Below are 288,358 nucleotides of genomic sequence, written 5' to 3' on the forward strand. Positions count from 1 at the left end.
AAAAGGGTGTGGCGCTACCTCAAAAAAACAAAAGATACATATAATACTCTACTAAAATCAAATTGGGAATCTAATACCTCTGATTTATATATAGAATATAACTAAAACACGATTAACAATCAGCTTCAAAAGAATATACAATCAAGAGAAAAGCCATTAAAAAATATAAATCAAAACACTGTGATAAAACCTGAAAGAGTTCAAAAATATTGTGAGGGATGCAGTTCTAAAGGTGATAAGTGTTAAATCACCCTAAAATATAAGTGGGGTCAGTGCAGGGACAAGGCCATTTGGTGCCCAGGGCGAAGATGGCAAACTGTACCCCCCCCCCCCCCACCCGTTTTTAAGAAAGAATCAATGTCGTTTCAAAACAAAAATATATATAATATTAATAGTATGGGCTTACTTGAGATCTTGCACGTTGCAAAGCTTAGTCTCGCCTCGGCTCCTCTAGGTTGCGGCTCAAGCTGCGCTCTCTACTCCTCCCATCACGCTGCGCTCTCTACTCTACCCATCACGCTGTGCTTTCTGCTCCTCCTATCCCAGTGGGAGCTCGTTTACATCAGGTGTCTCCATCACAGTGCCCCTTTACATCAGGGGTCCCCATCACAGCGCCCATTTACATCAGGTGTCTCCATCACAGTGCCCCTTTACATCAGGTGTCTCCATCACAGTGCCCCTTTACATCAGGGGTCCCCATCACAGCGCCCATTTACATCAGGTGTCTCCATCACAGTGCCCCTTTACATCAGGTGTCTCCATCACAGTGCCCCTTTACATCAGGGGTCCCCATCACAGTGCCCATTTACATCAGGTGTCCCCATCACAGTGCCCCTTTACATCCGGTGTCCCCATCACAGTGCCCCTTTACATCAGGTGTCCCCATCACGGTGCTCCTTTACATCAGGTGTTCCCGTCAGAGTGCCTCCTTACATCAGATGTCCCCATCAGAGTCCCCCTTAACATAAAATGTGCCCCTAACATAAAATAAGGGTCACGCTGATGGGCACATTTTATGTTAAGGGACACTCTAATGGGCAAACTTTATGTTAAGGGGCACCCGGATGGGCACATTTTATATTAAGGGGCACTCTGATGGGCACAACAAAATGTGCCCCTTAACATAAAATTTGTCCATCAGAGTGCCCCTTAACATAAAATATGTCCAACAGCATGCCCCTTATTTTATGTTAGGGGGCACGCTGATAGGCACATTTTATATTAACATAAAATGTGCCCATCAGAGTGCCCCTTAACATAAAATATGCCCATCAGAGTGTCCCTTACCATAAAATTTGCCCATCAGAGTGCCCCTTAACATAAAATTTGCCCATCAGAGTGCCCCTTAACATAAAATTTGCCCATGGGCACATTTTATATCAAGGGACACTCTGATGGGCAAATTGTATGTTAAGGGGCACCCTGATGGGCACATTTTATATTAAGGGGCACTCAGATGGGCACAACAAAACGTGCCCCTTAACGTAAAATCTGCCCAAGGGTCACGCTGATGGGCAACTTTTATTTTAAAGGGCACTCTGATGGGTACAACAAAATGTGTCCATCAGTGTGCCCCTTAAAAAAATATGCCCATCAGTGTGCACATTAAAAATATACCCATCACCGTGCCCCTTAAAATAAAATTTGTCCATCAGAGTGCCCCTTAACATAAAAAAAGGTGCCCATCAGCGTGACCTTTAACAAAATATGCCCAGCAGTGTACACAATAAAAAAATACGCCCATTAGTGATCACTAGTTGGCCCACATGCAGGAGGGCACAACTGAAATACCGAAGGGGCGGAAGCTGCAAGCTATGGAGAGCCAGGACCCGGAAACCGCGAGTAGCAGTAGCAGGGCGCGCACATGATGTCACACCCCTACTCGCGGCCCGTGAGTGTGAGCTGGTCTTCTCTCAACTCCGAGACCTGCCGGGGGGAGCAGGGGGCGGGCGCACGCACGCAGTGTCACTGGTTGCTGGGGAAACCTGCGGTCCCAGCAAACTAGTGACGGCTGTTTTAGAAGGACAGGACACTTCACTGCGCCCCCACCCCCAATAAATTGTACCGCCCGGGGCATCCGCCCCCCCCCCCCCCCCCCCCCCCCTTGTACCGGCTCTGCGTGGGGTGTTCACACTCACCAGCACTTTTTGTAAAAAAAACTCAAGGTTGGTGGATATCTCTTACACCAGCGCCACAGGTAATGATAATTCCTTATTCTTTGTTGAACTTCAAGCAATCATTCTCAAAGAAAAGCATAGGAGACACAACAAAGGGACAATCATAGCGTAGCATAGCTTAATAGCAGGAGCTAATGCAGGTTAAAAAACAATGCCCACTCCCATTTAAAATTGCTATGTGCTAGCACCAACATCAACAGATTTAGGGTACCTCTATACGCCGTCCAGATGGCCACGGTGTGTGTTCCAAAGCACGAGGAAATAGAAACCAGCAGTCATGGAAGTGATGTCAGTGAGGGATGGGCAAACAGCCTCTATGCATTTCTGCGATACACGTCATCAGGAAGCACGTCAGCAGGATCGCAATATGATGTATTGCTTTTTAAGATCTTTTAGCGTGCTTCACTTCATCAGACACCTTCTATTTAAGTGATTTCTTGATTCAACAGGTCTGACAGTAATCAGGCCTGGGTGCAGCATGTTAAATTTAACTCAGCTTTCTAAAAAGATTGCTTTAATCAAAGTTCATTCATGATTTATCAAGGGCGCCAGGCAGGTTTGGACAGCTTTTTCCCTTAATAAATGAAATCATCATTTTAAAAACTGCATTTTGTATTTACTCGGGTTATCTTTGTGTAATATTAAAATCTGTTTTATGATCTGAATTATTTAAGTGTGAGAAATATACCAAAAAAAATAATAAAAAATCAGGAAGGAGGCAAATACTTTTTTCTAGGCGCTGTAGTTAGCAGAAATCTGGGGTCTATGGAGGCTTCATTTGGAGGCCTCCAGTTTGTCCACCTTTTGACACGAAACAATTTGTAGAACTAATACTGAGCCCAATACCAGTTTTACAATCTTTCCTGTATTTGTAGGTTGGTTTCTCCACACTACTTCATTACTTTGGATTCAGCAATCCTACATTCCTGTCGTCTGGCCCAAGGTGTACAGATCCAGAGTTCTGTTTGCTTTGCTTGTTTATACTGGGTACGCGGCCAACGCCGACCCGGCAGAACATAAAATATTCAGACTGAAAACTAAACTAACTCTAGAGCCAACTGAGGGAGGTTTTTATAGTTTGTGTGACCACAGATGTAAATATCATAAGTCCTATAAATGTGAATTTACCTTGCACTTGTTTTAAAGGTAAACTCACCTAGTCATTGTACAAGCAGCATTACCCATACACCATTTAAATGAATGCTCTCCTCCTTGGCTATACGTCGCTGCAGGGCACCTGCTTCAACTTCCCGATGACACAACGAATTCCACTTTACACGTTTCAAAATACCCCAACTTCCCCAGAGGTCCCTCTCCTGGGTTATAGGAATTGGTTGTTTTACATGTGGTACATCTCTGGTTTATGCAATATTTATTCCATGGAATCATTGACCATAACCAGGGATTAGGAACAAAGTCTGAGCATTGCTCTAGGAGATTTTTTCTTTTGCCTATACTGTACCTTCCCTTTAGTGAGTGTGTTTTTGGTTTGAGGTTGTAAGAGGGGCTTTGCAATTAGCTGGATAATGGCACCAAAACCACAAGTCCCTGCCCTACCCCTACCTTGCTAGAACAGGGACCCTCCTGCTGAGGGTGTACCACTGTCGGGGCTGGGCTCAGCCCTTCCTTCTCAGAGCTCTGTCCTCAGCTGACACTTAATTGCCAAAGTCTCTTGCTTCCACAGTGACTCACCTGGTCTTCATCTAGAGCTAGAGCTGCTGGTTATATAAACTCCTTGGATCAGATCTTCTGTGCCTTTGCCTTGGTCGAAATATCTCCACTCTCTCTGCTGTGTTTTCCTGTGAAAGACTTTTGCTTGGCTGACTTCCCTTCTGGTTCCTGATCCTGTTTGCTGCACCCGACTTCGCTGATCTTTGGACTCCTGTTTCTCTGGCTTGTTCTGACTACCTGCCCTGGTTACCAAACTCTGGCTATGTTTTGACTACGTTTGCTCTGTTTATACCATTTTATTAAATTATGTGATTTTTACTGCACTTCTGTCTCAGTCTGATTTATGGTTCCTGACAACCCTCAGCCATATTGTGGCCCACTCCATGCCAGAGGCCTCCACATAACATTCACAGCCATTGACTCTTCCAAAGGTAGAAACATCCACACATAAATTGGGTTTTTGCACTTTACTGGTGGTATCTGGAAGATGGCACAGCAGTCACATCCCACTGACTGACATACTATCTGGGGTCATTTGACAGTCACATTTAGTGGATGGTCTGCAGTAGTATGTGAAAGCAATGTGCAGCACTTTAGAGCAGCCATCTCCCCTCTGACAGTCCCCTCCTCCACCCAGGGTCATTAGTACTCACTGGAATGAGAACATTCTGGTCACCTTCATGGGCACACCTCTCCTGGGATCTTCCAGGGAAATAGCCTCACTCAGGGAACTCTTGGCCTGGCCTAAAAGGCCTTTCACAAACCAACCTAGCCCCCACCTCTATAAGAGTCAGTAAGTCCACAGCTGGCTCTGCTGGGTGCATGTCTACCTCTATCTGGCCTTCAGCCCTGTCCAGGGTCTCCACTTGCTGGCTATGTTCACATAGTTGTGGGGTGTATGGCTCCCATGCTCCAACTGCACAAGGGATCCTCCCAACATGGTTTATATATGGGTCCTAAACGAGGATTTTAAAACATATTTAAATTACACTGGTCTTTTAGCTACATGTTTACCATCTTCTCATTTGTATCCCCTCAATTTAATTTATGCCACAAATATAATTTGCATCTTTGGTTTTTAGCTGTACAGGGCACCAGGTTTGGGTCCAGAATGGGAGATATGTGTCCTCATTGTTTGGGTTGTGGTCCCTCTAAGAGTGTGGAATACTCAAGGATTCTGACCCATGCAGGGTGAGAGTTCTTGGGTGATCTGTTAAGAAAGTGGAAAGCTAATTTGCAGTCTTCCGAGGATTGTTAGGTCCTAAAATGGGTCCTGGAATTCGGAGGCTCAGAGAGATCTTGGGTGTGAAAGAGCCTCTAACCTTGACCACAGGTACTTTGGCCCTGACGGGGTTAACACTCCTGTGAGAGAGGCTGAAAGGGGCAGGAAGCAACAAGCAGGTGTCCATGAGGTGTTGAATGGAACAAGACACAGATGTGAGAGGGCTGTGAGCTGTCTGTATACTGAGATGCTGGTGGGCTCTTGTGACTTTGCTGGACCCTTGGAGGAGGCGGGGACATTAAACCCTGTTGAGGGACAAGTGTATGCTGGTGGCGAGCCAAAGTTTTGTTTTTATGTAGCAGAGTTATGGACTATTTTGTTTCATGCTGAAAGCAGTTGTTTTCATTTGCCTTATGGGACAGGAAGTGAAGGGAACCCCCCCTCCCAATGGGACACAGATGGCAAAAAAATAAATAAATGACAAGTTATATCCCTCCCTTACACCCTCCGAAGAAAAAAACAAGTTGCCTTTGGTTCTACTTTAAAAGCGATAAAATCTTTTGCTGCCTAAGGGCTTGTCAACATTGATTAAGCTACATCTTCCTGCACACCAATGCACATGTATGATGTGAACAATTGTGTTCTATGTGTCCTGTTCACATCAGTCATGTGTGGTGGTGGGCGGAAAAAAGCAGCTCAGTGGCCATGGTGGGACCAAGCCCTTAATTTGCACCCTTTGTACCACACTTTACTGCAATTTTCTGAATCTGAAGAACCATCTACCGGATGAAGAAAGTTCTGTTACAATAGTTTTATTTTTACATATAATTTGGGCTTTCAGTTGAGTAAGGGAAGGGTCAGCCTGCGATGATGCCAAATAAACCAAATAACAGAAGATGGTCAAAACACCAGTGATGTATTCATCACAACTTCCTGGAGATCCATGTCAGACAGACAAAAAAGTGAGAGTTTCAGGGACACAGAGGTCTTCTTTGTCAAGGTGGAATTGGTAAATGTGTGCACAGAACCAAACACACCCTCTGTGTATCCCGGGTCCTCGGCCCATCAACCATGATGCAGATTCCCATACACCAACCAAACACACCCTCTGTATATCCCGGGTCCTCGGCCCATCAGCCATGATACAGATTCCCATACACCAACCAAACACACCCTCTGTGGATCCGGGGTCCTCGGCCCATCAGCCATGATGCACATTCCCATACACCAACCAAACACACCCTCTGTGTATCCTGGGTCCTCGGTCCATCAGCCATGATACACATGCCCATACACCAACCAAACATACCCTCTGTATATCCCGGATCCTCGGCCCATCAGCCATGATACAGATGCCCATACACCAACCAAACACACCCTCTGTGTATCCGGGGTCCTCGGCCCATCAGCCATGATGCAGATTCCCATACAACAACCAAACACACCCTCTGTGTATCCCGGGTCCTCTGCCCATCAGCCATGATACAGATTCCCATACACCAACCAAACACACCCTCTGTGTATCCGGGGGCCTCTGCCCATCAGCCATGATGCAGATTCCCATACAACAACCAAACACACCCTCTGTATATCCCGGGTCCTCGGCCCATCAGCCATGATACAGATTCCCATACACCAACCAAACACACCCTCTGTATATCCCGGATCCTCGGCCCATCAGACATGATACAGATGCCCATACACCAACCAAACACACCATCTGTGTATCCCGGGTCCTCGAGCCCATCAGCCATGATACAGATGCCCATACACCAACCAAACACACCCTCTGTATATCCCGGATCCTCGGCCCATCAGCCATGATACAGATGCCCATACACCAACCAAACACACCCTCTGTGTATCCGGGGTCCTCGGCCCATCAGCCATGATGCAGATTCCCATACAACAACCAAACACACCCTCTGTGTATCCCGGGTCCTCTGCCCATCAGCCATGATACAGATTCCCATACACCAACCAAACACACCCTCTGTGTATCCGGGGTCCTCGGCCCATCAGCCATGATGCAGATTCCCATACACCAACCAAACACACCCTCTGTGTATCCGGGGTCCTCGGCCCATCAGCCATGATGCAGATTCCCATACAACAACCAAACACACCCTCTGTGTATCCCGGGTCCTCTGCCCATCAGCCATGATACAGATTCCCATACACCAACCAAACACACCCTCTGTCTATCCCAGGTCTTTGGCCCATCAGCCATGATACAGATGCCCATACACCAACCAAACACATCCTCTGTGTATCCCGGGTCCTCGGCCCATCAGCCATGATGCAGATGCCCATACACCAACCAAACACACCCTCTGTATATCCCAGAACCTCGGCCCATCAGCCATGATACAGATGCCCATACACCAACCAAACACATCCTCTGTGTATCCCGGGTCCTCGGCCCATCAGCCATGATGCAGATGCCCATACACCAACCAAACACACCCTCTGTATATCCCAGAACCTCGGCCCATCAGCCATGATACAGATGCCCATACACCAACCAAACACACCCTCTGTGTATCCCGGGTCCTCTGCCCATGAGCTATAATGCAGATTCCCATACACCCACCAAGCACGCCCTCTGTGTATCCTGGGTCCTCGGCTCATCAACCATGATACAAATGTCCATACATCAACCAAACCCTCCCTCTGTGTATCCCAGGTGCTTGGCCCATCAGCCATGATGCAGACTCCTATGCACCAACCAAACACACTTTGCAATACTATTGTACAGAGCAGGTAAGTAAAAACCTCTTCATTTTAGGCAACAAAAAATCCTTACAACCACTTTAATGATTGTACATAAATACATTGAGAATAACATTGAGCAGCCAAAAATATTCCCCTCCTGTTGTATAGCACTGTCACAGCATCATGGGCACCGCCATGTTGGATCTCTGAGTGTTCTCTTTGCTGTATCATATGATCCCTGTAAAGTCACAGGCCTGGAGATGATCAGTCTGCTTCTCCAACAGCCTCTGGGTACATTATACGAGATGTCGGGGAATTGTACCATCACAGATTGGCGGTTGAGCGCATTGAGCAGGGCAGCCTGACAGCAACTTCACTCCAAGTCCCTGTAAATGTTTACTTAGAATTACCCCCACAGTGTCCGCACCGTAGGAATTGGAGAAAACGACACACACTGTTTTCTACCTTAGTGAATTCGAGAACTAAGGTAAAAAAATGCCCCAGTAACTTTCCACATCCCCCATCCCCAAACACTTACCTGTGGTCCCTTGTCACTGGTTCCAGGACGATCCTCGCTGTCCTCCAAATTTCCAAGTTACAGAGGAGAGTCACGGGGGTCCATGCTTCATGTTGTACTCTAAACATGGCTGTATCATAGAACATGGCCAAAAAATGGACTTCCCTTTTAAGATTCATACTTACCTAGTTGGATGCAGCATCGATCCAATGCTGCATCTGTCCTCCGGCGCCTCTACACTGAGAACCGAGCGATCGAACACCGCGGATTTCTTGGTTCTCACACCTCCGTGAGCAGAGAGCTGCTGACTGTCAGTCACAACTGTCTGCTCTGCGCCCTCGATGCTCACTGCGGCGTGGAGGGGGTGGAAGCGGCCAGCTCCGGCTCTCAGCAGTACACCAAGAGGCTGAGTCAGTTGTTGGTCCAGGGAACTTGCGTATCCCGACTCCGTGGTCGTGATGAAATGGAGCCTGGACTGACTTCGGTGATGTCAGCAGAGAGCGGACTTCAGCCCGCTCTCTGCTGCAAACTGGTCAAAGGAGTGCAGAATGAACTGCTATGGGTTTGGTGAGATATCAGGTTTCTAAATAGACCTCTGATGTTTCACCTTTAAGACTGAGAAAGGAGATTGAGGACACTCCTTTGAGTTTACTATGTTTCAGTTATGAATGGACAGAGTCAGTGATTAGTACGGACCACTGACTCTTCATTCAGAAAAGGAAGGGGCTAGGAAATGACACATTAACCGGCCCCTTTCCTACTCTCCATCCTCACAGATCCCCCGGAGGAGACGGGGGGCAGAAGAGAGCACAGGGGGGCTGGAGAACACACGGGGCAGCAGAAAGAAGCTAGATAGGAGGAGCGGCGGGGCAGCTGCATTAAGAGGAACTGATCTCTCCATTTTCCTCCTGCAGCTGCTGAAAGACAGCTTCTCCTCCTATTCAGCAGCTGCAGAAGGAAAATGGCGAGATCGGTTATATGCAGCTGCTCCACCTATCCAGGCGTACAGGGGTGCCGCACGGGCCCCCTGCAACATGGGGTCAGGTCATAATTGTGACCCCCTGCTACCCCTGTAGGTACCCTCCTCATTCAAGTGCTTGAGGTGCCGAGCGTTAACACATATTTAAACACATCAATTGTTTCCTCTGCCAAAACACTGGCAGTGGGATTTTGTTTCTACCTTTAAACACCTATGTGTGCATGAACACACAGGCTAACATGGAGGGGAGTTTATAGGCAATGCCGAATGGCCCCAAAAGCAGCAATTTTAACTCAAGGTGTGCATGAGGCTTAAAAGATCAAAGGAAAAAACATAGAAAAAGAACAGGGATGGGCAGTGCAGAAAAAGGTTAGATACTATGAAAAAACAAACCAAGCCATTTAAATACTGGACCCCGGTCTCGGGACCTGGATCACCTGCTGGTGACACCATGGTTCCCAGCATGGAGGGTTGTAGTTCTGGTGTCGACCACAGGGTGTCACCCAGCAGATCTCAGCAATCAGATGCTGCCTGCTGGGAGGGTATTTAGTCCCTGCTCTACTATTACACTTTTTTTGTAGTGTTTTGCCTGATTTTGCATGCTGACTTATCCTGAACCTAGATCCTGATCTTGCTTCTGCCCTGCATCCCGAACCCTGCTGCCTCCTACCTGCTTCCCCCTTGTTTCTGATCCCAGTCTTGGTTCTCCCTTCCCAAATGTTCTTTGCGCCCCCAGTTTTTTCCTGCTTTTTTGTGTTACCCATTTTGTATATACTGTATATAGTTTATTTGTTAGTTAGGCATTTGATCATTTGGTTTGGGGTCACTTATATCTTCGCGTTTGCTGGCGTTGGATGGATGTCAATAAATCTTAATAAAACTTAAAGCGGTTGTATACCCGCACATGTAAAAAAATAAAAATAAACCCTGCACTGCATACTAGCTCATTATGAAGTACTTACCTTAGAACGAGATCCCCGTAACGCAGCTCGGTCCACGCCGAAGGGAGCTGACATTTTGCCCTCTGCGTTTCTTCCGGGGTCGCGGCTCCGGTGCTGTAAGTGGCCAGAGCCGCGATGACGTCACTCTTCCCGGCAAGGTGTGGCAGCGTCTGCCGAACCTTCGGCCGGCCATTCACAGTGCAATGCGCCGCTGACGTCAGCGGCCGTATGCAAAGTGAATATCTCCTGAACTGTACACGTTTAGGAGATATTCATTTTGCCTACAGGTAAGCCTTATTATATTACCTGCAGGTAAAAATTCAAAATAAGGGTATGCAACCGCTTTAAAGCATATATAGTCTGGTCCCAGTTTCCTGAGTGTAGCTACACAGATCTGTCCATCCCTGCTGCTGATTCCTGACACCCAGTCTACATGAAAGTTGTGCTTCGCTGACCCGAGGAAGCACCCAGGTAAGGTCGCCTCCTGTCTGCTATACAATAAGTGCCACAGGAGCACAGGCTGAGAAGAGAGAGAACACACCGCTCCAAGCTGTTGTAAGGTCTCAAACACTGCTGTGAGAAATCAGGTGCCTGCCTAGGTCCGCGACCAAAGAATCCATACGATAAGAAGAAGAATGGCGACACATCCGAATGAAGAATTGAATGCTTGACTGCTGAGGCGCAATGGGCCTAGGTCCCAATTAACGTAACACAAGGGATCAAATCCCCCACCACCCTTGCCCTTTACCCCATTAAATAAGACACTTACAACCATTAGGTTGGAAAGGGCAAGGCCACAGCTTTATTAAATTCCAACACATAACATGTGAACATATTTAACCAGTGCCAGTCACAGTCTTACTGTGAGCACTTAACCAAATGAAGGAAGTAGGGGCCTGTCCTTACCCTAAGTGCTGGACAGACAGCCTACTTCCAACTTTCCATCAAAGGCATAGCCCATTACAGCAACTTTAACTGCTGGCAAGGTCAAGAAAACCACAGCAAGCTGTGACATACCATAACATAGGAAAAAGGGGGCGGGAGGGTGGGCAGCTCTTCTAACCGACTCTTCCGAAAGACCCAGAATTCCCTGGGGCACACGTCTCCTGAGCTCAGCCCCATCCCACATGTCCCAACCAGTCGTTTCCCCTTGTCATGCACCTAGCCATGCCCCCATCAGTCAAGGCTCTCTTTCCCTAGGGAGGGGCTCAGGAGGCCTTCATTATAGGAGGTCCATAAGTTTAAAAAGCATGACACACAACTGGTACAGGTGCTCAGCTGCTAAGCACTTGTATCAGTTGTGTGTCATGCTTTTTAAATTATGGACCTCCAATAAAGCATTCAATTCTTCATTCAGATGTGCCGCCATTTTTCTTCTGTGCGCAGGCTGAGCACCGCCTTGTAAATCCAGTTATAACTGAACAATATGAGACAGATGACATCATGAAACCTTTTCTCACTTTAACTTAATTATATTTGGAAATATCACTTTCAGAACAGATTTCCCAATCGAATGTCCAATCCTGTGTGTGTGGGTGGTTTTCTCCTCCTTTAGAAGAGCTGCCATGTAAACAAAGTCAGTTTATATTCCATGTGTTGGCTGAAGACCTGAGATTGACGCTTTTCCAGTTGTGACTTGTTTGAACCCTTAATCTGAACCTGGGCTGGATTCCGGAGCAGTATCTGGCATGAATAAGTCCATTAGATGTCCCAGGAGCACCGGAGGGCTACACCAGGTTGTTGGAAAGTCTTTGCTGATTCTCAAACTCTTCCTCCAGATCTGTGCTGTATGCGTCACCTGGGGAGAGACAGAGACCGGCTTAGATGGAGAGACCTTCACTTGGGTCATAATGTCACATTGTAACATTACTATTATATATATATTATATTATATAATATGTACTATTATATGAGACACATATCACTAATTAAAGCAAAGCTAAACTGCATCTGAGCACCACACACTGAAAACACTATTTCATTCCTTGACACTATTTAATACCTTGATAAAGGAGGCCACACCTCAGAAACGCGTCGTCATAGCAACTTTTACCTGCTGTCACTTTCACTTATTCTCGCCCGTATTGTGGGCTTTCCACATCGGAGCGCGGCGCCGGCTGGTCCGTGCGCATGTGCAGTAGATTGTGCACACCGCAGTCTGAGAGCCGTCAGTTGCCCGGATGGTGTCCAGCTGTCTCCAAGTGAGATCTTGCAGGAACGATCCAGTTTAGGTGGATGAGGCTATGTACATACTCTTTTTCTAATCACCTAATGTAAGTGTATTGATTTAGAGTCTTTATTCGTGAAGCGTAATAAACAGTATCACATTAGGGCGGACATGCTCTCTCTTTTTCCCTTTCTTCTGTTTGGCACCATGAGGCTCTGCCCAATGAAGCATAGCTGGTTGGTAAGAGGCTGTCAGCTGCGAAGCCAACAGCATCCTTACAGTGGAGGTAAACTCCACTTTTGAACTTGTACCTACAGGTAAGCCTATAACAAGGCAGGGCTTTTTTTTCCAGCAGGAACGCTGGGGAATGCAGTCCGGCACCTCCAGAACTGAATGTATGTAATGGCAAGAGGTGCTGGGGTGTGCTGGATGGTCTACTGACTGGGGAATCTATTGTTGCTGGAGGGGATCTATTTTTGCGATGGAAGGGGATCTATTGTTGCTGGGGAGTTCTTCTGTTGCTCATGGGGATCTATTGTTGCTGTTATGGGTCTTATGTTGCTGGGGGGGGCAGTTGTTGCTGGAAAGGATGTACTCTTGAGGGAGGGGTCATTGTTGCTGGCTGCTGGAGGATCTATTGATGCCGGCTACTGGGGAATCTATTGTTGCTGGAGGGGATCCATTTTTCAGGGGGGTCTATTGTTGCTGGAGGGGTCTATTGTTGCTGGGGGGTGAGTCTTATGTTGCAGGGGGTCAGTTGTTCCTGGGAGGGATCTACTGTTGAGGGAGGGGGTATAATGTTGCTGAAGGGTTTATTGATGCTGGCTGTTAGGAGTCCATTGTTGCTCGGGTGGATCTATTGTCGCTGGGTTTGTCCACTGTTCCTAGATCTATTTTGTTGAATTTTTTGTTATCATTAACAAATTTTACACAAAATAGCACCACAAAATGATACTTGGTCCTGTATTCTCTAAAAGGGGTGGTACTGGGAGGTGGGTAAGGGATGGAACCAAGGAACGGTGCTCGGTGGTGGGTAGGTGGGTAAGTGGTGGAGTCAAGGAGTGACTCGGAAGGGAGGTGTTCCTGCATCTACTCTCTAAGAAAAAAAAGCCCTGCCTGTAGGAACACTGAATGTCTCCTAAACTTGCACCGTTTAAGAGATATTCACAAGCTATGCTGCCAGAGGCGTCACCGGCCAATGCGTTCTAAAGGGACGGCATACACGTGCTGTACCTTCAGAGCTGAGGGCTCCCGCGTGCATGTGAGGGAGAGACGTCACCAAGGCCCCAGCCATTTATATAGCTCGCAATTCTGGAAGGAATGAAGCGGATGAAGATGGCAGCGTCGGGGATCCGCTTTACAGGTAAGTCTGTCATAATGTGCTAAAATGCAGTGCATACTAGTACATTATGACTTAACCCTGCAGGGGGGGTCCACTTTTATTTATTTTAATGGCACTTCACTACAACTTTAACTGACAGGGAGTGGTAGCAACTATGCTGTTCTGCTACTCTGCGTACAGGGACAGGCACTCTGCCTATCTCTGTACTTCACCTTACACTTGGTCTTAATTACCTCCAGTTTTGTTATCTATGAACTGGAGTTAATTTTTTTTTTTTTTATTTTGCGCATTGATAGCAGCATTTTAAAAAATGGCACTATTAGGAACGATCTGAATCTGCCACATGTGTCGGTAACATTACCAAATCTGGCACAGGCCATTTTAAAGGACCATAGCCCCATAAAACTGTTGGTAGTGCTTTATTGAATTCCTCTGATTGTTGGCGCCCCTTGTTCTGAGAGCAGACGCGATCAGCTAAGATACGGCTTGTATCACTTCTTATAACAGCAATCTATCAGCAAGGGGGATGGCAGTGCATTACCATCCAAGAAACAAAAGACGAAATGCGGCATTGATGATCCGGCACTAAGAGTGTCGCTGTGATGTTAATGTGCCAACGAGTGATTACAGGGAACCCGCCATGGAAGAAATACTTTAGCTGTCACTGTAAAGCTTCTGGGGTTGGAAAACTTTCCCAGTCTATGTACAGCCTATAATTTTCACAAGGGTCGGTACATAAGTGAATGTGACATTTAAAGTTGGCTTCAGTTATATACTGAATAATCCAAAATTAAAGCTGAATACATATTTGTAAGCTGTTTTACCAGCCAAAGGATTTTTGTCTGAGATTTATACGGGTCAGGAGAGGAGACCGGATTTCTCTCTGCTGCAGTTCAGTAACACTTACAGGTTTGTCCCTCCCCCAGCCTGTGATTGGACAGTGAAAAGAGAAGCAGCAGACTGATGAGCTCATCTCTCTGTTACTCGGCTTTCTACTCCTATCAGCATTCTTAGCACACGAGTACTGCAACACAACTGATTGGCTTCTTGTGCTGCTTTGCTTCTCCCATTCTGAGCTCTGCTGTTTAGAGGATTGCATGAGGCCGATACCAGGTCACATTCAGGTACTTACACTTCTTGCATTTAAAACAACATACATTTAAACCACCAAGTATTAGAACGAGGCCTGCACGCTGTTGATATTAACCACCGCAAGGGAAATCCACAGACTGGCTTTAGCTCAATCTCTTTACTATGAGACACACCCCTCTAATGCATTTCACGCAAAAGGGCTTAGTCATAGAGCTCTACCACTAAGCCCTTTCAGGTGAATCTCCTTAAAGGGTTGTGTCTCCTGGGGGGAAGATTGAAGCCAGTCTGTGGATTTCCCTTATGGTGGTTCCAGTGCCACACCACAGTCCCTGTCGGTAAGAAGCTCCATTCCAGGCTGGTTGGCCAACAGTTGGAGGATCCTCCCTACCCCCTCCAGCCCCCCCCCCCCCGTGATTGCTGATCTTGTCGTCAGGTCTCTGACACAAAGACAGACGCTGCATCACCCTCAGGGGCCCCTACAACTGGACTTTCCGGCAACAACATTCATATGGAGATATCTCTGTTAATATATATATATATATATATATATATATATATATATATATATATATATATATATATATATATATATATACCCTGGTATATGTGCACCATTCCAACAGGACTCCTATCCATTTATTTGCTGATAATATCTGTGTATCTGTAAGTTATCTGTAGTTATTAATCTCTTTTTATATAAAGCTTGCATTATTTCTATATGGGTGTGTATCTATATGCTCATGATTAATGTTATATGCTGGCTGCAGTATTTCTCTGCTCCCAATAACTTTGATTAGATTTCTGAGGAAGGGAATCCCTTCTGTTCACAGAGGCCCTGTACTGGATGGGAGGCCCTGTCCTGGGTGAAAGGTTCTGTTCTGGGTTAGAGGTTTCTTGTCTTGGGTGGAGGTCCTGTCCTGGATGGTGGACCTGTCCTGGGTGGGAGGCCCTGTATTGGGTGGGAGGCCCTGTCCTGGGTGGAGGGCCCTGTCCTGGATGGGAGGGCCTGTCCTAGGTGGGAAGCCCTGTCCTGGGTGGGAGGCCCTGTGGAGGGTGGAAGGCCCGGCTCTAGGTGAAGGCACTGTCCTGGGTGGAGGCACTCTCCTAGGTGGGAAGCCCTGTCCTGGGTGGGAGGCCTTGTCCTAGATGAAGCCACTGTCCTGGGTGCGAGTCCATGTCCTAGGTGGAGGCACTGTCCTGGATGGGAGGCCCTGTCCTATGTGATTTATTATCAATCCCACTCTTCCACTCAGCTAAGGCTCTGGTTCTCCTATTTACTTACAGGTTTATCACAATATCCTGTTTGAGGAGGGCCATTTCTCATACCCCCAAGAAGAGGGCTACAGATGAAGACAGGTTTACTTTAAATGGAAATGTATTCAATTTGCAGTGTACAGATTGGAGTGTATAAAACAATCCATTGTGAATGGGTATCTAAGTATCAAAGAATTTATGCAGAGTATACAACATTTTGGAAAAATCAGCTTACACATGTAGCACCCTCCTTGATAGGTTGCTGATATGCTATCCTGCTAGGATGTCAGGCAAATTTAGTTATTTTTGGCTCCTCTGTTTTAAAGCTGGAGCAGCTATTGATTTATTTGGGCTGTTCTAGATCTCACAGGTTGCAGGCTTGATTCCTTCCCCTTGTCTTCTGGAAGTTTCTAGAACATAGGGCTGGGAGAGTCAAATGAGCAAATTGAATATTTATTGAGTGGTGGCCAAACCTGAGGAGGTGTGCCCAGTAGGTTTCCGGGGAGAACATAAACATTTTGGGGTCTAGGGCAGCCAGATTGTATCCTGGGGGGATGAAGTTCCACCGCCATAGGGGCTGCTGCCCCTTTGAGGCAGTTCTGCTGGAGCTTGCTAAATGATCATCGAGGTCCCAGCTATGGTAGAGCTGGGGGGCCTATTCTTCAGCATCTTGGAGCTAGCTAAGGGATTTCACCTAAGGATCTAGTCTGGAGAGCTCACTGAAGAGTGCTTGTTAGAAGATGAAAGCTGTCTGGCTGTCCTGTGGCATTGTATTCACCCCTCCCTCACTGAAGAGTGTTCAGTGGAAGCTAGAAGTGAACATCTTTCCTGCAGCCAGAGAGAGAGCCTGGAGATCAATGAGGCTGTCCTGTGACATTGTAAGTACTGACCTGAGCTTCAAGATCCTGGTGACTGCATGCTGTTTTGTCTTTGGGGCAATAATTACCAGTGGTATATTTCAATGAGAGGGCTCTTACAAGGTCTCAGTTCTGGCCACCCCCCTCTGTCCTTGGCAAAAAGACTGTCCAGTGAAGCCTAGAGTAATGACCTGTGTCCTTCTGTTACTACTCAGTGTTCCTGGAGAATCCCATACAACCCCAACCCCTCTCCTGTTACCAGTTCTACAAGCAATACATCTTAAAAAGATATCCCCAGGCCAGGGGTCTCCAAACTTTCTAAACAAGGGGCCAATTTACTGTCCTTCAAACTTTAGAGGGGCCAGACTGTGGCCAGTCGGAGAAAAAATTGTCCTGCTGTCAGGGGGAGTAATGGTGCCCCATCACTGGTATCAATGGGAGGAATAGTATCTCATTGTTGGTGTTAGTGGGAGGAATAATGCCCCATTATTGGTGTCGGTGGGAGGAATAATGCTCCCAACATTGATGTCAGTGGGAGGAATAGTGCTCCATCATTGGTATCAGTGGGAGGAATAGTGCCCCATCGTTGGTGTCAGTGAGAGGAATAGTGCTCCATCACTGGTATCAATGGGAGGAGTAGTGCCCCATCATTGGTGTCAGTGGGGGAATAGTATCACATCATTGATATCAGTGGGAGGAACAGTTCCCCATCATTGGTATCAGTGGGAGGAATAGTGCCCTATTATTGGTGTCAGTGGCAGGAATAGTACCCCATCATTGGTATCAGAGGGAGGAATAGTGCCCCATCATTGGTGTCAGTGGAAGGAGTAGTGCCCATCATTGGTATCAATGGGAGGAATAGTACCCCATCATTGGTATCAGAGGGAGGAATAGTGTCCCATTGTTGGTGTCAGTGGGAGGAATAGTGCCCTATCATTGGTATCAGTGGGAAGAATGGTGCCCCATCATTGGTATCAGTGGAAGGAATAGTGCCCCATCATTGGTATCAGTGGGAGGAATAGTGGCCCATCATTGGTATCAATGGGAAGAATAGTGTGCCATAGTTGGTGTCAGTGAGAGGTCTAGTGCCCCATTGTTGGTGTCAGTGGCAAGAACTAGGCTCCACTATTGTTTTCAGAGGGGGGGGGATAATGCCCCAAGGACCAGATAAAAACAAGCAAAGGACCGGAGTTTGGAGACCACTGCCCTAGACTGTTTATTGGAGCTAGAGGGAATGGACTGTTGCTTGGGTGACTGGCGGCCTCTGTACTGTTTGGGAAAGAACCAGCTAAATTCAGCCGGCTCTTGTGGGGGTAGCACTGCACACATTAAATAACTTTCATGTAGGATTTCTCTTACAATCACACTCTTAGCTATGAGACGTCCTCACCTGTGTGACAGCCGTGCATCCAGATCTTCTTCCCGTCATACTTACACCGACACCTCATCACATTGTTCCTGAAATCCGATTCTGCCACTTCAAATTTTGGGTTGAGAATGACCTATAGATATATATATATATATATATATATATATTAAGGAATAGATAGGAGAAATACATTATTCATTTTACAACTTCTGAAAGCTGCCAGAACATAAAATTCCAAAAGTCTGATAGACTCTATAAGAGCTTTCATTCACACAATCTGCTGGATGCACCGAATGAGCTAATAAGACTGTAAACCTTCGACCCAAGGTCAGCGTGTACAGCATTCTGCTAATGTGCCAGTTATATATCAAACAGCCGCACCATGAATTGTATCTTTACCCCGGTGACATTGTAGGTAATGACTATAGATTTATGAAGAGTTATGTGCTGCTGGGGACACAGCCGGTAAAATAAGGTTTTGGTCATATTTATTTGATCTAACTTGCAAACTAACAGAAAAAAAAAACGCTACATCGTCATAAAATTGGATGATTTATTGGTGTATTGGGAAATAGGTAAAATTTTGGATCTGGACTCCGAGTCCAGCTGTGCAGAATGGATTTTATAAAATGCATCCTATATATTAATACTTTACTGTATTCTCTCTTTTTTTTTATATAATTTATTGCAAAGGTCTCCCGATCGTCCTCCATCAGAATTGTCCTTTTTTTTTTTTTTCTTTTAAAGTCAAGTTTGTAAAGCTGACCGCGTTTCTGCTAAAAAAGTTTGGACTGTTGTCTGATATTTGTGCATACGCTATTGCGTCAAAAGTATTGGGACACCTGCCTTTACACGCACATGAACTTTACTGGCACCCCAGTCTTCGTCCGTAGGGTTCACTATTGAGTTGGCCCCACCCTTTGCAGCTATAACAGCTTCAACTCTTCTGGGAAGGCTGTCCACAAGGTTTAGGAGTGTTTCTGTGGGAATGTTTGACCATTCATCCAGAAGAGCATTTGTGAGGTCAGGCACTGATGTGGAAGAGAAGGCCTGGTTCACAGTCTCCACTCTAATTCATCCCAAAGGTGTTCTACTGGGTTGAGGTCAGGACTCCTATGGGAAGGCTGCCCACAAGGTTTTGGAGTGTGTCTATGGGAATGTTTGACCATTCTTCCAGAAGAGCAGGTGGTCTATCGGGTTGAGGTCAGGACAGTCAGGTTCCTCCACCCCAAACTCGCTCATCCATGTCTTTATGGACCTTGCTTGGTGCACTGGTTCAAATCATTTGGTGGAGGGGGATTATGGCGTGGGGTTGTTTTTCAGGGGTCGAGCTCGGCCCCTCAGTTCCAGTGAAGAAAACTCTTAAGGCATCGGAATACCAAGACATTTTGGACAATTTTATGCTCCCAACTTTGTGAGAACAGTTTGGGGAAGGCCCCTTCCTGTTCCAACATGACTGCTCACCAGTGCACAAAACAAGGTCCATAAAGACATAGATGAGCGAGTTTGGGGTGGAGGAACTTGACTGGCCTGACCTCAACCCGATAGAACACCTGCTCTTCTGGAAGAATGGTCAAACATTCCCATAGACACACTCCTAAACCTTGTGGACGGCCTTCCCAGAAGAGTTGAAGCTGTTATAGCTGCAAAGGGTGGGGCAACGCAATATTGAACCCTATGGACTAATGCCCTGTACACACGATCGGACATTCCGACAACAAAACCGTGGACTTTTTTCAGACGGATGTTGGCTCAAAATTTGTCTTGCATACACACGGTCGCACAAATGTTGTCGGAAATTCCGAACGTCAAGAACACGGTGACGTACAACACGTACGATGACCCAAGAATAAATGAAGTTCAATAGCCAGCGCGGCTCTGCTGCTTAATTCCGAGCATGCGTGGACTTTTGTGCGTCGGAATTGTGTACACACGCTCGTAATTTCCGACTAGTTTTGTTGTCGGAAAATTTGAGAACCTGCTCTCAAACATTTGTTGTCGGAAACTCCGACAGCAAATGTCCGATGGAGCCTACATACGGTGGGAATTTCCGACAACAAGCTCACATCGAACATTTGTTGTCGGAAATTTCGACCACGTGTACGCAGCATAAGACTGGGATGCCATTAAAGTTCACGTGTGTGTAAAGGCAGGCGTCCCAATACTTTTGGCAATATAGTGTATTGTCGGAGGTGCCATCTTTTGATGGCACCCTGGTTCAGAAAAACTGGTCTAGAAAAGCATATGAAAAAGAGTGATATTTGGATACAATAACGCAATAAAGTAACGATGGCAATGCCCACAGTACCCCCCACACATTCCATGTATCTATTTTCTGCTACAATAATGAAACAAAAGAAAACATTTCTGGGCTCCTAAAACACTTCTAGCCCCGTACATTCACCCATAAACTCATGCAGCATTCTCTTACTAAGTCCTTATTGGCTTTTTTTCTCACCTGGAAAATATAGTCCCCGGGACCGACGTCCGTGATATCGATCCACTGGCAGTCAATGTCATGGCGGTAGGTATCCCAGCAGCCCACTGTTATTCCTTGTTCACCGAAGTTGGCGCACTCATAGCGCTTCTGGATTCCTGCACATTGAACATCATTACTTGGAAACATAATTTAAAAAGGGTACAATCACTTTTTTTGTAATACTACATTGTATTATGTCATACTGTATACATATTATGACATTTGTTACATCTTTACACTGTATTATGACATATTGAGGGAATTTACTAAAACTGGAGCACACAGAATCTAACCAATCATCTTCCAGGTTTTATTGTTTGGGGTGGAGGAACTTGACTGGCCTGCACAGAGTCCTGACCTCAACCCGATAGAACGTTTGGGATGAATTAGAGCAAAGACTGCGAGCCAGGCCTTCTCGTCCAACATCAGTGCCTGACCTCACAAATGCGCTTCTGGAAGAATGGTCGAACATTCCCATAGACACACTCCTAAACCTTGTGGACGGCCTTCCCAGAAGAGTTGAAGCTGTTATAGCTGCAAAGGGTGGGCCAACTCAATATTGAACCCTACGGACTAAGACTGGGATGCCATTAAAGTTCATGTGTGTGTAAAGGCAGACGTCCCAATACTTTTGGTAATATAGGGTATAACATTTTTAAAAGAGTAATAGCTTAGGTTGGTACATCAGTCTTCCTGTTTCTCCTCCCGGACACTCAGGAAGCGGGTCCTGAGACCCGATTGGCCGGGAGTCCTAAGACCCCGTTGACTGGGAGTCTGAGACCCGATTGGCCGGGAGGAGAAGCAGCAACCGCCAGGAGAAGGAGGGGGGGAAGCCCACCTGGGGTGGGGGGCGGTGTAGGGTGACGGGCTGAATCGACTGGGGGGGTAGGTGTCTCGGGTTTGTTTGCTGCCCCCCCAACCACTGGGGCACCAGCCGCCAACTGTCTGTGCTGCTGCACACTGCTGTCAGTGTCACTGTGAGAGTCAGTTTTGTGTGTGCCACCCATTCTAATTTCTTGCCCTCCTGAGTCCTTTCCCTGAGCTACTTACTATATCGAAAATAAAGTAAGAAATATGTTTTTTGCCTAAATATCTAATGCCCCATACACACAATCCGATTTTCCGACAACAAATGTTGGATGTGAGCTTGTTGGCGGGAAAGTCCGACCGTGTGTATGCTCCATTGAACATTTGTTGTCAGACTTTCCGCCAACAAATGTTGGCTAGCAGGTTCTCAAATTTACTGCCAATAAAACTTTGTTCTCGGACTTTCCGATCGTGTGTACACAAGTCAGACGCACAAAAGTTCACGCACGCTCGGAATCAAGTATGAGCCGGAAGCGCTCGGTCTTGTAAAAACTAGTGTCCGTAATGGAGATATCATGTACGTCTTGTAGGCCACTACGTACGTAATTGTTGGCCAACATTTGTGTGACCGTGTGTATGCAAGACAAGTTGGAGCCAACAACCTTCAAACAAAAATCCACGGTTCTGTTGTCGGAAAGTCCGATCGTGTGTACGGGGCATAACGCACCTTAAAAATCATATTTCTAATTGTATATTGTACTTGTTTGTAGCCTAAATACTGAAATTTGCACTTAAAACTGTAATTTTGTAACTTCTGGAAATGCCAGTAAAAACTTGGCTGTGCCAGTAAATTGTGGGTGTTGTGTCAGTAAATTTCAATCCGGTAGGTTGGCAAACACTGCTTCCTTTACCTCAATTTTTCCTTGTAATCTGCATGATGTGGATTGTGAACCTTTTACAGGTTCGATGACTTTAACTTACCTTTTCCGCAACGTGTGTCTTCCAGGCAGAAACTAGCTTTGTGTCCTTCAGCTACTTTGGTGCCGTTCATATTGAGGAGGTCATAGTGGGTGAAGACTTCAATACTGTGGTAATGTCTGAACAGGGAAAGAATAGAACAAAATGATAACCTTCAAGGACCATGATGATGGTGATGATGGTGGCTTCACATAGTCATGTATGGAAAGAGACACTGCGGTGAGGCTGTAAGATGGATAAAAAAAAAACATAATTGAAGCTCTTCTTCGGCAATGTATGTACTAATTACTGGGCAAATCCAAGATATCACTTTACAAGGATCTGTGCTGGGGGGGGGGGATTAAAGGAACAACTGAGGAAATGTAAAGACACCACCCATAGCTCTGAAATATTTCACCATGTCTATTCCCACTCTCTATATATTCATTCAGTTTATGGGAAATTCCACAAGAAACCAACAACAGTAGAAACTATAACAAACCTTAAACTGATACTAAACAGACACTGTTTGACTTACATTGTCCCTTCCGGGGCTTTTGTTCTCAGAGAATAGGTGCAGGAACTCCTCTCTTCCGAGTCACCGCTTGACTCCGCCCCCTACCCACCTCCGAGCACCGTTCCTTGGTTCCACCCCTTACCCGCCTCCCAGTACCACCCCTCTTTAGAGAATACAGAAACCATACCTCCCAACATTTTGAGATGGGAATGAGGGACACCTACAAGCAAATGTATGTAGGTATAGGACACGCCCCCCTGCCACACCCCCTTAAAGGAGAATTAACCAAAAATAAAAGGTTAACTAAATCCACAAATGCTTTTTTTTTTACCACTACTATTATATTATATTGGCTTTTAAAATTTACAAATGCAGCCATTTAGAATTTGGATGAAAGGTTTAGCGCTGGGAAACACATTTTGAAAGATAAAAAGTGCATTTCATGTACAACTATATGGATCAGACCAAAATGAGGGACAGATGAGGGGGAAAGAGGGATATTGCTCCAAATCAGGGACAGTCCCTCGAAATCAGGGAGCTCTGCAGAAAGAAGTATCATTTTGTGGTGCTTTTTGTATTTGCTTTTTGAAGTATTTTGTATGGAATTTGTTAATGAGCAAAGGAAAGACAGTAATATAGATCTAGGAATGATGGACACCCCAGCGGCAATAGATCCACCCCAGTAACAATGGATTTCCAACAGCCAGCATCAATAGACCCTCCAGCAGCCAGCAACATTAGACCCCCTCTCGCAACATAAGACCCACCCCCCAGGAACAATAGATCCCCCAGCAGCAACAATAGACCCCCCCCCTGCAAAAATAGATCTCCAGCAACAATATATTCCCCACCAGCCAGCATCAATAGACCCTCCAGCAGCCAGCAACAAAAACCCCTCCCCTCAACAGTGGATCCTCCCCCCCCCCAGCAACGATTGAGCCTCCAGCAACAATAGATCACCTACAAGTGGCAGAAGATCTCCTCAGTAACAATAGACCCTCTTCCTCAGCAAATATAGATCCCCTGCAGCAACAATAGATCCCCCAGCAGCCAGCATCAATAGACCCTCCAGTACTCCTTGACATTACATACATTCAGTTCTGGAAGTGCCAAAACTATGTCCGTCCGTCCCGTCCCCCCCGTCCCCCCCCCGCGCGCGCGTTCCTGCTGAAAAATCCCCTGGTCCCTTCTATTTTTGTATGTGGATGATGGCTCTGTAATTATTTTTATTTTTAAAAAACATCTAAGTAGCTTTTTCCTAATCGATATCCAGCTGTCACATGACTGTCTGCAGGGAAACATAAGCAGGAGGAGCTTCTAGTCCTCTGCTGATGGTCACATATTCAAAATTATGGGAATTTTTTTTTAAATCATACTTACCTAGGTGGATGCAGCATCTGTCCCCTATCAGCTGTAAGGCTGAGTACTGAGCGATCAAACGCCGCTAATTGCTCAGTTCTTAGCGCTTGGAAAATGGGGGTTGCTTGGCTGTCCTGCTCATCTAAAGCATCAATACTTCGAATCGCTCTCCCAGAAAAAGTTGCAGATTCCTTTGGCTTCCCTTGCTGCACAAAAGTTGTGGGGTCTTTTCTGGGGTCACTCCATGAATACCACCCACTCCATGAATACCCCCCCCCCCCATGAATACCATTCTATTCCATGAATACCACCCCACCTCCCCATCAATACCACCCCACCCCGTGAATAACACAACACCCCATGAATACCACCCCACCCTATGAATACCACCACACTCAGTGAATACCACCCCACTCCATGAATACCACCCCCACCCCCATGAATACCACCCCATAAATACTACCCCACTCCATGGATACCACATATCCCCCCCATGAATACCATTCCACTCCATGAATACCACCCCCCCCCATCAATACCACCCTAACCCGTGAATAACACCACACCCCATGAATACCACTCCATGAATACCACACCCCCATCAATACCACAACACCCAATGAATACCACCCCATGAATACCCCTCCACTCCATAAATACCACATCCCCCCCATTAATACCATTCTACTCCATGAATACTACAATTACCCCCCATGATTACCATTCCACCCCATGAATACCACCCCCTCCCCATTAATACCACCCTACCCCCTGAATAACACCACACCCCATGAATACCACTCCACTTCATGAATATCACCCCCCCATCAATACCACCGCACCCCATGAATACCACCACACCCCATGAATACCACCCCACTCCATGAATACCACCCTATGAATACCACTCCATTGCATGAATGCCACCTCACCCCATGAATACCACTCCACTCCATGAATACCACCAAACCCCAAGAATACCACCCCACTCCATGAATACCACATCCCCCCATAAATACCACCCCACTCCATGAATACCACATCCCCCCATAAATACCACCCCACTCCATGAATACCACATCCCCCCCATAAATACCACCCCACTCCATGAATACCACCCCCCCATCAATCCCACTCCACACCATGAATATCACATCCCCCCATCAATACCACCCCACCACATGACTACCACTCCACTCCATAAATACCACCACACCCCAGGAATACCACCCCACGCCATGAATACCACCACCAATGAATACAACCCCACTCCATGAATACCACATCCCCCCATAAAAACCCCCCACTCCATCAACACCACATCCCCCCATGAATACCACCCACTCCATGAATACCACCACCCCCCATGAAGACCACATCCCTCCCCCCATGAATACCACCCACTCCATGAATACCACCACCCCCCATGAAGACCACATCCCTCCCCCATGAATACCACCCAGTGGCGGTGCATCCATGAGGGCGCATGGGCGTCGCCCCCTCTCTTCAGCCACCCCCTCTACTACCAATAGATAGATTCATGAATTGCATAAATCTATCCATGGCCACCACTGCCACCCCCATATTTAGAAACCCGGCCCCTTTTCGGGTGCCTGAATTACAGCAGCGGGAGGGGTTTTTGAAGCACCTGATTAGAGCCATAGGCTCTAATAGGCATCAAAAAAGGTGACCTGCAAGCGCCATGCTTGGCCCTCGCTGTTCACCCAGGTGTCTTAGAAAAGCGAATGAATATTCGCTTCCCTAACAATATTCGCTTCCCTAACTGTACCGCCTCTCCACGAATCAGGTGCTCAGGTCTGTTACCCGTCACCTGATTGGCTGAATCGACAGGCACTGTGATTGGAGTCTTGATTCAAGACCTATATACTCACACACCGGATCCTCTGAACTACCTCAGACCTGGTCCCCCTTTTTTCTTCCGAGTACCAAAGACCCCACGTAGTCGGTTCACTCACCATTCCCCACCTGTATCATGGGAGCCTGTAGACTCCCAGCCACCTGGGATGCCGTGTGTTGTTGGGCGCTTTGGTTGGACATATCCCCACCACAGCTTCCGACAATGATGTCTCTGGGCGACCTGTGATTCCTAGCATTATACCACCAGTACACGATTTTTTTACTCATCACGTGCCTGCTCCTGACGAGTGGCTACAGGCCATGAAACGCGTAGAGCTACAAGATGCCGTGTTTTGTAGCACCTATGTGGTCATCAGAATCTTTGTATATTATGTTTACAATTTTATCAATCTTCACTGGGAATAGTGAGGCCATAAACCATGCAGGCAATACCTTGTCATCAACGTTTGTATATATATTAATTTCGGTGGATTCTGGTAAATTATTGTGCAGTACAGTTGATATTCATATTATTATTATGTTGTAGCATGTGGGAACTATACCCCAACCATTATGTATATTATGTATGTATATCCATGTTATATACTAATAAATATCCTTTCTACATGTCCACCTCTATTCAGTTGCTGCTGCGTGCTTCATGTAAAGTCCCACCCTCATGCCCTCTAGCCTTACCAGGCCATGGCTTCATTTAAAGTCCCATATTCCTCTTCCCCTTTCCCCCATATTGTCTTTTTTCATTTATATAATAAAAAATAAAAAATGCAGTGGTGATCAAATACCACCAAAAAAAAAAAAAAAAAAGCCATATGCATGTTAAAAAAAATGTACAAAATAAAATATAAATTAAATTTGGGTACAGTGTTGCATGACCGCGCAATTACCAGTTAAAGTAGCACAGTGCTGAATAGCAAAAAAAAATCCTGGTCATGAAGGGGGGTAAAAACTATCTGGGGCTCAAGTGGTTAAACATGTGTGCAAGAATGGCATTGGCAGCGAAACCGCTAAAGCCAAGGAGGTTGCCCTCTGATCTCCAGTTGCCACAGAGCTGCACGTCATCCAATATTACACCAGCCATTTGATGGCTTGACAGTATGGTTAGGAGCACAAGCAACTGTGGCAATCCTGTCAGGGCTGGGGTCAGCCCTTCCTTCTCTGAGCTGGCCGTTCAGCTGTCGGCTAATTGCCAGCTCCTATTTCTCCACAGTTACTCAGCTGTTGATGATATCCTGCTCATCAGTCCTGCCTACTTAAGCTGTTCAGCCCAGTGGATCTCTGCCTTCGCCTTGGTCAACATCACAGAGACTATGCCCTGCGTTCCTGTTTAAAGACTTGCTTTGCTGACATCTCTTCTGGCTCCAGATCCTGCTTGCTGTTCCACTACATTGATCCCTGATTTCTGGCTTGGCTGACTATCCGGTTACTGAACTTTGGCTATGTTTTGACTATGTTTGTTCTTTTTACTTTTATTATTAAACAAATGTGATTTAACTGTACTTCTCTCTCAGTCTGATTTCATGGTTTCTGACAAATCCTCATTCACAGCTTGTCTTGTACAGTATGTGACTGTTTTGGGGTTTGATCTGATCACATTTACTTCTACATGATAAAATATGTTTAGAAGATTTATTGGTTTCCTTTAAAAGCTTTTATATCCACTGCACTTCGCCCCACTACTCCATCACAATGTTTCCAGCTTTGGAGAACCAGCGTAACGGAGGCTCTGCAGGGTTTTTTTTTTGGGAGGGGGAGGGGAGCCTATATTAGCGCGGTATGTTTTTTTCTGCTTCTAGAAATCACTTTAGCGGCGCAGAGACGTTGCCTGCTGCTCCTGACAAGGTAGCGCTGCGAGAGCCGGCTCGTTAGAATCAAGCTCATCTGGTGTTATCACAACGTCCCATTATTCTCTTCTGCCTCGGCTCCTTCTGTCGATTGGAAATTCAATGGAATCAAAGAAAATCTAATTTGGCCCCAACAACGCTTCTGTAATCCGTTCCTCGTGACTGAAATCTTCCACGGAGGAAGTGGTTTCCCTTTTCATACAAAATGTGGGAGAGTGCGGGAAGAGTTAATGAGTTGCCAAATACAGATTTCATTGCAGAATAAACAAAATACTTCATAGAAGTCCATGGAAGCCCAACTGAATGATAATTAGTTGGCTAAAGAACTAAAAATAGAATAGAATTCTTATTTTCACTTTTTTTGACCCTTTGCTACATCTCAGTGATGCTGATCTCCTGCTGTGACTTTGCCGCCACCTCCTGTCTCTAGTGAGGGCTAGGTGACAGTTATTAGGGTTTCCTGATGGTGACAACAGCGGACCATACCTGTGTAATGTGTGTTCTGATGTGTGTCATGGCTTATTTGGTAAATGTTAGAAATCATGTTTTGCTTATTTTTTTTCTTTTTTTGGGGGCTAATAGGAAAGTCTGACAATTCTGTTCATGGAGTGCAACTTTGATGCAACTTTCCACTCTCTGGCACTCACGTTGCATCAAAGTAACATCAATGTAGTGCAGGAACCTTTATATGTCCAAAGTCGAATGTTAGGGTTAGGGCTAAGGGCAAGGATTAGGGTAAAATGCTAGGGTTAATGTTCTAAAACTCTAACCCTAACTCTAACCCTATCCCTAACTCTAACCCTATCCTTAACCCTACCTATAACCCTAACCCCAACTCTAACCCTATCCTTAACTCCAACTCTAACTCTAACCCTATCCTTAACCTTACCTATAACCCCAACTCTAACCCTATCCTTAACTCCAACCCTAATGCTAACCCTATCCTTAACCCTACCTATAACCCCAACTCTAACCCTATCCTTAACTCTAACCCTAACGCTAACCCTATCCTTAACCCTACCTATAACCCCAACTCTAACCCTATCCTTAACTCCAACTCTAACTCTAACCCTATCCTTAACCCTACCTATAACCCCAACTCTAACCCTATCCTTAACTCCAACCCTAACTCTAACCCTATCCCTAACTCTAACCCTATCCTTAACCCTACCTATAACCCTAACCCCAACTCTAACCCTATCCTTAACTCCAACTCTAACTCTAACCCTATCCTTAACCCTACCTATAACCCCAACTCTAACCCTATCCTTAACTCCAACCCTAATGCTAACCCTATCCTTAACCCTACCTATAACCCTAACTCTAACTCTAACCCTAACTCTAACCCCAACTCTAACCCTAACTCTAACCCCAACTCTAACCCTATCCCTAACGCTAACCCTATCCCTAACCTTACCTTTAACCCTAATTCTAACCCCTCATCCTTGGATGGTTTTTCCGAAGGAATTCCGCTCAAGCTTGCCTTGCATACACATGGTCACACAAAAGTTCTCTGAACTTTTGTCCGTCAAGAACGCGGTGACGTACATGTACGACGAGCCGAGAAAATGAAGTTCAATGCTTCCGAGCATGCGTTGAATTGTTTCCGAGCATGCGTAGGAATTTTGCACGTCGAAATTGCTGCGGACGATTTAAATTTTCGATAGGAACGTTTTCCGTTGGAAAAATAGAGAACCTGCTCTTAATCTTTTGCTGGTGGAAATTCCGCCAGCAAAAGTCTGATGGAGCATACACACGGTCAGAATTTCCGACAACAAGCTCACATCGAACATTTGTTGTCGGAAATTCCGTCCGTGTGTACGAGGCATTACTCTAACCCTAACTCTAAACCTAACTCTAACCCTAACGCTAAACCTAACTTTAACCCTAACCTTATCCCTAATAGACATGTGCACTGACAAAAAATGTTTTCGTTTCATTCATTTTTTTTTTTGCTTTTTTCAGAAATTTGAAAATTCGGAAATTTCCAAAATTCCGAATTTTAAAATCCTGAATTTCCAAATTTTCGAATTCCGAACTTCCGAATTTTCTAAATTCAAAAATGTGCAAATTTAAGAATTCAAAAATCCAAAAATTCGAAAATCTGAAAAAAAGAAAGAAAATTAGTAAAATTTGAAATAATAACTAATTAATAATAGCTAATTATTAAATTATAGGTATTGGAATTTCCTTTCAAATTTGGTTTGTGAACGTTTGTAAACGTAAGGAATACAAATTTATCTGAAGTTACGAATTATCCGAAATAACGAATGCCGCATCTAAAGAAATGGAATGGAACAAATTAATAATAAATAATAATAAAAAAAGGTTGTATTATTATTATTATTATTGTTATTTATTATTATTAGATCGTTATGTTTCATTCTTTTAGATACGGCATTCGTTATTTCAGATAATTTGTAACTTTGGATAAATTTGTACTTGTTACGTTCACTAACAGACAAATTTGAAAAGAAATTCCAATACCTATAATTTAATATTTATTATTAGTTAGTTATTATTTCAGATTTTCGGGTCTTCTAATTTTCGGATTTTCATTCTTTTGAATTTTCAGATTTTCATTCTTATTTTCGGAATTTCAAATTGCCGAAATTTCGAATTTTCGGATTTCCTAATTTCGAATTTTTGAATTTCCAAATTTTCGAATTTCTGAAATTTCGAATTTCCGAAATTCATATTTTCTGAAATTTCGAATTTTCAGAAATTTGAAAATTAGGAAATTCGAAATTCAGAAATTCGAAATTTTCGGAAATTGAAAAATTCAGAAATTCGAAATTTCGGAATTAACGAATTTGTCAAAATTCTTAAAAAACGAATTTGAAACTAAACGAATTGCACATGTCCAATCCCTAACTCCAACCCTATCTCTAACTCTAACCCTAACTCTAACCCTACCTATAACCCTAACTCTAATCCCAACTATAACCCTAATTCTAACCCTAACTCCAACCCTAACTCTAAACCCTAACAATTACAACCTTAACTGTAACTCTAATGCCAACCCTTAACCCTAACATGCGACTTTGGAAACATAAAGGTTCCTGCACTACTTTGATGCAACTTGAACTAACTTTAACTCTAACACTAACTCTAAACTTAACTTCAACCCTAACTCTAACTCTAACCCTAACTCTAACCCTCAACTCTAACCCTAACCCTCAACTGTAACTCCAACCGTAACTCTAACCTTGACCCGTTCCCGACCGGCTCACGCATATATACCGTGGCAGAATGGCTCTCCTGGGCGAAAACCCGTACGGGTACGTCCTTCCCCTTTTCAGCCACCAGAGGGCGCGCACATGCCATTGGAGGGGCATGAGCACGAGCGCCAGCACGGGGATTTGTGTGTGTAAACACACAAATCCCTGTGCTGTCAGAGGAGAGGAGACATGTCATTTGTTCCTAGCAAGTAGGAACAACGATATGTCTCCTCTCTTACTCAGTCCTGTCCCTGTGCAGTTATAACACACACTGAATCCCTTGATCGCCCCCTAGTGTTAACCCCTTCCCTGCCAGTGACATTTCCACAGTAATCAGTGCATTTTTATAGCACTGATCGCTGTATAATTAACAATGGACCCAAAAATGTGTCAAAAGTATCTGATCTGTCCGTCGCAATGTCGCAATACCGATAAAAATCACAGATCACCGCCATTACTAGTAAAAAAATAATAAAAATGCCATAAAAATGTCATAAATCTTTCCCATAGTTTGTAGATGCTATACCTTTTATGCAAACCAATCAATATATGCTTATTGTGATTTTTTAACCAAAAATATGTAGAAGAATACATATTGGCCTAAACTGATGAAGAAATTCGTTTTTTTTTTTTTTTTAATTTGGGGGATATTTATTATAGCAAAAAGTAAAAAATGTTTTTTTTTCAAAATCGTCGCTGTTTTTTTGTTTATAGCGCAAAAAATAAAAACCACAGAGGTGATCAAATACCACCAAAAAAAAGCTCTATTTGTGGGAAAAAAAGAAAAAAAGAATTTTGTTTGGGTTCAGCATTGCATGACCGCGCAATTGTCAGTTAAAGTGGAGGGTCACCCAAAAAAATAAAATGGATCAAAAATCTTAAAAAAATTAAAAAAAACGTGAAAAAAAAAAATAATTTACCTGAAACCCTTGTTGCTAGGCAGTCTTCCTAATCTGCCTCTTCCTATTCCACGGCGCTTCCTCCTCTCTGGCGAGCGCCCCGTTGCCTTCTGGGTACTGTGTGTGTCCCAGAAAACCACGGGGCCATTCACAAAGCGCCACGTGACTCGCGCATGCACAGTAGGAAACGGGCTGTGAAGCCATAAGGATTTTTACTGCATTTTCTGTCTCTGTCTGTTTCACGGTTCCTGACAACTGCCCTGGCGTTTTAAGACCTCAATACATCAGGATTGATCAATTTTTTAAATATATTTGAAATATACTGTATATACCATAGTTTGCAGACTCTTTAACTTTCCTACAGACCAAATATATATATATACACTAATTTGGGTTATTTTATCTTTCTTTTTACCAAAAACATGTAGCAGAATACATTTCGGCCTACATTTTTGAAGAAATCTGATTTTATTGAATATGTTTTATAACAGAAAGTAGAAAATATTGTTTCTTTTTTTTTTTTCAAAAGTTTTGGTCATTTTTCATTTATATAATAAAAAAGTTAAAAAAAAAAAAACCCAGTGGTGATCAAATATCACCAAAAGAAAGCTCTATTTTTGTATACAGTGTTGCATGACCGCGCAATTACCAGTTAAAGTAGCGCAGTGCTGAATAGCAAAAAATGTCCTGGTCATGAAGGGGGTCAAACCTTCTGGAGGTCAAGGGGTTAGTAACATTTAAATACTTCAATGACTTGTGTAGCAATTGTATATGATATATTTATTTTTTTATCTGCTTTTTTTCGCCATGAATGTGGCGTTACCCTTTAAACTGAGTATTGCCTCTTTAGGCTGGGCTCACACAGCAGCACGCTCCGGCTCACAGCAGGAGTCCGGTGTGTCTCCATTCAGTTTCGGGTCCAATTTCAGCCCGAATTTTTGGCCGATTTTGGACCTGAAATGGACCAAAAGATGCCCAGCTGCAGAGATCTGTGAACTGGCTCCATAGAGAGCAGGTCACAATCCCCTGCTATGCGAATTGGATGTAGGGGGGGAAACCCGCATCCAATTCGCACAGGTGTGAACCCAGCCCTTAAACCCACCAACTGTACCTCAACATTTCCCAGCATACCACCCCATGCTCAGGACATGTTGATCAACATTGCCCCTGTAAGAACCTCCAGCCAAGACCATTGCGCGGCCAGTGGCTCTCAATCCTGACTGTCACAGACACCGGAGGCCCCCACTGGCCATCGGGAACCAATAGCAATGGCTCTCAGGCATGTGATACCTATGAGAATAGAAAAGCCTTTGGCTCTGCTAATGAACGCTGCCACCTTCAGGCTGCAATGGTATCTACAACACGACATGTTTAAAGCGGGGGTCCACCTATCTATCTTCTTTTTTTTTGAGTTCATTCACAAACTTTTCTTCTCAGCATTACATACTCACATATTGTGTGTAATATGTCCGCCTGTGTCAGATTTCGTCGGAAAGAATAACTTATATTATTCACTGCAGGCGGTTTCCATCTTCATTGTGGGCATTTGAAGCCCACAAGCATTTATTTCCTGGATGTGGTGAATGCTGTTCTCCCAGCATTCACCGCTCGTTCCCGCACATGCTCAGTGGCATCCTGGGAAGCCTGAGACTAGCTCCCAGGAGTCTGGGAGAGGCTAGAAACACGCCTACTCCCACGGGAGGAGAACCAGGAAGTGCAAAGAAGAATAGAAAAATAAAAGGTAATTACGGCGATTTAAACTGTTTTAAACGGCATGTCAGCATCTAGGCAAGGAAGAGAATACATACAGATATTGTTCAAAATTTGGGTGGAACCCCGCTTTAATAATTGTAATTGTCAGCTGCAATTACTGTAGTAAAGTAAAAAAAAAAAAAAAAGCAAAGTTTAAAATTAGTTTTTAAATTTTTCTGCTTTTGTCAGTCTGTTTTTTCTTTTTTTCTTTAACAGTGCATGAAATAAAAAGCGTATATGTCCTCATGAGGAGGGGCTTACAGGAACAAGTCAGCGGAATCACACTAGGGAAGACTGTTCATTATTCTTGGGGAAAAAAAAAAGACGAGAACTTCGTTTTATTTCTAAAGCTCAAATTGAAGACGTACAATTATCTGCCGAGGGGCTCAGTCTAATCAGCTTCCTATTCATGATCTATTTGAAAAGAAAATCGCAGGTATTGTAATAGAGTCACAAATATCCCATCGAATGGGTTGTGAATATCTCCGGCGTACAGCCGATGAGACCAGAACCCGACTCTCTGTACAGCAAGGACAGACGGGTTACAATTCTGCAGAGATCCGGAGTTCCCAATCTCCAGCTGTATATGGAGGATGTTCATGAAGAACAATGGCGGATCTGTCCATGTCTAATACTCTGCACTTCTATGTGGTGCTGGGAGAAGATCCTACAATGCCCAGGGCCTTAGGAACCTTTCGTACCCCCCCTTATGCACCCCACAACCCCCCCCCTATTGGACACTCCAAACCCCCCACTTCCCCCATTGGATGGAGGAGGGGATGGGGCTAAAATGTTGGTGATGTTTGTGGCACCTTGCAGCAAGCGGAAAAAGTTTAAGATCAGTGGACAAATATTTGGCGAAGGAAAAAATGTCCTTGGGTCGGTGGTGTCACCCTAAGAAAAAGTGTCCCTGCATGGATGGTGTCACTGAAAAGAAAAAAATGCCAGAGTCAGTGGTGTTACCAGAAGAACAAATGCCCAAGTCAGTGGTGTTACCAGAAGAACAAATGCCCAAGTCAGTGGTGTTACCAGAAGAACAAATGCACAAGTCAGTGGTGTCACCAGAAGAACAAATGCCCAAGTCAGTGGTGTCACCAGAAGAACAAATGCCCAAGTCAGTGGTGTCACCAGAAGAACAAATGCCCAAGTCAGTGGTGTCACCAGAAGAACAAATGCCCAAGTCAGTGGTGTTACCAGAAGAACAAATGCCCAAGTCAGTGGTGTTACCAGAAGAACAAATGCCCAAGTCAGTGGTGTTACCAGAAGAACAAATGCCCAAGTCAGTGGTGTCACCAGAAGAACAAATGCCCAAGTCAGTGGTGTCACCAGAAGAACAAATGCCCAAGTCAGTGGTGTCACCAGAAGAACAAATGCCCAAGTCAGTGGTGTCACCAGAAGAACAAATGCCCAAGTCAGTGGTGTTACCAGAAGAACAAATGCCCAAGTCAGTGGTGTCACCAGAAGAACAAATGCCCAAGTCAGTGGTGTCACCAGAAGAACAAATGCCCAAGTCAGTGGTGTCACCAGAAGAACAAATTCCCAAGTCAGTGGTGTCACCAGAAGAACAAATGCCCAAGTCAGTGGTGTCACCAGAAGAACAAATGCCCAAGTCAGTGGTGTTACCAGAAGAACAAATGCCCAAGTCAGTGGTGTCACCAGAAGAACAAATGCCCAAGTCAGTGGTGTCACCAGAAGAACAAATGCCCAAGTCAGTGGTGTCACCAGAAGAACAAATGCCCAATTCAGTGGTGTCACCAGAAGAACAAATGCCCAAGTCAGTGGTGTCACCAGAAAAACAAATGCCCAAGTCAGTGGTGTCACCAGAAGAACAAATGCCCAATTCAGTGGTGTCACCAGAAGAACAAATGCCCAAGTCAGTGGTGTCACCAGAAGAAAAGATGTCCATGGGTCTGTGGTGTCACTGAAAGGAAAAATGTCCCTGCATCAGTAATGTTACTAAAAGGAAAAAATACCTGAGTCAGTGGTGTCACAGTAAGAAAAAATGTTCTTATATAGGTGGTGTCACTGAAAGCAAAATATCCCCAAGTCAACGGTGTCACTGCAAGAAAAAATGCCCCTGTGTTTGCGGTGTCACTGTAGGAAAAAAAATGTCCCTGCATCAGTGGTGTCACTGAAAGGGAAAAAAATGCCTTAGTCAGTGGTGTCACCACAAGAAAAAAAACGTCCCTGGCTTTGTCACTGTAAGGAAAAATGTCCCTGCATTGGCCCTTCAGCCTTTGGCAATTTGTGAATAAAGTATTGGCACTCTTATTCTAATAAAGTGGTAATTGGGTAATGCATTAGGCCTTTGCACCCTTTTTGCATTTTGTTCCACTGTACGCTGTAGTGCGCCCCCCTGTGGACAGGGCCTTAAAGTTTACATCCACTTTACAACTACAGTTGTGCATTTAGAAGGCGCAGAGGTTGGCTTCTGTACAATACAAATAAAATAAATAAACAGATATAATGTAAATAAATGCAATAAAAATGAAATAAATAAATAAGTAATATAAATAAATAAAAATACAAATTATTTTTCCTTCGCTGTTCTAACTCTGCTGAGCCAATCGGGATCCAGCGCTATCTCAATATTTTCCCCCTAATACGTATTCTTCCTCACCTGCAGTTGTGTTTGTTCAGTAATTAGCGCATATTTTATGGCGTACCTTTGGGAACAGCTGAGCCTCCGATTCTGTTATTTATGAGATCACTGCTTTATTCTATTTTATTTTTTTTTTTGTAAGGAAATATTTCTTGGATTAACACTTTATATGCATATTTGGGTTCAATAAAACAAAGAATGAAGATTTATGAATCACTTTTATCTGATACCAGCAGGTGAGACCCCAGATCTCTCCATAAAGAGTACCTGTCACTGCCTGTTCCTGTCACTTATGATGTTTACATTCCTTGTGACAGCAATAAAAGTAATTAAAAAAAAAAAAATTTAAAGCATCAAATAAATAAATTTAAAAAAAAATGTAAGTGCCACCATCTACCCATGCCTGCGCACAAAGGCGAACACGTGCTTTGATCCCGCAGGCACACAAGCAGTGATCGTCCCACAGACGATTGTACATCATTTGTACATCTAAAGTGGTAGCCTGTAAGGCTTTTAAAGTGCCTCCTATGGATAGTATTTGGGTTATGTATTGGGTTTTTTTTTACGTTTAAATTAAAAAAAAATGTATCTTCTCCAACAAAATGTGTTTGAAAAATGATTGTGGAAATCCTGTGTGACATTAAAAAATTGCAAAACCCAACAATTTTTTCTCTAGGGCCTCTGCTTTAAAAAATATATATATAATGTTTGGGGGCGCTAAGTAATTTTCTAGCAAAAAATACTGATTGTTACATATTTATATGTAAATATATATATAATATATATATATATAAATATATATAAATTATATATAAAAGGTGTCAGAAAAGGCTCAGACTGGAAGTGGGGGTTTTGTCAAGTAATTTGTATGGATTTTGTTAAGGATAATATAAAAGCAGTCAAATAGATCCCCTGCAGCCATCAACAATAGCCCCCCCTCCCCCCCAAGCAACAATACATCCTTCCGGCAACAATAGACCCTTCCGGCAACAATAGACCCCCTAACAACAACAAATCCACCCCAGGAACAATAGACACCCACCAGCAATAATAGATCTCCAGCCGGCATTAATACACCCTCCAGCAGCCAGCAACAATAGACCCCTCCCTCAACAGTAGATCCCCCTACAGCAACAATAGACCCCTCCCTCAACAGTAGATTCCCCCCCCCCAGCAACAATAGACCCCTCCCTCAACAGTAGATCCCCCCCAGCAACAATAGACCCCTCCCTCAACAGTAGATCCCCCCCAGCAACAATAGACACCTCCCTCAACAATAGATCCTCCAGCAGTCAGCATCAATGGACCCTCCAGAACATCCCAGCACCCTTGCTATTACATACATTCACTGCTGGAGGTGCGGGAACTCCTTCCCCTGCAGCTGAAAAAAAGCCCTGTACACAATATAACTTTTTCTGACATAATGCGGTTATGATACGATTTTATAGGAAAAAAATGTTTATCATCTTTGTAACTAAGTGAGAAACTTATGGCTTTTTGCATGCATTTATGAATAAGCAATATGTTTAAAACCAAAAAAGTTATTGTTGTGTCTCAAAAATCCCACTTTTTGATATATTGATGTTGCTAATTTATGGGGACAGATTGATTTGCTGGGGTACAGTCTTGTATGGTTTCGGGGGGGGGGGGGGGTAACCCCACATCATTTAAAAATTTTTTTTTTTGCACAGCATCATTTGAACCATGGAAGAGTGATGGCAGAAAAAAAGACTTGGCCATCGAGTCTGCCTAATTTTTTGTTTTTTTTTGTTTTTTTATGTTTTTGTCTAGATCTAGACTAAAAGTTGAAGGAAAAAAAAACAAAAAATAAATAAACTTAGATATAAGTATAATTAAAGTAATATTAAAGTTTTTTTTTATGACATACATGTCATACCTGCTCTGTGCAGTGGTTTTGCGCAGAGCAGCCCCGATCATCTTTTCCCCCCCGCTAGCGCTCTTGGCCACTCCTCCTGCCCCCAGAGCAAGCAGCATGCAACAGGGGGACACCCAAGTAGGCTCGTCCCGGAGCCGCGGCTCTGTGTGTCCATTCACACACAGAGCCACGACTCGGCGCCGCCCCCTCTCATTATGAGGTGCACCATAACAACTAATGACTGTGGGGCCTCCAACACCCTAGCAACCAGTGATGTAATTGGTTGCTTGCCCACACAGTGTCCTTGGTTGCTAGGTCGCAGGTGGCTGGCAACATCCTAGCAACCTACAAGGAGGGGGGTTGAGGCACGTCCCCGAGCAGGAAGCTGTCACATTTACCAGTAGTAGTAATACTGCCACTGAATGTATGACTACTTCCTGCACCAACTGGGGGTTCACTTCTGCAAGTTAAGCCGCGTACACACGCCCGTCTTTCCGTCGGACCGAAGTCTGACGGTCTTTCCGAGTTCCGACGGACTTCCGCTGAAACGGACTTGCCTACACGCGATCACACCAAAGTCCGTTCGTTTAGAACGTGATGACGTACAACGGGACTAGAAGAGGGAAGTTCAATAGCCAGTAGCCAATACCTGCCCTTGCGTCATTCTTGGTCCATCGGACTAGCATACAAACTAGCCGTTTTCCCATTAGGAACTGATTCCGTCGGAAAGATTTGAAACTTGTTCTATTTCTAGGTCAGTCGGAATTTTCAAAAAAAAAAGGTCCGATGAAGCCCACACATGATTGGAATGGTCCTGTCGGACCTTTTCTGCCGGAGAGTCCGGTCGTGTGTACGGGCATTAGAAAGCAGGTTGTTTCAGCCTACGGTGACCAGCCAGAGTTCATGGTGAACTCTGTGTTATCACCATCTACAACCCATCCCTATCTGTTAAGGGGAAGCAGTAGTTCCATCCAACATGATGTTCATGGTAGTCTTCCATTGTACATCTGTAGCCAGGTCCTACCTGTGACATTCATGCCAGACCCAGGTGTGCCTCCCATTTCTTGGGGTGAAGTCAGACCTCCCAATATTGTGTATCTCTGATGAGAATCGGAGCAGTCTTCGATGTCCGTATGGCCAGGACATGTCATCCGCTGATTTGGACAGACACTCCTCTTCATGGGCACATTCCAGCATGTGAAGGGGACGGTCCTCCAGGTAGGCTGACTCCTGAGCCAGCTGTGCATTCAGTATGAGGTCTGGAGCATCTAAAACAGGACATCAAACCCAGTTACGTCAACCAGTCTGCTGGGATGTGATTAGCTTAGAAACATTGGTATGAAAAACATGGGCACATGTTCACCAAACACTTCCTATTTTTGCACAGATACACTCTAAATCAAGAGCAACTTATACAAACATGACTACAGCTTCATAGTAAAGTATGAGCAATCCCCCGGCCCATGATGGGTTAAGGGTTGGTGTTCAGGACTTACGGTCTGTACAGCTAACACCTGCCGATCGATGACCCCCTCCTCGGGGACAATGAACAACACTATGGTGACGACACTGCTGAATCGACAACTCTGTGCCAGAGCAACGCACGCCACTCATGACGATGTCCTCTGCCCCCTGAGTACCCCGCCAATACCACGTCTCCTGCAGAACAGAAATAATGCGATGCAGTTTGAATTATTTATTGGTAGTCATACAGATTCAGAATATATTATTTCATTAAATAATCAGCTACATGTAAGTAGGGGCTAGTAATGGATAGTAATGGGGCCCAGAGCACAAGTCACTGCACCGTTACTTATTGCTACCAGAAAAACAACCCTCCTGCTCGAGGTTTTGACCCTCCGCCATCTTGTGCCCATCTCCATGCCAGAGGCCTCCTCACGACATTCGCGGCCATTGACATTATATCCAGTCAAAGGGATGTCCACACAGAAAGTTACGATTGCTGCACTTTACTGATATTACTTTAGGATGGAATTCCAGTCGCATCACATAAACATATTAACCGGGGTCACTTGACAGGACTTTGTCAATCTTATATAGCGAACGAACATCTGCGGTCACATGTGAAAGCAGCACACAGTATATTTTAATAAACCATCTTCCCTACTGTTTCTCTTTTTTTCTAGGGTCATCAGGTTAAAATAAAGGAAAGGAAGCTTGACTATAGAAAACGAATGCAGCCACCACACCAAGGACCAGGGGCGTACCTACAGGGGTCACAGGGGGTCGCAATTTTGATCCTGGACAGGAGGAGCGGTGGGGGCAGCTGCAAATTGAGGAAGCGATCTCTCCATTTTCCTCCTGCACCCGCTTAATACCCGCTTCTCCACCTTTGCTCCCGTAGGCATTCAGCCTGGAGGAAAATAGAGAGGTTGTTTCCTCTATATGCAGCCGCCCCCGCCGCTCCTTTTATCCAGCTTCTTTCTGCTGCCCCCCTGTGTGCCCTCAAACTCTACCGGTGCCCTCTTCCCCTCTGCCGCTGCTGCTGCTACTGCGGGGGGTTCTGTCAGGGTGGAGAGTTTGTGATCCGTATCGATCACTGACTCTGTCCATTCATAACTGAGGCATAGCAAACTGTGTTTCCTATGCTTCAGTTTGTGAATGAACAGGAAGCCTCTTTACAGAACCATCCCTGGACATTCAATCTGTGCAGCTCAGGCGGCAGAGATGGAGATTAAGGGCTGTGTCCTCAGTCTCCCTTCTCTGTCTCAAAGGTGAGATGTCAGGGGTTTGTTTAGACCCCTGATATTTCACCAAAGCCTACCAACAGAGCTCCTAAAAAAATTGTAAAAAATAATTTAAAAAATAATATTGTAAGAAAAAAAAAAAAACTTAAAAAAGAATAAAAAAAACAACATAACAAAAATAAAAAACGACTGACACCAGTGACGAAACTACAAAGGTCACACTTGCGACTGGGCCCTGGTGTTCCACCACCGGACTCAGAGGGAAGGGCCCTTCCCTTCATAGTTTCTTGCACCGGGGGCCCTGTTGGCTCTAGTTATGCCACTGCCAAGGACTAGCATTCTACATTACAGGCCATTTTTGGTTTTGGGTTTAGATAAACTTTAATACCTGTATTGCATGATTGGCAAAGCCGAGCCCCAGCTGTCGACAAGCGACCATGGCTTCATTCATGCCCCAGAGCTCTCCGCACATCGCTCCCCACTTCTTCACACCTTTAATGACCATCTGTACTTCCACCTTCCCCTCTTCACTTGACCTTCCTCCGACCAGCCGAATCTGAAACAGAAGAAGGACAAAGCCAGTCTTACAGAGGAGTTCTCGTTTTAGCCAAAAGCTAATTATTCTCTTGTGTGAGCTCTTCTCCTGATCACCGCCAATCATTACCGCATTATTCACGCAATCAGAGAAGGTTGAGGCCGACCGGCTATCACTTTCTGATTAAGTACATTTTCATATACTGTATGCTGTATCGTGTTTCATCATTACAGGCTAAATCTCATCATCATCTGTAGAACTCTGCGCCATTACTTTAATTATCACTGATATATATACATATATATATATATATATATATATTCAAAAGCATTGGGACACCTGCCTTTACACGCACATGAACTTTAATGGCATCCCAGTCTTAATCCATAGGGTTCAATATTGGGTTGGCCCACCCTTTGCAGCTATAACAGCTTCAACTCTTCTGGGAAGGCTGTCCACAAGGTTTAGGAGGGTGTCTATGGGAATGTTTGACCATTCTTCAAGAAGTGCATTTGCGAGGTCTGGCACTGATGTTAGATGAGAAGGCCTGGCTCGCAGTCTGCGCTCTAATTTATTCCAAAGCTGTTCTATCGGGTTGAAGTCAGGACTCTGTGCAGGCCAGTCAAGTTCCTCCACCCCAAACTCGCTCATCCATGTCTTTATGGACCTTGCTTTGTACACTGGTGGGCAGTCATGTTGGAACAGGAAGGGGCCATCCCCCAAACTGTTCCCACAAAGTTAGGAGCATGAAATTGTCCGAAATCTTTTGGTATGCTAAGACCGTAAGAGTTCCCCTCACTGGAACAAAGGTCCATAAAGACATTGATGAGTGAGTTTGGGGTGGAGGAACTTGACTGGCCTGCACAGAGTCCTGACCTCAACACAACAGAACATCTTGAGGATGAATTAGAGCGGAGACTGTAAGCCAGGCCTTCTCATCCAACATCAGTGCCTGACCTCACAAATGCACTTGGGAGAATGGTAAAACATTCCCATAGACACACTCCTAAACCTTGTGGACGGCCTTCCCAGAAGAGTTGAAGCTGTTATAGGTGCAAAGGGTGGGCCAAATGAATTTTGAATCCTACCGACTAAGACTGGGATGCCATTACAGTTCATGTGCGTTTAAAGGCAGGCATCCCAATACTTAGGTCAATATATTGTACATTGCTTGTGACACTAAGCATGGCTATGGACTTAGGGCTGGTTCACACCACAGAGATGCAGACAGCATGTGTGGGGCTGCCTGCTGGCTAAGTGGGTAGCAATTCTGTCTAGCAGCACTGGGGTTGCTGGTTCAATTCCTCAACATGCTAAAGTTGGTGTTGAAGTTTATATGTTCTCCCTGGGTGGGTTTCTCACCACAATCCAAAGACATGCTGGGATTTTATTTGTCTCCTGTCGAAATAGTCTCTAATGTAAGAAAGTTAGTTTTGGACTTTAGATTGGAAGCTCATTGCTGCCAGGGACTGATGTTAATGTTTGTTAGCACTAATCATGCCCAGGGACTTAGACATTTAAAATTGTAGGGTTTACACTGCATGGGTACATATGCTTTGAAAACTGTTGCTTTGTTTATGTGGATGGAAATGGACTTCGATCTTTGGCCTGTAGTTGGAGATTTGATGCACATAGCCAAGGGCTAACACAGTTGCATATACTATTATGTGTTCCTGCTCATCAGGTGCAATCACTTTAGACATACATGAAGAGACCCATTGAAAGATACTGGTGGGCGTGTACTTCTATTGGGCGTGTGTCAGTGTGCTAATAATACAACCTATCTTATATAAAGGGTTGCAGTAGGGGGGTTCGGTTGGCCTGAGAAGGCCAGGTTTTTTGCTGTGATTTGTTGGGGAGAAGGAATGATATTGTGCCTATTGACAAACGCCCAACTAGGGCTGTTTGCTGAAATTCTTGTGCATTTTTTCAATCAAAAGTGGGTTTATGTGGCCATGCTGTCAATGTTGTGTGTATTGTTCTTGTCTGACCATGGAAACATGGTTTGGGAGCATGTGCTGATCTTCTACTCTTTGATCTCATTGCTTACTCATGCACACAAAAATGCAGCTTCCAGCAGAACATAGTCACCTATGTATGTGTGTGTGTGGAATGTGGGGTGGTGGTGGGTGTTATATTTTGAATATGTGCCTTTTTAAATATTATGTTGGAATGCTGTGTAAGAATTATGCCCCGTACACACGGTCGGACTTTGGTCGGACATTCCGACAACAAAATCCTAGGATTTTTTCCGATGGATGTTGGCTCAAACTTGTCTTGCATACACACGGTCACACAAAGTTGTCGGAAAATCCGATCGTTCTAAACGCGGTGACGTAAAACACGTACGTCGGGACTATAAACGGGGCAGTGGCCAATAGCTTTCATCTCTTTATTTATTCTGAGCATGCGTGGCACTTTGTCCGTCGGATTTGTGTACACACGATCGGAGTTTCCGACAACGGATTTTGTTGTCGGAAAATTTTATCTCCTGCTCTCCAACTTTGTGTGTCGGAAAATCCGATGGAAAATGTCCGATGGAGCCCACACACGGTCGGAATTTCCGACAACACGCTCCGATCGGACATTTTCCATCGGAAAATCCGACCGTGTGTACGGGGCATTACTGTTAAGTATGTTTCTATAATCTTGCAGATAAAAATGTGATGTGTTGCCCGTTATACACTGAAAGTAAAGCTGTATCCACTCTAAGGTTTACACAAATTTTAGATTGTACGCTCCTATGAGCAGGGCCCTTAAAACCCAATTTCTAACTGTTTTGCTAAATGTAGCACCATATATCCTGTATACATTTTTTTGAAGCTAGTAAATGAATGTACATAATTTTGTTTCTGCTGCCAAAATAAAAGTACATTATTGAGCTTATTTGTTGTGTTTTTTTCTGTTCTTTCTTCTTTTTAATTAGTTTTGGGGGTGGTGGTTTTGTGGAAGTGCAATATATTTCTTTTATATCGTATAATTGCTATATGTATTTGTGCACCAAAAAAACGAATCTTTTCAGCACACCTGCAAGTAAATGATAAAGGTGGAATCTTTATATATAACAGCTGTGGAGAATTGCAGGTAATTAATTCAGCTGGTGGATAGGCAGTGTTGTATGTGTCAGCCCTTGATCACATTGGTGCGATTAGAAATGTCAAATCGGTGGTAATTGCACCGTTCTAATTGGTGCGTCTTACACAGCCATGGGGTGTGACCATCCGTTGATGCCACACAGAAATGCCTTTTTTCCAAAAATAAAGGGGCGAGTTCTCTGTGTGACGTCAACGTATGGTCACGCCCCATGGCTGTGTAAGAGACGCCAGACAGCGGGGAACAACACAACGGAGGAAGCTGACGGCGAGAAAGAACACAGCAGCTGGAGAATTAGGCAGTGGCAACAGAAGATGGCAGGAGAGACAGCACCAAGAGAAGATGACGGTGAGAGACACGGCTCTGGGGAGAAGACCACAAAGAGCTATTTTACAATAAAAGAGTTGTCAAAAACCGGCTTTTGTTTTTTGTCACATTTCACAGCTTTTTTTTGGTGAATGGGTACCCGGATCTGGGGGCCTGGTACGGTTCAGGAGGAAGGGGTGCTCTCTCGTACCCCCCTCTTTTCCTGCGGCCTGCCAGGTTGCGTGCTCAGATAAGGGTCTCGTATGGATTTTGGGGGGACCCCCACGCCATTTTTTTTCAAATTATGGTGCAGGGTTCCGCTTAATATCCATACCAGACCTGAAGGGCCTGGTAATGGACTGGAGGGGAACTGTCGCTGTTTTTTTTCAATGATTTTTTTCTATATTGCCAGGATCCGACAAAACATTACAGCTGCAATCAGTTTTAAAAGAATTTTTTTTCCTGCGCTACTTTACAGGCATACTAAGGACACCCCCCAGTCACGATATTTAAAGGGTTCAGTATGGGAGGGTAGCACATACTGGGATCACCATAGAAGGAGAACACAAACTGGGATCACCATGGGAGGAGAGCACATACTGGGAGCATTATGGGAGGGGAGCATATACTGGGGTCACTATGGGAGGGGAGCACATACTGGGGTCACCATGGTAGAAGAGCACATACTGGAATCACCATGGCAGAAGAGCACATACTGGTATCACCATGGTAGAAGAGCATATACTGGTATCACTAAGGTAGAAGAGCACATACTGGGATCACTATGGTAGAAGAGCACATACTGGTATCACCATGGTAGAAGAGCACATACTGGTATCACTATGGTAGAAGAGCACATACTGGTATCACAATGGTAGAAGAGCACATACTGGTATCCCTATGGTAGAAGAGCACATACTGATATCACTATGGTAGAAGAGCACATACTGGTATCCCTATGGTAGAAGAACACATACTGATATCACTATGGTAGAAGAGCACATACTGGAATCACCATGGTAGAAGTGCACATACTGGTATCACCATGGTAGAAGAGCACATACTGGTATCACCATAGTAGAAGAGCACATACTGTTATCACCATGGTAGAAGAGCACATACTGGTATCACCATGGTAGAAGAGCACATATTGGAATCACCATGGTAGAAGAGCACATACTGGTATCACCATGGTAGAAGAGCACATACTGGAATCACCCTTGTAGAAGAGCACATACTGGTATCACTATGGTAGAAGAGCACATACTGGTATCACCATGGTAGAAGAGCACATACTGGTATCACCATGGTAGAAGAGCACATACTGGTATCACCATGGTAGAAGAGCACATACTGGAATCACCCTTGTAGAAGAGCACATACTGGTATCACCATGGTAGAAGAGCACATACTGGTATCACTATGGTAGAAGAGCACATACTGGTATCACCATGGTAGAAGAGCACATACTGGTATCACCATGGTAGAAGAGCACATACTGGTATCACCATGGTAGAAGAGCACATACTGGTATCACTATGGTAGAAGAGCACATACTGGTATCACTATGGTAGAAGAGCACATACTGGTATCACTATGGTAGAAGAGCACATACTGGTATCACTATGGTAGAAGAGCACATACTGGTATCACTATGGTAGAAGAGCACATACTGGTATCACTATGGTAGAAGAGCACATACTGGTATCACTATGGTAGAAGAGCACATACTGGTATCACTATGGTAGAAGAACACATACTGGTATCACCCTTGTAGAAGAGCTCATATGGGGATCTATGGGTTAGATCCATTCCTAGACACACATTAATATTAACAATGCTGTGCAGATCTCTAACTAGGAAATGTATTCTTGTTTTTGGCATTCTGCAGAAAAAGTCATTGCTCAGCGTATTTTATGGTCTGTTAAGTTTACAGAAAGATGCGTTCAGCGAACAGCCAATTTATTTAATGTTTTCAATGTATTCGGTTGCTAAATGTCTTTCACTGTCATTCATATCACAAGTTTCTGTGTTTTATATGAAATCTATTTCACAGGACCATTCTGTTTCTGCATAAAATCAAAGTGAAAAATAACAAAGTCGTCTGCAGGAAGAACTGAGACGGTATCCCATATATCATTCTAATGTACATCGTACTGACATTACAGTTCATCAACTGCCACTGAGGATGAAATGAATGGCCCTCGGAGGTGCCTGAACGTCCCTTCATAGGGCAAGTCTGAAATTCCCAAGAGGAAGAGCTGAGGGGGGGGGGGGATCCTGTAGCCAGAGAATATAGAGTCCTCTGCTTCTAAAAATGCCAGTTGTTTGGCTGCCATGCTTATCCAATGGCTTCCATACTTTTCTGAAGCACTGATCTGGTATACGTATGATCAGGTATTTCTGAACTCACTCTGACTTTCTAATCTGAATGCAGTGGCTGAGAAATTTGTAGGCAGGGGTTGGTATCCTTTAAGGGACACTCTGCTCCTGGGTGTGTAATGTGTGCCACCCCTGATCGTAAAATGTGTGCCTCCTTCTATTATAAATGCTTGGGCTGGGTGAGATAGTATCAAAAGGTTGATGGGAAGTGGTAAGCTGCTATGAGCTACCACGTAGGTTGTAGGTTACTGCCCCCTTGCACCAGCTGTCCATAGTTGGCATGGAGTGTGAACTGCACATTCGTAGACTTTTTAAAAATTTTTACAGCAGTAGCTGTCAAGCCAGACATGCAGCTACAGCCTGGTCCTGTTTATGAACCACCGTTCTAGAGCTTGGGTGCAGTAAGGCCCCCCTTTATTCCGGCCCTGCATGGGACATTCCTTAACAAAGATTACAATTAGCTTTGTTCCCTCTAGTGCCCAGCATGGTGATTATGTCATAATGACCTGATTGCAGAGAGAGACCACTACTACTAAATGCAGAGGATTGTGGGATATGTAGTCCGGAGGGCTGGGACTTCTATGGATCTGCTGCTGCAAACTACAAGTTTTAGCTGGCTGGAGAGAGGAGGGATTCTGGGTGAGGAGATAAACAGAACAGTCAGGAGAGGGGCTTGTTCTCTTGGCACCCTGGCCTACAGCTTCAGAGCAGGGACCAGACCGCTCCAATGGCCTGGACAGCGCTGAGTGCTTTCTGTGAGTGAGCCTTATCCCTGGAGGCAGACCCTCAGCTACCCATCTTCCATGGACAGTTTGCTATCTGGTGCCACTTTAATCTACACCAACGCAGACACCGCTGAATCCTCGGGTTGTCGGGTGACCATTCGGGCACCTCTCATCTGACTACAGGTCTTACAAGTGCCTGTTCTGGAGGTCCTCTACCCAAGAGCTTTGATATCTTCAGGAGTGGTGAGCGTAGGGTTGCCACCTCATCCCTTTAAAACCGAACACATATTAATTACACAGGTTCTGTGGCTGATTAAGGTGGCAATTAAATTCACTTGGTGCCTTATCTGCATTAAGTTAGCCTCAGAACCTGTGTAATTAATATGTTTTTGGTTTAAAGGGATGCGGTGGCAACCCTAGGTGAGCGGGCAGAAGCCCACTATTAAAATTATTTTCAGAGACACTGCACGCAGACATCTTTACCCTTTCCTTCCTACACCCAAGGCTTTGCCTGAGAGACACCTTGCTTGTTACATCCACCGTTGTTGGTCGCCATTGCACAGCAATATTTTGGACCCCTTGATAGCTAGCTGAAGACCGGCAGGGGTTCAGACATGTGAGCGGGCGGGTGAATGGCAGAGGTTCAGACATGTGAGAGGGCTGCCACCAGCAGGGGTTCATACATGTGAGCGGGTGTGCGGGAGGGGTTCAGACATGTGAGCAGGCGGGTGAGCGGCAGGGGTTCAGACATGTGAGCAGGCGGGTGAGCGGCAGGGGTTCAGACATGTGAGCAGGTGGGTGAGCGGCAGGGGTTCAGACATGTGAGCAGGCGGGTGAGCGGCAGGGTACAGACATGTGAGCAGGCGGGTGAGCAGCAGGGTTCAGACATGTGAACGGGCAGGTGAGCGGGAGGGGTTCAGACACTTGAGCAGGTGGGTGAGTGGCAGGGGTTCCGACATGTGAGCAGGCGGGTGAGCGGCAGGGTTCAGACATGTGAGCGGGCGGGTGAGCGGGAGGGGTTCAGACACTTGAGCAGGTGGGTGAGTGGCAGGGGTTCCGACATGTGAGCGGGCGGGTGAGCGGGAAGGGTTCAGACATGTGAGCAGGTAGGTGAGTGGCAGGGGTTCAGACATGTGAGTAGGCGGGTGAGCAGCAGGGGTTCAGATATGTGAGCAGGCGGGTGAGCGGCAGGAGTTCAGACTTGTGAGTGGGCGGGTGAATGACAGGGGTTCAGACATGTGAGCGAGAGGCCGCCCACCGGTTATATGTCTAAACCCCTGCCGGCTGCCGCCCGGTCCCGGGTCTGAACCCCCGCCGGCTGCGGCCCGCCTGCCTGTCTGCCCGGCCCCCCGCCAGCACTCGGAGGGAGATGTTAGGCGACCAGGAGCAAGTGTGTGCTCCTGGTCGCCTAATTTATTCTTCACTGTGGAATACCTGAGTGGTGAAGACCTGAATTCATTCATATTAGCAAGGGCACCAGTAGATATTGCGACAACAATCTCTTTGAGTATATCAAGGCTTGTGATATACATACTGCTGGTGAGTTTGAACCCCCAGGGGAGTGTGACACACGTGGTGCGGATTTTGGTGTATGGTGCACGCTTATTCATTAACCACTAGGACCACCATCTGCTTCCTGGACTTTTCACTCACCAACTGTCACCCATTTGTTCCTCATGTTATATGAATGCCGGTCATGATAAGGACTGACAGGAGCGCTGCTATAGTATTGGATGGTGCACTAATTTGTGCTTCTGGACTGGATACTATTAGTATAGGAATGGCTTTAAAATGACAGAGCTCAATTCTTTTAGGACCCGTGGGTGTATGCCATCTGGTCCAGTTACTTTAGAGCAGGCAATTCCCTACAAAATAAACGTGATCCATGCAGCTCTACAGCCACCTGATCACTTTTACAGGCAGCAGAAGGGAGTTACCCCACCCCCACTGCAGCTTGCCACCTTTACCATCCCACCTGCTCACATAGGATACCCCAGACACAATGAGAGAAATGCATGTTGTTGCTCCCCCTCTGTGATGTCAGAGATCAGAAACGCAAGGGTTTTGTCACGTCCGATTTGTTTGTTTACCAGCCGTTACTGACAGCTCTTTGGAAGGCAGAGGAGAGATCTGTATGTAGCAGTTTATGTAGCGGTTTCCCTAGAGTTAAGCTTTAAATAAGTAAAATAAAATCTAAACAATGTTGAGTGATGTCTATATATATATTCCTGGCATTACATGTACATATTGTATAGATACAACATACAGTATCTCACAAAAGTGAGTACACCCCTCACTTTTTTGTAAATATTTTATTCTATGTTTTCATGTGACAACACTGAAGAAATGACACTTGTCTACAATGTAAAGTAGTGAGTGTACAGCTTGTATAACAGTGTAAATTTGCTGTCCCCTCAAAATAACTCAACACACAGCCATTAATGTCTAAACCGCTGGCAACAAAAGTGAGTACACCCCTAAGTGAAAATGTCCAAATTGGGCCCAAAGTGTCAATATTTTGTGTGGCCACCATTATTTTTCAGCACTGCCTTAACCCTCTTGGGCATGGAGGTCACCAGAGCTTCACAGGTTACCACTGGAGTCCTCTTCCACTCCTCCATGATGGCATCACGGAGCTGGTGGATGTTAGAGACCTTGCACTCCTCCACCTTCCATTTGAGGATGCCCCACAGATGATCAATGGGGTTTAGGTCTGGAGACATGTTTGGCCAGTCCATCACCTTTACCCTCAGCTTCTTTAGCAAGGCAGTGGTCGTCTTGGAGGAGTGTTTGGGGTCGTTATCATGTTGGAATACTGCCCTGCGGCCCAGTCTCTGAAGGGAGGGATCATGCTCTGCTTCAGTATGTCACAGTACATGTTGGCATTCATGGTTCCCTCAATGAACTGTAGCTCCCCAGTGCCGGCAGCACTCATGCAGTCCCAGACCATGACACTCCCACCACCATGCTTGACTGTAGACAAGACACACTTGTCTTTGTACTCCTCACCTGGTTGCCGCCACACACGCTTGTCACCATCTGAACCAAATACGTTTATCTTGGTCTCATCAGACCACAGGACATGGTTCCAATAATCCATGTCCTTAGTCTGCTTGTCTTCAGCAAACTGTTTGTGGGCTTTCTGGTGCATCATCTTTAGAAGAGGCTTCCTTCTGGGATGACAGCCATGCAGACCAATTTGATGCAGTGTGAGGCGTATGGTCTGAGCACTGACAGGCTGACCCCCCACCCCTACAACCTCTGCAGCAATGCTGGCAGCACTCATACGTCTATTTCCCAAAGACAACCTCTGAAAATAACGCCGAGCATGTGCACTCAACTTCTTTGGTGGACCATGGCGAGGCCTGTTCTGAGTGGAACCTGTCCTGTTATACCGCTGTATGGTCTTGGCCACCGTGCTGCAGCTCAGTTTAAGGGTCTTGGCAATCTTCTTATAGCCTAGGCCATCTTTATGTAGAGCAAAAATTCTTTTTTTCAGATCCCGAGAGAGTTCTTTGCCATGAGGTGCCATGTTGAACTTCCAGTGACCAGTATGAGAGAGTGAGAGCGATAAAACCAAATTTAACACACCTGCTCCCCATTCACACCTGAGACCTTGTAACACTAACGAGTCACATGACACAGGGGAAGGAAAATGGCTAATTGGGCCCAATTTGGACATTTTCCCTTAGGGGTGTACTCACTTTTGTTACCAGCGGTTTAGACATTATTGGCTGTATGTTGAGTTATTTTGAGGGGACAGCAAATTTACACTGTTATACAAGCTGTACACTCACTACTTTATATTGTAGCAAAGTGTCATTTCTTCAGTGTTGTCACATGAAAAGATATAATTAAATATTTACAAAATGTGAGGGGTGTACTCACTTTTGTGAGATACTATATATATATTGTAGATGATAAGTCGGCACATCTCCTCACCTCGCTGTTGTACCCCATGTCTGGCACATTACATCTGACGCCGACGTCTTCTTCGTGTTGGCACCCCGCTATTCTGGCCTCTTTGAACTTACATTCGGTGATGGACTTCTCACGTCCCGTGCACACAACTTCATTCATGTGGATTGGACCCATCCCTGGAATGGGAAGAAATCAAACCGTGGGTAAAACAAGTGGACATTTGTTAGTCTCCCCACCTAAGTCAGAAGATGGACGTTCCACATGTGTCCTGAGGTTCAGATTCATTGTTTAACCATTGTAACACCCTCCTAGCGTAGGATGCCAGGCAAATTTAATTTTTGGCTTCATTTATAGTCAAGGGAGCAGTGATTGATTGTTTTGGCCTGATCAGGGTTTCCTGTGCTGAGAGTTTGATTGCTACCCCTTGCGTCTGGAAGAAGCTTCCAGAGCATAGGGAGGGAGATTCAAATGATCAGCTGAGACTTTATCAGGCCCCAGCAAATCCCTGGGAAGGTGAATCCAGAAGGTGGCCGAGGAGGTGATAAATTTGCAGATGGCCTGAGCAGATTGTTCTTTCCATAGCAAGGAGGGTTCCAAAGCCTCTGGGGCTTCTGCCCACTGAAGCAGCCTGTGGACTGTGTAGCTGTTCTTTGAGGTCTCAGCTGTGGCAGAGCTGGGAGCCTGAAGCAGCAATCTTTTCAAAGGGGGTTGGCTGCAGGACTTTACCTTATGGGATCTGCTTTGGAGAAGGATTGTCTCCCTCACTGGGCCTTGTCTGGAATGAAGCTAGATGGTGGCAGCTGCCCTGGAGAATTGTGAGTACTGACCCTGAATTGTGATTCCTGGTGACTGTGTTAATTTGGGATAAACGTATTAGAGGTAACTGTGGACTGAGAACAGCTCTCATGGGGTCTCAGGGTACTCACCATACCTCTGTGCCCCCCGAAAAATATATGTATGTGAGCCTAGAGAAGAGTGTACTCTTGTTACTGTGCAGAGCTTGGAGTATCCCATGGCCTAACTCCTCTCCTGTTTAAAGTTCCTTCAAGCAGTAAATAATAAAAAGACATCCCTTAGACAGAGTCATTGGAGCCGGAGTGTCTGGATTGGTGCCTATGGTGGTGGGAAGCCTCTGCACTATAAGGGCTCATTTATACTTGTTTCAACTTTAACAAACAGTGCCATGGTAGTTCATTGAGAACCACAAGCCCACAGTCGCAAAGGATGTCAGAATTCTGTGTATGAATGACGTGGTTGTGTGTGGGGCGGATCCCTGCATGGCTGCCTTGATTTGAAAAACTGACAGTTAATATGGGGAACTTCTCCCCATACTGCTGTCACGGGGGGGAGGGGAGGGGATTGGTCAGTGGCTGCAGCATGGGGAACATGTTAGCTATTCCACCCTAAAAACGGCAGCACCAGATTTTACACTCTCCGGTTTTAGGAAATCAACCTCCAAAGAGTCCAAATAACTAAAACAGACTTGTGTAGACAGATCTTGTAAGGCAGGAAATAAAACAAGTCCCTAAAGCGTTTGTTACCCCAACACTTCATATTCCTGATATGTGGCTGCTGTGCCATGTGCTTGTATGAGAAAGTATCCTGTTCTCTTTGTATTGCTTCCTTTGTGTGATATCCCTGGTGCTCCTGTTAGTCCCCTTGCTTTCCTATTAAAAACTGACCACACTAAGCAGGAGAAGACACCGTGGTCAGTTCTCTAGTTGTGCTGGGAACTCAGCGTGCTCTCCTCCAATGATCAGACTTGTCCTGACACACCTCCCCACTGCACAGTCATCCACTGGCAAGCTCAGTGTGCTGCTGCTTCTCCTCCCCCCAGCTCTTATGCAACTGAGTACAGAGGGAATGTGAGTGATCATTTAAAACAGGGGTCTCCAAACTTTTTAAAGAAAGGGCCAGTTTACTGTCCTTCAGACGTTAGTGGGGCCAGACTGTAAACAATGCCCATGCTGGTGTCTGTTGGGAGGAATTATGCCCCATCGTTGGTGTCAGTGGAAGGAATTATGCACCATCATTGGTGTCAGTGGCAGGAATTATGTCCCATCGTTGGTGTCAGTGGAAGGAATTATGCCTCATCGTTGGTGTCAGGAATTATGCCCCATCGTTGGTGTAAGGAATTATGCCCCATCGTTGGTGTCAGGAATTATGCCCCATCGTTGGTGTCAGGAATTATGCCCCATCGTTGGTGTCAGGAATTATGCCCCATCGTTGGTGTCTGGAATTATGCCCCATCGTTGGTGCCAGTGGCAGGAATTATGCCCCCTCGTTGGTGTCAGGAATTATGCCCCATCGTTGGTGTCAGGAATTATGCCCCATCGTTGGTGTCAGGAATTATTTCCCATCGTTGGTGTCAGGAATTATGCCCCATCGTTGGTGTCAGGAATTATGCCCCATCGTTGGTGTCAGGAATTATGCCCCATCGTTGGTGTCTGGAATTACGCCCCATCGTTGGTGCCAGTGGCAGGAATTATGCCCCCTCGTTAGTGTCAGGAATTATGCCCCATCGTTGGTGTCAGGAATTATGCCCCATCGTTGGTGTCAGGAATTATGCCCCATCGTTGGTGTCAGGAATTATGTCCCATCGTTGGTGTCTGGAATTACGCCCCATCGTTGGTGCCAGTGGCAGGAATTATGCCCCATCGTTGGTGTCAGGAATTATGCCCCATCGTTGGTGTCAGTGGCAGGAATTATGCACCATCGTTGGTGTCAGTGGCAGGAATTATGCCCCATCGTTGGTGTCAGGAATTATGCCCCATCGTTGGTGTCAGGAATTATGCCCCATCGTTGGTGTCAGTGGCAGGAATTATGCCCCATCGTTGGTGTCAGTGGCAGGAATTATGCCCCATCGTTGGTGTCAGTGGCAGGAATTATGCACCATCGTTGGTGTCAGTGGGAGGAATATTGCCTCAGGCTGGGTTCACACCCTCACTGTATCCGTCTCACAGCAGGGGTCCGATGCGTCCTGGTTCACCGGTTCAGGTCCAATTTCAGCCTGAATTTTGGGCTGAATTCGGACCTGAAACAGACCAAAAGACGCACAGATTTTTTGGGCCAAACGCACCGGACCTGCTGCGGAGATATGTGAACCAGCTCCATAGAGAGATGGTCAAAATCTCCTGCTATTGCGAGTTGGATGCGGCAATGGTGTGAACCCAGCCTCAAGGGCCAGATAAAGGCAAGCAAAGGGCCGCAGTTTGGAGACCACTGATTTATAAAAAAGGGGAAAAAAGGTATTTATAATGGTTTTTTTTATTTTTTATATCTATACAAAAATGTTTTGCTTTTTATTTCTATTTTAAACTGAATGGGTTTGTCCTACAAGGTGATCATATACAATCACTTTAATCATGAGATGTTCTCAGTGTGAGGATAAGTATCAACCGGTGCACAATTTTCCGGGACTGACAGCCTAACCAATTGTTTTGGGACTTTGTTGCAAAATAAGCTTTATTCCAGTCACTTTCATGGGATCGGATGACACAAATTAAAGGCGATCCATTCCGTTGAATAATTTGCTGCTATTTCGAATTCACTCCCGTCTCCCGGCTGAAATAAATAGCGGGCCTTTCTTGTAACATGGGGATAATGAGGAAAAATGGCAACCACCAAACAGATAATAAACTCTGTGTTAAGATAAAAGCATCGTGCATGAGAAAGCATTTCCAAGTTGAAAGAAAAAATTAATGGCTGAAATGTGATTTGAGAAAAAAAAAATGTGTATCCGCGGGGATCTCAGAGCCCAGAGAAACAAATATTCATGGTGTTACTCCTCCCTAACATTTACATAGCACAATCTAACAAACGGAGATATTTCTGCATCTCAGCTGCTGCCAAGACTAATAGTTTACCGCTGGCCTAATTACAGGCTCACTAACAAGTATGATGTCGGCGTTGTAATTATATTCTCGTAAAATGTTTATGCTAATTCATAACGTTTTATCGGCCAGATTAATAAACTGTGTTTGGGAGTCTGTTAATACGAGGAATAATTATTATTAAGAAGATATTTTCTTACCTTGTCCCAACTGGGCACCTAAAATGGCTTCTTTGGCAGATCCGTAACCAAGCTCCCGGCAGACCACGCTGGCCGAAACGAGGTTCCACTTGTCGTCACATATCGTTCCCCACTTCCCATTCCTTAACACCTCTACTCTTCCTTCTCCGGCATGGGGGCCAGACCTCAGTCGCACCAGGGGCTCCTGAAAAACACAAAGTTTTTCCAAATACTTTTCTTTCCTTACAGGTATTTATATACACAGGTCAATTATAGAGAATGGCGGGTCTGGCGACCTCTGGGCTCAAAGATCTGCTCTTTCAGAACTGAAGAAAGAATATTTTATAAGGTTCCAGATCCAGAGTTGGTTAAGCTTTCCATTGTGAAGCCTATATGGTAGAATGGAGGAGGTAAAAAGGCCTGTGGGTGGTCCAAAAAAAGCTCACATACTCACTCAGGAAAAACATGCAACCGGGAAAGTTCTGAACATTAGTGTATCGCCCTGAACTGAGGAAATGGCAATTTAAAGACACAAAACACGTTTTTTGGTGAAATAAAGCAATTCATTGTTCATTAAACCTGATGACTCCAACCCACCCTAAAGCATACAACGGGCAACTCTGCCTTTTTGGACCACCAATGGTCCTTTTTGCCTCCTCCTACTTACTGAGTACAGCACCCACCAGAGAACTCACCAGAGGATCCAGGATTGGGACCCCATGGCATTCAGAGAGATCTACTTAATCCTGCACGGAGACAGGGTTTTCTCCACCTGTGTCCACAGAAGGCTGTGTGTCTTTACTCTTATGCCCCGTACACACGAGCGGAATCCATCCAAGATTTTTCCGACGGAATTCCGTTCAAGTTTGGCTTGCATACACAAAAGTTCTCTGAACTTTCGACCGTCAAGAACGCGGTGATGTACAACACTACGTCGAGCCAAGAAAATGAAGTTCAATGCTTCCGAGCATTCGTCGAATTGTTTCCAAGCATGCGTGGTTCTTTGCGCGTCGGAATTGCATACAGACGAACGGAATTTCCGTCCAGAACTTTTTCTGTCGGAAAAATAGAGAGCCAGCTCTCAATCTTTTGCTGGCGGAAATTCAGTCAGAAAAAGTGGGATGGAGCATACACATGGTCGGAATATCCAACCTAAAGCTCCCATCACACTTTTTTGGACGGAAATTCCGACCATGTTTATGCAGCATTAGAGGGAACAGCAACCTCTACAGACCTTGATAGTTTTTTATTTTTCTATCTCAATCTTTTACAGAAAAACTTTATTTGAGTCACTGATTACAAGGGCTCTCCTCCTCTCTTTTATTTTCCAGAGGACATCCTGAGCCTTCCCATGGGTCTCTAAGCCGCCATTGTGGCTGAAATCCTTGGATCCCTGTAGACCATCTGTCAGGGTTCAGATTTGAACCTGTAATCTCTGCTGTATCTGGCTGTAGCGCTTCTCATTGAGCCACCTGAGATGCTGGACAGTACCTTGTCTGATTCCTTTGACAATCATGCCTTTTCTCTTGTTTCTGGTGAACCTTGAACTCTTTGCACCTCCCATGAACTTCCTGATTTAAGCCATGTCTGTTTACTAGATTATTGTGTTCTCTCCAGGCTATATCTTGCATACCTGCAGCTGTCCTTATCTTCGCTACCACTTGTTACCAACCTTTGGCTTGATCCTTGACTACCATTCCACTTGATCCCAACCTGCAACTATTTGTTATTGACCTTTGGTTTGTTCCTAGACTACGCTTCCACTTGATCCCAACCAACAACCACTTGCTACCGGCCTTTGACTTGTTTACTGGCTATGCTTCTGCTCGATCACTACCTGCTATATCTGCTACTGGACATCGGCTTGCTCACCTCCTGGTGGGGTGATCCTGAGGACTGCGACCTGGTACTAACACCTAACATGCAGCAAAATCTATCTCCACCATCAGAAGCTCTTGTCAATACCGGTTATTGCTTTGACCCCGCACCTCGGGTTAGCCCGCATCATCCGCCAGGGTGACCTACTTGTGTACTTATCCTACTGGTCCGTAGGAGCCTCTCTACCGCTATAGCTTTTGGTCTCTGAGCCTGACCCCTGACCATGACACCACCATATCTTTATTCCGTGTATTGTAGAATGACTCCGCTAAAGCAGCTATCTGGCAAGAAAGGTCCTCAAGAGCACCTTGAATGGTTATAGTTACTATAGATATACAGAAAACAAGAGTGCCACATCAAGAGAATGTATTTCATTATAAAGTCCAAAAGCAGCAAGTCAACTCCTTTTGGGGCTACAATATTCCCCCTTCATCAGGGTTTTGAATGCTGGTATGAAAAAAGTTGTGGGCTGCTACGGGTTAAATGGAGGGTAAATCAACTTAGGCTTTGACTGCTTTAATCCTTTGTGTTCTAAAGATTGCATGAGGTGTCTGGTAGTCATATGTGGAAAAATATGGTAATAGAGGCCTGGGGTGTTCCCCTTTTCTGAATAAATTAGATATAGTGTACATGTATATATATATAGATAGATAGATATATAGATATAGTGGTCATATCCTCCAATACTACCAGAGAAAGGTCACTTTTGGCTAAATAAACAAAGATTAAGGGTGTCAATAAGAGAACATTCCATCAGGCATCTGTACAGTGGCCAGTTCTTTAGGCCAAATAGTTTATTCAGGTTGCATAGAATAGACTAAATGAAAAAAAAAAAAAAACATTCAATAGAATAGAATTAATAAATACACTTATTAATAATATAAAAAAAATAAAGAAATAGTATTACCATAAAAAAAGAGATCATAGAATAAAAGAATACAAGGACTAAAAATAAAATAGACAAATTAATCATAAGAAATAACAGATAATAACAAAAACAAATAGAAATAAAAAATAGAATAATTTTGTAAAATAAATAATATCATTGAATTAAAAATGTGAAAATGAAGTAGAAAATTAAAGAAGCAGGAAGAAAGTAGCCAGGAGATTGGAGTGGAGAGTTGAGGACTGGGGGATGTTGTTGCAAACTTTCCTGAGGGGGGAGGGGGGAGGGGGGGTTGGTGCCACCAGAACAGGAAGGGTCATATCAGAGATGCAGTAGAGTGTGATCAAACCCATCAAGTTGAAGATATTGTACCCAAGGAGACCATTTTTGGGATTTTTTTTTATGGGTATCATTAAGGACAACTACGAGCTTCTCATTAATTCTGACCCCTGTAATTTATTGTTTAACTTCCCCAGAATTTCGAGTGGGTTGCTGCCAGGATTTATCAAGTGTCCCTCTCATGACCAGAATCCTTTCATCCTAAGATGTGTGTCACCAGTTTGCTGTGTGTGCATAGGCAGGTGCAGTTAGCTTTCCCGCCTGTAGGTTGCTTAGTGCCAATGTTGAGGAGGAAGGGGGGCCTCATAAAATTATTGGTCCCTTTAGATATTCCGTTCTTTGCCTTGAGAGAGGAAAGTAGTCTAACTGGACACAGAACTCTTTAGAGGTTTTGATGGCCATCTTGGGTGAGGGAACCTTTTAAACAAGGGGACCCACTTCATTTTGGCACACTTCTGGTGGGTGAATGGTCAGGGACAGGAACTTGCTTTTGAGGGAGAGGTTCCAGGTGAGAAGGGATAGCTCAGGGCAGGCTCCTTCTTCACCACATATATTCCAGCAAGGCACACCACTTCACTAACTGATGCCATTCTTCGGTAGCGCATTGGATATATACTGAGACTGTATTTCCTCTGTTATGCTGTGTATCAGTGCAAAGAACAGTTTGTTACTTCCACCAAGTTTATTCCAGATTCATATAAAGGATATTTGTATGCAATGCACAAGAGTGATTCCTCCCAAACAAGGTACCTCATATTATAGGCCCCGCCAACATGTGTGTTGTGTATATTTCAAGGAAAGGATCTAAGCAGCCAACTACTGAGCTGATTAACTAGTGCAACTCCATTAACCAGTCCAACTCCATTAACCAATACAAACCCATCACATTTTAACGCCAGCACTTGAACCCCTAATAAATGGAGAATGTTGACTTCTCTGATGCGGGTGTACATCGGCCATAGTTGTACTGTGTAAAGACATGACAGTTATAGGTTTTCATTCCGTTCTTACTTACCATAGTCCTAAATGCTTTTTTGAAGTTATTTCCATTTCCATTGGCAGAGGTAGGTGGAGCAACGCATTTCGCTATGGCGTGCATCCCATTACTGCACGGATGTTTGGGGGTCTTGGGGGAAATCTGCACGTTGCAGTTAGCCAGATGGGGTTCAGTTCCCGAGCAGCTGACTTTGTGGATCCAGAACATTTTTTTCTGACTCAGCATTTTTAACCTACACGACAGATCACACATCCATCACCGTTATATTCCAACCAATAAATGATAACTAACAATGAGCTGGAATCTTGTTCATGAAAAACATAGAAACTAAAAGACAGGAAATTTGCAGAGGAAAGTCAAGTTGGGGTTTATACTTTCTCCTTCTAACCGGCATTCAAATATAAAACATAGAGTGCAGGATGGACAAAAACTTCTCTACATTCCACTAACCACCAGACCATGGATGTACAATGCAGCGTGATCCCTCTTCATGTATAATTAATTTTGGTTACATTTAACTTTTGAAAATACCATAAAAATACATTTTCCACTTACCTGGATTTTGGAACTTTCATTTTCATATTCCAAAGTTTCCTATAATAATAAAAATGAAAAAACGTGTTAATGGGCAGACGTATAATATAAGAACCAAGTGGGAATATTTAATGAGAACCAATAACCCAGAGCAGAGGCGGACATGCTTCCTGGACTGCACAGTACCACTTTAAATGGTGTGGATCTGTCCTCTAATCCTTCTGGAAGGGAGTGGTTAACACTAGGGATGCACCAATACCACTTTTTAACCAACAAGTACGAGTACAGATACTTTTTATTAAGTACCGTATATACTCGAGTATAAGCAGAGTTTTTTAGCCCATTTTTTAGGCTGGAACCCCCCCCCGGCTTATACTCGAGTGAGCCGTACAGCAGCCGTACCTTTGATTACTAAAACAGCGGGTGCCTCCCGCTGTGTTATGCAGTCTGTTCGGCCGTCCATTGTAACAAAGCCCCGCCTTCTTCTCGTCCGTGATAGAGGAACACTGATACATGCTGGGAAACTGTACCAGTGTTCCGTTTACCACGGACGAGGAGGAGGCGGGGCTTTGTTACAATGGACGGCTGAACAGACTGCATAACACAGCGGGAGACACCCGCTGTTTTAGTAACCAAAGGTACGGCTGCAAATGGGCACAATGAGGCTGCAAATGGGCACAGTGAGGCTGCAGATGGGCATTGTTTACCCAGTAGCTGCTGCATTTTCCCACCCTAGGCTTATACTTGAGTCAATAAGTTTTCCCAGTTTTTTGTGCTAAAATTAGGTGCCTTGGCTTATATTCGGGTCGGCCTATACTCAAGTAAATATGGTATTCGCCGATACCAATTACCAATACCTATTTTCGCCATTTAGGGAGATCGAGATAAGGAGGAGGAGGAGGAGGAACAGGGAGGGGGGTCTCCATGAAATCCAAAGCAGATAGACAGAATTTATTGTTAAAAAAACATCATCATGGTCAGATAATTGTGCATGGTATCAATAAGTGCTTGGAGCAAATTAAGGTGGAGATGTGCTGGAGCGTTCAATAACTCACATAGATGGTAAGGTGCACTTCACTTCTAGATCGAATTGATGGATGGCTCAGGCCTTAGATCTCCTGAGGGGTCTTGACAAGGGACGGAGCCGGTGACAGCCGGAGAGACCTAAAGGAGACACACTCGCGGGCCGGAGGAGACCCGCACAGACTCAAAGGGGACGTCAGATGCCAGCGGAAGTGCTCAACAAAAGATACACACAGTGAGGGCAACGGAAAATTGGAGACCATGCAGCCAGAAAAAAGCAGTCAGACATGGGATAACTAAAATCCAAACTGGGAGGATGCCGACTCTGTCGGGGAATACATGAACATGTGACCTGAAGAAGAGGTTAAAACCCCAAAACATGTAGTCCTGGCATCCTCCCAGTTTGTATTTTAGTTATCATGTGTCTAAAAGGTTTTCTCTGGCTGCATGGTCTCCAGCTTTCCAGTGCCCTCACTGGGTCTATCTTTTGCGGAGCACTTTGTCCCCTTTGAGTCTGTGCGGGTCTCCTCCAGCCCGTGAGTGTGTCTCCTTCGGGGTCTCCCTGGCTGTGACCGGTGTTCTGCCGAGAAAGTTCCCCTCGGTGGATAAGGACCCCCCTCTACTGCGCAGGTGCAGCGCTTGCGCAGTAGGAACCGGCGGAAATAGCCGAAGCCAAATAGAATAGAAATCAGCTGTACACGGCGCCTGTAAGAGGGCCCCTCGCGGGCTCGCTTCGCTCGACACGCTTCGGGCACGGTTATTCTCCCTCTAGGTCCACTTGGATGGTGGGGCTTGAACCTGGACTCAGGGCGCAGGCGCCGTGTACAGCTGATTGAAGTTTTTCAGCTTCGGCTATTTTCGGCGGCTCCTAGTCATTCGTACTGCGCAAGCGCTGCGCCTGCGCAGTACAGGGGGGTCCTTATCCGCCGGGGGAACTTTCTCGGCAAGACACCGGCTCTGTCCCTTGTCAAGACCCCTCAGGAGATCCAGGGGCTGAGCCATCCATCCATTCGCCCTGGCAGTGAAGTGCACCTTACCATCTATGTGAGTTATGGAACGCTCCAGCACATCTCCACCTTTATTTGCTCTAAACACATATTGTTACCATGCACACAGTTATCTGACTGTGATGATGATTTTTTTCCCCTCCAAACACACCGATGGCTAGCGGCAGCTGCCCCTAGTTTTTTTTTTACATTCAGATGAATAAGTCATCAGTTGTTAAGGACGCTGCGACCCAGCTCCTTAACAACCGATAACTGCTGCATTCTTTTGTGTATATTTCAGTTGTCAGCGGTCATTATAGCATTCTATTCACAGATTTCTAACATCCACGTCCGACCGCAACAGCATAATGAAGGCTCTGATCATTTTACACTTCCTAAAACTACAAGACAACTTTCATGACACATTCTTGTTTTTTCCATAGAGCGTTTAAATAAAAACAAAAATGTATTTATGCCGTCATCTTTCTGACCTCCCTTCCGATACTGTGAATATTGTAGACGTGGAACCTTTCTGGCCTCCCTTCAGACATAGTATATATATTGTAGACTTGTACTCTTCTGGCCTCCCTTCAAACACGGAGTATATTGCTAATTTGTACTCTTCTGGCCTCCCTTCAGACATGGTATATTATTATTATTATACACAATTTATATAGTGCCAACAGTTTACACAGCTCTTTACAATGTAGACGGGGGGACAGCACAATTACAGTACAGTTCAATACAGAAGGGACAGGAGGGCCCGGCTCGTAGAGCTTACATTCTAAAGGGAGGGGGTGGTGGTACAAAAGGTAATAGATGCGGGGAATGATTTGATAGGGGTGACTCGGGGACAGTTGTTAGGTGGGTGTGGGATAGGTTTCCCTGAATAAGTGAGTTTTCAGGGATCTCCTAAAGGTGGACAGGTTAGAGACTGATTGAATATACAGGGGCAGGGAGTTCCAGAGGATGGGAGAGGCTCTGGAGAAGTCCTGAAGGTGAGCATGAGAGGAGGTAACAAAGGAGGTAGAGAGCAGGAGGTCCTGGGAGGGGCGGAGGGGACAATTTGGGCGATATCTGCAGATGAGGTTGGTGATGTAGACGGGGGCGATGTTGTGGATGGCCTTGTATGTGGTTAGCATTTTGAATTTTATACGGTGGGGTAGGGGAAGCCAGTGAAGGGATTGGCAGAGAGGAGCAGCAGTCACGGATCGATTAGTGAGGTGTATTAGTCTAGCAGCAGCATTCATAATAGACTCAAGGGGAATAGCCTGCTTAAGGGTAGGCCATTAAGGAGAGAGTTTCAGTAGTCAAGGCGGGAAATAATCAAGGAATGAATAAGTTGTTTTGTGGTGTCATTAGTCAGGAAGGGTGGAATTCTGGAGATGTTGCGGAGGTTAAGGCGGCAGGATTTAGCAAGTGATTGGATGTGGGGGCTGAAGGAGAGGTCAGAGTCAAGGATAACACCCAGGACCCTGGCATGTATGGAGGGACCAATGGTTGTGCTGCTGATCTTAATGGTATAGTTATGGGGGGGGGGGGCAGGAAGGAGGAAATCTAAAAAGCTCAGTTTTAGAAAGATTGAGTTTGAGAAAGTGACAGACCGGCAAACAGCGGGGGGAGGAGGTGCCGCCGGCCGCTCTGGTTGTTTGTGCCCCCCCCCCCAATAAAAAACCACCAGCCGCCACTGCTTCAGACATGGTTGTATTGTAGTCTTGGCCTCCCATCAGACACAGTATTTATTGTAGACTTGTACCCTTCTGGCCTTCCTCCTGATGCTGTGCCTATCGTAGACGTATATCCTTCCGGCCTCTCTTCTGACCCGGTACATATTGTAGACATATGTACTCTTCTGCATGCACACTCCATGTTTATTGATTCACTATGTCAACACTTTGTAAGTCTTTGGAGTGAAAATGACAAAAACCTGGAAATCCATCACTCATGCAGCCTAACCGGATTACATACAGCCAGAGAACATTCACACCGAGCGGGGAACTACCTGTTAATAAAAGGCGTCGATAAACATTTTGCTGTCCCTAAATTTTAATTAAATGTGTATTAATATTTAAGACTTTTAATTTACTTTCCATGATGAGCGTGTAAAATGTTAATTGTTCCAATCCGTTCTTGACAGACATTGGAAGTATGGAAGGACAGACTACAGAAACCTACATGTAATAAAAGAAGAAATCACCGACATGTGATCACCAGACAAGATCTGGTATTTATAAATGATGAAAAGTCAGACACAGAGAGTGTTCTTCAGGAAAGTAGTCAATTCTGCTGAGTAGTGAAAGAAATCTGCTAAATACAGAGATAAAATACGGATATAGACAATTTCAGTTGCAATTTTCATACATATACACTCACCGACCGGTACCGGGTTGGACCCTCTTTTGCCTTCAGAACTGCCTTCGTTCTACGTGGAATAGATTCAACAAGGTGTTGGAAACGTTCCTCAGAGATTTTGCTCTATAGTGACATGATAGCATAACGCAGTTGCTGCAGATTTGTCGGCTGCACATCCATGATGCCAATCTCCCGTTCGTTATCTATTGGATGAGATGTGGTAAGTGTGGAGGCCATTGGAGTACAGGGACCTCATTGTCCGGTGGTGAGATGATTGGAGCTTTGTGACATGGTGCATTATCCTGTTGGAAGGAGCCATCAGAAGATGGGGACACTGTAGTCATAAAGGGATGGACACGGTCAGCAACAATACTCAGGTAGGTCGTGGTGTTTATACCATGATCAATTGGTACTAAGGGGCCCAAAGTGTGCCAAGAAAATATCCCCCCCACACCATTACACCCCCACCACCAGCCTGAACCGTTGGTACAAGACAGGATGGATCCATGCTTTCATGTTGTTTACGCCAAATTCTGACCCCACCATCTGAATGTCGCAGCTGAAATCCAGACTCATCAGACCAGGCAACGTTTTTCCAACCTTCTATTGTCCAATTTTGGTGATCCTGTACGAATTGTAGCCTCAGTTTCCTGTTCTTAGCTGACAGGAGTGGCACCTGGTGTGGTCTTCTGCTGCTGTATCCCATCTGCTTCAGGGTTCGATGTGTTGTGCATTCAGAGATGGTATTCTGCGTACCTTGGTTGTAATGAGGGGTTATTTGGTTTACTCTTGTCTTTCTATCATCTGGAACCAGTCTGCCCATTCTCCTCTGACATCAACAAGGCATTTTCCTCCACACAACTGCCGCTCACTGGATATTTTCTCTTTTTCTCACCATTCTCTGTAAACCCGAGAGATGGCTGTGTGTGAAAATCCCAGCAGATCAGCAGTTTTTGAATTACTCAGACCGGCCCGTCTGGCACCAACAACCATGGCACGTTCAAAGTCACTTAAATCCCCTTTCTTCCCCATTCTGATGCTCAGTTTGAACTTCAACAAGTCGTCTTCACCACATCTAGATGCCTAAATGCATTGAGTTGCTGCCATGTGATTGGCTGATTAGCAATTTGTGTTCCCAAACAATTGAACAGGTGTACCTAATAAAGTGGCCGGTGAATGTATTTACATTTCAAATTAATTTCCGAATTAAAATTGAATTATAATTTCGTTATTTCGGACAAATTTCGTTTTGTTATTTTGGAGGATTCCTTTACATTCCCTACTATTGTTATTTGAAATTCGTATACATCAGAATTTCAGAATAACAAAAAAAGTTGTCCGAATTTCGATTCAAAATTAAACGAATTGCACTTGTCTAGTGCCAATCAGATAGCTGCCTCCCTGTAACTAAGGAAACCATAGAAGAACTAGGTTCCTCTCGACTTTCTTGTCCACTTGCATTGCCGGACAAGTGCCACCTGCAGTGGAGAAAATAGGCTGCCTGTCTAAATTTGCTAGGAAGGTTAGATAGCATGTGCATGTGTTGTATATATATTTGTAATACTCTGTATGTATATAGAGAAGCCCGTAGCAAAAGACGCAGGAATAGGCGCAGGGCTGGCATGACAGGGTAGCAGAGCCAGCTTGCCAAATTAAGGGTTAACTGGGTATTTTGAGTTGGTTAGAGTAGAGGGGGTGGCCAGAATAGTATGCAGCATAGTTAGGGAGGGGCCAGTGTCTAGTGGTCAGTTGGAGGTCACAGGACGAAGAAGAAACAGCTCCCACACTCCCGCCCTGTTGTCTGTATTATATTTGGAAAGTTTGGCATTTATTGTTGTAAGTTATAGAGGTTGAGATCTTTGGAGGCCTTCTAAAATTAAGACCAGTATGGCATAGTGGGGAGAAATCTTGGTATGTGATCCTCGGCAAGATGCCAGTATGGCATAGAGGGGAAACTTCTTGGTATGGGATCCTTGGGAAGATGCCAGTATGGCATAGTGGGGAAACATCTTGGTATGGGATCCTTGGGAAGATGCCAGTATGGCATAGTGGGGAAACATCTTGGTATGGGATCCTTGGGAAGATGCCAGTGTGGCATAGTGGGGAAACATCTTGGTATGGGATCCTCGGGAAGATGCTAGTATGGCATAGTGGGGAAACATCTTGGTATGGGATCCTTGGGAAGATGCCAGTATGGCATAGTGGGGAAACATCTTGGTATGGGATCCTTGGGAAGATGCCAGTGTGGCATTGTAGGGAAACATCTTGGTATGGGATCCTTGGGAAGATGCCAGTGTGGCATTGTAGGGAAACATCTTGGTATGGGATCCTTGGGAAGATGCCAGTATGGCATAGTGGGGAAACATCTTGGTATGGGATCCTCGGGAAGATGCCAGTGTGGCATTGTAGGGAAACATCTTGGTATGGGATCCTCGGGAAGATGCCAGTGTGGCATTGTAGGGAAACATCTTGGTATGGGATCCTCGGGAAGATGCCAGTGTGGCATTGTAGGGAAACATCTTGGTATGGGATCCTTGGGAAAATGCCAGTGTGGCATAGTGGGGAAACATCTTGGTATGGGATCCTCGGGAAGATGCCAGTATGGCATAGTAGGGAAACATCTTGGTATGGGATCCTTGGGAAGATGCCAGTATGGCATAGTGGGGAAACATCTTGGTATGGGATGCTCGGGAAGATGCCAGTATGGCATAGTGGGGAAACATCTTGGTATGGGATCCTTGGGAAGATGCCAGTGTGGCATAGTGGGGAAACATCTTGGTATGGGATGCTCGGGAAGATGCCAGTATGGCATAGTGGCGAACTATCTTGGTATGGGATCCTCGGGAAGATGCCAGTATGGCATAGTGGCGAACTATCTTGGTATGGGATCCTCGGGAAGATGCCAGTATGGCATAGTGGCGAACTATCTTGGTATGGGATCCTCGGGAAGATGCCAGTATGGCATAGTGGCGAACTATCTTTGTATGGGATCCTCGGAAAGATGCCAGTATGGAATAGTAGGGAAAAGTCTTGGTATAGGATCCTCGGGAAGATGCCAATTAACCGAGGTTTAACTGGGCATTTGGATATGGGTATCAGCGTTGGAAGTTGAAGAGTTGGTATTGTCCCTGAGTTGGCGTGCTGCGACTGGGGACCTGGTGTGTCACACTGATACAATATAAACTTGGGGTCTTTTCAGTGCCTTCAAAGATCTACAGCAGGGTTACGATTGATCTGAACAAGTATGGTTTGTAAATATTATGTTTATGGTTTATTGTTATTAAAATGGCCGGTACGGCCAAGTTTACTCCAAAAGGGTGTTTCCTACATCTGCAAGTACTTTGTATGTACGACATTCTTGTTCCGTGAAAGCACATTAATATACTACGGGGTTTCTGTTTCCTTGCTTTACTGCAAAGTACCGTATTTATCCCCGCTAATTGTGATCTATCGGAGCGATCGCCGCCGACATTCACATAGCGTGTAGTTTTAAATATGGCACCGCGGAGTTCGGAGGGACTCGGCGGAGGGACTCGGAGCTGAACGAGCGCCGCCGAGATCACAGTGACTGGGCGGAGCCGAGATACACATAGCCGAGTGTTCTCGGCTCTTTCCGGCACCGCTCACAGTCCCGCCCAGTCCCGCCATTGGACCTATGTTATGTCTATCATAGGGCGGGACTGGGCGTGACTGTAAGCGGCAACGAGAAGAGCCGAGTACACTCAGCTATGTGTATCTCGGCTCCGCCCAGTCACAGAGTCCCTCCGAACTCCGCGGCGCCATATTTAAAACTACACGCTTTGTGTATGTCGGCGGCGATCTGTCCAAGGCAAGCATGTAATGGACACTGGGGGCAAGGCTGCACTGACCACTGGGGCAAGGCTGCACTGGGGCAAAGCTGCACTGACAATTCTGCACTGGGGCAAAGCTGCACTGACCACTGGGGCAAGGCTGCACTGGGGCAAGGCTGCACTGACAAGGCTGCACTGGGGCAAGGCTGCACTGACAAGGCTGCACTGACAAGGCTGCACTGGGGCAAAGCTGTACTGACAATTCTGCACTGGGGCAAGGCTGCTCTGACACTGAAAAGGCTGCAATGACACTGACAAGGCTGCAGATGGACACTGATGAGGCTGCATTGATGGGCATTTAAATGTAAGTTTTTTTTCCTTAAACTTCCTCCTAAAAGTTTTTTTTTCCTTAAAATTCCCTCCTAAACTTGGGGTGCGTGTTATACGCTGGTGCGTGTTTACGCCGATAAATACGGTAACTAAAAAGTCAAAAAGCTTAACAATTTCTAAGGATGGGGAGGGGGGCGCTGCTAAAACGCATATTAGGCTATCTCAGAATCAGACACTTAGGATAATTTGTTTCTATGTATCCTTTTAAAGTAAACCAGTTCTTATTAAAAAGGCAGATTCATGGAAGCCAATTAGTGACTGTTTGTGGACGACTTCACACCCATGTTCTTTGCACTATTAAATAACTGATTTAAGCGCCGTTTGCACCTTAAAGGGCATAAAATAGAAATATCAACCTATTTTCCATCAATTAGAAGAAGAATAATGAAAGCCTCTTTATGCAATGACTTTGGTCGGGGATTGCGATGGAGGCGTTGGGTGTCTTGCTCTTTGCAGCCGGTGATATCAGCTTGATATAGGGAATGGGGGAAAACTGCAAATTAGCTGTTCTCCCATTGCATGTAAAGTGAGGAGAAGTGTTAATTGGTTGTATTTAGTGATTTCAACAGCTCCTAGCTTCTTTTTTTAATTAGTGTGGAGTGTTACATGGTTACATACATCGTTACAAAGTGTTTATTTAAAAGATTCCAATTAAGTTCAAATTCTGCTAAGTGCAGTCAGTGCCCTCAGAACCTTCAGATCATTTTTTTTTTTTGGTAAATGGCGCATGCTGAATTGTCCATCAGAATTTTAATTTTTTTTTATTTTTGGAGACTCCAGTGGAGAGATCAGCTTCCCCCGTCCCCATCGGTGTCTCAGTTTTTTTTTTTTTATCTATTTTATATATGGGAAATGCAACATTTTATATATGGGAAAAAAAGTCTTCCTCTGCTGGACCATGATGAGGAAATTCTGCTTACAGAAGACGATGAGGGTTATTAACACCTTCCCTGGTGGCTTTACCATTTTGAGTAGAGACATCGTATGACATCCTCTCACAAAGCGCCGCTCACACAGCCGCAGGGCTGCGGGGCCGCGCAAGCAGCGCGATCTGTCGCCGGCTGTGTCCTTCAGACACAGCCAATGACTGCTCAGTGTACCGGTCCACTGCCGGTACCATGTGACCGCTGTGAGCAATCACAGCAGGTCACATGACAGTTGTAAAAAAATGGATGGCTTCCTGTCATGCCATCCATTGTTTACAATTGTGTTGCTAGCTGTGATTGGTCAATTTAATCACATGGTACCGACAAGGCCAATCACAGCCCATCTCTACCATGTGATTATTTACATAGCTACATAGTAGGTGAGGTTGAAAAAAGACAACCATCAAGTCCAACCTATGTGTGTGATTATGTGTCAGTATTACATTGGATATCCCTGTATGTTGCGGTTGTTCAGGTGCTTATCTAATCGTTTGACCAGTCACAGCTAATCACAACAAAACAAACTGAATCAATCAGTTTCGTTCAGTGAAATGCTTGCTTATAGCAATGAAATTCACTGCTATAAGCAATCATAATGTGTAAAAAAAAAAAAAGTTGTGATCACTTCCCCAAAGTAATATAATGTTACTATAACAAGATTACATTGTTCTGGTTACAGTGTGTTAAAAAAGAAAAATGTAAAAAAAAAGAAAAAAATTACAACATTGAAAACAAATTATTATTTTTTTTTTTTTTTTTGTACTGTCACCAGTCAGTGTCCCTGATCATCCCCACACCGCTTAAATGATGATGCTGTACTGCACTGGTGACAGTATGTAAAGTAAAAAAAATAGTGACTTTTTTTTTTAATTTCCTAATTTTCCAAAATATTGTGACAAAGTTACAACTTCAAAAAACCTGCCTCTTGCTAAATATCTTGGATTGGCCCCTCAATGCAAAGTCGGCCTGTACTTTTAGCAGACCCCAAAGCATCCTGTTTCCACCTCCGTGCTTGACTATAGAGATGGTGTTCTTATGGTCATGGTCAGACTTTTTCTTCCTCCAAACACGGTGAGTCCCCCCTCCTCAAGAAGGCACATGTACAGTCATACGAATGAACATCTAAATGATTCAGAGAAGGATTGGGAGAAAGTGCTGTGGTCAGATGAGACCAAAATTGAACTCTTTGGCATTAACTCGACTCCCTGTGTCTGTAGGAAGAAAAATGCTGACTATGACCCTAAGAACACCATCCCTACAGTCAAGCACGGAGGTGGAAACATTTATGCTTTGGGGCTTAGTCTCTGCTAAAAGGTACAGGCCGACTTTGCCAATGGAAGAGGCCAATGGACGGTGGGCCATTTATTGTAAAATCCTGGATGAGAACCTTCTTCCCTCAGCCAGAACACTGAAGATGGGACGTGGATGGGTCTTCCAGCATGACAATGACCCAAAACATACCGTCAAGGCAACAAAGTGGCTTAAGAAGAAGCACGTTAAGGCCATGGAGTGGCCTAGCCAGCCTCCAGACTATAGAAAATGTATGGAGGGAGCTGAAACTTCGAGTTACCAAGTGACAGCCAAGAAACGTTAATGAGTTAGGGAAGATCTGTAAAGAAGAGTGGACCAAAATCCCTCCTGAGATGTGTGCAAACCTGGTCACCAACTACAAGTCTTACAACGTCTTACCTCTGTGCTTGCCAACAAGGGTTTCTCCACCAAGTACTAAGTCCAATTTTGCTTTGGAATCAAATACTTATTTTACTCACTGAACTGCAACTTAATTTATAGCATTTTTACGCTTTTTGTCTGTATTTTTGGTTAATATACTGTCTCTATCATTTAAAATACACCTATGATAAAAAATGATAGACCCTTTATTTCTTTGTAAGTGGGCAAACTTACAAGATCTGCAGGGGATCAAATAATTATTTTACCCACTGTAGGCAGATCCCTGTTCTGTGTGGTTTACACATGATCGACAGGTGCCAGAGGACATCGAGTCCCCGGGACCCACAGATCAGCTTCTGCCGTGAATTTTCATAGGGAGGTTGCTAAGTGGTTAAATGGTCAAGTAATGAGATTATGCAATATTAAGTACGGTATATAGACTTTGTGTTTGAATCTAGCATCAGAATATACCGTGTGCCATGTTTTGTCGGATCACGCGAGGACGAGGCACTAAATGCAGGGCTTTGATTTCAGAAAGGATGGATTCTCTTTAATTTACACTTCCTGAGTCAGGCTAAAAAAGATTTGCTGCCGGCAGATAGAATTCTGACCAAGTTTTTATTGCAAATTGAAGGAGAAACATATTCAGATTACCATAAAATGAGACTTTTTATCATTGAGATATATTAGAACTCGGATCTGCCTATCACATGGAGCCTTATTAGTGTAATTGTGGTCACAATAAATACTGCAGAAAAAAGTGGGAAATTCTGGCTAATACATGGAGAAGAAACTTGCTCGGTACAACTAATGCCCCAACCACATGTGTTCAGAAGAAGAATATAAAATATGATTGTATATCTAACAATTAATCAGAGCCAATTATTAGCCAATTATTAATTCTAACTAAAGATCTAAAAAAGGAAAACGTTTATTCCATTGATACAGTGCCTTGAAAAAGTATTCACACCCCCAGATATTTTCCACATTTTGTCATGTTACAACCAAAAACGTAAATGTATTTTATTGGGATTTTATGTGATAGACCAACACAAAGTGGCACATAATTGTGAAGTGGAAGGAAAATGATAAATGGTTTTCAACATTTTTTTACAAATAAATATGTGAAAAGTGTGGCGTGTATTTGTATGGTGCCCCCTTGAGTCAATAAACCAATGAACCACCTTTCGCTGCAATTACAGCTGCAAGTCTTTTTGGGGATGTCTCTACCAGCTTTGCACATCTAGAGAGGGACATTTTTGTCCATTCTTCTTTGCAAAATAGCTCAAGCTCTGTCAGATTGGATGGAGAGCATTCCATTGTAGCTCTGGCTGTATGTTTTGGGTCGTTGTCCTGCTGGAAGGTGAACCTCCGCCCCAGTCTCAAGTCTTTTGCAGACTCCAACAGGTTTTCTTCCAAGATTACCCTGTATTTGGCTCTGTATTTGACTGATTTGTTGGTGCTGTAATAACTAGCAATTGCTAAAGCGGGGCGGCCGTGGAGTGAGCCGATGCAGCTGACTTAGTTCCAGCTGCAGGAGGAAGGCGGAGGGATATCATCTTCACTCTGTCTCTCACTGCAGACTGGATGCTGGCTTGGGTGCCACGCCAGTCGCAGCTCAGCTGTGTGCAAGCGATATGCTTAGGTATTGCAGGACTGCGCAGTGTTCATTGTGGACTGGAGACAAGTTGTTATACATCACAATGGTAAATTAATTGAGAATGTTGCTGGATGTGGGGTTTGTGCTGTGACTGTCTCTTTGTTTTATTGGGATGTCCCTTTGCTGGATGGTGATGTCTCTTTGCTGAATATATGGGGATGTATCTTTTCTCTTTGGGGATGTCTCTTTGCTGGATCGGACCATCTCTTGGATATATGGGGATGTCTCTTTGCTGGATTGGATTCATTTTTAAATATTAAGTTGTGTGCTAAAATAAAAGTGGGTGCATTGAAGGACTCGGTGAGAGGGCCAGTAGGCGGATTTGGTGGGATGGCGGAGAATGTTGGTGGTCAGGCGCAGGGGGGCCTAAGCCTAAAGCTGTGTAAACATTTCTGATAGCTGCCCTCTTTGAGCATAGGAGGGGTCTGGCTAAGTTTACAATTTTACTAGAAGGACCTTGAAATCCCACCACATGTTATGATAAAGGGGAGTGGAGTCCCTCTTAACATTTAAGAGATCATTTTTGGATTGGTTGTTATAATAATATTATACAATTATCCAACATTTATCAGTTACCATAGCAAACAAATATTCTAAGGTTAGAAATCAATATATGTCATAATTACACCTAATTTAAGGCAAAATGTTTAAATTACTTAGCGATAGGAATTGATAACAGATTTTTGCAACAATCATTAACTCTCATTATCATGTCTTCTGTCATGGATAAACATATTAGTTCAATTAATTTAAAACACATTTAAGCTGAAGGGAAAAAAAGTGTTTTTCACTTTCAACCAGATATTTTCTGGTAGTGAAAGAGGACAGCATGCCGCACCGGTGTTACATTGGATCGGTTCCTTTGGTGTTATGTTGGGTCTATTCCTCCTGTGTTACATTAGATCTGTTTCTTCTATGTTACACTGGCTCTGTTCCTCTAATGTTATGTCAGATCTGTTTCTCTGATTTTACATCTGCTCTGTTCCTCGGGTGTTACATTGGCTCTGTTCCTCTGGTGTTAGGTCGACTCTGTTCCACAGTGGTTATGTCGGCTCTGTTCCTCAGGTGTTAGGTCGACTCTGTTCCACAGTGGTTATGTCGGCTCTGTTCCTCAGGTGTTAGGTCGACTCTGTTCCACAGTGGTTATGTCGGCTCTGTTCCTCAGGTGTTAGGTCGACTCTGTTCCACAGTGGTTATGTCGGCTCTGTTCCTCAGGTGTTAGGTCGACTCTGTTCCACAGTGGTTATGTCGGCTCTGTTCCTCAGGTGTTAGGTCGACTCTGTTCCACAGTGGTTATGTCGGCTCTGTGCCTCAGGTCTTACATTGGCTCTGTTCCTCCTTAATATGTAGTGAAGGATGAAGATGACAAACCCAAAATCTGCATATATTTCTGTCCTGACAGGTTCCTATTATCCAAGTTGTCATGTACTTCTTGGACTGTACACCATTAAAGCAATCTTGTCAGGAAACTAAAGTAAGCCAAAAAGCTCTCCCTGTAAAAGTAGAGAGTAAATATCTCTCCCACTGCCCATGTTGCTGGACTCCAGTGAAGAGAAAGCTTCCCTTTGGTTAGAAACAGATATTTCAGACAATGTTGATCCCTTGATCTTCTTCATCCCCCCAGCTGTTTTCTATGGTTCCTTTCCCTGACACATTAGTAACATGGTGACTGGTGGAGAAAACCAGTGAGTGCAGGGGAGACCAGGAGATTGACACCCCAGGAAGTATTAGCTTCTCTGTGCTCTTCATAGTCAAATCTATCTTCAGCGGGGTAGAGTTCAGCACCCCTCAAGGCACCTTTGTAAAGCGCAGTCCCTAACACTAAACTATCTGTTCCCAATAATATAACATATATAGCAATGCATATATTGAGGGCAGACTTACCAGGAGGTAGCCCCATTCTCCTTTTGTTTTGTTAAATGTGTTTCCCCATCTGATTTGGTGCAGACACACTTTGGGGGGTCTTAAGCTACCAAAAAAGTCAGGGTTTCTGTTGTGTTTAAGAAGAATGAGGCTACTTCCAGGTAAATGCTCTCTCACTGTATGGACTGATATATCAAGCAGGAGTGTGTCTAATTGATGCCTGAGGTGGCTATTTCCACCATCACCCAGGTAACACCAAACCCCCCTATCCCCCCCGAATCTCACCCCATTTTTGACACACACTTGGGTTTCTAAGATACTGCCACCTTAACTGGCAATGTTGTGGCCCATCCACCAGTGTCCTACCAACCAATTACATTCTATAGCTGTGTGTCTTTGGTTGCTAGGATGCAGGCAGCTGAGTTTTAGAGTGTCAATGGTTGTCATTATGTAGGTGGGTGCCTGCACCGTAACAACAAATGACGCCGCGTGTCCCAACCACCAATGTCCTCGGAACCAACTTGCGCATACAGGGCAACATTACTGAGCTGCAGTGAGTGTCCCATTGACAGTCACCTCGCTTTGCCACATTGGCAGGACGTTCCTGGTCCCAAGTAGGGACCACACTTTTCAGAGGTGCCACCATGGAGTGGTGTGACTTCACATGTATTTACAATTGTATGTAACCAAAAACCTGTTTTTAGTCTAAAACATTGGAAACGGTTTAATCTGGGTTTTTGTGGGGGTTTTTTCATGCTGACTAGGTATTCATCACCAAATACTACTACCAAGCAAATGTCACCAGTCCTTCTCATTGTCTTATACAAACCACCTGTACAATCTCAGCACCAAAATCAAAGCGCTAGAGTGTTTTATTTTGGAACTGACAGTTTGGGCACCTGATAAGGTAATTATGGTATTTTGGGAGTTAGTGTTAGAGAATAGGTTATAGGTTATGGTCAGTAGGATTGGGGTTAGGTTTAAGGCAATATGTTAAGGTTAGGGTCATTTGTAGGGTGGGGTTTTGTTTTAGTGCATAGGGGCAGGTTAGGGTTTTGTGCAAGGGTCAGGTTAAAGGTAAAAATATATATTTTTTTTTTTTAAATATAATATTCACTGCAACACTAAAAGTAAGCACTTTTTTGGTATATTATGCTTTGAGATTTTAAATTAATACAAACTAAAGCAGTGTTTTCTTAACCAGGGTGCTAAAAGCTCAGGACCCAGTTTGCCCAGGATCAGTGGGGGCTCCCATGTATAAAGGGCCACTGATGTTTGGGGTGGGGGGGGCTCTGGTGTAATTGGGACCCCTGATGTCCAGGGGAGACCCTGCTGGGAAGGCAAACTCTGATGTGATTAGGGCAAGTCTGACATGATATGAGGAGGGGCATCTGATGTAAAGGAGGAACTCTGATGTGATCAGAGACCTCTGATATGATGGGTGGCCTCTGATATGATGGGGGGGAAACTCTGCAATTATGGGGGGCCTCTAATGTAAAGAGGGGACTGTGATGTGATGAGGGGGTCTCTGACATGACAGGGGACCTCTGGTATGATGGGGGCCTCTGTTGAATGGGGGGGCTTTGGTGTGATGGAGGACCACTGATATGATGGGGGGGGGGACTCTGCAATGATAGGGGGCCACTAATGTGAAGAAGGGACTGTGATGTGATAAGGGGATGTCTGACATGACAGGAGACCTCTGGTATGATGGGGGCCTCTGATGAATGGGGGGGGCTTTGGTGTGATGGAGGACCACTGATATGATAGGTGGCCTCTCATATGTAGGGATGTAGGGGGGGGACTCTGCAATGATGGGGAGCCTCTAATGTGAAGAGGGGACTGTGATGTGATGAGGGGATCTCTGACCTGACAGGGGACCTCTGGTAGAAGCTGTCAACACCAATGCATTAGCGCCTTGAGGCGATTCAGTTCGCATTTGTAGCGCTCTATAAATTTTTCATTCATTCATTCATTCATTCATTCATTCATTCATGATGGGGACCTCTGATGAATGGGGGGCTTTGGTGTGATGGAGGACCTCTGATATGATAGGTGGCCTCTGATATGTGGGGGGGGGGACTCTGCAATGATGGGGGGCCTCTAATGTGAAGAGGGGACTGTGATGTGATGAGGGGATCTCTGACCTGACAGGGGACCTCTGGTATGATGGGGGCCTCTGATGAATGGGGGGCTTTGGTGTGATGGAGGACCTCTGATATGATAGGTGGCCTCTGATATGATGGGGGGGAGACTCTGCAATGGGAGAGGGGAATGTGATATGATGAGGGGATCTCTGGCATGACAGGGGACCTCTGGTATGACGGGGGCCTCTGATGAATAGGGGGGGGGGCTTTGGTGTGATGGAGGACCTCTAATATGATGGGGGTCCTCTGATGTGATGGGGACCTCTAATATGATGGGGGTCCTCTGATGTGATGGGGACCTCTAATATGATGGGGGTCCTCTGATGTGATGGGACCTCTGATATGGTTGAGGGCCTCTGATGTGACAGGAGAACATCTGATGTGATGTATGTGCCTTTGATGTGAAGGGGGAACTCCATTGTAAATGGGGACCTCTAATGTGAAGTTTATTTCATCAAGACGATTGTGTGCATCATCCCAAGCTCTGGTTTCCCATTACTAAGTTACATTTATGTTTTTTACATTTTAGACTGGGCGGCCTCAGGATTTTGTATAGTTTTAAAGGCTGACGCTACTGAAGAAGGCTTAAGAAACTCTTCTGAAAAAGACAAACCAAAAATAATCTATCCAAAAGTGAATCTGCATACCGAGATGACTTGGAGGCAATTTTAGGGTGGACAGAAGCCATGAATGGGGGCCTGTGAAAGGAAGTCTTTCAGGTCATTTCAAATGTGGTACAACACTTTGTGACATATCAGATACCTGTTACAAAAAAAAGTTACCCATAAAAACTCCTTTTCAAACCCATTTAGCAGCATTGTTCTTCTGTCTGTTTGCGGAACATGAAGATTGTGGTGTTCACCATACATACTATTATAAGAAACCATATACTGCACATTGCTTTTGCCAAGTGCTCTCGAAAATTACATGCTAGTCGTATTTTTCCCTTGCTAATAACACACTTCAGAGTTTGGTCAGAAGGCCCATTAACTTGCTTATGCCATTGAATGTAAAAGGTCATGGAACGTCCACTATGTTCTACACATTCCATTCCATCAAAGTGAGAAACAAGGCTAATTGAATGCGATTCCATGGTACGGGAGCTGCATTACTCTCTCATATGTTATTATGCCTTGATATTTTGTTGCACTTTTATATGTGTTATTAAGCCATCTGAAAATGCCAGAGCTGTTCCTGGCGCTACTGTAAAGGGTATAACACGTCCCATGCCGCTGTAAGAGAGTTCTCTGTATCCAAACAATTATTAGCCTTAAAGGGCAATCTAATTTCACATCAATAAGATCAGCACACTTTTTGACTTAAAAGGAATAATAACAGGGCAGAGGGCTGGAAACATTTTGAAAAAAATGGTCTCAGTAAAATCTTTTGGTAAAAAAGTCTATGGACCTCTAAAAGGGTAATTGTGTTGAGGTTACATTTGCCTTAGGAGAAATATTCAGTTACAAAGTTTTGGTTTTTGTGAAGGGCACATTGGATTGTTCCGGTACCCATCTGCAGAGCCATATTTGAAACATTCGGAAACAATTCTCACCCATCTATGTGATATTTGAATATAGGCTCAATTCATAGAGCTAAAGAAAAATCCCCCATGGTGGACATTAAAGCCACACTCAAGTAGAATAGAAAAAGGTATTGAGAGTATTATAGTATAAAACATTATTTATTCATAATTAAACATAATAGCTAAAATGATGCATATAAATATGGAATGTCTAAACAGTTTATGATACTGTCACCATATTTACGAAAAAAACCCACATATGAAGTCCTCTTGCCTCCAACGCGTTTCGGAGTACAATTTCTCTTCTTCTTCAGGGATATATGAAGAGGAAAATGTATCTATAATATACTTGAAAAACAATAAGTGTCTGGTAGTGTAGGATTACAATACACTACCAGACACTTATTTTTTTTTCAACTGTGTTATAGATATATTTTCCTCTTCATATACCCCTGAAGAAGGAGAAAAATTGTACTCCGAAACGCGTTGGGTGAAAGAGGACTTCATATGTGGTTTTTTTTTTCCGGAAATATGGTGACAATATCATGAGCTGTTTAGACATTCCATATTTATATGCATAATTTTAGCTATTTTGTTTAATTACAAATAAATAACTTTTTGTACTATAATACTCTCAATACCCTTTTCTATTCTACTTGAGTGTGCCTTTAAAGTCCACCATGGGGGATTTTTCTTTTGCTTCTAATACTGGATGTGGCATCATACTGGCACAATGTTACCATTCTGTTTTTCTTCTCAATTCATAGAGCTAAATATAACATGGTAAGAAAACTTATTTAAAAAAAAAAAAAAGTGTCCATTGTTTTTGGTGGAGTCCAATGACATTTTAGTATCACCCAAACTGTCCTCCCCGCTCCTTCCAAGACCTCCTGCTTTCTAGCTCTCTTGTCTCCTCCTCCATTGCTTGTCTCCACGACTTCTCCCGAGCCTCTCCCATCCTCTGGAACTCTCTACCTCAATCTGTCCGTGTATCTCTTATTCTGGCCGCCTTTAGGCGATCCGTGAAAACTCATCTCTTCAGGGAAGACTATCACGCGTTCAACTGAACTTTTAGCTCTTTGATCCACGTATCCCCACAGTTATTACTTTATGTACCACTTTCCCCACCCTATTTGATTGTAAGCTCTTTTGAGCAGGGGTCTCTTAACCCTCTTGTATTATATTGTGTTGTAACTGTACTGTCTGCCCTCATGTTGTAAATTGCTGCGCAAACTGTTGGCGCTATATACACTCACCGGCCACTTTATTACCTTGCTAGTCCCGGGTTGGACCCCCTTTTGCCTTCATTCTTCATGGCAGAGATTCAACAAGGTTTTGGAAACGTTCCTCAGAGATTTTGCTCCATAGTGAAATTATAGCATCACGCAGTTGCTGCAGATTTGTTGGCTGCACATCCATGATGCAAATCTCTTGTTCCACCACATCTCAAAGGTGCTGGATGAGATGTGGTGAGTGTGGAGACCATTGGAGTACAGTGACCTCATTGTCCAGTGGTGAGGTGATTGGAGCTTTGTGACATGGAGCATTATCCTGCTGGAAGGAGCCATCAGAAGATGGGGACACTGTAGTCATAAAGGGATGGACATGGTCAGCAACAATACTCAGGTAGGCCGTGGTGTTTAAACCAATGCTCAATTGGTACTAAGGGGCCCAAAGTGTGCCAAGAAAATATCCCCCCCACCACCAGCCTGGACCAGTGATACAAGACAGGATGGATCCATGCTTTCATGTTGTTTACGCCAAATTCTGACCCTACCATCTGAATGTCTCAGCTGAAATCCAGACTCATCAGACCAGGCAAATGTTTTTCCAATCTTCTATTGTCCAATTTTGGTGATCCTGTGCCAATTGTAGCCTCAGTTTCCTGTTTCTGGAGTGGCACCCGGTGTGGTCTTCTGCTGCTGTAGCCCATCTGCTTCAAGGCTCGATGTGTTGTGCATTCAGAGAGGGCATTCTGCATACCTTGGGTGTAACGAGTGGTTATTTGAGTTACTGTTGCCTTTCTATCATCTTGAACCAGTCTGTTCATTCTCCTCTGACCTCCAACAAGACATTTTCCTCCACACAACTGCCGCTCACTGGATATTTTCTCTTTTTCCCACCATTCTCTGTAAACTCGAGAGATGGCTGTGTGTGAAAATCCCAGAAATACTCAGACCAGCCCGTCTGGCACCAACAACCATGCCACGTTCAAAGTCTTTATGGAGCAAGAATGTGCCCCTATGGTCAGCACCCGGAGCATTGGCACCAAGGAGGAAGATTGGAGACTGAAGCGGTGCGCTCACTTCTGGATTCTATTGATTTTAAATAATGGTTGCATGGCTAAAATGAATGTAGGACCCTCCTTGTATAGGATAATAGGTACATTTAATGTTTGGCACCTTTGGAGCAGCTATTTATTTGGGATGTTCTAGATTTCACAGGCTGCAGGTATAATTCCCTCCTTGCATTCTGGAGGCTTCCAGCACATAGAGGGCTGGGAAAGTTAAATGGGCAGCTTGAATATTTATAGTACTGCAGCCAATCCCTTGGGGAAATGTGCAGAGTAGGTGGCTGGAGAGGGACATTCATAGTCTAAGGCCTGGAGTAGCCCTCTTCTTGTTCTGGTTGAGAAGTTCCCAGCCTCAGGGGCCCCTTTGAGGCAGTCCTGCTGGAGTATGTTGAAGTTCATTGAGCTCCCAGTTATATCAGAGCTGGGGAGGGGGGGGGGCTATTTCTAGTTACTCTTGGAGCTAAGGATTTGGTCCCACTGAAGATTGCCTCGTGGGAACTGGGAGGTGCGCAGCTGCCATGGGAAATTGTGAGTACTGATCCAAGCTCAAGAATCCAGTGACCGTGTGCTGTTCTACTTTGGGGGAGAAGTGGCAGCTCCTCCCAGTACAAATGCCCCCCCCCTGCTGAAATCCCCCCTCCCAGTACAAATCTTTGCCCCCAAATCCCCCCAGCACAAATGCCCCCCCCCCCTCTTCTTGTTCTGGTTGAGAAGTTCCCAGCCTCAGGGGCCCCTTTGAGGCAGTCCTGCTGGAGTATGTTGAAGTTCATTGAGCTCCCAGTTATATCAGAGCTGGGGGGGGGGGCTATTTCTAGTTACTCTTGGAGCTAAGGATTTGGTCCCACTGAAGATTGCCTCGTGGGAACTGGGAGGTGCGCAGCTGCCATGGGAAATTGTGAGTACTGATCCAAGCTCAAGAATCCAGTGACCGTGTGCTGTTCTACTTTGGGGGCCAGTGGCAGCTCCTCCCAGTACAAATGCCCCCCCCCCCCTGCTGAAATCCCCCCTCCCAGTACAAATCTTTGCCCCCAAATCCCCCCAGCACAAATGCCCCCCCCCCCCCAAAAAAAAAAATCACCCAGCCAGCACAATTCCTCCACCCCTCAAATTTCCCCTCCAAGTTCACATTCTCTCCCCTCGCACTCAAAATCCCCCTCCTAGCACAAACACCCCCAATCATCCCAACTAGCACATACCACCGTTAAACCTGCTGGTTAAATTAAAAAAATAAATGATGATGAATGTGCCTTAGTTGACTGCTAACCAAATTGTTGAGGAGAGCAAGATATAGCTTGTCCATTACTGTTCATGACCCTGATTGGTGGATTTCATTCATTCTCTTTCCCATTATGACCACCACAGCTCTGCTGGATAAGAGCATCTTCCACCAAATACCAAGGGATGATCCATTAGGAGGCCAATGACATGCAAACCAACCAGCTCCCTATAGAATTTCCACTTTGTTATGAATCAAGTTCAAAACTTTTTTTTTTTTACAGTTCCTTTACAGCTGCTATCAGGCTGGGCCTGGTACAGACTTCATCTTTTTAAGTAATAATAACAGCATAGTTTCCTTTTTTTATTTTTACCATTCAATGATGGGATCATGTCAAGCTGGTTATACACAAAAGTCAATGCGGGAGTTCCAAAACCTGGAGAGAATGAAAGTAGAACTGTGACAGACCACCTGTCACCCAGTCTGGGTGCCCCCGCCAAGATACAAAATAAGGCGATATGGAGGATGAGGATATTTATGACCCTACCAAGGTACCGTCCCGACAGAAACATGTACTGTATTATGACAAAGTTGGTGGGACTTTACATGTACCTTGTGGGGTCTAATAAATGCCAAAACTAGTGAATTATAAAAGTAAACAAATATTTTACACATACATATAGTTTCATTTAAAAAAAAGTAAAAGACGAAACTTTAAAAAATACAGTCACAGTTTGGTTGTCCAGGTTATGGTTTACCTGGCAGGAGAATCCAAAGAAATGGCCTACATGTTTCGCCGGCTGACCGGCTTCATCAGTGTCAAAATCCGAGGCCCTGATGAAGCGGGTAAGCCCGCGAAACATGTAGGCCATTTCTTTGGATTCTCCTGGCAGGTTAACCATACCCTGGACAACCAAACTGTAACTATATATTTTTTTAAAGTTTTGTCTTTTCCTTTTTTTTTTTTTTTATGAAACTATATGTACGTGTAAAATAAAGATTTCTTTAGTTTTATAATTCACTTGTTTTGGCATTCATTAGACCCCACAAGGTACGTGTAAAGTCCCACCAACTTTGTCGTACTCCGTCAAGATACAGCTTCCTCCACTCTGGAACCAGGAACCAGGTATTATAGCTGAGAGTTGCACTCAAGAACTAGACGACACTAGCTTAGGTGCAAACTGGAACTGACCCTTTATTGTAAATTCACACAGAATATATACCACACAAAATCAGATAAGAGCTTGATCACATTATCCTAAACAATGCAAAACTTTAAACAGTAACATCATCAGTACATCAAACAGTACATCTAATGAACAGCCAGCAGCTAACAGTAATCTAATTAACAGTAAGCCAATCAACAGCCAAACTTTGATTAGTCCAGGAGTGTCCACCCCAAACAATCCAGGACCAAGCCCACAGATACACAAAGTACATTACACAGGCTTTCTGTCAGGTGTTTGGCTTTCACTTGTACACTACAAAAGTCATCATAAGACAAAACTCATACAATGTTGCAGCTGTCTGAAAAAGTGGAATTCATTTATCTTCATAGGGAGATTGTTGATAAATAATTTCTGTCCCAAGTGGAGGAGCTTCTCCAACCCCAGTCTTCAGAAGGGCCACCATATGTCCTCTGCCTATTAACCTGTACAAGATTAATATTACACCTTTTCAATCCACTCTGGAAGGGAAGCTTTATTGTCTTTATTCAGAGAATTGATCCAAGCCTTGCTCTCAGCGTTCATCATATTTATCATTAGAAAATGATCTACTCTCTCCATGGGATCAGAGGCTAAACTGAGCTCTTTTCCATGCTCTGACCGGGAGATGCAGACAAAAATCCCTGGTCTCCTCCATGGGCCATAATCAGTGAGTAGAAGGCTAGCCCCTAGTCCCCTGCAAAAGCCCCAGTCCCGGTTGGGTTTGTCACAAGAACTAAAGGCAAATCCCATTACAGAGAGTTTCCTTCACTTCCTGTCCTAAAGCCAAACAGGAAGTGAGAGGAAATGCCTGCAAATTAAAGCGGAGTTCCACCCAAAAATGGAACTTCCACTTTTCGGAATCCTCCCCCCCTCCGGTGTCACATTTGGCACCTTTCAGGGGGGAGGGGGGAGCAGATACCTGTCTAATACAGGTATTATGCTCCCACTTCTGGGCATAGATACCAAAGCCACCTGCGGGTATCTATGACACTTCCGACTCCTTCTCTGTCCCCCCTGCTGTCTTCTGGGAGACACACAGGTCCCAGAAGACAGCCGGGACCAGTGGTATCGTGCATGCCCAGTAGGGAACCAGGAAGTGAGCAAGGCTTCACTTCTTGATTCCCCTACCGAAAATGGTGGCGGCAGCACCCGAGAGCTGAGGGAGAGATCGGCTTCGGGTACCGACATCGTGGGCGCCCTGGACAAGTGGGTGTCCTTATTTTAAAAGTCAGCAGCTGCAGTAATTGTAGCTGCTGACTTAAAAAAAAAAATTTGGGCGGAACTCCGCTTTAAGGGATATCCCTGGGGACCCCCAGGTCACCAGAACTAGTGTCCCTCTTTAGAAGATTTCCCTTCTATTACTTCTCTGGGGACAACCCAAACTTTAGGGTTTTCTTTTACTTTCGCTTTCAATGATAATGATAAACAGGACAAATAGAGAGCATGAATCTCCAAAACTGGGGGCACAGACAGTAATGAAAACCTGACAGGGAGTCTAATCCATCTCCACTCCATCCAAAACAAAAAAAACCTTTTGCCTTTAGTTATACTTCAAAAGCCAATTTTCTCTGCTCAGAACCATTATCCTGGAGCCCATCAACCTGCATCCATGAGAACCCAGTGTGATCTTGAATTCTACTAACAGAGTGGCAGGGTCTAACCTTGTCACACCATGTTATTATTTTAAGGGGTCGTAGAAGGGCCAAGGTTGACAAATCCTTCAGTCAACTCATATTCTTCCCCATTCCCAAAATGGTTGAAGTTCACTGCTAATCCACCCTTGACCACAAAACAAGCAAGCCCTGGAAAGTCTTGAGCATTTCTATAAGGAAAACCTCATTTCCGAGACGCTAGCGTTGTCGATGTCCCCCCTCTGAACTCCCGCTCATCCAGCCAAGCGCTAAATTACATTATAAGAGAGCAACATAATCAAATAAATCCATTTTTTTTTCCATTGGCAAATATGCCGAGGCCAGCACATATTTTCTTTCAAAATACATCCCCTTGCAACTGATATATTAATGTGGCACCAAATATCATGTCGCCTTCTCAGTTTTAATTTCCATGTGCCTCAAAGCTAAAATGATTTGAGTTTTGCGAATGCTGGTAATGTGACTATTTGATAAGCAAGACTAGCTGTGTGCATGTAAAGGGAAACAATTTTTTTACAATATATTCTAGTTTCGTAAAAGAAAAGTTTGTGGTGACAGCGCGGTGCTAAGTTGCAATTATCAGATGTTTTTTTTTCTCTTTTTCTTCTTTCGCAAACAAGAAGTCACGCTAACCTATTTCTGAAAGTATACCATCACCAGAGTCCGCTGTAATTGTGCCAGAACTCTGTCTACTGAGAACTCATTCAATATAGAGCTAGTAAAAGGCCAATAAACCTTAAATAAAATCAAAAATACATTTTTGGTCCAGGTATATGCTCACTACTTGCAAGCTTGTGGGAACTGCATGCTTACATACATAGCTACATAGTAGGTGAGGTCGAAAAAAGACACAAGTCCATCAAGTCCAACCTACGTGTGATTATATGTCAGTTTTACATTGTATATCCCTGTATGTTGTGGTCGTTCAGGTGCTTATCTAATAGTTTCTTGAAACTATCGATGCCCCCCACCGCTGAGACCACCACCTGTGGAAGGGAAATCCGCATCCTTGCCACTCTTATGCCGCATACACGCGATCGCACATTCCGACAACAAAATCCATGTTGGCTCAAACTTGTCTTGCATACACACGGTCACACAAATCTTTTCGGAAATTCCGAACGTCAAGAACGCGGTGACGTACAACACGTACGAGGAGCCGAGAAAAATGAAGTCCAATAGCCAGTGCGGCTCTTCTGCTTGATCTCGAGCGTGCGTGGAGTTTTGTGCGGCGGAATTGTGTACACACGATCGGAATTTCTGACAATGAATTCTGTTGTCGGATAATTTGAGATCCAGATCTCAAATTTTGTTTGTCGGAAATTCCGAAGGAAAATGTCTGATGGAGCCTACACACGGTCGGAATTTCCGACAACGAGCTACCATAGAACATTTGCTGTTGGAAAATCCGACCGTGTGTACGGGGCATTACAGTAAAGAACCCTCTACGTAGTTCTCTACGTAGTTTGAGGTTAAACCTCTTTTCTTCTAATTGTAATGAGTGGCCACGTGTCTTGTTAAACTCCCTTCCACAAAAAAATTTTCTCCCTATTGTGGGGTCACCAGTACGGTATTAGTACATTGAAATCATATCCCCTCTCAAGCGTCTCTTCTCCAGAGAGAATAGGTTCAGTGCTCGCAACCTTTCCTCATAACTAAGATCCTCCAGACCCTTTATTAGCTTTGTTGCCTTTCTTTGTACTCGCTCCATTCCCAGTACATCCTTCCTGAGGACTGGTGACCAGAGTCTTGTAGAGCGGGAGAATTATCGTTTTATCTCTGGAGTTGATCCCCTTTTTAATGCCAATATTCTGTTTGCTTTGTTAGCAGCAGCTTGGCATTGCATGCCATTGCTGAGCCCATAATTTACGCTGATAGTTTACAATTTACAGTATATGTATCTAGGTCCCCGGCTACAGCAATACAGAAATTGAGACATTGCCCTTTATTCTTCTCTCCTTCTACTGACATACTGATGTTATGCTGCACCATCCTTCTCTGGCCAGCAGTGGAAGAGCAAAAAGCCAAGCAAGTCCCTAGACTTCCCTACAGAGCACTGGGAATCCTGGGAGTTGTAGTTTGACATGGCAGCCATATAATGGCTACACTATTATGGGTACACTACAGATCCCAATACGCACTGTGCAGTAGGAGGAGCGGAGAGATGATTTTTATTAAAATGCGGGGGGAAGTTCCTCCTCTGGGCACCAAAGAAGTTAGAGAGAGAGCATCCCTGTCTGGACATTCACGTGACTTGATCACATCCATGACGTCAGCTCACAGGCCAACCGCTCCAGACATGCGCATTCCCTCTGGGAGGTAGCCGGGCGGTATCGTCCACGTAACGAAGTGGCAATGAATGGTGCACTGGACACTATCCTTAGTGGAAGCCAGTCCCATCTGGGATCCCAAGGATTAGGAGCATGCTGCTGGGGAATAGTGAGAACCTTCTGATTGACTTTGGTATATCTACAGCCACCACGCATTTGCTCACCCACACGCAGCACAGCTCCCACTTCCATGACTGCACATACACTCCACCTGCCTGCATCCGCCCCCAGACCAGCCCCGCTTAGCATGGGAAGCTTTTGGGTTTAAACCTTACCACCATCTTGCAAGGAGATAAGAGCCAGAGTCTGAGGTGAGTCAGTGATTTCCTTTGATATTGTATGTTTCTACACTCAACCTAGTGTGTCGGAGGGGGCTGAAGTTTTTTTTTTGGAAAAGACTGAAGCAAAAAACAGAGGACCCATTCTAATCAGTGGCCTCTATGGCGGTAGCACTACATACATGATTACTTTTGCTAAGTGTTAGCATGGCGGTATTGCTTTCTTGTGTGAGTTAGCGCCCCCTCAGAGCGGGAGGCCAAATTATTTCACTGGGCCCCACACCAGAAGGATAATGTCTTTTCACTTGCCAGTGACACCAGTCCCAGCACTGACTACAGAGACATTTTGAGAGATACCACATTGAGTGTGTGTGTCCACAAGCTCTTTTACACACGTTACTAAATACACTTTACTTATTCAGCCCAAAGGCATGGAGGGAAGTTGCTGTATACTTCACAAGCTCTTACACACTGCGGGCCAGGTCTAGTCCCTAGGGGGGTTCCATTATGCAGCGGGCCCTAATATAGGGACCCTGCCGCTTAGAAGGGCCAACCATACAAACACCAGTTCACCCCTCAGACAGAACCTCCCTCTCCGGCCACCACCGCCTCTTCTCCCCAGCTAGCTGCTTCGCCTTTCCTTTAATTCTCACTGTTTGTTATCCAGAAGGTTAACATGAAAGGTTTACACTTTATTCCTTGTTCCCATTCACTGTGTGAGCCCAATCTCACCCTCTTCTCAAGTAAGTCAGACCAGATGTTGCTAAATCTGAATTTCTTTTACTTGGCATTAAACCAACAGTTCCATTGTATCTCCACATCACATATTTCCCAATGGTCACATAAGCTCTGGCAGTGTGTCTGTAAACATGGTGATGCTCCACTTTGCTGCCACTGGGCTGGAATTGGGCTATGCTGCGGTTCTCATACTTTTAGTTTGTGGTAGTTCCCAACTGGCAGCTATATGGTTCCAACTTTTCAGTCTTGTCCAGCCTCCCAACATTGGTGTATGGCCTTTCCAACTCCTACATCCAACAAGCCCAAGACCCAACCCCCTATTGCTATATATATATATATATATATATATATATATATATATATATATATATAGTATCCCCCACCACAGCGAACACCACAGACCAAAAAGAGCCGACATATCACAGCACATTAACCCATGTATTACCAGGCATAAACTCCACAAATACAGTACATATGAGAAGATAACATTGTAGGCACCTGTCTACATACTCACACATACATACCTCTACATACAAGGATTATTACCAGCTGGTTGAAATTTTTTGTCTGATGCTAAGATAAATTACATTTTAGGAAGCCTGAAAGGAATATGTGACAACACTCCTGTGAATATCAGTGTTTTCTGAGGATGACCCCGGAGTCACATATTAGAGGTCCCTTACATTCTGACAGCTGATACACTGTCCAGGAGCCAACATCAGGCTTGGAACACACTCAATGTGCCTTCCCTCCCCACCTCCATAAATGAGCCTCGGCTGCTCACCTTCATCAATGAGCCTTCCCTCCCCACCTCCATCAATGAGCCACCCCTCCCCACCTCCATCATTGAGTCTTCCCTCCCCACCTCCATCAATGAGCCATCCCTCCCCACCTCCATCAATGAGCCATCCCTCCCCACCTCCATCAATGAGCCTCGGCTGCCCACCTTCATCAATGAGCCTTCCCTCCCCACCTCCATCAATGAGCCATCCCTCCCCACCTCCATCAATGAGCCTTGGCTGCCCACCTTCATCAATGAGCCTTCCCTCCCCAGCTCCATCAATGAGCCTTCCCTCCCCACCTCCATCAATGAGCCTCGGCTGCTCACCTTCATCAATGAGCCTTCCCCCCCAACCTCCATCAATGAGCCACCCCTCCCCACCTCCATCATTGAGCCATCCCTCCCCACCTCCATCAATGAGCCATCCCTCCCCACCTCCACCAATGAGCCCTCCCTCCCCACGTTCATCAATGAGCCTTCCCTCCCCACCTCCATCAATGAGCCTTCCCTCCCCACCTCCATCAATGAGCCTTCCCTCCCCACCTCCACCAATGAGCCTTCCCTCCCCACCTCCATCAATGAGCCTTCCCTCCCCACCTCCATCAATGAGCCATCCCTGCCTACCTCCATCAATGAGCCTTCCCTCCCCACCTCCATCAATGAGCCATCCCTGCCTACCTCCATCAATGAGCCATCTCTCCCCACCTCCATCAATGAGCCTCGGCTGCCCACCTTCATCAATGAGCCTTGATGGAGGTGGGGAGGGATGGCTCATTGACGAAGGTGGGGAGGGATGGCTCATTGATGGAGGTGGGGAGGGATGCCTCCCCACCTCCATCAATGAGCCATCCCTCCCCACCTCCATCAATGAGCCTCGGCTGCCCACCTTCATCAACGAGCCTTCCCTCCCCACCTCCATCAATGAGCCACCCCTCCCCACCTCCATTGAGCATCCCCCCCCCTGCCCCCCGCCACCTCCATCAATGAGCATCCCCACCCCCCCCACCTCCATCAACGAGCCTTGGCCGCTTATGACCCTGTAGGCCGTTTCCTTCCTTAGACCACTTTTGGTCGGTCCTGACCACTGCAAACTGGAAACGTCCCACGAAAGCTGCAGTTTTGGAGTTGCTGTGACCCAGCCCTCTAGACATTACAATTTGGTCCTTGTCAAAGTCCCTCAAATCATTAAACTTGTCCATTTTTTTCTGCTTTCAACACATCAATTTCAGGGACAACATGTTCACTTGCTGCCCTAATATATCCCACCCACTTTCAGATGTCATTGTCACTAGATAATGTTATTGACTGTACCTATCAGTGGTCAGAATGTTATGGCTGATCGGTGTACAGTATGTGACATTGTTTGGTTTCAAAACACTTTAACTGCATATTCAAGTCAAATTGTGTGTGACCAGGAATCTTGTTGTTCTACTGTATGTATAACAAGTTACTGAGAAGAAACATGCTTGGAGCCAGTGAAGTCCAAACTCTTTGCCTTCCTTTTCTCTCCTGATTCCTGATAGCTTTTAAGTTGATCATCAATTTTGAACAAAGAATTTTCATAAGGGGTCATAAATGACTTATCGACCTTGGCAATGCCGTCATCCAATGAGCAGCCCCCTCCACAGAGATCAATGTAAAACCATTTCTGCGATTAGGAGAAAAAAAGTCAGAGACAAACCGAAAATAAAATGTAAAGGAGGACGCTGTAATGAAGGATATTGGTGTTTCATTTATACCTACACAACACTATTTTAGTGCTTTTAGTCTTTGGCTGGGCGCTTTATTGTGAATTCTCTATGCAGATGGCAATGAATCGAAGATGAGAGACCTCTGATGTAGCCAAATCTATTTGTCGAGAGAACAATCCTGAGGTTTCCTCAGATAATTAATGTTCTAGTCTTGCTTAGAGTTATCTCCTGCTAGACAGAAATTGACCTGTCTCCTGCTACAGTATTGAGAATGTACATCCTCCTAGTTCTGCTTACTCAGTCTTTGGCAACCATTTCAGCTCCAACTGCAGAAAAATCAGTTTCACTTTTTTCTATAATCACATAATGACTGTTTTGCTGTACATGCAAGCAACATGTAATTCAGCGCCGGACATGTATTGAAAGCCTGGTTTATTTAAGGTGAAATTCTGTGTTTGTTGGGAATAAACTGCAAGCTCTTCCCGGCAAACTCAACACTAAGCAAACCTTTGTAGGAACTTTTTCTTTGCAGATCACAACTTTCTCGGCTCTGTAGGTATTTTCTAATTTATGAATAGGAGGTCTGGGTTCATTATCACCACCTGGTGCAGTCTTCATTTGGTTTGTTTTTTAATAAATGATTTGGTTCCATATGAAATTCTAAAGAGAGTAGAAATATTATCAGGACCAGAACCTGAACCCATAACCTCCTCTGCATCTGACAGTGGTTGGCCGCATCTCAGTATCTCAAGTGGTTCAGCCAGAAGAACCACTATTGGATGCATGAATGTGAACACCGCTCTAGGTCAGTCTCCCATCTTTGCCTCCACTAACACACTAACCAGGGGCTGGCGCCGTCCATCAAGGATTCCAATAGGCAAAAGAAGTCTGGTTGGCCGCACATCCAGTAAAATCTATTTATATCAGCAAATCCATAAAAACAACATCAAAACAAAAATAGAGGGGAACAGCATCACCAGCTAAGTGTGTTTCGGAATTGTTTTTATGGATTTTCTGAAATAAAGGTGATTTTATTGGACGTGCGACCAACCAGACCTCTTTTGCCTATCGGAATCCTAGATGGACAGGGCCAGCATCCGGTTAGTGTGTTAGTGGAGGCAGAGATGGGAGATTGACCTAGAGCGGTGGATGTGCGGCCAACCAGACTTCTGTTGCCTATCGGAATCCTAGATGGACAAGTCCAGCATCTGGTTAGTGTGTTAGTGGAGGCAGAGATGGGAGTCTGACCTAGAGTGGTGGTCACATTCATGCATCTGATAGTGGTTCCTCTGGCTGAGCAACCTGAGATGCCGGACAGCTCTTTTGGACTTTCTTGCCTTGTCTGTTGTTTCTAGTGAACCTTGAACACTTTACTCCTCCCATTAACTTCCTGATTTAAGCCATGTCTCTGCACTTCATGTTTGCTAGATTATTGTGCTCTCCCCAGCCAATATTTTGCTCCTTTGCGTACCTGCAGCTGTCCTTTTCTCCACTACCACTCTCTTTGGATTGTTCCTCAACCATGCTTCTGCTTCATCCCAACCTGCAGCCACTTATTACAAACCTTTGGCTTGTTTACTGACTATGCTTCTGTTTGATCCCCAACTGCTATATCTGCTACTGGACCCTGGCTTGCTCAACTCCTGGTGGGATGATCCTGAGGACCTTAACCTGGTACTAACATGCAGCAACACCCATCTGCACCATCAGGAGCTCTGTTGGTATATAGACCCTGCACCTTGGTTGAGCCCACGTCATCCACCAGGGTGACCTGCTTGTATACCTATCCTGCTGGTTGGTGGGAGCCTCTCTACTGCTATAGTTACTGGTCTCTGAACCTGACCCCTGAGTGTGACAAATATTATGCTACAATTGTTTCCAATACATAAGGTAACATTGTATTTGGTCACAAAGGTGACTGGGAACTCTTATTCTCATCAGAGGGAACAGTACAACCTGTAAGGTTGCGGTGGGGGTGGTACAAAAGGAATAAAAAAATCACACTTCTAAAGAGCTGTGATATCCAGTATTATTGCCTTCCTATAACAGAAAGTATTTATGTGTCCTCACTTTCAGCACAAAAGCCAAAAACAAAGATCTCAATCTCTGCTTACGGGTAAGTAGGGAATCTTTTTTCATTTTATCCCTTTGGCCATCTGTGCATCTAGAACTGCTGGTGTACACGAGAGACATAGCCATAATTTTACAGTATTACTAACTTCCATACAGCTGTTTCAGGCTTCTCATCAGTGAAAGGTATCGTCTAAATGGTTCCACGGCAAAGGGTTTGTGAGTCCAGGGGAGCAAGTTATGACCAGTAAAGCCATATTATTATTATACAGGATTTACTGTATATAGTGCCAACAGTTTGCACAGCCAGTGGAGGGATTGGCGGAGATGGGTGGGGAACACTGAACGAAGCCAGTGGAGATATTGGCAGAGAAGGGTGGAGGACACTCAATGAAGCCAGTGGATGAACTGGCTGAGAGGGGTGGAGGGCACTCAATGAAGCCAGTGGTTGGACTGGTAGAGAAGGAAGGAGGATACTAAGCAGAAGCCAGTGGAAGGTTTGGCAGAGAAGGGTGGAGGACACTCAATGAAGCCAATGGAGGGATTGGCTGAGAGGGGTGGAGGATACTGAATACCTGAATGGAGGCCAATATAGGGTTCAGCAGAGAGGAGTGAAGGACATTGAGTGGAAGCCAGTAGAGGGTTTGACAGAGAAGGGTAGAGGATACTGAGTGAAGCTAGTGGAGGGATTGGCTGAGAGGGGTGGAGGACACTGAATGAAGACAGTGGAGAGATTGGCAGAAAAGGGTGGGGGACACTGAATGAAGCCAGTGGAGGAATTGGCAGAGAGGGGTGGAGGACACTGAGCAGAAGCCAGTTGAGGGATTGGCAGAAAGGGGATGTGGATACTGAATGAAGCCAATGGAGGGATGGGCTGAGAGAGGTGGAGAACACTGAATGAAGCTAGTGGAGGGATTGGTGGAGAGGGGTGGAGAACACTGAATGAAGCTAGTGGAGAGATTGGCAGAAAAGGGTGGAGGACACTCAATGAAGCCAGTGGAGGGATAGGCTGAGAGGGGTGGAGGGCACTGAATGAAGCCAGTGGATGGATTGGCAGAGAAGGATGGAGGATACTGAGCAGAAGCCAGTGGAGGGATAGGCTTAGAGGGGTGGAGGATACTGAATACCTGAATGGAGGCCAGTAAAAGGTTCAGCAGAGAGGAGTGAAGGACATTGAGCATTAGCCAGTGGTGGGCTTGACAGAGAAGCGTAGAGGACACTGAGTGAAGTTAGTGGGATGGATTGGCTGAGAGGGGTGAGGACACTGAATAAAGCCAGTGGAGTAATTGGCGGAGAGGGGTGGAGGACACTGAGCAGAAGCCAGTGGAGGGATTGGCAGAGAGGGGATGAGGACACTGAATGAAGCCAGTGAAAGGATTATCTGAGGGAGGCAGCAGACAAATGATGGATGGGTCTGGCATTAGCATTTATGCTGGACTGAAAGAGAAGGAGTTGCAGTAGTCAAGGTGAGAGATAACCAGGGAGTGAATTAGTAGCTTTGTGGTGTCATTGTTTTTGGAAATGTTATGGCGGTAAAGGCAGCAAGATTTGGACACTGATTGGATGTTGGGCTGAATGGACAGGTCTGAGTCTAGAATTACGCCTAGCACCCTGGCATGTGGGTGAGACTGAATGGTGTGCCATTGGTCTAAATGGAGAAGTCAGGGGAGGTGGCATGCGATGAAGGAAATATTATGCACCCAATTTTGGGAAGAGTTTGCAGAGTTTAAGGAAGTGGTGTGACATCCATACTGATATGCCAGTTAGTAAATTAGTGAATGGAACGACGGGGTGAGCAGAGGAGTAGAGAGAGAGATTTTGGTGTCATTAGCCTAGAAATAGTATTGGAAGCCATGGAGGTTATGTGCTGACCCAGGAAGGAGAAGTCTTGCGCTGGTGAGGGCTAAGAAGGCTGAAATAGCTAAAAACGACTCTGGCAGTTAAGCGGTTAAGGAAAGTCTCCTTTATGCATCTAATAGAAGCTGCACGTGAATAAAACTCAAAGAAGCAGAAAATAGCAGCGCGGAGTGAAAAGTAGGGTGAAGAAGATGAAAACGGCTCAGGAGGACTCCAAAGGGTTTCTAGAATTCTGTATTCTGTAACAATGTAGGGTCAGCTCAGGCAATTTTTTTTTCTTAGTTATGTTTTTGTCATGAGGTTCTCCTTCCACAGGCTGGAGAAATGAACGTGCTGTGAGCTCTGTCTGGCCGTATTCATATCACAAGATGCAAACTGCAGAAAGAAGTTTAATTAACATTACGAGATTAAAGCTTTTAAATCAACCTCCAGCAGATCTCCGAGCTTCACTATTTCCTGTATTGCCTGTTCTAAAGTACCTCATTATAAATTGATTTCTTTGGATTTGTTTTTTTATTTGAAACACATATTTGGCAGCTTTTTATAATGTGTAGCAACATTAATATCAGCCCTGAGGAGTTCACTTAGATAGGTTCCTACCATAATGGTACAAATCATACCTATTTCAGAGCCAGTCAACCTGGTTTGGGTTGTGGAAGGAAATCCCTGGTACCAGAGAAGAACATGCAAACACAAAGAGAATGTATCAACACCATGCAGAGAGTGTCCCTGTTTACAATGGAACCGCAGAACTGAATCTGGAAGCTGAAGCTCATAGGTCTCATTAGCAGGGAAGCATGAATGGCACAGATACAATAAATTAAATTCTCCCATTATATCTTCTTTCATAGTTACATAGTAGGTAAGGCTGAAAAAAGACAATAGTCCATCCAATTCAACCTGTGTTGGTGTACGTGTATCGGTGTCCAGTGGCGTCGCTAGGGGGTGGCTTTTGGGGCTATAGCCCCGAATCCGGGGCCCATAGCCCCGAGTTTCTGCAGGGGTCCCCAAGGGGAGGGGCGGCTCTTTGGGGACCCTGATGTAAGTGGGGGGGCTCTCTAGGGACCCTAATGTAAGGGGGGCTCTCTGGGGACCCTGATTTAAGGGGGAGGCTCTTTGGGGACCCTGATGCAAGGGGGAGGCTCTCTGGGGATACACATACACACACATACACATATATTACTGTATATACATGTGTATGCCCACACAAGCGTATGACTTTCTTTACTACGCTGCTATGGGCTCTAGCCCCAGATCTTTTATAGACTAGCCCTGTCAGTGTCTATAATTATTTCCCATATCCCTGTATGTTGTGTTCTTTAAGATATACATCCAAGAGTATTTTAAAAATATTCATACTCCCTGCAGCCACCACCAATTGTGGAAGAGAGTTCCACAAGCTTATTGCCCTGACAGTGAAAACCCCCCTGCGCAGTTTAAGGTTAAACCACTTCTCCTCCAGTCTCATTGTGTGGCCTCGTGTCCTCTTACACTCCCTGAGACTGAATAGTTTCTTTCCTATGTTGTGATCCCCATTGAGGTAGCGTCGCTTCTCCAGCGCTAATAAATTTAGTGTTTGCAGTCGTTCCTCTTAACTGAGGTCCTCCAGTACCCTTATTAGTTTAGTTGCCCTTCTTTTTTAGCTGAAAGCGGAGCTCCATCCTCCCACAGCACTCTCCTCTTCTCCATCCTCCGCAGCGCAGATATCGTTTTTTTCTTTTTGTTTTGTTTGTTTACTTAAATGGGTTTTTTTTTGCATAAAAGGCTTGGCCCACCTCCCAGTTTCCCTGGGAATTCAACTAGGCGAATGAGGCTTTGCCTCCTGGGATGCATGACGTGCAGTGCCATTTAGCAAAGGGGAGGGGGGCGGGCCTAGCGGATCCTGCACCCGGAAGAGCTGGCAGCTGTCACAGACAACATGGCGGCGACCCATGCAGCGACTGCAAGGAGGAGGATCCCTGCAGCTCAATGCTGGACCCACTGGCTAGGTGAGTATGCTTATTGTGCAGAAGACAGTGTAAGGTAAGCAGGGAAAAAATGGTGTGTGTGTGTGTGTGTGTGTGGGGGGGGGGGCTGCAGTTCCTCTGGAAGTTTGAACAGCCACATATTATTTAGCAAGATACATGTTGCTTTCTTAAAGTGGAACTATACCATTCTCATTCTCATTCCATTGAACCCTAGGGATCCTCCAGATGTTGCTAGGGGTTCCTTGAGCTGTGGCTGATTGACCTCCTATCTGATGGTGCCTGCATAGTTCCTGATCCAACACAAGAAGAGACGGCTGTAGATGTCCTGACCCTTATGGAGATGGGAGCTAGGGCGGGTTGCAAAAGGCCTTTTAGGATGGCCAAGATTAAAAACACGAACATAAGCAGGCAGCGCACCAGCTTAGTGCATTACTGTAAAACTCTTTAATAAATGTAAAAGAAATATCTATTATACTCAAAGGAGATAAAACACAGGCATTACAATGCTGTACGACACCACCAAATGCAGATCCTTCAGATAGGCGACTCTAAAGCATTTCGAGGGCCATGCCCTTCTCCTCAGAGCTCTGTGTTTTATCTTAGGGGTCTGCTCCTGCAGGACTGGATCCAAGAAAACTGCTCTTTGTTCCTCAGGCCTCAGACTATATTTATAGGCTCTCTCACCACCTACTGGGCACATCTCCCCAGGGATTGGCTGGAATTCCCTAAATATTTAGGCTGCAGCCTAAGAAACATCGAGCAGCCCTAATTAATGAATCCCTTGCTCCTCTGATTACAGTGGAGCTAACTAAATTTACCTAGCAGCCTACTCTACACTAGGCGGGTGCTACACACATTTTAGTCAGCAGAGGTGTTAGGAGGGGGGAAAGAACATTTTTAAGACCACTTAGGTTTAGGCAGGAGTTGCTGCTTCTTAACTATCACAGGTTGGGTTGTCTTTGACCAAGCTTTAATTTCAGTCAGTCTTCATACCTTTCAGTACTTTAAATGAAAAACCAAAGAACTATCAGTGCTATCCTCAGCCAAAAACCAGATCCTCCTTCTTTGGGATCAGTTCTGTCAGTCACGGATTTGCTATAAATGAATGATGAGCCATCATCGGTGGTGAGCAGCTGGTTGGCTAGCTGTAGGTGGTTTCTGTTTCATGAGCGAGTTGTAATGTCTGCATTCTATTATACAATGGGGCCCTATTTAAAATGATGAAAGTGCGCTCAAAGGAGCATTTAACCTTTAAGTGACCTCAAAGTCTATGACAGTTCTGTGAGCCTATGTTCGTATGGGGCACACAAGAAGGAAGCAGAAAAGTCCTCACATACCAGGCAAGGGATTACCTATACACACCATTACCATTCTATCCTTATGATTGTGCTGTGCTCCACATACTCCTATTACACCTGGAATTTTATTTTACCCACCAGATTGCATGACTCAAATACAATAAATGAAATAGAAAAAAAACTCTCTAATGAGCTGCCAAACTTTCTGTGCTTCCCAGTGGCTAAATAAACCATAAAATGCTGCTGAAAAACCACCAACTAATGTGTTCCTACATCAAATGACAATATAAATAGTAAATATATAGTGCCGTGCTGCTCATGAATTCACAAGTTTATCATTAAAATAAATAGAACAAATATAATAAATAAAATATATATCAAAATCAATTATCATACTCAAATTGTGCAAATAATATTGTTCAAAGTTAGTCCAAAATATTAAATTCCAACTTAATCATGCAATAGTGATCCACACTGCAAGTTGATGTGCCAATATTTTCTTCCTTGCCCGTGACCCACCTATGTATAACACCAGTGCCTCCACCACCACATAGAATCCTCGCTCACCTCCAAATTGGACCTAAATGAATACACAGGTCTAAATACACTTGTTCCAACGAATCAGGTGTTCCCTCCATGGCTCCCAAAACTGTGGGTCCCATTAGCTCTCAATAATCCAGCTGTCCCTGATCAAAGATGGCCTCACTGGACCCCACCAATTGAAACAACCTAAGGCTGACCATGCACGGAACAAATTTCTTTCCTGGAACTGTGGGTTGCAGGAAAGAAATTTCGCTTGATTCCCCCATCAACTTAGACAGGGCTGATGCGGGAATCCCTCCTGCCGATCAATCAACTTGGTACATTCAGCCTGCCCATTAATGGTTCGAATCTCGGCCGGTTGCTGTTGAACCGACCGAGATTTGAAATGTGCATGGCTGGCCTAAGACCCATCTTCTTATCCCCTTTTGCCTCCAAACTCCTTGACTGTCTAGTCTACAACCAGCTGAGCTACCCCACCTCATTAGGAATAACCTTCTTGATCCCCTTCAGTGTGGATTTCGCCCTCAACACTCCACAGAAACCACTCTCCTAAAACTCACAAACGACTTGCTAGCAGCTAAAACAAACGGTCACTATTCCGTACTCTAATGCCGCGTACACACGGTCTGAATTTCCGACAACAAATGTTCGATAGGAGCTTGTTGTAGGAAATTCCGACCATGTGTAGGCTCCAAAATAGAGTCAAAGCTGCGCTCAGATCTAAAACCACAAACAGACAATTGTGGAAGAAAAAAGCTGCCAGCACCTACAAAAGTCCAGTATCCGACTCCTAAAATATGGTAAACAGCAAAGTGCAGCGCTATATATGTAAATGTGACATATAGAGAAATATACATAAGAACCCACCAAGTGACATCATATCAGTCAGTAGATACATAAGCAAAATCAATCAATCAAAAGCAAACTTTGTTCACAAATGCGTGTGAAAAAGTATATATAAAAAACAATATGTGTAATAGTCCAAAACATAATAGTAGAGTCCACAAAAAGAAAAAAACCCTCGTCCAGGAGAGGTGTGATAAGAAGTAGATAATCCACCAAGGAGTGTGTGAGTAAGGTCTGCTTACCGGACGGCGATGACTGCTATTACAGCAGTCTCGCCCAGCATAGGGATTATGGTCTCCCAAAACCACAGATACAGAGCGGGACCAGTAGCTTTAACACTCGATCATGACCGGAAATAGAAAGCAAAACACATCCATAGCGCAATAACGTATGATAAAAGGTTTTTAATAGAATAAAAGAATTGCACTTACAATTTGGCAGAGAATAATGTGGCATGAGAGGTATCATACACAGCAGCGGTGTCTCTGTGTGCCGCGATTCACTTCCTGTACTGCAAAGCCCGTCTGAGAACGTGATGACGTCACCGTCGTAGGCTCCTCCATACGCATTTCGTCACGAGTGGACGTCGTCTGGGGATTGGCCGGGTGACAGGTCATCACGCTTGGGCTTATAAATACGTAGGAGACGCCATTTTAACTATTGGCAAATGTAATGTGTATAATGGAGATGAATCCAAAGGGGCCATATTAGCTTCTGGCCATTAATGGTAAACCCATGTATAGACAGGAAGTGACAGGAGGCAACATCGCCATCTTGTGGGAATAAAGGAGATTTGCGGGTAAGGCTTTGCATAGGAAGAGAATAGGGGCACAACAGATACACTCGCCATAAATACATAAATATAGACAAACTCATGTCTGATCCCCATAAAAAACTCAACATGGGTCAAAACAAATCAGATGGGGAGATAGGAAAAAATTAAAATATATATTGATAACATATTCTTAATACTGAATAAAAGCTTAAAGACCCAAAATTAAAATAAAAAGAAATAATAGGGTAAATGTAGAAGGTAACAAACCGCCTATCATGCATTGTTAATGAAGCAGTTTATATCCCACTCCACATTTAACCCTTGTGGTCTGGAAGATAGCATGTTGAAGATCCTTCTGGTTTCAAGTCTGGAGATGGATCTAACCATGTTAGTTCCTCTCCAGTGGGGACGTACTCTGTCAATGGCCAAAAACAAGGTACCTTTTAATTTTTTGTTGTGGTATTTAGCATAGTGCCTAGAGAGGTTATGTTTTGTAAATCCTCGCTTGATATTAGCAATGTGTTCTGAAAGACGCACGTGTAACTCGCGTTTAGTGCGTCCAATATACTGCTTTCAGCAAGGACATTGGATTAAGTAGACAACATACTGGGTAGAGCATGTTATAAAAGACTCTATGTTATATACCTTGTTTGTAACTGTTGAACTGAAGGTTTCACATTTTCTACCCCTGAAGGAATTAATCTGGCAGATTTTGCATCTGCGGGAGGGAAAAAAACCTTTCATATTTTGAAAAAAAGAAATTGTTCGCGGGGGATCTACAACATTTGAGGCCACACTATGTCTCAGGGAGGGAGCCCCTCTATAAATCAAAACAGGTTTATCTGGAATAACTGTACGGAGTATTGGATCATTCTGAAGGATGCTCCAATGCCTCCGGAAATTTTTTTTAATAGAGTAATGCTGATTGGAATAGCCTGTAATCATGGACCATTCAAATTTGTTAGTAAGCCCAGGATTACGCTCTCTATTTCCATTCAGCATCAGAGACCGGTCCATAGTGGCAACTTTATTAATAGTGATGTCAATACCTTTCTCCAGATACCCTTTGTCCAAAAACCGTTGTTTTAGTACCAAAGCTTGTGAATGGTAATCTGAGAGATTGGTGCAATTACGTCTTATACGTTGAAATTGGCTTTGAGGGACAGAGTTCAGCCATGATGGGTGATGGCAGCTGGAGAGTGGTATATATGCATTTCTGTCCGTCTCTTTGAAATGTGTACTGGTAATTAGACAACCATCAGCAACCATGATGTTTAGGTCGAGGAAATGTATTCTCGATTGACTGGCCTCAAACTGCAGAGAGATGCCCCTGTTGTTAGAATTAAGTTGGGAGAAGAAGTTGTGTAGAGATGGTATATCTCCGTCCCACACAAGGAGGACATCATCGATATATCTTCTCCATAGGCGCAGTTCCTTGGGGGGATTAGTATCAATGACTTCTTTCTCCCACCTGGCTATAAATAAATTGGCCAGGCTGGGCGCAAATTTAGCGCCCATAGCCACTCCACATATTTGCAAGAAGAAGTCGCCCCCAAACCAGAAATAGTTATGGCTTGTAGCGAAATTAAGAAGTGCCATAATAAATTGTTTCTGTATTCCTGATAGAGTAGAGTCCAGGTCAAGATAGTAGTTGACTGCCTCAAACCCTTGTTGATGGGAAATGATAGTATAGAGAGAGGCTACATCCGCCGTAGCTAAGATGTAGCCATCTCTCCATTCAAACCCTTCAAGTAAATTGATAACTTGGGTAGTGTCTTTCAGATATGAGGGGGTCAGAACTACTAAGGGTTGAAGAAAATTGTCCACATACTTCCCGATTCTTGCCGTGACAGACTCAATGCCACTAATAATCGGGCGGCCTGGTGGATGGGTCAGATTTTTGTGTATTTTTGGTAAATAGTACATAACTGGTACCCTCGGAGCTGAGGGGACCAGGTATGTCTTTTCTTTTTTATTTAGGATTCCCTGCTGATATCCTTTATCAATGAGGTTCTGCAATTCTCTCTTAAATTTGGTTGTAGGATTGGATGCTAATGGAGAATATGTGGTACGATCCGACAAAAGTCTATGCATTTCCTCCAGGTACCTAGATTTGTCTAGAATGACTACCCCCCCACCTTTATCCGCAGGGCGTATTACTATCTCATTACGCTCACAGATTTGTTTGAGATGGTGTTGGAGGTCATTGTTGGTATTATTTCTTGGGATGTTAAGTGCTGTGAGGTCTCTGATGACCATTTCCTTAAAGACCTGTATGGAAGGGGCGGTAAAGCCTGGGGGATTGAATAATGAGGCATTAGAAAAATTGGTGTGTCTAATGGAGCTGTCAATAGTGTTTGTCAAAGGATTAGAATTAGAATTGGTAGGGTTAGCTACAGAAGAAAGTGTATTAGTAGAAAGAATCTGACTTCGATTACCAATAGGGTTAAGGATAAAGTGTCTTTTGATGTTAATCTTCCTTATAAATTTGTGTATATCGATAAAAGTTTCGAATTTATTCAACCTGTGTGGGGGTGCAAACTTAAGACCTAGACTGAGAACCTTCTGTTCTCCTTCGGAAAGTTGAGCTTGACTTAAGTTAAAGACACTGCTAATATCTACTGTTTTCTTTTTTTTGGACCTGAGCCTCCTCCCTCCTCTGATGCCTCTCTTTCGTCGTAGCCCCTTTTGGTTTTGTGATTGCCCTGGAGAAAAAAACGACGAGTCTGATGGGCCTCTGTATAGTTGTGAGGGGAGTCCTGAGGAGTGTCCTGATAATCATCTCTAGGAGGACCTCTAAATTGATTAGGATGCCGAGAGATAACTGGGTTATCCTCAAAATGGGGATCTGAGTAGTGTGAAAAAGGTGCGAACCTGTTTTGCAGAGGGATTTGTCTCTCTTGGGAGTAATAACCTTGTGAGGTAGATGGAGAGTTGACATAAGTTACCCTATCATCATAAGGGCTTTGGTAATAGTCCCTAGGGTCACCTCGGAAATCCCGTGATCCCTGTCGGGGGTAGTCAACACTGGGATTTCTCTTATGAGGGAAATTCCCTTGATTGTTACCCCTGAAAGGTGGTTTCTTATATTGGGATCTTTGGGGAGTGCCCTGAGGGGGATTCCTTTAAACCATAGATCTCTCATTGTTTTTAAAAGTTGTGTAGGCTCCATCGGACATTTTCCGTAGGAATTTCCGACAAACAAAATTTGAGATCTGGATCTCAAATTTTCCGACAACAAAATCCGTTGTCGGAAATTCCGAACGTGTGTACACAATTCCGACGCACAAAATCCCACGCATACTCGGAATCAAGCAGAAGAGCCGCACTGGCTATTGAACTTCATTTTTCTCGGCTTCTCGTACGTGTTGTACGTCACCACGTTCTTGATGTTCGGAATTTCCGACAAGATTTGTGTGACCGTGTGTATGCAAGACAGGTTTGAGCCAACATCCCTCGGAAAAAAAATCCAGTGTTTTGTTGTCAGAAAATCCTATCGTGTGTACAGGGCATTACTCTTGGACCTATTCACTGCCTTTGATACAGCTGACCACCCCCTCTTCCTCAAGAAACTCTGTTTCCATGACTGTACTCTCTGTTGGTTCACGTCTTACCTATCTCACCGCACCTTCAGTGTCTACTTCCTCCTAGGTTCTGTTCTTGGACCTCTCCTGTTCTCGATCTACACCTCTTCCCTGAGTCAACTGATAGCTTCCCGTGGTTTCCAATACCATTTTTTTGCTGACGACACCCAAATCTATCTCTCTATCCCTCAGCTCACCCCGGCCCATCAGTTTCCTCAAGCATCACCAATTTACTATCAGACATATCAGCCTGGATGTCACACCACTTCCTCAAACTCAATCTATCCAAAACCAATCTCATAATATTTCCTCCCCCACGTGTCCCTTCCCCTTCTCAGTCAAAATCAGTAGCACAACCATCAACCCATCCCCACATGCCAGGGTGCCAGGGGTAACCCTGGGCTCTCAACTGTCCTTTCAGGCCCACATGTGATCCTTGTCCAAATCACGCCGCATCAACCATTGTAGCTTCTCCAGAATATGCACCTTTTTAACCAATGACACCACTAAGCTTCTTCTAATTTATTCCCTGGTTATCTCTCACCTCGACTACTGCAACTGCCCCACCTTTGGATTACCTTTACATAGGATATCCCTCCTTCAGTCCATCATGAATGCTGCTGCCAGACTCATCCACCTTACCAACTGTTCAGCCTTTAGTACCCCTCTCTGCCAATCCTTCCACTGGCTTCCTCTCACCCAACAAATAAAATTTAACAGACTAACAACAGCCATCCACAATTCTTGCCCTGGCTACATCACTAACCTGGCCTCTAAATATCAACCAAATCGCTCTCTTCGGCCCTCCCAAGACCTCCTGCTGTCTAGCTCCCTTGTCACCTCCCATGCTCGCCTCCACCACTTCTCCTGAGCTCCACCCATCCTACCCCAATCTGTCCAACTATCTCCTAATTTATCAATTTTTAGACGATCCCTGAAAACCCCTTCTCTTTAAAGAAGCCTATCCTGCTTCTAACTAATACACTGAGTTTTTACTTTCTCCATCAGCTCATCCCCCTTAGGCTCGGTTCACACTGGGGCGACTTGTCAGGCGACCTAGTCGCCTGACAAGTCGCCTCCCGTTCTGTGCTATGGAACCGTTCTAATCGGAGCGACGCAAGTCGCTCCGACTTAGAAAAAGGTTCCTGTATTACTTTGGGGGCGACTTGGGGCGACTTGCATAGACTTCTATGCAGAAGTCGTCTCGCAAGTCGCCCCGGCAGTCGTTTGCAGGTCGCCTCGCTGAGGCGACCTGCAAGTCGTGCCGCCCATGTGTGAACCGAGCCTTAGTTATTACCTTTTGTATCACTTGGCCCTCCCTCTTAGATTGTAAGCTCTAATGAGCAGGGCCCTCTGATTCCCCTTGTACCAAATTGTATTGTAACTGTAATGTCTTACTTCATTTTGTAAAGCGCTGAGCAAACTGTCGGTACTATATAAATCCTTTATGATGATAATAATAATAATAATAAAAAATGGTACTAAAAAGAAGAAGAGTAAAATCGCAAAAAGAGATATTCAGTAAACTATTAAAATATATAATTACTGAAGAAATCACATGAGCAAGTGACGCAACATGTTGGGCGGAGTTGAAACTGGAAGTATGGTTCTAGCGGTATATTCAACACTGTAATATAGTGACTCTTTTTTCTTGTTCAATATTTTATTGATTTTAGGTAGATAGATAATAACAAACATGGCATGAGAGACAATGACAACGTAGAACAATGAGCCGGTGTCTTCGTACATGTTAACCAGATGATAACATTACAACATTAATAAAGGCAGCGTAGGGGAGAATAAACTCCCATCTGACGCACATGGCACAAACAGTTATAGTACAAATATTTACAAAGGAGAGTAATGACTGTGGAAGGGGCCTCAGAAGAGTACCCCGGGAGGTCCTGACCATATATCCTCAGGTAACATCAAAGGAGAGAGATGAGAGACATCTAGGAGGAAAAGATAAAAAGAGAGAAAATAGAGAAAGAGAAAGAAGAGTGTAAGGGAAACAGCAAAGAGGGAAGGGGGGGGGAGGCCGTCTGTTCTAACAACTAACTAAAGTGGAAGATTAGTTTCGCCACTTTAAGGTTCCAGGAGATTGGGGTCGAAGTGTGGAGGGAGGAAATGGTCCACCCACGGTTGCCATATTTTCAGGTGTTGTGGGATCTTATCTAGGATGGTCGCTTCTAACTTACTATGGATCATAGCTTGGGTGACCCTATTTTTAGTCTCTAGCGAGAAGAGAGATGGGGATTTCCAGGCCCTCGCGATTGTCTGTTTAGAAGCTGTAATGATGTATATTGCTAGTTTCGATTGGGCCTTGATAGGATCGGGTGGACAGTGGTTCAGCAAGGCAAAAGCTGGGTCGGGGGGTGGCTGGCCTCTTTAGTAGAGTGGACAATATTCTAAAGATTTCGGCCCAAAATCGCTGCGCGATCGGGCACGTCCACCAGATATGTGCATATGTACCCCGCTCTCCGCAACCTCGAAAGCACGTGACAGGGAAGGTCGAAAGGTATTTAGCAATTCTTGTGGGACCAGATACCAGCGTGTCACGGAACGTCCCTCACACTCTGCTGAGTGCTTCCGTCAGTATACTACTTCCTCCGAGTCTGGATATAGATATCAGATATTCCAACCGCTCACAAGCACAAAACAAGTCGAGACTTGTTTAGCTGCTAACATGGACTCATTTTATTAGAACCAAAATTACAAGTCTTTATATACCGTTAAAGAGGAGGTTCCCCCCTCCTGCTCATATTACTCTAATAATACAACTGTAACCTAATTAACATGAGCTTGTTTACTAAATCATTTACCCAGACTAGGTGACTCAGAGACATGACCTTTCGGCAGACTTGTGGTCACCGAGCTTCACACAGTAGTATAAACACAATAGCAGGAGCTAATTACAATTAACAATACAAACAGGGATCTCCCCCCTCCTCAGCCTAGTAGGAAACAAACTATAGTATGAGTAGACTGTCCGACTCCTTCCCAGTTCTAGAGGCCAATGTGATCAGCTCTCTAAACCAACATGTGGAGTTCAGAATCAAACAAAGCAAGAATAGTCTTTACATATATCCTGGGAGATATTGTGGATAAATTTTACTGTCCCATTTTAAGCAATCCAAGACATACCCTCCCAGTCACCATTTCCAATATGGCATACACAGGGTTCCCAGGGTCTGTGTGTCCTGGGGGACAAGGACCCGAATCCAAAGTAACACCACCTCAAGGGTCCCTAGGCATGCAGCTCACAAAGCGCACCGTTCCCCCAAATGCCAGGGCCCATAATCGGTAAGCAAGAGGCTGGCAATCAGTCCCCTCCAAAAGCCTCTGTCCCGGGTGAGTCTGTCACACAGCGCAAAAGCACTTTGTAGTTGGTCTCAACAGCGAGTATGTTTTTGGGACGAGGAATTAGTCGTAGCCCAAATGTCATCCCAATCTTCCTGTTCTAGAGAGACGTTCAGATCATTGGTCCAATGGGCAGTATAGGAGGGGAGGTGGGAGGATGTAGTCGTGAAGTGGGTGTACAATTTAGAAATGATACCTGGAGCATGGGGATCAGAGTTGCAGATACCTTCGCACAGTGTCATATTAGCCGGTGATGTGGAGGCACGCAGGTAAGAAGCAAAAAAGTGGGATATTTGTAGGCAATGGAAAATTTCCCTGTTTGGGATTTGGAATTGCTCCTGCAGGCTCGATATAGTGACTTTTTTCTAATACGTGAGTGAATTTTTTAAATTATATTTTAATGGTTTACTAAATAAATATATAGAGCTATATGCACTATAGAGCAACTATCCTCCTCTTCTTTTGAATACCATCTTTGATCAGGGACAGCTGTATTATTAGGAGTTTAAGGGCACCCGCAGACTTTTTTCTTATATCTGGCACAAGAGTTCTGGTTGCTGTGGAGAGAACACCTGATCTGTTGGAACAAGCATATTTAGACCTGTATATTCATATAGGTTTAATTTGGAGATGGTGAACCTACAGAGATCATCAATTATAATTGTTCTATAAAGTACAATAGCAGAGCTAAAGAGTGGGAAGACAATGAAATTAACTCCTAAATAAGGATAAGAGAAGACAAAGTTGTCCAGAAGTGACTTTTAAATTGGCTGAGGACGATTTCTCCTTCACGACCAACAGCAGTAAAACCATTTTATGAAAACGCGCTCTGTGCTAAATCCCTAATCGGTTAAATAAATCTTACCACTCGCTCTGCAATATTGATTGCTCCGGTGTTACCTATGCACACACAAATGCATCTCCAAATGTCGAGGTTCTCGTATTTCTTTTGACATAGAGCTGTGGTTACCTTAGTACTCGTCTCATGTCATATATTGCTTGGAATTATTTACTCTGCATACGGTGATGTTTGCTCATTTGTACAAAAAATTACAAGTTTTCACAGTTTAAAATCATGATTGAATTACAGTTACCATGACAACAGTCAGTCATTTCAATGAAAACGCTTTAAAATAATTCCCAAATTTACCATCACATAAGAAGAGTTTATTTCAGTGGAAAACAAAGGATATATGGCGTCTTCATGCCTCCAACTGACATCCACACTTGAAGGACACCAAAACTTTATATGTACAATCTCCCTTAGGTCAACCAACAACCATGTAATACAAGAGCCTGCTTCATTGGATAGTTTAGGTAAATCCCCATAGGACTTAGTTTGGGTAAATTTGTGCAGTTAGATTGCATCGTGCTTGGTGAGCTATCAACCATCATGACATATTGGAAGAGGTCACTAAGCCCTGTACACACATGGGCCAAATGCTGGCTCCGACCAAAGCTGCCAATTTTTAAGAATTCAAGGTTGTCCAGATGTCGGAGCACAAAAGGCTAAATTCAAAACCATTGGTTGTCAATCATCAGACAGTGGCTCGGTACCGGCTCGCATCCTTCCTTCTCTTGGGCTTTGGGTTCCTGTTTGCTCTGACAGGTAGACTTTAGCCTACAGAGCAGACAGGGGTTCCAGTTCGACAGTAGTGTGTGTTTTGTCCTTGCAGGCTCATAGTTAAAAAAAACTCTTATCGGTAATGTAACTCTACATGTAAAGCACACATCTTAGAATTCAAGGAAGGCTCTTCACTCAGATCATTGACTTCAGGTGTCTCCAGTGAAGGGTCCTGGTAATACTCCATCATACAATAACATTGTGGACAATTGTGCTCTTCCAACCTCGTGGTAATAGTTTGGGGAAGACCCTTTCCTGTTCCAGCATGACTGCACCCCTGTGTACCAAGCCAGCTCCATAAAGACATGGAGTGACCAGTTTGGTGTGGAGGAACTTCAGTGTCCTACTGAACACCTTTAGGATGAATTGGAACACAATTTACACGTTTTTTTGGCACCCAATGTGAGGCCTGATATGCAAGCCAGGTCTTCTCACCCAAGAACAAGTGGAGCCAGCTCCATAAAAACATGGTTTGACCAAGTTGGTGTGGAGGAACTCAAGTTTCCTGCACAGAGCCCCCGACCTTAACCCTATTGAGCACCTTCAGGCTACTTTCACAATGAGGCGCATTGCAGGTGCTATAGCGCTAAAAATAGCACCTGCAAAGCGACCAGAAAGAGCCACTCAACTCACTCCAATGTGAAAGCCTGGGGGCTTTCACACTGGAGCGGTGCGCTTGCAGGACGGTCAAAAAAAGTCCTGCAAGCCGCATCTTTGCAGCGCTATAGGTGCGGTGTATTCACCACTCCTAAAGCGCCCCTTGCCATTGAAAACAATGGGTCAGCGTCGCAAACCCGCCGGCAAAGCACCGCAAACCCCCCCGGCAAAGTGCCGCTGCAGCGGTTTTAACCCTTTTTCGGACGCTAAAACGACGGTAAAGCGGCGCTAAATATAGCGCCGCTTTACCGCCGACGCCCACCCGCTCCAGTCTCTGAAAGTAGCCTTAAGATATATTGGAACAGTGATTACAGTGATAGTGAGGCAGTCTTTTTTTTTTTTTTTTTTTTGGGCGCTCAACCTGGGGTGTGATGTGCCAGCCAGGTCTTCTCATCCAACATCAGCACCTGACCTCACAAATGGGCACACATTCCCACAGACATCTTCTAAAATTTTGTGGAAACTCCTCCCTTAAGAGTGGAGCACGGTATAGCCATAAAGGGGGCAACTCCATATTAATGCTGGGGGGGGGGAATATTTTAACGGCAATGGGTGGGGGGCAAATCCATATTAATGGCCATGGGAGGGGGGGGGGGGGCGTCAACTTCAACCCCTGTCCTGTTTTTAATGCACACTTTTCTGTAAATGTATTGGAGTGTACAGCAGTGTGGAGAAGATTACATTGTTACTGCAAAGGATTTGGCCCTTTTTATAGTTCTTCCTCCTGATTTACAGTAATCACAGTATGTGGTGGGATTTCAGGGTAAAGTAGGACGGATTTTTTTAGTTTTGAAAATGTATATGTGCTTACTCTATAAACATCCTGGGTATTCATCACACACATCTGTTGCATTGTTTGTGAACGTCCTCCTCATTCACTTGTAATCAGTGAGGCGGGGAAGAGAGTAGCGATAATTAAGTTTTCTCTAATAATCAAATCTCATTAGATTACAGATACAGGTCTGAGATGACCCTTTCCTGTTCCAACATGACTGCTCACCAGTGCACAAAGCAAGGTCCATAAAGACATGGATGAGTGAGTTTGGGGTGGAAGAACTTAAATGGCCTGCACAGAGTCCTGATCTCAACCCGGTAGAACACCTTTGGGATGAATTAGAGTGGAGACTGCGAGCCAGGCCTTCTCGTCCAACATCAGTGCCTGACCTCACAAATGCACTTTTGGAAGAATGGTCAAACATTCCCATAGACACCCTCCTAAGCCTTGTAGATGGCCTTCCCAGAAGAGTTGAAGCTGTTATAGCTGCAAAGGGTGGGCCAACTCAATATTGAACCCTACAGACTAAGACTGGGATGCCATTAAAGTTCATGTGCGTGTAAAGGCAGGCGTCCCAATACTTCTGGTAATATAGTATACATTAAAGAAAACCTGTCATCACACTGAACTCAGTTAGGCCTCTTGTACACTGAAGCTTAAAAAAGCTCAGTACAGCTTTTTTTTTTTTTACTGAGCTAAAATACAGCCCATTAATTATAATGTGCCGCCATATGCACACAGGCGCGTAAACAAGAGCCGTAAAAAAAATAAAAATTTGAAAAATCTGCATTTTTGGTCAGTATTTTACACCTCACCTCATGCGCGCAAATAAGCGCGATTGCCACACATGCGTGCAAATGTCCATTTAGATATCATGCAGAACAAAAATGCAAGAATACATTTTCACGAGCGTGCGCGAATTTACGTGAAAATTGCGCAAACGCATATGCGCGAAAGTGCGCGAAAATACTCACACAGGAGTATCATGTGTAAGAGCTCCTAGGAGGCAACATAAATGGAAAGATGCTACCTAGAGGTGCTTACAGGTAGTTTTCAAGCCCTGGCCCGCCCTTTTTCTGCTTCCTGCACCATCATAGTCGTGCAATGACAGCGAGGGCCTGAAAATGGGGTAAGAAGTCAGCATTTGACTAATGGAGCACCTTGGGTTTCCGAGCTCAAGAGGTGCTTTTAAAGCAATGTTAAACGACCTGCTTTCACTTGCATGCTGCAGTTACTCATTTTAAACTGACGACAGGTTTATCTTACCCTTACATTGAAAGGGTTAAATGCTTGTTATTCTAGGGGGGTAAAAGGAAGAGGCTGTATTACTTACCATACAGTGAAACCTTGGATTACGAGCATAATCCGTTCCAGGAGAATGCTTGTAATCCAAAGCACTTGCATATCAAAGCGAGTTTCCCCATAGAAGTCAATGGAAACGAAGATAATTTGTTCCGCATTGAATTCTATTGCATGCAATACCGCATGTGGCCAGAGGTGGGAGAGGGCGCCGGAGAGCTTCAGAAATAGTCGGGGACAGCTCGGCTGAACTCGGAAAGGCTCGGAAACACTCGGGAACGGAATATTTCTGAGCATTTCCGAGTATTTCCGAAGGGCTCCGAACCATTACGGGTGTCACGGGCGCTCCCGCACCTCCGGTCAAATGCGGTACTGCACACCCCATTAGCTTGAATTCAGCTCGTTTTGTGAGACAACACTCGCAAACTGAGTCAGAATTAAAAAAAAAAAAAATGTTGCCCGTCTTTCAAAACGCTCGTTAACCACGTTACTCGTTAACCAAGGTTCCACTGTATTTCCTATCCCAGCAGACTCCAGTACTGCCCTCTGCTCCGGCGTCATAATGTACAATGCAGGGCTAGTTACCCTGCATTGTATGTGAAAGTTGTGAGCGAGTGACTGCAGCTGTAAGCACCTTAGAGAGGAGGCTGCAGTGAACTGGTCGTACAGATAGAGGGAGCCTGCTGGAGCACAGACTAAGGTAAGTATTTCTTCCCTAGATGTAATTATTTAAATCTTGCAGTTGAAGCCCCCTTGTCCTACACGGGGGGGGGGGGGGTCTACTATGTCAATTTCGTTTTTGGCTGGGCTGTAGTCAGCTCAGACTGATTGTATAGTTTTTCACCTGGTTTTTCACTAAGCTGAAGTTGGCTTGGATTTCTCACTGTCGCCAGTAGATGTCTCTGGTATAACTGGTCATAGTATGAGATTTCACAAACAAAACTAAGTTATGAATATTTATTTATATATATATATATATATATATATATATATATACACAGTATCCCACAAAAGTAAGTACACCCCTCACATTTTTGTAAATATTTTATTCTATCTTTTCATGTGACAACACTGAAGAAATGACACTTGTCTACAATGTAAAGTAGTGAGTGTACAGCTTGTATAACAGTGTAAATTTACTGTCCCCTCAAAATAACTCAACACACAGCCATTAATGTCTAAACCGCTGGCAACAAAAGTGAGTACACCCCTAAGTGAAAATGTCCAAATTGGGCCCAAAGTGTCAATATTTTGTGTGGCCACCATTATTTTCCAGCACTGCCTTAACCCTCTTGGGCATGGAGTTCACCAGAGCTTCACAGGTTGTCACTGGAGTCCTCTTCCCCTCCTCCATGACGACATCACGGAGCTGGTGGATGTTAGAGACCTTGCGCTCCTCCACCTTCCATTTGAGGATGTCCCACAGATGCTCAGCAAGGTTTAGGTCTGGAGACATGCTTGGCCAGTCCATCACCTTTAGTGGAGGTGTGTTTGGGGTGGTTATCATGTTGGAATACTGCCCTGCGGCCCAATCTCTGAAGGGAGGGGATCATGCTCTGCTTCAGTATGTCACAGTCCATGTTGGCATTCATGGTTCCCTCAATGATCTGTAGCTCCCCAGTGCCGGCAGCACTCATACAGCCCCAGACCATGACACTCCCACCACCATGCTTGACTGTAGACAAGACACACTTGTCTTTGTCCTCCTCACCTGGTTGCCGCCACACACGCTTGTCACCATCTGAACCAAATAAGTTTATCTTGGTCTCATCAGACCACTGGACACGGTTCTAGTAATCCATGTCCTTAGTCTGCTTGTCTTCAGAAAACTGTTTGGGGGCTTTCTGGTGCATCATCTTTAGAAGAGGCTTCCTTCTGGGACGACAGCCATGCAGACCAATTTGATGCAGTGTGTGGCGTATGGTCTGAGCACTGACAGGCTGACCCCCCACCCCTTCAACCTCTGCAGCAATGCTGGCAGCACTCATACGTCTATTTCCCAAAGACAACCTCTGGATATGACACTGAGCACATGACCTCAACTCCTTTGATGGACCATGGCGAGGCCTGTTCTGAGTGGAACCTGTCCTGTTAAACCGCTGTATGGTCTTGGCCACCGTGCTGCAGCTCAGTTTCAGGGTCTTGGCAATCTTCTTATAGCCTAGGCCATCTTTATGTAGAGCAACAATTTTTTTCAGATCCTCAGAGAGTTCTTTGCCATGAGGCGCCATGTTGAACTTCCAGTGACCAGTATGAGAGAGTGAGAGCGATAACACCAAATTTAACACACCTGCTCCCCATTCACACCTGAGACCTTGTAACTATAATGAGTCACATGACACCGGGGAGGGAAAATGGCTATTTGGGCCCAATTTGGATATTTTCACTTAGGGGTGTACTCACTTTTGTTGGCAGCGGTTTAGACATTAATGGCTGTGTGTTGAGTTATTTTGAGGGGACAGCAAATTTACACTGTTATACAAGCTGTACACTCACTACTTTACATTGTAGCAAAGTGTCATTTCTTCAGTGTTGTCACATGAAAAGATAGAAGAAAATATTTACAAAAATGTGAGGGGTGTACTCAGTTTTGTGAGATACTGTATATGTGTGTATATATATATATTTATTTATTTATTTTCTTCAGCCAATCCGGTAGGAGGTCTAGGCCACTGGTGCATGCTAGGGGATGATATAAATATTTGGGACTGGCCATGTATTTGATCTCTTCCCCTGGGCTGAGGCCTATGGAGGTGATACTGGATGGAGCTCTGCTGTTAGGCCTACATTGGGGCCTAACGTGTGCTGAAATGGTCATGGGGCTTTCTGGCCTGGTCTGGAGGAAGCTCTGCCAAGGAGGAGACCCAGGGAAGGCCCCATCCTGGAGTGAGCCAGGAAGAAGGCTGGTCTCTCAGAAGGGTCTCTTGGCTCACTTGGAGGACATGCTGAAAATTTGGGAACCTGCTTACAGTGTTTCCGGGTCGGCTTAAAGGTTCTGACACTGTGAAGCTGGACATTGACCTGGATCTGGAGAGTTTGTATGTGATCTGCTATGGTATCTGGCACCCCTAACCCTCACCTACTTAACCAATCTGCAATACAACTTTAAAAAGACAAAAGTGACTGGCGCCCAATATCCTTTCTTGGTCCCCCCCCCCCATTTTAGCCATGGACTCAGTCCTGGAGAGAAATGCTAGCCCATCCCTAGCCTCTGGAGGCGCAATCCTGCCTTTGAGGTGTCAAAGGGGTGCTACACAGTTCATGAGGGCCCCCCTGCAATGATATTTTTTCGAACCAAGGGTTCAGCAATAAAGTGGTTGTAAACCTCTGAAATGAAAAAATGAACAAAGCATATCCCACTATAGTGTGTACTTGCCTCAATCCCAAGCATCCAGTGTGATTCCTGACTGATTTTACTTCCCTCTGCTATATGTATTAATTCACTTCTATGCCGACACAAGACAATCCGGGACACACCCCGGCCTCCCCTTCAGTCTCAACTCTGCAGGTTTCCCTATGAGACCATGTGGGGGGGGTCCATTCTCTCTACTCAGAACTCAGATTCCCACGCCCTGTCTTATGAAGCTCAGAAATTCTGTGTAAATTCTGGACTTTGAATGGCTGAAGAGGAGAGATGGCTGCAGATAAACAGGTACAACTTATGTAGGAGGATTTGTTTCATCTCTGTGTATCACCAGAGGCCAGTCACTTCACTGGGTACTGGAAGGATATACAACCACTTCAAGAAAGCCTGGTCATGTACAGTGGGGAAAATAATGATTTGATCCCCTGCAGATTTTGTAAGTTTGCCCACTTACAAAGAAATGAAGGGTCTATAATTTTTGTCAAAGGTGTATTTTTTATGATAGAGACAGAATATCAACCAAAAATACATAACAAACACGATACAAATGTTATAAAATGACTTGCAGTTCAGGTAGTAAAATATTTTACTAGTTGATCCCCTACCAACCAACAACAATTCTGGCTCCCACAGACTGGCTACAGTAGGTGCTCATGTGGTACACAGATTAGTCCTGTCAATGTAAGAAGGTGCTCCTAACGACAACTCGTTATGTGTATAAAAGACGCCTGTCCACAGAATCTCTTTCCTCCATTTAAAATCACCATCATGGGCAAGACCAAAGAGCTGTCTAAGGACGTCAGAAACAAGATTGTAGACCTGCACAAGGCTGGAATGGGTTACAAGACCATCAGCAAGAAGCTTGGTGAGAAGGAGACAACTGTTGGAGTGATTATTCGCAAATGGAAGAAATACAAAATAACCATCAATTGCCCTCAATCTGGAGCTCCGTGTGAGATTTAACCTCATGGGGTGGGGATGATCATGAGAAAAGTGAGGGATCAGCCCAAAACTACACGGGAGGAGCTTGTGAATGATCTCAAGGCAGTTGGGGCCACAGTCACCCAACAAACCATTGGTAACACAATACACCGCCATGGAGTGAAATCCTGCAGCGCCCTCAAGGTCTACCTCCTCAAAAAGGCACATGTACAGGCCAGTCTGAAGTTTGCCAATGGACATCTAATTGATTTGGAGAAGAATTGGGAGAAAGTGCTGTGATCAGATGAGACCGAAATTGAGCTCTTTGGCATTACCTTGACTTGCCGTGTTTGGAGGAAGAAAAAGGCTGACTATGACCCCAAGAACACCATCCCTACAGTGAAGCGGGGAGGCGGAAACATGAGGGCTTTGGGGCTGCTTCTCTGCTGAAGGTACAGGCCGACTTTGCCACATTGAGGGGCCAATAGACGGGGCCATGTATTGTAAAATCTTAGAACCTCCTTCCCTCAGCCGGAACACTGAAGATGGGTCGTGGATGGGTCATTCAGCATGACAGTGACCCAAAACATACCGCCAAGGCATTAAAGGAGTGGCTCAAGAAGAAGTACATTAACTGCTTCAGCCCCGGAAGATTTTACCCCCTTCCTGACCAGAGCACTTTTTACAATTTGGCACTGCGTCATTTTAACTGACAATTGCGCAGTCGTTCGATGCTGTGCCCAAACAAAATTTGCGTTCTTTTTTTCTCACAAATAGAGCTTTCTTTTGGTGGTATTTGATCACCTCTGCTGTTTTTATTTTTTGTGATATAAACAAAAAAAGAGCGACGATTTTGAAAAAAAAAAAACAATATTTTTTCCGTTTTGCTATAATAAATATCCCCAAAAGTTTTTTTAAAAAACAAATGTCTTCATCAGTTTAGGCCAATATATATATTCTTCTACATATTTTTGGTAAAAAAAAAAAAAAAAAATCGCAATAAGCGTATATTTATTGGTTTGCACAAAATTTATAGTGTTTGCAACCTATGGGAATGAATAATGGCATTTTTATTATTTTTTTTTTTCTTTACTAGTAATGGTGGTGATCTGTGATTTTTTTATTGCGACATTGCGACAGACAGATAGGAGACTTTTGACACTTTTTTGGGACCATTGGCATTTATACGGTGATCAGAGCTATAAAAACGCACTAATTACTGTGTAAATATCACTGGCGGGGAAGGGGTTAACACTAGGGGGCGATCAAGGGGTTAAATGTGTGTTCCCTCAGCATGTTCTAACTGTATGGGAACTAAGTGAGGAGTAAGGATGGACTCGGGCGTGTTCGCACACTCCACGTGCAGAGCCCGCCATGAAGTTGGCTTGGCGCTGCGCTAATCACAGGCAGTGAGACATTTTCCAATCTCTCCAGCCGCATATCGGGAAAATGTCTCACTGCCTGTGATTAGCGCAGCGCTGTGCCGACTTCCTGGCGGGCTCTGAATGTGGAGTGTGCGAACACGCCCGAGCCCACCCTGAGTGAGGAGACATATCTTTTTTTACTTCTTAGTAGGAAGAAACGATATGGCTCCTCTCCTCTGACAGCACGGGGATTTGTGTGTTTACACACACAAATCCCCGTGCTGTCGCTCGTGCACGCGATCGCGTGTGGCCGGCGGCGATCGTGCCCGCTGACCACGTGAATTGGGTTCCCCGCCGTGCAGGGGGCGTGCACCCTCTGCTGTCCAAAAACGGGTAGGACGTACCCGTTTGGGATTTTGACCAGGAGAGCCATTGTGCCGCAGTATATCTGCGTGACACGGTCGGCAAGTGGTTAAGGATGTATTCTCCAAACTTTAATGCTGTAGAAAATGTATGGAGGGAGTTGAAACTTTGAATTGCCAAGCGACAGCCAAGAAACCTTAAGGATCTGTAAAGAATAGTGGACCAAAATCCCTCCTGAGATGTGTTCAAACCTGTTCACCAACTACAAGAAACGTCTTACCTCTGTGATTGCCAACAAGGGTTTCTCCACCAAGTACTAAGTCATGTTTTGCTTGGGGATCAATTACTTTTTTTTTTTAAATCAAATAATTTTGTTATTTTTAGTATTCAAATACTTTTTTTACTCACTAAATTGCAACTCAATTTATAACATTTTTACCATGTGTTTTCTGGATTTTTGGTTGATATTCTGTCTCTATCATTTAAAATACACCTATGATAAAAATTATGGACCCTTCATTTCTTTGTAAGTGGGCAAACTTCCAAAATCTGCAGGGAATCAATTAATTATTTCCCCCCCCACTGTATATAACATGATATCTGCTATGAGTAGCTCTCAATGTCAGCCGGTCTGTCTCCACACATTTGGTTCCCAGTGTTTAGCAGGTGAAAGGACCAGAAAGGCGAGAACGGTGTTCCAACAAAACACGGAGCTTTCCAGAAAAAGTTTTTTGTTGTTGTAGAAGTGTTACCAGGAGATGAGTAAATTACATAGGAGCGCCCATAAGGATAGCACATTTATCTCATCTGAGCATTAAACATATTCTTTTCACCCATCCAACTTCCCAACCACAGGCTTTTCCTGGGAGGTAGACTGTGTAATTAGGCTTTGCTGTTGATGGCGGTTTTCTAAATTGTGGACAATGAACGTGGCATTCAATAAGGCTGTGCAATCTTAGGGTAGTAATAAACTGTCCTCATAAAACATCTGACCTGCAGAAGAAATCTACAGAGCCGAGCCGTCTACCGTAAATTTCCTCTTGTCATCCTCCAAAGTCAGCGAAGGCCTAATAGGTTGTGCAGGGGACCTTGGGGAGGAAGTCTAAACTTCCCAAATCCTTCTATGCCACCCTGAACTGTCTCTATGAGTAATGAACGAGAGCGGGAGGTCTAGGTGACTGAGCTGATAATATGGAGAAGTAAATAAACATTCATTCAACTTATGGATCTGAAAACTAAACAGGAACAACTCATAATTGTACCGGACAAGCATAAAAAAAATGGTATTTAAACCAACTCCAGAGGAATGGTCTACATGCTAAATGGCTGTAACTTTCCTGAATTTTATCTTCTACTACCCATTATTCAACCCATATAGTACATATGTCAAATACGAGGCCCGCCAGGCCTTATGTGGGCCTCGCACCCAATTTTGCAGCTGGAACTCAATTCCGCCACTTCCGGCTCTCACCTTCCCATTCCCCACTGTCACTTGTAAAAACTGAAGCCTTTTGTGTTCCCAAATACATGGGAAGTGGAGCTGCCTACACAGGGAGTTACTAAAGCCAAATACATGGGTAGTAGACCCATCTACACAGGAAGGAACTAGAGCCAAATTCATGGGTAGTAGAGGCGCCTGCACAGGCAGGAACTTGTCCCAAAGCCAAATACGTGGGTAGTAGAGTCGCCCACAGAGGGAAGTATTAAGACCTGGGCAAGCTATGAGAGATTTGCGGAAGCTTTGGGAAAGGGTGGAGGGGGGTGGTGTTAATGAATGCAACACATCCCCATTATCACGAAAAACTCCTCTTCCTCTCTAAAGCGGCCTTCCTCCTCTAAAACACCTCACCTTCTCCACTCTTTTCCACCCCTAGAACTGCTCTCCTCCTCCAGAACCACTCTCCTCCTCTACAATTAATCTCCTTCCCTAGAACTGCTTTCCTCCTCTAAAATTCCACAACTTCACTAGAACTGCTCTCCTCCTCTAGAACTCCTCTCCTCCCCTAGAATTTCTCTCCTCCTCCAGAACTGGATGGATTGGTGTCTTTATTCAACCTTACTAACTATGTACTATGTAACTATGTAACTCTTCTCCTCCCCTAGAACTTCTCTCCTCCTCCAGAACTGGATGGCCTGGTGTCTTTATTCAACCTTACTATGTACTATGTAACTATGTAACTCTTCTCCTCCCCTAGAACTTCTCTCCTCCTCCAGAACTGGATGGACTGGTGTCTTTATTCAACCTTACTATGTACTATGTAACTATGTAACTCTTCTCCTCCCCTAGAACTTCTCTCCTCCTCCAGAACGCTTCTCCTCCCCTAGAACATCTCTCCTCCTCTAGAATTGCTCTCCTCCCCTAACTTCTCTCCTCCTCCAGAAATCTTCTCCTCCCCTAGAACTTCTCTCCTCCTCCAGAACTCTTCTCCTCCCCTAGAACATCTCTCCTCTATAATTGATCTCCTCCCCTAGAACATCTCTCCTCCTCTAAAACACCTCACCTTCACTAGAACTGCTCTCCTCCCCTAGAACCTCTCTCCTCTTCTAGAACCCTTCTCCACCTCTAGAACTGCTGTCCTCTTCTAGTACTCCCCTCACCCACCTCAAGCTTGATAAACATGAAAACTCTTGCACAAAGTTTGTAAAACAATTTAAAACTGTTTTTTTTTTGTTTTTTTTTAGGTTTAGTCCTTCATATCTAGTTGTCAGGGCTGGGCTCAGCTGTCGGCTAATTGCCAGCTCCCATCTCTCCACAGCTGTTGATGATATCCTGCTCGTCAGTCCTGCCTACTTAAGCCGTCCAGTCCAGAGGAGCTCTGCCTTCACCTTGGTCAACATCAGAGACTATCTCCTGCGTTCCTGTTTTAAGACTTGCTTTGCTGACATCCCTTTTGACTCCAGATCTTGCTTGCTGTTCCACTACATTGATCCCTGACTTCTGGCTTGGCTGACTATCCATTCCGGTTACTGAACTTTGGCTATGTTTTTGACTACATTTGTTCTTTTTTCTTTTATTATTAAACAAGTGTGATTTAACTGTACTTCTGTCTCGGTCTGATTTCAATGGTTTCTGACACTAGTATGCTTAGTTCAGGTTTAGTCCTTCATATCAACTGCAGCTTTCTTTATAACACTGAACCTGACCAGGTGGTTACACCAAGAGGCAGAACAGAGCACTTCGTAGTCCCTTCAAAGTACACAATGGCTGGACCTACATCAGTATCAATAGAACAGAACCAGATATAACTGTGTATGCATAGAAGTGACCTCTAGTGTCAGTTCAATGATTACAGAGCTCTACCAGGGATCAGTGATCATATCACAGGCATGCTGAATTACCTGTAAAACTTTTCATTGGCTTGAATCTCTCCAGGGAAGCCCAACATTCCACAGATGACTCTGCTGTTCTCCAGAGTCCAGCCTTGGTCACAAATCTGCCTCCACCGGCCGTGATGCTTCACCTCCACTATGCCCTCTGTAACAGGGAGGCTGGCCTTGGCACGGGCCGAAATCGGCCTAATTCGAACTTCCTCGATCTTTCTTGTATGCTAAAAAAAAAAAAATGAAATGTTATTTCTACATTCATGACTCCTGTGTTCAACTCCCAGCAGAGGCACAACCCAGACTTCATAGGTATCCTTTAATTGCTTTTAGAAAAAACAGCTGACTAACTATGTAGCTATGTACAGTAAGTGCATGAATCATTATAATAAGTATACCAATAACTAAATATAATAATAATACAATAAGTATAACCATGTGTAAGACATCAGAGCACCATATTACATCCCCTCTCCTTAAAGACCAATTTCAAGATATTAGACATCCCTACTGGATTCAGTTCTGTATTTACTAAATATCAGTGAGCCCCCTTGTCCTAAACAGGGGCTACTATGTCAATTTCGTTTTTTGGCTGGGCTGTAGACATGTGCAATTCGTTTCGTTCCGAATTAGTTTTTTTAACGAATTTCAACAAACTCGTAAATTCGGAAATATCCGAATTAACGAAAACCCGTTTAACAAATTTTTCCGGAATGTTCGAAAATGACAAATTTACTAAATTTTCGAATTTCCAGATTTTGAATTTTTGAAATTCAAAAATGCGAAAACGCGGAAATTCGAATAAACCAAAAATGAAAAAATCTGAAAATTCGGAAATTCGAAGATCCAAAAATTAGGAATATTCGTAAATTCGAATTTCGAAAATCTGAAAGTTCAAAAATCCAAAAATTCGGAAATTCGAAAAACAGAAAATATGCGAAAATTCAAAAGAACGAAAATCTGAAATGATAACGAACTAATAATAACTTAACTATTACTAACTATTAAATTATAGGTATTGGAATTTCCTTTCAAATTTGGCTGTTATTGAACGTAACGAATACGAATTTATCCGAAGTTATGAATTTTCCAAAATAACGAATGCTGTACCCAAATGAATGGAACGTAATATATTATTATTATTAATAGTAAATAACAATAGTAATAAAAACGTTTTATTATTATTATTGTTAATTATTAATTCGTTATTTCGGATAATTCATAAATTCGGATACATTTGTATTTGTTACGTTCACTAACAGCCAAATTTGAAAGGAAATTCCAATACCTATAATTTAATAGTTAGTTATTATTAGTTAGTTAGTTAGTTATTATTTAGAATTTCTGGATTTCGGAAATCCAATGATGGGGCACTATTCCTTCCACTGACACCAATGATGGGACACTATTCCTTCCACTTATACCGATGATGGGACACTATTCCTTCCACTGACACCAATGATGGGACACTATTCCTTCCACTGACACCAATGATGGGGCACTATTCCTCCCACTTTGCAAAATGCACAATCTATTTGCCTTTAGTAAATCAACCTCATAGGTTAACATAGGGGCAGAAAAAAATGTCATACGCCTGTAAAATGGGCATTTGACAGCTGCAGTGTGCATGAGGCCTTAGCTATTTGATTTTGCATCCAAAAATAAAATGTCACCCATACCAGAATTAAAAATGCATGTGACAGCTATATATATATATATCTATATATATATATATATATATATATAGATATATATATATATATATATAGATATATATATATAAAAAAGGACTGGGGTAGCTGAGAGGCAGAAGTAAGCTGATCGCCACCACTTCCTTCCTGTACGGCGGGGATGGCAGCGGGTGCCTCCATCTCTGTTTGTGGTTTTGCTCTGGGGAATCCATTTACTAATGGAGAGACTCCCCACCCTGGCACACTAGTACTGACCCTCATTAGCGGCACGCTGGATCTGGCAGATTGCCCTCCCCCATGTGGGATCAAACATGACTACGTGTGGCCTGCTAACAAGAGACCGAACTGTTCTCTGTCCGCACTCACACTGGCGGCTGTGTGCTCATTGCTCGCCCTCCAACAAGTCAGTTTTCCTTTGCAGGATGAAATGTTTTTTCCTTCCAGATACCATTTAAGCCAATAAATCCCTAAAATGTACAGAACAATATTCATCCGCACATGTGGAGGTCTTGCAGCATAAAGATGTAATGTGCAGTCTGTGAAATGGTCACAAATGGTCTGCGAACCAGGACCCTGCACTCACTATATCTGCTCTCCCCAGCAGCCTCCATTCATTATATCTGGTCACCCCAGGACCCTGCAGTCACTATATCTCATCTCCCCAGGACCCTGCATTCACTATATCTGGTCTCCCCAGGACCCTGCATTCACTATATCTAGTCTCCCCAGGAGCCTGCATTCACTATATCTGGACTCCCCAGGAGCCCGCATTCACTATATCTAGTCTCCCCAGGAGCCTGCATTCACTATATCTGGTCTCCCCAGGAGCCTGCATTCACTATATCTGCTCTCCCCAGGACCCTGCATTCACTATATCTGGTCTCCCCAGGACCCTGCATTCACTATATCTGGTCTCCCCAGGAGCCTGCATTCACTATATCTGCTCTCCCCAGGACCCTGCATTCACTATATCTGGTCTCCCCAGGACCCTGCATTCACTATATCTGGTCTCCCCAGGAGCCTGCATTCACTATATCTGCTCTCCCCAGGAGCCTGCATTTTACTATATCTGCTCTCCCCAGGACCCTGCATTCACTATATCTGGTCTTCCCATGACCCTGCATTCACTATATCTCATCTCCCCAGGACCCTGCATTCACTATATCTGGTCTCCCCTGGACCCTGCATTCACTATATCTGGTCTCCCCAGGAGCCTGCATTCACTATATCTGGACTCCCCAGGAGCCTGCATTCACTATATCTGCTCTCCCCTGGACCCTGCATTCACTATATCTGGTCTCCCCAGGAGCCTGCATTCACTATATCTGGTCTCCCCAGGAGCCTGCATTCACTATATCTGGACTCCCCAGGAGCCTGCATTCACTATATCTGGTCTCCCCAGGAGCCTGCATTCACTATATCTGGTCTCCCCAGGACTCTGCATTCGCTATATCTGGTCTCCCCAGGACCCTGCATTCACTATATCTGGTCTCACCAGGACCCTGCATTCACTATATCTGGTATGCCCAGGAGCCTGCATTCACTATATCTGGTCTGCCCAGGAGCCTGCATTCACTATATCTGCTCTCTTCAGGAGCCTGCATTCACTATATCTGGTCTCCCCAGGACCCTGCATTCTCTATATCTGGTCTCCCCAGGAGCCTGCATTCACTATATCTGCTCTCCCCAGAAGTCTGCATTTTACTATATCTGCTCTCCCCAGGACCCTACATTCAATATATCTGCTCTCCCCATGACTCTGCATTCACTATATCTGGTCTCCCCAGGACCCTGCATTCACTATATCTGGTCTCCCCAGGAGCCTGCATTCGCTATATCTGGACTCCCCAGGAGCCTGCATTCACTATATCTGGTCTCCTAAGGACCCTGCATTCACTATATCTGCTCTCCCCAGGACCCTGCATTCACTATATCTGCTCTCCCCAGGACTCTGCATTCACCATATCTGCTCTCCCCAGGACCCTGCATTCACTATATCTGGTCTCATAGGTGTGCGCAGCCTAATGCATTAGGGTGTGCACCCTTAAGCTCAAACACACATGCATGTGTATGTATCTACATATATATGACTCCGGCACATTGATCTCCCTGCTGGCACGGTGAAAGAGAAAAGGATAAACACTTCTCTTATGGCAGAGCCGGTAAGAGGGAGATCTTTCCCATGTTCCTGTTGCTACACAGAAATATTACATTAATGCGCATGGGGGGATTAGGGTGTGCCTGGGCACACCCGGCACACCCTGTGCGCACGCCTATGTCTGGTCTCCCCAGGAGCATGCATTCATTATATCTGGACTGCCCAGGAGCCTGCATTCACTATATCTGGTCTCCCCAGGACTCTGCATTCACTATATCTGGTCTCCCCAGGACCCTGAATTTACTATATCTGGTCTCCCCAGGACCCTGCATTCACTATATCTGGTCTGCCCAGGAGCCTGCATTCACTATATCTGCTCTCTTCAGGAGCCTGCATTCACTATATCTGGTCTCCCCAGGACCCTGCATTCACTATATCTGCTCTCCCCAGGAGCCTGCATTTTACTATATCTGCTCTCACCAGGACCCTGCATTCACTACATCTGGTCTCCCCAGGACCCTGCATTCACTAGATCTCATCTCCCCAGGAGCCTGCATTCACTATATCTGGTCTCCCCAGGACCCTGCATTCACTATATCTGGTCTCCCCAGGACCCTGCATTCACTATATCTGGTCTCCCCAGGACCCTGCATTCACTATATCTGCTTTCTTCAGGAGCCTGCATTCACTATATCTGGTCTCCCTAGGACCCTGCATTCACTATATCTAGTCTCCCCAGGAGCCTGCATTCACTATATCTGGTCTCCCCAGGACCCTGCATTCACTATATCTGGTCTCCCCAGGACCCTGCATTCACTATATCTGGCCTCTCCAGGAGCCTGCATTCACTATATCTGCTTTCTTCAGGAGCCTGCATTCACTATATCTGGTCTCCCTAGGACCCTGCATTCACTATATCTGGACTCCCCGTGAGCCTGCATTCACTATATCTGGTCTCCTCAGGACCCTGCATTCACTATATCTGCTCTCCCCAGGAGCCTGCATTCACTAAATCTGGTCTCCCCAGGAGCCTGCATTCACTATATCTGCTCTCTTCAGGAGCCTGCATTCACTATATCTGGTCTCCCCAGGACTCTGCATTCACTATATCTGCTCTCCCCAGGACCCTGCATTCACTATATCTGGTCTCCCCAGGACCCTGCATTTACTATATCTGCTCTCCCTAAGACCCTGCATTCACTATATCTTCTCTCCCCAGGACCCTGCATTCACTATATCTGCTCTCCCCAGGACCCTGCATTCACTATATCTGATCTCCCCAGGAGCCTGCATTCACTATATCTGCTCTTCCTAGGACCCTGCATTCACTATATCTGCTCTCCCCAGGAGCCTGCATTCACTATATCTGATCTCCCTAGGACCCTGCATTCACTATATCTGCTCTCCCTAGGACCCTGCATTCACTATATCTGGTCTCCCCAGGACCCTGCATTCACTATATCTGCTCTCCCCAGGAGCCTGCATTTTACTATATCTTCTCTCCCCAGGACCCTGCATTCACTATATCTGGTCTTCCCATGACCCTGCATTCACTATATCTCATCTCCCCAGGACCCTGCATTCACTATATCTGGTCTCCCCTGGACCCTGCATTCACTATATCTGGTCTCCCCAGGAGCCTGCATTCACTATATCTGGTCTCCCCAGGACTCTGCATTCACTATATCTGGTCTGCCCAGGAGCCTGCATTCACTATATCTGGTCTGCCCAGGACCCTGCATTCACTATATCTGCTCTCTTCAGGAGCCTGCATTCACTATATCTGCTCTCCCCAGGAGCCTGCATTTTACTATATCTTCTCTCCCCAGGACCCTGCATTCACTATATCTGGTCTTCCCATGACCCTGCATTCACTATATCTCATCTCCCCAGGACCCTGCATTCACTATATCTGGTCTCCCCTGGACCCTGCATTCACTATATCTGGTCTCCCCAGGAGCCTGCATTCACTATATCTGGTCTCCCCAGGACTCTGCATTCACTATATCTGGTCTGCCCAGGACCCTGCATTCACTATATCTGGTCTGCCCAGGACCCTGCATTCACTATATCTGCTCTCTTCAGGAGCCTGCATTCACTATATCTGGTCTCCCCAGGACCCTGCATTCACTATATCTGGTATCCCCAGGACCCTGCATTCACTATATCTGGTCTGCCCAGGAGCCTGCATTCACTATATCTGGTCTGCCCAGGACCCTGCATTCACTATATCTGCTCTCTTCAGGAGCCTGCATTCACTATATCTGGTCTCCCCAGGACCCTGCATTCACTATATCTGGTCTCCCCAGGAGCCTGCATTCACTATATCTGGTCTCCCCATGAGCCTGCATTCACTATATCTGGTCCCCCCAGGAGCCTGCATTCACTATATCTGCTCTCCCCAGGAGCCTGCATTCACTATATCTGCTCTCCCCATGACTCTGCATTCACTATATCTGGTCTCCCCAGGACCCTGCATTTACTATATCTGGTCTCCCCAGGAGCCTGCATTCACTATATCTGCTCTCCCCATGACTCTGCATTCACTATATCTGGTCTCCCCAGGACCCTGCATTTACTATATCTGGTCTCCCCAGGAGCCTGCATTCACTATATCTGGTCTCCCCAGGAGCCTGCATTCACTATATCTGCTCTCCCCAGGAGCCTGCATTTTACTATATCTGCTCTCCCCAGGACCCTGCATTCACTATATCTGGTCTCCCCAGGACCCTGCATTCACTATATCTGCTCTCCCCAGGACTCTGCATTCACCATATCTGGTCTCCCCAGGACTCTGCATTCACTATATCTGGTCTCCCCAGGAGCCTGCATTCATTATATCTGGACTGCCCAGGAGCCTGCATTCACTATATCTGGTTTCCCCAGGACCCTGCATTCACTATATCTGCTCTCCCCAGGACTCTGCATTCACTATATATGGTCTCCCCAGGACCCTGCATTTACTATATCTGGTCTCCCCAGGACCCTGCATTCACTATATCTGGTCTGCCCAGGAGCCTGCATTCACTATATCTGGTCTGCCCAGGAGCCTGCATTCACTATATCTGCTCTCTTCAGGAGCCTGCATTCACTATATCTGTTCTCCCCAGGACCCTGCATTCACTATATCTGGTCTCCCCAGGACCCTGCATTCACTATATCTGATCTCCCCAGGACCCTGCATTCACTATATCTGCTTTCTTCAGGACCCTGCATTCACTATATCTGGACTCCCCAGGACCCTGCATTCACTATATCTGCTCTTCCTAGGACCCTGCATTCACTATATCTGATCTCCCCAGGACCCTGCATTCACTATATCTGATCTCCCCAGGAGCCTGCATTCACTATATCTGATCTCCCCAGGACTCTGCATTCACTATATCTGATCTCCCCAAGACTCTGCATTCACTATATCTGATCTCCCCAGGACTCTGCATTCCCTATATCTGCTCTCCCCAGGACTCTGCATTCACTATATCTGATCTCCCCAAGACTCTGCATTCACTATATCTGGTCTCGCCAGGACTCAGCATTCACTATATCTGTGAATGGCTGTCATTGCAATACCTTCTGTCACATTGTATTTGCGCAGCGGTCTTACAAGCGCCCTTTTTTTGGAAAAAATACACTTTTTTTAATTAAAAAATAAGACATCAGTAAAGTTAGACAATTTTTTTTTATATTGTGAAAGATAATGTTACGCTGAGTAAATTGATACCCAACATGTCACGCTTCAAAATTGCGACCGCTCTTGGAATGGCGACAAACTTTTACCCTTAAAAATCTCCATAGGCGACGTTTAAAAAATTCTACAGGTTGCATGTTTTGAGTTACAGAGAAGATCTAGGACAAGAATTATTGCTCTCGCGGCGATACCTCACATGTGTGGTTTGAACACCATTTTCATATGCGGGCGATACTCACATATGCGTTCGCTTCTGCACGCGAGCTCGTCGGGATGCGGCGCGTTTAAAAATTTTTTTTTTCTCTTATTTATTTTACCTTTTATTTTTTATTTTTACGCTGTTCTTTAAAAAAAAATTGTGTCACTTTTATTCCTATTACAATGAATGTAAACATCCCTTGTAATAGAAAAAAAGCATGACAGGACCTCTTAAATATGAGATCTGGGGGATCAAAAAGGCCTCACATCTCATATTTACACTAAAATGCAATAAAAAAATTAAAAAAAAATTGTCATTTAAAAAAATACAAAAAAAAAATGTCTCTTTAAGAGCTATGGGCGGAAGTGACGTTTTGACGTCACTTCCGCCCTGCAATGATATGGAGACGGGTGGGGGCCATCTTCCCCTCACTTTTTTTCATGTCACACAAGGGACAGCATCTGATCGCCTCCGCCGTTGCCGATGGCTCCGGTAAGTGGCGGAGGGCACTGGAGAGCGACGGGAGTGGAGAGGGGGCCCTCTCCCGCCGCTGATAAAAGTGATCTTGCGGCGAATCCGCCACAGAGACCACTTTCATCTTGAAGCGGACCGCCCGCTGAAGAAGAGGCTAGCTGCTGCCATAACAACGATAGCCCTCTTCAAAATACCGATGAAAAAACTGCGGCGGGCGGTCCGGAAGTGGTTAAGCTGCATTCTACATACATATAGTCAGGGGCGGCTGGTGATTTTTTTTTTTTTTTTGGGTGGGTGGGGTGGCAAACAATTCTCTCTCTGTGAATGGAGAGGAAAGATACATTGTAAAAATATTTTTTTTAGTCTGAGTATAGATCTCCATTTGTCTCCTGTAAGCCAATTTTTAACCCCCCCCCCCCTTTTTTTTTAAGTTGCTGTGAAATAGATAAGAATTGCTGTCTTCTCTCCTCGTAGACATACACGGAGGTTCTGATTCCACGTTTGTCGCCCCTACATGAAATACTAATTAGGTATAAGCGGTGGAATATGTTGGCGCGCTCTCCGGTGAGGAAGCTCCTCTGGAATCTTCGCATGTCGGGCCGAGGTGGGGCGAGGTGATGCAGGCGGGCACACTAAGGCACATTCATACAATAAGCCTCAGAATTTAGAAGTCAGTAAAACGCTGCATGCGGTTATTCTCGTCTGGGAACAGGGCCAAGCTGGTGGTTTCTAAACATGAAATACCAACAACGGGCTGAACTCAGACTTCCAGCAGTGCGGGGCGCGGGGACTCCACATATTTTTGCAGCATTGAAACTTTTAATTGCTACTAAGATTGTTTAAGCTTGAAAACAAGTAATGGGGGGGGGGGGGCTGTACACATCGCTGTACCCCATAGAATGGGCCATCTATACAGAAATAATCAGAGTATGTATCCCTCTCCATCCTGATAAATCACTGAGTGCGCACAAATTCACATAACACAATGAAATAAAAAGGATAAATGCATAAACAAATCCAACCCTATTAATACGACTTAGTGAATATACATCATGTGCCATGCTGCTGTTGCAATAAAAAAACCCAGGCAGGACCTCTGTTGTTCTGGGAGGACGTCATGTGACATCCTTCCACTCTCACCGCGCAGTGATCGTTGGTGCGCTCTGTCCCTGGGACGCGGCGCATCACCAATTCCGGTAAATGACGAGGCTATTTACCCATGGGATCAGCTGTGTCCAATCACAGCTGATCGCATGTAAACAAGGAAATGACGGTTTCCAGCATTCCTCTCCATACGCTGACAGCGTGTGAGGAGAGCAGATAAGCAACATTTCCTCACAGGGGAGATCTGCACAAATATTCAGCTCCATCAGTGCCCAGCAGTAATGCCAAACACTGCTAATCAGTGCCCATCAGTGATGCCTGAGAGTGCTGCCTTTCAGTGCCCATCAGTGCTTGCTCATCAGTGCTGCCCATCAGTGCCTATAATCCATGCCCATCAGTGCTGCCAGACCATGCCACCTATCAGTGCCCATAAGTGCCGTCTATCCATGCCACCTATCAGTGCCCATAAGTGCCACCTGTCAGTGCCCATAAGTGCTACCTATCCCTGCCACCTATCAGTGCCCATAAGTGTGACATAACAGACCCATCATGCCCCGGGCAGTGAAGTCACAATCGGGCGGGGGCCTCCGGATGACGTCACCTGATGGCCACACCCCCATCGTTATCTAAGACCTGCTTGACATTGGCGAGGACAGATCAGTGGGACGCATCATCGGAGGAGGGTCGGCGGTGGCAGAGGATGAAGAACACCAGACAAAGAAGAGGGGAAAGAAGCAGCGGGAGAAGAAGCAGCCCAGAGGAGGAAGATGCGGGAAGATGGAGAAAGACCGAGGGAAGAAGAATATATTTTTAATAAAAGACTTGTTAAAAACTGTCTACTCTATTTTTTCACACTACACTACTTTTTTTTGGTGAATGGGTAGGGGTACAATGTACCCCATACTCATTCACATAGGGGGGGAGGCCGGGATCTGGGGACCGCCTTGTTAAGGGGGGCTTCTAGATTCCGATAAGCCCCCCACCCGCAGACCCTGGCAACCAACGGGCAAGGGTTGTTGGAAAGAGGCCCTTGTCCCCATCAACATGGGGGCAAGGTGCTTTGGGGTGGGGGGCGCAGAGCCCCTCTGCCCCAAAGCACCCACCCCCCCATGTTGAGGGCATGCGGCCTGGTATGGTTCAGGAGGGGGGGGCTTGCTCGTCCCCTCCCTTTCCTGACCTGCCAGGAGGCATCCTTAGATAAGGGTCTGGTAAGGATTTTGGGGGGGACCCCACGCCATTTAAAAAAAAAAAATGTTGGCATGGAGGGTCCCCTCCAAATCCATACTAGATCCAAGGGCCTGGTATGGACCTGGGGGGGTACCCACGCTGTTTTTTTTCTCAAATTTTTTTTTTTACATTCAGTGGGGAAGCTCGCTGACAGCTAATGAATCATTGGTTGTTAAGGAAGCGGCAGTCGGCTTCCCGGCCCCCTCCTTAGCAACCAGCTATATACAGTGTAATATAAAAAATGCAAAACGCAAATCGCGGCAAAATCATGGAGTCCGAAAAACGCGGCAGAGACGCTCAAAAGCAACATGCATAGATGTGACTCGAGCCTTGAAGGAAATAGTTTTTTTGTCGATAACTACCAATCCCATCCAGCAGCATTGGAATTTAGAAAATTACTCTCAGTAGTTGCTACGGACATATTTTTTTTAATTAAAAAACTCTTTGAACATGAGGTCTGATAGGCCGCCCTCAAAATATTATGTAGCACCCTCACTGTTGTTAGTGTAGGTAAATTTAGTTTGGCTCCCCTGTAGGCAGAGGAGCTGGGGTTCATTTTGTTTAGGAGGCTGGGCAGTGCTTCAAAGGCTGTGGCTCTGTTACAGTACCTCCCCCTCTGGAACTTTCTGGATATTTTGAGAACATAGTGGGTAGAGGGACAGAGGCTGCAGCCTGAATATTTATGGAGTTTCCACCAATCCCTGGGGAGGCAAGCCCAGAAGGTGGGGAAACAACCCATAAAATACCCAGAAGAACTGACAGTCTGAGAGAGTCCAGGGTTCAGCCATCTGGAGGTGAGGTGACCCCTGTGCTGGGGGCTCTGCCCTAGGGTTGCCACCTAATCCCTTTAAAACCAAACACATAATAATTACACAGGTTCTATGGCTGATTAAGTTGGTCATTAAACTCATGTGGTGCCTAATCTGCATTAAATTAGCCTCAGAACCTGTGCAATTCACATGTGTTTGGGTTTAAAGGGATGAGGTGGCCTTCTCTGCCCACCTGGGGCAATAGGAGAGAGAGCAAGAAGAGAGAGAGAGAAGGAGAGGAAGCCTCAGGAGTTGACCCAGTGTCAGTCATAGCTAGATTTAGCTGTAGACCCCAAGCAAAGCCAATAAAACCTGTTCAGCAGAAAGGCCAGGACAGCAGCCGCTCTGGATCTTGGGAAGCCTTCAAAAAAGTGTGTACAAGCCAGCCATACACCCAACGAAAAGAAAGGAGAGGGAAGTGCAATTCTGCACATGTCTGGGACCAAGGGGAAGCTTAAGTGCAGAAGAGCAAGTCAGCCAGGAGCACCCCATCATATCTCTACGTTGGGCCTAGACCAGCCAGGTGCCATGTAATACAGCCAGGTGATCTTTAACGTAGTTTTGTTTTGAACTTTGCTGCTTTGCTATTGCTGCACTATCACTCCCATGGTTGCAGCTCAGTTCAGTTCAGTTTGGATTAGAGTAGCCAAAGACATTAGCAGGTCCTCATTTGCTGTTCAGAGTTTACAGTTCTTCAGTTCTGGGTATCCCATGTACCCCGATCCCTATCCAAGTTCATTGTTGTCAAAAGAAATAACCTAGACTGTCTTCTTGAGCCATTTGAAGTTTCTGGAAAAATCCTTTTGCCTGGCTGTGGGTGCTTTGTGGGGGGAGGCCTGAAATCCATTGGCTCCTACGGGGGTAGCACTACATGTACTACAACTAATTATGACCTGAATGACCCTGGGGACTTTCCTTTATTTTATGTCACTAGTATCTGTGGATTAAATGCTGTATCTGTGTTTGCAGTGTCATGAGTTCATCAATAAAGCTGAATATAGTGAAGTAGAATGCAGTGACTACCTGGGCGGTGATAGTTTGAGGTGGTGGCGCTCCCTGTAGCCGGCTTGTTGAACACAGTATGCCGACATCCTCTGAATGCTTGCAGTCGGTGACTCCCCAGCCATTGGACTCACATTCTATCAAAGAGGTCTCAACACCCGAGCAGCGGACGTTATCCAACCAGATGGGACCTACAAAACCCAATAAACACATTGCTTTAGAATTTGCAGCTTGTGTAGCATCATCAGACGTGTCATTATTGAACGCATCTATGGATTTAGAAACAAAGAGATCTCTGAATACTTTCTTATTATACAGATATTGTCCAACTTGATTTTCAGGTCTCGTGAACACCCGAGTCTGCACCCAGGTCTGTCTGGTGATTCCTGTGTGCAACTAATTAAGGGGTCCATCATAGAGAGAGTCATCTGTGGAGTAAAGATATGACCAATCACTATTTGCTCAGCGCTGTACCCTTTGTACTTTAGACACATTCTGGTCTAAGCGATACATATTGGCACCCATTTGTGACACCATTAAGGATATGAGTCTCTTTAGTGCACTGCATCCAAAACCTACTAAAGGCAGAAGCCCTCACATTTTGGAACATAAGCCCCGAGGATCATGTAGAAAAAATCTAAGTAAAATTTAGTTTTCTGCTCCTGCTGTAGTCAGAGGAGCAGTGATTGTTTGGTCTGGTCTGTTCAGGGCTTCAAAGGCTGAGAGTTTGATTGCTCCCCCTGTCTCTAGAAGACGTTTCTGGAACTTAGGGAGGAAGAATTAAAATGACCAGCCTGATTATTGAGCAAAGCCTAGCCAATCCCTAGGGATGTGTTCCCAGATGGGGGCTGGATGGCACTAAATAGTCTGGAGCCCCGAGGAGATTGTCTTTTTCCCCCCTGTGGGAATGGATCTTTGAGCTGAGAGGAGGGGGGCTGCTTGCCCTTGGAGCCCATTCGAATGGATGCTGGACTACTCTACAAGGGGCTGCCCCTTTGGACTGATATTGTGCCAGGATCCTGTGAGTACAGCCTCCTTTTTGTGCTAAAGTTACTTCACGGTCCCCAGCAGTGAACCTGTGGACTGTTCCACTCTATCTATACTTGGTCTCAAAGCTACTTCATAGTCCTCAGCTATGAACCTATTGACTCTTCCACTCTATCTATACCTGTGCTAAAACTACTTCATGGTCCCCATCTGTGAACCTATAGATCGTTCCACTCTAAATATACTGTACATGTTCTCAAAGCTTCTTCATGGTCCCCAGCTGTGAACCTAGAGAAATGTTCCACTCTAAATCTACCTGTTCTCAAAGCTACTTCATGGTCCCCAGCTGTAAACCTATAAACTGTTCCACTCTATCCATGCCTGTGATAAAGCTACTTCATGATCCCCAGCTGTGAACCTATAGACTGTTCCACTCTATCCATGCCTGTGATAAAGCTACTTCATGATCCCCAGCTGTGAACCTATAGACTGTTCCACTCTATCTATACCTGTGATAAAGCTACTTCAGGGTCCCCAGCTGTGAACCTATAGACTGTTCCACTCTATCTATACTTGGTCTCAAAACTACTTCATGGTCCCCATCTGTGAACCTATAGACCGTTCCACTCTAAATATACTGTACCTGTTCTCAAAGCTACTTCATGGTCCCCAGCTGTGAACCTATAGATAGATCCACTCTATCTATACCTGGTCTCAAAGCTACTTCATGGTCCCCATCTGTGAACCTATATACCGTTCCACTCTAAATATACTGTACCTGTTCTCAAAGCTACTTCATGGTCCCCAGCTGTGAACCTAGAGACTGTTCCACTCTAAATCTACCTGTTCTCAAAGCTATTTCATGGCCCTCAGCTGTGAACCTATAGACTTCCACTATCTATACCTGTGCTAAAGCTACTTGATTGTCCCCAGCTGTCTAATACAGCACAACATTCTAATCATACTAAATAAATATTATCGTCACTGCAAAAAATCCTGCAGCTTTAGTTATATTATTTATTGCAGCCAAACCTATTTAATGGGCAATCAAACCAATCAGCAATTGAAAATTTGCCACAAAGTATCCTGCTGCCAACGGCTGGAACCCGTCTACCGTATCTGTCACACCGAGTTCCACTCACAGCTCACATAACAGAAAACATTGGATGAGCGTCAAGTCTTTATAATTAGAGCCGGTCTTTGTTTGCAGCAATGATGAGGATAACCTTTTACCTTTAATTATTCTCCAATAAACACAAATCATGATCAGTTCCAGAAACATTACATACAATGTTGGTTCTTCTACAATTTACAAAGACATAGAGATCTGATTTATATGCAATCTTCATCAACTAATGGAGCTTGTGTGTAGAATACTGGATGATTATGACACGAGTTAGAAGTCAACATCCGCTACATGTGATAGTGGAGAAAATTGTACCTGTGAGCATACAAAGGAGATAGCGCTTCTATATACATTCCGTACCAGGAACCTGCGACTGCCTGTACATTCCTTTTTAAAGTGGAACTAAACTCTCATATGCACCATGAACTCCATAGCTCCCAACTGTCCCTGATTTCAAAGGACTGTCCCTGATTTGGAGCAATGTCCCTCTGTCCCTCATTCCTCCTCTTTTGTCCCTCATTTTGGTCTAATCTATATAGTTGTATGTAAATTGCATATTTTATCTATCAAAAAGTGTTTTCCAGCACTAAACCTTTCATCTGATTTCTAAATTGCGGCATTTGTAAATTCCAGAAGCCAACATAAAGGAATAGTAGTGGTAAAAAAAGCACTTGTGGGTTTAACCAATCTTGTTTTTTTGTACAATTCTCCTTTAAGGGGGCGTGGCAGGGTGTGTGTCCTATGCCTACATAAGTTTGCTGATAGGTGTCCCTCATTCCCATATGAAAAAGTTGGGAGGTATGTGAACTCTGTTTAACCACTTGTCGCCCCACCACAGTATTTTTACCGCCGGAGGGTGGCAGCTTCAGGCCAAGCAACGTACTGATATTCAAAGAAACGTACAGACAATAGAGAGAAAGTGAGGGCTGAATAACTTATGTAGCAGCTAGCACATACAAAGGTGAATATACAACCTCAAAATAATCATATAATAGCAAATATAGTGCAGCTCTTCACAATGATAAATGAATGTCCATGTGGTAAATGAATAAACTTTTCTCGACTCAAAAACCTACTGTGATAGTGCAGTCTGCCAAACCACTCACCAGAGAGCAGACAAAATCCAGCATTCAGTTATAAACACTTAAACCAAAAGTGCTACACAGTGCTCTTTCTCTGTGATGTCCCGCCACTAATCTATACACTCACCAGATGGCAAGTAATGACAAACCTTGAACTGCTGCTATGAAGCTTGATGATATCATATCCAGATCTGTAGAAGACTTACTAGACTTCACTGGGGACTGGCACTGTGCAAAAAAAGCTCACCAGCGGTAACCCAACTGATGCTCACATAGTGCAGTATAGTGCAGTACTTACCAACACGTCCATAGTGGAGAGGGATGCATTTTGAACAATAATGTTACAATGAAACTTTAGACTCAGGGCTGGTGCAAGGATTTTTGACACCCTAGGCGAAACCTCATTTTGCTGCCCCCTGGCTCCACTCCTTTTTCCCTGCCCATGTAAACCCCACCTTTTTAATGAAGCGCCCATCAAATGCAGCCCACCAACACCCATCAAATGCAGCCTCACCAGCGCCCATCAAATGCAGCCTCGCCAGCGCCCATCACATGCAGCCTCACCAGCCCCCATCAAATGCAGCCTCACCAGCACCCATCAAATGCAACTTCACCAGCGCCCATCAATGCAGCCTCACCAGCCCCCATCAAATGCAGCCTCACCAGCGCCCATCAAATGCAGCCTCGCCAGCGCCCATCACATGCAGCCTCACCAGCCCCCATCAAATGCAGTCTCACCAGCGCCCATCAAATGCAACTTCACCAGCGCCCATCAATGCAGCCTCACCAGCCCCCATCAAATGCAGCCTCACCAGCGCCCATCAAATGCAGCCTCACCAGCACCCATCAAATGCAACCTCACCAGCGCCCATCAAATGCAACCTCACCAGCGCCCATCAATGCAGCCTCACCAGCGCCCATCAAATGTAGCCTCACCAGCGCCCATCAAATGCAGCCCAACCAGTGGCAATCAATGAATGTTTGCCTGCTTCCATTCATTCGGGAGTCGGGACACAGACACAGTCCTCCGCCACCAATGCGCCTCTGACACTATGTGTGAACAGAGCGGCGGCTGCCTGATGATGCTGAGACTTAGTTGCTTGCTGCAGAGAGAAGAGAAACTAGCTGCCTAGTTTGCCTAGTGGTAGCACCGGCCCTGCTTAGACTGCTTACTTGCGCAGAAGACAAGAGAGCTCAGTTTGTTTGTCGAGGGTGCTTTTGCTTTCTAGAGTACTCGTAACAGTCCCGGTGATCTGCTTTGCTCATATTTTATCACAAGAATAAATCTATAACAATAGTACAAATCTCTGCATTACCTTCCCCTTGTCCATACTTTGCACTGTGCGCCCAGTTCATGGCCATCTCAAAGCCCAGTTGCCTGCAGACTACATTTGCCACTTCCAGGTTGAAGTCATCATCGCACACAGTGCCCCATTTACCATTATACAGAACCTCCAGGCGACCTTCGTTGGGGACTCGTGATGTTCCAACCAAGCGAAGCTGGATCTGAGGTGCTCCTGCTTGGAGTTGTTGGCAGCAAAAGTCTATTAAACATGATAGCGATCCAATAAATAAACACACAGCATTCTGGAAGATCTTCATGACTTTGTCTCACAGGGATTATTTGGCGGCTTATTTCTGTAATCCTTATTCCTAATAACGAAAAACAAAGAAAATAAATTACGAAGTGGGCAGGAGAAGTGCAATACATAGAGCTACAAAGTGACTATGCATGTTTTCATGGCCACCAACAAACCATGATGATTACAGTGAGCAGGGAAGTAATATACAGAGTTAGGGGCGCAATGCACAATGGCGAATGATAAACTATCAGCAATATTGGGATCCCCACAGTGAATTCCTGAGAACCTGACAACTCTGGTGACCTACAACAAAAATGACAAGGTGCTTCTGAAGGCTCCACCAGGTTATCTCCCAAGGACAGAGCTTGTCCCAGCTCAAAACATCAAGTAGGATGTTTCATCTAAAGATCGCACATCACTGCAAACCCTGTAAGGAGGTGTATGACAGCCTCAGCCCAGGCCTGAAATGGAATGTTGTAAGTGTCCCAGTTGGGTGAACCTCCAAGCCTGGCCTGGTTGTAGTGTTTTACTAGTTCTGCAATACATCGTTTTTGTGCAAACTGGGATTCTGCGTGCTTTCTACCACCACACCACGCTGCACTTATCCAACAAGCAGGTAACCTTAGCAGTGCGGGTGGAGCGACCCACTGGAAGGGACCCAGGGCTCACCATGGGTTAGGGGGTTAGGTTAAATGTTGTGATTAGGCTGAGGGTCGGGTCAAATTGGAAGGTGTTCATGAATAGGTTTAGGTATTATGTTAGGGGATTAATAAATTATGAGCGTAGGGAGGTTTGTTTTAGTGTAGGGGATCATTTTCTTTTCTCCAAAAGTCATAGGGGAGATTCTGACTCTCAACTTCTCTCAGTACCATTCAGTCTACCACCGAAAACCACCAATGCTGATCTCTGGCAGCCAAGAACAATTGTATCAGTATTCAGCTGGTTACTTGCTCCAGCCATTGTTCTTCCCTTTTAAGGGTTCAAGAAATGTTCCCAATTTGAAGTCATGAGATTGGTTGGAAGGTCACTTCCAACAGTTTCTATTCCCGCCACCCCAGTATGCCAATCTTCTTCTGGACTGTAGACAAGGGACGGAGCAGAGGCAGGGCTGGAGTTCAAAGCTTCAGTGTCCCATGTCAATCAAAGGACATGGGAGGCAGAGCTGCAATATCCTCCGTAGCTGGGGTCCCCATGTGTGCAGGTGCAGCTAGCAAGCTTCCACAGGGATGTAGTTCCACAGATGTGAGCAGGCACGCACGATGCCCCATGAGATTGGTGCTGCAAAGGGGGCACCCATCAAGGAGGACAACAGGAAATGGGAAAAACAGACCAACAAAAAGAAACAACATATAGAAGCAAAAATGGAAAAAAAGGTTAGACCCTTTATGCATAACTATTGCTCAGGAACAGAAATAGGGGGGAAAAAGGTGAGGGTTTAATATCACTTTAATTGGGGGATCAGCCCAACCTACTGTGGCCCTCAGAGTTTTGATGTACTATTGTGATCTTCTAACCTAAAGTGGAGCTTTACGTAAAAAGGGATGTTCTGCTTTTTCTCCTCTCTCCCTCCTCTAACACTTTTGGATTTTTTTTCCAGGGAGCGGGTACCTAGTTTTGACAAGTAGTGTTCTGCAATATTCAGAAATAGATATTCACATATAGATGGGCTGAACCTCCATCTTTGTACAACTCTGGAAGTCACTAGCAAAGTCACCAGCTGCAAGCCCCTCAGCCTTTACAAGACCAAGCAAGGAAGACCCCCCCCACCACCACCATTACTAAATTGCACTATTATGTCATATAATAATAAAAAGAGACCCTGGTAGCAATGGTGAAATAGTTCTGATAGATAAGTGTGTAGGCAGGTGCAGTCTACTTTCTCCACTGTAGGTGGCGCTGTCCACAGCGGGACTGCAGTTGGGGGGGGGGGAGTCTATGGTTTCCTGGGTCACTGGGGAAGCGATCTGGTTGGATGTTACTGCCCCATTTGACTCTGGCGACCATCTTGGGTCAGGGAGAGACTTTTTTTAAGGCCCTGGCTCCTGGGTTTGAAACGCTTTTGGCGAGTTAGCAGAGTATGGAGGGACAGGTACCCTGCCTGGTATGGACAGTACTAGGGCTAAGGAAAGGTTCCTGACGAGAAGGGACAGCGGCGGGTCGCATCTCTTCTGGCTACCTTTCCGATTGGGCACAACATTGGTCTCTACCAGTGGCGGCTGGTGCTCCAGCCGGGGGGGGGGGAGCGGCAAACAAGTTTAAAGCCAAAGCTTGTTATTTCATGTTGGAATGAGGGGAGTTTAAAGTATATTTAAATGTGGCACCCTCCTAGTATAGGTAATAGAGGTAAACAGTTAGATTAGTGTAGTTTGTCCCTCAGCCTAATGGTGGGGCTAGAGGCAAATCTATCTTCAGCATGTCTGCTTAACAGAATACTGCAATTCATTAGTTAGGACTTCTCCTGGTGTTCTGGTGCTACTGAGTTTACCTGGGCTCCTCCTGCCTTCTAGAAACTAGTAGAGCTTTCTGGAACATGAGTGGGACCTAGGCAAATAGGCAGCATGAATATATGTATGCAGCCAATTACAGGGGAGGTGCACCTGTGAATGCGGGGATTGATATATATATTTAGGGAACACCTGAGCTCTGGGTCCTTCCCAGATTGGCCCTCAGGTTACCCCCCTGAGGCCACGTGGATTGCACCAGCCAGGGGTGAGGCAGGCTTGCCCCCCCCCCCGGCACCTGCTTCCATGCAGCCTCAGGGGAGTAACCTGAGGGCCTGAAGCTAAAATGGAAGAGTGGCCCTGGTACTTCTGAAGAGCTGACTGAAGGGGAGCTGTGCCTGAAAGGATCAGTTTGCGACTGCTGTGAGTACAGACCAAAGATCTAAGGGCCTGGTTCTTTTGGCTACCCCTTTGTTCTAAGGCGGTCAACCAAGGATTCAATTAAAGAGATCACTAACTGGTGATCTGAAGAGCTTTGTCTACCTGTCACTCATTACAAGAGACTTTGCCCATACTCTTTATTTCTACATTGCTATACAGGAGAAGTCTGCCATCTGCTCCCAGCAAGGGACTTTACCTATTGCTCAATTCTGCATCAGCCAGAGTCCTCAAGTTGTGCCTAGTTTTTGTTCTGAAGTATCCCCTACCCTGTCCAAGTTCCTCTAAAATAAAACTGCAAAACAACACACCTAGACTGGTCTTTGACTTCTTTGCCAGTGAAGAAGTAAGGACAATCTGGGTAGTACTCAAGCGGCTCGTATGGGGGGGGGGGGGGGGTAGAGCTACAGGAAGTCAAAACTTTTTTTTTTGTTTTGGATGGAGTGGAGAGGGATTAGACCCCCTGGCAGATTTTATTGCTGTCTGTGCCCCTGTTAGTGAGATTCACCCTCTCTATTTGTCGTGTATACCATTCTCATTGAAGGTGAAAGTGAAAGAAAATGACAAAAAAATTCTTGGCTGTCCCCAGAAAAATACAAGAGAGGGGGGGGGGGGAATTCATCCAGTGGGGATACTAATGACCTGGGGATTCCCTTAATTTGCAGGGATTTCCGTTTACCTCCTATGGGATGGGAAGTAAAAAAAGGGAAATCTCCGCAATGGGACACAGTTGGCGAACAAAAAATCTGACAGGGGTTATAAACCCTCCCCCTTATTCCCCTATTCCAAAAAGCAAAACTTGATTTGATTGTAGCCGTATTAGTGCAATTGTGACAGAGAAAATTGAGTACTGTCCGTGATACTTTTTTTATTTGCACTAACATACAATTTTTCAGGACAAGCTTTCGGGGTATGTCCCCTTCTTCAAGGTCCAAGCAGTACTCCTTGGACCTTGAAGAAGGGGACATACCCCGAAAGCTTGTCCTGAAAAATTGTATGTTAGAGCAAATAAAAAAAGTATCACGGACAGTACTCAATTTTCTCTGCCAAAAAGAAAAAGAAAGTTTTGCCTATAGTACCAAAAAAAAAAAAAAAAATGACGATCGCCTCCACAGAGTAGTACAATGTTACTATGGTAACACTGTATTGCTCTGGTCACAATATGTTAAAAAAAAAAAATCATACAAAAAAAAAGGTAATAGAAAAGAAAAAAATATTTTAAAAAAAATTGAATTTTTTTGTATTTTTTATTTTTGTTTTTTTGGTTATTTTACATACTGTCACCAGTCCGTGTTCCTGATCACTGGCAAACCAGTTTTAAGTTGACGCTGCAAGTCAGATGCATGCTTTCGCCAATCATCATACAGCAATGCACTGCGATCTCGCAGTGCACTATAGGTCGTTCCGCAGCGTTCAAATTTGCCGCGAACGCCCCATAGTGTTCGCTCTTCGTCGAACGGGCGAACACCCGATGTTCTAGTTGAACTCATGTTTGACCCGAACATCAAGCTCATCCATATTGCAGACTTCTGGGAAAATTGGTGAGCCAAACACACAAGCAGGAAATAAAGTTTCTGGGGAGTGGTCACTACACTCTGTGTACAGAACAACTCCAGGCGGCCATATTGCATTTACAGAAAATTACAGCGCCTGTAGATGGAAAAGGTATTTTTAAGAACATTCAATTACAAGATGACTCGTGTCGCAATTGTATACGCTATATAATTTTTTCTTTATTTTCTATTTTTTTTTCCCCACAAAAGTTGAGTTACCCTTTAATAGAATAGAAAATAAAAGAACAGAATGAAATAGAATAGAAAATAAAGGAATAGAATAAAATAGAAGAGAAAATAAATGAATAGAATAGAATATAGAAAAAAATACAATAGAATAAAATAGAAAGAATATAACCATCGTCTGAATTTAGAATTTCAGATAGAATAAATTTGAATTTGAATACAATAGAAAATAATAGAATAGAACAAAAAAAAAGAATAGACTAGAAAAGAATAGAACAGAAAAAAAGGAACGAATAGAATAAAATAGAAAGAATATAATCTTCTTTCCTGAAATTTGAATTTTGAATAGAATAAATTCAAATTTGAATAGAACAGAAAATAATATAATAGAAAAGAATAGAACTGAAAATAAAAGAATAGAATAGAATAGAATAGAAAAAAAACAATAGAATAGAATATAACCATCTTCTAAAAATCAAATTTTGAATAGAGTAAATTCAAATTCTAATAGAACAGAAAAGAATATAATAGAACAGAAAATAAAACAATAGGATAGAATGGAATAGGAAGAATATAACCATTTTCCAAAAAAAAAATTTTGAATAGAGTAAATTCAAATTCATATAGAATAGAAAATAAAAGAATATAACAGAAAATAAAAGAATAGAATAGAATAGAAAAAACAATAGAATAGAATGGAATAAGAAGAGTATAAGCATCTTCCAAGAATCAAATTTTGAATAGAATAAACTGAAATTTGAATAGAACAGAAAAGAATATAATAGAAAAGAAAAGAATAGAACAGAAAATAAAAGAATAGAATAGAATAGAAAAAAAACAATAGAATAGGAAGAATATAACCATCTTCCAAAAATGTAATTTTGAATAGAGTAAATTCAAATTCGAATAGAAGAGAAAAGAATATAATAGCAAAAGAAAATAATAGAACAGAAAATAAAAGAATAGAATAGAAAAAACAATAGAATAGGAAGAATAGAACCATCTTCCAAAAAAACAAATTTTGAATAGAGTAAATTCAAATTTGAATAGAACAGAAAATAAAAGAATAGAACAGAAAATTAAAGAATAGAATAGAATAGAAAAAACAATAGAATAGAATGGAATAAGAAGAGTATAACCATCTTCCAAGAATCAAATTTTGAATAGAACAGAAAAGAATATAATAGAAAAGAAAAGAATAGGACAGAAAATAAAATAATAGAATAGAATAGAAAAAAACAATAGAATAGGAAGAATATAACCATCTTCCAATAATTGAATTTTGAATAGAGTATATTCAAAGTCGAATAGAACAGAAAAGAATATAACCATCTTCCAAAAATGTCATTTTGAATAGAGTAAATTCAAATTTGAATAGAACAGAAAATAAAGGAATAGAACAGAAAATCAAAGAATAGAATAGAATAGAATAGAATAGAATAGAAAAAACAATAGAATAGAATGGAATAAGAAGAATATAACCATCTTCCAAGAATCAAATTTTGAATAGAATAAACTGAAATTTGAATAGAACAGAAATGAATATAATAGAAAAGAAAAGAATAGAATAGAAAATAAAAGAATAGAATAGAATAGAAAAAAACAATAGAATAGGAAGAATACAACCATCTTCCAAAAATTGAATTTTGAATAGAGTATATTCAAAGTCGAATAGAACAGAAAAGAATATAATAGAAAAGAAAAGAATATAACCATCTTTCAAAAATGTCATTTTGAATAGAGTATATTCAAATTTGAATAGAACAGAAAAGAATATAATAAAAAAGAAAAGAATAGAACAGAAAATAAAAGAATAGAATAGAATGGAATAGGAAGAATATGACCATCTTCTAAAAAACGAATTTTGAATACAGTAAATTCAAATTTGAAGAGAACAGAAAAGAATAGATTAGAAAAGAATAAAAAAAAAAATAGAATAGGAAGAATATAACCATCTTCCAAAAATCGAATTTTGAATAGAATAAATTTGATTTGGAATGCAATTCGAATCAATTTTAATATTCTGTATTCAATTCGACCGAATTCTGAAAATTTGAATCGATTTGAATAAACAAAATTAATTCTGAAAACTAATTAAATGAATAAAACTACTTTAACTAAATAAATATATGTAAATAACGAATAAAAAACTAAATGCATTTTTTCGTTCTGCACATGTCTAGTTCTTAAAACAAAAATTTTCTAACAAAAAAAAATCGATTCATGTACAGTATGGCCAGCCTTACTCTTTGCTACACCATGACGCGATCTTTCTGTAGGAGCAAAGCTCGCGCTTTGTATCGCCGCCATAATACCACTTATACTTTCTTCCTTTTTTTGGTCTCAGGAAATGTATTTCCTCTCGTCGGCTTCATTATAAAAACTCCTGCCCCAAGCACTCTGCCATTGGCATCAGAAATCCTTCACATGGGATACGGCCCATCTGTGGGAATCATGGCGGTCATCACTCCAGGTCTCTGACCTCCCCATAGAAGAGGGGATTTGTCAGGACCGGGGAACAGAAAACTCGATTTGTTCAAATCTTCATTGTCTTAGAAGTGGAAAGATCACTAAATGAAGCGTGGAAAGGATTCGCTCTCCTTCCATCTACAACCCCGAGCAATACAACCCGGGATGAATGTACAAAAATAAATGGCTCCTGGAGATCTGCCCGGGGGGTGTAATTAAGGGGTTAAGGAAGATGGTAATGAGGGCGTTTTCTTCTCAGAAGTATGGCGGTGATGAAGATAAAGTAGTCGTGGTTTTGAATCCACGTAATTAATAAGTGGCCGGCCTGACAGCTTATCACAAGACCACTTCATTGTCATTTATCTGTAAAATAATTCAAAGTAAAACTCCGAGCAACTCAAAAATGACACATACAATACAATCTGTCAATAGCAATAACACCGAACTTGTTTTTTTAACCACTTCAATACCGGGCACTTATACACCTTCCTGCCCGGACCAATTTTGCAGATTTTCAGCGCTGTCACATTTTGAATGACAATTGTGCGGTCGTGCGACGCTGTAGCCAAATGAAATTGCTATCATTTCTCCACAAATAGAGCTTTCTTTTGGTGGTATTTGATCACCTCTGCATTTTTTTTTTGTTTTGTTTTTTTGCACTACAAATAAAGACTGAAAATTTTGAAAACAAAAAAAAGTTTTTCTTTGTTTCTGTTACAAAACTTTGTAAATAAGTAAGTTTGCTCCTTCACTGATGGGCACTGATGAGGTGGCACTTATATGCATCACTGATAGGCACTGATAGGGGGCACTGATGGGCACGTATAGGTGGCACTGATGGGCACTGATGGGCATGTAAAGGCGGCACTGATAGGTGGCACTGATAGGCACTCAAAGGTGGCACTGATGGGCATGTATAGGTGGCATTGGAGGGTACGTATAGGCAGCACTGATGGGTGGCACTGATGGACACTCTTATGCGGCACTGATGGGCATGTATAGGTGGCACTGATGGGCATGTAAAGGTGGCACTGATAGGTGGCACTGATAGGCACTCAAAGGTGGCACTGATGGGCACGTATAGGTGGCATTGGAGGGTACATATAGGCAGCACTAATGGGTGGCACTGATAGGTGGCTCTGATAGATGGCACTGATAGGCACCACTGATCAGAAGCGCTGGAGGGCATCACTGATGGGCATAGAGTGCCATCCCTAATAGGCAATGATTGCCATCCCTGATGGGCTCTAGTGAGCTTACCTGGTGGTCCTGGATGGCATCCTTGCTGGCCATGGGTGGGCATCCTCGGGGGGGACTGCACTGATAATCAATCAGCACAGACCCCCCCTGACAGAAGAGCAGCCAATCGGCTCTCATCTAATCGTGTCTGTCAGCGCAAGTAGATTAAAGGCCGATAGAAGGCTTTTCTTGTTTGTGATTGGACACAGCTGATCACGTGGTAAGGAGCCTCCGTCAGATGCTCTTTACCTAGATCAGAGATGCGGTGTGTCAGACTGACACACCACGCCACCGATCACCACCTCCCCCGCGGGCGCACGATCGCGGCTTATCCTGCTGGACATCATATGACTCCCAGTCAGGATAACTGAACCACTTCCTGGCCATCAATCTGCAATGGGCCGGGCGGGAAGTGGTGTAACATAATTGTTTTTATTGTTCATCCAGCCAGTAGATACGTTATTCTTCCATTTCCTTTACCAGACCAGAACTGGCAATTAGACATGTGCAGAACGGAAAAATAAGTTTAGTTTAGTTTCGGATAGATTCATTATGTTACTAATTTTGTTTCATAGATTTGTTTCGGAATGCGTTTAGTTTATTCATTTAAGAATTCAAAATTTTTAGAATGCTTTGGATTGATCGAAAAATGATCAAGCGATCTGAATATGTATGTACACATATATATATATATATATATATATATATATATATATATATATATATACACAGTATATATGCGTTTTCATAGTATTGTGTTGTCACTGATGGCACATACACAGCGTTGATGACAGTAGTGTGTTGGCTTTACATTTGGGAACTATGTTTGTCATCAGCATCAAATAACAATGTTCATTGTATGACATGAAGTGGAAAGTTTTGACGCCCCCAAATTGTCATCACCATGAAAGCGAAAAAAAAAAATCGTTGTTCTTCTTTTGTTCATCTATGTGTGTGGTCACAGCAAGGGAAAGGTAAGAAAGAAAACAGAGCAAACTGCTGAAGATTTGTATTAGAAAATGAATCTCCGTGTATAAAGACAACCAACAATATCAACAATCTAGACTTCTCTAAGAACGTTGGAAACATCTAAAATACAATGTGACAGATTCACACATAAGAGGATCTAAGAGAAGAGCAGGGAGGCAGCCAATTAGAAGTCTAAAGAACCAGGAGCTCCAGAAAGCTTTTGTGAAGGAAAAGGTCAAAGACGGGGCAGCAGATTGATGAGAAGATGGATGAATGGATGGGTTCTTTCAGCTTTAAGTCAACAATACATTGTTATGAGAAGATCGGCATCCTGAGAGACCATAGGAAACAGTAAAGGAGAGTATACATTTCCAGATTGTCTCAACAAAGTATTAGTCCTAAGGGGACCATCACACAGGCTTTTATTGCAGAGTTTGACCTTGGGCAAAGTGACCTCAACCTTACAATGGACAATAAGCAGAAGAACAGTTACACGGAAAAGAGTGTTTTGGATCCTGCTTCAAAAAAATGTTCATTGTATTAATTGTGTATCTATGGCCAAAACTTTTTTGGGGGTTTTGGATAAAATGTGGAACCAATAAAAACCCTGATCAGACTTTTATGTGCAAATCTTCCCAAATTAGTGGAAACCTCTTATTAGATTGTGGCCACTAGGACAGATATCTCCACTGGAGGGTTTGCCATCATCTTCTGTCCTGGTGAAAATTTTCAAATGTAGAATGACAATGGCAGTGACAATGGTCAGTTATGATTAAGCGCAGGTCTGGGTGAAACACAAAGCCCATGAAAATGCAGCTGCATCTAGATCAAACATATCGTCCCTATACAGCGGAGAGAAGGTATTTTGCCTATGTCACCCCATAAATCCCAAGTAGAGAAGGTATTATTCCTATGTCACCCCATAAATCCTAAGTAGAGAAAGTATTTTGCCTATGAATTAACAAATATAATTTGTAAAATTTGTGTTATATATTTCTGATGTTGCTGTGACTGTTGATTGTCCTATTCTTCTAAAAAATTCTGATTATTTCTAGTGCTCCCTGTGCCCGATATCAATTAAATCTCCTGAAGAAGCCAATTACAAAGGTGAAAAATGTAGAGATGAAATCAGTCAGTACATGTATTAGTACTGTAATATCAATATCTGCCTTTTGTATGTTTATTGCTTGAATACATTTCTACTTTTTATAAATGATATTGTTCTAATTTAGAACCTTTAAAATCCCAGATACATTTTTTCAAATTTCTAAATACCCCTACACAGTGGTGTATTTTGGTTTGGTGCTGCTCTAGGCAAGACTAAAATCAGGCACCCCCTCTATCTAAATTTGTCTCACCCCTTCCTGTTTAAGATTCACCCCTTCATCTGTAAAGCCCCCCACTCTTCACAGCTCCCACCTCTTCACAACTCCCCCGCCTTCATGGTGTCCATGCCTCACTCACCTCTCCTCCTAGGACTTGATGGTCAGCAGACCGTGATATTCTGCCTCTTGCCAGTTCTGCTCCAACACAGCCTGGGCACCCTGAGATCGGCCAACACCACACACACACACCCCAATCTCCTGTCCCAATTGCTGACAGCAGATGGCACAGCCTCTGAGAAGAGTGGAGGGAGGTCAGAGCTCACACTGTTCTCTCATCGCCCTGGAGTGGCTCTGGAAGAGTTGGAAAACTTTTCCCCGACTCGGTGCTGGCAGCGGTCAGGCTCGTCCTTCCATCCCCTGAGTCCGCTGTCCTGTCACATCGCTGAGATCGCCCCCCCCCCCCCCCCCCCCCAGAGCGGCGCTCATAGACTGGCTTTTGGGGCTGGGAGCCATGTGTTTCAGGAGAGCCCCAACAGCCCACACACAGCAGCTCTTCTGCCTGAGAGGCGGTGCCGCCCCCCCTACAAAAAATGCCACCAGCAAACACCTTGCTTTCCTTGCATTAGCTACGCCCCTGTCCCTATATATAGGATGAAAAGGGATATTGTAAGTAACTTTGATTCATTGCCTAATATAATAGGGTCTCCCAAAGAAGCCATTTATTTGCGAAACACGTAGAGGTGGATACCGGCGCTCCATCTCTTTCTGTAGTCTGGCCCAGTACATTTGTGATAGTCCGAATTTTGTGCACACATATACAGTATCTCACAAAAGTGAGTACACCCCTCACATTTTTGTAAATCTTTTCTTCTATCTTTTCATGTGACAACACTGAAGAAATGACACTTGTCTACAATGTAAAGTAGTGAGTGTACAGCTTGTATAACAGTGTAAATTTTCTGTCCCCTCAAAATAACTCAACACACAGCCATTAATGTCTAAACCGCTGGTAACAAAAGTGAGTTGTCACATGAAAAGATAGAAAAAAATATTTACAAAAATGTGAGGGGTGTACTCACTTTTGTGAGATACTGTATCTGGTTATGTATGGGCTATGATCTGGCAGGATTAGCGACCCCTTTTTCTTAGGGAATCTAGTATATGTAATCAGAAATTGTATTGAAATATTTTAGCAGCATTATGTTGTTAATTATTTCTTGAAATTTTATTTTGCTCACTTCATTTCTGGGGTTACGTGTGGCAACAAATAAAGTCCTTTGTTTTTCATTCTTTTTTTTTCCTAAACGTATATATGGGTGTGGTGCCACGTCAGCAATTTGTGCTTCATTTGTCTTATAGGTTGGTGTGAAACGCGTCAACCCCGTTCCCTGCTTGTAGAGCTGTGATGTTCGTCCCTTAAAAGATTATCAATAAACTGTTTGTAAATTTCCACTTTTCCGAGTGCTATCATCACTTTTCTCTTACATGAGAATGGTCACCAGCAATAAAAACCAATAGGTGCTAATACTTCCCTACCTTATCCAAATCATAAAACAGTCTTGGATTGAAATATATTTTAGGTACGGTCACATTATGGATACAAAACTCTACAAACAATTGGATACATTTTCACAAATACCCACCTGCTCAGTGTTTTTCAGTTATTCCTGTATTAAAACAGCTTAAAGTGTTTCTTGGTGTCAAAAACAGTTACATTCACAGGAACGAGTAAGAATGACCGCCGGAGAATCCCCAACTGCTCCGGTTTTATGAGGAAAAGGCAGAATTAGAGGTCTTCAATGCATTGCATAGACACATGCCCTGCAATCAAGATAATAAGACATTTACTCACATAGAAAAGGCATCTACACAAGGAAAAACACAGACACACAGCACATATCAAGGCTAAACAACTGTACTTATGCTTTATATACCAGCAACAGAAACTCCTTACAGAATATAAATCACTTCCTAACAGTGGCGGGTGGTGCTAAATATTTTTTGGGGGGGGGGGATGGCAAACCAAACGCTCAGGGAGACGGGCGGGAAGGCGGCCAGACCCCATGGGAGATGGACGGACAGATGCTTCCTTACCTTAGGAAGCAGATGACAAGGTTACAGGGTAGGGTTGCTGCTCCTTGCCCTGGGGCCGAACTGGAAGTAGGTCCTGAGACCCCATTGGCCGATTGGAGTCCTAAGACTACCTGGACAATCTGTTAGACAAAAGATCGACCAAATCCAATTCTGTGTGAAGAAATAGCTGGCTGTTAAGCAGCGGGCCGGGTAAGCCGGCCACCCGCGTCCTTAACAACCGGGCTTCCCTACTGACAAATGAATAATGATAAAGAATGCCAACAATAGAAACATGTTTAAAAAAATTGGTGAGGAAAAAATGTAGCGCTTAACAAAACAAGTGTACAAATGATATGTGCATCACTACAAAAATAATATCTACAAAGTCCAACATGTATAATATAGAAGTGAGTCTCTAACCCCAGATCCTAGCCAGGAAATGGGAAAAACCAAACATATAAAAAGTCCTCCAACAATAAAGGGAGAATCTTCTTGGACGTGCAGGAAATAATGTGAAACACCAACACTGATGAATCCAGGATAACAAAACAAATGGGTACTCTTACCAGAGCAGATGGACCCGGATGTCAGCGACACTGAATCGTAAAAGCTTGGGAATGGAATCTGTGGCACTCTCAGATGGAAGTGGAGGTCCAGGGTCTTCTGAAGTTGGCTCCAAAGGATCTCAGTGAACCCGACCGGACCAGGGAACGAACATCTTGTAGGAACCTCAGCAACAACTCTCATCAAAAACAACGATGTGTAAAAAGAAGAGAGGGAGGGGCTGATATGGTGGATCCCTATTACAGAGATCATGTTTAAAAAAAATGGCGTAAGGCCCCCCCAGTCCATACCAGGCCCTTAGGGTCTGGTATGGATTTTAAGTGGAACCCCACACCAAAATTTAAAAAAAAAACGGCGTGGGGTCCCCACCAAAATCCATACCAGGCCCTTATCAGAGCATGCAGCCTGGCAGGTCAGGAAAGGGGGAGGGGGACTGAGCACCCCCTCAACCATACCAGGCCACATGCCCTCAACATGGGTTCCCAAAGCACCTTGTCCCCATGAGCACCATGATGGAGACAAGGGCCTCTTCCCGATAACCCTGGACTGTGGTTGTCGGGGTCTGTGGGTCGGGGGCTAATCGGAATCTGGAAGCCCCCTTTAAGAAGGTGGCCCCCAGATGCCGACCCCCCCCCCCATGTTAATGGGTACCCATACCCATTCACCAAAAAAAGTGTCAAAATGTAAGAAACACAGGAAACTGTTTTTGACAAATCCTTTATTAAAAGTGGTCTAGTGTCACTGGAGGAACGTGTCCCTTGGAAGTTGGGAGGAGTTAACCAGCTTTCCCTGGACATTTACTGAGTACAGACTGCTGGGAGATCTTGGGGACCTTTGGGCTGCTGCCACCCCTCTTGTGCTAGAGGGTCGGCTGTGTGTTGGCTGAAAGGAACACTAGCTCGTGTTCTGAAGAGTTTTCCCAACTGTTGCTGCCTATACTGCTAGTGCTTAGAACTACTACTTTTGGACTGCCAAGCAGTCTACCATAACTGGCTTGTACCTGAAGAGCCTTTCCCTGCTACCACTACTACTGAGGGACTTTGCTCACTCCCGAAACTACTTTGTGCTACTCTCAAGGAGAAGTCTGCTATCAGCAAGGACTTCACCAGAGCTTAACCGAGAGATCAGTTAGATGTCCTCAATTGTAAATAGCTCTTTCTTGGATTATCCCACTAAATCCCCTTCCCTATCCAAGTTCCCCAAACAAATAAAACAACAAAAACAAAACCCCTAGACTGGTCATTGAAGACAGCGAGTGGAAGTGTGTGGGCACATGGCTGTGTGAATCTATCTTGAGCCTGGCTTATGGGTAGAAAGGGTGAAGACCTGGGTAAAATACCAGCAGCTCCTACGGGGGTATCACTACAGTAACGACATATCAATTTATCCAAATTAATTCGGATCCATTCCGTTTTTTATTTTGCATTAACATTTTTCATTTTTATATAAAATGCGCTACATATGAAATGGAAATATATTGCAATAAATGCAGTAAGGTATAAAAGTAAAATAAGATGAGGATTCCTACTTATTGTGTTTGGGTTGGATGGAGGCGGATCCATAAGAATCTCTGAATCATAACATCCAAAATAAATTTTGTTCCATTCGTTATGTTATGATTCGGAGATTCTGATGGATCCACCTCCATCCGACCCAAACAGAGTACACAAGTAATCTCCAGAAATAACGAATGAACACGTTAAAATGAATACAGCCAATCTTCCAAAATAATTTCTGAACAGTGGCGGCTGGTGGGTTCTTCTTTTGGGGGAGCGGCAAACAAGTCCGGCACGGCACTGACAGCACCCCCCTGCAGGCGGCCCGGCACTTACCCGCTTGTGTGGCGGGGCTGTGGTGTCCTCTCCTGGAGTGTGGGCAGCGGCGGCCGTGTGTCTCCTCTTCCGCCAAAGCGATAGGCTTCCAATAGGATCGCCTGACGCTTTGGCCAATCAGGAAACAGGTTTCACGACCTGCCTCCTGATTGGTGGGGAGGAACTTTCGTGCGAAAATAGCGAAAATTCATTCGCCATCGTGGGACCGGAACGCAATGCTCTGCGCTCCGAGGTCACCCTTTTTTGAAGCCTATTAGAGCCTCTGGCTCTATTTAGGTGCTTAAACCCCCACCCCCCCCTGCATTGGAATCCATGGTCCGGCACTCTGATATGCAGATCAGGGGGCCGGACACATGGATAGGGGAGGCGGTGCCCGTGCGCCCTCTATGGACGGGCCGCCACTGTTTCTGAAATAGGAACCGATTAGGAACAACGAATATACAAAAGAGTTCAGAAAACGAATCATTCTAACATAACAAATATGACGAAACTACCGTATTTATCGGCGTATAACACGCACTTTTTTCCCCTTAAAATCAGGGGAAAGTCACAGGTGCGTGTTATACGCCGATCCCCTGCGATCCCGAGCTGTCAAAACTTAAAAATCGCCGACCGCGACTTGAAAATGGCGCCGCCGGCGCCGAAATACACAGAGCCGGTCCTCGGCTCTTTCCGGCGGCTCTCGTTTACTTTCGGCTCCACTCGTAGTCCCAAGCGGAGCTATCCGCTGTGTACTGTACTGTACTGTGTATTTCGGCGCCGGCGGCGCCATTTTCAAATCGCGGTCGGCGATTTTGAAGCCCAGGAAGCAGGGACAGGGGATTGAAGGCTGCACTGGGGCAAGGCTGCACTGGGGAAGGCTGCACTGACAAGGCTGCACTGGGGAAGGCTGCACTGACAAGGCTGCACTGACAAGGCTGCACTGGGGAAGTCTGCACTGACAAGGCTGCACTGGGGAAGGCTGCACTGACAAGGCTGCACTGGGGAAGTCTGCACTGACAAGGCTGCACTGGGGAAGGCTGCACTGACAAGGCTGCACTGGGGAAGGCTGCACTGACAAGGCTGCACTGGGGAAGGCTGCACTGACATGGCTGCACTGGGGCAAGGCTGCACTGAGAAGGCTGCAATGATGGGCATTTAAATGTAAGTTTTTTTCCCTTCAACTTCCCTCCTAAAAGTTTTTTTTTCCTTAAAATTCCCTCCTAAATTGGGGTGCGTGTTATACGCCGATAAATACAGTAAATGATTAATCTAACAAATGAATCCGAAACTAAATGAAACAATTTTTTTCCGCTGTGCAACATCTCTACTCCTTCTGGTTTCACTTTGTACTCAGGGTTCAGATCTGCTCCACTTGCTATTGAAAGAAGCACTATGAAAGGTTGTCCATTGTCCCCTCGTTTATTTACCTTAGCCATTAAACCCTCAGCACACTTGATCAGGAACAATCGGAGGTATCCCAAGGCATAGATATAACTGAGCCTTCTAGACCTATAATGTAGTCGTTCTCCATCACTACTATACCTATCTTCTTAAAACTCTTCAAGACTTTCAGAAACAGAAAAAAAAAAACAGCAGCAAACCCAAAACTCTGAACATCTCCCTACCGGAACCTACTGTATCTCACTCCAAACAATCGTTTGGCTTTCACTGGGAATCTTTCAAAATTTCACCTCCTAGAGGTCATTTCTCATGGCCTCCAACAAATCTCTCTTTACCAGTAGAATGAAATGTAAATTCTGGTGAGCAACTGATATAAGTACACTAGCTTGGCAAGCAGCACCCTACACACTCCCACATCAACGTGCAAATTACATTTAAACCGTTTTTTTTGTGCCGCGCTATAAAATTAATAATGATAACCACACTTAAATATTAAATCATAATGTTATTGGGGACTTAGTGGGAAATTAACTCAGGATGACTATAAATACACTCACCAGCCACTCACTTTATTAGGTACACTGGGTTGCTAGTAGTGGGTTGGACCCCCTTTTCCCTTCATTCTTGGTGGCATAGATACAACAAGGTGTTGGAAACGTTTCTCAGAGATTTTCCTCCATAGTGACATGATAACATCACACAGTTGCTGCAGATTTGTTGGCTGCACATCCATGATGCCGAATCTCCCGTTTCCACCACATCCCAAAGGTCCTCTATTGGATGAGATGTGATGAGTGTGGAGGCCATTGGAGTACAGGGACCTCATTGTCCAGTGGTGAGGTGATTGGAGCTTTGTGACATGGTGTGATAATGTTGGAAGGAGCCATCAGAAGATGGGGACACCATCATGCCAATCTTCCACCACATCCCAAAGGTCTCTATTGGATGAGATCTGGTGAGTGTGGAGGCCATTGGAGTACAAAGACCTCATTGTCCAGTGGTGAGATGATTGGAGCTTTGTGACATGGTGCATTATACTGCTGGAAGGAGCCATCAGAAGATGGGGACACTGTAGTCCTAAAGGGATGGACATGGTCAGCAACAATACTCAGGTAGGTCGTGGTGTTTATACGATGCTCAAATGGTACTAAGGGGTCCAAAATGTGCCAAGAAAATATCCCCCCCCCCACCATTACACCCCCACCACCAGCCTGAACCGGTGATACAAGGCAGGATGGACCCATGCACCAAATTCTGACCCCACCATCTGAATGTCGCAGCTGAAATCCAGACTCATCAGACCAGGCAACGTTTTTCCAATCTTCTATTGTCCAATTTTGGTGATCGTGTGCCAATTGTAGCCTCAGTTTCCTGTTCTTAGCTCACAGGAGTGGCACCCGGTGTGGTCTCCTGCTGCTGTATCCCATCTGCTTTAAGGTAGGATGTGTTGAGCGCTCAGAGATGGTGTTCTGCATACCTTGGGTGTAACGAGAGGTTATTTGAGTTACTGTTGCCTTTCTATCATCTGGAACCAGTCTGCCCATTCTCCTCTTACCTCTGACCTCCAATAAGGCATTTTCCTCCGCACACCTGCCGCTCACTGGATATTTTCTCTTTTTCCCACCATTCTCTGTAAACCCGAGAGATGGATGTGCGTGAAAATCCCAGTAGATCAGCAGTTTTTGAAATACTCAGACTGGCCCGCCTGGCACCAACAACCATGCCACGTTCAAAGTCACTTAAATCCCCTTTCTTCCCCAATTCTGATGCTCGGTTTGAACTTCATCAAATCGTCTTCACCACGTCTAGATGCCTAAATGCCTTGAGCTGCTGCCATGTGACTGGCTGATTAGCAATTTGTGTTGCCGACAATGCCGAGCAATTGAACAGGTGTAGCTGATAAAGTGGCCGGTGAGTGTACATAGAACTGACTACTTCTGGCGGTGACCCATGACGGCCAATCAGCTGTCTTCTTTGACCTCATGTGACCACTGTGAAATGATCATTTCTACAGGGAAGCCCTTGTTAAATAAATCTGTATTCATATACGCCCAAAGTCATCAAATGTCAGATTTAATAAACAACCTTTCTTATTTTTCCTATGACCTTCGGAAAACTGGACGACTCGCCAACATTCACCGGTGGAAAACATCCCCAGAAAAAGCTGCAATTAGGAAAATGGAAACTCCTCCGCTATTTACTCTACGTCTCAACAAGCTTTAGGAATCCTCAATGGAATGTTTACTCATCATTACCCATGATGAGCTTTCTAGGAAAAGAATGAGTGAAATGAGAGGACGCGCCATTGTTGGGGGGGGGGGGTGCAACGATTTAATTCTCACCATTTCTGAGACTAGGCGATCACGACTCCGGGGGAAGATCCGGTGATTGGCTGGTTGGGGTAAATTAAATCTAGCTTAATATTGGGAGGGAAAATTAATGTCCTACACTAAGCAGTCTTTGGCCAAAAATGGACAAAATGTTGCCAATGGTTATCATTTTTTAATTCTTTTTTCAATTTAAAGGATTTGCAGCAGATAACAAAGGAATGCTTGACTTTAGTGGCAGCCTGTGCATTGTGGGCACACGGGCCCCACCCCCCTATCTCTGCTACCGCCCCTCTATCCATGCGCCCGGCCCCTTTCAGGACGCCGGACGCATGGACTCCTATGGCGGGGGGGGAGGGGGTGTATTTTTTTTTAAGCACCTGATTAGAGCCAGAGGCTCTAATAGACTTCAAAAAAGGGTGGGCTCGGGGCGGAGAGAGTGCACCCTGATCCCACCCAATTGTGTGACCATAGCGAATGAATATTTGCTATTTTCACACCGCACTGCCTCCCCACCAATCTGGAGGCAGGTCAGTCCTCAGGAGACCTGTTTCCTGATTGGGCAAAGCGTCAGGCGTCCCTATTGGATGCTCAGCGCTTTGGCGGAAGCAGGACAGAGCGGAGGAAGCTCACTTGAAAAGAGACGCCAGAGAAGAGGACACCTTACCAAGGTAAGCGCCGGTCCTCCTGCACGGGGTGTCCCATGATCCTTCCGCGAGGGGGGGGTGTGTGAGTGGGCCAGGGGGTCCCACCATCCATCTGAGATGGTGTGTGAGCGGGGTGTCCCAGGAGGGACACTGGCAGCATTTGATGGGCACACTGGCAGCATATGATGGGCACACTAGCAGCATATGATGGCACAGTGGCAGCGTTTGATGGCACAGTGGCAGCGTTTGATGGCACAGTGGCAGCGTTTGATGGCACAGTGGCAGCGTTTGGGCACAGTGGCAACGTTTAATGGGCACAGTGGCTGCAATTGATGGCACATTGGCTACATGTGAAGGGGACAGTGCCAGTATTCGATGGCACAGTGGCAGCGGCTGCGTTTGATGGGCAAAGTGGCAGCATTTGATGGGCCCAGTGGCTGCAATTGATGGCACGTTGGCTACATTTGAAGGGGACAGTGCCAGCATTTGATGGCACAGTGGCTGCGTTTGATGGGCACAGTGGCTGCGTTTGATGGGCACAGTGGCTGCGTTTGATGGCACAGTGGTTGCGTTTGATAGGCACAGTGGCTGCGTTTGATGGCACAGTGGCTGCGTTTGATGGGCACAGAGGCAGCGTTTGATGGGCACAGTGGCAGCGTTTGATGGCACAGTGGCTGCGTTTGATGGGCACAGTGGCTGCGTTTGATGGGCACAGTGGCTGCGTTTGATGGGCACAGTGGCTGTGTTTGATGGGCACAGTGGCTGCGTTTGATGGGCACAGTGGCTGTGTTTGATGGGCACAGTGGCTGCGTTTGATGGGCACAGTGGAAGCATTTGATGGGCATAGTGGCTGCGTTTGATGGGCACAGTGGCAGCATTTGATGGTACAGTGGCTGCGTTTGATGGGCACAGTGGCTGTGTTTGATGGGCACAGTGGCAGTATTTGATGGCACAGTGGCAGCGTTTGATGGCACAGTGGCAGCGTTTGATGGGCACAGTGGCTGCGTTTGATGGACACAGTGGTTGCGTTTGATGGGCACAGTGGTTGCGTTTGATGGGCACAGTGGCAGCGTTTGATGGGCACAGTGGTTGCGTTTGATGGGCACAGTGGCAGCGTTTGATGGGCACAGTGGTTGCGTTTGATGGGCACAGTGGTTGCGTTTGATGGGCACAGTGGTTGCGTTTGATGGGCACAGTGGTTGCGTTTGATGGGCACAGTGGCTGTGTTTGATGGCACAGTGGCAGCGTTTGATGGGCACAGTGGTTGCGTTTGATGGGCACAGTGGTTGCGTTTGATGGGCACAGTGGCAGCGTTTGATGGGCACAGTGGCAGCGTTTGATGGGCACAGTGGTTGCGTTTGATGGGCACAGTGGCAGCGTTTGATGGGCACAGTGGTTGCGTTTGATGGGCACAGTGGTTGCGTTTGATGGGCACAGTGGTTGCGTTTGATGGGCACAGTGGCTGCGTTTGATGGGCACAGCAGCAGCATTTGATAGCACAGATGGCTGCAATTGATGATTTTTTTTCAAAAATTTTTGCACTCTGACAAAAATTTTGAGCACCAGCCGCCACTGCGTGACTCTATACATGCATCCAACAATTGTTCCAAAACAGTTGCAAATGTAATTTCCCAAAAAAATCCACAGAGGGGTACAGCATTAAATTATAGCCAAACGTGGTGAAGGGATTTGGTAAAAGTGAACAGTAAGGCCTCGGTGAATGTGAGATCGGCCACTAAGTTGGAACCTATGCTTAGAAAACCTCAGAGCACAGCATATGAGAATGTATAAAAGTCAGATAGGACTATGTGTGCCCGGTTCTGGGCACATCCAGCCTGGCATTGGTTACTTCCACTCTAATCAAAGCCTTCCAGTGCAGAAATTTAAGACTGGCTGTTACGGTCATCCAGCGGCTTCAATACTTTCTGAGTCATGGATCTAGAACGCAGGTGTCAGACACAAGGCCCGCGGCCCGAATCCGGCCCTCCAGGTCATTTCATGTGGCCCTCGCACCTCTCCTGCAGCTGCAGGAGAGCTCCAGCCCTCCTCTGGTCCTCCTCCAGACCCCTACTTTCTGCTTTCAAGCAATGCATCCAGCTTCTTCCCAGCAGCAGCATAAGGAAGGAGGGTGCACTGTGATGTTAGGGAGAGTGGGGGACTCAACTTCTGATGGTGGGGTGGCTCTTGACTTCTAATGTAAGGGAAGGGGATGCGCTGGACATCTAATCTTACAGATACAACAGGACCTTTTGAGGACAATCATAATGCTGATGCGGCCCACAATGAAATTGAATTTGACACCCCTGATCTAGTACATGTACAGTAAAACCTCGGATTGCGAGTAACGTGGTTTACAAGCGTTTTGAAATACGAGCTGTTTTTTTTTTTTTTTAATCCTGACTCCATTTGCGAGCGTTGTCTCGCAAGACGAGCAGCATTCAAGCCTCTGGGGTGTGCAGTACCAAATGTGGCCAGAGGTGGGGGGGGGGCGGAGACACTTGGAGACCACTCGGAGATGCTTGGAGACCACTCGGCGACACTCAGAGACACTCGAAGATGCTCAGAGACACTTGGTTTCCGAGTGTCTCCGAGCATCTGCGAGTGTCTCTGAGTGTTTACGAGTGGTCTCCGAGCATCTCTAAGTGTCCCCCCCCACACACACACACATCTGGCCACATGCGTTTTGCATACACTAGCAGTGACACTGGAACAAATTATCTGAGTTTCCATTGATTCCTATGGGGAAACTCGTTTGATATACGAGTGCTTCGGATTACAAGCATTCTCCTGGAACGAATTATGCTCGTAATCCAAGGTACTACTGTATAGAGATCAGGAAAGTCAGGATCCCTTATCTATATAATTGTTGTAGGTCAGTGACCCAAAGTATCGAAGCCAGAGGCTCTGTATGACAGCATTTACAAAGGAGGGGGGTCAGCAAAGTGAGCCCCCCTGTGCTCCTCTAGTAATGGTCACACAAGCAATTAGTGAAGCCTTGTCCCAATGTTTGGAGTATCATATCCATGCCTGCAGCATTTCCCAGGGATTAGCATTGTAGGACTCAGTGGCTCAGGTTCACCGGCTCGTGGCACTCAGGGCACCATCCCCGGCATAAGACGTTTCCAGTACATGAGCACCGGCAGCCGTGTATATCTGGCACTTGTATACACTGCGGGTGATTTCCTAAATGCTAAGAGAGAGAAACAAATCAATCGTCCTCTATGGAGTCGGCTCACATCTCCACTCCAAAACACCCGAAGCTCAAGAAAGTTTTGGAGCGACTTTTTTGTATCTCGATTTGGGCAGATCGGTGCGTTTAAAGCAACTGAAAACAGAAATGCCTAGCAACAAATGATGTCACGATGATAGTTTTTTCTATTGGCTGATACAAAAATGGCAAAGCTCCAAGATGCTTGGGAAACGTTGTACAAAAAAAAAAAAAAAAAAAAGCATACAAACGCACAACAAAACACCCAAAAAATGTGCAAAAACATGAGGATCGGGTGTAAATGAAGCCATAAGCCGAACTCCAGACAAAATAAGCAGTGACAGCAGCAGTGTTTTCCTTTTAGGATAAAGGTTTCACATACAGTCCATAGCTCCAAACTGTCCCTGATTTTGAGGGGCTGTCCCTGATTTCTAGGGACTGTCCCGGATTTCGAGGGACTGTCCCTGATTTCGAGGGACTGTCCCTGATTTCTAGGGACTGTCCCTGATTTCGAGGGACTGTCCCGGATTTTGAGGGACTGTCCCTGATTTCTAGGGACTGTCCCGGATTTCGAGGGACTGTCCCTGATTTCGAGGGACTGTCCCTGATTTCTAGGGACTGTCCCTGATTTCGAGGGACTGTCCCGGATTTTGAGGGACTGTCCCGGATTTCGAGGGACTGTCCCGGATTTTGAGGGACTGTCCCAGATTTCTAGGGACTGTCCCGGATTTCGAGGGACTGTCCCTGATTTCTAGGGACTGTCCCTGATTTCTAGGGGCTGTCCCGGATTTCGAGGGACTGTCCCGGATTTCGAGGGACTGTCTCTGATTTGGAACAATGTCCCTCTGTCCCTCTTTCATTTGTCCATCATTTTGGTCTGATCTATATAGTTGTATATAAAATGAACTTTTTATCTTTCAAAAAGTGTTTCCCAGTGCTATTGCAATTTCTAAATTGCTGCATTTGTAAATTTCTAAAGGTATAAAGGAATAGTAGTGCTAAAAAAATCACTTGTGGGTTTAGGTAATCTTTTTTTTTTTTGATAATTCTTTAACCACTTGCCTACCGAGCACTTTTATCCCCTTTCTGCCCAGGCCAATTTCTCAACTTTCAGCGCTGTTGCACTTTGAATGACAATTGTGCGGTCATGCAACACTGTACCCAAATCACATTTTTAAATTTAAAAAATAAAAATTCCAGTATATATCCCATAGTTTGTAGACGCTTTAACTTTTGTGCAAACCAATCAATATACGCTTATTGCGATTTTTTTGCTTACCAAAAATATGTCATAATTTTGGGCTAAATTTATGAAGAAATTTGATTTTTTTAAATTTTTATTGGATGTTTTATAGAAGAAAGCAAAAATGTTTTAATTTTTTTTTGCTAAATTGTCGCTCTTTTTTTGTTTATAGCACAAAAAATAAAAGCCGCAGAGGTGATCAAATACCACCAAAAGAAAGCTCTATTTGTGGGGAAAAAAGAACATCAATTTTATTTGGGTACAGCGTCGCACGACCGCGCAATTGTCAGTTAAAGTAACGCAGTGCTGTATCGCAAAAAATGGCCCGGTCATGAAGGGTGGGGGTAAATCTTCCGGAGAGCAAGTGGTTAAAAGAAGTTGAAAAATAACTTAATGGCCAGATCACCAGGTGAAAATAAAGAAAAAAAGAACCCTTAAAAAATAAAACGAATGCAGCCACCACATCTAATGATTGGTAAGCTGCGATATATATTACATTTTTGTTTTTGGGTTCAACCTCTTCCCGGCTATAGCGCGGACCTACTTTGCCGGGAGGGCGTCCATAGACGTCCTCCTGTGCACGGCGCGCTCTGTGATCAGCGGGTCTATGAGACTCGGCTGATCACAGATCGGAATAAGGGGTCGACGACAGCTGATCATGTGATGTAAACAGAGCCAGTTATCGGCTATTTTTTCTCCTCACGCTGATAGCGACACCGGCGCCTGTGAGAGGGACATCAGTCCCGATCGTGGAGAGCCTCTGCAGAGGCTTCTGTGCCCACCTACCAGTGCCCACAGTACCACCCATCAGTGCCCACAGTGCCACCTATCAGTGCCCACAGTGCCACCTACCAGTGCACAACCAGTGCACGACAGTGCCGCCTACCAGTGCCCACCAGTGCCACCTACCAGTGCCCACAGTACCACCCATCAGTGCCCACAGTGCCACCTATCAGTGCCCACAGTGCCACCTACCAGTGCACAACCAGTGCACGACAGTGCTGCCTACCAGTGCCCACCAGTGCCACCTACCAGTGCCCACAGTACCACCCATCAGTGCCCACAGTGCCACCTATCAGTGCCCACAGTGCCACCTACCAGTGCACAACCAGTGCACGACAGTGCCGCCTACCAGTGCCCACCAGTGCCACCTACCAGTGCCCACAGTACCACCCATCAGTGCCCACAGTGCCACCTATCAGTGCCCATAGTGCCACCTACCAGTGCACAACCAGTGCACGACAGTGCCGCCTACCAGTGCCCACCAGTGCCACCTACCAGTGCCCACAGTACCACCCATCAGTGCCCACAGTGCCACCTATCAGTGCCCACAGTGCCACCTACCAGTGCACAACCAGTGCACGACAGTGCCGCCTACCAGTGCCCACCAGTGCCACCTACCAGTGCCCACAGTACCACCCATCAGTGCCCACAGTGCCACCTATCAGTGCCCATAGTGCCACCTACCAGTGCACAACCAGTGCACGACAGTGCCGCCTACCAGTGCCCACCAGTGCCACCTACCAGTGCCCACAGTACCACCCATCAGTGCCCACAGTGCCACCTATCAGTGCCCACAGTGCCACCTACCAGTGCACAACCAGTGCACGACAGTGCCGCCTACCAGTGCCCACCAGTGCCACCTACCAGTGCCCACAGTACCACCCATCAGTGCCCACAGTGCCACCTATCAGTGCCCACAGTGCCACCTACCAGTGCACAACCAGTGCACGACAGTGCCGCCTACCAGTGCCCACCAGCGCCACCTACCAGTGCCCACAGTACCTCCCATCAGTGCCCACAGTGCCACCTATAAATGTCACCAATCAGTGCCTCATCACCAGTTCTGCCTATCAATACCACCTACCAGTGCCCAGTGCCACCTACCAGCGCCACCTACCAGTGCCCACTCTACCACCCATCAGTGCCCACAGTGTCGCCTATCAGTGCCCACAGTGCCACCTATAAATTACACCAATCAGTGCCTCATCACCAGTACCGCCTATCAATACCACCTACCAGTGCCCATCAGTGACATCTATCAGTGCCACCCATCAGTGTCGTCTTATCAGTGCCCATCAGTGCAGCCTCATCAGCGAATATCAATGAAGGAGAAAAATTACCCGTTTGCAAAATTTTATAAAACTATGAAACTTTTTTTTTTTTTTATTTCTGTCTTTTTTGTTTGTTTAGCAAAAAATAAAAACCCCAGTGTTGATTAAATACCACCTAAAGAAAGCTCTATTTATGTGAAAAAAATGATAAAAATTTCATTTGGGTACAGTGTAGCATGACCGCGCAATTGTCATTCAAAGTGCGAGAGCGCTGAAAGCTGAAAATTGGTCTGGGGTGGGGGGGGATTAAATGCCCGGTAAGCAAGTGGTTAATACCGCTTTAAATTTTACTGCAATTTGTATCCATTTTTATTTCCTAAAACTGCCACATAATTCCAGCGCTATGTTCCTGTAACTATGGCGACGCTGTGTTCAGAACGCCCCCAAGGATGTGATTGGCCGAACCCTTTTCCCAAAAGTCTTCACACATCATTGGGGTGGATGGTGTCAGAATATCGGGGGGGGGGGGGGGGTGTTATTTATCACAATAGGAAGTGATCCGAATCAAAGTGTCAGCTCAGCAGCCCAGCAACAGCAAAATTCTTTATTAAATGCTTACAATGTATCATCTGATATGAAGAGATTGTTTTTTTTAAAAGTGTCATTTCACTTTAAATGACTCTTCTGTGTGAACTTTACATTTCCTTATTCCCGTCTTCTATCTCCTAACAATCTGACGCCAATTGGGGGAGATTTACTAAAACCGGAGCACACAGAATCTGGTGCAGCTGTGCATGAGGGCCAATCAGCTTCTAACTTCAGATTGTTCTAATATCCACTTGACCTCCGGAAGATTTACCCCCCCCCCCCTTCAAGACCAGGCCATTTTTTTCAATCCAGCACTGCATTCCTTTAACTGGACAATTATGCGGTCGTGAGAAGTTGTACTCTAATAAAATTTATGTTATTTTTTTCCCCCACAAATAGAGCTTTCTTTTGGTGGTATTTGATCACCTCTGTGTTCTTTTTGGGGATTTTTGTGCTAAAAGCAAAAAAAAATAACAATTTTGAAAAAAAAAAAAAAAAAAAAAACAATATTTTTTACTTTCTGCTACAAAACACATTCAATAAAAAATATTTAAAAATATCAATTTAGGGCAATATTTATTCTGCTACATATTTTTGGTAAAAAAAATCCCAATAAGGGTATTTTTTTATTTTTATAATAGTAATCGCGGTGATAAGCGACTTATATCCAGACTGCGATATTGCAGCGGACAATCGGCACTAATTGACACTATGTGGGAACCAGTGACACTAATACAGTGATCAGTGCTAAAAATATGCACTGTCACTGTATTAATGACACTGGCTGAAAAGGGGTTAACTGCTTGCCGCCCACCCACCGACAAATGACAGAGGGACGGTGCAGCTCTCGTTCTGGGTGGACGTCATATGATCAGTGCCCTGATTACAATAAAGCGCCACCAGTGCCAGCAATCAATGCCCACCTGTGCCCACCAGTGGCCACCAGTGCCAGCAATCAATGCCCACCAGTGCCCACCAGTGCCAGCAATCAATGCCCACCAGTGCCCACCAGTGCCAGCAATCAATGCCCACCAGTGCCAGCAATCAGTTCCCATTAGTGATGCCAGTGATGGCTATCAGTGCCACCTATCAGTGCTGATCATCAATGCCCATCATTGCTGCCTATTAATGCCCATCAGTGCCACCTATTAATGCCCATCAGTGCCCATCAGTGCCACCTATCAGTGCCTACTAGTGCCGCCTATCAGAGCCAATCAGTGCCACCTAACAGTGCCCACCAGTGCCACCCATCAGTGCCGCTTATCAGTGCCACCTATCAGTGCTGCCTATCATTGCTGCCTATTAATGCCCATCAATGCCCATCAGTGGCACCTATCCGTGCCACCTATCAGTGCCGCCTATCAATGCTCATCAGTGCAACATATCAGTGCCCATAAGTGCGACATATTAGTGCCTCCTCATAAGTGCCCAAAGGTGCCACCTCATCAGTGCCCATCAGTGCAGCCTATCAGTGCCCATCAGTGAAGAAGAAAAATTACCTATTCACAAAATTTACTGACAGAAACTAGGAAAAACTTTTTTTTTTTTTTTCAAAATTTTCGGTCTTTTAATTTTTTTGTTAGTAAAAAATAAAACACCAGAGGTGATTGAATACCACCAAAAGAAAGCTCTATTTGTGTGAAGAGGATGATAAAAAAATTCAAACGGTTACAGTGTTGCATGACCGCGCAATTGTCATTCAAAGTACGACAGCGCTGAAAGCGGAAGAATGGCCTGGGCAGGAAGGGGGTGCAAGTGCCCTGTAATCAAGTGGTTAATCATCTAAGGCGATCAAAGGGTTAAATGTGTGCCTAGCCAGTGTTTATGTGTGTACTGCATTTGGTGTTTTTACTAAGGGATATGTTTGCAGGGAAGGAAAATCACTCACTCCCCGTCAGAACGGAGCTCTGCCTTGTCCAGCCTCTCTTCCCGACGATCGGCGGGTGCCAGCTGACATCCACTTGCCGGCAACCACTAATCAGCTTCTGCTGTGACTAATCGCAGCAGACGCAGTGCGTCCCCTATGTGGGACTAGTGCAGAGTCATGTTATATACGTGACTCTGCACAGAACGGCTGCCCTGTAGCAGTAAATCTGTTGTAGGGCAGTCGTTAAGTGGTTAAGCTTTGACTATAAAACCCTGGAAGCTGATTGGTTAGAGCTGCACCAGATTCCGCACTCTCCGGTTTCAGTAACTCTCCCCCCCTATGTGATTCATTTCCTGCAGGATAATACGACTCCCCCATTTGCTGCCCCCCGAGCTTCATACCGATGTGCAGAATATGTCCGAGTCTTGGTGAGCGGGCGGTGGAGCCCCGTCCAGGAAGCTGCAGAGATTCCTCCTTGATTATAATGCGTTCTCTCTCACAAACCAGCAATGAATCAGTACGACTCCCCCAATGTGTTACTTTTCTAGGTTCTGCAAGGACTCAGATCGAGGGGACAGATGTGGGCGATCCCAGAATTGGAGAGAATAACAATCCAGGTCTATAATTCATTCATTTTCCCCATTGGAAGATACTGATATTCCTGTGATAGCTCAAAATATTCCGTCACTTTGTCTGCCGGAGACGACGGTCCCCGAGACCAAAAGTGAGAGTGAATTTCTTCAAAGGGGACACAGACAGCAAAAAAAAAACATGGAGGGGGTTCTAACCCTTCCCTACACTACCCAGGAATAATTTAAAAAAAAGTTTTCCATATATGAAAACTTTCCTATACATATGTTACATGTTACCACCAGCAGCCCGAATGCAGAACATATTTACACAGGGGGGAGATTTACTAAGAGTGGAGAGTGCAGAATCTGGTGCAGCTCTGCATAGTAACCAATCAGCTTCCAACTTCAGATTGTTCAATTAAGCTTTGACAATAAAACCTGGAAGCTGATTGGCTCCCATGCACAGCTGCACCAGATTCTGTGTGCTCCAGTTTTGGTAAATCTCCCCCCCCCCCCCCCATTGTGTTTAATTTGGAACAATCATTCTAAAACCTAAAAAAGCGCATTTAGCAGGTATAAACTTTAGAAATTCACGTCCGTTCAATACTTCTTTCTCCTACAAATAATTTCCATAATACATATAATAAAAGGAATATGAAGTCTTCTTTAATAAGATGCGGTGTAGGAAGAGCACAGTGGTCACTTTGTATCTTCTTCTCAGTATTAAATAGAATCCAAAATCTAAGACGTTGTTTCTAATTTGGAGGCAGCAAAGTGACCGTCAAACATCCAACACACATAGGTTATGACTTGATGGACTCCCATAGGTTAGGACTTGATGGACACACATAGGTTGAACTTGATGGATTCACATAGGTTGGATTTGATGGACACACATAGGTTGGATTTGATGGACATACATAGGTTGGACTTGATGGACACACATAGGTTAGGACTTGATGGACACACATAGGTTGGACTTGATGGACACACATAGGTTAGGACTTGATGGACATACATAGGTTGGACTTGATGGACACACATAGGTTAGGACTTGATGGACACACATAGGTTGGACTTGATGGACACACATAGGTTAGGACTTGATGGACACACATAGGTTGGACTTGATGGACACACATAGGTTAGGACTTGATAGACACACATAGGTTGGACTTGATGGACACATATAGGTTAGGACTTGATGGACTCACATAGGTTAGGATTTGATGGACACACATAGGTTAGGACTTGATGGACACACATAGGTTGGAGTTGATGGACACACATAGGTTGGACTTGATGGACATACATAGGTTGGACTTGATGGACTCACATAGGTTAGGATTTGATGGACACACATAGGTTAGAACTTGATGGACACACACAGGTTAGGACTTGATGGACACACATAGGTTAGGACTTGATGGACACACATAGGTTAGGACTTGATAGACACACATAGGTTGGACTTGATGGACACACATAGGTTAGGACTTGATGGACTCACATAGGTTAGGATTTGATGGACACACATAGGTTAGAACTTGATGGACACACATAGGTTAGGACTTGATAGACACACATAGGTTGGACTTGATGGACACACATAGGTTAGGACTTGATGGACTCACATAGGTTAGGATTTGATGGACACACATAGGTTAGGACTTGATGGACACACATAGGTTAGGACTTGATGGACACACATAGGTTAGGACTTGATAGACACACATAGGTTGGACTTGATGGACTCACATAGGTTAGGATTTGATGGACACACATAGGTTAGGACTTGATGGACACACATAGGTTGGACTTGATGGACTCACATAGGTTAGGACTTGATAAACACACAGGCGGTGGTCTCAGCGGGGAGCATCGATAGTTTCAAGAAACTATTAGATAAGCACCTGAACGACCGCAAAATACAGGGATATACAATGTAATACTGACATATAATCACACATAGGTTGGACTTGATGGACTTGTGTCTTCTTTCAACCTCACCTACTATGTAACTATGTAACTATGCAACTATGTAACATAGGTTGGACTTGATGGACACACATAGGTTGGACTTGATGGACACACATAGGTTGGACTTGATGGACACACATAGGTTGGACTTGATGGACACACATAGGTTGGACTTGATAGACTCGTGTCTTTTTTTAACCTCACCTACTATGTAACACAACCACCTCCTCCAACAATTCAATATAATAAAATGAAAGTTCTCTATCCAATCAGATCCAATCTCCAAGGACCTCACCTAGATATCTGATAAGTAGCGGATTTGGATCCATTGTTCCAATAAACCATCAATGATCAATAAGAGAAGGAATAGAAGTGGGAACTCACCGGGAGTGGTTTAGCAGCAGCAGCTGGTTGCTGAGTGAAATTCTTCATGTAAGCCAAAATTCCAGCTCCGTCCCTCTTCCCAAATCCACACTCTTCAGGCGGAGAGGACTGGCTGCTTCTCACTGGGATGTTTGTTCGTACAGGCAGAGCGCATTTCTCTACCCCTCCCACTTAATTCAAGGTGGACCGTCAGCCCTTCCATAGAAAGGTATTCCGCAGTCTCCATACCCCCCCCCCCCCCCCAGGCCCAACACCAGGGACACCCCCCCCTGCAAAGAGACCTTCATTATCTTAACTCACTGATTTCCATGTCCCCAGGGTCACAAGTCCTTATTAACTGTCTGCAGTATATATATATATATACACACACACATATACACTCACCGGCCACTTTATTAGGTACACCTTGCTAGTACCGGGTTGGACCCCCTTTTGCCTTCATTCTTGGTGGCATAGATACAACAAGGTGTTGGAAACGTTCTTCAGAGATTTTGCTCCATAGTGACCTGATAACATCACACAGTTGCTGCAGATTTGTCGGCTGCACATCCATGATGCCAATCTCCCGTTCCACCACATCCCAAAGGTGCTCTATTAGATAAGATGTGGTGAGTGTGGAGGCCATTGGAGTACAGGGACCTCATTGTCCAGTGGTGAGATGATTGGAGCTTTGTGACATGGTGCATTATCCTGTTGGAAGGAGCCATCAGAAGATGGGGACACTGTAGTCATAAAGGGATGGACATGGTCACCAACAATACTCAGGTAGGTTGTGGTAATTAAACGATGCTCAAATGGTACTAAGGGGCCCAAAGTGTGCCAAGAAAATATCCCCCCCACCACCATTACACCCCCACTACCAGCCTGAACCGGTGATACAAGGCAGGATGGATCCATGCGCCAAATTCTGACCCCACCATCTGAATGTCGCAGCTGAAATCCAGACTCATCAGACCAGGCAACGTTTTTCCAATCTTCTATTGTCCAATTTTGGTGATCCTGTGCCAATTGTAGCCTCAATTTCCGGTTCTTAGCTGACAGAAGAGGCACCCTGTGGTCTTTTGCTGCTGTAGCCCATCTGCTTCAAGGTTGGATGTGCTGTGTGTTCAGAGATGGTATTCTGCATACCTTGGGTGTAACGAGAGGTTATTTGAGTTACTGTTGTCTTTCTATCATCTGGAACCAATCTGCCCATTCTCCTCTGACCTCTGACCTCAACAAGGCATTTCGTAAAGGCATCTCTGAAAGCGGCTCTAGGTTATCCAACATGCATGTGCACCGTATGTCATATACAGCATATTTTAACCAATTGCGGACTGCGCTATAGCAAAATGACAGCTACAGTGCGGTCAGCCAGTTCTGGGAGGGCGTCATGTGACGTCCTTTCCACGATTGCACCAGCTGCGGTGCGCGGGCGATGCGCTCTGTGATTGCCGTGTCCTTTGGATACAGCTGATCACAGATCGGGGTAAAGAGCCAATCACAGCAGCTCTTTACCACATGATCATCAGCTGTGTCCAATCACAGACTATAAATAAATATTAAAGAGACCTGCTGGTTATCAACATTCCTTTCCTCACACTGTGACAGTGTGGGGAGAGAAGTGAGACGGTAACCAGCTAGTATGAAGGGGACATCTGCACTGATAATCAGAACATTGATCATAAGAGTCCTGATTATCAGTGCAGCCCCAACAGTGCCCATCAGTGCTGCCAATCAGTGCCCATCAGTGCTGCCAATCAGTGCCCATCAGTGCTGCCAATCAGTGCCCATCAGTTCTGCCAATCAGTGCAGCTCTTTAATGCCGCCTCATCAGTGCCCATCAGTGCTGCCTATTAGTACCCATCAGTGCAGTCTCATCTTCACACATCATTGAAGGAGAAAAATTACCTGTTTGCAAGATTTTATAACAGAAACTAAGAAAAAAGTGCTTTTTTTTTTCTTTTCAAAAAAAAATTTTTTTTTTTTCATTTGTTTAGCAAAAAATAAAAAACCCCAGAGGTGATTAAATACCACCAAAAGAAAGATCTATTTGTGTGAAAAAAATGGTAAAAATATGATATGAGTACAGTGTTGCGTGACATTGTCAGTCAAAGTGTGACAGCGCTGAAAGCTGAAAATTGGCCTGGGCAGGAAAGTGGGTAAAAGTGGCCGGTAGGCAAAAGGTTAAAGCAGCATAAAAAAAAATGTCCCAAACCTGCATATAGAGAGGATTTTTTTTTTTTTTGCGTAATTTACATCCATAAGCGCATGAATGCATGTATATGTGCCTGAATTCTTTCCAGTGGTTAGATGAAATAGACATTCTAGCCAATAGAATGTGCTTACACTCATAGGATTCTAAACGCCATAGGCATGTAAATGCAAATGTACATACAGGACTTTAGAGGCCTTTTTCTGCTATCATCTGCTATCAGAGTGACCCCCTGCCAGACAGAGTGATCTCCTTCCAGACCTAGTGATCTCCTGCCAGACAGAGTGATCTCCCACCAGAATGATCTCCTGCAAGACAGAGTGATCTTCTGTCAGACAGAATGATCTCCTACCAGACAGTGTGATCTCCTACCAGACAGAATGATCTCCTACCAGAGTGATCTCCCACCAGACGAAGTGATCTCCCACCAGAGAGAATGATCTCCTGCTAGACAGAGTGATCTCCTACCAAACAGAGTGATCCCCTGTTGGACAGAGTGATCTCCTGGTGGACAGAGTGATCTCCCACCAGACAGAGTGATCTTCTGCCAGACAAAGTGATCTCCTACCAGACAGAGTGATCTCCTACCAGAGAGTGTGATCTCCTACCAGACAGAGTGATCTTCTGCTGGAAAGAGTGATCTCCTGCCAGACAGAGTGATCTCCTACCAGACAGAGTGATCTCCTGCCAGACAGAGTGATCTCCTACCGGACAGTGTGATCTCCTACCAGACAGAATGATCTCCTACCAGACAAAGTGATCTCCCACCAGAGAGAATAATCTCCTGCTAGACAGAGTGATCTCCTGCCAGACAGAGTGATCCCCTGTTGGACAGAGTGATCTCTTGTTGGACAGAGTGATCTACCACCAGACAGATTGATCTTCTGTCAGACAAAGTGATCTCCTACCAGACATAATGATCTCCTACGAGACAGTGTGATCTCCTACCAGACAGTGTGATCTTCTACCAGACAGTGTGATCTCCTACCAGACAATGTGATCTCCTACCAGACAGAATGATCTCCTGCCAGACAAAGTGATCTCCTACCAGACAGTGTGATCTTCTACCAGACAGAATGATCTGCTACCAGAGTGATCTCCTACCAGACAGAATGATTTGCTACCAGACAGTGTGATCTCCTACCAGACAGAATGATCTCCTGCCAGACAGAATGATTTGCTACCAGACAGTGTGATCTCCTACCAGACAGAATGATCTCCTGCCAGACAGTGATCTCCTGCCAGACAGAATGATCTCCTACCAGACAGAGTGATCTCCTACCAGACAAAGTGATCTCCCACCAGACAGAGTGATCTCCCACCAGACAAAGTGATCTCCCACCAGAGAGAATGATCTCCTGTTAGACAGAGTGATCTCCTACCAGAGTGATCCCCTGTTGGACAGAGTGATCTCCTGGTGGACAGAGTGATCTCTTGGAGGACAGAGTGATCTCCCACCAGACAGAGTGATCTCCCACCAGGCAGAGTGATCTTCTACCAGACAAAGTGATCTCCTACCAGACAGAGTGATCTCCTACCAGAGAGTGTGATCTCCTACCAGACAGAGTGATCTTCTGCTGGAAAGAGTGATCTCCTGCCAGACAGAGTGATCTCCTACCAGACAGAGTAATCTCCTGCCAGACAGAGTGATCTCCTACCAGACAGAATGATCTCCTACCAGACAAAGTGATCTCCCACCAGAGAGAATGATCTCCTGCTAGACAGAGTGATCTCCTACCAAACAGAGTGATCCCCTGTTGGACAGAGTGATCTCTTGTTGGACAGAGTGATCTCCTACCAGACAGAATGATCTCCTACCAGACAGTGTGATCTCCTACCAGACAATGTGATCTCCTACCAGACAGAATGATCTCCTGCCAGACAAAGTGATCTCCTACCAGACTGTGTGATCTTCTACCAGACAGAATGATCTGCTACCAGAGTGATCTCCTACCAGACAGAATGATCTGCTACCAGACAGTGTGATCTCCTACCAGAGTGATCTCCTACCAGACAAAGTGATCTCCTACCAGACAGAATGATCTCCTACCAGACAGAGTGATCTCCTATCAGACAAAGTGATCTCCTACCAGACAGAATGATCTCCTGCCAGACAGAATGATCTCCTACCAGACAGAATGATCTCCTACCAGACAGAATGATCTGCTACCAGACAGTGTGATCTGCTACCAGACAGAACGATCTCCTGCCAGACAAAGTGATCTCCTACCAGACAGAATGATCTCCTACCAGACAGAGTGATCTCCTACCAGACAGAATGATCTCCTACCAGACAGAGTGATCTCCTACCAGACAATGTGATCTCCTACCAGACAGAATGATCTGCTACCAGAGTGATCTCCTACCAGACAGAATGATCTCCTGCCAGACAAAGTGATCTCCTACCAGACAGTGTGATCTCCTACCAGACAGAATGATCTGCTACCAGACAGAGTGATCTCCTACCAGACAGAGTGATCTTCTGCTGGAAAGAGTGATCTCCTGCCAGACAGAGTGATCTCCTACCAGACAGAGTAATCTCCTGCCAGACAGAGTGATCTCCTACCAGACAGAATGATCTCCTACCAGACAAAGTGATCTCCCACCAGAGAGAATGATCTCCTGCTAGACAGAGTGATCTCCTACCAAACAGAGTGATCCCCTGTTGGACAGAGTGATCTCTTGTTGGACAGAGTGATCTCCTACCAGACAGAATGATCTCCTACCAGACAGTGTGATCTCCTACCAGACAATGTGATCTCCTACCAGACAGAATGATCTCCTGCCAGACAAAGTGATCTCCTACCAGACTGTGTGATCTTCTACCAGACAGAATGATCTGCTACCAGAGTGATCTCCTACCAGACAGAATGATCTGCTACCAGACAGTGTGATCTCCTACCAGAGTGATCTCCTACCAGACAAAGTGATCTCCTACCAGACAGAATGATCTCCTACCAGACAAAGTGATTTCCTACCAGACAAAGTGATCTCCTACCAGACAGAATGATCTCCTGCCAGACAGAATGATCTCCTACCAGACAGAATGATCTCCTACCAGACAGAATGATCTGCTACCAGACAGTGTGATCTGCTACCAGACAGAACGATCTCCTGCCAGACAAAGTGATCTCCTACCAGACAGAATGATCTCCTACCAGACAGAGTGATCTCCTACCAGACAGAATGATCTCCTACCAGACAGAGTGATCTCCTACCAGACAATGTGATCTCCTACCAGACAGAATGATCTGCTACCAGAGTGATCTCCTACCAGACAGAATGATCTCCTGCCAGACAAAGTGATCTCCTACCAGACAGTGTGATCTCCTACCAGACAGAATGATCTCCTACCAGACAGAGTGATCTCCTACCAGACAATGTGATCTCCTACCAGACAGAATGATCTGCTACCAGAGTGATCTCCTACCAGACAGAATGATCTCCTACCAGACAGTGTGATCTCCTACCAGACAGAATGATCTGCTACCAGACAGAGTGATCTCCTACCAGAGTGATCTCCTGCCAGATAGAGTGATACATCTGTGCAAAAAATACCACAATTGTGAAAATAGACAAAAATCTGTGCATATATACATATACTGTACATATGTTTGCAAATGAGATTTATTATAGCATGGACCAATTGATGTTTGTAGTGAATATATTTGTATTTTCAGATACATTCAATAATTTCAGATGGAGTTTTATTTGCAGAAATCTCCAGAACATGACGCAGAACATCCAATATGTGCCAGACATCATCCCAGACTAAATCTGTCCATTGTCAGACTGACCGCTGGGAGTCCGTGTGCTGGATGCAGCCCTCCGCCCGCTATGTGCCGTACACGTCTGTCCTCCATGGATGGGGGGGGAGCCAGACTCCACTCTGAGCTCGGCTGTAATTACTGTGCAGGACACAAGTGTTCCCGAATCTACTGCAGAAAATAGTCAACTATCCACCTCCCACATACAAGGACACAGAGAAGAGGTTTTCTACATTTTGATGACATTTTTTTTCCCGTATCCAACATGAACACAATAAGACTACCTTCCAATATCCAGGGGAAAAGACAATAGGAATCAATCTATCTATGAAAGCCCACTTCAAGTAGATCTAAAGGCAATTTTTAAAAATTTTTAGATAGTGGAGAGGGATTAGACCCCATGTCAAGTGTTTACTCATGTCTGCATTCCAGTTAGGATGGAAACGTATTTGTCCTGGTGACCATAGCTCCCAACTTTCCCTGATTTCGAGGGGCTGTCCCTGATTTGGAGCAATGTCCCTCTGTCCCTCTTTTGTCCCTCATTTTGGTCTGATCTATATAGTTGTATATAAAATGCACTTTTTATCTATCAAAAAGTGTTTTCCAGCGCTAAACCTTTCATCTGATTTCTAAATTGCTGCATTTGTAAATTCCAAAAGCCAATATAAAGGAATAGTAGTGGTAAAAAAAAAAGCACTTGTGGATTTAACCAATCTTGTTTTTTTATACAATTCTCCCTTAAGGGGGCGTGGCATGGGGGTGTGTCCTATGCCTGCATGCTTTTGCTGATAGGTGTCCCTCATTCCCATCTCAAAAAGTTGGGAGGTATGCTGGTGACCATTATTGCCAAGAGTTAAAGTGAAACTAAACTGCATCTTTTTTCATTTTTAATATTCACAGCAACCTCGCCCATCCATCCTTGTCTCCATGCTGTATTTTGTTAAACGATCTCTTTGAAAAACACCTCCCCTAGTAATTCTAGCAGAAGCCATCTTGAATAAGGGCAGATGATTCATGTGGCATTTACTTCCTGGATATCCATCTACCCAGGGGGGTGTGCTTAGCTGAGAAAGCCCCTCCTCCCACGAAGACTCCTGGGATGTATGACATCATTTTGGCCTAGGCCAGAAACCAGGAAGTAACTGAAGAAATGTAAAAAGAAAAATTAAAACCGGTAAACCTAATCTACCATCCTATCTACACTATATTACCAAAAGTATTGGGACGCCTGCCTTTACACGCACATGTACTTTAATGGTATCTCAGTCTTAGTCCGTAGGGTTCAATATTGAGTTGGCCCACCCTTTGCAGCTATAACAGCTTCAACTCTTCTGGGAAGGCCGTCCACAAGGTTTAGGAGTGTGTCTATGGGAATGATTGACCATTCTTCCAGAAGCGCATTTGTAAGGTCAGGCACTGATGTTGGCTGAGAAGGTCTGGCTCGCAGTCTCCGGTCTAATTCATGCCAAAGGTTCTATCGAGTTGAGGTCAGGACTCTGTGCAGGCCAGTCAAGTTCCTCCACCCCAAACTCACTCATCCATGTCTTTATGGACCTTGCTTTGTGCACTGGTGGGCAGTCATGTTGGAACAGGAAGGGGCCGTCCCCAAACTGTTCCCACAAAGTTGGGAACATGAAATTGTCCAAAATGTCTTAGTATGATGACGTCTTAAGAGTTCCCTTCACTGGAACTAAGGAGCCAAACCCAACCCCTGAAAAACAACCCCCACACCATAATCCCCCCTCCACCAAATGTATTGGACCAGTGCACAAAGCAAGGTCCATAAAGACATGGATGAGCGAGTTTGGGGTGGAGGAACTTGACTGGCTGCACAGAGCCTTGACCATAGATGTGTGCAGCCTCTTGCATTAGGGTTTGCACCCCAAATATCAATCACACATGTGGGCGGCCGTGCGGGTGCGTGTGTGTATATACAGTATATATATATATATATATATATATATATATATATACAAACACTCTCTTGGCAGAGCTAGTCAGTGGGAGATCTTTCCCATCTCCTTGCTGGTACGGTGAAAGAGAAGTACAGAAGCATTTCTCTTGTGGCAGAGCCAGTCAGAGGAATATCTTTTCCATCTCCCTGCTGGCAAACAGAGCGATAATGCTAATGCGCACGGAGTGATTAGCGTGTGCCCAGGCACACCGGGCATACCCTCTGCGCACACCTATGGTCCTGACCTCAACCCGATAGAACACCTTTGGGATGAATTAGAGTGGAGACTACGAGTCAGGCCTTCTCATCCTACATCAGTGCCTGACCTCACAAATGCACTTCTGGAAGAATGGTCAAACATTCCCATAGACACACTCCTAAACCTTGTGGACGGCCTTCCCAGAAGAGTTGAAGCTGTTATAGCTGCAAAGGGCGGAGCCAACTCAATATTGAACCCTACGGACTAAGACTGGGATGCCATTAAAGTTCATGTGAGTGAAAAAGGCAGGTGTCCCAATACTTTTGACAATATAGTGTATTTACTAATACTAGATGCATATGGATTAAACAGAGTTCATGTTCATTGGGAGAGTTTAGTTACTGCATTAATGAGAAGGTATAGTAATATACCTGTTTGTAGACCAGGTGACGTCATTGTTGAGTCTCAGCTTATCTGGTTTGCTTTACACCGAGTTCCCGCTTGATGGGAGCTGCTTCTCCATGAAGTGATGATCTCAGATCTTCATTGCCCAGATTGGCTCCTCCACACACCCGGTGCACATTTCTTCCGGGACATCAAATGTGACGCTTCTACATGACTTGTTCTCAGTCAGTGACTCCAAGTATTTAAGCAAATCAGGACGTCATAACAGCCAGTTATCTGGTATTTTCGGTAGGTCGCCTTATTACATGGCAGCCCTGTATTTCTCTCAGGACAGATGACATCTACACTGGGCCGACCTAATAACATCATGGGCCCCTGGGCAAAGTAATCCAGTGGGGCCCCTACCAGTCTTCCCCAATTCAGAATATAATCAAACATATATTCATTAGTACTTTCAATAAAATATATTTTAAACGATAAAAAAAGATGCCATTAATCAAAGATTAATCAACACAAAGGGCGTAGTACAGGGGGGAGAAATAGGGACATAGTACGGGGGGGGGCACAGCAAAACAAACACTCTTGCGCATAAATGTGTAAGCCCGACAGTTCAAAGTTCAGGATGGACGGTAGCTTTCAGGGGGGTCTTACGGGGGGGCACAGTACAGGGGGAGGCAAAAGAACATAGTACGGGAGGGGCACAGTACAGGGGGAGGCAAAGGGACATAGTACGGGGGGGGAAGGGCACAATACAGGGGGAGGCATAGGGACATAGTACGGGGGGGCGAAGGGCACAGTACAGGGGGAGGCATAGGGACATAGTACGGACTTAGGGCACAGTACAGGGGGAGGCATAGGGACATAGTACGGACTTAGGGCACAGTACAGGGGGAGGCAAAGGAACATAGTACGGGGGGGGAAGGGCACAGTACAGGGGGAGGCAAAGGGACATAGTACGGGGGGGCACAGTACAAGGGGAGGCAAAGGGACATAGTACGGGGGGAGGGCACAGTACAGGTGGAGGCATGGGGACATAGTACGGTGGGGAAAGGGCACAGTACAGGGGGGAGGCAAAGGGACATAATACGGGGGGGGGGCACAGTACAGGGGGGAGGCAAAGAGACATAGTGCAGGGGGGTTGGCACAGTACAGGGGGAGGCAAAACGACACAGTATGGGGAGGGGGAAAAGGCACAGAACAGGGGGGAGACAAAGGGACATAGTACGGGGGGGGGCACAGTACAGGGGGGAGGAAAAGGGACATATTACGGGGGGGTATGCACAGTACAGGGGGAGGCATAGGGACATAGTGCGGGGGGGCGAAGGGCACAGTACAGGGGGAGGCATAGGGACATAGTACGGGGGGGAGGGCACAGTACGGGGGAAGGCATAGGGACATAGTACGGGGGGGGGCACAGTACAGGGGGAGGCAAAGGGACATAGTACGGGGGGGAAGGGCACAGTACAGGTGGAGGCATAGGGACATAGTACAGGGGGTAAGGGCACAGTACAGGGGGAGGCAAAGGGACATAGTACGGGGGGGCACAGTACAGGGGGAGGCATAGGGACATAGTACGGTAGGGAAAGGGCACAGTACAGGGGGAGGCAAAGGGACATAGTACGGGGGGGCACAGTACAGGGGGAGGCAAAGGGACATAGTACGGGGGGAGGGCACAGTACAGGGGGAGGCAAAGGGACATAGTACGGGGGGGCACAGTACAGGGGGGGGGCAAAGGGACATAATACGGGGGGGGGGCACAGTACAGGGGGGAGGCAAAGAGATATAGTGCAGGGGGGTTGGCACAGTACAGGGGGAGGCAAAACGACACAGTATGGGGAGGGGGAAAAGGCACAGTACAGGGGGGAGGCAAAGGGACATAGTACGGGTGGGGGGCACAGTACAGGGGGGAGGAAAATGGACATAGTACGGGGGGGTATGCACAGTACAGGGGGAGGCATAGGGACATAGTACGGGGGGACGAAGGGCACAGTACAGGGGGAGGCATAGGGACATAGTACGGGGGGGAGGGCACAGTACGGGGGAAGGCATAGGGACATAGTACGGGGGGGGGCACAGTACAGGGGGAGGCATAGGGACATAGTACAGGGGGGGGAGGGCACAGTACGAGGGGAGGCAAAGGGACATAGTATGGGGGGGAGGGCACAGTACAGGGGGAGGCAAAGGGACATAATACAGGGGGTAAGGGCACAGTACAGGGGGAGGCAAAGGGACATAGTACGGACTTAGGGCACAGTACAGGGGGAGGCAAAGGAACATAGCACGGGGGGGAAGGGCACAGTACAGGTGGAGGCATAGGGACATAGTACAGGGGGTAAGGGCACAGTACAGGGGGAAGGCAAAAGGGACATAGTACGGGGGGGCACAGTACAGGGGGAGGCAAAGGGACATAGTACGGTAGGGAAAGGGCACAGTACAGGGGGAGGCAAAGGGACATAGTACGGGGGGGCACAGTACAGGGGGTGGCAAAGGGACATAGTACGGGGGGAGGGCACAGTACAGGGGGAGGCAAAGGGACATAGTACGGGGGGGCACAGTACAGGGGGAGGCAAAGGGACATAATACGGGGGGGGGGCACAGTACAGGGGGGAGGCAAAGAGACATAGTGCAGGGGGGTTGGCACAGTACAGGGGGAGGCAAAACGACACAGTATGGGGAGGGGGAAAAGGCACAGTACAGGGGGGAGGCAAAGGGACATAGTACGGGTGGGGGGCACAGTACAGGGGGGAGGAAAATGGACATAGTACGGGGGGGTATGCACAGTACAGGGGGAGGCATAGGGACATAGTACGGGGGGGCGAAGGGCACAGTACAGGGGGAGGCATAGGGACATAGTACGGGGGGGAGGGCACAGTACGGGGGAAGGCATAGGGACATAGTACGGGGGGGAGGGCACAGTACGGGGGAAGGCATAGGGACATAGTACGGGGGGGGCACAGTACAGGGGGAGGCATAGGGACATAGTACAGGGGGGGGAGGGCACAGTACGAGGGGAGGCAAAGGGACATAGTATGGGGGGGAGGGCACAGTACAGGGGGAGGCAAAGGGACATAATACAGGGGGTAAGGGCACAGTACAGGGGGAGGCAAAGGGACATAGTACGGACTTAGGGCACAGTACAGGGGGAGGCAAAGGAACATAGTACGGGGGGGAAGGGCACAGTACAGGTGGAGGCATAGGGACATAGTACAGGGGGTAAGGGCACAGTACAGGGGGAAGGCAAAGGGACATAGTACGGGGGGGCACAGTACAGGGGGAGGCAAAGGGACATAGTACGGGGGGAGGGCACAGTACAGGGGGAGGCATAGGGACATAGTACGGTAGGGAAAGGGCACAGTACAGGGGGAGGCAAAGGGACATAGTACGGGGGGGCACAGTACAGGGGGAGGCAAAGGGACATAGTACGGGGGGAGGGCACAGTACAGGGGGAGGCAAAGGGACATAGTACGGGGGGGCACAGTACAGGGGGAGGCAAAGGGACATAATACAGGTTGGGGGCACAGTACAGGGGGGAGGCAAAGAGACATAGTGCAGGGGGGTTGGCACAGTACAGGGGGAGGCAAAACGACACAGTATGGGGAGGGGGAAAAGGCACAGTACAGGGGGGAGGCAAAGGGACATAGTACGGGTGGGGGGCACAGTACAGGGGGGAGGAAAATGGACATAGTACGGGGGGGGTATGCACAGTACAGGGGGAGGCATAGGGACATAGTACGGGGGGGCGAAGGGCACAGTACAGGGGGAGGCATAGGGACATAGTACGGGGGGGAGGGCAAGTTACGGGGGAAGGCATAGGGACATAGTACGGGGGGGGCACAGTACAGGGGGAGGCATAGGGACATAGTACAGGGGGGGGAGGGCACAGTATGAGGGGAGGCAAAGGGACATAGTATGGGGGGGAGGGCACAGTACAGGGGGAGGCAAAGGGACATAATACAGGGGGATCAGGAGGACACAATACTGGGATCAGAAGGGCATAGTAAAGGTTTTGGGATGTTGCCCGGGACACGGCTATCCTGAGACAGCGTAGTAAAAAGCGTGACTGTCCCAGCTAATCTGGGACAGTTGGCAAGTATGATGTAAGACAAGATTATCATGGGGCCCCCATACACCTGGGGTGCCCATGCATTAAGAAGGCCCTGCATCTAAAAAAAAAAATCAGTTTTTATAACTTTTTGATCTGCAGCAAGTTTTGGCAAAGGTCCTCCATCATGTTATCATAAAAGGAGAACTTCTCACTTTCAGTGTTGACTTTGCATATTTTCAAGGTGGTCTAATATGAGAGAACGAAGAATTCCTAAAGGCTACAGGGACATGACCCGCTCCACATACCAGACGCACGTCATGCATGTCACATTCTCCACAATTAGGATTTGTTTAACATGTTGAGGACAGACTTCACCAACTATGAGAGAAAGTAAATCAGAGCTCTGAGAGCTTTCCATATCATGTGCTGATGCCTGTCGCTACAGTCCTGCTGTTATTTTTGCAGTAAAGGATAGAAAAGGAAAGGAGGGAGCGAGTGAATTCATAGATTTCAGAAAATAAAGCCATTTCTAATACATGAGAACCAATATGCTTGGCACAGTTCTCAAAGGAGCCCCCAGGGGGCATTGGCTGTCAGTTTAGGTGGACGGCCATGTCTTGGTAGGTTTGCGGTTGTGCCATACTCTTTCCATTTTCGGATGATGGATTGAACAGAGCTCCGTGAGATGTTCAAAGCTTGGGATATTTTTTTATAACCTAACCCTGCTTTATACTTCTCCACAACTTTATCCCTGACCTGTCTGGTGTGTTCCTTGGCCCTCATGATGCTGTTTGTTCACTAAGGTTCTCTAACAAACCTCTGAGGGTTTCACAGAACAGCTGTATTTATACTGAGATTAAATTACACACAGGTGGACTCTATTTACTAATTAGGTGACTTCTGAAGGCAATTGGTTCCACTAGATCTTATATAGGGGTATCAGAGTAAAGTGGGCTGAATACAAATACACACAACACTTTTCACATATTTATTTGTAAAAAATGCTGAAAACCATTTATCATTTTCCTTCCCCTTCACAATTATGTGCCACTTTGTGTTGGTCTATCACATAAAATCTCAATAAAATACATTTACGTTTTTGGTTGTAATATGACAAAATGTAGAAAATTTCAAGGGGTATGAATACTTTTTCAAGGCACTATACACATAATAATAATAATAATAATAATTTCATTTATTGATAAAACTTCATAATAAATGTGAATTAAAACAAGCAGACCAGTGACTGACCCCTAATTCTTATATTATAGGAGGTCCTCTCTAAGGGTCAATGCTAGGACAATGGTCCAGTAGTCTTTGGCAAACCCTTCCCTACTGGCCAGTATGTTGGGGCCTAAATCCAGCGTTGGAGCGCTCAAAATTAAAGTGATATTAAAGTCTTATTTTTTTTGTTTAAAAATGCCAAACATGTTATACGTATCTGTACTGTAATGTTCTTATACATTATGTGGAATTGCTATAGTGATGATTTGTACAGTTTTACTAACACATGTCAAAGTTGCAAAATAGTGCTTAGGCATTAAGATTTCTTTTTCCCTTAGTCTTGAAGTGGTTAAGGTCTCACCTAAAGATGGACAGAGTAGGAGATATCTAGACAGATTGGGATAAGGAGTTGCAGATGATGGCAGATGTGTTGCACTGTCATCAGGGGTGCAATTGCTCGATGGGGACCCCTGAGGAACCCCAGTTGAGAAAGGTTGACCCAGCATGTATAAGGCTCCCCTATCAGTATGTTTTTTAGGAACATAAAGAGGCCCACTAAAACACACGGAGATCATACAAACTCCAATCTGCAGAATAATCCAGAAGGAAACCGTTGATCCAGGTGAGTGAATCAGTGCGATCCGGATACGCTGGCTGCAAGCCACGGCTCGCTAACCGATATCAATAGGAAAAGAAGAAAAGGCTGCACGCCACCAGAAACGTTCCAACGTAGTTTATTGTTCCAATAAAAAGTCAATTGACAGCCACCAAGACTAAAGCCTCGTACACACAATCGGATTTTCGGCAGGAAATTGTGTGATGACAGACTGTTGGCCTAAACCCCGTTAATACGCTCCTTTAGACAATTGTTGTCCAACTCCCCGCCAACAAATGTTGGATGGCAGGCTAGTAAATTTTCGGCGGACAACGGTCTGTTGTCAGATTTTCCTATCGTCTGTACACAAGTCCGTCACACAAAAGTCCAAACACGCATGCTCGGAATCAATGCTCACCAAACACGACTTTAGCAGAAGGTGCCCAAAGGGTGGCGCTCAAGAGCTGAAATTCCCCCGTAGTACGTCGCTACCTTCCTGTTTGTTGGCCAACAATTTTCAATTTTTGGCGGACAACAGTCTGATGTCAGATTTTCCTATCATCTGTACACAAGTCCGTCACACAAAAGTCCAAACATGCATGCTCGGAATCAATGCTCACCAAACACGACTTTAGCAGAAGGTGACCAAAGAGTGGCGCTCAAGAGCTGAAATTCCTCATAGTACATCTCTACGTTCCTGTTTGTTGGCCAACAATTGTGTACCGTTTGTATGCAAGTTCCTGGCACACGCCCTTCGGACAAAAGTCTGACGCTTTGTCTGCCGAAAATCTGATCGTGTGTACGAGGCTTTGGACACAGGACCCAGGAGAGGTGACACGTTTCACACTGTCAATAGTGCTTCTTCAAACCACAAGAAGAAGCATTATTGACAGTGTGAAACGCGTCACCTCTCTTGGGTCCTGTGTCTAAAGCCCTGTACATACGACTGGACTTTTCGGCTGGACTGGTCCGAATCCGTCAGACAATCCGACCGTGTGTTGGCTTCATCGGACCTTCAGTGGACTTTTTCTGTCAAAAATCAGACGGACTTTAGATTTGGAACATGTTTCAAATCTTTCCGATGGACCCGAGTGGAATCCGTTCGTCTGTATGCTACTCCGATGGACAAAAGAGGACGCAAGGGCAGCTATTGGCTACTGGCTATCAACTTCCTCATTCTAGTCCCTTCGTACGTCATCGTGTTCAAACCAACGGACTTTCGTGTGGGCAAGTCCGGTCGTTCGAAAGTCCGTCGGAAAGACCGTCGGACCTTTGATGCTGAAAAGTCCGCCCGTGTGTACGCGGCATTAGTCTCGGTGGCTATCAATTGACTTTTTGTTGGAACAATAAACTACTTTGGATCGTTCCCGGTGGTGTGCAGCCTTCTCTTCTTTTCCAATCTGCAGAAGACCGATCCCACCACAGAAATCACTAAACAGCTAGTTTTGCGAAATAACCGAAAGTTGCTTGAAACTTGTAAATGTATTCTTCCAATCCGCTGGCTCATTTACTTTATCTTTGTAAACATGCCGTATTTGATCGTAAGGAGATTAGCGTCCTATAGAGGAAAAAAAATCATTTTCTTTTCAATAATTTGAGTGATGAGAGCTCTCCACAGAGGTACATGAATCACGTCTTCTCCGTCCGCACACCTACCAACTGAAGTATAACCTGCGCCAACTTCAAGGACAGGATTTGAGTTAGAGGGAATGATCGGCTTCGACGTCTCTTCATTATAACAATCTGTGGCTTAGTAAATGAATATCCAATGTAAGGAGATGACAAGTTATTAAATTCTAATGGACCCAACAATGCAAACAATTTCAAATTACCACCTGATAAACAGCGTTATGAGGACGCCAGATGGCATAAATAAGACACGTTGGTTAAGCTGAACTGCTAACTGGCAAGTAATTTCAATATGAACATTGGAAGACAGCGCCAAGTAATTACGTTACTATAGAGAACGCAGCGGTAGGCTGTATGAAGTCATTTCATGTAAACAAAGAATTTACTTCATTGTGAGTCTTTGGAAATCAATTACTGTATAAAGTAAACTGTTAAAAAAAAAAAAAGAAGAAAACCCTTTTGTGATATATGGAGGTCCGGATCACTAGCTAAACGTGTCTTTATTTTTCAAAAGGGAAAAAAGAAAAACAGCTTAAAAAAAAAATTGTCCACAACTCTCATGCACAAAGACAAAAGTTTGGCTCACCGCCAGCTCACACTTGTCCCACAACAGGATTTAAAGTCCCCGTCTGCTGTAGGGGTCCAGAAAAACCATAAGAGTCCAGCAGCGTCTCAATAGCCAGGCAGCCCACAGCCCTTTCATAACCGGCCTGTTCCACGCAATACCTCAGGGATAACTGCTTTCTCACCTTTTCAGCCCTTTCTCACAGGTGGGTTAAGCGTTTCAGGTCCAAATACCCATAGTCAGGGTCAGGGCTGGGACAAGGGGTGGGCAGGAGGGGCAGCTGCCATGGGCACTGTGGTTTTATGTGAGGGGAAAGGGGGGGGTGTAAGGAGATTGAGGGGGAGGGGATTTGTGTTAAGGGGGACGACAAGGGGGTAAGAATTGCTAGCAGTGATGATTTAGGGGGCTTTATGTTGGGAGGGGGGGATGGGTGAAGAGGATTTGTGCTGGGGGATGATTTGGGGGGTTTATGCTAGAAGAGGTGATATGGTGAAGGGAGGGGAGGATTGTGCTAGGAGGGCAAATTTTTGTTTAAAGGGGGATTTGTGCTAGGAGGGGAAATTTAGGGGGTGGATTTGTGCTAGGAGGGGGGGAGGGGTTTGGAGTGGGGGATTTGAGGGGTCGAAGATTTGTGCTAGCACAGGTGACTTTTTTGGGGGAGGGACATTTGTGTTGGGTGATGGGAGCAATGATTTGTGCTGGGAGGGGAGATTTCAGAAGGGGGGCGGATTGTACGGGGGGAATTTATGCTTGGGGGTAAGCATGCAGATTAGTGCTCAGTTTTTTTTGGGGGGGGGGGATTTTTGCTGACAAATAATGCTCATACATTCTGTGGGGGGGCGGGGGCGCAGTTTGTCATGTTCGCCCTGGGCTCTAGATGACCTTGTCCCAGCACTGGTCAGGGTTGAAGGCCTTTTCCCACCCACCTTCTCTCCTAATTCCGGGACACATATCAGGACTTAATAATCCCGGATAAACTTCGGATAAAGTCAGTTTTCCTTCTTTACCTCATCTGCACGGATGAGAATCCCTGAGTACTCCAAATTGCTTCTTGTTGTCCCCCTTGAAGAGAACACAACCCAAATAAATGAGACACATACATCCCATACAAGTCTCATCCCTGGTGTCCTGTACACCTTCCAAGCACTTATAACGATCACCGTGTATATTTCACGGGTCACCTGTAAAGTGGGTAAAAACACTCACCGGCCACTTTAGTAGGTACACCTTGCTAGTTCCAGGTTGGACCCTCACTGCCTTCATTCTTCATGGCATAGATTCAACAAGGTGTTGGAAACGTTCCTCAGAGATTTTCCTCCATAGTGACATGATAGCATCACACGGTTGCTGCAGATTTGTCGGGTGCACATCCATGATGCCAATCTTTCATTCCACCATATCCCAAAGGTGCTCTATTGGATGAGATGTGGTGAGTGTGGAGGCCATTGGAGTACAGGGACCTCATTGTCCAGTGGTGAGATGATTGGAGCTTTGTGACATGGTGCATTATCCTGCTGGAAGGAGCCATCAGAAGATGGGGACACTGTAGTCATAAAGGGATGGACATGGTCAGCAACAATACTCAGGTAGGCCGCGGCATTCAAATGATGCTCAGTTGGTATTAAGGGGCCCAAAGTGTGCCAAGAAAATCTCCCCCATATCATTACACCCCCACCAGCCTGAACCGGTGATACAAGGCGGGGTGGATCCATGCACCAAATTCTGACCCCACCATCTGAATGTTGCAGCTGAAATCGAAACTCACCAGACCAGGCAACGTTTTTCCAATCTTCTATTGTCCAATTTTGGTGATCCTGTGCCAATTGTAGCCTCAGTTTCCTGTTCTTAGCTGACAGGAGTAGCACCCGGTGTGGTCTTCTGCTGCTGTAGCCCATCTGCTTTGAGGTTGGATGTGTTGTGTGTTCAGAGATGGTATTCTGCATACCTTGGATGTAACGAGTGGTTATTTCAGTTACTGTTTCCTTTCTATCATCTGGAACCAGTCTGCCCATTCTCCTCTGACCTCTGACATCAACAAGGCATTTTCCTCCACACAACTACCGCGCACTGGATATTTTTTCTTTTTTCCCACCATTCTCTGTAAACCCGAGAGATGGTTGTGTGTGAAAATCCCAGTAGATCAGCAGTTTTTGAAATAATCAGACAGGCCCGTCTAACCAACAACCATGCCACGTTCAAAGTCACTTAAATCCCCTTTCTTCCCCATTCTGATGCTCAGTTTGAACTTCACCAAGTCGCCTTCACCACGTCTAGATGCCTAAATGCATTGAGCTGCTGCCATGTAATTGGCTGATTGGCAATTTGCGTTACCATGAAATTGAACATGTGTACCTAATAAAGTTGCCGGTGAGTGTATGTCACCCATTGTATTAACTTGGAGTTCAGCTTTAAAGGCCAATGTATGTTTTCCAGTGATCCATACTAATAAAGGGTGCCAACATCAAAAACATTCATCCAGCATTGATGAAGATCTATGTGATGTCTCCTGACAGCCCGACATGTAATCGAGATGAAAGACGGCCCCAGCCTTGGCTCCTCCCGAGCTCCATCGGGAGTGCAGCATTTCTGCACCACATAGATCCACATGAATCTTGTATAAAAACATATGCTGAATCTGGAATTTTCTTGCTGCAAACATACAGTTGATCCCTATATTTGACGAGAAGCCCCAATGAAATCTAGGGGATCAAATACAAAGGTCGGTAACAAGTGGTTGCAGATTGGGATCAAGAGGAAGCGTAGTTGAGGAACAAGCCAAAGAGTGGTGGTGAAGATATGGGCGACAGCAGGACAAGGGCAAGATATTGGCTGGAGAGAGCACAGTCATCTGGCAAACAGGAAGTGCAAAGACATGGCTTAAATAGGAAGTTCATGGGAGGAGCAAAGGGTTCAAGGTTCACCAGAAACAAGGCACAAGGTAGGATTGTCCAAGGGATCCGACGGTAAGCTGGCCAGCATCTCAAGTGGCTGGACAAGAAGAGCTACTGCTGGAAGCAGCAGAGGTTGTGGGTTCAGATCCTGGTCCACATGTGTGTGGTGGAGAGCATCCAACCAGAAATCCTCCTTTTTACTCATTGCAGTCTGTTGTTTAAAGTGACCTCACAATCAGAACATTTATAGACATACAAATGCTGTGAGAGGGGAAAAGTCTTAAAGATCATTTCTCCGAATTGCTGCTTAGGAGATCTCATATAATATTACAAATCAAACGGTCTCATACCTATTAAAACAATACCATTATATTTATTATTGACGCTGTTCTGCATAAATCAATAATCTGCAAAGGTTATCATAGTCTGCAGGGAGCACTTTTGTAAAATCTACATTTTTTGCTTTAAGCTTTTCTACAATTTGCATTTTTAGTTGGAATGTTTAGAGGATTTTATCATTATTTATTAGGCTATATATTCATACAATCCCTTTTTTTTAATAATCATTTAATGTCAGTGCTTTATCATATCATTTCTAACATTCATTTATTTTTTTATATTTATTCATTTACTGCTTCATTATATTAAACTAACATGTCTGTAGAATCAAATTCCAGAATGCCTTATATTTACTCTTTGTAAAAGTAGAAGTATAATAAAAACTTTTTTTTTGGATGGAGTAAGGAAGGTTATAATCCAGTGATGGCCCGTCCATAGAGGGCGCACAGGCGCCGCCCCCCGCCCCCCCCCCCCCCCCTCACATACATGCGTCCGGCCCCCTAATCTACATTCGGGGCGCCGGATGCAAGGATTTGGAGGCTCTAATTGGCTTTAAAAAAGGGTGTGTTCCAGGTGCAGGGCATTGCGCCCTGAGCTCACCCACTTGTGTAACAATAGCAAATTAATATTCACTATTGTCTTCCTGATTTTCCTCCTGGCCAATCAGGAAGCAGTTCCTGAGACCTGATTGGCCGCAGGACTCCGAGCCAATCGCGTCTCAGTCAGGACCCACTTCCTGTTGGGCCTGGAGGAGAAGCAATGACCCCGGAGCAAGGACCTGCAGCCCGGATCCATGTCTGCCTGATCTGCCTCCTTCCTCGGGTAAGGAGGCTTCTGATCGCCGCCGCATTCCTGTTTGTGTCCCGCACAGGGGGGGGGGTGTCACCGCATTCCCGTCCTGCGGGGGGGGGAATCACTGACTTCTCATCCGTCTTCTGCGGGGGGGGGGGAATCACTGGAATCACTGACTTCTCATCCGTCTTCTGCGGGGGGGGGGGGGAATCACTGACTTCTCATCCGTCTTCTGCGGGGGGGGGGAATCACTGGAATCACTGACTTCTCATCCGTCTTCTGCGGGGGGGGGGGAATCACTGACTTCTCATCCGTCTTCTGCGGGGGGATCACCGCATTCTCATCCATCTTCTGCGGGGGGGATCACTGCATTCTCATCCGTCTTCTGCGGGAGGGGGGAATCACTTCCTTCTCATTCGTCTTCTGCGTGGGGGGGGTGAATGGCCGCATTCCCATCCGTTTTCTGCGGGGGGATCACAGCATTCCTATCCATCTTCTGCGGGGGGGATCACAGCATTCCCATCCGTCTTCTGCGGGGGGGATCACCGCATTCTCATCCGTCTTCTGCGGGGGGATCACCGCATTCTCATCCGTCTTCTGCGGGGGGGATCACTGCATTCCCATCCGTCTTCAGCGGGGGGGGATCACCGCATTCTCATCCGTCTTCTGCGGGGGGATCACCGCATTCTCATCCGTCTTCTGCGGGGGGGATCACTGCATTCTCATCCGTCTTCTGCGGGGGGGGGGAATCACTTCCTTCTCATTCGTCTTCTGCGTGGGGGGGGGTGAATGGCGGCATTCCCATCCGTCTTCTGCGGGGGGATCACTGCATTCTCATCCGTCTTCTGCGGGGGGATCACCGCATTCTCATCCGTCTTCTGCGGGGGGGATCACCGCATTCTCATCCGTCTTCTGCGGGGGGGATCACCGCATTCTCATCCGTCTTCTGCGGGGGGGATCACCGCATTCTCATCCCTCTTCTGCGGGGGGGATCACTGCATTCCCATCCGTCTTCTACGGGGGGGGATCACCGCATTCTCATCCGTCTTCTGCGGGGGGAACATCCCATTCTCATCCGTCTTCTGCGGGGGGGATCACTGCATTCTCATCCGTCTTCTGCGGGGGGAATCACTTCCTTCTCATTCGTCTTCTGCGTGGGGGGGGTGAATGGCCGCATTCCCATCCGTCTTCTGCGGGGGGATCACTGCATTCTCATCTGTCTTCTGCGGGGGGGATCACTGCATTCCTATCCGTCTTCTGCGGGGGGGATCACCGCATTCTCATCCGTCTTCTGCGGGGGGGATCACTGCATTCTCATCCGTCTTCTGCGGGGGGGATCACTGCATTCCTATCCGTCTTCTGCGGGGGGGATCACCGCATTCTCATCCGTCTTCTGCGGGGGGGATCACTGCATTCTCATCCGTCTTCTGCGGGGGGGATCACTGCATTCTCATCCGTCTTCTGCGGGGGGGATCACTGCATTCTCATCCGTCTTCTGCGGGGGGGGAATCACTTCCTTCTCATCCGTCTTATGTGGGGGGGGGATCGCCGCATTCCAGTCCGTCTTCTGCGGAGGGGGGGATCACCGCATTCTCATCCGTCTTCTGCGGGGGGGATCACTGCATTCTCATCCGTCTTCTGCGGGGGGGGGGGAATCACTTCCTTCTCATTCGTCTTCTGCATGGGGGGGGTGAATGGCCGCATTCCCATCCGTCTTCTGCAGGGGGATCACCGCATTCTCATCCGTCTTCTGCGGGGGGGATCACTGCATTCTCATCTGTCTTCTGCGGGGGGGGATCACTGCATTCCCATCCGTCTTCTGCAGGGGGGATCACCGCATTCTCATCCGTCTTCTGCGGGGGGGATCACTGCATTCTCATCCGTCTTCTGCGGGGGGGATCACCGCATTCTCATCCGTCTACTGCGGGGGGGAATCACTTCCTTCTCATCCGTCTTATGTGGGGGGGGGATCGCCGCATTCCAGTCCGTCTTCTGCGGAGGGGGGGATCACCGCATTCTCATCCGTCTTCTGCAGGGGTAGGGGGGGAATTGCCATATTCCCGTCCATCTCCCACACGGGGGGGCAGGGTTGCCGTTGGTTTTCTGCACTCTATCCAAAATTTTAAAAAAAGCCTTTAGTATCACTTTAACCACTTCCCATCCACACCTCCCAACTTTATGAGATGGGAACGAGAGACACCTATTAGCGAAAGTATGTAGGGCATAGGACACACCCCCTGCCACACCCCCTTAAAGGAGAATTATGCAAATAAAATGATTAGTTAAACCCACAAGTGTTTTTTTGGGGGTTTTTTTTTTATCACTACTATTCCTCTATATTGGCTTATGAAATGTACAAATGCAGCAATTTAGAAATTGGATAAAAGGTTTAGCGCTGGGAAACACTTTTTGAAAGATAAATAGTGTATTTTATATACAATTATATGGATCAGACCAAAATGTGGGACAAATGAGGAGGAAACAGGGATAGAGGGACATTGTTCCAAATCAGGGACAGTTGGGAGCTATGCCCGTCCACCCTGTAGCAGTTGTACTGCTACAGGGCAGTACATATGCTGCGCCAGATCACATATACGTATGTACATATACATGCAACGGGTTCACCACCGGTGACTTTCTCCCACTGTGATCACACAGTGGTAGCCGATTTGCGGGTACGGCAGGCTCGATGTCCCTGTACCCTAGTAAAAGTTTTGGGTACCCCCCCCCCATGTCTTTATGGACCTTGCACTGGTGCGCAGTCATGTTGGAACAGAAAGGGGTCGTCCCCAAACTGTTCCCACAAAGTTGGGAGCATGAAATTGTCCAAAATGTCTTGGTATGCTGACGCCTTAAGTGTTCCCTTCACTGGAACTAAAGGGGCCAACCCAACCCCTGAAAAACAACCCCACACCATAATCCCCCCTCCACCAAAGGATTTGGACCAGTACACAAAGCAAGGTCCATAAAGACACGGTTGAGCGAGTTTGGGGTGGAGGAACTTGACTGGCCTGCACAAATGCGCTTCTGGAAGAATGATCAAACATTCCCATGGACACCCTCCTAAACCTTGTAGACAGCCTTCCCAGAAGAGTTGAAGCTGTTACGGCTGCAAAGGGTGGGCCAACTCAATATTGAACCCTATGGATTAAGACTGGGATGCCATTAAAGTTCATGTGCGTGTAAAGCCAGATGTCCCAATACTCTTGACCATATAGTGTATTTGCAGAGGCTGCAGCCCCTCCGGAGTCGGATGTGACTTGAGGAGGAGGCTGTTGAGTTCTCCCAGATTGCACTATGCAGTGGAAATGCCCCCCTGGCTTCTACCATGATGAGTATCACCTTCTGAGAGTGTCAGGATGAGCCTGACCTGAAGTCCTCTCTTGTCTGAGATCATCTTCTCAGATAAAAATAACAAAAGGATAATAAAGCTCTTCTATAAACGTCTTCGGCGTCAGCTGATGTGTCTTTTCTGGGAGTTTTCTGCTATTTTTTTTTTGTTTATTTGCGTTTGAACTTGGCAAGCGTTCCTCTTCCCTCAGCTAAATCCCTTCTGGTGGAACAGAATTCTCTGTAACCTGTATTTTGGAAACATTGTTTGCTTAAATACACCTTCTACTGTATACAAAAATAAACATGTCGGCATACCGGCTCCAATGCGGCTTTAAAGCGGTTTTCCTGACCTCCTTCAGTTGTTGGGCCAACAGGTAAGGACATCGCTCCAGGGACTGGTTTTATCTCCAGCAACCTCCACCCCAAAATCATATTTTCTTTTCTTTTAAATTCCTGATAGTTATCAGATCCTCAAAGTCTGGTGGCTTTTTCCAGCTAGTGACAAAATTATTTTAATGACCCATCCCTTCGCAAACACGCGCTGGCCAAGGTTCCTTTCTGATCATTAAGTTCTAACCCCTCTCCACTCTGTCCAAATTTTAGAAATAAGTTTTGGTTTTAGTTCTGCTTTAATATCATAGAAGCCAGCCATTTATCAAACAAACGTATTGAAATCACCTGTGTATTTAACGGCATCCATCCCATGGATTTAGAGACACATGAGGCACGGGGGCCTCCATGCATACACTCCAAGGGAGGACACACTCCCTTCCCCTTCAGTTGGACATCTCCCCTTGGCTCTCCACCTTGGGTGCTGACCAGGCAGGACAGGTTCAGGATCATGTTCTAGCCAAACCAGCACATCCTTCTACACAGACCTCCCCTGGCAGAAACCCGGGAGGAAGGACCCCTTAGCAGAGTGTAGGCAGGTGGCCTACTGTATGTTTAGTTAGCATTCACCTGCCCTGGTCAGGGGTTAATGTTTTGCCGCTTTCCCTGAGAGTTTTCGCAGGCTTTTTCTAGGGGTCCAGCCCAGTGGGGCCCGTCCATAAAGGGCGCATGGGCGCCGCCTCCCTTATCCATGCATCCGGCCTCCTGATCTACATATTCCGACCATGGATTCCAATGCGGAGTGGGTGTTTTTGAAGCACCTGATTAGAGCCAGAGGCTCTAATAGGCTTCAAAAAGGGTTGCCTCGGAGCGCAGAGCATTGTGCTCCGAGGCCACCCAGTTGTGTGACCATAGCGAATTAATTTTCGCTATTTTCACACTAAAGTTCCTCCCCGCCAATCAGGAGGCAGGTTTGATTGGCAGGGTCCAGCCTTCCTCCTGCCTGGATCCTGCGGGCTCAGGGGCTTAACCAATTCCCGCCCGGCAAATAGTCAAATGATGATAAGGGAACAAGAAGGAAGCGCCACCTACGTGCAATAAGTTAAGTATGGTTTAATAGCACAACAAATAATGCACTTACAGGAAGAAGAATAAGATCGGGCTCATCTGTGCCATTTAGCACAAGGCGCAGTCCAGTCTCTGGTCCATCTTGTTCCACGGGTTGGCAGTTGTTGAAGACGAGATCTGCAGTCTTTCCTGCGGCCACCAGGAAGTCAGCCAAGTTCTACAGGCCTGTAGAAGGAGCTGATGACTTCGAACGCGTAGCCTGTGTGTTCTCTCCAGACTCTTCTCCCTCGTTGCTTCCCCCGCTTCAACTTCCTGACGTCATCACCTGTGTTCCACCTGCGTTCCACGCCGGACTTGGCTGACTTCCTGGTGGCCGCAGGAAAGACTGCAAATTTCATCTTCAATGACTGCCAACCCATGGAACAAGATGGACCAGAGACCGGACCACACCTTGTACTAAATGGCACAGATGAGCCCGATTTTATTCTTCTTCCTGTAAGTGCATTACTTGTTGTGCTATTAAACCCTACTTAACTTATTGCACTTAGGTGGCGCTTCCTTCTTCTTGCTTGTCTTCCTATTTACAGAGCTGGCTTCTCTCTGAGGATAGCTGCCGCCCACCACCATTCCTTTTTAGGACTTGCCATTTGTTCATTATATCCTGAGGACTGATGAACTGTGACTGTTTTTTTACAGACATTGCCTGTTGCATGTATAGAGGTAAATATATCTTTGCGCTCAGGGTTTTCTTTTTTCCTTGTAATAGTTAAATGATGGCCGGGTGGGAGCTCTCTTGTTCTGGGAGGACGTCATATGAAGTCCTCCCAGAATGCACCTCGTGCGAGCCCCAGAGGCCACGCTGTAGCGCGATCTGTCAAGATCTGCAAATGACAGATCAGCGTACCGGCCCGCTGCCGGTACCATGTGATCGCTGTGACCAATCACAGCAGATCACATGACAATTGTACACAATGGATGGCTTCCATTCATACCATTCATTGTGTACACTTAGGTTGCTTGCTGTGATTGGTCGCAGTGATCATATGGTACAGACAGGGCCAATGATAGCCCATTTGTACTGTGTGATTAGCTGTGGCCAATCACAGCTAATCACAATAGTAAACACCAAATGAATCGATTTCATTCAGTAAAAAATGGTGGTTTATAAAAAGTGAAATCATAGTATGTAAAAATTAAAAAAAAAAATCCTGATCACCTCCCCGAAGTAGTACAGTGTTATTATGGTAACACTGTGTTGCTCTGGTCACAGTATGCAAAAAAATTTAAACAAAAAGAAAACAAATCTTATAATTTTTCTTTTTTTTTTACATACGGTCACTAGTCAGTGTCCCTGATCACCGCCACACCAGTCATATGGTGTCAATGTACTGCACTGATGACAGTATGTAAAAAAAGAATGTGAATTTGGGTTATTTTCACCAAAGAAATACATTTTGGCCTAAATTTATGAGGAAAGATTATTTATTTGCAAAATGTTATAACGGAAACTTTTTTTTTTTTTTTCAAATATTCATTTATTTAGCAATGTTTGAATTCTCACATGACCACAGACTCTGCCTGGTCCCGGGCATTGGTGAGCATGCCTTCAGGCAAGGCGTTACCCCACGTGCAGGGGTGTAGTAAAACCCCCAGAGGTTGGCCTGGGGGACATAAATATTTATAAATCAGCATAGCTGCAGCTACCCTATTAGGATACTTAATTAGAAGTCTGCGCTTAGGAAAGTAATCAGAAGGGCTGCAGCCTCCTCTTAATTAATTCCTAATAGGAGTTAATTGGAAATATATAAAGGAGAGGTCTGGGGAATTGGCGCTGCCCTATTACAGTGTATATTACTTAAAAAGTCAAAATAAAAGTAAATAAGTGACAAAAAGTGCGTGTAAGGGGAAAGGACTTGATGTATGTCCCTTAGGTAAATGTACCCCTACGCATGTGCAAAAATACAAAAATAAATAATGTGAAGAAAGTTTACGTGTTTGGTGAAAAAATATATATAGTATATGACCCTTTAAAGGTGAACGTGCAATTCCTCTGTGTTATTTATGTGAATGATACCTCTCATATGTTCCAACGGGTGGGTTGGGTTTACACTTGCCCAACCTCCATTATAAATCTTTGCATTTGCAGCAAACCACTATAAAATAAAGTAGTGTGTAGCCTCCTTTTGAAATTATTGGGGTCCGTGAAAAAGCACACTATTTGGGGGCTACCAACATCCGTGTAAGATTACCACATATCCACAATTTGTATAGTGACTGAAGTGCACTGTGTGTGAAAAAGAAAAGTGCTAAGACTCTATATTACAGTATATTAGACTTCCTCAAAATTCATATATATAAAAATAGGAATCCAAACATCAGTTAAATTATAAACAGCGTATATGAATGCAGCATCTATAAAAAATATAAACAGCGTATATGAATGCAGCATCTATAAAAAATATAAACAGCGTATATAAATGCAGCATCTATAAAAAAGTCCCTGTGATGGACCCAGGCAAAAATAAAATGTCTTATTTGCAGAGACAGGAATATTAAGAACACCAGGATCGGTTGACATGCAGCTAGAAATGCCCAAGGGGTAATAAGAGGTGACTTCGGTGCATGCAGAAGCTGGCGACTCCAAGTGCTCCCCCCCGTGCTCCCCCACCCACCAGAATCCTCCACCCCCTAGGGGGCACTAAGCAGAGGAGCGGGTGCCCTTGGGTAGCTGCCTCTGATAGATGTCCCTCTTAGGCTTCACTGCTCCCTGAGGTTCCTCCATCGATCCGGTTATAAGGGTCCCCTTATAATGATCCAGGCCCGGGTACCTCCACTGTTATCCACCTCCGTACTGCTATATCCTCCTCACACAAGGAAACAGACAGGGGGCCTGCGTAGTGAAGCATGTCCAGTCCATTTGACAAGTTAAAAGTTCATAAAAGCATTACAAACACGGCTGTAAGCTAAGGATGGGACCGGGAAGCAAATCCGAGCACGCGTCCCACCTTGCGCTCCAGCCGGCTCCTCCGGGTATGACTCCTAGGCGGAGTCACGCTCACACATCATACCTGGAGGAGCCGGCTGGAGCGCAAGGTGGGACGCGTGCTCGGATTTGCTTCCCGGTCCCATCCTTAGCTTACAGCCGTGTTTGTAATGCTTTTATGAACTTTTAACTTGTCAAATGGACTGGACATGCTTCACTACGCAGGCCCCCTGTCTGTTTCTTTGTGTGAGGAGGATCTAGCAGTACGGAGGTGGATAACAGTGGAGGTACCCGGGCCTGGATCATTATAAGGGGACCCTTATAACCGGATCGACGGAGGAACCTCACGGAGCAGTGAAGCCTAAGAGGGACATCTATCAGAGGCAGCTACCCAAGGGCACCCGCTCCTCTGCTTAGTGCCCCCTAGGGGGTGGCGGATTCTGGTGGGTGGGGGAGCACGGGGGGGGAGCACTTGGAGTCGCCAGCTTCTGCATGCACGGAAGTCACCTCTTATTACCCCTTGGGCATTTCTAGCTGCATGTCAACCGATCCTGGTATTCTTAATATTCCTGTCTCTGCAAATAAGACATTTTATTTTTGCCTGGGTCCATCCATCACAGGGACTTTTTTATAGATGCTGCATTCATATACGCTGTTTATATTTTTTATAGATGCTGCATTCATATACGCTGTTTATATTTTTTATAGATGCTGCATTCATATACGCTGTTTATAATTTAACTGATGTTTGGATTCCTATTTTTATATATATATGAATTTTGAGGAAGTCTAATATACTGTAATATAGAGTCTTAGCACTTTTCTTTTTCACACACAGTGCACTTCAGTCACTATACAAATTGTGGATATGTGGTAATCTTACACGGATGTTGGTAGCCCCCAAATAGTGTGCTTTTTCACGGACCCCAATAATTTCAAAAGGAGGCTACACACTACTTTATTTTATAGTGGTTTGCTGCAAATGCAAAGATTTATAATGGAGGTTGGGCAAGTGTAAACCCAACCCACCTGTTGGAACATATGAGAGGTATCATTCACATAAATAACACAGAGGAATTGCACGTTCACCTTTAAAGGGTCATATACTATATATATTTTTTCACCAAATACTTAAACTTTCTTCACATTATTTATTTTTGTATTTTTGCAGCTACCCTATTGCCTAAATTGTCTGTGACACCTACTTGCGGTAAACAAGAACAGCCACAAACTCTGAGTTTGGGGGAAAGACAAGTGAGATGCTACAAGTCAGCCTGGGCAGATTACCGATCGGCAGAACTAACCTTGGCTAGTCACCTCTGCTTAAGGCAGGTGGTCTACATATGACTCTGGCTTTCCCAGGATGGCACCTGCAGCCCATTATGGAGGACACCCAAGTCCAAAGCTGGGCTCCCCCTAGTACCTGTAGTAAACAGCACTTATGTGACTGCTTTTATTACTGGAAATCAATGGGCTTCAGTGGGTGACTTAGTGATCATCAGATAGCTACATAATTTCCCTGCACCACCGACCCCACAGAGTGGACAGCACTCCATGGGAACAGCACCAACAGCTACCTAGCCACCTGCACTACCTGCCTACAGGCAGTGCATGCTTTGCAAGAAGCAGAAGGGCAGTAGTTGGTGTAATTAGGCGAGCCCATGAGTGTGAGTGTACTTCCTGTTTTATCCACTCGGTGGCGCCCTCCTTTAAGATAACAGTAAGTTACAGGGTGGGAGGAGTTTGGGTGGAAAGTGCAAGGGGATATGAGCTCAGCTCCGTAGTTGGCCCCCATGGGTCTTGGTGAGGCCCTTTAAGATGATATGTAACCTATTAGTGTATTCAGGAATTGGATGCCCTGAACTTATGTAGGTGCTAGAGTTAGTTTTTTTTTTTTGGCCAGTGCAGGTAAATTTAGGCAGGCCTAGCTAAAGCCTGTTTGTTTTGATCTGGGGGGCTGGGAGTGGTTTAGTATAGGCTGGTGACTCATAGATAGCATCACCTTTTTGGTTACCTCCCTCTGGCCTCTAGAATCTTCTAGAAGCAGAGGAGGAGAAGAGAGGTGGAGCTGTCTGGGGTGTGGTAAGGAGCCCTGACCAATCCCCAACTAGATTTGGCAGGGGGCAGGCCTCCTTAAATACAGTGGGTCAGCCCAGCTGGGGAGGAGTTGTTCAGGTGGAAGAACTGAGAGATGGAGTGTTAGGCTGCTGGGGCCTTGGAGGGAGCCCTCCCAGTCTGGGGGGGGGGGTGACCTTGGGCCAGGGGCTCAGAGCTGTGAAGGAACCCCACACAACCCAAGGGGTGTCCTGAACAGGAGCAGGAGAGGACAGCTGGGAACACTGCTGGGCAAGTCTTCAGGAGGGATCCACCAGGTGTCGGCGAGTGACAGGCACAGTCTGGAGAGCTGGGAGAGGCATGCTGGGAGTGGATGTAGAGCCAGCGGGAAAGACTGTGATGTTACTGGCAAAGAAGTCGGGCTGTTTCAGCCAGGAGGGCTGACAGAGTCTGCACAGGACTGGCTGGGATCAGTAGTCCACCTCAATACAGCTAGCACTAAAGGACTTTCTTTCACCATTGGTTGCTACACCAAAGGGGCAGGCCGATCCCTGCCAGCAAATGGCAAATCCCTAAAGTTGGGCCTAATTCAGAGTTGGGCCTAACCATGTGCCAGCTGTGCCAGGAACCAAGTATTGCACAGGAGAGAAAGTGACAGTCTACAAATAAGCATTGTGCTGGAGAAGTCTGGAGCTTTAGAGAATGTGAATGGAGGTTCCAATCAATCATTTCATCGTTTAATACTATTGATTCTGGGAATCCCATAATCCCTTTACCCCATCCAAGTTTAATCCCTCCATAAAATAACAAAAGCAAAGCTGATGGACTGTTCATTGTCTGGAGAGTGACTGGAAGTGAATGCCAGGCTGAGCAGGGTGACAGGTGGAACTACTACATTCAGCGGCCCCACGCGGGTACTAGCAGTGCTTTTCGGCTGCTAGTGGGGCGCTTTTAACCCCCTGCTAGCGGCCGAATAAAGGGTTAAAAGCACCCGCAAAGCGCCTCTGCCAAAGCACTTTGCAGGTGCTTCAGCAGCGGTGCCCATTTATTTCAATGGGCAGGGGTGGTGTATACATCGCTCCCGCACCACCAAAAAGATGCTGCTTGCAGGACTTTTCGTAATGTCATGCAAGCACACCACCTCAGTGTGAAAGCACTCGGGCTCTCACAGTGGGGCTGCAGGGGAGGCGTTTTTCAGGCACTTTACAGGCGCTATTTTTAGCCCAATAGCGCCTGAAAAATACCCCAGTGTGAAAGGGGTCTAAAGTGTTTGGCTTGAGGAAAAAGTGGCAACCCTAGCAGGACGTGGGGCAGGGACTTGTGCTTTGGTGCCAATATAAAACTAATCACAGATCCCCTCTTACATGTCGTAACTATCCTTGTGCTATATAGCAGCGATCCCCAACCTTTTTTTACAGCAGGGTTTTGTTTTGTGGCAGCCAATTTTTCCAGGGACGGGGGGGTGTTGGGTTGTGTGGGGGGGGGGGGCAGTTGGTGATGGGATATTCACGGACTCGGTCCTTAGCCCCCTTCACAGCACAGTCCCCCCTTTTAAAGCAGTCCCACAGTGTCCTCAGTTCCCCTTCACATCACAGCCCCCCTTTACATTATAGTGCCCCTTTACAATGCAGTCCCCATTACATCACAGTACCCCTTTACATTGCAGTTCCCTTTACATTAATGTAACACAGACTGCACTGTAAAGGGGGGCTGTGATGGAAAGGGCACTGCACTGTAATGTAAAGGGGGCTGTGGTGTGAAGGGGACTGCACTGCAAAGAGGCACTATAATGTTCATAGTGCCTCTTTGCAGTGCAGTCCGCTTTATATCACAGTGCCCCTTTGCAGTGCAGTCCCCTTTTTATCACAGTGCCCCTTTGCAGTGCAGTCCCCTTTATATCACAGTGCCCCTTTGCAGTGCAGTCCCCTTTTTATCACAGTGCCCCTTTGCAGTGCAGTCCCCTTTATATCACAGTGCCCCTTTGCAGTGCAGTCCCCTAGCAATCACAGCCACCCCCTCTCCATCACAGTGCCCCTTGCAGTTGTGACCCTCACTCTCTGCCTCCCCTGCACAGTCCTATGGCAGGGCAGAGGCAGGCTTCAGCCCGTGTCTCCTCTCCCGGCTAGCCGGCCCTGCCTATAATGTCAATTATATTAGCAGGGCAGGGGGTGAGAGGCCCTTTAGATCTGGACGGAAGGGCGGGAGCTGCCCAACTCATCATATTACCCGTTCTTCCACAGGCCACGGACCGGTACTGGGGGTTTCTAATTTTTTGCTAAACAAACTAAAACAGACCAAAAATTTTGAAAAAAAAAAATTTTCTTAGTTTCTGTGATAACATTTTGTAAATAAGTCATTTTTCTCCTTCACTGATGTACCCTGAGGAGGCTGCACCGATAGGCACTGGTAGGCTGCACTGATGGGTACTGATGAAGAGGCACTGATGGCCACTGATAGGCAGCACTGATGGGCACTGATAAATGGCACTGATGAGGAGGCACTGATGGGCACTGACAGGCATCACTGATGGGCACTGAAAGGCAGCACTGATAGGCAGTACTGATGGGCACTAATAGGCGGCACTGATGAGGAGGCACTGATGGGCACTGACAGGCATCACTGATGGGCATTGAGAGGCAGCACTGATAGGCAGTACTGATGGGCACTGATAGGCAGTACTGATGGGCACTGATTGACAGCACTAGTGGGCACTGATGGGACTGCACTGATCATCAGGGCATGGATTGTCAGTTCAGATGCCCCCACCGAGGAATGCCGCTTACCAGCTCTCCCCACCTCATGCGCCGTCAGCATGAGGAGAGGAATGCCGATAACCAGCATTTCCTGTTTACTCTGTGATTGGACACAGTTGATCACATGGTGATCGGTGATGCGCTGTGTCAGAGGTACACAACGAAGCACTGATCACCACGGAGTGCACCCCCCGTGGGCGCGCATGCACGGCGAGAACGGGAGGTCCTCCCAGAACGAGAGCGCTCCCTCCCGTCCCTCATTTCACTATACGACGGGCGGGAAGCAGTTAAAAAATGTTTAACAATCACAAGGTCACATGAAAGCGGTTGTCTCTGGTGCAGTGAAATGCACGTACGTTGAGTACCAATTGCTGATTATGGGTTGTGGTAACACACGTTTCGCTGCACATTACGGGAAGACATAGGTGTGAAGCCTTAATAATGCATAAAGGAAAAAAAAAATAAAGCAGTGACTGTGAATGGACGCTGTGGGATTACATGAGGACAATATGTGTTAATCCATAAAATGTGTATGTTAAATGTTGGCCGGTTTTTGGTTCCTGCATTTCAGGACGCCGCGACAATTACACCGCCTAATAAGCATATGCGCCGTCTAGGAAAGGATGTGTGTTAATTATTAGATGCCACTTTCATTAACCTCTGCTGCTGTGGGAATAGCAATTAAATAGAATCCAGGCTCCGGGAAGACAAACTGTGACTGTCGGAGAAAACATACAGCTAGATTCATTTCTAGAATTTGTTTGTTTTATGGGCCGAGCAAATCATTTAGACAGATCCCCAAATTAAATAGACATTTATTGCCCCACCCCAAATAAATCCTTATAGATGTAGCGCTCTGCCCTAGATGGGCTAGATTTTAGAGTAACACCAGTGTTATGCGGCGGACTGGGCCGGGGGGGGGGGGCAGGGTCTAGGAGGCAAATCGGTCTGGCACCCCCATAAAGTGGACGAAGAGGAAAAGATTGAGCCTAAAAAGGAAGGGGTGTGGCTTACAGATGTATGGGTGGGTCTTAAACAGGAAGGGGTGTGGCCTTGACAGGAAGGGGTGGGCCGTATTTAAATTAGGGGGTGCGGGCCTAGGGTAGCACAAAACCTAAATACACCACTGAGTGGACTAGTGATCTAAATGTTAAAGTCTGGTCAGATTTCCCTAAGTTCGGTGATTGATTACTCCAGTCTGCTTCTGGAAGAGTTTTCCAGGAAAATCAAGTAGGAGGGTCAATCACTGAGTTATGAATGTTTTTCAGACCTCAGCCAATCCCTGGGGATGTGCTCTCAGAAGGTGGCTGGGGAAGGGGGGGGTTGATAAGTGCTCGGGGAGGCTCCTGGGGCTGCTGCCCCTGGGAGGCAGTCAGTGTGTGTTCCCAGAAGAGTTTGTGTATTTAGAAAAGAGGTAAAGGTACTTTAAGGGTGCCAGACCATAGTATTTATAAAATCATTCCTTTATTGTACAAAGGCTAAAAATCAGTATATAAATACTGTTAACTCATTAAAACCAAAGAGAAGATCCAAATGTGGATATTAAGTCGTTGACAAATGCTTATTGCTCAACGTGTTTCGCCAACCAGCTTCTTCAGGAGCGGCAAAGCATACAATAGTGTAAAAAACATAAATCCACAGAGGAAATAGACAGCTTTCCACAAGGAGCCACTAAAAATTCATGCGCCAGGATATCCAGTCCCCATAGGTGTTACATAGTTACATAGTAGGTGAGGTTGAAAAAAGACACAAGTCCATCAAGTCCAACCTATGTGTGTGATTATATGTCAGTATTACATTGTATATCCCTGTATGTTGCGGTCATTCAGGTGCTTATCTAATAGTTTTTTGAAACTATCGATGCTCCCCGCTGAGACCACCGCCTGTGGAAGGGAATTCCACATCCTTGCCGCTCTTATGCTCCGTACACACGGTCGGATTTTCCGATGGAAAATGTCCAATCGGAGCGTGTTGTCGGAAATTCCGACCGTGTGTGGGCTCCATTGGACATTTTCCATCGGATTTTCCGACACACAAAGTTGGAGAGCAGGAGATAAAATTTTCTGACAACAAAATCCGTTGTCGGAAATTCCGATCGTGTGTACACAAATCCGACGGACAAAGTGCCAGGCATGCTCAGAATAAATAAAGAGATAAAAGCTATTGGCCACTGCCCCGTTTATAGTCCCGACGTACGTGTTTTACGTCACCGCGTTTAGAACGATCGGATTTTCCGACAACTTTGTGTGACCGTGTGTATGCAAGACAAGTTTGGGCCAACATCCGTCGGAAAATATCCTAGGATTTTGTTGTCGGAATGTCCGAACAAAGTCCGACCGTGTGTACGGGGCATTACAGTAAAGAACTCACTATGTAGTTTAAGATTAAACCTCTTTTTTTCAATTTTTTTTAATTCCAATTTGTTTTATTAGGTTTTTTAATGAATGGTCACGTGTCTTGTTAAACTCCCTTCCACTAAAAAGTTTTCTCCCTATTGTGGGGTCACCAGTACGGTATTTGTATATTGAAATCATATCCCCTCTCAAGTGTCTCTTCTCCAGAGAGAATAAGTTCAGTGCTCGCAACCTTTCCTCATAACTAAGATCCTCCAAACCCTTTATTAGCTTTGTTGCCCTTCTTTGTACTCGCTCCATTTCCAGTACATCCTTCCTGAGGACTGGCGTCCCAGAACCGGACAGCATACTCCAGGTGCGGCTGGACCAGAGTCTTGTAGAGCAGGAGAATTATCGTTTTAGTTAAAGTCATATAGGGAACAATAGGAGCCAAGGACCAACTTGGGTATATTCCCAGTTGCCAAAGCATAGCCAATTGAAATATAAACCTGATAGTAAAATCAAAAACTGGAACCAGAGACAGGTCTCCCCAAAAAGGGGTCAACTTGGCCAAAGCCTGGTTAACACTCCTTCTCTCCCGTAGATGCTGCGGCATTCTCAGAAGAGCACATTTGGGATGTAGTGGAATGGGAGATTCGGCATCATGGATGTGCAGCCGACAAATCTGCAGAAACTGCGTGATGCCATCATGTCACTATGGACCAAAATCTCTGAGGGACGTTTCCAACACCTTGTTGAATCTATGGCACGAAGAATGAAGGCAAAAGGGGGGTCCAACCCGGGACTAGCAAGGTGTACCTAATAAAGTGGCTGGTGACTGTATATCATGGTATGTAAAATAAATTAGCATTTTGGTATGAGCAGAAAACACAGAAAATCATCTCCAGCAACGGAAGGGTTAAAGGAGACCTATGAAGATGTATGGTGGGTGTCCTAGATGGTTATAAAAGGTGTAGAGGCTGCGGAGCCGACACCCTGATAACGTCTTCATTATCCGCGGAGTCACTGAATGAACTGAAAAGGTTTATTAATGAAAATATCGTTTCCGCTTTAAAACCCCGGCATGAGCCCGGCCTCACACATTATTCTCCATCCTTCTCCCAGACCCGGTATGAATACTTCCCTTCTTAGGGTGTTAATGCGCACATTTCCATTGCATTTAGAAAAGGCCGCGTTAGACTTTTCCCTGCAGTCCATCTCTTCCTGTTACACTGATTCGCGGTGACGGCGGGTGTGATCGTGTCGGAGCATCATCTGCTCTTTTCTTATTATCTGGGATTTCATTTTTCACTTGGAAATAAACAAGCCCTCTCCGCAGAACCCACCAATACTTTGGGGGGGAACAGATAAGAAGACTGACAGCGGCCTTCAGACAGAATATTTTCTGCAGGATGGCCTCAACCAGCGCCGCCGTTCGCGGTTAAAGTACTGCTTTAATTTAAATTTCAAAAGCCAGAGAAACAAAAAAATTGGCATATTAATATATCTACCATAATGGGGGAATAGCGGGTGAGCACAGCGGCCCATTGATAGGTGATTATGAGTTCGTGCCGAGGAAGGCGGCTTTGCTGTAAACACACAGACTTATTTTTTATTTCTGTATCAGGTTGGACCACAACGTTATTTTTCTGCTTTCTTACATTGCTGCTCTTTATGCCAACAGATATTTTCTCTCCAGAGAGGAAGGTACCCCATCCCCACCCCCACAAAGAGTACTTCCCACCCCTACATCTAGCTGATTGCATCAGATCATAAAAAATGGAAAATGGAAAATGCCTTGTTGATGTCCGAGGTCAGAGGAGAATGGGCAGTCAAGACCTATCACTGGAACCAGATGTTCCAGATGATAGAAAGGCAACAGTAACTCAAATAACCACTCGTTACATCCAAGGTATGCAGAATACCATCTCTGAACGCACAACACATCCAGCCTTAAAGCAGATGGGCTACAGCAGAAGAAGACCACACTGGGTGCCACTCCTGTCAACTAAGAACAGGAAACTGAGGCTACAATTTGCACAGGATCACCAAAATTGGACAATAGAAGATTGGAAAAACGTTGTCTGGTCTGATGACTCTGATTTTCAGCTGCGAAATTCAGATGGTGGGGTCAGAATTTGGCGCATGGATCCATCCTGCCTTGTATCACCGGTTCAGGCTGGTGGTGGTGGTGTAATGGTGTGGGGGGTATTTTCATGGCACACTTTGGGCCCCTTAGTACCAGCTGAGCATCGTTTAAATGCCACAACCTACCTGAGTATTGTTGCTGACCATGTCCATCCCTTTATGACTACAGTGTCCCCATCTTCTGATGGCTAGTAAATGGCCCAAATACTCAACCAAATCTGTGGTCACATGACATCCTAGGTCCTGAGTCTTCTCTCTTGTGGACTGCAGAGTGATAGGGTCCTTGTTCTGTCCCAATGTCATATACATTCACCGGCCACCGTGCTAGTAGCGGGTTGGACCCCCTTTTGTCTTCCGAACTGCTTTCATTTTTCATGACAAAGATACAACAAGGTGTTGGAAACGTTCCTCAGAGATTTTGCTCCATAGTGACATGATAACATCACGCAGTTGCTGCAGATTTGTCGGCTGCACATCCATGATGCCAATCTTCCACCACATCCCAAAGGTCCTCTATTGGATGAGATCTGGTGAGTGTGGAGGCCATTGGAGTACAGGGACCTCATTGTCCAGTGGTGAGATGATTTGAGCTAAGCGTTTACAACCACTTTAAGTCACCTAAAAAAAGATACATTTGGTTTCCGATTGCAATATTTTATTGAACTGTTATACTGCGTACACACAATCGGATTTTCCGACAACAAATGTTGGATGTGAGCTTGTTGGCGGAAAGTCCAACCGTGTGTATGCTCCATCGGACATTTGTTGTCGGACTTTCCGCAACAAATGTTGGCTAGCATATTCTCAAATTTTCCGCCAACAAATATGTGTTGTCGGACTTTCCGATCGTCGGACAAAAGTCCAAAGTACAAACATGCATGCTCGGAATCAATGCTCAGCAAACACAACATTAGCAGAAGGAGCCCAAAGGGTGGCGCATGACTATTGAACTGAATTTTTATCGGCTTGCCGTACGTCTAGTACGTCACTACGTTTGTAATTGTTGGCCAACATTTGTGTGACCGTGTGTATGCAAGACAAGTTGGAGCCAACAACCTTCGAACAAAATTCCACGGTTTTGTTGTCGGAAAGTCCGATCGTGTGTACGGGGCATTAGAAGTGACCTTTCAACCAAGCTTATGACTTCCAATTGGGAACATTTCTTGAACCCTTAAAAAGGGAAGAACAATGGCTGGAGCAAGCAACCGGCTGAACATTGATATGTTTGTTCTTGACTGCCGAAGTTCAGCATTGGTGGTTTTCGATGGTAGACTGAATGGTACTGAGAGAAGTTGAGAGTCGGAATCTCCCCTATGACTTTTAGAGATAAGAAATCGGTCCCCTACATTAAAACAAACCTTCCTAGGCTGAAAATTTAAATCTCGACGTTGGGAAATTAGAAAATTGTCCCTTCCAGTGTGGCTCTACCCGCACTGCTAAGGTCAGGGGTGTTGCTAGGTCTACAAAAGATTTGAGGCTAGAGCCCATAGCAGCGTAGTAAAGAAAGTCATACGCTTGGGCAGGCATACACATGTATATAATATGTGTGTGTGTGTATATATCCCCAGGGAGCCCCCCTTAAACTAGGGTCCCCAGAGAGCCTCCCCCTTAAATCGGGGTCCCCAGAGAGCCTCCCCCTAAAATCGGGGTCCCCATAGAGCCTCCCCTTAAATCAGGGTCCCCAGAGAGCCTGCCCCTAAAATTGGGGCCCCCAGAGAGCCCCCCCTTAAATCAGGGTCCCCAGAGAGCCCCCCACTTACATCAGGGTCCCCAGAGAGCCCCCCCCTTTCCTTGGGGACCCCTGCAGAGACTTGGGGCTATGGGCCCCAGATTCGGGGCTATAGCCCCCAAAGCCACCCTCTAGCGACGCCACTGGCTAAGGTTATCTTCTTTTTGGATAAGTGCAACGTGGTGTGGTGGCAAAAAGCACACAGAGTCCTGGTTTACACAAAACGATGTATAGAAAAACTAGTACAACAGTACAACCAGGCCTGGGGGGGAAGTTCACCCAACCAGAACACTAATGCCGTGTACACACGGCCGGACTTCCCGACAGAAAAAGTCCGAAGGGAGCTTTCGGTCGGACATTCCGACCGTGTGTATGCCCCATCGGACTTTTTCTGTCGGCATTTCTGACGGACTCAGATATAGAACATGTTCTAAATCCTTCCATCGGAAATGCAGACGGAGTTTAGCCCGTTGGCAAGTCCGGCCGTGTAATAGGTAAATAACAGTGCAGCGCTAAGAATATATACAGAAATAAAATAACAGATTGCTCATAGCATAAGATGTTAAAAATTCCCCTTGAGTATAAAAGATGGATATAAAAGTTGACAGATAAGATCTCCACCAGCTAGCCGAACCGCTCACCTCAATCACTGGACCCCTGAGCTAACAGATGAGTCAAACAGGCGTTCGCCACTTACAGTGGTCACAGATGGAAGCTTGAATGTACAGATGAATAAGATACGATGTCCGACCCACATACATCGATCGATTTTAGATGGTCTTATCCCTCTTTTTTATTTTTTTTTATCTCTGGTTACCTTGGCCAATAGAGGATTAGGATGTACCATTTACTTGTTCATGCCTTGTTGTTATGTATGTCATCATTACACTGCGACTGACCATTTTTACGATTTATGTATGCAACATTATTCTTTATGCCATGTCGATCATTGGTCTCAATAAAACATACATATGTTTTGACTTATGTAAACTTGATTGGTCTCACCATGCAAGCCTCATTTAAAGTCCCAAACTCCCCCCTCTTAGATATCCATTCACATGGGGGGGGGGGCAGGATCTGGGGACCCCCTTAGTTAAAGGGGGCTTTCAGATTACGATAAGCTCCCCACCCACAGACCCCCACAATCACTGGGCCAGGGTTGTAGGGACGAGGCCCTTGTCCCCATCAACATGGGGTCAAGGTGTTTTGGGGGGGGACCCCAAAGCACCCTCCCCATGTTGAGGGCAAGCGGCCTGGTATGGTTCAGAAGGGGGGGTTCCCGCTCGTTCCACCCTTTCCTGGCCTGCCAGGCTGCTTGCCTTGCTCGGATAAGGGTCTGGTATGGATTTTGGGGAGGACCCCACGCTGTTTTTTTTTCTTTATTTGGCGTGGCGTTCACCTTAAAATCTATACCAGACATGAAGGGCCTGGTATGGATTTTGGGGGGACTCCATGCCATTTTTTTTCTTAATTCTGTCATAGGGTTTCTCTTAACCACTTAAATACACTATATTATATACTGTACATTGACTGCACTGTAGATATATATATATTTTTATATATATATATATATATATACTAAACTGCTTGCACACCACTTACTAACCTGCCTCTAGCTAACGTTCTCTCATTCTCCACGTCATTATAACACTATATACGACCGTCGTGTAAGCAGCCTTATATAGTGTGGGGTGTGGACTTGGCCCCCTGAGCCATGATTGGCTAAAGGCACCCTGCCTTTGGCTAATCATGGCTCTCGCAGCAGAGCGCGCTGTGATTGGCCAAAGCATGCTATGGCCAATCAGCAGCCGTCAATGCACTGCGATCCCGCAGTGCATTATGGGGCGCCCAGCGGCGCTCGATTTTGCAGCGAACGCCCCATATGTACGTTTGTTCAACTCCAACATCGGGACCATCCCTATTCAGGACCTTAGACATATGTCCCCTAGACCTAAACAAGCAGGTAAACCTTGCACTGCAGGCACAGCCTCACCGCAAGGGGGGGTTTTCAAGTTTCTCCGGAGTTGGGCTTTAATCACCCCCCCAAAAAAAGTCCCTTAAAAAGAAGACAGTTACTACATACTGAATAAAGACTCGTACCCGTAGAGTTTACAGAATCTGACACTTCCGGTGTTAATGGTCGCCTGCTGTGCTCCTTGGTTCCTCATACTGGCCCCTACATTACTACAACACGGATGAAACCTGTACCTCCTATTCCCCTTTCTTGGGCTGAGTTCTCCAATACTTTACGGGAGGGGTGATATCCAGCAAGATTTGGGAACATACACAAGTTCCATGATTTGTTTTTCTTTTCTTTTTGTTTTTTTTTTTATATATATTTTTGCTCCAGTTTTAGTGTGCAAGAAGAGGAAGTCAATAAAGCATTTACACAAACCTTAGATTATAGTGTTCCTAAATATAGGATGGTGGTTGGATGTGCCTGTGTGATCATTCTAACCTCAGCCAAAACCATCCAGAAACTGCTCCCTAAACATAACGCATATGTGCAGCTTAACTGTATATACAAGTCATGTAACCTGTAGTGGAACAAAAGCAGTTGAAAAAGGTCTCTATATATTTTCTATTCTTACAGAATGGTTGACCAGGGTTGTCTGGGGGTAAGAAAGACAATACAAGTATCTTTGTTAGTGTAGTGACCTCCTGGACCTCTAGAGGCCTGATGATGACCTCCAGAGTCAGGGAGAGCTGACATCCATCCCCGTAGAGTGGGGTTACCAGGCATGGTGGGTGTAATGCAAGATGAAATGATGGGCGCCAGGCACTTGAATGCAAATAAAGAGATTTACTGTCTCTTAACAAGAACTGTGGACGGGAGGGTGAGGGCCAGGACACCCTTAGGTAGATGCGATGACAATTAGCAGACTCCGAGACACAATAGACAAACAGCTATACAGTTCAACGCCTCCAGCCGGAAAATATCCAGAAAATATCCAGTGAGTGGCAGTTGTGTGGGGGAAAATGCCTTGTTGGAGGTCAGAGGAGAATGGGCAGACTGGCTCCAGATGATAGAAAGGCAACACTAACTCAAATAACCACTCGTTACACCCAAGGTACGCAGAATACAATCTCTGAACACACAACACATCCAAACCTCGAAGCAGACGGGCTACAGCAGCAGAAGACCACACCGGGTGCCACTCCTGTCAGCTAAGAACAGGAAACCGAGGCTACAATTCACACAGACTCACCAAAATTGGAAAATAGAAGATTGGAAAAACTTTGCCTGGTCTGATGAGTCTCGATTTCAGCTGCAACATTCAGATGGTCGGGTCAGAATTTGGCGTAAACAACATGAAAGCATGGATCCATCCTGCCTTGTATTCAGGCTGGTGGTGGAGGTGTAATGGTGGGGGGGGGATACTTTCTTGGCACACTTTGGGCCCCTTAGTACCAATTGATCATGGTTTATACACCACGACCTACCTGAGTATTGTTGCTGACCATGTCCATCCCTTTATGACTACAGTGTCCCCATCTTCTGATAGCTCCTTCCAGCAGGATAATGCACCATGTCACAAAGCTCCAATCATCTCACCACTGGACAATGAGGTCCCTGTCCTCCAATGGCCTCCACACTCACCACATCTCATCCAATAGAGAACCTTTGGGATGTGGTGGAAGATTGGCATCATGGATGTGCAGCCGACAAATCTGCAGCGACTGCGTGATGTTATCATGTCACTATGGAGCAAAATCTCTGAGGAACATTTCCAACACCTTGTTGTATCTATGCCACCAAGAATGAAGACAGTTCTGAAGGCCAAAGGGGGTCCATCCCGCTACTAGCAAGGTGTACTGTATCTAATAAAGTAGCCGGTGTGTGTATTTCACAACTGGAGTCCCTGGGAGATATTAGAAAAAGGAGATCCAGAGACAGTCCTTACAGAGGGGTGCTTCCGGGTCTAAAATCCAAGAATACAAAGCATAGACAACTTTCTAATATGTTTGTCCCTGTCCTGTCCAGTGGATAGTTACATAGTAGGTGAGGTTGAAAAAAGACACAAGTCCATCAAGTCCAACCTATGTATGGTTGCACAATGCTACTATGTTTCTTTTGACGAGTAGAAATAAAAGTGCAAAGAGGAACAAATACACTACGACACATTCGACACTACGACACAGTCTTGAAAAAAACATGAATATGCTTAAAGTTAACAGTGACGGAATATTCCCAACAAGGCGATATAGTCTTCTTCACAAGCTGACTACTCCCTGGGTATCACACAAATATTTCAGGGGAAACCGAACGTCTGCTGACCGATTCTTTAACTTGGCCACATCCCCACCTCCAAGATTAAATAAGAGTTCAAGGGAGGAGCTCCAACCGTCCAGAAAATAGAAAAAGCTGGAGAATTTCACAGCTTTGTGACATGGAGCATTATCCTGCTGGAAGGAGCCATCAGAAGATGGGGACACTGTAGTCATAAAGGGATGGACATGGTCAGCAACAATACTCAGGTAGGTCGTGGTATTTAATCGATGCTCAAATGGTACTAAGGGGCCCAAAGTGTGCCAAGAAAACATCTCCCCCACCATTACACCCCCACCACCAGCCTGAACCGGTGATACAAGGCAGGATGGATCCATGCTTTCATGTTGTTTACGCCAAATTCTGACCCCACCATCTGAATGTGGCAGCTGAAATCCAGACTCGTCAGACCAGACAACGTTTTTCCAATCTTCTATTGTCCAATTTTGATGATCCTGTGCCAATTGTAGCCTCAGTTTCCTGTTCTTAGCTGACAGGAGTGGCACCCGGTGTGGTCTTCTGCTGCTGTAGCCCTTCTGCTTCAGGGTTGGATGTGTGGTGCGTTCAGAGATGGTATTCTGAATACCTTGGATGTAACGAGTGATTATTTGAGTTACTGTTGCCTTTCTATCATCTCCAACCACTCTGCCCATTCTCCTCTGACCTCCAACAAAACATTTTCCTCCACACAACTGCCGCTCACTGGATAGTTTCTCTTTCCCCCACCATTCTCTGTATACTCAGACCAGCCCCGTCTGGCACCAACAGCCATGCCACGTTCAAAGTCACTTAAATCCCCTTTCTTCCCCCATTCTGATGCTCGGTTTCAGCAAGTCGTCTTCACCACGTCTAGATGCCTAAATGCATTGAGTTGCTGCCGTGTGATTGGCTGATTAGCAATTTGTGTTACCAAGCAGTTGAACAGGTGTACCTAATAAAGTGGCCGGTGAGTGTATGGGTACACTTCATCTTGAACATGCAACATTTGGTATAATTAGACTTTACCTAACAAGGTGATTTATCCTCCATGTATTGTGTATTGTGTATTTATATATATATATCATTTCCTGTAGAGGAGGAATAGGAAGTGTTTTCAGTTATATTTTGTGTGGGTGTTTAAATAGCATATTGTTTATGGGATAAATGTAGACTTCTACTGATACTAAAAATGGTTCATAGTACAGGATGCACATTATTTCATTACAAATGTTTCAGTTCTGTGACTTAGAGAACTGTTAGTTATTTTTAGTTGTTTGCTATTTAACTACCGTTCTGTTCTGTCATTAGGATCTGCAAAATAACGGCGTTATGTTGAGAAATCTAATAAAAGGGCCCGGGCTCTCTATACCGATTCAGCTTCTGGGTGGATCATTCAGCGGTGGCTCTTAGGGCTCATTTACACTTACTTCGACTTCAGCATGCATTTTTGATGTGTTTTTGATGCTTTAATGATGCTTTGGTGATGCTTTGGTGGTGCTTTGATGATGCTACGGTAATGCTTTGATGATGTTTTGGAGATGCTTCCATGATGCTTTGGTGATGCTTCCATGATGCTTTGGTGATGCTGCAATGATGCTTCGGTGATGCCTTGGTGGCGCTTCAATGATGCTTCAATGGCGTTTCGATAATGCTTTGATGATGCTTGGATGATGCTTTGGTGATGCTTCGGTGATGCTACGATGATGCTTCGGTGACGCTTCGGTGATGCTTTGGTGGTGCTTCAATGATGCTACGATGATGCTAGAATGATGCTTCGACGGCGTTTCGATGATGCTTCGATGATGCTTCGGTGATGCTTTAGTGACACTTCAATGATGCTTTGGTAACGCTTCAGTGATGCTTTGGTGAGGCTTTAATGATGGTTTGATGATGCTACTGTGATTCTTTGGTGGTGCTTCAATGATGCTTCGGTGATGCTTCGATGATGATTTGGTGATTCTTTTGTGGCACTTCAATGATGGTTTGATGATGCTTCTGCAATGCTTCAATGATGCTAGGATGATGCTTCGGGGACATCTCGATGATGCTTCGGTGATGATTTGGTGGTGCTTCGATGATGGTTTGATGATGCTTCAATGATGCTTCCATTATGCTTCCATGATGCTTCAGTGATGCTTTGGTTGTGCTGTGATGATGCTTCGGTAATGCTTTGATGATGCTTCCGTGATGCTTTGGTGATGCTTCTGTGATGCTACGATGATGCTTTGGTGGTGCTTCAATGATGCTACGATGATGCTAGGATGATGCTTCGACGGCGTTTCGATGATGCTTCAGTGACACTTCAATGATGCTTCGGTGACGCTTCGACGATGCTTCGGTGATGCTTTGGTGGGGCTTTAATGATGGCTTGATGATGCTTCTGCAATGCTTCAATGATGCTAGGATAATGCTTCAGTGGTATTTCGATGATGCTTCGGTGACGCTTCGATAATGCTTCGGTGACATCTCGATGATGCTTCGGTGATGCTTTGGTGGTGCTTCGATGATGGTTTGATGATGCTTCAATGATGCTTCCATTATGCTTCCATGATGCTTCGATGATGCTTTGGTTGTGCTGCGATGATGCTTCGGTAATGCTTTGATGCTTCTTCTGTGATGCTTTGGTGATGCTTAGATGATGCTTCGGTGGTGCTTTGATGATGCTTCAGTAGTGGTACTTTTTTGAAGCTTTATTCAAGCTTGGCAGATGCCCTATGTGTGTGTGTTGAGATCTCATACCTGCAATTTCTCCATAACAAAGCGAAGCTAAAGCTGAATTAAAGCCTCTCAAAAGCTGCAGGTGCTTCAAGCGTTGTCATAAAATTAAAATGGTTACATTACAGTCCTGTTGACACGTTGCGTTTGCTTCGCTTGAAAAATGATCCCCCGTGTCACTTTCTTGGTGCTTTAAAGCGTCTCCAAAGCCTCCATAGAAGTCTATGACAACACTCGCTAACAGCACTTGCAGCATTTGAGAGGCTTCAATGTTAGCAGACTTCTGATGGGAAGGTGGGCTCTGATGTGATGTGGAGACCTCTGATGTGAAGGGGGATCTCTGATGTGAAGGGGGACCTCTGAAATGAAGGTGGATTCCTGATGTGATGGGGGGCCTCTGATGTAAAGGAGAGCCTCTAATGTGAAGGGGGCCTCTGATGTGATGAGGGGACCTCTGATGTGATGGGGTATCTCTGATATGATGAGTGGACCTCTGATGTGATAAAGGGGAACTATGATGTAAAGGTGAGCTCTAATGAGGTGACCTCTGAAGGTGACCTCTGAAGTTATGGGGATAACCTCTGATGTGATGGGGGGGATCTCTCATGTGATGAGGGTACCACTGATGTGATGCGGATGACCTCTGATGTGATGGGGTTTTCTTTATGTGATAAGGGTACCTCTGATGTGAAGGGGGCTTCTGATGTGATGAGGGGACCTTTGGTGTGAAGGTGGGCTTTGATGTGATGAGGGGACCTCTGATGTGAAGGTGAGTTCTGATATGACGAGGGAAACTCTGATGTGATTGGGGGATCTCTTGTGTAATGAAGGGACCTCTGATGTGAAGGTTGGCTCTGATATGATGGAGGGAACTCTAATGAAATGGGGGCCTCTGATGTAATGAAATTAACCTCTGATGTGAAGGTGGGCTCTGATGCGATGGGGGGCCTCTGATGTGATGAGGGGACCTCTGATGGTAAGGGGGGCTTCTGATGTGATGAGGGGTCCTTTGATGTGATGAGGAAACCTCTGATGTGAAGGGGGATCTCTGATGTGATGAGGGGACCTCTGATATGAAGGGAGATTTCTGATGTGATGGGGGACCTCTGATGTAAAGGAGAGCCTCTAATGTGTAGGGGCCTCTGATGTGATGAGGGAACCTCTAATGTGAAGGGGTATCTCTGATGTGATGAGGGGACCTCTGATGTAAAGGTGGGCTCTAATGTGATGGGGGACCTCTGATGTGAAAGTGAGCTTGGATGTGATGAGGGACCTCTGATGTGAAGGTGAGCTCTGATGCCAAGGGGGACCTCTGATGTAATGAGGTGACCTCTGATGTGATGGGGGTGACCTCTGATGTGAAGGGGGACCTCTGATGTAATGAGGTGACCTCTGATTTGATGTGGAGGACTTCTTGTGTCATGGGGGGATCTCTGATGTGATAAGGGTACATCTGATGTGAAGGGGGCTTCTGATGTGATGAGGGGACCTAAGATGTGAAGGGGGGCCTCTGATGTGAAGGGGGGTCTCTGATGTGATGAGGGGACTTCTGATGTGATGTGGAGGACTTCTGATGTGATGGGGGGGATCTCTGATGTGATAAGGGTACCTCTGATGTGAAGGGGGCTTCTGATGTGATGAGGGGACCTCAGATGTGAAGGGGGATCTCTGATGTGATGAGGGGACCTCTGATGTGAAGGTGGGCTTTGATGTGATGAGGGGACCTCTGATCTGAAGGGGGGCTTTGTATGTGATGGCGGGGGGGGGCTCTGATGTGAAGGAGGGGCCTCTAATGTGATGAGGGGACCTCGGATGTGAAGGGGGGCCTCTGCTGTGATGAGGGGACCTCTGATCTGAAGGGGGGCTTTGTATGTGATGGCGGGGGGGGGGGCTCTGATGTGAAGGAGGGGCCTCTAATGTGATGAGGGGACCTCGGATGTGAAGGGGGGCCTCTGCTGTGATGAGGGGACCTCTGATATGATGAAGGGACCACTGATGTAATGAAGGTGAGCTCTGATGTGATGAGGGGTCCTCTGATGTGAAGGTGGGCTCTGCTGTGATGAGGGGACGGCTGTGTGCCTCATCCCAGGCTTAGGGTTCCCATTGATATGTAACATTTAAGTTTTCTACATTTTAGACTGGGGGGGCGTCTCCAGGTTTTGCACACTTTTAAAGGGTGCCGCCACAGAAAAAAAAGGTTGAGGGTTGCTGCCTTAGAGAGGACAATACAAGGTACAGAACTATTTTGTCTTATGTCTTTATTCTTCAATAACCAGCACTGAGCTAGTAATGGCCGGAGCTCTGGGTTCCTTATATTCCTCTTCTAGTTTTTTTTTTTTTTTCCCCAGTTCATCCTCTTAGACATTCCAATGAATTCAAAATAAATTTCAGCAAAAAACGTCTGGCTTGGGCTGGTTAAGTGCCTGTTTACCTTCTGCAGTCTGATCTTTACCGTTTTTTTTTTTTCCAGAGCAAGACATCCAACGTGTATTGCAGCTCTGTCTGGGTTCTGACAGAAGTGGCTGAGTCAGACATTGGACAGACACGTGTTCATATCCATCGCTGCGATTTCATTACACCCTCCAGCAGTTCCACTGATTCTGGAACATCGACAGCCGTCATTGTCATCTCAGGGAGTCAGCAGACTTAACCTCTCTACAAGTTGGCTGGGCCATCACTGTCCAAGTGTTTTATAGAGAGTTTCTTCTTCTTGGGCGAGGACTCTTGCTTGTTTTAGGCAATTTGTGCCTAAGAAAAGAGTGATTGGACATGGAGGAATTAATGACATAAAGTAACACATCTGGATTAATATTGTAATGTAATACACATTCACCCCGGGGGGGCACTTATGAAGAATTAGTCGCAGCGGGCAGAGCTCCGGACTCTATGCAGATTTGTGCTGCAGAATTGGAAATTTAGTATAATTTAGTATAACTGAAGTTCAGCTGCTGAACACTAAGGATGGGCCGAATGGACCCCTGTTTGGTTCGCACCAGAACTTCCGAACACCGCAAAAGTTCGGACCCGAATAACGAACCCCATTAAAGTCAATGGGACCAGAACGTCAAAAATCAATAGTGCCCATATTGGAGGCTTATATGCAAGTAATTGGGCATACAATGGTCATAGGGGACCGGGTCCTGTATCAATAAAAAAAAAGTTTGTGAAAAACTTAATTTTTAAATGAGCAGTGTTTTTTTTTTTTTTTTTTTAAAGTGGGATTCCGGCCAGGAAATTTTTTTTTTTTTAAAGTCTGCATCTACAAACACTGTAGCTGCTGACTTTAAATAAGTACTTACCTGTCCTGGGTGCCCACGATGTCGGGCGCCCGAGGCCGACCCGTCCCTTGGCTCTCGGGTCCAGGCACCGCCATTCTAACTAAGGGAAACAGGCAGTGGAACCTTGCGGCTTCACTGCCAGTTTCCTACTGCGCACGCGCGAGCATCGCGGCGCTCTGCGAATGGCCCCATGGTTTTCTGGGTTTTTCCGAGGAGCAGGACATGCCGCGGAATAGGAAGAGGCAGATTAGGAGAACTGCCTAGCAACAAGGGTTCAGGTAAGTTAAAAAAAATTTTTTTTTCAAATTTTTTTTTTTTTTAATGATTTTTCATGCTATTTTTTATTTTAGGGTGGCCCTCCACTTTAAAGTGAAAGCAAAAAAATGAAAAATTCCTTCCAATATAGTGCCTGGGGGGTCCCCTTAGTCTACCTGTAAAGTGGCAGATCTGTACCATGTCTAGAATCTGCTGCAGCAATAATTGCATTTATAAAGCCAAAGAAAATGACATTTTCCCTGCAAGCTGCCTTTATTTTGCTTAGCAACAGTTAGGGAGCCACTGTGTATGATGAGGCCACAATGTAGTGCACTGGGAACAAGATTAGAGATTTTTTGGGATACATTCTGGTGTCACCTTGACTTTAGATAGAAGTAATGGGTGTGTAGAAATTGGTCTTTGGGTGTCGGTGGCGCCTTCCCACCGTAACCCTATAGAGGTACTCTTGATGAAAGCAAGAATTGGCCTTGCTGTAAAAAAAAAAATTGCAATGATATGCACCTCTCAAACAGGTGCAAAAAAATTGTTCTTTGGGTGTCAGTGGCACCTTCCCACCGTAACCCTATAGAGGTACTCTTGATGAAAGCAAGAATTGGCCTTGCTGTAAAAAATTTCAATGATATGCACCTGTTAAACAGGTGCTGAAAAATTGGTCTTTGGGTGTTAATTGTGCCCATGAAACCTATACCAAAAACATTCATCCTAATGATTGAACACCCTCAAAGCTAGGCAGCCTCGAAGTCCTGCAGAGATTTCACATCCCAAAAAAAGACTTAATCAGTGACATTGGTATAAGGGGCTTTATAGCTGGTAATCCAGGACTAATTCATTTTTATAAAAGTCACACGGTCCACAGAGTCTGTGGACAGACGCCTTCTATGGTCAGTAACGAAACCTCCTGCAGCACTGAATGCCCGTTCTGAAAGCACACTGGATGCAGGGCAGCCCAACAACTCAATAGCATAATGGGCAAGTTCTTGCCAGTGGTCTATTCTCATGACCCAGTAAGTCAATGGATCGTCAGCTGGAAAGCTCTCCAACTCTGTTTTGGCCCCGAGGAAATTGTCCAACATCCCGACAGCCCTGGGCGGCGAGGAGTAAAAAAATTCTGAAATGCCTCACTTAGGCGGACGCCTTCTCCAACGCTCCTCTCTTGACCAACAGAAGACTCAAAACTAAGTTTTCCACGGAGTCAGACTGGAGTCAGGAAAAACGTTCAATAAAAACCTCTTTAACGTGTCCTCAAGAGATTTTATCTTCTGCACTCTCTGTGGGGACGGGATGAGTTCTGAGACCTTCCCCTTATAACGGTGGTCAAGGAGGGTTGCCAACCAGTAATCATCCTTCTCCTTTATGCCACGTATTCTTGGGTCCTTTTGCAGGCTTTGAAGCATTAGGTTGCCTATGCAGACTCCTCAGGGTCACTCAGGATGACAGCATCTGGAACTTCCTCCTCCCAGCCACGTACTTCTCCCAAGGGTCCCGGGGTTGGAAAGCCATCACTTACAGATTGATGAATGTCTTCCTCTTCTTCGAAGCCTATGAAAGTGCCAGAATCCTCTTCCTCATCCTCCTCCCCTCTCTCCTCCTGTGCGTTCTGTGACATAGGAATTATGGTGTCTGGATAAAGTGGGCTTTGAGAGGAAAGGAAGTCCTCCTCTTTCTCCTGCTGCTCTGCCTCCAGTGCCCTGTCCATAATGCCACGCAGAGTCTGCTCCAGCAGGAACACAACAGGGAGCGTGTCACTGATGCATGCACTGTCACTGCTCATCATCCTTGTGGCTTCCTCAAATGGTGACAATACAGTGCATCCTTAATGATCAGCCATTGGCGTGGGGACAAAAAGCCGAGGTGGCCTGAGCCTGTCGTTGTGCCACACTGGCACAGATACTAGTTGACGGCCCTCTGCTGCATGTATAGCCGCTGCAGCATTCCCAAAGTTGAGTTCCACCTGGTGGGCATGTCACAAATCAGGCGGTTTACGGGCAGGTGGAATTCCCGCTAAATTTCAGCCAAACGAGCACTGGCTATGTATGACCGCTTGAAATGGCTACAGACTCTTCTGGCCTGCTTTAGTACATCTTACAACTCTGGGTACATACTTAGGAAACGCTGCACCACCAAATTGAGGACATGTGCCAGGCATGGCACGTATCAACTTTCCCTGTCTAACGGTGGAAAGGAGGTTTGAGCCATTATCTGACACTGCCATTCCTGACTCCAGCTGGCGTGGTGTGAACCACCTCTGGGCCTGTCCCTGCAGAGCTGCAAGAATCTCCTGTCCCCTAAACACACCAGCTGAAGCATTGCACGGCACCTTTTAGCCTGACTCTGGGAATAGCCCTTTGAACGCTTAAGGGGTACCTGATGTTCATAGGACAATTCTGCAGAGGAGGGCATGGAGGTGGCGGAGGAGGAGGGGGTAGAGCTCACAGGTCTGGCATCATCACCACCAGCTGTATGGAGACGTGGGGGTACAACAAGCTGCAGCACTGAGCCCTGTCCTGCGTCCTTTCGAGTTGAAAGCAGCGTTACTCAGTGTACTGTGAACAAAATATATCGTCCCTGCCCATGCTTGCTGGACCACGTGTCAGCAGTAAGGTGGATTTTATGGCTGACTGCCTTACCCAACGATGCCAGAGCATTCCCTTCCACGTGATGGTAGAGACATAGACCGTCCTTACGTGAAAACTAGTAGCGACTGGGAATCTGCCATTGTGGTACAGCACATTGTGCAAATTCATGGAAGAGGGCAGAAGTTGGAGAGCCAACAGCTTTGAAAAGCTTGCATTCAGACGCTGGGCATGTGGGTGGCAGGGAGTGTTTTTTTTTTCCGCTGCAGCAGATGGGGCAGAGAAACTTTCCAGCTACAGTCTACAGCTGGTGGTGTGCTGCTGGCAGATGTGCTGCTAGGACCTGGGACACCCTGTGCTATACCATCATCCCTGTCAGTAGAGGCTGCTGATTGGTATCGCAGGGGCAGACTGAAGTGGGTAAGGAGGAGGAGGGACAGATTTGTGCCCCTTTTGTGTGGCTTTTAGGTGCTCTTGCCAACGGGCTGAGTGGTTGGATGTTAAATGCCTTGTTAAGCATGTGGTAACCAAATGGTTGGTGTTTTTGCCACGTTTGATGTGCCTGAGACACAGTTAGCAGATAGCAACAGTGCGATCTGCTGCAGATGTGCTGGAAAAGGCCCAGACAGCTGAGCTTTGGGGAGTGGGCCGGAAGATAACAGCTGCAGAATGTGATAGAATAGGGTGGCTGCTCTCTACTCTTTCTTGATGTCGGCCTCCTTGGGGTTGTGTGGCCTCACCTTGAGTTTCCTCCTCTGCTCTATCTGGCACCCAAGTTGCATCAGTGAGCTCATCATCATCATCATCTCCATCTCCTCCATCTCCATCATCACCACTGGAGACAACTTGGCAATACGCTGTGGTTTGGGGAACATGAATGCCAATTTGTCTACCAGTGTTCCTCCCTCTCTCTAAGTTCATGTTCCTGTCATCCTCAACCTCAGAACCAACGTCTGAATCCAGTAATAGCTGGGCATCATCAAGGAGCAAGTGGCTGACGCTGTGGTCAAAAAACTCAGCTGACTCCTCAATGAGTAATGTTGGGGCTATGGCAGGAATAGATGTGGACAAGGAGGCAGGTTTATCCACTCTGGCAACTGCAGGGTACTGCACACTTGCCTCTGCTTGCGTGACAGAGGAGGATGAGCAAGGTTTAGTAAGCCAGTCCACCACCTCCTCTGCATGCTATGGCTGGATAGCATGGGCAAACTCACTAATCAAAGGAAATGATGCACTGCCTGAGGACGAACCACCATGTCCACCTTTGCCTGTGGACACATTTGTTGCTGGCCCCCTTACAGTGCCAAGGGAACGTCTGCCCCTCCTTGTTGTCCTCCCAGACATTATTGGGAGGGAGGGGGCGGTGCTTATAAGCAAATGTAAAGAAGAAGTTGAAATCTGTACGTAGATGCAGTTTAATCAATGTAAAGAGGTGTTTGGTGCACTTTCATTTGAGAACTCACACTACACAGACATACTCCATGGATACACTATAATAAACTGCAATATAATGTGCCAAACGTACAGTGACGGACACAAAACTATATGGCGTTAAACTGGCAGTAATGCAAACAGAACTATATGGCGTTAAACTGGCAGTAACGCACACAGCGCCGCAATTTATTGTGGTCGGTTCGAGGGGGGAGGCGAACAAACGGTTGAACGACCCGTTTGTTCGGCTGTTCACCGAACGACCGGACAACGAAAATTCGGCCCGAACTTATGCTCGGGCTGAACCATTCACCCATCCCTACTGACCACTGAGTCCATCTAGTTCAACCAACAGAGAAAAAAAAAACATAAAACCTCCATATACACAATCCTATACCCACAGTTGATCTAGAGCAGGGGTGTCAAACTTAATTTCATTGCAGGACCCAAAGGGACAGTTGTATCTGGGGTGCGTTACATACAGTGTACAGGGCTCAAGGGTGTGCTATGTACAGAGTGCAGGGTTCAGGGGTGCACTACGTACAGAATGCAGTGTTCAGGGGTGTGTTACATACAGAGTGCAGGGTTCAGGGTTGTGCGACGTACAGCATGCAGGGTTCAGGGGTGTGCTACGTACAGCGTGCAGGTTTCAGGGGTGCACTACATACAGAATTCAGGGTTCAGGGGTGCGCCAAGTACAGAATGCAGGGTTCAGGGGTGCGCTATGTACAGAGTGTAGGGTTCAGGAGTGTGTTATGTACAGAGTGCAGGTTTCAGGAGTGGGTTATGTACAGAGTGCAGAGTTCAGGGGTTCACTGTGTACAGCATGCAGAGTTAAGGGGTGCACTGCATACAGAGTGCAGAGATCAAGGGTGTGCTGTGTACACATTGCAGAGTTTAGGGGTGCACTGTGTGCAGAGTTCAGGGGTGCACTGCATACAGAGTGCAGAGATTAGGGGTGTGCTGTGTACCGTTTGTAGAGTTTAGGGGTACACTGTGTACAGAGTGCAGAGTTCAGGGGTGCACTGTGTACAGAGTGCAGAGATCAGGGGCGTGCCGTGTACAGAGTGCAGAGTTCATGGGTGCGCTGTGTGCAGAGTTCAGGGGTGCGCTGTGTACAGAGTGCAGAGTTCAGGGGTGCGCTGAGTGCAGAGTTCACGGGTGCGTTGTGTGCAGAGTTCAGGGGTGTGCTGCGTACAGAGTGCAGAGATCAGGGGTGCGCTGTGTACAGAGTGCAGAGTTCAGGGGTGCACTGTGTGCAGAGTTCAGGGGTGCGTTGTGTGCAGAGTGCAGAGTTTAGGGGTGAGCTATGTACAGTGTGCAACCCAAATTAAGTTCTGCCACATTCCACATCAGAAATGGCCCCATAGTAAACTGAGATTGAGAGCATTGCTCGGGCAGCCTGGGAGACCTTTGTATAGGTAACATTAAAGCCTGTCTGCATGGACAGCTATTAGTTGCACTTTTCAGAGCTTATCAGAATGCCTTCTACTGGTTTACTGGTTCATAAAATGAATGGTCACTCACTACTTCATAGTGCATACTGAGGAATGTCGTAGCCCAGAGCATGACCGCCTTCGCTGAACTGTGAGCTTTAAACGTTCATTTAAACAACTTGAAAGCATTGAGAATCCTAAAATGACTTGTGAGATGTAGGAAAGGTTGTCCAGGAATGTCACCTCGCACACTGCTTACCCTGGAGGTTCTACGTGATTGAGTAAAACCATTACTCACCTGGTGCACCAATCAGATTATGATGACAGCAAGGCTACCTTGAACTGCTTCTATCAGAATGTCATTTATTCTGGCAAATCATGTGCCTGCTTAGAAAGCATCCATTCACTAAGCACAATTAATGACTACCAGATAATAGTGAAGGTGAACATGAACATTCTTGGAAATTCTAAAGCATAAAGGTCAATAAATCGCCTACAGCAACAATTCTCATCTTCCTAAAGATGGAGGAACCCTAGAAATAATGTTCAAGAACCGTGATATCTATTATTATATCTACAGAAGATGATATATTAACATGATCAATAAGTTGAGAAATAAGGATAAAAGATTAAGAAATGTCCATAGGTGTGCGCCCAAAACCCCCTCGTCCTGCAGCGCTGCCAGCATCCCTCCTCTCCTCTCCTCTCCCGCAAGCTGCAGCGGGGGACGTTTCAGGATGGAGAGATGGAGAAGGAGCTGGTGCAGCTGAGGCTGGAGAGAAAGGAACGGGGGGGATCTCTTTCCTAAGCCCCTTTCTCTTTGTATCAAAAGCGAGACTTCAGGGGTCTGATATTTCAGAAAGCCCCCCAAAGGGGTTCCTAAAACAATTGTAAAAAATTACTGATACCCTCCACTGCCCTACTGACACCATCCACTGCCTGGCACCGTCCACTGCCCTACTGACACCGTCCACTGCCTGGCACCGTCCTCTGCTCTATTGACACCGTCCACTGCTCCACTGACTGGCACCGTCCACTGCTCTACTGACTGGCACCGTCCTCTGCTCTACTGACACCGTCCACTACCCTACAGACACTGCCCACTGCTCTACAGACACCGCCCACTGCCCTACTGACACCGCCCACTGCCCTACTGACACCGTCCACTGCTCTACTGACACCTTCCACTGCCCTACTGACACTGTCCACTGCCTGGCACCGTCCACTGCCCTACTGACACCGTCCTCTGCTCTACTGACACCGCCCACTGCTCTACTGACACCGCCCACTGCCCTACAGACACCGCCCACTGCCCTACAGACACCGCCCACTGCCCTACTGACACCGCCCACTGCCCTACTGACACCGCCCACTGCCCTACTGACACCGTCCACTGCTCTACTGACTGACAACATCCACTGCTCTACTGACACAATATATTCTTCTATCTTTTCATGTGACAACACTGAAGAAATGACACTTGTCTACAATGTAAAGTAGTGAGTGTACAGCTTGTATAACAGTGTAAATTTGCTGTCCCCTCAAAATAACTCAACACACAGCCATTAATGTCTAAACCGCTGGCCACAAAAGTGAGTACACCCCTAAGTGAAAATGTCCAAATTGGGCCCAATTAGCCATTTTCCCTCCCCGGTGTCATGTGACTCGTTAGTGTTACAAGGTCTCAGGTGTGAATGGGGAGCAGGTGTGTTAAATTTGGTGTTATCGCTCTCACTCTCTCATACTGGTCACTGGAAGTTCAACATGGCACCTCATGACAAAGAACTCTCTGAGGATCTGAAAAAAAGAATTGTTGCTCTACATAAAGATGGCCTAGGCCAGTGATGGCGAACCTTGGCACCCCAGATGTTTTGGGACTACATTTCCCATGATGCTCAACTACACTGCAGAGTGCATGAGCATCATGGGAAATGTAGTTCCAAAACATCTGGGGTGCCAAGGTTCATCATCACTGACCTAGGCTATTGACAAGACCCTGAAACTGAGCTGCAGCACGGTGGCCAAGACCATACAGCGGTATAACAGGACAAGTTCCACTCAGAACAGGCCTCACCATGGTCCACCAAAGAAGTTGAGGTCACGTGCTCAGCATCATATCCAGAGGTTGTCTTTGGGAAATAGACGTATGAGTGCTGCCAGCATTGTTGCAGAGGTTGTAGGGGTGGGGGGTCAGCCTGTCAGTGCTCAGACCATACGCCGCACACTGCATCAAATTGGTCTGCATGGCTGTCATCCCAGAAGGAAGCCTCTTCTAAAGATGATGCACAAGAAAGCCCCCAAACAGTTTGCTGAAGACAAGCAGACTAAGGACATGGATTACTGAAACCATGTTCTGTGGTCTGATGAGACCAAGATAAACTTATTTGGTTCAGATGGTGACAAGCGTGTGTGGGGGCAACCAGGTGAGGAGTACAAAGACAAGTGTGTCTTGTCTACAGTCAAGCATGGTGGTGGGAGTGTCATGGTCTGGGGCTGCATGAGTGCTGCCGACACTGGGGAGCTACAGTTCATTGAGGGAACCATGAATGCCAACATGTACTGTGACATACTGAAGCAGAGCATGATCCCCTCCCTTCGGAGACTGGACCGCAGGGCAGTATTCCAACATGATAATGACCCCAAACACACCTCCAAGATGACTAATACCTTGATAAAGGTGATGGACTGGCCAAGCATGTCTCCAGACCTAAACCCTATTGATCATCTGTGGGACATCCTCAAACGGAAGGTGGAGGAGCGCAAGGTCTCTAACATCCACCAGCTCTGTGATGTCATCATGGAGGAGGGGAAGAGGACTCCAGTGACAACCTGTGAAGCTCTGGTGACCTCCATGCCCAAGAGGGTTAAGGCCGTGCTGGAAAATAATGGTGGCCACAAAATATTGACACTTTGGGCCCAATTTGGACATTTTCACTGCCGGTAACATGCTCCCTCTGCAATTTTACACAGCGGGAGCTGATCTCCACAGGGCACCCGCTGATCATTCGTTACACTGACAGAATGCCAGTGTGTCTATGTAAACAAGGCAGACTGTCATTCTGTCAGTACAGATGGCAAGGATCCTGTGTTCTTGTAAAGCAAAGAGACCGATCTATGCCTTCCCCTAGTAAAAGCATCTCTTCTACCACACTGAAACACTGGCTAGGCACATATTTAACCTTTTGATCGCCCCTGATGTTAATCCCTTCCCTGCTAGTGTCATTAGTACAGTGACAGTGCATATTTTTTAGCACTGATCACTGTATTAGTGTCGATAGGTTCGCAAAAAAAAAAAAAAACACAGAGGTGATCAAATACCATCAAAAGAAAGCTCTATTTGTGGGGAAAAGAGCACATATGTTATATTTGAGTAGAGTGTCGCAATTGTCAGTAAAAATAATGCAGTGCCGTATCGCACAAAATGGCCTGGTCAGGAAGGGGGTAAATCTTCTGGAGGTGAAGCGGTTAATCTCTGTGTAATACACATAAAAAAAAATAAGAATATTTTGAAAATATTCCAACCTAAGAAATTAAGATTCAAGTCAGGGACTTGTCTGGCTCGCCTTCTCTGTTAATGGTGAAAATATTGCATGATGGTGTGGACTGAGGAGTGATATGGAGGTTGTTGGTTGGGCAGTCCATTAGTACAGTGCCTTGAAAAAGTATTCATTTTCCACATTTTGTCATGTTACAGCCAAAAATGTAAATGTGGTTTTCAAAATGTTTACAATAAATAAGTGAAAAGTGTGGGGGGGCATTTGAATTCAGCCCCCTTTACTCTGATACCCCTAACTAAAATCCAGTGGAACCAATTGCCTTCACAAGTCACCTAATTAGTAAATAGAGTCCACCTGTGTGTAATTTAATCTCAGTATAAATACAGCTGTTCTGTGAATCCCTCAGAGGTTCGTTAGAGAACCTTAGTGAACAAACAGCATCATGAAGGCCAGAGAACACACCAGACAGGTCAGGGAAAAAGTTGTGGGGAAGTATAAAGCAGGGTTAGGTTATAAAAAAATATCCCAAGCTTTGAACATCTCACGGAGCTCTGTTCAATCCATCATCCGAAAATGGAAAGAGTATGGGACAACTGCAAACCTACCAAGACATGGCCGTCCACCTAAACTGACCGGCCGGGCAAGGAGAGCATTCATCAGAGAAGAGCCAAGAGGTCCATGGTAACTCTGGAGGAGCTGCAGAGATCCACAGCTCAGGTGGGAGAATCTGTCCACAGGACAACTATTAGTCGTGTTCTCCACAAATCTGCCCTTTATGGAAGAGTGACAAGAAGAAAGACATTGTTGAAAGAAAACCATAAGAAGTCCAGTTTGCAGTTTGTGAGAAGCCATGTGGAGGACACAGCAAACATGTGGAAGAAGGTGCTCTGGTCAGATGAGACCAAAATTTTAGTTTTTGGCCTCAAAGCAAAACGCTATGTGTGGCGGAAAACTAACACTGCACATCACCCTGAACACACCATCCCCACCGTGAAACATGGTGGTTGCAGCATCATGTTGTGGAGATGTTTTTCTTCAGCAGGGACAGGGAAGCTGGTCAGAGTTGATGGAAATACGGATGAAGCCAAATACAGGACAATCTTAGAAGAAAACCTATTAGACCCTTCAAAAGACTTGAGACTGGGACGGAGGTTCACCTTCCAGCAGGACAACGACCCGAAACATACAGCCAGAGCTACAATGGAATGGTTTAGATCAAAACATATTCATGTGTTAGAATGGGCCAGTCACAGTCCAGACCTAAATCACATTGAGAATCTGTGACAAGACTTGAAAATTGCTGTTCACAGACGCTCTCCATCCAATCTGACAGAGCTTGAGCTATTTTACAAAGAAGAATGGGCAAAAATGTCCCTCTCTAGATGTGCAAAGCTGGTAGAGACATCCCCAAAAAGACTTTCAGCTGTAATTGCAGAGAAAGGAGGTTCTACAAAGTATTGACTCCGGGGGGCGCCATACAAATGTACCCCCCACACTTTTCACATATTTATTTGTAAAAAATATTGAAAACCATTTATCATTTTCCTTCCACTTCACAATTATGTGCCACTTTGTGTTGGTCTATCACATAAAATCCCAATAAAATACATTACGTTTTTGGTTGTAACATGACAAAATGTGGAACATTTCAAGGGGTATGAATACTTTTTCAAGGCACTGTATACTTGTATAACACAGCTAACAGAATCAATGAGAACATTAATAAGTGTTCTAGTCGCTGTCCGGAGTGTGCTTTCCCTAAGTGATTTGCTCTATATACTTTACAAGCCATAAACCTCCCCTAACATGTACACAGCTCTTCCTCCTATAACGAGGTTTATGGAAGGTTTTATGGCACGCTTATAAAATCCCCGAGACACGGACCATCCCGTGAAAGTTTACTAGACATGACCCGAGCCAGATCAAACATGACGCATGGCGGACGGGATCCACACTTGTCTTCCAAGAATATACGTTTTACTAATTCTAGCAACATAAAGGATAAAAAATAGTTCATGTTGTGAGAGTGAAGTGAACTTTTTATGTTGGACCCCCTTCTGCCTTCAGAACGGCCTTCATTCTTGGTGGCATAGATACAACAAGGTGTTGGAAACGTTCCTCAGAGATTTTCATCCATAGTGACATGATAGCATAACGTAGTTGCTGCAGATTTGTCAGCTGCACATCCATGATGCCAATCTTCCACCACATCCCAAAGGTTCTCTATTGGACGGAGATCTTGTGAGTGTGGAGGACATTGGAGTACAGGGACCTCATTGTCCAGTGGTGAGATGATTGGAGCTTTGTGACATGGTGCATTATCCTGCTGGAAGGAGCCATCAGAAGATGGGGGCACCATGATGCCAGTCTTCCACCACATCCCAAAGGTCTCTATCGGATTGAGATGTGGTGAGTGTGGAGGCCATTGGAGTACAGGGACCTCATTGTCCAGTGGTGAGATGATTGGAGCTTTGTGACATGGTGCATTATCCTGCTGGAAGGAGCCATCAGAAGATGGGGACACTGTAGTCATAAAGGGATGGACATGGTCAGCAACAATACTCAGGTAGGCCGAGTATTAAACGATGCTCAGTTGGTACTAAGGGGCCCAAAGTGTGCCAAGAAAATATCCCCCCCACCATTACACCCCCACCACCAGCCTGAACCGGTGATACAAGGCAGGATGGATCCATGCTTTCATTATTATTATACAGGATTTATATAGCGCCAACAGTTTACACAGCGCTTTACAATATAAAAAGGAGACAATACAGTTATAATAGAATAAAATACAAGAGGATTAAGAGGATCCTGCTCAGAAGAGCTTACAATCTAATAATTCTTTCATGTTGTTTACACCAAATTCTGACCCCACCATCTGAATGTCGCAGCTGAAATCCAGACTCATCAGACCAGGCAACGTTTTTCCAATCTTCTATTGTCCAATTTCGGTAAACCTGTGCGAATTGTAGCCTCAGTTTCCTGTTCTTAGCTGACAGGAGTGGCACCCGGTGAGGTCTTCTGCTGCTGTAGCTCATCTGCTTCAAGGTTGGATGTGTTGTGCATTCAGAGATGGTATTCTGCATACCTTGGGTGTAACGAGAGGTTATTTGAGTCACTGTTGCCTTTCTATCATCTGGAACCAGTCTGCCCGTTCTCCTCTGACATGTGACATTAACAAGGCATTTTCCTCCACACAACTGCCGCTCACTGGATATTTTCTCTTTTTCCCACCATTCTCTGTAAACCCGAGAGATGGTTGTGTGTGAAAATCCCAGAAATACTCAGACCAGCCTGTCTGGCACCAACAACCATGCCACGTTCAAAGTCACTGAAATCCCCTTTCTTCTCCATTCTGATGCTCAGTTTGAACTTCAGCAAGTCGTCTTCACCACGTCTAGAAGTGCACTGAGTTGCTACCATGTGATTGGCTGATTAGAAATGTGTGTTACCAAGCAATTAAACAAGTGTCCATGAGAACATGACGATGAGGTCTCTGTACTCCAATGGCCTCCACAGTCACCAGATCTTATCCAATAGAGGACCTTTGGGATGTGCAGCCGACAAATCTGCAGCAACTGTGTGATGTTATCATGTCACTATGGAGCAAAATCTCTGAGGAACGTTTCCAACACCTTGTTGTATCTATTCCACCAAGAATGAAGGCAAAAGGAGGAGCAACCTGGTACTAGCAAGGTGCACACAATAAAGTGGCCGGTGAGTGTATACTAAAAGAGACATCCTCTAAGACAGTAGTCTCCAAACTTCGGCCCTTTATTTGCCCTTATCCGGCCCCTGGGGCACTATCCCTCCCACTGATATGAGACCCTATTCTGCCATCTGACACCGGCAATGGAGCACTATTTTTCTTATTTATTTTACCTTTTTTTTTTTTTTTTTTTTTTTTACACTGTTCTTTTAAAAAAAAAAAAAAAAAAAAATTGTGTTACTTTTATTCCTATTACAATTAATGTAAACATCCCTTGTAACAGAAAAAAGGCATGACAGGACTTCTTAAATATGAGATGTGGGGTCAAAAAGACCTCATATCTCATATTTTCACTAAAATGCAATAAAAATTTAAATTTAATTTAATTTAAAATTTAAAAATATTTTAAATTTAAATTAAATTAAATTTAAAAATATTTAAAAAATATTTAAAATTTTTTTTTTTTAAATGGCCCTTTAAAAGCTATGGGTGGAAGTGACGTTTTGACGTCGCTTCCGCCCTGCAATGATATGGGGACGGGTGGGGGGGGCCATCTTCCCCTCACTCGTCTCCATGTCACACAAGGGACAACATCCGATCGCCACTGTCGACGGATCCAGGTAAGCGGCGGAAGGCACTGGAGTACGGCGGTAAGGGGCCCCTCTCCCGCCATCGATAAAAATATTGATCTTGCGGCGAATCCACCACAGAGACCACTTTTATCTTGAAGCGGACCGCCCGCTGAAGAAGAGGATACCGGGGTTATGGTAGCTATCTGCTGCCATAACAACTTCTTCAAAGTACCGACGTATGACGGTGGGCGGTCCAGAAGTGGTTGATCTACTTGATCTACAAGCAGAGGTCTGCAGACATGGACCATAAGGTTTGTTCTTGTGTAAAAAAAACTGGTTAGAGGGACGGCTCCATGGTTTGGTGGTAAATAACGTGTACTCAGACTGGTCTGGAGTGGTAAGTGGGATACCCCCCCAAGGTTCTGTCTTAGGACCAATTCTATTAAATTCATTCATAAATGTTATGGAGGATGGGATAAAGAGCTCAATCCCAGTTTTTGCGGATGACACAAAGATAAGAAGGGCAATAACTTCACATCGGGATATAGAAATTTTACAGAAAGACCTGAACAAAATAATGGATTGGGCAAATACATGGCAAATGAGGTTTAATGTGGAGAAATGTAAAGTAATGCATTTGGGGGCAAAAAAACATAAATGCAAACAACTCAGTAGGGGGAGAACCTCTGGGGGGACCAAGGATGGAGAAAGATCTGGAGGTCCTAGTAGATGACAGATTGAGCAATGCAATGTCAGGCTTCAGCTACCAAAGCCAACAGAATATTATCATGCATTAAAAAAAAGGGGGGGATATACTCCAGAGATAAAACGATAATCTTGCCACTTTAGAAAACTCGGGGTAGACCGTATCTGGAGTATTCCGTCCAGTTCTGGTCACCAGTCCTCAGAAGGGATGTGCTGGAACTGGAGGGAGTCCAGAAAAGGGCAACAAAACTAATAAGGGGACTGGAGGACCTCGATTATTATGAGGAACGACTGCAAACACTAAATCTATACTCGCTGGAGAAACCACTCTTAAGAGGGGGACATGACAGCAATTTACAAATACCTCAATGGCGATTCCAGCCTGGGAAAAAAAAATGTATTCAGCCTCAGGGAGTGTAAAGCCTCGTACACGCGATCGGATTGTTGGCCAACAAAACCGTGGACTTTTGGCCAAAGGGCGTTGGCCCAAACTTGACTTGCATACACACGGTCACACATTTGTTGGCCGACAAACACGAACGTAGTGACGTACTACGTGGTTTTTAGGCTTTTTAGCGCCACCCTTTGGGCTCCTTCTGCTAATTTCATGTTAGTAGAAGTTTGGTGAGTGTTGATTCGCACTTTTCATTTCGCGCTTTTCAGTTAGTTTCTGAACGGCCGTTCGCCAACCAGCCATGTTGCGGAATCGGAGGAGATAACGTGTTATTATTGGCCTTGGAGTTATTGCTTTGACAATATTTTTTTGGTTGAATAATAATGATTTGATTTGGTATATTTTTTGCATATTTTTGGATGCATAGAATGCACTTTTTGGTGAAGTTCTATTGGCAGATAGCATGTATAATTTTATTTGTTTTCTTTTTTAAATGCACAATAAAAAATTGTGTAGAATAATTCTTGGCTATGCGTTTTACTTCCAATGACATTTTGGGAGTCGGCAGTTATATTTTATAAAATACAATGTAAAATTAACAAGGGACACCAACATAGTTGTATCTTTGATCTTAAAAACTACGGATAATGGTGTTGTGGTAACTTGCCCAAATTAAAAAAAAAAAAAAAAAAAAAAAGCATAATAATATTATTCTTGATATCACTAGAAAAAAAAAAGCCTTTGAAAATTTGTTTGCAATAACTCCATTAGTATCACCAGCAAAGCAGCTTCATTATTATCCCATTAAAGAAGAAGAGAATTGTGCGCTGCGTTTCCAGATTTCATAATCTGCCGCGTCACGAATGTTAATTCTCCATTACGAACGCGAGTTTACAAGAACGATCGCTTCCGGCTCGTCCTTGCCTCCGAGCATGCGTGTTTGTACTTTGGACTTTTGTCCGACGGACTTGTGTATACACACTCGGAAAATCCGACAACAGGCATTTGTCTGTGGAAAATCCAACAATTGTCCGATGGAGCGTACAAACGGTCGGATTTTCCACCAACAGCCATTCATCGAACATTTCCCGTCGGAAAAGTCCGATCAATTGTATGAGGCTTAAGAGGACACGGGGCCACACAATGAGATTGGAGGAGAAGCGGTTTAACCTTAAACTGCGAAGGGGTTTTTTTCACTGTCAGGGCAATAAGGATGTGGAACTCTCTTCCACAATTGGTGGTGTCAGCAGGGAGTATAAATATTTTTAAGAGACTCTTGGATGTGCATCTTAAAGAACACAACATACAGAGATATGGGAAATAGTTATAGACACTGACACACTACACAGGTTGAACGGGATGGACGATTGTCTTTATTTAGCCTTACCTACCATGTAACCCCCAGGGATATCGGAGTGCGCCGTCATTTCGTACTAATTCTTTTTCTGCCGGTCACGGTTTCGGCGTGGAGGGAGAACTGTCCCCTGTATGGGGTCAGGGCTGACAATCGATGCTGCTTCAGGATTAAAGGAAAACTGTCAGAGATCAGAGCCGCTCACTGTTTGCAATGGAGTCCTGACCTTTGTTATGAGATCGAACAGCCTCACAGCACGACACCGACCTGACATTTCTACACTGACAGGGAGATGATAAGTCAGTAATGAAAAATGGAAGAATTCCTGAGTGATAAGGGGAAAGATTATACCAATTCAAAAGTGAAGATTCAGATGATCAATAAATGTCCACAGGTGAGGGATTTTCTCCAAGGTGGATCGATCTCCGCCTTATCATAATATATGATTTTATCTTCATACAGTTATATCGTCAATCGTGAATACAGTTTATACCACCAGCACCCCTCGGTGGACCGCACATCACTTGGATCCCCGGTGTACAGTGTATTCTGGAGCGGCCATATTCTTGTAGCCTCTTGTCCCTTGTCGACTGTGCTGCTCTCTGGATGAGCGAGTTTGGGGTGGAGGAACTTGACTGACCTGCACAGAGTTTTGACCTCAACCCGATAGAACACCTTTGGGATGAAATTGAGTGGAGACTGCGAGCCAGGCCTTCTCCAACCTCACAAATGCTCTTCTGGAAGAATGGTCAAACATTCCCATAGACACACTCCTAAACCTTGTGGACGGCCTTCCTAGAAGAGTTGAATCTGTTATAGCTGTAAAGGGTGGACCAACTCAATATTGAACCCTACGGACTTAAGCCTCATACACACGTTCGGACTTCCATTGTACTTTTCCGTGGATTTTTGTCCTAATGGGCGTTGGCCGTGAACTTGTTCTGCATACACACGGCAGAACATTTTCAGCCAGCTTTCACCAAATCACGTGTTTTTTTTTTTCAGCTCTTTACCGCCACCCTTTGGGCAACTTCTGCTATTGTTGGCTGATGTTTAGCATTGGTTCTGAGCATGCTTGTTTGTACTTTGGACTTTAATCTGATGGACTTGTGTACAAACGATCGGATTATCCTCCATCGAACACTTGTTGTCAAAAAGTTTGAGAGCATGCACAGCGAACATTTGTCCGTTGAAAAAGCAACAACAATTGTCCGATGAAGCATACAGATGATTGAATTGTCCAGTAAAACAGGTCCGGCGGGCCGTTGATGTTGAAAAGTCGGATCGTGTGTATGGTCCTTAAGATTGAAATGTCAATAAAGTTCATATGCGTGTAAAGGCAGGTGTCCAAATACTTTTGGTAATATAGTGTATCTCAGCATTACCAGAGCTCAGTGGGGAACAAAAGGAAGGACAATTCCAGAACTTCAAGTCCCATCATGCCTCTGTCTCTGGGTGTCATGCTTGTGGCTGTCAGAGTCTTGCTATGCCTCACGGGACTTGCAACAGCTGGAGGTCTGCTAATTGCATATCCCTGCTCTAGGAGTTGTTGAGAGGCTGGCCAAACCCTGCCACACCCAACTTAAAGGATCAGTATTGCTTACTGGGGACACTATTCAGACACTTACACCCAGGTTCAGGGGTACTTAAAGGAGTTGTAAAGGTAGAGCCCCATCTCTCTCCAGCGATGTCTACGCGTGTCTTAGCCGCCCGGGACTCTTCTCCTGATTGGCTGAGACACAGCAGCGACGCCATTGGCTCCCATGGATGTCAATCAAAAGTCAGTTAGCCAATCAGGGGAGAGAGGGGGCAGGGCTGGGTCAGGGCTCCGTTTCTAAATGAACACACAGAGCTGTGACTTGACTTGGGTGCCCCCCCCATAGCAAGCTGCTTGCTGTGGGGGCACTCAACAGGACGGAAGGGCCAGGAGCAGCGGAGAGGGACCTGAGAAGAGGCTGCGCTGTGCAAAGCCAACTGTAACAGAAGAGGTAAGTATGACATGTTTGTTTTGTTTTTTTTAAACAAGACTTTACAATCACTTTAATTTTGAGCGCTCCAACGCTAAGTTTGGACCCCAACACACTGACCAATTAGTAGAGGGTTTGCCAAAGACTACCAATCCATTGTCCTAGCATCGCTCATTAGACAGGACCTCCCAGAGTATAGGAATTAGGGGGTCAGTCGCTGGTCTGCTTGTTAATTACCTATTGTAGATGTTATTTTGTATCTATTCCACATCCTGTACTTGTTGAAGTATTTATTGCCATTCTCCATTCTCTGATTGATGAATTATTGGGCATTCTTATAATAAATATCCACTCTTCAGCCCAGGTGTGTCAGGGGTGCGGAGTGCTGCTTGGAAAGTGGTGGGCTCTGGGAACAGGGGACCCGAGAAAACAGCAACTCCTTTAGAGGGTGACATTCTATCCTCAGACTTCATAGCGGACGTGTTCTTCTCTGTCTCGTGTTTTTTCTGGCTCTATGTTGTCAGATTTCAGACAATGGGAAGACGGATTCTCATCAATGCAGAGCCAGACTCCTCACAGTACACAATGGATTTCTACTTCTCACTATGAGGGGTGACTCAGGCTATGCTGTGGAATGTCCTCCTTCTATACAATTAAATTGTCATTACACAGAACAGGTAAGTATAACATATTTGTTATTAAAAAATATATATATATCAACCTTTATAATAACTTCAATGCATAGAATGCATTAAAGTAAAAAAACTTCTGCCTTTAGAACCACTTTAATATTAAAGGTAGTCACATAATCTTTATTATTATTACATTTATTTATATCATAATTATTATTAGAGATATTACTACTACTACTACTGGCATTTTTAATTTTTATTTTATTTATTTCAGGTACTTCTATAGCGCCGTCAATTTACGCAGCGCTTTACATATACGCATTTATATTATTACTATTATTAAATCATTATTCTTATTACTACAAGTATTTATAAAATTATCATTACAAATATTTGTGTCATTATTATTATTACAGGTATTTAAAACATTTTAATTATTACAGGCATGTATGTTTATTATTAATTTGAAAAATTGCTCCCAAGGGCCTGAATAGAATATATAAAAAAAAAGTTCTTTATTGCGTACAGATCTGTACGCAATAAAGAACTTTTTTTGATATAGTCTATTCAGTCCAACTTTTTCTAACTGCCTATAGGCCCTTAGGAGCAATTTTTCAAATTAATCATATTTTGGGCTAGCAGTACTTTCTCTCCACCCAGGTGGGTGGGTTTCACTTGATTGTATGTTAATTATTATTAATATTGGCATTTATTTTATTAGTATTAATATTATTTATATTTTAAAAATACTTATTATTACAGGAATTTATAGATTATCATTATTATTACTATTACAGATATTATTATTAGTGTTGTTTAATTATTACTACGGGCATTTATATAATTGTTATGAAATTATTATTATTATTACTACAGGTATTTAATTATCTTTATAGGTATTTATATCATTATTATTATTACAGGTATTTATACAATTATTATTACAGGCATTTATGTTTATTATTAATATTGGCATTTATTTTAATATTATTATTACAGATATATTTATTATTCAAATTTTTTATTACAGGTATTTAGAGATGTCATTATTATTACTATTAGAAATAATTATATTATTACTGTTATTATTATTACTACAGGCATTTATATAATTATTATTACTACAAGTATGTATATAATTATAATTACAAGTATTTATATCACAATTATTATTTCAGGCAGGTTTATTGTTGTTATTATTAATATTGGCATTTATTTTTATTTTTATTATCATTACAGGTGTTTATAAAATTATTATTATTACAAGCATGTATATTATTATTGGCCATTATTTTACTATTATTATTCATTTTACAGATATTATTATTATCACAGGTATTTACACAATTATTATTACAGGCATGTATGTTTATTATTAATATTGGCATTTATTTCATTATTATTATTCATATTACAGATATACTTATTATTCATATTTTTTTTTACAGGTATTTAGAGATGTCATTATTATTACTATTACAGATAATTATATTATTATTATTACTACAAGGCATGTATATTATTATTGGCATTTATTTTATTCATATGACAGATATTATTATTATTTTCACAGGTATTTAGATAACCCACACAAGCACAGGGAGAACAAGTGAACTCCATGTGTGTCTGCTGAAATATACAGTATTTCGGGGATGGTTGGAAGGTGGGATGAAGCCATGAAGCAGCTTCTCCTTTTCCATGTAGAGGAATGTCCTCCCCGGACGGGCACGGCGTGTACATTACACACAAGAGGATCAGTGTTGAGGAGATGAGGGTCTCAGTGTTTTCCTTCTCTCTGGGCCGGGGACGGTGGTACAGAGCCTCATTCAGGTCAGGTACATTCCAGAGCGCCGGCATTACATCACCACCAGATCCCAACACGTTTCCCTCCACACATCTCCTCCACACTTTGATACATTGTGACTTTGTTACTCACCCTACAATGAACAGTGAGGAGGAAAAAGCTGCTTTTCTTCATCCGCTCACAGGCCACCATTCACAGGTTGGGTATGAAAACGGGACCGAAACGGTTAGAAGTTAACACACGAGGTGCCAATAAGGAGACATGCTATGTCCAGGCAGGAAATCTGCTCTATATTAACTCTTTATTTACAGAATCCATAATTGGTTCCTAACGCCGTGCCAGAAGCCTCTCCCCTTCTACAGAGTCACCTCTCCATCCGCATTTTCATGTGTTCTTCATGAGCGGCCATTGATCTAGGGGGCCAAATACTCACATCGATGGACTTAAGGAGCACCTGTAGTATTTTCCTCCATAGAGCACTCAGGTCAACGTTCTAGATACGGGAGCCTCAAGTGCGGCGCTCAACATGGTCAACGGCCACGCATAAAATTCAGAGACAGAATATAGTCAGAGACTGAGGACATGATACAAGAGATGGTCAGAGACTGAGGACATGATACAAGAGATGGTCAGAGACTGAGGACATGATACAAGAGATGGTCAGAGACTGAGGACATGATACAAGAGATGGTCAGAGACTGAGGACATGATACAAGAGATGGCCAGAGACTGAGGACATGATACAAGAGATGGCCAGAGACTGAGGACATGATACAAGAGATGGTCAGAGAGTGAGGACATGATACAAGAGATGGTCAGAGACTGAGGACATGATACAAGAGATGGACAGAGACTGAGAACATGATACAAGAGATGGTCAGAGACTGGGGACATGATACAGGAGATGGTCAGAGACTGCAGACATGATATAGGAGATGGTGAGAGACTGCAGACATGATATAAGAGATGGTCAGAGACTGCAGACATACTATAGGAGATGGTCATAAACTACAGACATAATACAAGAGATGGTCAGATACTGCAGACATACTATAGGAGATGGTCAAAGACTGCAGACATGATACAAGAGATGGTCAGACTGAGGACATACTATAGGAGATGGTCAGAGACTGCAGATATGATACAGGAGATGGTCAGACTGAGGATATACTATAGGAGATGGTCAGAGACTGCAGACAGGAAACAGGAGATTGTCAGACTGAGGACATGCTATAGGAGACTGTCAGACATGATACAAAAGATGGTCAGAGACTGTGGACATGATACAAGAGATGGTCAGAAAATGCAGAGATGGTGCAGGATATGGTCAGAGACTGCAGACACACTGCAGGAGATGGTCAGAGACTACAGGCATACTATAGGAGATGGTCAGAAATTGCAGACATGATACAAGAGATAGTCAGATACTGCAGACATGATACAAGAGATAGTCAGACACTGCAGACATGATACACGAGATAGTCAGACACTGCAGACATGATACACGAGATGGTCAGAGACTGCAAACATGATGCAGGAGATAGTGAGAGACTGGGGACATGATACAAGAGATGGTCAAACTAAAGACATACTATAGGAGACTGTCAGACATGATACAAGAGATGGTCAGAGACTGAACATTCTATGATAGATATCACGGCTATAACAGGGCAATGGCAAAACACAGATAGGTGTCCGCAGGGGCCCCGAGAGCCACACAAAAAGTGCCAAGGGGCCGGCAGGTTGGGCACCCGGGCATAGAGGAATGTGAGTCTCTTGTTGTGTCAGACAATGTGTTAAATTGCACAGGAATGAATTGGGACTAACCGTTTATATCCCACTGAAGTACCCCTGATAACCCTCCCCAACCACGAACCTTGGAACTATGGCTGAAGCCATAGGAGAAGAACTAACCTCGCCTGACACCGGCTCTACCCCAACCCATCAGAAAATCCCTCTATACACACACATGGACATTCCGCCCTCCATTCCTCTGTATAGTGAGCGGAGATTCCAGCACCGTATAGTACAAGAAGGATGAGGAGCACATGTTGGTGGGACCAGATGCAGCTTTCTGCCCAACACCTGTGTAAATACCTCCGTCTACGAAAATTAAAATAATTTATAGTCACAGCTTGTAGGTTTATCAATGTTTGGTGTACACACTGCCATGTGTACCAATACCGAACCTTCGCTCTAGTGAAGCTCTGCAGAATCTTTTCAGGGAAGTCTGAAATATAAAAGTCCAAGAGCAATCCAAACCATGGAAAGATAAGTCCCAGATGGTTATATCAGATAGTTTCCATAACCTCTATATGTTGTGTAGGGACCTGGCTGTGCGTCCTCAATATGCACCGACTACATGGTGGGGGATCACCCATTCTCTTTAACCCATTCCAGTCTGGACGTAGACCGGTCCCCTTGGACTCACCAGGTACCATGTGCATGGCATTCTCTCCTTTCAGTCTGACGAATACGTGAGCCCCCCTGAGAAGCCCCCGGCCAGGCCTAACCAACACCCCCAGTAGCCCATCATATTTACCTGATTTAGGCCTCATGACAATAGACCCAAATAGCAACCTTACTGAGCACCAGCTGGTTTCCAAAGGGCGTTTCCCTTTTGAGGTTAGGAGAAGGAAGAGTCCACCCAATGGAAGCATTTTAACTCTTTGGTGAAACCATTTAATTACATATTTACATCCTTTTAGTCATCCCTATGATGATGGCACATTCCTTTAGTTGCAAACAGATAGTGAGAACATGAGACCTGAGAGTCAAGGAGAAGCCCATACCATGGGGGTCTGCCAGAGTTGAGGATACCATGCAAAGAATGTGAGCAGTCCAAATAATCCTGAATCTCTCCATCTTTACGTACCCCCTAAGGGGTTACTTTATCGGGTCCACCTTGCTAGTAGCGGGTTGGATCCCATTTTTGCCTTCATTCTTGGTGGCATAGATTCAACAAGGCGTTGGAAACGTTCCTCAGAGATTTTGGTCCAAAGTGACATGATAACATCACACAGTTGCTGCAGATATGTTGGCTGCAAATCCATGATGCCAATCTCCCGTTTCCACCACATCCCAAAGGTGTTCTATTGGATGATATCTGGTGACTATGGAGGCCATTGGAGTACAGGGACCTCATTGTCCAGTGGTGAGATGATTGGAGCTTTGTGACATGGTGCATTATCCTGCTGGAAGGAGCCATCAGAAGATGGGGACACTGTAGTCATAAAGGGATGGACATGGTCAGCAACAATACTCAGGTAGGCCGTGGTGTGTAAACCATGATCAATTGGTACTAAGAGGCCCAAAGTGTGCCAAGAAAATCTCCCCCCCACCATTACACCCCCACCACCAGCCTGAACCGGTGATACAAGGCAGGATGGATCCATGATTTCATGTTGTTTACACCAAATTCTGACCCCACCATCTGAATGTCGCAGCTGAAATCCAGACTCATCAGACCAGGCAACGTTTGTCCAATATTGGTGAGCCTGTGTGAATTGTATCCTCGGTTTCTTAGCGGACAGGAGTGGCACCCGGTGTGGTCTTCTGCTGCTGTAGACCATCTGCTTCAAGGTTAGATGTGTTGTGCTTTCAGAGATGGTATTCTGTATACCTTGGATTCTCCTCTGACATCAACACATCCACACAACTGCCGCTCACTGGATATTTTCTCTTTTTCCCACCATTCTCTGTAAACCCCGAGAGATGGTTGTGTGTGAAAATCCCAGAAATACTCAGACCGGCCCGTCTGGCACCAACAACCATGCCACGTTCAAAGTCACTTAAATCCCCTTTCTTCCCCCATTCTGATGCTCGGTTTGAACTTCAGCAAGTTGACTTCACCACGTGCCTAAATGCATTGAGTTGCTGCCGTGTGATTGGCTGATTAGCAATTTGTGTTACCAAGCCATTGAACAGGTGTACCTAATAAAGTGGCCATGGAGTGTTTATACAGAGCCCTTTACCCAAGATGTCCCTCAGGGGCGGGGTTGGCACTTCCTCACTATCTATGGTACACTCCACTCGCTACTCGGGGGGGACCTCTAGTGGCTTACCCAGGAACCTACACTGCCTATTCTCACTCCAAGGGCTTTTAACTCTAACTTTGGTTGCACCTAGTGACCAATTTAAGGAACTACACCAGGCACTTCTATGTTCCCACCCTACACATACACAGTGTGTGTGTGTATACAGCAATATATACCACCCCTTGTTATATGTTTGCAGTGCTAATGGCCGTGTACACAGTATCCAGATAATTGCTCTTGTTCTTCGTTCTGCACTGATATATGTAGAACCTGGTAGTTTTATTAAGGTGAAGATCACATCTTTCATTGGCTTGGACGGGGTTTAGGATTTGTTGAAGCATATAACTGAACCACAGCAACATAAGTCCCCCCTCCGGCAACAATAGATCCCCACCAGCAACAACAGACCCCCATGCAAAAATAGAGCCTGTCCAGCCACAATAGATCCCCCAGTAACAACAGACCCCCATGCAAAAATAGATCCCCTCCACCAACAATAGATCCCCCAGCAGTCAGAATCAGCAGACCCTCCAGCACCCCTTGCAATTACATACATTAAGTGCTGCCCCCCACTCCTGGAACAATAGACCCCCATGCAAAAATAGATCCCGCCCACCACCATAAGGCGCACTCCAGGAAGAATAGATCCCCACCAGCAACAATAGATCTCCCTAGGAACAATAGACCCCCATGCAAAAATAGATCTCTGTCCAGCAACAACTGAACCCCAGCAACATAAGGCCCCTCTCCAGTAACAATAGACCTCCCCTGTAACAATAAACCCCCATGCAAAAATAGATCCCACCCAGGAACATAAGGCCCACTCCAGCAACAATAGATCCCCACCAGCCTCAATAGATTTTCCTAGGAACAATAGACCCCCATGCAAAAATAGATCCAGTCCAGCAACTGAACCCCAGCAACATAATGCCCCCCTCCAATAACAATAGATCCTCCCCAGCAACACTAGACCTCCCCTGCAACATACCCCCATGCAAAAATAGAGATTCCCTCCAGCTGCAATTAAACCACAGCAACGTAAAGCCCACTTCAGCAACATTAGATCCCCACCAGCAACAACAGAACCCCATGCAAAAATAGATCCTGTCCAGCTACAATAGATCCCCCAGTAACAACAGACCCACATGCAAAAATAGATCCCCTCCACCAACAATAGATCCCCCAGCAGTCAGAATCAGCAGACCCTCCAGCACCCCTTGCAATTACATACATTAAGTGCTGCCCCCCACTCCTGCAACAATAGACCCCCATGCAAAAATAGATCCCGCCCACCACCATAAGGCGCACTCCAGGAACGATAGATCCCCACCAGCAACAATAGATCTCTCTAGGAACAACAGACCCCCATGCAAAAATAGATCTCCGTCCAGCAACAACTGAACCCCAGCAACATAAGGCTCCTCTCCTGTAACAATAAACCCCCATGCTAAAATAGATCCCACCCAGGAACATAAGGCCCACTCCAGCAACAATAGATCCCCACCAGCCTCAATAGATTTTCCTAGGAACAATAGACCCCCATGCAAAAATAGATCCGGTCCAGCAACTGAACCCCAGCAACATTATGCCCCCTCCAGTAACAATAGATCCTCCCCAGCAACACTAGACCTCCCCTGCAACATACCCCCATGCAAAAATAGAGATTCCCTCCAGCGGCAATTAAACCACAACAACATAAGGCCCACTCCAGCAACAATAGATCCCCACCAGCAACAATAGATCTCCCTAGAAACAATAGACCCCCATGCAAAAATAGATCCTGTCCAGCAACAACTGAACTCCAGCAACATAAGGCCCTCCTCCAGTAACAGTAGATCCTCACCAACACCAATAGACGTCCCCTGCAACAATGGACCCCCCCATGCAAAAATAGATTGCCTCTAGCAACAATTGAACCCCAGCAACATAAGGCCCCCCTCCAGCAACAATAAATCTTTGCAGGCAACAATAGACCTCCCCTGCAACAATAGACCTCCATGCAAAAATAGATCCCATCCAGCAACAATAGATGGCCAGAAACAATAGACCCCCATGCAAAAATAGATCCCCTCCACCATTAATAGATCCCCCAGCAGCTAGCATCAATAGACCCTCCAACACACCCCAGCACCCCTTAACATTACATACATTCAGTGCTGGAACGCCCCCCCCCCTTAAGCAACAATAGACTTCCCCTGCAACAATAAGCCCCCATTCAAAAATTGATCCCGCCCAGCCACACAAGGCCCACTCCAGCAACAATAGATCCCCACCAGCAACAATAGATCTCCCTAGGAACAATAGACCCCCATGTAAAAATAAATCCCATCCAGCAACTGAACCCCAGCAACATAAGGCGCCCTCCAGTAACAATAGATCCTCACCAGCAACACTAGACCCCCGTGCAAAAATAGATCCCATCCAGCAACAATAGATCCCATCCAGCAACAATAGATCCCCAGCAACAATAGACCCCCATGCAAAAATAGATCCCCCAGCACCCAGCATCAATAGACCCCCCAGCACCCCTTACATACAGTCAGTGCTGGAGGTGCCAAAACTGCATTCCCGCTGAAGAAAAGCCCCGTGTATAATACAGGATCTCCTTTCTGTGAGCAGCTTTGTATCTGGCTGTATGAATGGTCACATCTACCCCCAAATACAGAGAGATCCCCATTAATCCTATTCCAGTTCATGTCTTTGGATTGTGTTTGACCCCCCATCTCGTGTTCCTGTGAACATGGCGCTTTTCTTGGGCTCATTGGTCAGCCGCGTCCTTTGTAGAACACGCAATCCCTGACCCCGGGAAATAAATGCAATTTTGCACAAATAACACACACTTTTTGAATAAAGCAAATATAATCATTTTTCTTGAACTTCCTGACCTGAGATATCCATGGAAATGCGAAACGCGTCGCAGACACAAATCAGCCGGGAACCAAATTAAAATGCATTAAAACCCACACAATGTGTTCACCAGAAACAACATATGTGAGCCGCATGATACATATTCCAATTACAGAGAGATTTATAATTGCTTTGTACAGTAGTTACCCGACTCTCACATTTGTAGTGTTACAGTCCGGGAATAAAAATAGATTTAATTGGGATTTTATGTCATTTATGATCTATATATACTTGTCATGATCCGTATTCTCTTCACCGTTATATATATATAGCAAAATATATATATAAAAAAAAAAAAAAAACCTCCCAGAGAGCTGCAGCTGTCAGCATTTATCAATGTTCATTCACCCTTCACAATCCACCCACCAATCAGCCGCGTCCATCATCTACACCCATTACCATGGAACTCCGGGCAAAGTCACAAATGATCTACACCCACCACCGGATACTTTATTACTTACACCTGTTCATTATTTCATTACTTTTTATTGCCATTTCAAACACAAATACAAAAAAAAGAACAACAAAAAAAATTATAAATTTTATATATATAGTCAGGTCCATAAATATTGGGACATGGACACAATTCTAATCTTTTTGGCTCTATACACCACCACAATGGATTTGAAATGAAACAAACAAGGTGTACTTTAACTGCAGACTTTCAGCTTTAATTTGAGGGTATTTACATCCAAATCAGGTGAACGGTGTAGGAATTACAACAGTTTGTATATGTGACTCCCACTTTTTAAGGGACCAAAAGTAATGGGACAGATTAACAATCATCCATCAAACTTTTACTTTTTAATACTTGGTTGCAAATCCTTTGCAGTCAATTACATCCTGAAGTCTGGAACACATAGACATCACCAGATGCTGGGTTCATCCCTGGTGATGCTCTGCCAGGCCTCTACTGCAACTGTCTTCAGTTCCTGCTTGTTCTTGGGGCATTTTCCCTTCAGTTTTGTCTTCAGCAAGTGAAATGCATGCTCAATCGGATTCAGGTCAGGTGATTGACTTGGCCATTGCATAACATTCCACTTCTTTCCCTTAAAAACTCTTTGGTTGCTTTCACAGTATGCTTCGGGTCATTGTCCATCTGCACTGTGAAGCGCCGTCCAATGAGTTCTGAAGCATTTTGCTGAATATGAGAAGAGAATATTGTCCGAAACACTTCAGAATTCATCCTGCTGCTTTTGTCAGCAGTCACATCATCAATAAATACAAGAGAACCAGTTCCATTGGCAGCCATACATGCCCACGCCATGGCACTACCACCACCATGCTTCACTGATGAGGTGGTATGCTTTGGATCATGAGCAGTTCCTTTCCTTCTCCATACTCTTCTCTTCCCATCACTCTGGTACAAGTTGATCTTGGTCTCATCTGTCCATAGGATGTTGTTCCAGAACTGTGAAGGCTTTTTTAGATGTTGTTTGGCAAACTCTAACCTGGTCTTCCTGTTTTTGAGGCTCACCAATGGTTTACATCTTGTGGTGAACCCTCTGTATTCACTCTGGTGAAGTCTTCTCTTGATTGACTTTGACACACATACACCTACCTCCTGGAGAGTGCTCTTCATCTGGCCAACTGTTGTGAAGGGTGTTTTCTTCACCAGGGAAAGAATTCTTCGGTCATCCACCACAGTTGTTTTCCGTGGTCTTCCGGGTCTTTTGATGTTGCTGAGCTCACCGGTGCGTTCTTTCTTTTTAAGGATGTTCCAAACAGTTGATTTGGTCACACCTAATGTTTTTGCTATCTCTCTGATGGGTTTGTTTTGTTTTTTCAGCCTAATGATGGCTTGCTTCACTGATAGTGACAGCTCTTTAGATCTCATATTGAGAGTTGACAGCAACAGATTCCAAAAACAAATATCACACTTGAAATGAACTCTGGACCTTTTATCTGCTCCTTGTAAATGGGATAATGAGGGAATAACACACACCTGGCCATGAAACAGCTAAGCAGCCAATTGTCCCATTACTTTTGGTCCCTTAAAAAGTGAGAGGAACATATACAAACTGTTGTAATTCCTACACCATTCACCTGATTTGGATGTAAATACCCTCAAATTAAAGCTGAAAGTCTGCAGTTATAGCACATCTTGTTTGTTTCATTTCAAATCTATTGTGGTGGTGTATAGAGCCAAAAAGATTAGAATTGTGTCGATGTCCCAATATTTATGGATCTGACTGTGTATATAATATATATGTATATAATATATATATATATATATATATATATATATATATATATATATATAGTGGAACCTTGGTTTACGAGCATAATCCGTTCCAGGAGAATGCTTGTAATCCAAAGCATTCGCATATCAAAGCGAGTTTCCCCATAGAAGTCAATGGAAACTAAGATAATTCTTTCCGCATTGACTTCTATTGCATGCAATACCGCATGTGGCCAGAGGTGGGGGGGGGCGCCGGAGAGACTAGGAAATACTCAGAGATCGCTCGGCTGCACTCGGAAATCCTCAGAAAGGCTCGGAAACACTCGGGAACGGAGTATTTCCGAGTGTTTGCGAACGGCTCCGAACCGTCCTGGGCGCCCCCGCACCTCTGGCCAAATGTGGTACTGCACACTGCAGAGGCTTGAATCCTGCTTGTTTTGCGAGACAACGCTCGCAAACCGAGTCAGAAATTAAAAAAAAAAAAATTGCTCGTATTGCGAAACGCTTGTTAACCACGTTACTCGCAATCCGAGGTTCCACTGTATATATAGTCAGGCATTTTAGCTCTCACAGAAAGAAAAAAGGAAAAAAAAAAAAAGGAACAATTCAAACAAACTGCGAGTAATAAAAATAAAATAAAAATAATAATATATTATTTAAATATTAATATCTCTGCTTATAGAGCAATTTTTTTTTTTTTTTTACCAAAACAACAAAAAGAGGAAGGGGGAGGAATAGGGAAGGAGGATGAAAAATAAATAAATAAAATTTAAAAAAAAAAGAAGGAAGGATTAATGTAAATGCGCTGCGTTCTATTCCAGGCCTGGGATTATAAATAACAAGAGTATTGAACTTCTATTGCACCACATCTATCCAAATATTATATATGATATCATCTGACAACTTTATGACATTAGAATCCTATAATATCAGGGATCTGATATCGTATTATAATGAAACAAATTTGTTTTAACCGCTTGCCGACCAGCACATGACGATACACGTCGGCACAATGGCACGGCTGCGCAAATGGGCGTACGGGTATGTCCCCTTTAAGACGCGGCATTGTGGGCATGTGCGCGCCCCACTGCGTGTTCCGTGACTGCGCGACCCGTGGACTCGTTGTCCGCCGGTGACCCGCGATCGTGTCATGGATCGGCGGAACGGGGAGATGCCTATGTAAACAAGGCATTTCCCCGTTCTGCCTAGTGACATGACAGAGATTACTGCTCCCTGTCATCGGGAGAGGTGATCATGTTCATGTCAGTGGTAACCCCTCCCCCCCGCAGTTAGAATCACTCCCTAGGACACACTTAACCCCTTGATCGCCCCCTAGTGTTCAACCTCTTCCCTGCCAGTGTCATTTACACAGTAATCAGTGCATTTTTATAGCACTGATCGCTGTATAAATGACAATGGTCGCAAAATAGTGTCAAAAGTGTCCGATGTGTCCGCCATAATGTCACAGTCCCGCTAAAAATCGCAGATCGCCGCCATTACTACTAAAAAAAAAAAAATTATAATAAAAATGCCATAAATCTATCCCCTATTTTGCAGACGCTATAACTTTTGCGCAAACCAATAAATATACGCTTATTGCTATTTTTTTTTTTACCAAAAATATGTAGAAGAATACGTATCGACCTAAACTGAGAAAAAAAATAGTTTTTTTATATATTTTTTGGGGATATTTATTATAGTAAAAAGTAAAAAAAATGCTTTTTTTTTTTTTTTTCAAAATTGTTGCTCTTTTTTTTGTTTATAGCACAAAAAATAAAAACCACAGAGGTGATCAAATACCACCAAAAGAAAGATCTATTTGTGGGGAAATAAGGACGTCAGTTTTGTTTGGGTGCAACGTCGCACGACCGCGCAATTGTCAGTTAAAGCGATGCAGTGCCGAATCGCAAAAAGTGCTCTGGTCAGGAAGGGGGGGTAAAATCTTCCGGGGCTGAAGTGGTTAAAAATCAAACCACCATGCCGATATCTTTAAATGTTTGGCAACCACGCCCCTTGGTATCGTACCTGAATTCTTCTTTATGACACGTATCGCCTATTTTTCGTATCCGTTGAGCCAAGTCCCGGTGTAGACTTTTGCTTCCAGTACATCGGTATTAAGGATTCTGCTGTGTTTAGCAAATGCGGGGTTATTGAGTTTTTATATCTACTGTAGCTATTGATTGTGAAGTAAGGTGAACTAGAATAACCCGAGGATCCAACTGAATGATATCTTCTTGTATTATAGACGCCGTATTAATAACCGTCTGCCAGTATTTTTGAATAAAAGGACATGACCACCAGATATGACCGTGAGCAGCAACGGCCTCCACATTCTCTCCAGCAAAGAGGAGAATTAGAAGAGAACATCGAACACCTGTTCAACGGCTTGGTAACACAAATTGATAATCAGCCAATCACACGGCAGCAACTCAATGCATTTAGGCATCTAGACGTGGTGAAGACGACGTGCTGAAGTTCAAACCGAGCATCGGAATGGGGAAGAAAGGGGATTTAAGTGACTTTGAATGTGGCGTGGTTGTTGGTGGTAGACGGGGCTGGTCTGAGTATTTCTGGGATTTTCCCACACAACCATCTCTCGGGTTTACAGAGATTGCTGGGAAAAAGAGAAAATATCCAGTGAGCGGCAGCTGTGTGGAGGAAAATGCCTTGTTGAGGTCAGAGGAGAATGGGCAGACTGGTTCCAGTTGATAGAAAGACAACAGTAATCTCTGAATGCACAACGCATCCAACCTTGAAGTAGATGGGCTACAGCAGCAGAAGACCACACCAGGTGCCACTCCTGTCAGCTAAGAACAGGAAACTGAGGCTGGAATTGGCACAGGATCACCAAAATTGGACAATAGAAGATTGGAAAAAATGTTGTCTGGTCTGATGAGTCTGGATTTCAGCTCTGACATTCAGATGGTGGGGTCAGAATTTGTGGATTCTGGATCCATCCTGCCTTGTATCACCGGTTCAGGCTGGTGGTGGGGGTGTAATGGTGTGGGGGAGATTTTCTTGGCACACTTTGGGCCCCTTAGTACCAATTGGTTTAATCACCATGACCTCCCTGAGTATTGTTGCTGACCATGTCCATCCCTTTATGACTACAGTGTCCCCATCTTCTGATGGCTCCTTCCAGCAGGATAATGCACCATGTCACAAAGCTAAATTTCGTAACATTGTTCCCTTCCCCATAAATCCCACATGCACTTCGCACAAGCAGGGATTCCTGTACTGACTCCGCCTCCTGAAACCCCTCCTCCCAGAAGGCGGGCTCTGTGAAATGTGTGACACAGCAGTGTCTACTCACAGGTGATAGTGACTCCGTGTCACGGAATTCCAGGAGGTCAATGTGTGGGGTCTTCACAAACTTCCAGATGGTTCAGAGTTATAGGAGGAGGCTGGAAATGAAGATCGGATTTTATATTGTGACCATAGATACACTTAAAAAATACAAAGTAACTTCTATAATTTAAAATGTATAAAATGTATCTATAAATAGTAAGGGATATTGTTGTTTATCAGCCTCTCCTTCATCTCCTTCATTTCTAAGGACTACATGCCCCATGGTACCTTAAATATACAAAGTAACTTCTATAATCAATAATTTCAGATGTATACTAAGGGGTTTATTTACTAAGGCTAGAGAGGGCAAAATGAGTCACAAATGAGTCTGCAGAGAAACCAATCAGCTTCTAACCTCAGCTTGTTTACTTAAGCTTTAGCAATAAAACCTGGAAGGAGATTGGTTTCTCTGCAGAATTGTGACTAATTTTGTCATCTCTAGCTTTAGTAAATAAACCTCAATTTATCTATAAATAACAAGGAATCCTGTGGTTTATCAGCCTCTCCTCCATATCTAAGGACTACATATCCCATGGTACCTTGCTGATTCCTGTACTGACTCCGCCTCCTGAAGCTCCCCCCCCCCCCCCAGGAGGTTGGCCCTGTGAAATGTGTGACACAATAGTACCTTCTCACAGGGCATAGTGACTCCGTGTCACAGAATTCCAAGAGGTCAATGTGTGGGGTCTTCCAAATATTTCCAGTCTCCTCCTATTACTCTGAACCATCTGGAAGTTTGTGGGAATGAAGATAGGATTTTATATTGTGACCATAAACTTTAAATATACAAAGTAACTTCTGTAATTTATCGTTTTACGTGTATACAATGTATCTATAAATAGTAAGGAATCTTGTGGTTTATCAGCCTCTATTTCATTTCTAAGGACTACATGCCCCATGGTACCTTGCTGATTCCTGATACTGACTCCTCCTCCTGAAACCCCTCCCCTCAGAAGGCGGTCTATGTGAAATGTGTGACACAGCAGTGCCTACTCACAGGTCATAGTGACTCCGTGCCACAGAATTCCAGGAGGTCAATATTTGGGGTCTTCAAAAAAGTCCAGATGGTGGGAGGAGGCTGGAAAAAATAGAATACGATGTATCCAATGAAGATCAGATTTTACATTCTCACCATAAAGACACTTGTAGGGTGTGGATCCCCCTGTAGGACAGATTGGATGATTAGCAAGTGAGGGCAGACCCTCCATGCCAGATGGATTCCCCAGTGTGACCCCCCCCCCATAGGACCACTGAAGGGTCCTACTTTGCATCCTTGAGCTTTGATACAAGACATTGATTTACTAAAGGAGTGGAGAGTCTTCACATAATAAGTAGCGTGAATATTCCCTTCACCCCCCCCCCCAAAAAAAAATCATCTCTCCTAGCACAAATCTTCTACCCCTCCCACACCAAATCCCCCCTCTCAGCACAAATCTTTGCCCCCCCCAACCTTCCAACACAAATTACCCCCCCCCCCAAAAAAAATCACCTCTCCTGGCACAAATATTCTACCCCTCCCACTCCAAATCCACCCACTTGGCACAAACCCTTGCCCCCTAACCTCCCAACACAAATCCCCCCCCAAAAAAATCACCTCTCCTAGCACAAATCTTCTACCCCTCCCACTCCAAATCCCCCCTCTCAGCACCCCCCCCTCAAACTTCTTGCAATGCCTTCCTACCTGACATGATGCCACAGTGCCGAGGACAGCCGCCCCCTCCTGCCCACCCCTTGTCCTCGGCCCTGGCTCTGTCCACCAATGACGAAGGTGAATACATAATCATTATAAAGTCGGTGTCGGTTGTAATAAGCGTGGTGATTGCACACCGCATTACAGGAAATCACTTCACACCCGGAGCTCCTCCAGGACTCAATTATGGGTTTCTTGCTGCGTAATGGAGAACGCCGAAATATAAGCCGTGCCGCTGTTTGGCTATCGGTGCATGGCAGGAAAATCTCCAAGCTACGCACGTGCGTCTATTGGTGGTATGGATTTCATGTCATCTATGGGTTGCTCAGCTCTTATTGACGCGTTTCGATCCGCCATTTTCCTTCTAATCCCCTCTGCTTTTATATTACTGGACACGGCGTTGGGTGTCGGTGAGGATCAGAAGAGCCGGGAGCCCATTGTTCATCCTGGGAGGGAATGGATTGTAGTGCCCGAGTGCGTCTGCCAGGCATTTCTACTGGGCAGTGCGTCCATGAACAAAGGTGTGCCGAGCTTATAGATGAATGCCAAGTGTGCAGAACTTTACATTGTTTCAACTTGGACCAACTATGTACAGTATATTATACATACACTATATTACCAAAAGTATTGGGACGCCTGCCTTTACACCCACATGAACTTTAATGGCATCCCAGTCTTAGTCCGTAGGGTTCAATATTGAGTTGGCCCACCCTCTGCAGCTATAACAGCTTCAACTCTTCTGGGAAGGCCGTCCACAAGGTTTAGGAGTGTGTCTATGGGAATGTTTGACCATTCTTCCAGAAGAGCATTTGTGAGGTCAGGCACTGATGTTGGACGAGAAGGCCTGGCTCGCAGTCTCCACTCTAATTCATCCTAAAGGTGTTCTATTGGGGTTGAGGTCAGGACTCTGTGCAGGCCAGTCAAGTTTCTCCACCCCAAATTCACTCATCCATGTCTTTATGGACCTTACTTTGTGCACTGGTCCAAACCATTTGGTGGAGGGGGGATTATGGTGTGGGGGTTGTTTTTCAGGGGTTGGGCTTGGCCCCTTAGTTCCAGTGAAGGGAACTCTTAAGGCGTCAGCATACCAAGACATTTTGGACAATTTCATGCTCCCAACTTTGTGGGAACAGTTTGGGGACGGCCCCTTCCTGTTCCAACATGACTGCGCACCAGTGTACAAAGCAAGGTCCATAAAGACATGGATGAGCGAGTTTGGGGTGGAGGAATATGACTGGCCTGCACAGAGTCCTGATAGAACACCTTTGGGATGAATTAGAGCAGAGACTGTGAGCCAGGCCTTCTCGTCCAACATCAAATGCACTTCTGGAAGAATGGTCAAACATTCCCATAGAGCGGGAACAGAGGGGTACCAGACTAAGTGCAGCATTAAAATCAGTGGTATAATATGAAGAAAAACAAATAAGTAATACGGGCACATATGTGTATAGTCGTCAGTCTCGGAGCCTCTCCAAGCTGTCCTGGTGCCGTGGCAGCCTGGAGCACAGGCCCCCCCGCCATCCACTGATCGCAGGTGCAACGCTCTGCAGGCTTCTATGCCAAAATAAAATAATTAAAATAAATTTAAAAAATGAAATAAATAAATGCAGTTATTTTCTGTAAAAAGGTGGACTTCAAGAAAACCCATCCAGAGGTACAGAGATTGAGGAAAGGTCTGCAGGAGCCTGGCATTGTCCCCCGCCACCCACTGATCGTAGGTGCAATGCTCTGCGGGCTTCTATGCAAAAAAAATAAATAAATAAAATTAAAAAATAAAAATTTTAATAAATAAATGCATTTTTTTTTCCTGCAAATAGATTTACATTTAATAGTTTCTGCAAAAGGTGGACTTTTAAAAAACCCATCCAGAGGTACAGAGATTGAGGAAAGGTCTGCAGGAGCCTGGCATTGCCCCCCGCCACCCACTGAACGCAGGTGCAATGCTCTGTGGGCTTCTATACAAAAATAAATAAAAAATAAATCAATAAAATAAAAATTTAAATAAATAAATGCACAGTTTTTTTTCCCTGCAAATAGATTTACATTTAATATTTTCTGTAAAAGGTGGACTTAAAAAAAAAAAAAAAAAAAAAAAAAAAAAAACCCATTCAGGAGGTACGTACAGAGATTGAAGAAAGGTCTGCAGGAGCCTGATTGCAGGTGCAATGCTCTGCAGGCTTCTATGCAAAAATAAATAACAAAGAACTAAAATAAATAAAAATAAATTAATAAATAAAAAATAAAATAAATACATTAAAAACAAATAAATGTACAGTTTTTTTCGTGCAAATAGATTTCCATTTAATATTTTCTGTAAAAAGGTGGTCTTCAAGAAAACCCATCCAGAGGTACAGAGATTGAGGAAAGGTCTGCAGGAGCCTGGCATGGTCCCCCGCCATCCACTGATCGCAGGTGCAACGCTCTGCAGGCTTCTATGCAAAAATAAATTGATTAAAAAAATAAAATAAATGCAGTTTTTTTTCTTGCAAATAGATTTACATTTAATATTTTCTGTAAAAGGTGGACTTTAAAAAAAAAAAAAAAAAAACTCATCCAGAGGTACAGAGATTGGGGAAAGGTCTGCAGGAGCCTGGCCTTGTCCCCTGCCATCCACTGATCGCAGGTGCAACGTTCTGCAGGCTTCTATGCAAAAATAAATAAAAAAAGAAATAAAATAAAGAAATAAAAATAAAATAAAGAAATAAAAAATACAATAAATACATAACAAAATCCACTGATCGCAGGTGCAATGTTCTGCAGGCTTCTATGCAAAAATAAATAAAAAAATAACTAAAATAAATAAAAATAAATTAATAAAAAATAAAATACATTAAAAAAAAATAATTGTACAGTTTTTTTTTTCCTGCAAATAGATTTACATTTAATATTTTCTGTAAAAAAAAATCCAAAAGGTACAGAGATTGAGGAAAGGTCTGCAGGAGCCTGGCATTGCCCCCCCCCCCCCCATCCACTGATCGCAGGTGCAACGTTCTGCAGGCTTCTATGCAAAAATAAATAAAAAATAACTAACATAAAGAAATAAAAATAAATGAATAAATAAATAAAAAATACATAACAAATTCTACTGATCGCAGGTGCAATGTTCTGCAGGCTTCTATGCAAAAATAAATAAAGAAATAACTAAAATAAATTAATAAAAATAAATTAATAAAAAATAAAATAAATATATTAAAAAAATAATTGTACAGTTTTTTTTCCTGCAAATAGATTAAAAAAAAAATCCAAAAAGGTACAGAGATTGGGGAAAGGTCTGCAGGAGCCTGGCATTGCCCCCCGCCATCCACTGATCGCAGGGGCAACGCTTTGCAGGCTTCTACGCAAAAATAAATAACAAATAAATAAAATAAATAAATTAAATAAATAAAGAAAGAAAATAAATTCATGCAGTTTTTTTTTTTCCTGCAAATAGATTTACATTTAATATTTTCTGTAAAAGGCGGTCTTCGAGAAAACTGAGAGTTAGGTAAAATGGCAAACATACCAAACAGAAGAAATTACCGGGTCACCATACACGATAAGATCTGCACATTGGCAATGGGCCACATACTGGACTTAAATAAAAAGAACGCTCCGTCATTCATTTTTCAATTTTTTGTTTTAATGAAATATACAATAAGAACAGATATAAATAACAAATGAAATAATGACACAAAAAAGGGTAAAATACCATAAAATACAAACATAGAAGATTAGGAATCTGTAAAAGCTGTAAGGTCGCCCCGTGTGCCAGAAATAGGAGTCTGCCTGTAGGACAGGAAACCGCAGAGATGAGAATCCATGCCAAGAATGTTGGCATTGTTGGGGGGTGAGACACTGAACACCCCAAATCTTCATCTCACCCCGGAATGTCGCTCCGTCATCGGTCACCAGGGCAGAATCCGGAGCACCGCCACCTATGGAATCCACACTGTGTGCAATGCTGCCATCATGTGTTCGTTTATGAGATCAGCTGATCAGTGTAAATACATAGGAAGGGTCTAGAAGATGACATCGGGGGACATTTACTAAAACTGGAGAGTGCGAAATCTGGTGCAGCTCTGCGAAGTAACCAATCAGCAGTTGACAATAAAACCTGGAAGCGGATCGGTTTCTATGCAGAGCTGCGCCAGGATTCTATGTGCTCCAGTTTTAGTAACTCTCCCCCTCCGCTTCTGTGTAATATTCATACAAGTGTAAGAAAAATGAAGAAGAAAATCCCTTTCAGTAAAATGAACCCCGTGTAGATATTTAATGAAGCCGCTCATTAGAGGACAATGGAGGCCTGGCACTGGGGGCATCCTATGAAAGATGCCAGCTGCCTGTCTATTATGTGTCTCCAAGTCTTGAAGCAAGCTGCCAAGGCGGCTCCATGACCATCAGGCTTCCTCTGAAATGCATTTTTGTATCAAAGATACACTATATTGTCAAAAGTATTGGGACGCCTGCCTTTACACGCACATGAACTTTAATGGCATCCCAGTCTTAGTCCGTAGGGTTCAATATTGAGTTGGCTCCGCCCTTTGCAGCTATAACAGCTTCAACTCTTCTGGGAAGGCCGTCCACAAGGTTTAGGAGGGTGTCTATGGGAATGTTTGACCATTCTTCCAGAAGCTCATTTGTGAGGTCAGGCACTGATGTTGGATGAGAAGGCCTGGCTCGCAGTCTCCGTTCTAATTCATCCCAAAGGTGTTCTATCGGGTTGAGGTCAGGACTCTGTGCAGGCCAGTCAAGTTCCTCCACCCCAAACTCGCTCATCCGTGTCTTTATGGATCTTGCTTTGTGCACTGGTCCAAATCATATAGTGGAGGGGGGATTATGGTGGGGGGTTGTTTTTCAGGGGTTGGGTTTGGCCCCTTAGTTCCAGTGAAGGGAACTCTTAAGGCGTCAGCATACCAAGACATTTTGGACAATTTCATGCTCCCAACTTTGTGGGAACAGTTTGGGGACGGCCCCTTCCTGTTCCAACATGACTGCGCACCAGTGCACAAAGCAAGGTCCATAAAGACATGGATGAGCGAGTTTGGAGGAACTTGACTGTCCTGACCTCAACCCGAAGAACACCTTTGGGGTGAATTAGAGCGGAGACTGCGATCCAAACCTTCTCGTCCAACATCAGCGCCTGATCTCACAAATGCTCTTCTGGAAGAATGGTCAAACATTCCCATAGACACACTCCTAAACCTTGTGGACGGCCTTCCCAGAAGAGTTGAAGCTGTTATAGCTGCAAAGGGCGGAGCCAACTCAATATTGAACCCTACGAACTAAGACTGGGATGCCATTAAAGTTCATGTGCGTGTAAAGGCAGGTGTCCCAATACTTTTGACAACATAGTGTAAGTGTTTAGTGCGTTTTTTTTTTTTTTCAGAAACCCACTACAGTCCATTTAACATGGTTTCCTATCGATCGAGTTCACATCTTTAAGTTTTGTGCACAGTTCCCGCAGCAGATTGCGTTTTGCATGAAACAGACTTCAATAGACAACGCAAAATGCAACACTTGGATTTTTGGCGTTTTTTTTTTTGGCTAATAGGAAAGTAAGACAGTTCTGTTCATGGAGTGAGACTTCGATGCGACTCTCTGGCACTGAAGTTGCATCAAAGTAGTGCAGGAACCTTAATGAGTCGCATGTTGGGTCTAAGGGCTGGGGTTAGAATTAATCATTCGTGGTTTTGAACGCTAATCCCAACTATTACCGCTAACCCGAATGATCACCCATAACTCTAAGATTTAAACCTAGCCCTTAACCCTAAGGCTTGGTTCACATTACTGCGACCCGAAAGTCGCGTGGCTTACGGTTTGTGACTTTTCCAGGCGACTTGAGTACTTTGAAGCGACTTTCTGGAATGCCTGGGAAATCTTCCTGTAATGTCAGATCCAAATCCCATCAATATAGCAGATATATCAGGATTCGACTTGGCGAGGCGACCGCCATTAAAGTCTATGGGCACAAGTCGCATAGACGTCGCCTTGAAGTAGTACAGGAACCTTTTCTAAAGGTCGGAGCGACTTCAGTAGAGCTAATCAAGACCGCTCTCATTGACCAACATGGGATTTCACATGTCATGCGACTTGGGATCTTACAAGTCGTATCGCAAGTCGTGGGCGGTGTAAACCGAGCCTAAGGCTCCTCCTTATTTACATTAGAGCATCTCCAAAAGTCGCACTCAATTTCTTGTGCAACTTTGATATAAATTGACATTTTCTGGACCAAAAAAAAAAAAAAGTCGGACCAAAGCAGTGCAGGAACCTTTTTCTGAAGTCGCAGCGCACTTCTGTAGTGTCAGCAGGAGCGGCTCTCATAGAAATACATTGAATTTCACATGTCCTGCGACTTGGGGTATTCACAAGCCGGATCCCAAGTCGCACAAGTGTGAAAGGAGTCTTACCCTAACATGCAACTTTGGACACATAAAAGGTTCCTGCACTGTTTTGATGCTACTTGAGTGCCAGAGTGTAAAGTCGCATAAAAGTCGCACTTTATAAACATAACATAAACATACTTTCCTATTACCAAACGCGCGTTCAAAAATGCGCCGGTAAAAATGCATCAACCGCAGCCTGCATAGATGTGAACCTAGCCTTAAGAGATATTTGAAGGGGGTTTTTAATAAATTGGAATGCAATTGTTAGATGCCGCCCCCCCCCCCCCCATTTAGCACCATGGGGTTGTTTCCACCTCCAGCAGCTATAAAGTAACAGTAGTGAGACTTTGCTCCCATTACAGGAGGGACTGGAGCCCAACCATCAGACCACGGAAGGGGGTTTTATACATATTGATTGTTCAGTACCAGACTTTACCAGCAGGTGACGCTACAAGCAAAAAATGTTCTATGCAGAACTCCACCAGCTTCTTATAATACTCAGAAAATGTGATTTGTGTCTCTGCCCCTCCCACAAGACCATTCATGACCTCTTCACTTCAGTGGCGGCTGGTCCTCAAAAAAATTTTTTTTGGGGGGGGGGCGCAAACAAACTGAAAAATTCTGAAAAAAAAAAAATCAATTGCAGCCTCACTGTGCCATCAGTTGCTGCCACCGTGCCATCAAACACAGCCACTGTGCCCGTCTATTGCCGCCACTGTGCCCATCAAATGCAGCCACTGTGCCCATCAAATGCAGCCACTGTGCCCATCTATTGCCGCCACTGTGCCCATCAAATGCAGCCACTGTGCCCATCAAATGCAGCCACTGTGCCCATCAAGCGCAGCCACTGTGCCCATCAATTGCCGCCACTGTGCCCATCAAATGCAGCCACTGTGCCCATCAAATGCAGCCACTGTGCCCCATAAAATGCAGCCAGTTTGCCCCATAAAATTCAGCCACTGTGCCCATCAATTGCCACCACTGTGCCCATCAAACGCAGCCACTGTGCCCATCAAATGCAGCCACTGTGCCCCATAAAATGCAGCGCTGTGCCCATCAATTGCCGTCATTGTGCCATCAAACACAGCCAGTGTGCCCATCAATTGCTGCCACTGTGCCAAACGCAGCCAGTGTGCCCATCAATTGCTGCCACTGTGCCATCAAACGCAGCCACTGTGCCCATCAATTGTCACCACTGTGCCCATCAAACGCAGCCACTGTGCCCATCAAATGCAGCCACTGTGCCCCATAAAATGCAGCGCTGTGCCCATCAATTGCCGTCACTGTGCCATCAAACGCAGCCACTGTGCCCATCAATTGCCAACAGTGTGCCCATCAGTTGCTCCCACTGTGCCCCATCAAACGCAGCCAGTGTGCCTCCCCGCTGGCCCGCCGTCTGCACTTACCTGTCTTGGTGGGACAGCTCCTCGATGTCTTTTCCCGTTCTCTGTTATGATTAGACGCCTGGCGTCCAATCACAGCGCCGGTCGTTTCAGCCAATCAGGTGACGGGTAATATACCCGCGCACCTGATTGGCGGAGAGGCGGTTTAGCGTTAGGAAAGCGAATATTCATTTGCTTTTCTAACACAGCTGAGTGACCTTCGAGCGTCCAGCATGGCGTTCGCAGGTTACCCTTTTTGAAGCCTATTAAAGTCTATGGCTCTATTCAGGTGCTTCAAACCCCCCACCCCGCCCCCCCCCCCGCCGCTGTAATTCAGATGCCCTGCACCCGAAAAGAGGCCGGGCGCCTGAATAAAGGGTGGCAGCGGCGGCCTTAGATTCATGCAACAGATGAATTTATCTATTGGTGATAGAGGGGTGGCAGGAGAGACTGGGCGACAGGAGAGAGGGGGGCGGCGCCTGTGCGCCCTTATGGACGCACCGCCACTGCTTCACTTAGTCTTAGCTGGATTCCCAACTCTGTGTACTCTACAAAACTGAGAACTCGTCTAGAACTGTTAGACGCAGCTAGAAATTCTGGTGGGAATACAATATCTTAGGCCAAGTTCACATCCATGCGTGTCAGGAACGCATGCAAAATTACGCACTTTCCCAACATGCACACATTGCCATTCAGCAGGCGCTCAGCGGTGCCGTTAATCGCTTTTGCAATAGCGCACCGTGCAGTTCGATGTGGCACATTTTTGGGAAAGTCAGAAGCTTATTTTCCGTGTTTCTTGTGTGTTGAAATGGATGGGCTGCCCAATGTGCACCCGCGCTTGTTTGCACCTGTACGTGTGGACCTGGCCTTAGAAGAGGACTTCCAGAGATAAGAAGCCAACCCTTGGGGTTCAACATGTCACACCAAAGTGTCACTTGTAGGTAAAGTCACATCAGTATTGACCTATCCATTCTTTTTAAAATAAAATGGATTCATTTATTCTAAAATAATTTCTGGATGAAGGAAGTGGACATTCATGATTTATGGTGATCAGTGCGGAGACCAGTTTGTACAGTCATGTTCATACAGCAAACCTCAACCACAACCTCAACCACACATCTTCAGAGATCTGGAGATGAACACATCATGGTTGGTGGTCGAGGGAAAACATGAGCTGCTAAAATGTTCAATAATCAAATGTTCAATAATCAAAAAAAAAAATTATACAAAATACAGTGTTCATCATCAGGATATGAGGAAAGTCCACAAGGACAATCCCTTGAGCTTCACTCCCATAGCACACAGCTTCTAGGTGAGCTCCTACTAAAGCCCCCCTGAGGGCACAGATCCATCCAATAATACCATCATTAGTGGTTAGAACTTTTTATTCACAGCTTCCAGGAGCTAAGAAAATTAAAAAAAAATAAAAAATAACCTTACCGAGCTGCTGGTCTTCAGATGCTGGAAATGTGAAATTGAAATGTTGAAATTCACTTCATTCTGGGAAATCAAAGACCTTCTGCCAACCAAGACGCCCATCTATAAAGCTGCTCCTCACCCGCACCTTTTGTACTTTTCTAAACCTTGAATTTTGGCACATTTATCAATGTAAGTTTTTCTACGAGGGGTCTTCAAAAAGTTCCTGCACTTTTATATATATAATAGAGTTAAAAAAAAAAAAAAAAGTGTGGAAACTTTTTGAAGAACCCTCGTAGAAATGCTTCACGGCTCCACTTCTCTTCTTTTGATTTACAAAGATTTGACATAAAATCAGGCGATTTCTTATCACCTTCATAGTAAAAAAAATATCAAACCCTGTACTGCTCGTTTCTCCGGAACTGATTCGTTGCCTTCATTGAATGGGGTTTGTGGTATCATTTTAGGCTAGAGAAGGTGGTTATCAACAATCACATGTATGAGTGAACCCGTGTGCTCCCCGGTGCTGACGTGATCATGATGTGAACCTATCAGATTACATAGAAGATCACTACTGAGGACTTAATTTTGGAAGGTCGTCATCATAGTTTTGGGGTCATCATTTCAGTCCGGGCTTCTCTATGCAGCAGGTCATTGAAATCAATCAAAGATACGAGATGGGGTTTCGGACTTTAATGGCGGAATGCTGGTTTTACCTCATTGATGTACTAGGAGTCAGAAGACTCCATGTACTTTGCACTTTGTTTTTGACGTCAATGAGGAATATAAGATGTGAATTTTATATAACGTGGTATTTCCTGTAAATAGTAACCAATCAGCTTCTAACTTCAGCTTGTGCAGTTAAGCTTTGACATAAAACGTGGAAGCTGATTGGTTTCTATGCAGAGCTGCACCAGATTTTGCACTCTCCGGTTTTAGTAAAATCAACTCCGATATGAAGCTTTTAGGGTTCACGCACATGGAGCTTTAATAGGAATTTTATATTCCCATCTCAACTTCTTTACACTCTCCCACACCCAGAGAGCCACACCTCCCGCGTACAATCTGCCGTACAAGTGAATAGCGGTACGCAGCCATAGTCTTGTATGCATCGTTGTTTACCTCCTGCACATGTGCATTTGGAAAATAAGTCAGATGCGCATGTAAAGGCCAATGCAAGCAAGCATAGAAGAGCACCGCCACGTATAGACATTCATTTGTTTAATGGGCTGTACACGGCACATGCGGCTCCCTGGGTGCGGAAAAGTATTGGGAAATTATGGCAGGCAAAAAGGTGTGCAGTGAACCCGAAGGCATCTAAAAATTTCTCGAATCACAAGAGGAGAAGTCGGCACTCGGAATGGCATCCGTCAATGGCTATCCTTTATTGCAAAAACACATAGAACAGCCATAAAACGTCCAACGCGTTTCGGCCGCGAGCCATGACTAAGGCCTGACGAGCGAAACACGTTGGAGGTTTTACGGCTGTTATACATGTTTTTGCAATAAAGCATAACCATTGTTGGAGGCCATTCTGAGTGCCCGCTTCTCTTGTGATTCGAGAAATTTTTAGATGCCTTCTAGATGCCTTGTGATTCCTGTTACCTGAGGCTTTAAGCAGCCTGTAAGTCTGAGCTGGGATGCGAGAAGGTGGAAGGGCTTACACACCTGTAGTCATCAAAAAAAATTCAGTGTCAACCAATTAAAAAAGATCTTTGGCACACAGGCTGACTCCCGAGGTCTGCCTTCTGCTGTGCAGAACCCCGGCTGTAAAAACGCTCAGCAGAAGGAACATCGGTAAAGCATTTCCAAGCAGCTGATTAATGTCACAATAATTCTCCTCTATTTAAAGTGATTTTGCTAAGGTGATCGCCAGATTCAGTTTTTGGTGGGAACCCCCCCCCCCCATTCCACCATACACCTCTTTTTAGGAGGAACCCATTCCCCTGCATTCCTCCATACACCTCTTTTTGGGAGGAATCCCCTCCCTTGCATTCCTATATACACCTCCAGGACAAACTAAAAAGCTCACATGACCGTAGTTGACCTTGTACAGTGTCTATAGCGTGGAGTTTAAAGGGTTAAATTTCTTATTAAAATCAACATTCATATACATTTCATTTTACAAACCAAAAATCAGAAAAATATTTTCTCTGAATGACCAAAAAAAAAAAAAAAAAAAAAAAAAGAAAAAAAAATGAAATAATTATATCTGAGAACTTTGGAACCATAAATAATAAAAAGTAGCAAAGCAGCGTAAACACTTCTTCTATAATACATCTTGAATACTCCAAGTGTTAAAAAAACGGTATAAAAAAAAGGCACATCGAATGGGCCACCGCAAACGTCTGACCAGACAGAGGTGAACGATCGCACATCTGAAATTTTTGGTCCTCGTTGGTGACGCTTCACATGGATATCTGCCAGCCGGGACATCTAAAAAGCAGAGCAGTTGGCTAAAACTGTGCACTCGTATTCCTGCAGCACATCGCAAGCAATGGTCCACTGCAAGTTGAGGGACATGGAACCAGACCTGATCTGTAGGTTGTAGGACACGGAACCTGTGCCAATCTTTAAGCTGTTGGGACACGGAACCTGCCCCAATCTTCAAGCTGTGGGACATGGAACCTACCCCGATCATCAGGCTGTGGGACATGGAACTTGCCCAGATCTTCAAGCTGTGGGACATGGAACCTGCCTTGATCTTCAAGCTGTGAGACACGGAACGTGCCCTGATCTTCAAGCTGATGAACATAGAACCAGACCTCATCTTCAAGCTGTGGGACACGGAACCTGTTATGATCCTCAAGCTGTGAGACACGGAACCTGCCCCGATCTTCAAGCTGTGGGACATGGAACCTACCCCGATCATCAGGCTGTGGGACATGGAACCTGCCCAGATCTTCAAGCCGTGGGACATGGAACCTGCCTTGATCTTCAAGCTGTGGGACACGGAACTTGCCCTGATCTTCAAGCTGAACATAGAACCAGACCTTATCTTCAAGCTGTGGGACACGGAACCTGTTCTGATCCTCAAGCTGTGGGACAAGGAACCTGTCCTGACCTTCAAGCAGTGGGACATGGATTCAAACCCGATTTTTGCTGGCCTCAGCTTAGGTCTTGCTTGGTATTCCTGGACCAGGAAATGTCAGCTGTACTGAAGTATGGCAAGGCACGCACCGGCTGGCAGAGTGTAGATATCCACAGTGTGGTCTGCTATAAAGTGCAATGCATGATCCTCCCTCCATGGCTTTTTTATTAATCTATGGCACGCCGAACACATCTAGAGAACAAGATGGCAACACCGAGGCTTGGCCTACAGTCCCTTCACAGAAGAACAATGGTGCCATCGGAGTCTGTAACACAAAAAGTGCACCAAAAATATTTCTGATGCCGATTCAATACTCTTTAATTGGAGATCCTAATTGGAAGCTGCACTTCTCTTACTGATCAGCATTTCCCCGGCTTCTTGTCTGCTCCTCTATTCTCCGGGATGTGCCGATATCGACATTTGTCTCCATAAGTGCAACCATTGGCCCTCCAGTAGAAACATTCATTGGTCTTGTATGGGACTTTCTTCTTTGCACTGAAAGGTAGAAAACACACTTTGTTACACTGGAATAGTGGGTTCCCTATTCACCTTCGTGATTTCTATATTTAAGGCATATAAAGTGACCCCTCTCCTTTAATTGGGTGAGAAAACCCCCAATACCAGGATCATGGATTACATCTCTGGTGGTATTAGGATTTTTTTTTTTTTTTTTATGCATTGTAAGCAGAGAGCAACTACTGTTTAGAAGCAGAACTCAACTGTATCCGAGCACCACAAACTGAAAATGCTAAATAATTCACTTTTGCTATTCAAAGCAAACTCCCCCATCCCCCCATGTCTCCAGGCTTTAGGTTGCTGAGAAATCACTTTGAAAAACGCCCCCCCCCCTAGCATTTCTAGCTAGGGTTTGCCACCTGTCTGGGATTTACCTGGACAGTCCGGGTTTTGAATCATGTGTCCGGCTTTCAGGTGGACTGAAACCCGGACACATTATTCATACCGGGCTGTGGCTCTCCAAGTAACCAAAATAGTCACATACAAATCTGTTACCATCCGGGAGCTGCGGGCGGCTTACTGGGGGGCAGGGAGATGATGTCAGCAAGAGCAATTTGGCCACACCCACTGCATTACTACTAGACATGTGCGCTGCCAAAAAATTTTTGTTTGCTTTTTTTCGTTTCATTCGTTTTTTTTTTTTTTTCGGGTCATTCGTTCTGATCGAAAATTTGTAAATCTGAAATCCCAAAATTCTAAAATTTCATAAAATTCGAATATCCGAAACCTGGAAATTCGAAAAAAATTGGAAATTCGCAATTTCGGAAATCTGAACTCCGGAAATCCGAAAATTCAGAAATGCGAAATAACGAACTAATAATAACAACCATTCAATTCTAGGTATTGGAATTTCCTTCCAAATTTGGCTGTTGGTGAACGTAACGAATGCGAGTTTATCCAAAGTTACGAATTATCCGAAATAACGAATGTCGCATCTAAACAAATGGAATGGAACAAATTAATAATTAATAATAATAAAATGTTTTTTATTATTATTAGTTATTATTAATTAGTTACGTTTCATTCGATAGATGCGACATTCGTTATTTCGGAAAATTCGGATAAATTCGTATTGGTTACGTTCCCCAACAGCCAAATTTGAAAGGAAATTCCAATACCTGTAATTTAATGATCAGTGATAGTCAAGTTATTATTAGTTACTTATTATTTCAGATTTTCGTTCTTATTTTCCGATTTTCATTCTTTTGAATTTTTATCTTCAGATTTTTTCGAATTTCCGGATTTCGAAATTTACAAATTTTTGAATTTGAATATTCGAATTTACGAATATTCGGAAAATGATATGTTAAATGGGTTTTCGTTAATTCGGATATTTCTGAATTTGTAGAAATTAGTTTAAAAAAAAACTAATTCGGAACCAAAACGAATTGCACATGTCTAATTACGACTCTCCTCGGGGCACCCAAAACATGTTCCAGGCCGCTAAAGTGTTTGGGTTTGGCTCGAAAAAAAAAAAGGTGGCAACCCTATTTCTAGCCGCGGCCATCTTGAGTAAGGGCAAATAATTCATAGCATTTACTTCCTGGAATCCATCTTCCCTTAGCACAGGCATGCAGACAGGAGGGTGTGCTTAGCCGAGAAAGCCCCTCCTCCCATAAAGACTCCAGGGATGTATGACCTCATTTTGGTCTAGGCCAGAAACCAGGAAGCCGTTTATGAAATGCACATTAAGGAAAAAAATATAATTTAATACACACAAACACAATATAATACCCAATCAGTTTCTTGTCAAAATATAAAAGATAATAACGATGGATAAAAAGATACCAAACGTCACACTTTAAAATTGCGCACACCCGTGGAATGGAAACAAATTACAGAACGTGAAATTACAATTATCCATAGGCGATCGAGTTTAGAGTTGCAGTATGGACTGGGTAATGTTTTAGGATCTATACTGGTATGGACTGGGTAATGTGTTAGGATCTATACTGGTATGGACTGGGTAATGTGTTAGGATCTATACTGGTATGGACTGGGTAATGTGTTAGGATCTATACTGGTATGGACTGGGTAATGTGTTAGGATCTATACTGGTATGGACTGGGTAATGTGTTAGGATCTATACTGGTATGGACTGGGTAATGTGTTACGATCTATACTGGTATGGACTGGGTAATGTGTTACGATCTATACTGGTATGGACTGGGTAATGTGTTAGGATCTATACTGGTATGGACTGGGTAATGTGTTGGGATCTACACTGGTATGGACTGGGTAATGTGTTACGATCTATACTGGTATGGACTGGGTAATGTGTTAGGATCTATACTGGTATGGACTGGGTAATGTTTTAGGATCTATACTGGTATGGACTGGGTAATGTGTTGGGATCTACACTGGTATGGACTGGGTAATGTGTTAGGATCTAAACTGGTATGGACTGGGTAATGTTTTATGATCTACACTGGTATGGACTGGGTAATGTGTTAGGATCTATACTGGTATGGACTGGGTAATGTGTTAGGATCTATACTGGTATGGCCTGTTAATGTGTTAGGATCTATACTGGTATGGACTGGGTAATGTGTTATGATCTATACTGGTATGGACTGGGTAATGTGTTACGATCTATACTGGTATGGACTGGGTAATGTGTTAGGATCTATACTGGTATGGACTGGGTGATGTGTTACGATCTATACTGGTATGGACTGCGTAATGTGTTACGATCTATACTGGTATGGACTGGGTAAGGTGTTAGGATCTATACTGGTATGGACTGGGTAATGTGTTAGGATCTATACTGGTATGGACTGGGTAATGTGTTATGATCTATACTGGTATGGACTGGGTAATGTGTTAGGATCTACACTGGTATGGACTGGGTAATGTGTTAGGATCTATACTGGTATGGACTGGGTAATGTGTTAGGATCTATACTGGTATGGACTGGGTAATGTGTTACGATCTATACTGGTATGGACTGGGTAATGTGTTAGGATCTATACTGGTATGGACTGGGTAATGTGTTAGGATCTATACTGGTATGGACTGGGTAATGTTTTAGGATCTATACTGGTATGAACTGGGTAATGTGTTGGGATCTACACTGGTATGGACTGGGTAAGGTGTTAGGATCTATACTGGTATGGACTGGGTAATGTTTTAGGATCTATACTGGTATGGACTGGGTAATGTTTTATGATCTACACTGGTATGGACTGGGTAATGTGTTAGGATCTATACTGGTATGGACTGGGTAATGTGTTAGGATCTATACTGGTATGGACTGGGTAATGTTTTATGATCTACACTGGTATGGACTGGGTAATATGTTATGATCTATACTGGTATGGACTGGGTAATGTGTTATGATCTATACTGGTATGGACTGGGGAATGTGTTATGATCTATACTGGTATGGACTGGGTAATATGTTAGGATCTACACTGGTATGGACTGGGTAATGTGTTAGGATCTATACTGGTATGGACTGGGTAATGTGTTAGGATCTATACTGGTATGGACTGGGCAAACTGGTCATGCTGAATGATGTTACAGGCAGCATAAAGATCTCCGGACCCTTTCACGTCTGTCACATGTGCTCAGGGTGAACCTGCTCTCATCTGTGAAAAGCTCAGGGAGCCAGTGGTGGACCTGACATTTCTGGTGTTCAGTGGCAAATGCCAATCGAGCTCCACGATGCCGGGCAGCGAGCACAGGGCCCACTAGAGGACGTCGGGCCCTCAGGCCACCAACATAAAGTCTGTTTCTGATTGTTTGGTCAGACATTTCATACCAGTGGTCTGCTGGAGGTCATTTTGTAGGGCTCTGGTAGTGCTCATGCTGTTCCTCCTTGCACAAAGTAGCAGATACCTGCCCTGCTGATGGGTTAAGGACCTTCTACAGGCCTGTCCAGATCTCCTAAAGTAATTTTCAGTCTCCTGGAATCTCCTCTAGATTCTTGAGACTGTGCCGGGAGACACAGCAAACCTTCTGACAATGGCATGGATTGATGTGCCACCCCGTACGAGTTGGACTGCCTGTACAACCTCTATAGGGTCCAGGTATCACCTCATGCTACCAGTAGTGACGCTGACCCCAGCCAAATACAAAACTAGTGAAAAACAGTCAGAAAAAGATGAGTAGGGAAAAAAAAAATGTCAGTGTCCTCCTACTGTAAAACCCTTCCTGTTTTGGAGGTCGTCTCATTGTTGCCCATCTACAACCTCCTCTGCTACTTATCTGACCAGATCAATATCCCAGGAGTGTAATTGACTTGATACATTACTCTGTTTAAAAAGTGTTTCTTTAATTTCTTTGAGCAGTATATATATATATATATATATATATATATATATATATATATATACATACATACACACACACACATATATATTTTATAGTTTCTTTCATTTTATTATTGAACATTATTTCTATCACAAGGAATGAACAACATCCCTTGTGATGGCATGGGCCATGACAGGTCCTCTTTATGGAGAGATCTGGGGTCTATTAGACACACGCTGTATTACCAAAAGTATTGGGACGCCTGCCTTTACACACACATGAACTTTAATGGCATCCCAGTCTTAGTCCGGAGGGTTCAATATTGAGTTGGCCCACCCTTTGCAGCTATAACAGCTTCAAATCTTCGGGGAAGGCCGTCCACAAGGTTTAGGAGCGCGCCTATGGGAATGTTTGACCATTCTTCCAGAAGCGCATTTGTGAGGTCAGCCACTGATGTTGGATGAGAAGGCCTGGCTCGCAGTCTCCCAAAGGTGTTCTATCGGGTAGAAGTCAGGACTCTGTGCAGGCCAGCCAAGTTCCTCCACCCCAAACTCACTCATCCATGTCTTTATGGACCTTGCTTGCATGCGTGGGCAGGTGTCCCAATACTTTTGGAAATCTAGTGTATAGTATATACAGTATTTGTGTGGTGGATGGGAAGCGGTTAAAGCAGCAGATGTATAATTTGTAATATAGAGATGAGGAATTCGGCTCTCCAGAGTTTTCTTTACTTTTTTTTAGAGAAGAGAAATTCGGGTCAGCGTAGTGCGAGGACTATTAAATACGGAGATTTGGGGTCTTCCCCGGTATCACTGACTGCTGAGGACCATTAGAACAAATCTTGGATTAGGGAATGGAGAGTCATCGGCTGTCGGACGCGGGATACAAGCGGGAGGTCAGCGGGGCGGACGGAGCTCAGACTTCATTCAGAGGACACTTTCTGCATCTTATACAAATATTATGGCGAGGAAGCGTTGGCACCTCCGGGACGATCATTAACACGAGCAGGAAATAGACGATTACCAATCAATCAAAGGCCAGACGGGCATGGACCGCGTCCAAATATAGCCTCTCAAGGTCTAACGATGAATAACATAGAAGAGGGAATTGTTCAAAGATACACGGAGATCAGGGATAGAGAGTGAATAGAGTGCCTTGAAAAAGTATTCATACCCCTTGAAATGTTCCACCTTTTGTCATGTTACAGTCGAAAACGTGAATGTATTTTATTGGGATTTTATGTGATAGACCAACACAAAGTGACATCAGAATTGTGAAGTGGAAGGAAAATGATAAATTGTTTTCAAAATACTTTACAAATAAATATAGTCGAGGAGAGGGGAGCAAAGGAAATGAGACTTTGAGTGAAGCACATCGTAGCGAGAAGGTGGTTGAGCTGAACAAGGGAATTTTATTTTTATATACACTTGTGACCATACATATAATGTTGATATCAGAATAGTTGGTGAACACAATAGCACAAGTACCCTTAAATGATAACACAAATGTTTCAAATTGTGGACCATTGATGTCAAGAACAAAAGGTTTGTACATAATGATAAAATAATTCAATTGATGATACGATGTCATGATAAATATCATAATAAAATTCCAAAGTTCAACAAGGGCAAGATTAAATACAAATGTAGTTGCGAGATAATGCCTGCAGGACCTAAGTCCTCACTAAGCCTGTAGAGGTAGAAATTGTATGGTAGCTTGAAGATCTAGGTACAGATAAATGAGAACACGGCATCAGATAGCTCTACGCGTTTCGTGGCTGATAACGCCACCCATCAGGAGGAGACATGATAGTCTAAAATGGGGATAATATGAGAAATAAATCAAAAGGAGTATAAAGGGGTAGGGTATAACCCCAAATAGCACCGAAGTGCGTACCTACTGGGTGAGGCCCGTCGGTCAACGGTGCGGTGGCAGGACGCCAAGAGACACCGGAACACATCTCCAACCGGGGGCCGTGGTAGACAGTCCAGCGGGGGCGACCAAGCAGGCAGCAATCAGGGCGGGCACGGGACCACGAGACATCTCTGGGGGGGGAGTGGAGGATAATGAGGGTGTCGACATCACGCATCCCGCGCTGCACGTGCGGCGTCCTCTGCACCGTCACGTGGTCACGGTCGGGTTTTCCATTCTCATTGGCACGGAGGAGTTAAGGTACTACTACATCTCTGACTCTCTGCGCCCCTCTTTCGTAAGTTGCCATACGGCGTGATGGTGGTGGGCGGCCCTGCGTTGGCACATATAGGGGCGTCTCTCCGGGCGGTCCTGGTATTCAAGACTCTCACTACACCTGACTTCACACAGTTGGAGTCTCTCCCCTTCTCTCTGGTTCCTCGTCCACACAGGTATATTTACACTCTTGCACATTTTTTTTTATTGGCACTTCGTATCCTTTTTTCACCACCGGGTTTTTTATTTATTTTTTGTCACTCTTTCTCTGGCAGACCTTTGGCTACCAGTCTTCACTTCAGGTATTTGCTTTTTCACTTGCACGGGTCCCTTCCTCACCTTTTCTATTATCCAGCCACCTCATTAGCCCCCAGCTTACCCTCATTATCCTCCACTCCCCCCCCCTCCCAGAGATGCCCGCCCTGATTGCTGCCTGCTTGATCGCCCCCGCTGGACTGTCTACCACGGCCCCCGGTTGGAGATGTGTTCCGGTGTCTCTTGGTGTCCTGCCACCGCACCATTGACCGACGGGCCTCAACCAGTAGGTACGCACTTCGGTGCTAATTGGGGTTATACCCTACCCCTTTATACTCCTTTAATGACTGATTATTTCTCATATTATTCCCATTTTAGACTATCACGTGCATGCTCCTGATGGGTGGTGTTATCAGCCACGAAACGCGTAGAGCTATCTGATGCCGTGTTCTCATTTATCTATACCTAGAACTTCAAGCTACCATACAATTTCTACCTCTACAGGCTTAGTGAGGCCTTAGGTCCTGCAGGCATTATCTTGCAACTACATTTGTATTTAATCTTGCCCTTGTTGAACTTTGGAATTTTATTATGATATTTATCATGACATCGTATCATCAATTGAATTATTTTATCATTATGTACAAACCTTTTGTTCTTGACATCAATGATCACAATTTGAAACATTTGTGTGTTATCATGTACGGGTACTTGTGCTATTGTGTTTACCAACTATTCTGATATCAACATTATATGTATGGTCACAAGTGTATATAAAAATAAAATTCCCTTGTTCAGCTCAACCACCTTCTCGCTACGATGTGCTTCACTCAAAGTCCCATTTCCTTTGCTCCCCTCTCCTCGACTTATCAGGGATGGAAATGTATGACCTTACCAGATCGTGACTTCACTTAAAGTCCCATAGGGATGGAAATACGTGACCCTACCCGGTCTTGGCTTCCTAAAAGTCCCTGAAACTCCTTTTTTCTTTTTTTACAAATAAATATGTGAAAAGTGTGGGGGGGTATTTGAATGGCGCCCCCTTTACTCTGATACCCCTAACTAAAATCTAGCGGAACCAATTGCCTTCAGAAGTCACCTAATTGGTAAATAGAGTTCACCTGTGTGCAATTTAATCTCAGTATAATTACAGCTGTTCTGTGAAGCCCTCAGAGGTTTGTTAGAGGACCTTAGTGGACAAACAGCATCATGAAGGCCAAAGAACACACCAGACAGGTCAGGGATAAAGTTGTGGAGAAGTATAAAGCAGGGTTAGGTTATAAAAAAAATACCCCAAGCTTTGAACATCTCATGGAGCTCTGTTCAATCCATCATCGAAAATGGAAAGAGTATGGCCCAACTGCAAACCTACCAAGACATGGCCGTCCACCTAAACTGACTGTCCGGGCAAGGAGAACATTCATCAGAGAAGAGCCGAAAGGTCCATGGTAACTCTGGAGGAACTGCAGAGATCCACAGCTCTGGGAGAATCTGTCCACAGGACAACTATTAGTCGTGCTCTCCACAAATCTGACCTTTATGGAAGAGTGACAAGAAGAAAGTCATTGGTGAAAAAAACCCATAAAAAGTCCTGTTTGCAATTTGTGAGAAGCCATGTGGTGGACACAGCAAACATGTGGAAGAAGGTGCTCTGGTCAGATGAGACCAAATTTTTTACTTTTTGGCATAAAAGCAAAACACACAAAACACTATGTGTGGTGGAAAACTAACACTGCACATCACCCTGAACACACCATCCCCACCATGAAACATGGTGGTGGCAGCATCATGTTGTGGGGATGCTGTTCTTCGACAGGGAAGCTGGTCAGAGTTGATGGGAAGATGAATGGAGCCAAATACAGGACAATCTTAGAAGAAAACCTGTTAGAGTCTGAAAAAAGATTGGGGTGTAGGTTCACCTTCCAGCAGGACTATTAGTCGGGCACTGCACAAATCAAGCCTCACCCACAAATGTATACAAGGAAATGCTCCGCTATATCTCCGGGAGAAAATAAAACACTACACACCGAATCGCAGTCTTCGATCAGCCAACCAAAACCTCCTCATCATTCCCAAATACCGCTACAAAGCAAAGGGAGAACGAAGATTCGCAGTCCAAGGACCCCGACTATGGAATGCTCTTCCAACCAACATCCGCATGGTAGAAAACCACCAGGCCTTCAGAAAAAAACTAATGACCTTCCTCTTCTAACAAGCTGACAACAGAGAATGTATCTCAGCGCCTTGAGGCGATTCAGTTCGCATTTGCTGCGCTTTACAAATCATTCATTCATTCACTTGTGCTTGATGGGCTGCAGTGTAGGGCAGAGATGACACTGGGGGTCTAATACATTACTGATGTCTCCATAAAGAGGACCTGTCACCTGCCTATGCCATAACATAAGGAGCTCTCTGCACACCAATAACATCAATCCAGCCAGCAATCTGTACAGCAGTCTCTGCCCATGGGACCTCTCCGCTAATGCAATTCACCCAAAGGGCCTTACTTGCAGAAACTCCTCCCCTCTAATGTGTTTCACCCAAAAAGGCTTAGGGCTCATTTATATTTGCTTTGACTCTAATGCCCCGTACACACGGTCGGATTTTCCGACAACAAATGTTCGATGGGAGCCTGTTGTCGGAAATTCTGACCGTGTGTGGGCTCCATCTGACATTTTCCGTCGGAATTTCCGACAAAATTTGAGATCTGGATCTCAAATTTTCCGACAACAAAATCCGATGTCGGACATTCCGATCGTGTGTACACAATTCCGACGCACAAAGTTCCATGCATGCTCGGAATCAAGCAGAAGAGCCGCACTGGCTATAGAACTTCAATTTTCTCGGCTCGTCGTACATCACCGCGTTCTTGACGTTCGGAATTTCCGACATTTGTGTGACCGCGTGTATGCAAGACAAGTTTGAGCCAACATCCGTAGGAAAAAAAAAACCTGGATTTTGTTGTCGGAATGTGCGATCGTGTGTACAGGGCACAACACACATTAGAGCGTCCACCGCTTCAACATGCCTTTTTGATGTTTCTTTGATGCTTTCTGAAGGCCACTGCCCTGTGTGTTGATATTCTATTTGTTTTAAAGGGGCCCAGTAGTACCCCGTCGAGATCACAAGCTCATTAGTACTCTCATCTCTGCTGATCCCCGCGCTCAGTAGTAACCCCAGCAATGCTGTTCCCCCGCTCAGTAGTAACCCCCAGCTCTGCTGATCCTCAACTCAGTAGAAACCCCCAGTTCTGCGGATCCTCAACTCAGTAGTAACCCCCAGCTCTGCTGATCCTCAACTCAGTAGTAACCCCCAGCTCTGCTGATCCTCAACTCAGTAGTAACCCCCAGCTCTGCTGATTCTCATCTCAGTAGAAACCCCCAGTTCTGCGGATCCTCAACTCAGTAGTAACCCCCAGCTCAGATCCTCAACTCAGTAGTAACCCCCAGCTCTGCTGATTCTCAACTCAGTAGTAACCCCCAGCTCTGCGGATCCTCAACTCGGTAGTACCCCCAGCTCTGCTAATCCCCCACTGAATAGTAACCCCCAGTTCTGCTGATCCCATGCTCAGTGAGTACTACTCATCTCAGTAGTAACCCCCACAGCTCTACTGATCCTCAACTCAGTAGTAACCCACCCAGCTCTGTGGATCCTCAACTCAGTAGAAACCCCCAGTTCTGCGGATCCTCAACTCAGTAGTAACCCAGAGCTCTGCTAATCCCCCACTGAATAGTAACCCCCAGCTCTGCTGATCCCATGCTCAGTAGTAATCTCCAGCTCTGCTGGCCTCCCACTATATCGCTCCCACACTGCGCACCACGTGTGACATCTGCTAGTTTCTCCTGCTCTGGTCCCTTAACTCTGCTGATCCTCTGCCGCTCAGTCCTCTCTCTCATCGGTCCCCGCTCACCTTCTGCCATAGCGTTCCCATGTTGCACACCACGTGTGGCGTCTGCTAGTTGCTCCGCTCCAGTCCGGACCCCGTTCACCTTCCTGCTGCTCCACGCTGCACACCAGATGTGACGTCTGCACCAGACACTCCCAGAATACATACACACTACTTTTTGCACATTCCCATGCACTGAAATGAATAGGCTCACATGGGAACACGGACGCACCTTTATGCTGTGAATGAGCCCGTATCACTCTATTTATCATTCTAGACAACAGCATGCGACTTCCAGGAACTCGGTGTAGTGGGCATGATTGCACAAAATCGTGAACTATAGCACTTTAGGAGTTAGGGGTTCAGGAGTGTTCTCACTGCAATGTTCATCTAATTCAGGAAACTCACTTTATTACAGCTGGCTTGGTCTGGGCATCAGACGTGGTCACAGTGGAGGGTCGGTAAGGCTTGTCTGGGTACCGGATCACTAATCTTGTGTTCTCAATTTCTTTACCCTGTTGGTAGAAGAACAAATTGTCATTCCGCACTGCCATTTCCCCAGACTGCCCATCCCCCAGACTGCCATCCCCCAGACTGCCATCCCCCAGACTGCCATCCCCCAGACTGCCATCCCCCAGACTGCCATCCCCCCCCCCACTGCCATCCCCCAGACTGCCACCCCCCCACTGCCATCCCCCCCCACTGCCATCCACTGCCATCCCTCCACACTGCCATCTTCCAGACTGCCATCCCCCCAGACTGCCACCCCCCAGACTGCCTTTCCCAAGACTGCCATCCCCAAGACTGCCATCTCCCACACTGCCATCCCCCACACTGCCATCCAACTCAATCTCCCAGACTGCCACCCCCCAGACTGCCACCCCCCAGACTGCCACCCCCCAGACTGTCACCCCCCAGACTGTCACCCCCCAGACTGCCACCCCCCAGACTGCCACCCCCCAGACTGCCACCTCCCAGACTGCCACCTCCCAGACTGTCACCTCCCAGACTGTCACCTCCCAGATTGTCATCCCCCACACTTCCACCCCCCACACTGCCACCCCCCACACTGCCACCCCCCACACTGCCATGCCCCAGATTGCCATCTCCCAGATTGCCATCTCCCAGACTGCCATTTCCTGTTCTACAACATAGAAAAACGATTTTCTAGAGGAAAGGCAATAAATCCACCAAAAGTTGGGAACAATGTGTCACACTAAACTTGTAAATTATCCTCTTCCATTTCTAGAATGCTTCCCACCACATGAGGTCCTCCTAACCATTTCTGATCGTGGCTCTTCAAATCCTCCCCAGGCCCGGAGCAATGTATCAAACATGGAAAAGAATCCCCATGTAATTTTTTTGAGATTTGCTACATCCAACTAGCCGACCTCCCACCACCGAGAGAACCTCCATAACATTTCTGATGGTGGTTCCTCAAACCTATAAACTCCACACAATCGGTGCCAAATTTATAAGGCAGCAAAAGGGGCAACTGCCCCGGCCCCCACTGAAAGAAGGGGTCCCCCTCTATACAAACATAATATACAGTTGTGCTCATAAGTTTACATACCCTGGCAGAATTTATGATTTCTTGGCCATTTTTCAGAGAATATGAATGACAACACAAAAACTTTTCTTTCCCTCATGGTTAGTGTTTGGCTGAAGCCATTTATTATCAATCAACTGTGTTTACTCTTTTTAAATCATAATGGCAACAGAAACTACCCAAATGACTCTGATCAAAAGTTTCCATACCCTGGTGATTTTGGCCTGATAACATGCAAACAAGTTGACACAAAGGGGTTTAAATGGCTATTAAAAGGTAACCATCCTCACCTGTGATCTGTTTGCTTGTAATTAGTGTGTGTGTATAAAAGGTCAATGAGTTTCTGGACTCCTGACAGACCCTTGCATCTTTCATCCAGTGCTGCACTGACGTTTCTGGATTCTGAGTCATGGGGAAAGCAAAAGAATTGTCAAAGGCTCTGCAGGAAAAGGTAGTTGAACTGTATAAAACAGGAAAGGGATATAAAAAGATATCCAAGGAATAGAGAATGCCAATCAGCAGTGTTCAAACTCTAATCAAGAAGTGGAAAATGAGGGATTCTGTTGAAACCAAACCACGGTCAGGTAGGCCAACTAAAATTTCAGCCACAACTGCTGGGAAAATTGTTCGGGATGCAAAGAAAAACCCACAAATAACTTCAGGTGAAATACAGGACTCTCTGAAAACATGTGGTGCGGCTGTTTCAAGAAGGAGGCACTTGAAGAAAGATGGGCTGCATGGTCGAGTCACCAGAAGAAAGCCATTACTACACAAATGCCACAAAGTATCCCACTTACAATACGCCAAACAGCACAGAGACGAGCCTCAAACCTTCTGGCACAAAGTCCTTTGGAGTGATGAGACAAAAATTGAGCTTTTTGGCCACAACCATAAACACTACATTTGGAGAGGAGTCAACAAGGCCTATGATGAAAGGTCCACCATTCCTACTGTGAAACACGGAGGTGGATCGCTGATGTTTTGGGGATGTGTGAGCTACAAAAGGCACAGGAAATTTGGTCAAAATTGATGGCAAGATGAATGCAGTATGTTATCAAAAAATACTGGAGGAACATTTGCATTCATCAGCCAGGAAGCTGCGCATGGGACATACTTGGACATTCAAACATGACAATGATCCAAAACACAAGGCCAAGTCGACCTGTCATTGGCTACAGCAGAATAAAGTGAAGGTTCTGGAGTGGCCATCGCAGTCTCCTGACCTCAATATCATTGAGCCACTCTGGGGAGATCTCAAAACGTGCCGTTCATGCGAGACAGCCCAAGAATCTACAAGAACTGGAGGCTTTCTGCCAAGAAGAATGGGCAGCTTTACCATCTGAGAAGATAAAGAGCCTCATCCACAAATACCACAAAAGACTTCAAGCTGTCATTGATGTTAAAGGGGGCAATACACGGTATTAAGAACTGGGGTATGTAAACTTTTGATCAGGGTCATTTGGGTAGTTTCTGTTGTCATTATAATTTAAAAAAAGAGTAAACACAGTTGATTGATAATAAATGGCTTCAGCCAAACACTAACCATGAGTGAAAGAAAAGTTTTTGTGTTATCATTCGTAGTCTCTGGAAAATGGCCAAGAAATCATACATTCTGCCAGGGTGTGTAAACTTATGAGCACAATTGTAAAAAACAGTATAAAATACATAATAATAATAAAATACTATAAAATATATAATACTTAAAAAAAAATCCTCTCTTTTTATTAAATAGGATGCATTAAGGTGAAAAAACATGAGGGTTTACAACCCCTTTAAGGAAGGTGGCCTATGACTGTGTGTAGGCTTGAACTCCGAATGATGTGGTGTCATGCATTTTGAAAATGTGTGACTGTCATTGAGAATGTAAACCATCTCTGTGAATGACGCCCCTCCCCCCCCCTGAACCTGAAGTCCCCCCGGATAAAATAAAATAACACACAGTACTTCTTTCCCAGGACTGTCAAAGCAATGGCTAAGGCCTGAAGCAGGCCCATTGTACCAATCAGTCAGACAACGCAGGACGGTCTGAATGCTGGCAGATCTCTGCCTCCTGTATGTAAAGTTGTAACTAGAAAATCTGCCCACTACTCTCGCCCACCTTGGAATGATGGGACTTGTAGTTTGCCTGCAGCTTGGACTAATATAACTATGTATATACTATAATAAATAAGAAGAAGAGCCGGCAACACTGAAATCCTTGAAGTGTTGTTTATTGGTACATCACAGTGACAGTAAAACAATGGCTGACGCGTTTCGCCAATAGCCTTAGTCGTAGCTAGTTTTAAATAGATATGGCAAGATATATATATATATATATATATATATATATATATATATATATATATATATATATATATATATATATATATATATATATATATATATATATATATATATATATATATATATATATATATATATATATATATATATATATATATATACACACACACACACATATACACACACACACACACACCTATACAGACTCCACCTTTGAACAATTAGCATATCAGATTGATACCACAGATCATTAACATATTTAATGGATTCCACCACTCATTCAGGTGGATGGTGACTACACCGGTTTTTGCCAAAAGAAAAAAAGGGGATATAAAATGTTGAGCCAAAAAATATAAGAGAAGTGTGAAAAAAAGTTGTTATAAAAATTGATGCATAAGATGTTTAAACATTGTTCTTCCAAAAACAATGTTTAAATGTTGTAAAAACACAGGTATATACCATACCTGTGGGATCCCTCTAGAAGATGGAAATCGCTGTATAGACACCGTTACTAGACCTCCACTATACCACTACTACACCGCTACTATACTCCTACCATACCACTACTACACCACTATTAGATTGCTACTATATCACTACTACACCACTATTAGACTACTACTATACCACTACTACACTGCTATTCGACTGCTACTACACCACTACTACACTGCTACAATACTACTACTATACTCCCACTATATCACTACTACACCACTATTAGACTGCTACTATACCACTACTACACCGCTATTACACCACTATTAGACTGTTTCTTATACCACTATCACACCACTTTTAGACTGCTACTATACCACTACTACACTGCTATTTGACTGCTACCACACCACCACTACTACACCACTACTATACCACTATTAGACTGCTACTACATCACTACTACACTGCTACTGCACCACTATTAGACTGTTACTATACCACTACTATACTGCTACTACACCGCTGTTAGACTGCTATTACACCACTACTATACCACTACTACACTGCTATTAGACTGCTACTATACCACTACTATACTGCTACTACACCGCTGTTAGACTGCTATTACACCACTACTATACCGCTACACCGTTACTATACCACTACTACACCGCTATTAAACTGCTACTATACCACTACTATACTCCTACTATACCACTACTACACCACTATTCGACTGTTACTATACCACTACTACACCACTATTAGACTGCTACTACACCACTACTACACCACTATTAGACTGCTACTACACCACTACTACACCACTATTAGACTGCTACTACACAGCTACTATACCATTTCTACACCGATCTGAGTCCTGTGCTGAGCAGCCTCATTCATTGTGAACACAATAGGTTGACTGTTGGGTACAGATTCTCTGATTGGATGAGGTGCAGAGTATGATGTCACTGCCCCGCCTCCCTACATCTATTGGAAGGGGTGGGTCTCACTTACCTGCAGTCCCTCCAGTGCTTTGGCTGTAGCGACAGGACACTTATAATTCACAAAAGCACAAAAACGTTCACCAAGCAGTCGGATGCTGTGCAGTTCTCCATAACTAGAGAGGAAATACACAACAAAGAACAATTCATGGGTTTGTAAAGAGACATGAAATATCTGGAAGAGAATCTAGAATTTTATTTGACCAGCAAATCAATGGAGTCCAGTAATGTTCTGACCCGAGTATTTCTCTGCCAGATGTGAAGAAGCAGGAAGATGGTCCAAAAGATACAACACAGAATTCTAAGATCATTGAAAACCTCGGAGTACTCCTAATAAACTGAGCGTGTAAAGCCAGTGAGCACCGGAAACAGAATACTATGAATATGAAGATTCCTGATATTTTGGTAAGACCCCGACCTACAAGATGGCTCAACGCTGAAGGTGATATTTCAGTACAGAAGTGTACAGTGTATACACACATACATACAGTATACACACATACAGTATACACACACATACATACAGTATATACACACACACACACACACAGTATATACACATACATACAGTATACACACACAGTATATACACACACACATACAGTATATACACACACAGTATATACACATACATACAGTATACACACACAGTATATACACACACACATACAGTATATACACACACAGTATATACACATACATACAGTATACACACACATACATACAGTATACACACACACAGTATATACACATACATACAGTATACACACACACACAGTATATACACATACATACAGTATACACACACACACACACACACAGTATATACACACACACACAGTATACACACACACACATACATACAGTATACACACATACAGTATACACACACACACACACACACACACACACAGTATATACACACACACACAGTATATACACACACACACATACAGTACACACACACACACACACAGTATACACACACAGTATACACACAATTTATACACACACACACATACAGTACACACACACATACAGTACACACACACATACAGTACACACAGTACACACACACACACACACATGGCTTTAAAAACTCTGTGAAATTAAATGACAATACAAAGTGCTTACAATGCATTCAGAAAGTATTCACAGCGCTTCACTTTCCACATTTTGTTATGTTACAGCCTTATTCCAAAATGGATTAAAGTCATTATTTTCTCCAAAATTCTACAAGCAATACCCCATAATGACAACGTGAAAGAACTTTGTTTGAAATCTTTGCAAATTTATTAAAAATGAAAAACGAAAAAAAATCCCATGTACAGAAGTTACATGGTTGGTGAGGCTGAGACACCAGTCAAGTTCAACCTATGGGGTGTGTGTGTTTGTGTCAATACTTTGGTGAAGCACCTTTGGCACCAATTACAGCCTCAAGTCTTTTTGAGTATGATGCTACAAGCTTGGCACATCAATATTGGTTAGTTTCTCCCATTCTTCTTTGCAGGACCTCTCAATCGGGTTCAAGTCTGGGCTCTGGCTGGGCCACTCAAGAACATTCACAGAGTTGACCCGTTGCCACTCCTTTGTTGTCTTGGCTGTGTGCTTAGGGTCGTTGTCCTGTTGGAAGATGAACCTTCACCCCAGTCTGAGGTCCAGAGCGCTCTGGAGCATGTATTCATCAAGGATGTCTCTGTATATGGCTGCATTCAACTTTCCCTCGATCCTGACTAGTCTCACAATTCCTGATGTTGAAAAACATCCCCACAGCATGATGTTGCCACCACCATGCTTCACTGTAGAGATGGTATTGGCCAGGTGATGAACGGTGCCTGGTTTTCTCCAGACATGATGCTTGCCATTCAGGCCAAAGAGTACAAATCTTTGTTTCATCAGACCAGAGAATTTTGTTTCTCATGGTTTAAGAGTCCTTCAGGTGCCTTTTTGCAAACTCCAGGTGGGTTGTCATGTGCCTTTTATTGAGGAGTGGCTTCTGTCTGGCCACTCCACCATATAGGCCTGATTGGTGGAGTGCTGCAGAGGTGGTTGTTCTTCTGGAAGGTTCTCCCCTCTCCACAGAGAAATGCTGGAGTTCTGTCAAAGTGACGATCGGGTTCTTGGTCACCTCCCTGACTAAGGCCCTTCTCCCCCGATCGCTCAGTTTGGCCAGGTGGCCTCCTCTAGGAAGAGTCCTGGTGGTTCCAAACTTCTTCCATTTAAAGATGATGGAGGACACTGTGCTCATTTGGGACCTTCAATGCTGCAGACATTTTTCTGTACTCTTCCTCAGATCTGTGCCTCCATACAATCCTGTCTCAGAGGTCTACAGACAATTCCTTGGACTTCATGGCTTGGATTGTGCTCTGACATGCACCGTTACCTGTGGGACCTTATATAGACAGGTGTGTGCCTTTCCAAATCATGTCCAATCAACTGAATCTACCAAAGGTGGACTCCAATCAAGTTGTAGAAACATCTCAAGGATGATCAGTGGAAACAGAATGTACCTGAGTGTCATGGCAAAGGATGTGAATACTTAAGTACATGGGATTTTTTATTTTTAATAAATTTGGAAAGATTTCAAAACAAACTTCTTTCAAGTTGTCCTGATGGGCTATTGTCTGTAGAATTTTGAGGAAAATAACGAATTTAATCAATTTTGGAATAAGGCTGCACCATAACAAGATGTGAAAAAAGTGAAGCGCTAGGCAAGTATCCATGGTACAGACTGCAGGCCATTCCCTGAGGCAGAGAGATTGTACCTGCAGACTATAAGGCCCCATTCACACCTGAGTGATTATCTGCTTGAAGCTCAAAAACGCTGGAGGAGAAAAAAAATAGGATCAATGATTCTCTATGGAGATGGTTCACATCTCCACTCCAAGTCGCCTGAAGGCAAAGGCCTGAAGCTCAAACAAGTTCTGGAGCTTTTTTTTGTTTTGCTCAAATCGGGTAGATTTGGGAGTTTTTGGCACGTTTGTATTCCCATAGAAATGAATGGAAACGCGCCATTCGCACGTTTTTTGCATGTTTTTCTGCTCAAATGAAAAAAAAAAAAGTAAAAAATAAAATAGTAATAATATATGAATAAATAAATGTAAAATAAGTACACAAATAACTAAAAATCATCATAAGTAAAATAAATGAATAATATGTAATAATATATTAATAAATAATAATTAACCTCTAACCTTAAAAAATATGAAATACATTATTGTTATTATTAATAATAATAAAATAACACCCAAACTCAAACAAAAAAATACATTATCAATAATAATTTTTGTGTTAGGGTTTTAGTTATTTATTTTTATTTTATTTTTTAAAAAGTTAAGGGTTAATTATTTATTTATTGTTACTTCGTATTAACTTATTGAATTTATTTATTTTTTATTTATGATTTTTATGTGTGTATTTATTTTACATTTATTTATTCATGTATTATTCGTCTAATAATAATAATAAATAAAAAAATAAATAAAATAGTAATAAATAACCCTAACCCCAACTCCTAAACCTAACATAAACTGAACTCGAACCCCTTACCCTAACGAAAAAACATTATAATAAATGAATAATAATAAAAGAAGAAATAAAAGCTAATGAAAAGCAAAAAAAAAAAAAAAAAACCTGAAATACCTAGCAACAAATGATGCAATAGATAATAGTTTTCTCTATTGGCTAATAAAAAAAAATGCCAAAGCCCAAAAACGCGTAAAAACGCCCGAAAAAACGCAGTAAAAGCGCTCAAAGACGCTACGCTCAGGTGTGAATGCAGCCTAAAGAGTTGGGGTTTCCTCTCATTAGCTCGGTCCTTTGTGGATAAGTAGCGTTAAAATTAACTCCATTGTCTGTTTCTTGATGTCCTCTGATACGTTGCTCAGTACAGGATCACCCAGAATGCAGCGTGGAATATTAAAGTCAAATTCCATACACAGAGATAACTGGACTGAAGGATGTTTTTTTATGTATTTACCAAAAAATAAAAGTATATGTATTTAAAAAACATTCTGAACATGTTTGAATTAACTTATGAGCACGGTGGTGACACTGAAGCACTTCATTTAAAGTTGCTTTTGGCACAAGAGCACTCTTCTTGTACCTGGATGGACTTTGTTTGCGCTTTTATTTTTTACTTTTTATTTCATTTTTTAATGCATGAATTTTTTACTATTTAATATGGTCATTCATTTTGTGAAATCTTGCATTTTGCACTTCTAGGAAATGTTTATTATATTAATTTTTTGCACTATATTTGCACTTTATTATATGAATATTCGGACATTATTTTGCACTCTGAAAACTTGTTTTTTAAAATATGGCAGTGGTTGTTTGATATGGCAGGATATCAATGATTAACGTGATTTTTACATTCACACAATATTGGTTTGAGATAGCGCGCTAATAATAACTTTACAGGATGTATTTGTCTTGACAAATGGATTCCAGCATCTCCTCTGTGAAGGTTCTTTTTTAGCCAGACGAGACGCTGGAAAACCATCTGTCAAGACAAATACAGTGAGGGAAAAAAGTAGTTGACCCCCTGCTGATTTTGTATGTTTGCCCACTGACAAAGAAATGATCATTTTATTTTAACAGTGAGAGACAGAATAACAACAAAAATATCCAGTATTTGATCCCCTATCAATCAGTGAGATTTCTGGCGCCCAGGTGTCTTCTATACAGGTAAGGAGCTGAGATTAGGAGTACTCTCTTACTGGATGTGCTCCTAATCTCAGCTTGTTACCTGTATAAAAGACACCTGTCCACAGAAGCAATCAATCAATCATATTCCAATCTCTCCACCATGGCCAAGACCAAAGAGCTGTCCAAGGATGTTGGGGAGAAGATTGTAGACCTACACAAGGCTGGGAATGGGCTACAAGACCATCACCAAGCAGTTTGGTGAGAGGGTGACAACAGTTGGTGCGATTATTTGCAAATGGAAGAAACACAAAATAACTATCAATCTCCCTCAGTCTGGGGCTCCATGTAAGATCTCACCTCGTGGAGTTTCACTGATCATGAGAACGGTGAGGAATCAGCCCAGAACTACACAGGAGAATCTTGTCAATGATCTCCAGGCAGCTGGGACCATAGTCACTAAGAAAACAATTGGTAACGCACTAAACCATGAAGGACTGAAATGCTGCAGCGCCCACAAGGTCCTCCTGCTCAAGAAAGCACATGTACAGGTCCGTCTGAAGTTTGCTAATGAACATCTGAATGATTCAGAGGAGAACTGGGTGAAAGTGTTGTGGTCAGATGAGACCAAAATCGAGCTCTTTGGCATCAACTCAACTCGCCGTGTTTGGAGGAGGAGGAATGCTGCCTATGACCCCAAGAACAACATGGAGGTGGAAACATTATGCTTTGGGGGTGTTTTTCTGCTAAGGGGACAGGACAACTTCACGCATCAAAGGTACGATGGATGTACCCATGTACTGTAAAATTTTGGGCGAGAACCTCCTTGCCTCAGCCAGGGCATTGAAAATGGGTCATGGATGGGTATTCCAGCATGACAACGACCCAAAACACACAACCAAGGCAACAAAGGAGTGGCTCAAGAAGAAGCACAATAAAGTCCTGGAGTGGCCTAGCCAGTCTCCAGACCTTAATCCCATAGAAAATATGTGGAGGGAGCTGAAGGTTCGAGTTACCAAACGTCAGCCTGGAAACCTTAATGACTTGCAGAGGATCTGCAAAGAGGAGTGGGACAAAATCCCTCCTGAGATGTGTGCAAACCTGGTGGCCAACTACAAGAAACGTCTGACCTCTGTGATTGCCAACAAGGGTTTTGCCACCAACTACTAAGTCATGTTTTTGTGAAGGGGTCAAATACTTATTTCACTCATTAAAATGCAAATCAATTTATAACTTTTTTGAAATGCGTTTTTCTGGCTATTCTTGTTGTTAT

General features: G+C 44.9%; 2 protein-coding genes across 2 annotated transcripts in view; both read right to left on the minus strand.

The window, feature by feature from the left end:
- Window positions 1–11,532: 11,532 nt before the first annotated feature.
- On the minus strand, window positions 11,533–169,849 carry LOXL4 (lysyl oxidase like 4). The gene is made up of 16 exons (XM_073595544.1): window positions 169,726–169,849; window positions 150,647–150,824; window positions 138,117–138,453; window positions 133,627–133,796; window positions 121,332–121,540; window positions 60,829–60,867; window positions 60,292–60,505; window positions 56,195–56,378; window positions 52,183–52,337; window positions 41,588–41,755; window positions 39,988–40,150; window positions 39,516–39,759; window positions 22,571–22,686; window positions 20,762–20,898; window positions 18,325–18,436; window positions 11,533–12,020 (listed from the first exon to the last, which is right to left on the minus strand). Exons 3-16 carry the CDS (start codon window positions 138,400–138,402, stop codon window positions 11,950–11,952), a joined length of 2,268 nt encoding a protein of 755 aa, XP_073451645.1. The 5' UTR covers window positions 138,403–138,453; window positions 150,647–150,824; window positions 169,726–169,849; the 3' UTR covers window positions 11,533–11,949.
- A 95,165-nt stretch (window positions 169,850–265,014) lies between these two features.
- LOC141105601 (tetratricopeptide repeat protein 12-like) overlaps window positions 265,015–288,358 on the minus strand; it is a 163,211-nt gene continuing 139,867 nt past the window's right edge. The window contains exons 13-15 of the mRNA XM_073595545.1: window positions 282,452–282,554; window positions 277,570–277,676; window positions 265,015–266,558 (exon numbers count right to left, since the gene is read on the minus strand). Coding sequence (XP_073451646.1) covers window positions 266,423–266,558; window positions 277,570–277,676; window positions 282,452–282,554 — 346 coding nt within the window. The 3' untranslated portion in view covers window positions 265,015–266,422. The remainder of the gene's footprint in view (window positions 266,559–277,569; window positions 277,677–282,451; window positions 282,555–288,358) is intronic.

The sequence above is a fragment of the Aquarana catesbeiana genome, linkage group LG08 (genome assembly GCF_042186555.1).
Source record: "Aquarana catesbeiana isolate 2022-GZ linkage group LG08, ASM4218655v1, whole genome shotgun sequence".
NCBI classification, from domain to species: Eukaryota; Metazoa; Chordata; class Amphibia; order Anura; family Ranidae; genus Aquarana; species Aquarana catesbeiana.

Bases quoted from the DNA above. Each gene is read 5' to 3' on its own strand.
- LOXL4 (XM_073595544.1), bottom strand. From the start codon at position 138,402: ATGAAGATCTTCCAGAATGCTGTGTGTTTATTTATTGGATCGCTATCA. The intron at 52,338-56,194 runs GTAAGAAAATAT...TTCCCATTCCAG, and splicing joins AGGTGCCCAGTTGGGACAAG to GGATGGGTCCAATCCACATG. The intron at 18,437-20,761 runs GTGAGAAAAAAA...ATATATCTATAG, and splicing joins CCGGGGACTATATTTTCCAG to GTCATTCTCAACCCAAAATT.